General features: G+C 38.1%; 5 protein-coding genes across 12 annotated transcripts; 3 read left to right on the top strand and 2 right to left on the bottom strand.

Annotated features, from left to right (window-relative positions):
• Nucleotides 1–63,209: 63,209 nt before the first annotated feature.
• Nucleotides 63,210–70,322, bottom strand: MZT1 (mitotic spindle organizing protein 1). Its single transcript, XM_075741714.1, has 3 exons — nucleotides 70,182–70,322; nucleotides 66,574–66,719; nucleotides 63,210–65,016 (listed from the first exon to the last, which is right to left on the bottom strand). The coding sequence occupies exons 1-3, from the start codon at nucleotides 70,228–70,230 to the stop codon at nucleotides 64,993–64,995; spliced, it is 219 nt and encodes a 72-aa protein (XP_075597829.1). The 5' UTR covers nucleotides 70,231–70,322; the 3' UTR covers nucleotides 63,210–64,992.
• Nucleotides 70,323–70,542: 220 nt separating this feature from the next.
• On the top strand, nucleotides 70,543–106,240 carry BORA (BORA aurora kinase A activator). 7 transcript variants are annotated; one of them, XM_075741693.1, is made up of 13 exons: nucleotides 70,543–70,595; nucleotides 71,484–71,654; nucleotides 72,623–72,729; nucleotides 76,195–76,240; nucleotides 77,808–77,889; nucleotides 78,542–78,607; nucleotides 79,292–79,399; nucleotides 80,584–80,801; nucleotides 82,144–82,297; nucleotides 83,291–83,892; nucleotides 84,315–84,446; nucleotides 85,972–86,149; nucleotides 89,695–90,025. In XM_075741693.1, exons 2-13 carry the CDS (start codon nucleotides 71,499–71,501, stop codon nucleotides 89,724–89,726), a joined length of 1,881 nt encoding a protein of 626 aa, XP_075597808.1. In that variant the 5' UTR covers nucleotides 70,543–70,595; nucleotides 71,484–71,498; the 3' UTR covers nucleotides 89,727–90,025. The 7 variants fall into 7 exon arrangements, with proteins under 7 accessions (XP_075597808.1, XP_075597810.1, XP_075597811.1 ...); XM_075741695.1 differs by lacking the exon at nucleotides 89,695–90,025 and adding an exon at nucleotides 105,583–106,240 and having other exon boundaries at nucleotides 70,549–70,760; XM_075741696.1 differs by having other exon boundaries at nucleotides 70,549–70,760; nucleotides 83,321–83,892; nucleotides 89,695–90,029.
• DIS3 (DIS3 exosome endoribonuclease and 3''-5'' exoribonuclease) lies at nucleotides 90,685–111,389 on the bottom strand. The gene is made up of 21 exons (XM_075741688.1): nucleotides 111,069–111,389; nucleotides 108,851–109,008; nucleotides 107,970–108,163; nucleotides 107,780–107,853; nucleotides 106,234–106,401; nucleotides 105,136–105,300; nucleotides 104,119–104,232; nucleotides 103,897–104,034; nucleotides 102,658–102,804; nucleotides 101,526–101,642; nucleotides 100,571–100,672; nucleotides 99,871–99,935; nucleotides 99,689–99,773; nucleotides 98,953–99,080; nucleotides 98,401–98,487; nucleotides 97,230–97,386; nucleotides 95,430–95,644; nucleotides 94,648–94,816; nucleotides 94,059–94,217; nucleotides 93,534–93,656; nucleotides 90,685–91,021 (listed from the first exon to the last, which is right to left on the bottom strand). The coding sequence occupies exons 1-21, from the start codon at nucleotides 111,300–111,302 to the stop codon at nucleotides 90,932–90,934; spliced, it is 2,889 nt and encodes a 962-aa protein (XP_075597803.1). The 5' UTR covers nucleotides 111,303–111,389; the 3' UTR covers nucleotides 90,685–90,931.
• Nucleotides 111,390–111,406: 17 nt separating this feature from the next.
• PIBF1 (progesterone immunomodulatory binding factor 1) lies at nucleotides 111,407–238,599 on the top strand. 2 transcript variants are annotated; one of them, XM_075741690.1, is made up of 18 exons: nucleotides 111,407–111,529; nucleotides 112,416–112,732; nucleotides 113,541–113,641; nucleotides 115,462–115,660; nucleotides 121,796–121,915; nucleotides 132,188–132,321; nucleotides 134,330–134,438; nucleotides 138,246–138,427; nucleotides 142,383–142,508; nucleotides 146,000–146,098; nucleotides 187,178–187,343; nucleotides 190,732–190,882; nucleotides 194,725–194,815; nucleotides 201,163–201,265; nucleotides 207,250–207,380; nucleotides 216,688–216,772; nucleotides 235,560–235,730; nucleotides 237,950–238,599. In XM_075741690.1, exons 2-18 carry the CDS (start codon nucleotides 112,481–112,483, stop codon nucleotides 238,004–238,006), a joined length of 2,277 nt encoding a protein of 758 aa, XP_075597805.1. In that variant the 5' UTR covers nucleotides 111,407–111,529; nucleotides 112,416–112,480; the 3' UTR covers nucleotides 238,007–238,599. The 2 variants fall into 2 exon arrangements, with proteins under 2 accessions (XP_075597805.1, XP_075597806.1); XM_075741691.1 differs by lacking the exon at nucleotides 111,407–111,529 and adding an exon at nucleotides 111,561–112,021.
• Nucleotides 238,600–258,195: 19,596 nt separating this feature from the next.
• On the top strand, nucleotides 258,196–277,339 carry KLF5 (KLF transcription factor 5). The gene is made up of 4 exons (XM_075741687.1): nucleotides 258,196–258,714; nucleotides 260,707–261,571; nucleotides 262,714–262,773; nucleotides 275,382–277,339. Exons 1-4 carry the CDS (start codon nucleotides 258,487–258,489, stop codon nucleotides 275,558–275,560), a joined length of 1,332 nt encoding a protein of 443 aa, XP_075597802.1. The 5' UTR covers nucleotides 258,196–258,486; the 3' UTR covers nucleotides 275,561–277,339.
• Nucleotides 277,340–288,358: the final 11,019 nt, after the last annotated feature.

The following is a 288,358-nucleotide window of genomic DNA, read 5'->3' as shown; positions in this document are numbered from 1 at the left end:
TTTTTGGAAGGTTTATTTAGTTTTTCTGTTCCGTTGAGCTGGGAGGTATAACCCCATACAAAGACTGGGAGGTTATGCAGGAGAATAACCTCCCCTGTGGAGTTTGGGTGCCTGCTATTCTTTGGAATCTAGCAGAAACTTGTACAAAATCTTCAAAAGATTACTAGTGATATGCTGAAATTCCCTTCCCTATGCTTGATATATTTAACAGGGTCTCCCAAATGCCTTCAGAATCAGGCTAAACATATCCGGTAGCATCAAAATTAATGTGACATACTTTCCCAGCACAGAGATAAGCAATATTTCTGAGAGCTCAACAGTGTAGAAAAAATTTTCTAACAGTAAAATATTAAATTGTGTCTGGTGCAACTGTGCAGTTAACCACAAAACTTCACAAAGTTTTCTCCAACTGTACCATATATCTTAAGTTTCTATTGCATGGATTTATTCTAGTGTATTTAGAAGAGAGATCAAAACTGGCCTTACAGCTCAAAGCTAGTTACAAACTTAACTATGAAGAGACTAGTGTCTCTCCATAATTAGCCCATCAAACAGGGAATGTACTTGTCAGCCGCTGAATGCATATACAATTATTCAGCAATGTTTAAAGGAGTAGAGGAATAAACATGATCAAAGACCATCCAAGAATTAGGGATATATCATTTTAATCTCTGAAAATTGCACTACACATCAAATGCATGACAAATAGAATAAATAACAGACAAATTTGATTTATAAAGTTTGAATACCACCTAGGGGTTATGGTGACATTATGCAGCAAAAAAGAACCAGAATTCAAGATTAAATTTCACCCTCAAAATTCACCAATTTTTACATTCTACACCGCTGAAAAGCGCTTTGAAACAGATCTCAAAACCATGTCTTTCACAGACCCACAGCTCATGTCTGAGTTTTTCATTAACTGTTCACATCCCACAGACCGGGTTTCTAAACAGCTGCAGGAAGCCATAACCTATCCTTGTAATTACAATGACTTGGTTGTCTCCACACTCCTTCACGCATATTTTTGGTTGATCTTAAAACTACAGCTACTCTTCCTTATCGCTGAAACATAGCTACAGTTAACAGAGTTCCTTCCAGATGTTTTAGGTGCATGTAAAACCCGGTAAAAGTGCGAGTGATTTCTCCTCTGTGTTTGATCATACGGGGTAAGAAGTTCTCAAGCCTCCCAGTCATCATGAGCTCCGAGTGCTCATACCTCCGCACAGGTGCAATAAGCCGGGGCAGTCTCCGTGGGCCCGTTTCCTTACAGCTGCACTGGTTCCCAGCTCACACCACACAGTATCAGCCTCTAACATCTATGCAGATAGGAAAGACTCCCACAGCAATTCTCCTTGCTATCAGGTGTTTGCATCTTGAGCTGTTTGGTTGTGTTAGATCAACCGCGGTGTATTTACACCAGCTGGATACTGAGACGTTTGGGTATTTTTTTGAGTCATGGAAATCTGGAAAGAACAAAGAGAGAAATCCTCGATGTAGTCCAGTTCAGAAGCAAAAACACTGGCACACTCTTTATGTTTGTTCTTATTTAAGTTGAAGCAAAACAACCAGCGGGCAAAGAGCAAGTCTTGACTGTCCCTCTTTTTTGGATTTCGTGCTGTGATTAATTTGTGACTGTCACCCATCCCGACTCACACTTTGTGTGGGGTGAACCAGCTCAAAACCTGGTTTGTACTGCTCCTCTCTGGGTGACCGTATGAATACGCTGCTGTCTTTAGGAAAGGGTCCATGCAGCAAGAAAGGACAATGTAGATGGGACAATGTAGATGGGACAGTGCAGATTCTGCATGGTGACATTAACTGAGTTTTACACATAATGCTATTTATGGACCAAAAATCCTATCCTTGCATATCCTGTGTGAAGCTACTGTGGAGCAAGACCACACATAAATATTCATATAAATAAAAGTCTGCCATTAAAATAAAAGATGGTGACATACTGTCGTGTGAAGGATGTCTGCCCCTCTTAACAAATGCAGCCCTGCAATGGGACCCCAACTCAGCCAGAGCCTTTCAGGTGAATCTTCGTAAGCCCTTTTCTTCCACCTCAAAAAAATTTAAAAAAAAAAAAAAAAAAGTTTTTTAAATGCCAAACCCAGACTATATTGGCTTTTTTGAAATAAAAATGCTGAAAACTATGCAGAATAAAAATGAAAAGGTTGATAAACCGCTATTCTCCTTGCCCACTGGCAGGATGCATTTTTTTTCTTCAGGCTTGTACTTTGTCCAACAGCCTTTCTATCGCAGCAAGCCCTGAGTATCTTCCCAGGTCCTTGGGAGAAGTCTGGGGGGGGTCCCCCCTTCAGCACTCTGGCTGCGTGTCAGCATCCGGCTCTCCGTGGGCGCTCGCCATCCCCAGCACCCCGCAGGCTCCCTCCCTGCGGCGCCTCTCCCTCCCTGCCTGCCCGCAGGAAAGTTTTCCCATGACTCGCTCCCAGGGATGAGCCAAGCTCTCCCTGTTCTTTACACGGTTTCCCACAACTCCTGTGCATCCACCAAAATAAAGAGGTGCCTTCTTTTTGGCTGCCTTTTTTGGCTACCTCTTTAGAAGGAAGATGACATACGTTGATGAAAAACTAGCAAGCAAACGCATAAACCAGATGCCATCTATCACAGGTTTCCCTATCCTCAAGTAACTGACAACTCAGCTTTATTCCCTCTCCTGCCCTGTAGCTCACGGTGTGCCTCAAAGCTCACTGAAAACAGGTATTGATCCAAGATGCTGCAAGGATAGAGCCTTTTGAGCAGCTTTGCGCCATCATTTTTCCTGAGGATCTGAACATATAGAAAGGCTGGGTCAGCTCAGAGGGAGCCTGGACTTAGCCCCGGGCAGGCGCTGGAGTGCCGATGTCTGCCCCAACCCAACACGCCCAGCACATGATCTCTCTGCAGACTTGCTGGCAGGAAACATTTGCTCTCTGCAAAGGTATATTTTTTATTGCTCAGCCACTCTCAACTAGATTAAGGTTTTTTTTATTACCTTCATCAACTTAGTATCTGTCACTTTCAATTATACCAACTCATATTTAAGAATAATGCTGATGATTGATTATTTTAATGTGTTTGCTGTAAATCTAGCCTATGCTAATGGCGATAATGCAAATCATTTGTGACCTGAATCTTGCATTGTAATTAAAAAAATACTTTGTATTGTTTGCATTGCTGTAGTGTTCAAAAACCAATGAGGATCGGGATGTGACTGCAGGAGAATTACATCAGCCACATAAGAAGACTGGCTTGCTGTCTCAAATACTTCCCAAATACAAAAAAATTAAAAAGATGAAAAAATTGATTGAAACGATGACAGGTCCTGAATTGTTGTTTCAGATGTCTCTTCTATCAGACATGCAACATTAAACAAGGAAAAGAAAAAACCATAAACAGTTAATAAAGATAATGTTCACAGTGGTTTCTTTTTTTCTGAATACATATATATAATGTAGAACTAACAAGTCTTACCATCAACTCACTTTTGGGGTGCAGGGGCACAGACAGAAGACATTTCATAAAATACAAAGCATTTGAATTTAGAAAAAAAAAAATCACTTTTCTTCAGATTTTCCAGAAATATTTTAATCTAGGCTTTCATTTTTCAGCTTTCAAGTTTTAAATATAAAATATTACTCCCTGGGTTAAAAAGGGATAAAAGGACTAAAATCTGCCTTCTAAAGAAAAAGATATCGCAGCCAGTTTGTAGGGAGATTAATAGTCTGTGCAGTCACACCAGATTCTCAGAATGAGGCAAACTGAGAACTAAACGTATATCAATTACTTACAAGCTGGAAGATACCACAATTAAGAATGAGATACCAGTGACACTAAGTCACAAAATGGCCATAATAAGACTAGAATATTTTAGACTATGATATTTTAATAGCTGCGTCATAGAAAAGAACAGTTAGAATTTCTATAAAATGTTAAATCCTTAATAAGGAATAGTCAACAAGAAATAGGTGGCTATGGACAGGATTTTGCCATCTGCTGAGAAATTCGATACAAGCAACAGGTAGCACAAGAGTGCTGCTTTGCCTGCTCATGGCCTCACCCAGCTGAGGACCTCACATCTATGGCTTGATCAAGAACTTGGGCTCTAGTTCTTGCTGTCACCACTTCATTCACATGTTTTGATTTAAAGAATCATTACCAGTGATGCACAGGGAATCACAACCCAGCCCTTCCTGTCCAAGGATGTTTCTAGCCTGTCAGTCTGTACCTGTTAGACTACAGAGACCTGTGGCCTTGCTGCAGGCTGGATGAATATTACATTATTAGCGGCAAGTTTCAGGTGGAAGGCAGTAGATAATTCCTGTCCTGCCTCGCTTATAGCATGAATGTTGAGGGTGAGCGGTTATACCTGGCCAAAAGCTAACAGAAGGTGCCGATTTCATCTTCCAAAGCGTATGAGGGCACTGGACCTGAAATCATCTGAGCAAATGTGTCAGCGAGTAGCTGCTGTTAACTAACACAGAGGCAACCTGACTTACTGTCTTGCAATAGGCTTAAATGATAAATGAAACAAAAACCAAGACCCAGATTCAATCTTTGTGTCAGGAAAATAGAAAATAGGCAGCACTTTGATATGTAAAGTAAAAAAACAATGTTTCTCTATTTGCCACAATTACCAAGGGACATACTTTTGGGTAGGGGATGCTTCTGTATGGCTGTATTATTGTTCCCAAGCATGTGCGATCTGTTGTGACGGAATCGATATTACAGGGAATCTGTTTTTTTGCTGTACTTAGAAAAGTAAAAAAAAATTCCTGTGTACAGAGACAATCATCTAAGTGGAAGAAGTGGTACACCACATACAGATGTGCATCTCGAGAAGATATCCCTACACTTTTATTGTCTGTAAAAGATCTCATCCACTAATTATTCAAGTCATGTTACTTTCGGCATAATGTTTATTGAAAACTTTTAAATCTTCTTTCAAAATTACAGCGTATGGCTTAACTTTCCATGCTGCGCTAACAGCCCCAAATCTGGAAGACAATCCCCACCTTGCTTATAGGTATCTTGGGTAAAGAAATATCAAGCAAATGCTTACAACGGAGTCCTGAAGCAAGTCACTTGACCCAGAACTACAAACAGTGGGACCTCAGGGAAAGCTCTCTGCCCACAGAGTGGAAGGGAAGAGTAGGGAAAACACCCTGTAGAAATAATATGGAAAACCTTTCAGATGTTTGGCACCAGATTTATTATATTGGTGTGCTTCAAGGTGTCTTTTCATGCCAGACTGGCAGTGATGCCAATATTCACTTTCACCAACATAGAAGGGAAAGGTGGACAGTCAGTAGGGGTCACTGCTGGTAACTCCAGTTTGAACCAATTGTTGACAAAAAACATTTTCTTTGCCATTCTGATCAAGATGGGAGACACCTGAGATGCGGACCTGAATCTCCCCAAATGCAGGCTACCTAGCACATTAGCTTCCCCTACAAAGTTCTACCACATGGGAGAAGTCTTTATGACAAAATATCCCTAGCAAGTTTGCTATTCCTTGTGGCTAGAAACTGTAGGGACCTCAGCAAAATTGCTGTCTTGTCTAACTGCTCTCACCCTACAGAACAGTTGAGCTCAGTCACTGTGTCCTCGACTCAGCCTTGGAAGAGACGGAACGATAATCTCCATCCTATGCCTCCCTGAGAGTACTTGTCCACGCACTTGTGCATCAATGTCCTCATCTAGGTATCTCCCAAACACACACCATGCAGGAGGCAAAAAACAGGGGAGGTGCTGAAACGCATTCCAGATAGCTTGCTTTGTATCACCTTGTGGTCATAGGCCATCTTCCATAGCCAGATGAATTTAAAATAGAAAATTCAGGTTTTAATCACATAAATATGTGACATTTCTACTTATGTCCATTCATTTTGAAAACTGGTTTAAAGTCATTATCATGATTTTACACTCCAGGATAACATTTAAAAAAATGTTTTAAAAAAAAAATCCCTGAGACTGCTCTACAGGACTTCTCTCTTCCCTCATTCCTTCCTCCTCTACTCTCTTTTCTATTTCCACTAACTCATCATTGCTAGGGTGTATGTACACGGTTTGCAACTTCCACCATACAGCAGAGCCTCCTTTTGTTTCTTTACCCCACAGCCAACCAGCCTGTGAAACTAATTCTGTTCCTAGACCAACACAAAATTACTGGAGTAATTAATCTTGTTTCAAATTCTGGCCATCTGTACAGAATCTCAAAAGACAGGTGCTTAAAATTATCTTTGAGAATACCTGTGGAAAAATACTGATCATCCAGCTATTTGCATACCTACAACATTAAACACAGAGAGGGGGAGCTTTGAAAATTCTGGCATAGATTTCAATGCTTTCTGCAATAATCTTAGATAAAATGCATTGTGTGTGTGTGTGCTTCAAAACCCCACTTCAAACACTTGTGCCAGCGAAATGCTGCCATTTTAATTCTGAGCAAACAGTGGATCACCTGCTGAGTCCAATGTTAGGTCTAAAGTTTTCTGTCATTTAAAAGCAGTCTTCTGACTTAAAAATAAAATCAGTGGCTTACACAGTGAATCATTATAAATCTCTTGCAAGCTTTTAAATCAATCAGTCAAGCTTAGAAAGCAGTGATTTGGAGAATCACAGCTCTGAGGCTTTGGGGCCTTTTTGTGCAAGGGTAATAAAAGTAAATGATTTTGTAGCTTTTAGGAATAGCGGTTAGTTTGCTTTTACCTCCCAAGGAGTACCCAGGTTTGACTAAGTAAGTTTACCACAATATTTGGAAAAAAAAAAAAAATCCATTACTTAATACTATTTTTAAACTCTAAAAGAGACAATAATGGGAAAAAAAAAAAAAAAAAAAAGAAAAGCTCATTTAATCTGCTTAACCATAAAACTCAGTCTAAAATGATCCTTTACTCAGAAGATAAATTTTTTTTTTGCCTAATAATGAAGACTGAAAATTGTAAATGCTTTTCAGTGCAAAGGTAGCTAGAGAATTGCTGCAGTGGTGGCAAAAGTAGTGCCACCTAGAATTAAAGATGCTTAGCATTTTCCATAAATACAACACTGTTTTCAGATGCTCATAAATTTGGCAGAGCTGAATCATGAAGCTGTAATTTTCTGTGCCTCTGTCTGGTTATGGCTTGTTTGTTGGAGAAGAAGCAGCAATTCAGCAAAGGACTTTGGAAATTTGTCAGAACAACATTAGAGAAAATTTTTTATTCACGAAGACTGTACTTGACTCCACACATCTTCCACAAATTTTCCCATTTGGGCAGGGACTATTGGCCATCAATTGTGCTTTTTAGTTACCTTCATAACCCCTAGTGTTGGATGAAAAATGCATCTTTCCAAGAAGTGGTATAGTGTTTGATTTGCTCTGTCTATGCATACCTTTGTGGGGGTTTATACATATGTGTATGTATATGTATATGTGCATACATACTTGAAGAATATGTATGTGTGTGTACTTTTATTTCTTTTCCTTTTTTTCTGTTACAAAATCTGTTCCTAAGCAGCAGAAAGGAAGGCTGCCTGCTCATTTTTTTTCTGGCATCTCCACTCTGGCGGAGGTGAAACATCTAGAAAGAGAGGGCTGCACCTTTCCTGAGAATGAGATTTCTTTCCTGGGAAATGAAGGAGATAAAGATGGGAAGACGTAGGGACAGGCAGCATGGGCTGGGAGGCTCCTGAAGGAGCAAAGGACCTGGTTGCAGGGGGAGGGGGGGGGGGAGCTGCGGCCGAGCCTTAGGGGTGACAGAAGGCAGAAGATTTTTCCTGTGACCAGAGGGGTTGCATGAAGTTTGCGTAGCCTTGTGAGGAAATGAAACTTGCCACTCTGGAAAGCCAGGATGGGGAAAAAGAAGAATCAGCCCAGAAAGACACAATATGGAGAGAGGTATTTATTTTCAGATCTTTTACTTTAAGCAGTGCCACTGAATACATTCTCTAAGGACAGAATTTTTTTTTTTTTTTGGGGGGTGGGGAGGGGGCTATCATTATATATTTTAAGCAAACTGAGATTTACCGACTGGAAGCCCAGAGGTTCATCTTGGCACACTTGCTACACTTTGGCCCCACCACAAGCTGGTGGCTGAACCCAGGTCCTGCTGCCCTCCATGTCCAAGGACCTGAGTCCCTGCTCTGGTCTGGGATCTGCATCTGTCCCTCAGCTGCTGGCAGAGCTATCTGCTCTCCTGCGGCCTCCTCAGGCTAGATGCCCGGCTGGGTCTCTGTAATACAAAAGAAGGAAGAGAGAGACTTTAGGTATCCATGAGTCATTTTCCTCCTCTCAGCAACACAAAGCGCCTTTGGCTGTGGACCTGGAGAACTATGTGCTGTGCCACATTCCTAACTCACTGCTGTGTTTCAAAAGGGAAAGAGGCACCGAGAACATGAAATGACAGATAATTGCTTAATATTCACTGTGATTTTTCCTGATGTCGTGTTTGTGACTGTGTGAGGAAACCAGGGAGCAGCCCATCATTACAGCGCGGGAGAAGCCACACGCAATCAGCACGATATTCCATCTGTTTGAGTCATCTGCCTTTGATAACATCTACTGCTGGTTAAATCAAGACATAAACTCACTAACGGACAGTTACAAAATTTCCCCTGGAAAGCAAGTTTTTCTGACATCTCTGATGACTTTTACTTCAAACTATAAAATGGACAGGGACAGACACTCTAAAATTATTTTATCAAACACAACAGTGCACACAGTCATTTCGTGCAACTACGCTTTCGAGTTATATTCTTGCAACGAATACCAGGCCCTTGGCCCCCATCATCTCTTACGATAATGAGTTTCACATATTAATTATGTATTGTGTAAAAGAACGTTTCCTTTGATCCATTTTAAATGTTGCTCTTTGACTGCGTGGAGACCTCCTTCGTCCCTGCGTGGTGCGAGGCGGGTAGCAGCCAGCCCCTCACTTGCACTTCTGTCGGCTTCAGTGGGACTGGGAAGTGCTCAGCCCCCTGAAGAAAAAGACCAATTGTGTGACTTGCTGTGGATTTAGGAGCCCAAACTTACATATTCTATGTTAAAACAATACTGCAATTAAGCATAATGAATTATTTTCTTTTGCAATGGCTGGGCCCCTCCTTCTTTCACATCAGAATCAGTGGCTATTCTTACTATATTACTATATTGCTTAAGTTATGTATGAAATTTATCATGTAAGTAATATAAAACCTGCTTTTTACACAGTGGCTGGGCCTAAGAGAAACCCTATATAGTCAATGAAAAGAATAACTCCACATTTGGCCATCTTCAGATCAGACCTTAGGTTCATTTTGTTCCTAATACACACTTTGTTCCAGCAATTTTTGCTTGTAATTCCCTGAGCTTTGTGCCTTTCTGTCTATGGTACCACATTAACATACTTTTATTGAATTATACTTCTCATTCATGTTAAACTGAAAAAAATTAAGAGCTTGCAGCAAACTAAATTCAGGTAGATATAACATCATAGGAGCAGTGTTTGAATAGAAACATGAATCAGGTAATAAATAGCTCTCTTTGATCATTGTTTTTAAAATCTCTTGAACCATACTTTGATTAGTTCTATTTAATATTTAACATCTGGTTAGTCAATTTCAATCTGCAACAAGCGCTGCTGGAAAAATTCTATGCTGACTAAATACATTTATAATACTACAAAGCTGACATGTAATTGATTTTAGTTCCCATAAAAGGATTATGTTAACTTTTCTTAATCCATATATTAGGGTTTCGTGAAGTCCAGTGAATTCACACCAGGGATACTAAGTGTTTATTCCTTATCAATATTTTATGTAAAAATGATAGGATTATATTTTAGCCTAAGTACTGCTTGCTAGTTTTTTCCACTGGAAAACAGCTAAAATGCAGAAAATATGACAGTGCTGCTGTAGCATTTGTACAGTGAAGGACTATTTGGTATTTTCTGGGTTTATAGAATCATACTGCACTGAAATTTGGTATGGCTGTAAACTACCAAAGATCATTTCTCCTTCTGCTAAAAGCATATGATAGATGTAAACTTTTTAATTTTCATAATTGAACAAAAAGTATCAGACTATAACCTAGTTAAAGGCTTGATTTAGCAAACATAGTATTTTGGACCACTAGGACTTTAGGAAGTCCTGAAAATTGCCAGTAGCCATTGATGCTGGCAGCAACCAGTCGCCCAAGGTTAACTCAGGCAATTTGGTAATCCTGTTTATCTCCAGCCTAGCAGAATAAGTACCATATTAATAGTAAATGTAAAGCCCTTATGTATTTTTAAAAAATGCAGAGTTAATAAAAGACAAAATTTAAGGGCTTGGCTTATCTGGGGAGAGTTTATTTTATGAAAATTTCCCTGCTAAATTGATCAAGACCATGTGCGGCACTGTACGCAACTACAAGTAGAAGTATGAAATTAAGCAGTGCTAGTTGCCAAGGCCTACATCTCCCCTTTTGCCACAGTAAACCCATCCCTAATCTAGAATAATAAATCAAAAAGGGTTTGATCCAAACATTGGCCCTAAAGTGAGGAATGAAACACTATCCATCCCACTACATAATATTGGGTCAGGAACCAATGTTTTGCTCCAAGGCCAACTGCCATGAACCACTTAGACTATACCCCTTCACAAGAAATTATCTTAGAGAGGGCTGGTTGATGTGGTCTAACCTAGAGTGAGGGGCAACAGTATGTTTATCACAGTAGTCTGCATATCATTTTCAGGACTGATGCTAATTTATCATTCTGTTACATGGAATTTACGTTATTCTTGCTTCCATTGTAATACTAAATGAATCACGGCAGCTTAAAATTATCTGATCAAAATTACAAACACTGCTGCCATTTCCAGAAGTAAACGGAACTACATGGAATGTTTTTTCTCCTTACACTAGCTGTACCGCAGTGAAGTTGGATTTCCATTACTCATAAAGTATCCCATTATATTTTCGTAGCTATTCCTTTAGATTAAGACTAGCTCAAAGAAGAGTTTTACGCTGTAAGGGATTTGGTGAAGACAGACCTGGGAATGTTAACTATGAACCCCTCAACTATGAACCAGGGTCTCAGTTCAGGCAAGGTGGTAGTACCTTTGGCTCTTATGAAGCGAGGGTGCCTAGATGACTTTATTGGTATGTGCTTGAGTATACATGGACTTTCAAGCACTAAATAATGGTCATGTGCCTCCTTTTCTTGCATTTAGATACATACTTTCCCTTAGAGCCCTTCAAAAGGCAGTTGTTTGGGGTTTGGGGGGTTTTTTGGAGTTGATTTTTTTTTTTTCATCTTGCCCTATACGTTCCTCACAGGGAAGAACCAAGGTTCTGCTTGCAATCAAGAAATGAATTTCTGAGGCAGAAAATTACTAAGTAATAAGGACAATCCAAAAATTAGTGTCTCCAACAATCATATATCCTATTTTATGTTTTCATAATTCAGTTTCCTCAGTTCTTTTATCTTCACTAGAATGCAGATTTACAGCAGAATAGTAATATTTACATGAACTAGTAGGCAACTACGCTTTAAACCACTTGCTAATGTAAGACGTCCCCCTCCCTCAAACTACTTACACTAATAAAAAAGGAAAGTCTTTCACTTTGGTTTGTCCACAGCATCTGGAAGATTCCTTTGCTTAACCGATAAGAGAAAATTTACACATTGGGCAACACACAAACAAGTGTTTTGCAGGTAAAAGACCCAAATATCAATTCCATTATGCCAACTGTGATACATAAAATGTACATTATATGTCAAGTATTAAAAACATTTGAGAAACATTGAGGCATTTGTTTTGAAACCAGGAGGTTACAGCCCTGAAAACAGTGGATAATGATGGAAAGAGTTTATTTGTTAGCAGCAATGCTACATTGCTAGCTCTGAACACTTCTTTTTCAAAGTTAGCATGTCGCATATAAATGATACATGACTTTGGGGCGTATTTCCATGAAAAACCCATTCCAGTCTCTGTTCTGCCTATGAAAGATCATCCCGTTATATGTTTAGACAGTTGAAATATGTTCCTGAACATCATTCACCTACTAATATTATCCTCCTCTCAAGTCTGTAGTATAAGGTATGGACAAATTTCTGTTGGTTTTACAGAATTCCTCCAAATAGCCAATCTGAGCAGACCCGATGTCGTTGCTGTGTAAGGTAGCCAAGCTCACCGCAGAAAGTCCTTCACCTGCTAGTACGGAAAAATGGACCCTGAACTGACAGAAGACCCCTAGGTGGGATATTTAAACCTTAAGTAAGTGGTCAGTTAAGTGCCTGCAGAAGCAAAAGGACAGATAGCATATTTGGTATGCTAATAGAAACCTATTTACTGGAGGAAGTGACAAAAACATCAATCAAATCAGAAAGGGCTATTAAGAACTGTTAACTCCCTTTCAGATGAGCAATGATTTCCATTGGGAAGTAAATAAATATTCATGACAGGGAGCAGTGACAGAAATTTCACCAAAATTACGGTCTGGCAAGGCTTCTGCACCAAACAAATCTCTAGGAGAGGAAGTTGGCCTGAGTTTTGAAAGGGGATTGAATATTTAGAAAACTCTACACAAGTCCCAGAAAAATCTGTTTCTGTATTCTTTTATCCTTCCTCAGAAATCTGCTGTAGGTGTTGTATTTCATTATTGTCCAGCAAGTAATCCAAAACTGAGATTTTTAAGATTTTAAAGATCACTTTGATATCATTAGAAGCCCCTATTTCCTCATACATGTTTGGTATCTTCTCAAAAATATCTTTTTTCTTTTTTTCTCAAGATAAACAACCTTGCAAAAATTAATAGCGTGTCCTGATATTCTGACTATATTTCAGATTATAATTCTGCCTACAGAGCTCTAAATTTATTAACAATATAAAGTTAAAAGGGTCATTATGCACTTACAATATTCCAGAACCAGATCTGAAAACAAACACTTGCTGACTTTTCCTTTATTTCTGTATGAAAGAAATAAACCTTTATCTGCTATTTCCTCCTTTACTCTGACACTCAGAAAGGCAAATTCTAGCTTCATCTATCCCCTTTCCAGCTGTTCAGGAAAAGAATATTTTTGTCCTTTTTTAAGAAAAAAAAAAAAATCAATGCAGGTTAATAAATATAAAAGCTCACAATGCATTAGTGTGTTAGTAATGTAACCTAAAATTAAATAACCTACTTACAAATATGGCAGCCTTCCATGCCAAGTTTCAGCCTGGAGCAAATTTTTATGGTTATGAACCTCTAAAATACCGACATGTCTTTAATACACTATCTTAAATATCCCAATCTTTACCATTTGCTTCTTTTTGATACCAATTAAAGGGTATTTTTCAGGTAGCTTTGCAGATTGGTTACTTGCATGGAGTTAGTTGGTAAGAATAAATGCTTGTGCCTTATCTCAGTGCATGGAAGAAGAGATGTTTGCATGGAGAAGCAATTTGCCTGAGATCTTCAGTGGAAAGAGGAAAAAGATACCCTGGCTCATTTCCTTAAAAGCCTTCTCCTTTATCAAGATCGTGTGTCAAAATCGCAGGAGGAAGAGATTTCTCCACTTGTCTCTGCTGAGCAGGTTAGCAATTTGAGGAATAAGGTGCTGTTTGGTTTTTTTTCTGAGAAGATTCACTGATCTTGTAAAGGGCTTGGGGAATATTTTGTTTTGTATTTTTCCCTTCCTAGATGCATCATAGTGGTCCAGATATAGATCACTAAGACTAGGACCTAAAAGGTGAAAATATCTGTAAAATTTATCTGTAAAATATCGTTTCAACTTGTTTCTGGTGTATAGTGAGGGTCAGGGACTTGAAAAGGACAAATGTAAGGTTAAGGAAAAAGGTGGTAATTTTTATAGACTGAAGGAAAACAAGGTTCAACACCAAGGGTTCGACACCATTCAGTCACTCAAGTTAGGCACCAAGAGTCACCTGAGATGCCCCGAGATATCTAAGAAAGCTTGCAGGGCTGACAGGTATGACGCACAATTTATGGGGAGCCCAGGCTGGATTGGCAGCTGGAGACTACGCAGAAAACCCAAGTTACCTCGTGTGACAGCAGTCTCATGCTCAGGCAGCTAAATTTTGCTTGTAGGGTGGCATTCAGTTTGAGGTCAGATCTTCTGTGTGTCAGTGTCCATGTGTAGGTACCTCCACCTAAGCTAGGAGCTCGATTCAGCTCAGTCTAAATGTCAATGTCCGGTGCCATCTGAACTGTCTCTGGGTTAGAAGAACCAGCTGCTGTTCCAGAGGTGCTCAGGTCTCCCGTGGGTCCTATGTCACTTCTGCCAGCCCCGTGTGCATGCCAAGGGTGTCTCAAGTGGCGTGAGACACATCTTTTCAGACAATCAACTTCTGTCCTAGGTGTCTGAGCTCTCTTTACAGTCAGTACAGGTGTAGTCTATAGAAACTAGAGAGCTATTTGGCTTACTCTAAAATAGGCATGCTAGATGAAATTCAGTTGCCTAAAGACAGACACTTGTGGCCATTTCAGAGGTCCTCATGAATCTGAGACATCCTCACAGGGCTCAGAGATTTGACACAGAACTTTTGGGAGACCTGTACTCTCCCTGTGGCAGCACCTGGAATTAGATTAAATCCCTCACTGTGTCTAAAAAGGCAGTACAAACCTATTTTTAGGCATGAATCTCACCATAAACTTTCTCTGAGTACAGTGGTAGCCTAAACCCCACACCCTGTGGACACTATAGGCATGGCTCAGCTGCTTACTCAGAGGCACCCAGTCCCTTCTGAGGTGCCTTACGTATATTGAACATCAATATGGGGCTGACAGAAACAACACGGAACCTACGGGAAACCCAGATCCTTCTGGCACAGCTGCTAGAGTCCAAATTCTCAGGTAAATGCTGGGATATCTCAGGTGAATGCACACCTGTGCATGGGCAGCTGAGCCTGGCCCTATATCTGCAGACTGTTAAGAACTTCTGACTTTTTCTTTTCCTTCCTTCCTTCCTTCCTTCCTTCCTTCCTTCCTTCCTTCCTTCCTTCCTTCCTTCCTTCCTTCCTTCCTTCTTTCCTTCCTTCCTTCCTTCCTTCCTTCCTTCCTTCCTTCCTTTCCTTCTTTCTTTCTTTCTTTCTTTCTTTCTTTCTTTCTTTCTTTCTTTCTTTCTTTCTTTCTTTCTTTCTTTCGCCTGCAAGAATAAAGGCAAGGTAAGAGTAAGGGAACTGAATCTTAGAGACAAGAATCACCCTGAATACTGATTATATGGTAGGGAGGCTATGTAATGGGAGTTCAAGAAAATCTCTGCCTCTCAGATGTGGAGGTGAAAGAGGTATTAACTGCAGTGCTTTCAGTGAAGTTGAAAATTACTAAGTGCATCTACCCATTTTAAAACTTCAACCTCAAGTATGTGCTTTATTTTTTGTGTTCATTCTAGCCAGCAACTGGTATGTGCACGGGAATATATATTCAAGCTCAGCTGTGGCAACTGCACAAAACACTACAAATTTAATTTGGATGATAACCTAACCCAAATTTTGCTGTAGTTCAGACAAAGCATCATCACACCTCAGTGCCAAACTGCGCCATGCATGCAAATCCTTAAAGGTATAAACCAAAGCCCATGTATTTGCATGCAGCGGTACAATCAGCTCTGCCCCTAAAACTGACATTCTTTCCATATTGACCCTCAATTTGCTGGTCATTAGCAACATTACAGTCTCAGTATGGTTACCCAATATATAATGTATCTGTATGTAATTACATTACTGTCCATTATCATTATGAACAAATAGGCAGATTCAAGTACTGCCGTCTGATCTCCTTTGCATCCATTTCTGTTTTGTAAAAGTATTTTGTATCAAACACTGTGTAACTGCTAAATCGTTACTTGGAGGAAGGCACCTCGTCTCATGTCTGTTTATTGTCCTCATCAATGTTCACTTTCAGGCAAGGGATAGAGTTACTTGATGTCAGCCAAACGTCAATACCATGTCACAAAACAGTGTTTCTAATTGCATTAGACTAGTATAAAAAGTTCCATGCGTTTCTTTAAACAATATATCACGAAAGCTCACAAAAATAAAGTGGTATTTTATGAGATCACCAGTCATCTACAATTTCTTCATTCTAAAACCAGTAATATGTGGGCTTCAGGGAATGAAAGCCAACGTTGCTGTGTGACTCTGAAGGTTATGTCTAGTGATTGTGGTTGCTAAGTATCTGTTCTCTCCACACTGACAGTCTACATCAAGACCAGAGCTGACTCACGGGTCAAAGTCAGTCACATTTGCCCTTTGACCACTCTACAGTTCATCAGCCTTTTTTGTTATGGAAGCTGTGAGATGTGATTAGAGTAGTTGCATCTCATAACATAAATAAAAAATGTACAGCTATCAAAACCCTTCATCTTCATTCAAAGCTCTGAAAAATATTATAGTTAGTGTCAGGTTTTAATAACATAGATTTCCGGACCTTTTCTTTGCAAATATCTACCTTTGAAAATATAAAGAAACATAGACCAACCTATCAGGGTTGAAGTTTATCTCTGTTTTTTACAGACATGACAATAGACTTATGAATTGTAGGTGCTTTTAAAGATCAGTATTTTCAGGATCTTAGGATATAAAAGAAAAGGAAGTGCTTGGAGTAAAACCATAACAAGCAGCTGTCAGAGCTAGAGATATAAAATTAATTCTATGATCTTGCAACAAGATCAAAAGGGACCAACCTGGTCAGCAAATAAAACAACAAAAATTCAGTAATACTTACCTATCTGATCATATTCAAATATAGCTAAAAACTTAGCATGGAGGGATTCACGCGCATAGGTAAGTCAATCAATAACTACTTCTTGCATCCCTGAGTCCTATCTGACAATACTGTCCATGTAAAGACTCGGGTACCCACCAGGTGTGAATTTGTGAACAGATTACATTACTATTTGGTCTTACAACCAGAGGAATTTTATTCCTTATCTGGATTTAGCCCAATCCAGGACAAATCTAATCTTTTTAATCAGAAATTATATTCCCAATATAACTTCAAATGCCACTTCAAAATCTTTCTTAGGAGAACATTTTCTATGCAGACGTCAACTCACGGATTTTAATAACTGAAAAGTTATTCATGTATTAGTCAAAACACAAGGTGAAGATAATTTCTGTAAATTCAGCGTACCTAGCTGTCCAGACTGTAGTGACTATAGCACCTTTATGAGCTTCTTTATGAACCTAGTAGTATGTAGTGGTGGCTTGGATCAATGGGTGCAGTTGTCCCCTCCAAGCTGCAGCACCAAACCTCACCCGCATGTTTCTGAGGAGGAATGTGTGGGCACCACTGGAGCTCAGCTTTCCCACCTGGCTTGGCATCTCTGTCCCTGCCACAAAATAAACCCAGGTTGGAGAAGGAGTGAAATATCCTACAGGAGGGGCTGGGTGACTTTCAGTGCTGGAATATGAGAAATGGGCTGAAATGGATTACTGTAAAAAATGGAAGGTCACACAACTGAGGACTAGTAACAAGAATTTGGATTATGAGCTGGGAGCTTATAAATTGGAAATGAGAGAAGAAAAAGAACAGGCTGTGTCAGCCAATCACAGAATACTTATGTGTGTTTTAGCTGCAAAGAGACAGTTCCTAGAGCATATCAGGAAAGATATATCCAGCAGAGATAGTAATGTCATCACACACAATTCACATTTGACCTGGAATACTGTGTGCAGCTCTGTTTATTAGGGAAAGATGAATTCAGATGAAAAAAAAAAAGTCTAGAGAAAGGCTAATAAAATAGCCAGGGGAATGAAGAGGAGAGTGAAGAAAGGAGACAGAACTTTTTGGGTTGCCTTCTTATAGAAGGAGTGAGGGCAAAACTTTTTACTGATTTCCAAGGGGAGTACAGTAGGTCAACAACTAATATGACATGGCACAGTGCCCTTAAAAGCAAGGAGATGGACAGAGGACTGCCAGTATGCCTTCTGGTCCCACATTCTTTTACCAGTCTGGAACTTGTTTCTATGTCTATGAGAGACTTCAGAAATTTATGTCATTTTTTATCTTCACTGTATTAAAAAAAAATGTAATAGCACAGATCTGGAAGAGAAATATTCCTCCAAAGGAAGAAGAATGGATTCATAAAGCTTGGCAAATTACAGTCATTGACAAATTAACTGTCTCTCTGAGAGATCAATATCAAGATTGTGCTGCAACTTGGGCTCCATTCCATGTGTCCCACAAAAGGGTAAAAACCCTGCTAACCATTCCTTTTTATTGTCATTTCAAATAAATGAATGACAATTTTATCATTCAGAGGACCTAGGAGTGGCTAATTGATATTTAGGTCTCTCCTTTTGTATCTCACAGGGAACACGTAAGTGTGCGCGCACACACACGTGTGTGTGAATAAACATATATGAAGTTGAATTACTATACATAATTTTAATGAGAATAATCCCCATGGTGCACAATTGCTATTCTACTGAAATGGCAACTGCTGTACACTAGTTTATTTAAGAAATTTCAGGGACCATATATATGAAAGCAATGTAGAGAGAAAAAAATAAAAAAATCAACATTTTAAGGAAAAAGTAGAAAGAGATTGATTAGTAGTGCATTGAACTTACCAGAGTTTGTACCAGTATGCCTCCACTGGTTTTTCAGGCCAATACCAGGTTGCCAGATGATGCTACATTCTTGTCCATATCAATTTCAGGCTAGTTAACCTTTAAAAGTTACCTAGCACATACACAGGGGAGTCATTTTTGCATCAATGTCATTCCTGTGTTTACTTTGCCAAAATATTCTACCACTACTGGAATAATGTCCATCATTAAACAAGCAAAATTCTGCACAGATCCCACTCCCCCAAAGAAAAAAATCAGTAGTCATCAAGTTAACAAATGGATAGAAAAAGAAAAGCCGTATTTGATAGTAGGCTTCAGATGCTTTGGATGGCTGGTATTTTAAGCCAGTCATAAACCCAGCCTCGCTGTTAAAGAGGGATATGGCTGCTTTGCAACACCAAAGCAGTGCAAAATGGCTAGAGCACATCAGTGAAAATGGTCCCAGATGTCTTAAATAATAAAATAATATACTAAATGCTTTGCAGTGCTAATGTGCCTTGTGCACACAGATCTCAAGACACCTCACAGACATTAATGAATTAAGCCCTGTAAAGTGGGTAAGTATTATCCATATTATGCCCAAGGGGAAACTGAGAAACAAAGATGTAAGATGATGGTCCAGGAAGTCTGTGACAGACGTGGGAATAGAACCCAGGTCTCCTGGTCCCCACTCCAGGGCTGGAGCAACAAAATGCTCTCTAAATTCATCTGTCAGTTATTTTTTTAAGTAAATTTAGTCCTTATGAAATTGACAGCCCCAAAGACTGAAGTGCTCTATTAAACCACAGCACAGGTACGTCACCAGCACTGGCTGCACACATTTTCCCACGCTGTCTCAATAATAAGCATCAAATGCACTTGTTTGGAGATTGTGAGGTGCTCTTTTTGCATCCTGCCCGTTCAGCTCTCAAATTTCTCAGTAGAGATTATTGAAATATGTACCAGCTGGAGCTCGTTCTGATGTAAGCAGGTAATAATAATTGGTGACAAATAATAATTGTTATTCAAACTAAGGACCAAGAGTGATCCACTGCCATTTTAGTACACTGTTGTATTGAGTTTGCATGGCAAGGTTTTGGTAGCGGGGGGGTTACAGGGGTGGCTTCTGTGAGAAGCTGCTAGAAGCTTCCCCTGTGTCTGATAGAGCCAATGCCAGCCGGCTCCAAGATGGAACCGCCACTGGCCAAGGCCAAGCCAGTCAACCATGGTGGTAGCGCCTCTGGGGTAACAGAGTTACCTCATTACCCTTCTGTGATTTGATTGGCAATAAATTAAATTAATTTTCCCCAAGTCAAGTCTGTTTGCTCGTGACAGTAATTGGTGAGTGATCTCTCTCTGTCCTTATCTCGACCCACGAGCCTTTCATTATATTTTCTCTCCCCTGTCCAGCTGAGGAGGGCAGTGACAGAGCAGCTTTGGGGGGCACCTGGCCTCCAGCCAAGATCAGCACACCACAACTGTCCAGCCCACATTTACCAGGTCAGATTGCTACTCAGAACTACAAAAATCGTATGCCAAATGCCTCAAAACTCACTCATATTCTTACGAAACTGGACTGTGGGGTTTACTTCTATCTTCAAAGCTTTGAATTCTATCACCACTGACAAAGTAATGCCAGCTTTACTGGCACTATCACAGAATCATTCAGCCATGAAGGGACCTCAGGATGTCTCTGGTCCAAGCTCCTGCTCAGAGCAGAGCCAGCTCTGAGGTCAGACCAGGTTGCTCAGGGCTTTATCCAGTCAAGTCTCAAAAAGCTCCAAGGAGGGAGACTACATGGCTTCTCAGGGCAACCTGCTCAAATGCTTGGCTCTCCTCAGAGTGCAGTTTCTTTCCTCACACTTAGCTAGAACTTCCTCTGCCTCGGTTTATGCCCTTTTCCTATCAGATCCCTCTGTGAAGAGTCTGGCTCCACCTTCTCCAAAACCTCCCCACAGGCCCTGGTGGGCTGTTAGGTGCCCCTGCAGCTGTCTCTTATCCAGCCTGAACAAGCCCTGGTCCATCAGATTCTCCTCACAAGGCTCTAGCCCCAACATTCCTGGTGGCCCTCCACTGAACTCACTTCAGTTTATCAATGTCTTTCCTGTACTGGGGAGCCCAAACCTGGCTGCAGCACTCCAGATGCAGGGTAACGATGACAGAAAAATCAGAGAATAATCATTTCCCTTGATCATCTGTCTACAATCCTGCTGCTACAGGCAATGATGCTGTCAGCCTCCATCACCGCCAGGGCACAATGTTGACTCAAGTCTAGCCCCCTTGTCCACCAGGAACCCCAGCAGCAGGGTAGGTGGTGGTAGAAGTTCTACTTGTTGCTGTTGATGCTCTTTGCCAGTTTCAAATCCACAATGTTTCCGCACAATATTTCCATGTTTTGATTTACACCGTGTCCTCACTAACATCACCTGTTGTACTGCCTTTTGCACTGGAATTCAGTCCAGAGTTCCAGGTTCAGCCTAGCCAGTCTCTTGATATGTCCACCAGCTTACCTAAGCATCAGGGTAGACCATTCTTGAGCTTGAAGGTGGTTGCCCTTAAAGACCTGCCGGCTTTTCTAAGCTCCTTTGTCCTTCAATGCCACCTCCCACAAGATCTCACTTATCACTTTCCTGAGTAAGATGAAGTCCGGTCACCTTAAGCCCATAGTCTGTACTCTGCTACTTGCCTTCCTCACTCCCTTTAGGATGTTGAAATGCATTGCTTAATGGTAGCTACCCCCAAGACTACTACTGATTGTCACGTTCCCAACCAGTTCTTCCAGCAGGGCACCACCTTACCTAGCATCTGTCTTAAGTTGTCTCCAACACTCTCCGGAAATGTCCTGGATTACTTGTTTCCTACTTATAAGTTTCTACAGGTTAAATGACTAGGGTTCCTGATACAGGGTTTTCCACTAGGCATTTTATAGACACATTGGAGATGAGGCAACTAGCGTCCCAACCTAACAGCACAGACCAAAGACAGAAGGTGAGTTTGTGATTTGGGTCTTGAACTTATAACCCTACTTCTCACAACCAATTCCAATTAGAAATACTGTATTTTTAAAAATGAGATTAATTAACTAATGGCACCGTTTCTTCAGAGATGTTGCTGACACACTGTCACTTGAAAGCTTTACATTTAAATTAGATACTTTCTGAAAAAATCATTAGCTATCCAAAAGTTATAGGTTTGATGTAGAAGCCACTTGGAAAATTTTAGAACATCTATTATGAAAGACAAGCATGATTCAGATTAGAAGTTGATAAATATGTTCCAGTCTCACTATGTGGAAAATCCACTCAACATACACATAAGCCACAAGGCATTCGTAAGAAAAATTAGTCTTTGCTGAGCTGTGTTGGATTAAAATCAGTGACCTATAGGTAGAAAGCTTTGTACATCATTAGTGATTCCCTAGGGCAGCCCGGTAAGCACTAATGTTATGCTTTCTAGAGTGAAGCTTGTTTTCTGGAAAGAGAAGCTTATTAATTCAATTTTTGACCTTTATTGAGCACTCAGGCAAGGTTGTCCACCGCTTGGACACAAAGGTAATATCTCCTGCATACATTGCTCTCAATCCCAGACATGTTCTACAATAAAATATTTCAACCTCTTCCTAAAGGATCCACTCCCATTAAGTAGTAAACAGGCACTGCGAAAAATATTGGTCTATATTGCTTCCAAAGTGTGTATCACAAGTTAAAAGTTCAGCCAGTTTTGCAAGGACTTTTTTATTAACTTCTGTATTTTTTTGTACACAGGCACACCAAAACATTTTTGTAGTCATAGAAGATTTTGTTTTCAATCTGGAGAGGCACTGCAACTGCATGGAGAGCTAGGAAGGAGAGCAGCAGTCTGCTGTGCTTTCTCAGGAACTGTCGCTGCCTAGAAATATTTCCAGGCTCTGGATCTTGGTTCTTCACATTGCTGAACCATCAGAACAGATTTTGCGGTGGTTTTGGCCCAGGCCAAACAACTTTCTACCAGACATTCCCAGGCATAATTTAGGAGCTAGCAAGTGCCAAGGACCATGATTAAGTAGTAGCAATTTATGTGTGGCTACTCTGTTTTGGAGGGTAAGGATTTTAACAGCATTATATGTCAATTAGCCTTGGTGCCAGAGAGCAGTCCTAAAAATATTTAAAATGTACCATTTTAGATCTGGCCTTGGAAAGTCACAACACAGACTTCTCTCTTAAGGTTGCAAGAGTATTTAAAAGGCAGCAGAATGAATACGGGACATTTTTCTTTTCTTTTGGAATCAAACTGAGGACTAAGGATTGCAGACATCATAGGCAAGCTTGACCTTCTGTAAGGATAAAACCTGGAGTTTTGGATTTAAAACATGAGCGCTGGTGGTGCTTTTTTTGCCAGGCACCATGATCCACTCTGTTAACAAAAAACTATGCAAACAGGATGTGCTACATAAGCACATCATTTGGTTTATTCCTTATGATATTAATTGTAGTACAGTAAATGGCATTTGGGTCTGATATACTACAAGACACATTCTGTTTATAGATTTAATTCAGTGACATTGTCAAGCTCTTATTTTTCTTATTTGGCAAATGGGTGAGTGATAGTTACCCAGAGAGAGATTTAATAATAAAGATTATGGAGGACATAGAATTGAGTAAAAAAATCTCTTGGCTTGGAGCTCAGTGCAAGTCTTAACCTTGGGTGCAAGTTAAGGGACGAGAAAAAGGTATTTTCATCCAGAATCAATTATCACAAATGCTCCCACAGTCATGGCCAAAATCACATTACTAGCAATAAATTAACAATACCTGGCAATTCTTTTTAAGTGCCTATAGTTTTAGATTTAGAAAAAAAAGGAAGAGTTAAAGTTCAGTACAAGGAAGGAAGGAAGATTCTGTCTTACTACGTTCTCTGTTGTGGCCTACCCTCTTTTGGTCAGAGCCTCAGCCTCCTGTGCCCATGCTCCATGTCCCACAGCACCTTCCATGGCCATTTTGGTGCCACTGCTCCTTGCATGTTTCTTCCCTTCACTCTTCAGCGCTCTTGTGTTCCCTTGCCATTTCTCTACATGTTGTCTTTTCCATTATCCCTCCTCGTACTTAAGGCTAAGATTAAATAACAGATCTTCACCTTCTTCCTTCTTTGACCTTGAAATGTTGATTTATACAAGCTAAGAAACTAGCCTCAGAACTTTAAAATTGTTCCTCTAATTTTTTTTTTTCTCTGAAATTATGTATAACACAGAGCATGTGAAATTCCAGAGAGAATGGCAGGCACTGGTCGAGATGATGTGTAGGCAGTGAAACTGGTCTTAGATGGGAGGATAATTTCTGATGTAGTTACTCATACTGACTGCAGTTTCATAATACATAGCTGGGTCTAGAAGCAAATGTCAGAAAAATAATTCTGTGTCTATTTGCAAAATTATATATAGCATGAATTTACTTCGTATAGACACATACTTCTTATATGCTCATGGAAAGTAAACATGAGTTAATAAGACTAATGCAGGTTTGCCTGCGTTAATGCTTGAGGAAGAAGAGGTTTAAGCTAATATTAAGGATGTAAACATCTAAAGCACACCGATTATTCTCTGCAGTTACTGTGTGTCAGGAGCCATAGACTGGTAAATGCAGAATTAGTAAACTGGTAAATGGAATACATTGATTGCTTTTACATAACATAATAGAACTTAAATGATCAGCGTCCCCATAAATCTTTACTAGTGTTTTTCCATAATGACAATTAAATAATATAACAGCACCCTTCACTGCTACGAGCGTGCATTCACAAGCAGTGGCTTTGTGATGAAAGAACATCACATTTTAATTCTTCACACAGACACTAATTTTTAGCGGTCTACTTTCCTGTAAGAATGACACTTTCAGCAAGATAGTAGCGAGACCAAAAATGGAAAGTTTTCTAAAGTTTTTAATCTGGCATACTTAATGACAGATTCAAAATCCTAGTGTGGTTTGTTTTGTTGTTTTTTTTTTCAGGCCATCCTTTTGTTTCTAGGAGACAGCAGCCAATAGAGGGAAATAATGCCATGTGAACTACTTGGCCAGTCTCTGCCATAAAACACGATTTGCTTTTTAGGTATAAACTCACCAAAAACCTTTCCTAATTGATTCACTAAGACCTTTCAAAGCACGAGGAATATTAAGCAAGTCGAAAAGAGTATCTTTGAATAAACTGCAATGTAAATATTCCACAAGAAGAAAATGAGGCAAAGTCCACAAATAAAATGAGTTGCTGAAAACCATGACAGCTTAATTTTAATTAAGACTGTTTCTGTTAGTTCATATACAACTGGGTAGGTAAAGAATGATATTGATGCAGACAGGATTCCTTCTTTCAGTAAGAAATTATTCCTGTACCATCTTTCTTAGCTAAAAATAAAAGAGACTTTCTTTTATGCAGATCTTGTTATTTCCCTATCACAAGTAAGCTGGAATAAGGAAAGTTGCTTTTACTATAACACTGAGGCAGAAAAAACAGGAAAATGTAAGGCAACTGTTCTCTGATCTTCATGTACATCAATTACATGCAATAAATTCCCTGCTGTTTGAGCACAGACAGAATCTCAAATGCACATATACTTTGGCTATTAGAAAGTATAAACCAAATAGTGATAAACAGTGACTATTTGTTGTTTAGATTTATTTTCTGAGTAATATAACTGGGTGAAAAAAAACCCAACCTAGTATTGAAGGATGTATCATTTTTAATCTCAGTGCTTTGGCTACTGCCAACATCAGATAGAGTGTCATATTGCAATAATTCAAAGATCTCTCTATTAGTTTCTCTAAGCCTTTAAAGTAAATGAAGCTGTTACAACAGGAAATGTTAGGCACATTCTCTAATTCTCCTCAGGTCTGGGACCTAAATTTATTTTAAGGAGAAATTCAAGGTAAACTGTATTTTACTTAAATGCATTAATCTTTTTAACCATTATTGTCTGATACACTATCCAGGTATTTTTCTTTTCAATGCCTGCAATAAAAATTGCTGATGCTCCCTTTTGCAGTTCAGATGTATTAGCGGCAGCATATTAAGGCTGTGAGCTACTACCTAACATTACCAACTTTGGGAAGTGATATTCTCTAATTGCTCACATCCAGCACTTAAATACACACCCCACTCGGAAAGGGTTAACCGTCTGAATCCGCTGGAACAGTGTTTCCTAAAGAACAATAGAAAAATCATTAGTGTGTTAACTGAAACAATACCATACTTTTCTCTCTATTGTTTAACCTTTTGTCCACATTACAAATATCTCAGTGTAGTTCTTATCTTTGACCTTGAGGGACTGTAGCTTTATCAGTGCTTCCTTTTAGATCACAGATGACCTTCAGCTGATATCATTGAGCCCTGACCTGCCTCAGTGATCTGCTCGCACAGAATACATATGCTGAACAGTGCTGGTGTGTGCAGTAGGGGTAAGTGAATTATTTACAAAAATTTGAGTTGACACCTTTTATCAAATGTGGAAAGATGAAGACAAAACAGCTGCTATTGCTGTCGTAAGCAATCTGCTGGTGATTGAATAAAAGTGTCAAGAAAATGGCTGCTTGATGGCCTTTTGTTCTCTCTCATCCAGCTTGATGTTAGTTTGAGCTGTCAGTTAGGAATCACGGCACAGTGATTTATCAATAGGCTGAGTGACCTTCTGGTTCAGCCGGCGCTAGCGTGAGAAGACAGCACCCTCTGCTGAGGGCGGCCTGCCTCTCCGCCGCGGCTCCCACCAGCCCGTTAGCACTTTCCAGCAGGAACAGGAATATAAAATAATATTCCCTTTTTTATTCTCCACCCCCCCCCTTTTTTTTTTTAATATGCCTTTGTTTTATTTTTATCGAGGCTCGAACGCTTAGCTAGGAATGCTCGGGAAATAAATTTTAAAAAAAAGCTACAAACTGCAATACGGATACACAGGCTTTCTAACAAAAGAGAAAATAATAAGTGAATCAATCACTGGTACTCAGTCAAAACAAACTCGCTGTAATTAGACAATGGGACGTGGAAACACAGTGGCTGGGAGACAAGGCCAATTTGTGACGTGGGTTTGAAATGTGGTAATCTCGCACCAGATAATTCCTGCATTATTCGCATTTATTCTATAGCTCCCATTTTTACAGCTGTATTTTGTCTCAAATATTCTCACGCAATAAAGTACTGACTCCCACGAAGTCACACTGTGTTAAACTTCTAGGACTAAACAGGCGCTCGGGGTGTTTCCTGCGCTGCACTTGTCCTCTTTCCACCCAGGACACAGCCAGGAGCATCGCTCTCCTCTCCACGCTCACCGACTCTGCAGTGGCAGCTGATCCCAGCAGAGATTTTGAACTTTTAGCAGGCCAGCCTACGCTGGGTCTTCCCCCTGCATGTAATCATTCTGTCCCCCCACCCCACCCCGTCCCCCCCACCCACACGGCCACCCTGCACCCAGCAAAGCGGAGGGCAGCCTCAGCGCCCGTGCGGATCCAGGCAAGGGCAGCCTGCGAGCAGCCAGACCAAACTCAGTCTTCCCTGTCGCTTCTGCTAACAGACCCCAAGATACCTACAGATAGAGTATGATTTACGCCTCATTATTAGCAGCTTTGATAGACGTTCTCATCAAAAATTGCTTTCTGGACCAATTCTCTTTCTTCTAGCTTCTTTTCACAGGTTTTTTGTTAAATTTAAATTTTACTCAGGGTTTCTTTCCTCTCTAATAGTCTTCTTTTCTCACAGTTTGTGGGACTGATATTCCTGTACTGCGCAGGACAGTGCAAGTCCCTTCTTTCATTTCTGGAGAAGAGATTTTTACTGCAATTATCATCTGGAACAGTAATTGTTGACACTTTTAAGCGTTTTATTTTACTGAGGCTAAAGTAATCAGTGATGTTTTTTTTCTCGAGGGCTCCACTTTTCACATGCGCATACACGCACACACAACACCCAAATTGCCTTTGTTTTGTCCTAGTAGTGGAGAAAAAAAGGAACCAGGGCCAGTATTATTTCCCCTGTACAAGCAGAGTTAAAAAGTAATTCTGTGAAAGAAGTCTTCCTTAAAAACTGCTATGATAAAAAAATGATTAAAAATCGCAGCAGCTGCCATTGCTGAGAGACAACTTTTTAATTTTTCTCTTTTTTGTTAATTTTGCACAGCAGGGAACTTTTTGTCTATTTATTTAATTGTTTCCTTTTAGGGCCCACAAATTAAACCTGTTCATAGGCAAGGATTCTGGTTCAGCACTTAGCTGAAATTTAGTGAAGTTTTGTGAGTTTTGTGTGTATTCATCCAGGCCAGATCCTGTAGTCAGATTCATGCAGCAAGAGAATTTCACCGACTCAAAGACCCAAATTCCAGCGCCAGCACCAAAGAAATGTCATTCAGTCAAGGAGAGAGATCCTCTTGGTGGCATGCAGATGAGCAGCAGTTTGATGAGGACAATCTAGACCAAAGGACATCCTTGGAAATCCATGTAGTATCCCAAGCCAATGGGGTACTGGAAGGACAAGAAATATTTTACTTACAAAAAGACACGAATTTCTAGGTCTCTGTCCTAGGCAGGTGTAGTCAGCGGCTGATTAAAGGGTTCACATTCATGTCATTTCATCAACTCTTTTCTCACAAAAGCGCCTTTTTTCCCATTTATTTTTCATAGCGGTGTCTTTCATTTTCCTTGCCTTGGTTTCACGGGCATGATTTTCCTTTACGTTTCTATCCAGTCAGAGATAATGGCCAACATTTTCTAGGGAGACAAAGCGTCTTGGCTGAAGCAATCTTTGTGCTCACAACATGGCTACCAGCTCAGTGCCGAGAAACACCTTGCTGGCTCAGATGAAGGTTACTGAATTGCAAGTTGTGCGTAGGTCTTAAAAGCGGAGTTCTTTAGATCATGAGAGTCTGTAATAGGACATAAATGGACATTTCATCTATAAAATGCCTGCTCATACACTGTCCTCACACTACAGCTAATGCATCAAAACCTGCAATGGGTTCTGTGACAATTTATTCCCCTGGTTACAGAAAATAATGTCTTGTATTATCAGTAGTGTTTCTATAGTACTTACATGCTCTACTAAGATATCTCACAAACTTGTGCTGTGAGTTTTATTATCCATTTATATTATTTCAATAAAAAGTTTTATAATATTTTGTATTTTCTTGTGTTTAAATGGTCATCCATTTAATTACCTTGTTTAGGTGCTCTCTTTATTTCTCTCGAACTTAAAAAAGCCTGTAATAGCTGGGGAAAGAAAGGTGTGTCGAATGCTCTTCTTGCAAAGATCAGCAAAAGTATACAGGGCACGTATCTTTGTTGTTTGGGATCATTTTTGTGGGGTTAGTGTTCATATTTTTTAAACAAAGATATTGATCATTTGCACGAAACATACTTAGCCTCTTTCATTGAAGAATATGAAATAATTTTAAAAGTATTTATTACAAGCACAATTCCCTGAGGACATGGGGACTTTTTAGGTGGCATGGTGGTACTATCTGTTAAGAAGGCTACCCAGAACTTCTCCCTTCAAGACATTATGTTGCTTGCAAGAACAAAATTAATATTTTCAGGTGAAATGTTTTGTGACGGGCTGCTGGCCCTCACTGTGCTTTATCCCTCCCCTTTCAGCTCACACCCTTCACATGCAGAAGGACAACTCTGGGGGGCTGTGAGGAAACTCATTGTCTTCATTGATGTTCTTAAAGAACATCAGAAATCCATGTCTGCACTGGGTGGGAGGGCTGTGTGGGGCTCGGGGGGCACCAGGACCCTGCTCATCATTGTCTGTCACAGACTGGGAAGTTGTTTGGGACTGTAACATACAGCCTGCGGGGACATGGCATGGCAATTCTGCAGCGGGGAGGAGCGAGGACTGTTTCAAGCCCAATCCCAAGCAGACATTTCTGGGGGCATTTGCAGAGCAATTAACTGCAGTTTACCACTGGAGCAGAGACTTTCACTCCCAGTAAGCCTACCTCACATTTAAGTGAATCTCTGAAACTATGCCAAAAATGCCTATAAGAGAGGAAGACTAATTCCTGAGAGAGTCTATCATCTGTGCCAAACATGCTCCATCACAATTGAAAAGGGCTTTTCTGGCAACTGAAAATGGAATTCAGGTTATCTAAATGTAGATGTCTACACTGCCGCTGTACTTATATAAGTCTGTTGGAAGGAAACAAGAACACAAATGGGATAAGGACTGTGTGAAAAGATATGGGGAGGGGGAGTGAGTGGAGCTGGAGATAGGTGTGCAGGCAGTTTGGGAGAAGAGTTTGGACAAGAAGCTGGAAGGTGGGGGAAAAGGGATTCACTCAGCTTGTTGAAAAGCTTGAGGGGAAGAGACTGAGCATGATTTGGTGAGAAAACAGGGAGGTGGATGTGAAGCAGGTGTTAAAATCATGTGGAAAAGTGCAGCTTGGAGGAAGAGGGTAATGTAAGTCCAGACTGAGGGTGAACATATGCACAGTTTGTTCCCAGAAGTATGCTCCTCCTGGAGAGTAGAAGGAAACCCAATACTCCTAGGTCTGCAGAGAGCCAATATCCATGAAAGCGATCACATTGCCCCCACAAGACATCTGCACTGTGAAACTATCTTTATTTGTATGCACCACATAACTCTTGATGTATTCACTGAAGAGGATGAACCTGCTGAGCTAACAAGACAAACACAGTAATCTAGTATTCCTACCCATTAACTCAAGTGGCTAATGTTTTTGTGATTGATGTCCACCATCCAGAAAGCACTACTGATGGCTGTTCATATGACACAAAATGACATTTCTGGGTGGGATTTTTTTTTCAGTTTATTGTCTTAGAAATAAATCAAAATGTGGTGAAATAACTTTATAAAAGTCTGTCACTCAAAGACGGTGAAACATCAAAAATAAGGTTACCTCCTTCCTCTAATTTGCCCCCGTGCCTGTATTTTAACAAGTCTTTAAATTGGCATCATCATTCTGTTTTATTCCCTTGCTTCATTCAATTCATGTTAAGGCTGATGTTCAGTTAACAAACAGATATTCAGTATTGTTGCATCTTCACTGTTCAGTGTATGGCCCAAGGTCTTAATGCATACCATTCAAATCCTGCTCTGAATACAGAATTATTTATTTCCCTCAGGGCTTCTTTGTAAAACTTTCCTAAATATTTCCTAGACAGTAGTGAGTTCACTTTCATAACACCTCTGGGAGATGAGTGCCATTATTCCCATTTTACAGTTGGGAATAATGGCACAAAAGTGTGGGGCCCAAAGTATTCACTAGTTTGTGATGTTCAGTTTAAGAACACCAGGACCAAGTATTTATGAGCATGTAGCATTCTACAATAAAATTACAATTTACTTCAATTTCAGTTGTGAGTGCTTATTGCTTCTGTAAATCAGACTCCAGACACCCATAACACAAGAAACACACAATTATTGACCACCTGTTCAGTGACTTGCCAAGCATCCCACAGGAATTCCCTGACAGATGCACAGATAGAGTAAAATTCCCTATGGTTGCATTCAGCTCCCTTAACCATGACACCTTCTTTTCCTTTTTTTTTTTTTTTTTTTTTTTTTTTTTGTTCCAATCTCTTATCTTGGCCACTATGCATGGGATTATTTCATCAAACTTGAACCACCTAGAAGTTAGCCCTGAGCTGGTCGTCATGCCTCTCTGTTGACATTAGGGAGACTGCCTGAATCTCTAAACCTCTGAAGGTAAATGGGATGGGAGAGTAGGTGCCTATCTATTCCCACTGACTACAGGGAGATCCCAGACTAGTTTAGAATAAACACCCAGCAAGTTAGAAGACTAACTTATGGTAAAGTAAATCCTTCCCAGTATAACTTTCTTTTCTGTAAGAAAATAAATAGAAAGCAGCATTCTCCTCAAAAATCTGATAAATGCCCAGTGCCCAGGTTCACTCTCTTAACTAAATACAGCAAGAGTTACTTACATGGAGCATATAAATAAAAACAGTCTCATAATGCATATGTCCAGTGGGGGTAAATTAAGCCATAATCCCAGCCTTGTATCAGTCTATATAACTTCTGATTAATCACATTCTTTCAACATTGGTTTTGCAAGTAAAACCCTGCTTCGCTCAGGCAGGGCATGTCCTTGTCTCAGTCCTCCTTGTCATCTCTTATGCACATTACTGCCTGTATTGTCACTTTTTGTGATAACAATAAAGGAACTCACGTTCCGTATCATAACAGAAGGTGGAATTTTCAATCCACAGAGAATCAGTTCATATTCAAAGCCTGGGTCCAACTCTTTGCTAAAGGCTGTATGATCAGTAACCCTTAGATAAGACAGGCTATATGATAAGTAACTCTTAGATAAGACGGTCCACAACATGGTCAAAGCACTGAGCTTGAGTCCAAATTCGGGGGAGGGGAGGGTGGCTAGTAAATCAGTTCTATCATAAGTGCCCATGTTCTCTCTCTAACTAATGGAGAGCAGAGCTCCAGAAAGCAACTCTGCCTACCTAAATCTAGGCATCTGGATCTTACTCCACACCTGGAGTCTGACCCTTAGAGTAACAAAAAGCAAAGTGTTTGACCCAGCCTTCTCCAAGTGAAAATCATGTTGAGTGTATGATATGGACACAACACTGAAATCTGTCAATATGTTCTGGTGCTTTGGAAAAGGCTGTCTTAAGATTCCATAAATGCCAACAAAGTCACAAAAATTGGTAGAGAAGCCAGCAGAGCCTTGAGAAGAGACTACACCTGAATATTTGGAATGAAAGAGCTATCCAACTTGAAACAAAAGCAAATGTGTACTGCTCATTTGTCGTTACCACTCCTCTACATGGATTTTGCAGCTTGGACAATTTACAGTTGCTAAATCACGTGTGCCAACTCCACATGTTGCCTTTATACTTTTACTGGTATAAAATGAGAGGGTACTCTCCAACAGCAAGATCTTGGAGCACTGGCACAGATGTGGTGAAAAAGCAAGCTCAGGTATGCTGGTCTGAACACCTGGTGCATCTCCAGATACCCACAACTGATTGCAGAACAACCAGGTGCACTATATCAGCCACACACCTGAGGTGGATCAGCTATAGAAAGTGGCAGACTGCAGCTGCTGCTATCTCCTGTGGCAAAGAACGTGTGTTCATACCACAAAATCAGAATAATAGAGCAGAGCACAAAAGGTAGGAAAGGTGGTATAGTGTTCAGAGCGGGTTCCAGCTGAGTATGTGCAAACACAATGCACAGAAAAGCTCATCAACTTCTCACTGACTAAATCCCCAAGGCTGACTCTTCATATATCAGATCAGTGGAAAACTTCATCAAACACAGGAATGGAGTCAGGTAGGTCGTCAGGATTTACAAAAGACACAGGAATACAGTTCGTATCCGATACAGCATTGCCTCTGTGTGCTCCATTTATTTTTCCTAAGACTTTGTACAAAAAGGTGCAGCCAGAGTAATCCATTTCATGGGTTAAAAAAATGGATCTTTTCCAACCTACAATATTTTTTATTTCACATTGTCTTCAATCTCTGTCTTCAATGTGCAGGGATAGTTGTCTGCCTTAAATCTCATGTACGTATGCATCATGACTTCTTCATAAAAGGATTGTAGAATGTTGAATAATATGTAAATTTTATGTTGTAATGAATTGGGTCCTAAGATCTTTAAAGGTCAGACACCTGATATAATACATCATGTTCTTTAATATCAACTACAAAATAACCGTAATAAATTTTACCACTACCATATCCTCACACGCTGTTACCCACAAAGAAGCACCAAAGGAAATGTGTCATTTGTCAAAACATGTAGGGAAACTGACGTGTGTACAAGTGATTTTGAAAGTATTGCTAAGGTTAGGCATAGTTATACAAGTTACAAGGTTGACTTTTGAGGGAAGTAGCACATTGCCAATAAGCCCGTTGCTTGAATTCTCAAGAAGATTCATAAAGCCACAAGGCTATTTCTTTTAGAGTCAACACACATCTAATGAAATGTCTGTGAATTAAAACTAGCTAGCAGAAGCTAGACATGTGGTAAATTGAAATTATTGCTATTGATGTGGAGTAAACAAAACAAGAAGCTGTAACTAGCAAGCCAGGTAATTTAGGCACAAATTCAGTAAAGCCTTTAAGAGCACTCTTTAGGCCCAAAAGTTAAACATGTGTTTAAATACCTCACTGAACAGGAAAGTCATAGACATATGTGTTGGTTTTGCGTGGCAAGGTTTTGGTAGCGGGGGGGTTACAGGGGTGGCTTCTGTGAGAAGCTGCTAGAGCCAATGCGAGCCAGCTCCAAGACGGACCCGCCGCTGGCCAAGGCCGAGCCCATCAGCGCCTCTGTGATAACATATTTGAGAAAGAAAAAAACCAGTTAGAGAGCGCTTTTGCAGCCAGAGAGAGGAGTGAGAAGATGTAAGAACATCTGCAGACACCAAGGTCAGTGCAGAAGGAGGGGGAGGAGGTGCTCCAGGCGCCGGAGCAAGATTCCCCTGCAGCCCGTGGTGAAGACCATGGTGAAGCAGGCTGTCCCCCTGCAGCCCATGGAGGGAGGATGAGGGGGTGTAGCGATTCCACCTGCAGCCCATGGAGGACCCCACGCCGGAGCAGGCGGAGACACCTGAAGGAGGCTCTGACCCCGTGGGAAGCCCACGCTGGAGCAAGTTCCTGGCAGGACCTGTGGATCCGTGGAGAGAGGAGCCCATGCCAGAGCAGGTTTGCTGACAGGACTTGTGACCCCGTGGGGGACCCACGCTGGAGCAGTTTGCTCCTGAAGGTCTGCACCCTGTGGGAGAGACTCACATTGCAGAAGGCCGTGAAGGACTGTCTCCCGTGAGAGGGACCCCACGCTGGAGCAGGGGAACGATGAGTCCTCCCCCTGAGGATGAAGAAGCGGCAGAAACACCGCGTGATGAACTGACCGTAACCCCCACTCCCCGTCCCCCTGTGCGGCTGGGCGGGGGCGGAGGTTGAAGCCGGGAGTGAAGTTGAGCCCGGGAAGATGGGAGGGGTGGGGGGAGGTGTTTTTAAGATTTGGTTTTATTTCTCATTCCTCTACTCTGTTTTGCTTAGTAATAAATAAGATGAATTCCCTCTCTAAGTTCGGTCTGTTTTGCTCGTGATGATAATTAGAGAATGATCTCTCCCTGTCCTTATCTCGACCCGTAAGTTTTTTTTTCATTGTACCTTTTCTCCCCTGTCTAATGAAAGAGGGGAGTGATAGAGCGGCTCTGGTGGGCACCTGGCCCTCAGCCAGGGTCAACCCACCACAACATATGTTTCAATTTAAGCACATGCTTAAATATTTAATATAAGAGGTACTGAGCGGTTAGATTCAATAGGTATTTCTTTCGCAGAAATAACTCCTAGCAATGTTGATGTGAATGGGAGGAGAGGTGGACAAAAATGTGAAATATACACCAGAATTCACATGCTGTGATGGCTGGGCCAGAGACTCCTTGGGCACACCACAGTATCAAAAAGGATAGGATAAGCATAAAAAAGTATGTGGCTCCCTGGCAAAGTTTGACAAAGATAATATGTGAGCTAATTTACTGCTTCTTCACAGCCTGCACAGGTAGACAGCAAAGCCAAGGACAAGCAGTACATATACTCACTGCTTTCTTCTCTTGACCAATTTGTGCCTACCATTCCTGTCTTCGAAATGTGAAGGCAGTGAACCAGTTACAAGCTATGTGAGTGGCAAAATCACCAAACTGTACTTTATAGAAATAATAAAAAATAGGAAGTGTCCCTGACCTTCTCAAAGATAGGAAGAGGAAACTCAGGAATGTGGCAGATCTCGTCAGTGCAAGAAAAGATGTGTCCAACCACAGGTAACACCACCAGTAAGGTTTTGTCACTTAACTAAAGGAAACTTCTAATTAAGTCAGTAAATGCTTTGTTGTTGTACTATGATTACCATCGTGCAATGTTAACAATATGGTACACGTTCCTGGTCTTATGGTATGCTCCTTGTAATTCTGACCTTCCTCCCACTGCTGTAGGGTAGGATTGGGTAGGATTTTGCTTCAGAGTCACACAATTCTAGCCACATCCAATGTAGGTATCTACCTGAGAGCTGGGTGTCCTAGTTCCAAGTACAGAAAGACCCAGGGCTCAATTCAGTTGCATATGTGGCAGTTTCTAGTGCCAACTGAGTCTCTCTGGAACATCCCAGTGAACCTCACGCTGCTGCTTCAGAAGGTCTCACCTGAAATGGAGATGGGCATGTATGCATGGAGCATGAATGGGGCAACTGACTATACTGTGACCTTAAACACCTACCTCACATACAGATGTCTGCCATGTAGGCATCTACGTTTAGAGTACAGAGTCTCAAGGCGACTCCCACACTTCCTATTTCTTTGGTAAGACCTAGTTAGCCAAGATCAAATTGCTCCTGCCGAGAATATCCACAACTCCACAACCCAGGTAGGGATGGTGAATGAATGGGCTCAATTTCAGCCCTAATGGACAACTGCTTGCTCATTAATCACAAAAGAAGCTCCAATGACCAACTCTTGAACAGCTAAAGCCAGGAGGAATTAATGTGATGCTTAATTTTATGCACTTCTTTGTTATTGTCACTCATAATGTATCGTTACAGTCTGGTTCTACGGAGTTACAGTCATGGTCAATGGCAGAAAAATAGTCCCAGAAGAGAAAGCCCTTCTGAACAGAAAGTGTAGAAGAGGGATCCCCTTTGGCCCTCTTGCAGCAGGAACAGATAGGCTCGGACAAAAACAGCATGAAAAACAGGGAAAATCAATGAGATTTCATGGTCTCTCTATTGAGCAGATTATACTTACCTATCTTGCAAGTGTCTTCAGAAAATTACTGTTTAAGTCTGTGCAGCATTTTACAGGGGATGAAATGTGCAAATTGTTACTTTTATACGTATTTCCTGTGTCACTGATTCTTCCTTTGATATCAGCATATAACCATCATGTATTAAAGAAAGAAGAGACTCCCTATTAGTGTAAAACAGATGTATAATATAGGGTTAGCACCTGAAGAATGTAATTTTAATTTTGCCATTTCATAAAGAAGCCTTAATTCATAAATGTTAATGACACTGGGGAGTAACAGTCTTTTCCCTGGAGAAAGATTAGACCTTATATCACACTGTATATTCTTGGACACAGTTTCAACTTGGGTTTTATTATCATGTACATTTTATGATTTTTTTAAAGTTGATTCCCTTCCACTTACAGAAAATATTTTCATTTACATGAAAACTGAGGATTTTAATATACATGACATAAACATAAATTTTTAACCGCTAACATTTTTGTTATTTTAAGTCATGGCAGTTCCCTGTCAAAGAGTGTGTGTATACAACACATTTTTTCACTCACTAGTGTTGTTTACCACAATGTGTGATGCACAATTTTCTAAACCAGTTTCCAACTTTTCAAATTAATTCTAATATAGGTTTATCAGTTCCTTGTTATGGTGCAGAACTTATATTAAATTCTGTGATCCATAAAACCTTTTTTTGAATGACACATAGTTTAGTTTTTCATTTAGAGGCTATAAAAGTGTTCACAAAAGTTATGTTGGAAAAAAAATGATTGAAAGTGCCAAAACACTGTACAGAATATAAAATCCTTTCATAGACTTTTTATGACACATGAAACATGAGTCTTAAAGGTTTAATGTTACTGACTTTTATACAAGGCTTTTTAATTCTTGATTCCAGTTATGGTTCTGCAAATGAACTGTGACATTAAAAAGAATCAGGCTGGAACTGCCTTAGCTCTATCTCTAGATGAGTTTCTCCTGGCCATGAAGGGTTCACATAATCTGCCCCACCCTGCCCACGTCTGGTTAGCACTAACTTGCTTTAGCAGCAGCCAAGTGTAAATCCTGCACTGCATTAAATCTGCCTAACACATCGCATCCTACTCAAATTCATCATTAAGGTTAGGTGGGCTTATAAATTATTAAGAAGGGTGAAGTGTTACTTAATTTCCCTTTCTCTTAATATTTAATAGTGTGCTACAACAATTGGACACGTGATTTAATTGACTGAATGCAGAACCAGCACTGATACATACTCCAAATAAGGAGAGATGAAACCAGTTACTCCATTATTTACATAGGGGCGAAGAAGCTCATGCTGTTGGGACCAGGGGAGGAATAGGTTCTTACACCATATAACAGCTAAAGGAAGCCAAGTAGTCACATATGGACCACTTTCCCAGCTCAACATATTTTCCAGACTCTCCAAAGGAGAAGCATCACACCTTTTCTGGGACCTTCTGTAGATGGATCTGTCACTAGATGACAATTGTACGCAATATGCTCCCAGCCAATTGCAGACGTGACCAGGTTGGAGGGGGTTCCCCAGCACACCAAGTGACCTGCGGTACATATACCACATCAGGGACTACTAGCAGTCGTAGCCTCCTTGAATCCATCTCTGCACGGGTACTTTGGATAATCACATTTTGCCTGAAAAGCAGTTCAGCTCCATTGGCCCAAGGACTTAGGGAGGCATGAGAGTGACTGAAGCCAGGTTTTGTCTGAAACCTAGGTTTTTGTTGAAGCTGCCTGCTTCAACAGCTGTATATGAATAACTAAGTTGTATACAATCAACAGAAAGAAAAAGGGTGTGACTAGTCCCTTCCTGAAATACCTATCTTACACCATTAGAAATGCCTATTTCTCTCCACTGAGTACAAAAGCAGCTAGGATGGCTAGGTCAGGTGTAGGTGTATATATTGGTATGTAAGAGGGATCTTGGCCTTTAAGTCACTCCAACCTGGCAGCAGCCAGTGGAGAGATCAGTGCAGCAGCAGACTCTGCTCATGCAACAGCTGTGTCCTGCAATTACTCCTCTTCTGCTATCAGCAGTCAAGAGAAAACACCCATGATTGCATCCATAAAAGTAAATAACATAGGATAGGACCAATTATTTGGCCCTGTAGGTAAGAGGCATGCTGCTGTTTGCATCCATACAGCTAAAATCCCTTTGCCTTCGCACCAAATAGCCTTGTCTCTGCCTCTTACCGAGAAAAGCCCTTGGCTCACGCAGAACTCTGCCCAGCTATCGTTAGAGCTAGAGATAGAAAGCTAGTTGGTATGGTTCCTTCTTTGCACAAATGGACAAGATGGGTGATTCTGGACTATGCTTAAGCCCAGGCCCCAAATCTGCTTAGTTTACTTGTTCAAATACAGTCAAAGGTTGCAGGTTAAGAGAGAGAAAAATATTTTAGGTTCTAATTCTCAATACAATTCCACGCAACACAGAAGATGATTGATTAAGATTGAATTTTTAAGGACAGGGACACCTTTTCACTGGTGCACTTTATTAAATGATGCTGCGTATCTGGAAAACAGGCCATCGCTAAATTGTTACAGTTTCTATTACTGCAATACATACAAATTCTGTTCATAACCCAGGTTCATATAGGCTATGTACTAGGCTATTTATGAAAAAGAAGAAAAAAAGGAGCCTTTGGTTCAGATGAAGCACTGTTACACAAGACATTTTACAAGATTACATTCAAAATCCCATTCTTTGGTTGCTAAGACTTAGAAAACACAAAAAATAATACCAAAACAAACTTTTTATTTTTTATATTTTTGTCAGAGAAGTAAACCTCAACTGCTGTTACTCAGTAGGAAATCTGGATTAAAATACAAGTACTTCTGACATTGTAACCTAAGATTGCAGCAACTATTCCGTATTGCCTTTCCCACATTTTACAAACCTAGTCAAAAAGCAAGAGTAGGAAAATGTCACAAATATTTCACTGAAAGGTTTCTTTGTTGTGTGTGAGTGCCTATTTCTGCCATCCATAATTGTACAGTAAAATCTCTTTCAATGTCTTCTGTAAAAATCAACTGGCAGACAGATTTTTTACAATAACATTATTGGTTTCTATTAAAATATATATATATATCATGCTAACTATCTCACAATAGAACAAAATGTATACCCATCCAAGTGCAGACATTACCAACATCCTGCTGGTCTATGCCATGTAGTGTACCTTTAGCTTGCTAGTTGATGCAATTACAATATTATCAGTAGACAGCATGATTGGCTGGGACTCAGCACCAATTTACGTTAGGGAATGATGGAATCAAAATATCCATTGTAGATTCTCATGTTTGCTTTATACCTCATTACAAAATTATTATAGCTGTAGCTATGCACACTTAACCAATTTCAGTGTATGCCATACTATAAGTTAGTGGAAGAGAGTCTCACAATTCTCTACAGTAGGGTTCGAAAACCTCAATAAATGTTTGCCTGCTTTTCTTTTTTTAATCCAATTACCAAGTGGCAAAACCACATTTACAGCAAAAGTTAATAGTGCATGATTGTGAAGCAGCAACCTAGTTCGTGAGCACTGTGTCCAGCAAATGCTATGGGCAATGTGATTCAGTTGCTGATGAAGAAAAATCCACTGTTGTTACCACAGTACATTGATCTATTCCGAACTAATTTCGCAATTCCAAGGTTTGCATTGGTTGCTCTTGAAGATTTGGCAAGCCCATTAAGGGTGGACAGAAATAATTTGCACATTGTATATCAACATTAGCCACCAAACTTTATTTTCATTTTGCTTTTTAAGGTTTTTAATTTAGCTTTTGTCTAGAGAACATGCTTCAGTTGTGTTTGTAGGAAGAAATATTATTTTTACAGTGTGAGGGAGAAGAAAAGAAAAATAAAGCTGTAAAGTGTCCTGAAAAGCTGTCTGCTACAAGGGCCATATTTCTCTCCTGACAGAAAAGCTCCATGTTCTTTTTCCAAAACCCCTCACTAAACTCAGAAACATTGATCCAGACATTTCTATTGCTTCCGTGCTCCACAGGTTGATTACATACTTCATGAAAACTCAGAGCTGTTGTAAATTTTCAAACAAGAGAAAGCGTACCGCTTATCCACACCGCAGCTGAATGGCATTTTAGCTTGCCTTATAGCTTTCCCACCCACCATTTCCGTTCACAATCTCAGGACAGATTAAAATATTACGTAATGTCAAACTGTAATGTAATGTAAATATGGATTAAAAATAATGCGCTGCTCTCAAATGTCTGTAAAAGCAACCCATTATTTTAGTAATTAGAAGAGTCCTTTTTCACTACATGCCACAAAAAGTGACAAAAATGTGCTGAAAGAACCAAGGTCAAAATATGGATTTTTTTTTTTGTGTCGTTGCTTGAATATCAGGTGCCTTTAAAAAGCATCAGCTTAGGTTTAGTCCCTGGTGTAGCTCTTGTACCTCATCTCTTCCAGCTACTCAGCCCGTGCCCAGTTTCTAGTGGCGGTGTATTGGAAGGGGGGTATCTTCTTACACTGGGTCATCTCACTATCTCAGGTCTCCCCTTTCTCCTTGCTCTTCCTCACTTCGACACACCCTTTCAGAGTTTCTTTCTCTGAATTGTTCATTTAGTGAGAATGAACCCCTACTTAAAGCTGCCTTTTTCTTTTGCTTTAGTGCTGTTTTGAGAGATGACTGCTCAAGTGAGAAAATTGTATTTTCGCAAGTGTTTTGAGGAAGGGAAGGTTAGAAATGAAAGTAATATTTAGAGACCATCATGGTCTGGGCAAATGTGTTTTACGAAAGAGGCAAGGGATTTTTTGATCCAAAAATCCAACATACCTGAATCAAAATAGTTGTTGACTACAGTACTGGTGTAGAAAGCAATTGTAAGCAAGAGGACTACATGAGAGAGACTGAAGTGGGACAAAAGGAAAGGACATTTTCTTAAGCTACGGAGTTAAGGTAGTGGCAAAGGATAGGAGGAAGAATGCAGAGACAGAACTACAAGATAGCAAACAAATTCTTTTGGATTGAATGAAGACAGTTAACTCCTTGCCAAAACTCAGAAAAGGTGCTTAACCTGGATGAGTGCTGAAAATAAACAACATAGAAAGAGTGCCACAGAGGTGTAAAGAAGTACAGCGGAGAAGCAGCATTAGAGAAAAGTAGGAATAACAGCTCTAGCAAAGAAAACAGAACTAGGAGGGGTGACACAAGTTGTTAATCCAGTTTTCTGCTGTCCCGAGCATAGGTACCTGCTGCTGGGAATTCACGTTTCAGAATTCACTTTCATTCTGTGCTGCTTTCATTGAAAATTTCTTTTACTTCTCACTTATGTTTTCTGCTTGTCACTAACATTCTTTTCAAGATATCTAAACTTTCCTGTCAGGTTGGGATATTTTCCTACATGTATCCCCATGTTCTTTGCGTACAAACTCCAATTTCTGTATTTTTAACTAAAAAAAATTCCAAGTCTCCTGTAGATTTGACTGCCTGAATCCACATGTAGCTGACTTGATTATCTTACTTGAAATTATTGTCTTTTTTTTTAAATTAAGATACCCAACTACAGACATACTTCATCTTTTCCTTCCATTGAATTCAATTTGAATCAAATTGTGATTGTTTGATCAAGACCAGCTATTCTATGATGTTTTTATTTTTTACTGAAACAAAATATAAATGAGCACTATCTCTTAGTTCAGGAACAGTTGGTGAGAAAAATATGTTAGTATAGCAGTAAGTATCTAAATCCAATATTACAGATATGAAGGTGTGATCTCATGCTCAGATAAGTCTATGTTAGATGTTGCTAATAGCACTGTTGTGGTCATGATCTCGTTTTGTAATATAATTATTAGTCTAACTAGTACAGGTGGAAAAAAAATGCATAAGCTTCTGAACTCATGAACTGTAGAATGGAAGGAACAAAACTGAAACATTGCTAAGACACTGATGGATGCATATCCTGAATACTACATGTAGTTCTGGACCCCAGTGTCAAAAAGGATATAGTAGCACTAAAAAAAGAGAGTAACAAAGATAAGAAGGTATAGAATGGTTCCCATGCAAAGAACAACTAAATAAACTAGGATCCTTCAGCAGTGAAAAGATATGCAACAGGGTCTATAAATCTCCTGGCATGGAGAAATAAAGCAGTCCCACATTGCTGTTCTTAATAAAAGATGGAAAGAATCTTACATGAAATTAGCAGATCACACTGTCAAACAAAGGACATTTTTTTCTCATAATTCATAGTTAAACTGCAGAACACTTAACCACATTAATTTTGTGGATGCTTAATAGTTACATGGGTTCGAAAAGCAAATGGACAAACCAATGAAGAAAAAAAATCAAAGTCTAGCAAGTACAAAAACATGACTGTTACGTCCGAAAGTGCCCGAGTTGCAAATGACTGAGAGGTGTGCTGGGCACGTATCGCCACACGTACTTCCCTAGGCACTTGCTGTTGGCTGTGTTGGAACCGGCCTAACGGGATTTCTGCTTCAGCGCAATACAGCCACTCTTATAGTGCTGTTAGGAGCACTCAATTTTAGCACAACTTGGCTTCGGTGTATATTGGGAAATAAAAGTAACCCATAATGACTGAACTTCCAATAGTTTCCTTCCCTCTTACTGCAATAGAGTATTGCATACAATTCAAAACGGAAGAAACGTGTTTATAGCCGACTCCCATCCCTACACCAGAACTTCCTTTATCTTTCATTTTTTATGGTTCTGGATCAGATTATCTCTCTTCCCTGGAAGCCCTCTCTCCAGGGATCTGTGAACACATAAGCTTCATGTGGGAGGCTGAACCAAAAGGGTCACAGCTGTAGGAGTCAGTTAACAGAGGCAAAGAATTTCCTTGCCTTGATGCTGCACCATTAACTGCGCCTCCTTAATATCAATTTTTTTCTAGATGGTATTTTAACCTACATGTATCATTTTAAATGCTGGGAAAAAAAACCCTACAAAAATATTATTAAACATGGGGCCTGTGAAAAGCTGCCATTGACTAGTAGGATTTGAATCTTGTCCATGGTGTTGATCTATTCTGCCTGCAAAGGGAATTAAATTAATGTCAAAGTCTCCTCGCCAATACATATCTACATCTACAAAATGGAAAGCATCTTGATTCTTGCAATAGTGGCACTGAGCTGACTAAAATAATATCCTTTTCACTGCCATTATACTAACACAATATAATTGGGGAATTGCTAGAGTCCCTATATTTAATTTTAGTGCCTCGGCAAATGATCCTAATAGCCTAATGGCTAGATGCTGCTGTTGCTAATGCTGTTCAATTGACTAGGTTTCAAAGTGTATCAATGAGTCTTTTAAGTATCCACTAGAGCTGTAAGGTTTCAGATTACAGCTCTTAAACTATATGTGATCTCTAATGAAAAAAGGAGGAAAAAAAAAAGGAATTGATAAAGCAAGCTAAGGCAGCAAAGTCAGCAAAAATTGCGCAGGCGATCTAACTTCACTCTATAACTGGGTGAGCACATAAATTACATTCGGCCAGTAAATAATACACCTGGGAAAGTAAGCAACAATGCAAATAATAATCCATTTTTTTAATAATTAAATCTTAGCTAGGTCCTCATTTGGTCACGATGATAATTTTTTTATAGAACTGTAAGTATAATCATGGGATTTGTTAAAAAAAAATTGCCTTGTAGTTTTTATGAAAATTAATGCATATCCAGTATTGATCCTGATTTGTGCATGTTAAAACAAGTCTCCTTGGGTAAAATATTCTTAAAGTCAATAATATGCTGTAATCTCATGTGACACTAATAAAATAACACAAATGACAATTCATTTTTGTTTACTTGTCTCCTCTTTAATGAATTGATAAATTTTGTTAAAAAAAAAAGAAAACTAGATCTTGGTGCATAGTAGGCATATTTCTAAAACAGTTCTGATTGATTTTTGGAGTCATTTTTGAAGAAACAATCAATCTCTAGAATTCTTTCCTGAAACATATTTTAATGGCTGTTGATGTATGTATGTTGTGCATATCACAAACACCCAAAACGCAGCGCTGAAGGTCTTCATCCAGCAAAAACTTCACACCTGCTTCCCCCAAGCATTTGCTTCCTCCAAATATACAAGTAGCACCACTGAACTCAGTGAGACACAGCTGATTTCACAGATTTTAAGTTAAGCATATGTGTTTGCAGATTCTAGCCTAAAAGAAGCTGAGATACTACAGAAAACAATTCTGTCATAATCAGAGTTTATCTGCGCACAATGCCAGCTGTACTTATTTCTATTTGCCTCAAATTAAGATCGCAGCTATTACCCTTCCTCAAGTAGCTCTATTTTGCAACCTCTTGGAAAGAGAATAGGAAATGGTGAAAGTGCTGTCACGATAGCGCTGAGAACTACATGTATTTACTGAGACAAACGGAACAACCTTGAAACTATTCTTCTGCCAAAGACAATATTGCATCTCCTCAGCTATGGGAGAGAGAGAGGAAAAAAAAACAAGTTAATTTACTCCACCTGTACAAACTGCTAAGAGGAAGTAGAGTTTCAAGGTTTTGAGATGCTTCTGAATTTTGCTGGTTAGGTCAAGTATTTTCACAAAAGCAATATCAGTAGTCTCACCCATATTTTTGAGTTCACAGAACAGACCTAGGAGCTCAGTAAATGGTAGAAAAAATAAAGGAGAAACATGGAGCTGTTGGAGTCCAGAGGAGGGCCACGAAGCTGATCAGAGGGCTGGAGCACCTCTCCTATGAGGACAGGCTGAGAGAGTTGGGGTTGTTCAGCCTGGAGAAAAGAAGGCTCTGGGGAGATCTAACTGAGGCCTTCCAGAACCTGAAGGGGCCTACAGGAAAGCTGGTGAGGGACTGTTTATCAGGGATGTAGTGACAGGACAAGGGGTAATGGGTTTAAGCTGAAGGAGGGTCAATTTAGATTAGATGTTAGAAAGAAACTCTTTACTGTGAGGGTGGTGAGGCACTGGAACAGGTTGCCCAGAGAAGCTGTGGAGGCCCCCTCCCTGGCAGTGTTCAAGGCCAGGTTGGATGGGGCTTTGGGCAACGTGGTCTAGTGGAGGGTGTCCCTGCCCATGGCAGGGGGGTTGGAACTAGAAGATCTTTTTGAGGTCGCTTCCAACCCAAACCGTTCTATGGTTCTATGATTCTATGATTTTCAGAGTGGAGGTAGATTTCAAACAGCTGTGAAAGAGTTCTGCAAGCAGCAGAACCAAAATTCTGTATTTATTTGGGCTAAAAGGTAGAGCTCCTGTGGCAGCAGTCTGATTTCTAATAGCAAAAAGTCCACACTGAAACTGAAAAGGTCAGCTTTACTCAGTGGGAACACACTCTTCCTCATCTGGATTTAAATGTTTCTTGAACAGGGGACAAACAGTCTCCATATATAAACATGATGATGTAATACTGGCTTTAGGGTTTGTTTTTTTGGGGGGGGTTTTAGAGAAAAAGGACTAAGCAAACATTTATTGGATCAGATTGTAAAGTGCCGTTGAGTTCAGTAGAAATGTGTACAGACCCGATCTATGGATAAATTTGCTGCCCTTTTGCACTTACTATTGTCCAGACGCCCAGTTCCATATGACCTTGTATTTGGGCTGTCCTTATCCCACAGTTCCTGAGATTTAGATGTGACCAAGCAGTACTAAACAGAAAACAAGCAAAGCAAGGCAAAGCTATTTCCTCTTCTAAACAGAGCTGCCTCTTTTTTTGTTGTTTTCTTTTTACTTTAAAAATTTAATTTCTCAGAAAAATCCCTGCCTTCATAGGTTTTCTACAGCAGGAAGAATATTGTCAATGCCTGGCCATTTTAAAATAAAAAGTAGAAATTGATGCAAATAAACAAATTCATAGCAAATTCGTAACAAATCCATAATAAATTAATCTCAAATTCATAACAAATTCGTAGTGCTGCCATTTTTTTAGCTTACTGCTTCTGAAATAATCTAAGAAATTTTTTAAATTAACAAAAGCAAAGAAAAACGTGTTAACTATAAACCATATCAATTTAACAAATTACACACCCTCAAAATTCCAATTTAAACCAGTGAAATTCTCTGACTAAACAAGTTTTCAGTGTTGCTCCTCCATTGTGAAAAGATCTATTCCAGAGACAGATTAACCTATATGCTTTCTGATACCTGTAGGTATGCATTGGCTGAAATATCTTCCTACCTCTTCCTGATTCAATTTGAGGAAAGAGGTTACTTGAATTAACGTTACGTTAAGTCCTGCGCTTTGATTTTGCCTTAAACAGCCCGGCCTCTAGTTTTAAGCTCCTAGAAATTCCATCCGGCCCTCCACCGTTCATTAAAAGAAACACTGCCTATTTTATTATTTGCAGTCCTGCCATCTCTCCACTGAAACAAAAGGGGAGATTGTCTGCTGCAGGAGACACCTGGAAGGTGCACAACGTACAAAGGCCAGAATTCAAAGGAGTTCCCGGTGTATTCAACAAGCAATTACTTCTGCTTCTGATGGGAGACTGTCAGCTTCAAACACGAGGCATTCTTTGGAAAGATTAGTCCAAATTACATTTTATTACATTGGCCTGCTTGGCCGGCCTAAACTTCATCTCGTTCTTATTCTAATGGAATTCAATCAAGGGTATTAATATATTGTTTATGACATGTTTGGAGTTCTTGTGTTATCAGCATACATTCATGAGAGGAGCTTCAAACAGTATCAGATAACAGTGAGCTGGATGTTGTACAGCACAGGGGATTTTATCATCTTGTTGAACCAGTGGCAGTGATTAAATTAAACTGTCTGAACAAAGCTTTTGCATGTCAGGCTGTTGAATGGCAAAATGAAAGAGTGACACACTTCAAAGATCAAGGAGAGAGAGAGCTGGAAAACCATACTTATGTAACTTCTTATTTAATATATTGAACAACTGAACCATTGGCTGCCTGGGCTTTTACTAGCAAATAATCAGAACAAAACATTTTATGTGGTCTAGCATTAATTCACCACATGTGAATGCCAACGTGCATATGAAGTTCTCGTATCGTTGTTACTTCTCTCATCTCAGTGACATTCACCACACTGAATCTTACTAGTTTTTCCCTGCCATACTTTTGAAAAACTTAACAGAAAATATGATTTATACCAATTTCTCTTACAGCTAAGTTTTCATATTTGAGAGGTGCAAAGGCACAATTCTTACATCTTTTCTAAAATGAGCAATACCAACATTCATAATTTCATAGACACCAGCAGACCTGTTTGTGGGAATAAAAGCGTTCATAAATATAAAAGCTAAAATATCCAGACTCTAAACTCTTGAAATGCAAGGTGGTTAATAACTTATATTACCTTTTAATATCAAAATAAATTAAAAAAAAAAAAAAGAAAAGAAAAAATGTTAATGTGGAAAGACTGATTGAAAGAAAATAAAAAACGAATGACCTATGTGCCACCTTCCCAGACTATCTGGTTTATGAAAATAACTACTTTAGACAAATTTCATTTGGGTACGTCAGAGCTTCTAATGTGTACAGCATGATTTACAGTATAGGACACAATTTCCTGATATTTTTGGTATGAACTTAGATCTATCTTCTTTCTACGAAATCTTATGTAAACAAATACTGCTACCATTTCATCTGTTACACTGCAATCTCCATAAAAAATGGCTTTCTTCTAAAATCTGAAATAAGAGAGTCCTAGATTTAAAATAAATAGGCTAAGCTAAAAAGCAATTTCTTTTACAAGGTTTAGCGGAATCTTGACAGAGGATGGATTATTGGCTAGGTATTCATTTTTTTAATATTCATTACTAGCATAAGTCAAATTTTAAGAAACACCAGAATGATTTTCTTTCACTCTATGCAGAACCTAGAATAGGTTTTGACCTTGTTCAGGGTGTTAACATAATATGAATTATCATTTCTTATCAATAATCATTTCATCCCTTACTTTACTTTGCACATTTAGACAAGCTTTAATATGCTTTCTGCATAAATAAATTTCCTTTATTTATACAGCAAGATTAATTTGTTTTCATTTGCAAAAACAAAAGCATCCTTATTTTTATCAGAGCTGTGACTTAAAAACCATCTTCTTCAAAACTTGTAGTGTTTTTATTTGATAGTAATATTCTTCCTTCTTGTAGAGCCATAGTGCAATGACATCCATTAACATTCAAAACTAGAGAATGCTTTCAAATTCAAATCCACTTGAGATGGTACAGTAGCAGAAATGGAGCCTGAGGGAAAAATTTTTTGAGAATAAACAGAGGACCAACCCATTAGAATATTCCACTGTGTATATCAGTTTTTATAATTGGTGGTACATATGTGTGCATACATGTTTGTATTTCATTGCAGCTCTATGAATAAATCAAGATTTAATATTTATGGAAAACAGGCTAAATACTAGATGTTTCAGTGCACTACAGCCTTTATGCAACAGTACAAAGACATCTAATTATCTAGTGTATATTTAAGCATATATATGTGTGTCCTTGTTTAAGAAAAAAATACACAACAACTTTCCAGAGACACTTGTTTATGTTAGACATTTCAGGACTTTCAGCCTATGATTTACTGTATGTATAATTCTTACTTTTTTATCTTTCTCTGTTTTCATCATTAAATAGCACTGTATATGAGAAAATTTAATAGGCAAGTAACATGAAATGTGGTACTTGCTTAGAAAACATAATTGCTTAATTTTCTTTGCAAAAAGTAAATATTACATATTCACTACTTATGAGGCATGGGCAATCTAATCAAAATAATGTAACCATTTTACTAAATAACAAGTCTATTTTACTATTTTTCCAAGCTGCATTTCAATTTAATTTTTCAAATATTACACCTAAAATAAGTATAAAAATGCTGGCTTTAGTATCGTGCAAGTTTCAAAAGCTTGCTGAGATGAACAGCACGATAGTGGAAGGAATTCAAGAAGCTCTTCTCTTTAATTTTAGTTGTGCTAGTAGAGAATGCCAAAAAATGGGTCTCATTATTCATGCGCATATTCATGTAAGACAAGGAGAATATGACCCAGGTTGTATACCAAGTTACTACAACCCTCCATGTTGCAGGTTTTTTCAATCTATAGACTAGAATAAAAAAATACATAGTACTACGCACACAGGTAACATGTAATTTTTATTGTGTATAAGCATATGTATATATGCACTGTGCTTTGGGGCTTTATTCTTTTGCTTGCCTAATATAGGTGTAATTCACTAGCAAGTAGGGTGAAAACATTGAATAGCCATCAGATTATAATAATAGTTGAGAATTTCCTCTGGTGTCTTTTAGTTACTATGTGATTTACTAACACTTTCCGGATCAGGTAACTTTCAGACATCCTCAGTCCTCAGCCTGTGAACATTTATACATATGACCAGTCCCCTTGCACTCAGCAAAAATACTACATGAATAACGGTAGTTGTGCCTCTGAGAATGGAATTCATCTGATCAATAACAAAAGACTGTGTCTAATTCAATCTAGATAATTAGCAGATTAATAGAATTTGATTTATCCATAACACTAGTCTAAAACAAGTCAGACAGTGCCCCCAAAATGCATCCCTCCATCAACAAACATGCCTAAGGCAACTAGCTCAGTAGTAGACCTCATTATGGCAAACGTGAAGTTAGACGAAGTGTATCTCCAAGCTAAGTATCTGCAAAGTCAGGTTGTAGCAAGAGGGAAACAGGTCTCCATCATGAACTATTCAAGCGCATGGGAGTTCTTCTGTAACTCATAAGGGAAAAATAAATATATTCAAGAGAGGATTGTAATCCAAAATGGGAACAAGATGAGCACTTTCATGAGCTATATAAGTATGAAAGAATCCACTAACACTCTTTGAGTCATTTGTTCCTTATCATCAACCCTTCTTAAATAGGTTCACTTCAAATAATAGTAGTTTATTAATTATGTTCTCAAGAGCAAAATTCATTTTTGTTTTCCTGTAGATATAAAATAGTAACAATGTTGTGCTTCAGTGCTTGTACTCACCATGGAAATATTTCCGTTTCAGGGAAAATGCCGTTTGGGCTTCATTCCCGATATTGCTAAGGACTTCCAAACCCTGGACAAAGTCTGCAGAAAGCTGCTTGCAAATTCCTTTCCTTACCGTGCTATTCCATACAAAGTCATGCAGACACAGGTTTAAATAGTCGCATATTTTCGACGTGCTAATTCATGAAAGTACTTCAAACTACTATCAAAACAGCCGAGTCCTGCTCATCTAGTAAAAGGCTCATTTAGAAAAGCACTCTACAGCATGACTTTCTGCAGCTAGAGGACACATTACTTCAACTAGAATGCCTGAGGAGTCCGTTCCAATTCCTAATATCTAGGAATGTATTAATTATTCTTAAACATGGCTATTAGAAGTGTTAGCACATCAATATAAAGCAAAGAAAAAGGCAATTTAAAGTGTGCAAAAGGAGCAAGGCAATATTTTACTGTCTAAACTATATGCTTGTGTTAATACTTGTGGTCAGAATCCATCATCATGCATCAATGCATGCCAGGTCGTATAGGAAGGAAGCACTACTCTAACTGGCAGCCATAGCATGGATCAAAAGACCAGAGTGATATGCTAATTTGGTTTAAGATGAATAAGCATGTCAGCCACAGCATTTTATGTAAAACAGAACTTGTGAAGTTTTACAATCAGGTAGACACCAGAAAGGAATTACAATAATCTACCTTGGAGGTGACAGAAGTACTGTATGGATTAGCATTTCAGCTGTGGCCTGAGAAAGTATTATCCTCAACCCAGCAACAGCGAGCACATAAATGAGTAAAAAGTGTAGTGAGGATGGCATGTAAACGACCACTAAAGAACACAAAGAGTAAGATGACTATCATTATCTCTGGCAAGGGATACAGGGAAAAATGCAGCTACAGACAAAGAACATGAGGAATCCATTGAAGTACTTACACGTGGCTTTTATCTCCATAGTATCTGAAACACCTTTGTACCTTTATCTGAAGGCTCTTATTCATCAATGCATTTAAACTGGCAATTTTGAGATACATCCAGGAGAGCTGGAAAACTCTAGCCAGTGCCTAGTAAGAGATGGTGACTCCAACTACTTGCAGCACAGGGCTGCGAGAGATGTTAGCTTCCAAATGCTCCTGAATGCCTAAGTAGCTTCTGTGGCCCCAAAAGGAGTTATTCCCCCTACTTTGCTCCAGACTTGAATAATGAGGGATTTCTTTTTTTTCACATATAGTTTGACACTGTGTTCTTACCTCTCTGCATAAAGACTACCGTCGACAAAAGGAGATGTAGGAAAATCACGGGTGTATAACATGGTTGCCTACTTAAAAATGGGAAGTCACAGTGAAAGCATAGTAAGCCAGTGAACTTGGATTTGAAGTGGCTATGAATAAGCTTACAGAAGCAATTAAAATATTTGTTTAACATTCCATCTTAAACATTTGCACTCTGGGAAACACTTGTACAAGTCTGGCAGCATTGGTTAGGCCTCCATGTTCTAGTGAGAGAAATGGTACTCTGTGCTGCTTACACTGCAATTATTCCAGACATGACTTTAAAACCTGAAGCTTATGTTAAATGTATATACTAACACTCCTGTGCTTTGCTTTGTATGAACAAGGATTTGCCGAGTGCCGATGTACCAAATAATATTTCCTCAGGGAATTATGCTGGACATGGTGTGAGCCTAATTTAAACCATTATAGGAATATAACACATAAAATACAAAGAATATGCATTTTGATAAATATGGATATAATTTCTTTTTGCTTCACTGGGATAGCTTACACCTGGACAGGTGTTTTATGGGGACATTCCTCATGAAACTGATTATCCTTATTCTACTGAATGCCAACAGGCATTTTAATTGAGAAAATATTATCACATATTCAGTGTCAAGTAGTTTAATGGTGTTTAACTAGGTGCTAAATAAGTGTCAAATATTAAGCCCCACACTTCTAATATGTATGTTGCAAAATAAAGATTAAGCAGGTGTATTTCACATGTACATAACCAGGCATAATTCTTGTGCTGAGTAGCAAATAGATAAATAAGGCTTAAGTGTACAGGATCTAAACAAGTGGAGTTAGATTCACAGCTTTACTAACATATGAAAATAATTTTATAGGAAATATGCAATGCAAACCCCACCAAAGTATAGTTGCAATGGTGTTCCATATATTCCTGCAAATTTTATGCTTTATATTAATTTACAACAATGAGCAGTTTAATAAGTAAATCAGTGTAAGAGCTGTATGAGCTTCATTACACAACCACATACTTTTACTGTCAATCTTTGTCAGTCCTCTGTCTTGCTACTTTTCTCTGTGTGTCAGATTTGAAATTGCCTTGTGAACCTGTTCAGAACTTCATCAGAAGCTGCGTTACATTAAAATAACTTTATCATTCCCCCTTTTTCTTTTCGATTTAGATAACGAAACATTATACATGTCCCTACCTTTCTGTCTGACTCAGAGCAGCAAATAACAGAATGTTTTCCCTTGTATTTTTGTAGCTCAGGATGCTCTAAATGTTGCTGGGCTGTGTAGGGGCTACTTAAACTTCTCACTCTCCAAAGAATGACTCTTACTTTCCAAAAACATTTTGGACAATTGAAGAATGTCATAGTCCTGGCCACCACCTAGGCTGCCTGGTTCTTGCAAGGTTTGTAGTCTGAGCCTATGTTTAGCTTGTTCATAGGCAAAACCTTTGGACTACTACAATGCCTGTAAGAAAGTATTTAGCTTATGATAGATTTGGGCTACGCTACCCAAAGGGAAAAATAAACAAATAACAACTAAGTATATTTTTCAAGGCCTATTTTTACATAGTCTCCTCTAGACAAAAGAATCAACAAGACACTTGCAACAGTGCCATCTGGTGACTCCCATACAGTCAGCCTTAATAACAGGATTCATTTGCAACAGTTACAAGTTTGTAGCACAAAAGATACCCGCAATAATTAAGAATGTCTTAATTGTCATTTTAACCAGTAAAAACCAAATGACTTTCCATACTTGGATACTGCCTGCGGTCACGGAAGCACTCTGATTACCTTCTATATTTATAAACAGCAGTCAAAACAGTAAGACAAAATTATAGAAAATAAAAATATTAAAATATTACCTCATGTGTTAATATATACATACTTGGAACTATAAAGGAGCTAGTTAGGTACAGTTAGGGAAAACAGTGGGATGAAGGAAAACTTAAGCAAAAGATCTTTACTCTAGTGCTATATATATAAAAATCTGGAGAAATAAGATAAATCTTGAATTAGCACTAATACTGTACCAGTCTTTTGAACGGGCAATTGTGATGACCCAGGTTACTTACGGCCAGTAAGCATCACAAAAAACCCAGGGAAAATTAATGGAAAAGCTAATAAGCCGATGTGGGATTCAATTAATACAAAATTAAAGGAATGAATGTAATTAATGATGGTCAACATGGTTTTGTAGAAAATAGGTCTTGTTAAATAAAACTTCATTCTTTGATGGGATTATTAATTTGGTTTATAATCAAGTCACCACTCTATCTGGAACTGCATACTTTTGGGCTTTTGTAGGGACTTTTGACTTTAGAAAGCCTGACAGCCTTTTTTTTTTTTTTTTTTTTTTTCTTTTTTTCCCCTTAATGTCCTAAATGATCTCAATAAAAACTCCTTTTACAGGATTCAGAAATGGCTAAATCTTGCAAAATTCTGTTTCTGAAAGCAAAGACATCGTTGAGGCTTGGTTTAAATAAGGACAGGCCAATGTACATAAGCTATGGCCACGTTACATAATGCAAGAGCACGCACAAGCAGGAGCACCTGTCCTGATTTTAGCAGGGTGCTGCAAGGTTCAGCAACTGAGCTGATACTTTTGTCATTGATAAGCTAGAACTAAATGAAAAAACTGTTGCTGATACGGTTTGTAGATTACACAAAAGCTGGGAGAGTGGTAAACGTAAAGGCAAGACAGACAGAGGGATTTTGAACTGTTCAATAAAGTGGACCAATTCGAATGAAATCCATTTTAATGCAGACACATGGAAAGCTAAACCACTGGGAACAAGTTGGGCCATCCTTGAAAAGCAGAAGACCATATTCTGCAAAACAGTAACTCCAGAAAGGACACGAGGGATTGCTAAGAAAGAATAATTCAAAGGAAACCATGAGTATGTGATACCAGAGCTAAACAGTGAATAGGTTAGACTGATCTTACCTCCACACACAGCACAGGTGAGATTGCTATCAGACAGAAGGGAAGGCAATAAAAACCCCACAGGCTGTAGAGAAGACCAGAATGAGCACTGGAGAGAAGAAGAAAAATGCTTTACGGAAAGGAAAAACCTTCCAGCTTATCAAAAAGAAGATAGAGTGGTGACTTGATTATAATAGCTCCCTCAGGAGAAAATCCCACAGACTAAAGGGTTCTTTAGTTAAGAAGGAAAAAGCATAACAAGCAGCTGTGTACTGAGCTCAAGCCAGATAAATTAAAACAAGAAATAAGGCACACAAAGTTTAATAGTGGAGATGATTAACTATGGAACAAACCAACAAAGGAAACAGTGGATACACTATCTCTGTTAATGTCTTCAACTCAAGAATAAATGTCTTTTTGGATATGCTTTATCTAAACACAAGTTATTGAACTCAATAGAGAGGCTGTTGGGTGAAATTCAAAGGCTTGTGAAATACAGGAAGTCAGAGTAGATGATCTAATGGGAATATTTGCAAAGACTAATCTTAGCCTCAGGATACTAGTCTCCTTGGGTTACCTCTTCAGTCGATAGCGAGCTTCCTTTGGAGAGCAATTCAGAGACGAAGAATAACTTCAGTGCTCCAATTTGCCCCTCTCCACCGAGAGCTTGCCTCTCTCCACTGACTGTAGTGGAAACCAGAGGTTTAAGGATAGTTGAAATCATTTGGGTTTTTCACTAAAATACCACCACCCTAAAGTATAAAATGACAATATTATTAAATATTTGGGGAAGGGCTTAGTGGGTGAACTGTGGGGGGGGAGATGGGGACAGCTCTCTTTTCACTAATTAAACCTTGATAACCTAATCTGATTACACTGGGAGCTGCAGTTTGTCCCTGAGAGATTGTCACCTACAGCGAGAGGCTGAAGATTAACATGGCATTTCTTTCCCACCCCCTTACATGTCCCACTTTAGGAAATGTTCATCCTTCCGCCATTCCCGTCTCATTTTGGAGACCACAGACAAGCAACAGATCCAGAAACATATTTGGTGGACAGAAATAACTCCCGGCCAGAGGGCAGGTGGGAGAATTCATCCTGCCTCTACTTTCCCTTTTCACTCCTGGAACTGGTAGAAGTGGTCTTAATTCTTACCTAAGCTACCACGTCTAATAAATGTGGCTGTTTGGTATTTATTTTAAACTGTGATGGTAGTTAAACGTATGGTATTGGTGTATCCATTGGTATATCCTCCGCAGGGAGGCATATCTTCCTACACTACAGTTAGTCTATGTGCTGCCCTTATCTGGATTGTGCCTTCTTGCCTTAAACGTTGTAGATTGATGATTAACTGCCTAACATAAACACCAAAAGGGAAAAGCTAAAGTGGTGATGAACTACAGAGAGCTGCAGAACTTCCTTTGGTGCAGTTTCTAAGACAGTTTGTGTACATTTTATTACTCTGAATGAAAGGGAAAAGATGCCACTACGGATTTGCTGTGCTGAAAACTCTCTCTGTTGTGGCTATTTTACTACTGGTATATCCCATTTGAGTAAAAGTTAAATGCATAAAATACAAAATGTTAAGTGCTTGAACCTCAGTTCTCTCTTTTGTGACCCAAAGTCATGCAATCAATAGCACGTTTTTTTACTCTTCCTTCTAGTTTTAAAATGTTTTTTTAAAACAAATCAAAAGGTTAAATTGTACCAGTCCTTCATTAAACTGGAAATTGATCCTAAAATACTATTTATTAGAATCCATGCAAAACTAACAGAGGGGTATTTTACAAAGCTGCAGCAGTGGTTGCAAATGTTTGTCTGCCATCTAGTGGAATATGCAACAATTTTCAGTAATCTTTATCCTCCTGCTTTGTGCTTTACAAATATTTGAAGTTCTTAAAAAAATAATTACAGAAGTAAGCACGAAAAGCATGAAGGATATGGATACCTTCCTCATAAAATTCTTAAACAACAAACTTTAATTGCTGCAAAGACAGAATAGTCATGTTTGTGGATACAAAATTTTGTAACACAAATCAGGTTGTGTCAGCTGATTATCATAGAAGCTGGGATAGAAAAAGATGAATATGTTGAAAACAGGGCAAAGCTCTGTTTTTAGTTCTGAGATTTTTCCTAGACATTTTTTTGCCAAACTAAATCTATAAACAGATGACAAATGTGACTCAGATACCTAGTACTTGACACAGCACAGAACAGTAATAATAAAAAGCAAATAAAAGTTGTATTTTAGAAGAATAAAGGATATCCCTGATATTTATGTGGTATCTCTACACACAAGATTGGCATATGCATATGCCAATGCATTGAATACCTACACTGCACTCTGTAACACTCCAAAGGTATTTTAGGGATACATAAATACAGAAATTTGTGCACCGGGACACGGAACAGATTTGGCCATACAGAATATTGTGTGACTCCAGTCTCTCTGCTAGTTGTGCACATATTAGGACCAATTGAAATAATTCTATCAAAACTGTTACCAGGAGAAAAATGAGTCTCCAGGAAAACTCTTTATTGAGTAGTGCCTGATTATGTTGGGGAAATATTGTAGAAATGACTGCTGAAAATATTGAAGCCTGACCCCCTCTAATGAGAGAATTAAAATTGAGGGGAGGGGAGAGAGGAAAATGGTGAATTGTGGCAGATGTAGTTGGCAGGAAACTCAGCTCACAAAAGAGAAATGGGAGCACAAGATGCAGAACAACAAATTATGGTAACACTATACTGAATGAAAATCTTTGGAGCTTTAGTAAAATTATTTTCATTTTTTAATTGTTGTTACTTTTTAACATTTTGATGAAGGAAAACAACCTATTTTAACTAGAGTGCCCTTCCACTGGAAAGCTAAAGGATCTGCCCAAACAAAATCACGTCTTTACGTCCTCCATTCGGTCACAGTTAAGATGAACAATGCTGATATCCACTGTCGGTTCACATCCTGTATTGCTGTTTCACTAACTTCAATAAAACTTCACCAGGTGCAAGTGAATGCTGAATTTGGCCCAACATGTCTAAAAATATAACGGCTGCTGCAAAGTCATCTAACCAGAGCAGACAGCCACTGATTGACAAAGACTGGCAGCTTTATTGCTGATGTCATTCTTAAGAGTGAAGTGCATAGCCCGAGATACCATGCTAAAAATATAGACCAGATTATCAGTCTGCGTATGCGGCATAGATATTTTTCTGCCTTCAGTGTGGCTGCAGTCGTCACAGCACAAAGGAAAAAATAGCTGTGCATGTACCTTGCTGAGTTGTTCCTATGCCTGATATTGGTTTCACTTGAACAGTGAAGCTAAACAAAATATTCATTTCTGAATTACAGAAGTGCTTGATCTGAAAAGAGCCTGAGTTTTTCTTCAGCCTGTATCCCTGTATATACAATATCCTATACAATTTAGACTGTATCCTGAATTCTCCCCTAAGAGAAGAGCGAGGCTTCTTTTTATACATCCTCGGGAATGTTTGTCTACATATTGTTGTTTATATCTACTTCAAAATGTATAAGCCCAGTGTATGATTCTCCTTTAAATCCCTCATTAAATCTTATGTATGCCAGAGTACTGTATTTGCAAGTGATTAATGTTTCCTTGACATTGTTCTTGCAGCATTTGTATCTCATAAAGTCATGACCTTTATGTGTAAGATGCATATTATTGTAACATCCTGGGGTTTTCACAGCTGTACATCACAAACAGTAAATAACCACCTGCTGCTCAGGATATGCTTCAGGTTCAACACAAGTTCGCTGGTCACAGGAACGACACTATTTCTGTCCTTGATTAGCTGTCCCCTCCCAAAATTATAATTTATCCTGTTTGCAATCATCTGCCCCAATAAACTGGCTTGGGAACAAAACCAGAGCAGCCTTCTGAGAAGGCAAGAAGAAATGTCCTGAGGAGCTTTTCTGGGAGCCTAGGGAAGGGGGACGGAGTGACACCTGACAACTCAGCTCCTTCACGTAGTGTCCTCACAAGCTGTGCCAATGGGCAGTGATGGCAGAGGGGGTCAGCGGCCTCATTGTCTTACCACTGCCCGCTTCAAGGCCAAAAAAACCACTAGAATAGTCCAAAACATTTTAGCATGGCCACTCCAGGCTCGCATCTGACACCGGTTCCTCACTGGGCCTGTCCACATCTTCCTGACCAGAGTGGTGGGACCGTCCCGGGCTACCAAGCCCTGCCCTGATGGACCTCAGGGGACCCCGCCACCCTCAGGGAGCCCACAGCTGGTGCAGGACCCTGGCACAGCTTCAGCATTGCTGGCAGTGGTTAATAAACCATCCCACCTGATTCAAAAGTCTGTTGGGATTGAGCCTGCGGGTGGGGAGTAGGGCAGTATGGCCAACTATTAACCCTACTCTCTCTCCTGTATCTCCTGTCCATTAAATAGGAAGGTAACTCTTCCCTGTTGGTATCTTCAAACATACCAATTTTGGATCTGGTATACAAACAAAATAAAGTCCTCCTGGCTGCTCCCCTGGGCCCCCACAGCACAGCCAAACGCCGTCACCTTCTCCCCTCCCGCATTTTCCATCTCCCTTGCTGAAAGCTACATTTGAGCCTTGAACTCCCACTCGCCCACATAATGACACCATTGAGCTTTTCCAGAGATCCATTTTCATGAGCTGGTCTCTCCATACGTGTAAGAATCAGAGGTGAGAAAATAGGAATATTTATAAAGTGATAATAAAAGTGCCTAGACTCAATATATTCCAGATTCCCAGTTCAGATAATTAATAGTTGTGTTGTTTGGTGGTTTGTTTTTTTAATCAGGTAAAGTTTAAATGTCTCGAAAACCAGGCTGCCATTTATCTTACTGACAGAAACATCACTGATATTCATCCTAAATATTCCTAATTTTCTTCAGGCTTTTACTTAGAGCTGTTTTACACTGCCCTTCATGGACTGCAGTCAGAAGGAAACGCTACAGCCAGCATGCCCAACACCCTGCAGAGCAGTATTGTAGGCTTTTCCCTAGAAACTGGATTCAATCATGTCTTGTAGAAGTATTCTCAGTTTCATTTTAACAACATCAGGCTGCAGCCAGCTTGCCATTTCCTTAGCATGCCATATCAAAGTTTACTTACCTTCACTCCTGGGAAGTTGCACCTTATTTTTAAGGTATGATTTGTCTAATATCAGCTACTGGATCTGGTATGTTTTGTCAGGTTAAAAAGCTGTAGCCACAAGACCTCCTTCCACATTAAGGGCATACCCACAGCCATTACACCTCAAGTTCTCTTTGAGAACCTGCACACTCCCGAGTTCTTCCAGACCTCATCAGGCTTGTTCTCCAGTCCCTAAAGTTTTATGGCTTTCATTTAAGTCATCCTTGTGTCTCTATAACTTTCTCAAAGGACAGCACTATGGTCTTACTTCACTATTTTTACTTAATAAACCTATTTTCTGTATCTAACAGGAACTCCTCCTACAACTTCACAACAAAATCCTCACATTAAGTAGCTGTTTATGATGCTTCAAAAAATCCTTCTCAATTTACCATTTTTCAAGAACAGAGATTTTGGGTTTTACATTTTTAAAGAGGGTTTTGGTTTTTTTTTTTTCCCAAATCTCACTCCCAAGGTAACAAGACAGCAAAACAGGTAACAACACAGTACATTTGTATTTTTACGGAATGATGCCAATGGTGCTTTAAGTGAAAATTATCCTACATAAATTCAAGTACACTATATCAACATCTCACATGTAAAACCATGTATAATAAAAATAAATAGCCCACTGATGTTTCCACCAAACAATGTTCAAATGGAACTCAGTAAGTTTTGTCTTTCATTCGTTGCTGAAAAAAATCCCAAGTTCACTGCTTCATTCCTGATGCTAGGTGACTGGTCTTCAAGTCTTTCTTAGCACCCTTGCTCTTTTAAAGGTTGAAATTACTTTGGCACACCTTTCATTCTTTGGAATTCTGTTTTCCAAATCTTTAATTAAAAGTACTATTTGTGGTTCAAAGAGTTGAACCTCCACTACTAAAGACATGCCTAAGTCCATAGCTCAGATCATGCACAGTAATGTTAAAGCCCCACTGTTCAGCATTAGATCCCTTAACAGCAGGTTGCCTACAGCCACGCTACATAGCATTTGTCATGAGTCACTGCTGATTCTTATTGTCATTTTTTGTACTTTTTCCTTTTAATTTAAAGTATATTCAAATAATCAGGGCTGCAGGGTTTCTATAGCACAAAACTATAAGCATGCAAAAGTAAATGGGAATGTTTGAAGGTGAAGTGTTGGGGAAGAATGTGGAAGAACCCAACCTGGTGCAGCCTGCTGGGACGAGTCCCTGCAGTAAAGCATGCCGACAACAGCATTCAAGTTCATCTCAGAGGGAACTAGTTGATTGAATTAAAAAGCAAATCTAGGGTTGAACCAGTATTTGCTCAGCTGGAGAGCAGCAGGTGGAAAAGAACATTGGCTGACAAATACACATGCAGTTTTCATGGGTACAGTTCTATTAGGTCAAGTGTCTTGGACAGCTCATCACCCACTATTTATTTTTTTGTGTCTCTTTGTTAACGGACTTTAATACAATTGCCTAAGAAATAAAAACTCCCTGATGTTAAGACTGAGACTTCAGGATCATATGTTTGTCTTTTTGTTCTAATACTCTACAATCTTCTGTAAAGTTATTTTCTTACTTAAGCTTATATTTCTAAAATGTAATTATACTATTACAACTTTCAGGATCCCTGGCATTTATCTAGAATGCCATGCTCTCTGCAGGACTAGATTCATGATTGTACTTAAGCTCTCACAGCTGTGCTATATGTGACACTAAAGATACTCGGTGTAAGAATAAGAAAGTAAGTGGGAGACAGGACTGCATTTTATTTACAATCACTGAAAAGGAATGGGAAAAAACAGTCAGTTCCTGCCATCGGTCACTAGTGGCACTCCGCAAAGTCTTTGCTAGGTCATATGCTGCTTGACCTATTCATAATCAGCCTCAAAAAAGAGACAGTGACAAAATTTGCCAATGATAACGTTAGTGAGGGTAGTGAGATGGCTGGCAAACTGAAGAACTGCAGAAAGACATGTAAGACTGATTAGGAAATAATACAGCAGATGCAATTCAGCACAGAAATAATGACACACATGGAGATAAACCGCAAGAGTTTCACATATGAGACAATAGCCTCTGAGCTTATCATTGCCACTTAGAAGTGAGATCCTGCAGTTACAACAGATTATTGAAAACAGCTCGGTGCTCAGTTCAAATTAAAAAAAAAGCAAGTACTACAAATTACTAGGAAGGGAATAAAGAGCAAGAAAGTAAGCAGTCCAGTATTCAGCTACATGGCTAATGCTGCATGCAGTTTTAGTTCCCTTTTCAGAAAATATGTAAGAATCACAACAATTTCAAAGGACAATAAATATAGAAACTATTCTATGCCTTTAGTCAGCCAAGGAATGTGTTAACAACACACTTCAGTTTAGCAAATAGGAAATGTAAAGGTGAATGTGTTATACATCTGCAGAATCATGACTGGCACAAGCATGATAGGTGAAGGTTTACTGTGCAGGGAACATTAAATTAAGCTACTGAAAATCAGGTTAAAAATAAACAAGTAGCAGCAGCTCTTTATGCAACTGACATCAACTGATAAAGGCTGCTGTTATTCAGGAAGCGTACGTAGACCAAGGGAAACTGAACAAGTACTGGAAAAAAGCAGCATTGGGGATTACTAAATAGACAAACCATATGATGTTCAGGAAAGCTTGGAATAGAAGACACTTGGAAGCTAGGAGAACACAGAAGGAAAAGAACCAGAAGTGCTTGCATTGTTCTTATCCTTCCTCAGGCATCTGGTTTTTACTACAGAAGAGGCTATTGTGTTAGAAAAACCTTTGGTCAGAACCTGTATAGCTATTCCTACGTTTATCTTTTTGAGAGTTCCAAGAGCATGTAAGGAGGCCAGAGGAAAAGCACGTGCTGTTTGCCGGGCTTCTTGCAGTTAAATGTAGTAGAAGACTGTATGTTACAAACACAGCCATGGCTTCTCAGCCACCCAGGCTAAGTCTGCACCCTCATGTTCACATAGTGGGGATGCTAATGAAGTCATAGACTTCTATTTTACAGCACAGAAACATTTCCAGCATGAAACTTCCTACTAGAGGGATTTTCCCTTTTTTTTTTTTTCTTACCAGGAAGAAGAGTATTTCTTGTATTTGTCCTGGATGGTACCCCAAATCAAAAGTGACCAGGAGTTGTTATTCCAATTCCTAAGCACATATGTTCCACGCAGTACTTTAAAAGAAACTTTGCCAAGTACACTGAAGAAAATCATATAGGCTTTCTAGGTAACCACGGATCTGCCAGTTTTAAGACACATGTCCTCTCTGCTTTCAGCCAAATATGTTAAACATTCAACCTTACAGTTTGCATTTCATTTTGTAAATATGAACTATTAAGTATAAACAACGCTACCATTTAGTTCCATGTAATAGTGAAAATTATGCATTTTTAATTTTATACACATCAAATTGGGGTTTTGAATACCAAAAACATTCCCTGCTTCTATAATTCTGCAGGACAAACGGTCTACCAGCAAATGTCTATGTACATAAAAACCAGTAAGCTTACTGATGGTAAAATGGTAGGTGCAACTTACCGGTCAGACCAAGAGTTACATGTAAATTGTTCTCATATTGCATTTGCAAGCTGGTTTTAAGCATTTCAATGACACAGAATAACCAGTAAGTTAGAAAACACTCTGGAAATACAGAAATGCAAAGCGATCAATAGATATTCAAGGGAAGTCCTTTATTGCCCAAAGATCTGACAGTGAAGGGAAAAAAAGCATCAGCAGAAACATGTACTCTAATATGATTTCATAATTATTCATTAGCTACAGTTTACAGAAAACTTGAGTTGAGAACTCACAGACTTAGATTTGACTCCTGAAAACAGAAAGAATGCTCCCCAGTCTTTTCTCACTTTTGACATGTAGCACTGAGTCCAGATAAAATTAAGTAAAAGAGCTAATTGCTAATTTGTGTTGATCTGACCTAGTATTTTCATGATGTTTTTACTGACTTCTCAGACTTCCTAGGATAAATTTCATTGTTGCTATCTTTTCATCCTAGGGATACCTTAATGTTTTCAAAAAAACCCCAGTATTCAGAAGTTATAAATCTGAAGTTACAACAATTTACAAAGGATTTAAAGGGTTCATGAGTAAAGTGATACCACTTAAAAGTCTCCCAGCTTGGTTATCCAGAAGTTTTCACAGCATCCTCCAGGAATGACTTTTTGGCCAGGCTAACTGGAATTAATGGTAAGTGACTGAGTGCAGTATAAATATTTTTCTATTCTTTCTGCCAGCAACACGAAGTATTTAGCCTCCTTGATCCTTTTTTGTAGAGCTATGACCTAGAGTACATACGATGTAAACTCTTGAAGTAGAACAAACTTTCTTCTCTACACAATTATAATGTTTGGCTTGGTTCATTTTGCAAATGTGCTCCACCCTACTAACCTTGGAGGTTACTTTAGGTACCATTAACGCTACACCTTGGAACCATGCTAATAAAGCTTTTTTGGTTATATTTTTTAACAGCAGCAGATGAAGAATAAACAAGAAAACATTTTCTTATGAAGTAGAATTCCTGGATGCAAGGATATCTACTGGAAAGTAACATGATAAACAGTTTACTGTATATACTATAAACACTTGTTTTGGCATCAGTGAAGATTCCTAGCACTGAGTGAGAATAACTTCCCATGCCAAATAACTGTTTAAGACTCACTGATTCCCATCAACCAAATCTGATGCTTCTCATATATGTTTTGACTAAGGCAGTAACAATATAGCCTTAATATTTTTAGGTCTAGTAGTCACAACAAATGTAGCATCTGAACTCCATAAAATATTCCATGTAATCTAGAATTTAAGTTTGCACACATTTCTGCATGGATAACTGAAGTTCTTTTGTTATCCAAGTTAAAAACCACCTTCTTACAGCAATTTGAATCAAAAGAACAATTCATCACCTACATTATCAAAAGGGTTTTATTTCTTACTTTGAGATTGAGACTTAAGTCACTACCCTTACTCTAATTAATATAAAGTCAGGATGGGCTTCGTTCCTATCTGGTCCATAAAGCAAAATTAAAATTGTACATGTAGTTTTTCACCAAAGCAAGAGAAAAAACCAGGATATATTAGCACTTCTAAACGATGCATTAACAAGCTATACTCATTATAGCAATAGTCGTTGCTACACACTAGTAAGTTCAGCAAGTGTATAGTATCTCACGTGATTTAAAAAATACTGGATGCCAAAGAAAAGCAATTGCGCTACATTCACAAATAGTCCACAAAAATACCAAGGAAGGAGATTATACGTGAACTTATTAAAAAAATCTTTTCAAAGCTATTCTATACATCATCCTTTCATGAATATTTCAGAAATATTCTGAAACCTTCACACACATACTTATTTCACTTTTTTCCTGAATAGTGGCAATCTTCAAAGTCTCTGTTAACTTTAACTTGGTATTCTTCTCATATAGAAATCTTCTCCTATGTCAGCCTGCCATATTTTCAGCAGCCTATAAACAAAAAAAACATTTATTGCAAGTCACCAAAAGTAGACATGATGCAGATTAAATTTAATCTTCTCTTGTAACCATTTTAATTTACCTAGAGAACTTAAAAGTCTAAAAATAAGCTACTTACTAAAATTATAAGATATGCAGTGTTGTTCTCTAATGAATAATTCTATGTTTTGAAAAATAATGCTGTCAACTTCCATTATCCTTTATTAACATAGCCATTACTGTTTGCTTGTGTTAAATTGTATATCCTGTATCTGAGCAGCTTGTATCCTGTACATTTTACCCTAATACTTTCAAAAAGTGCCCAAATACATGTGGTGTTTTTTCCCCTTTGGAGTTTACTTCTTTATACAATTTCTAGTAATTATTACTCCAACTCATACAGGTAAATTAACACAAAACTTAGAAGAATGGCACTAATCATAACTGCATAAATCACACTGCCAATTATTTGATTAATACCATCATCAGTATTTTTATTACTGAATAACTCAACCAAGCCATCAAGGTACAGTTGTTGGGAGACTGACATTGCTTAATTTTAAGCCAGTTATGGGACAAAAAACAGGCAAAGGATAGCAACAGGAATGATAAGCCAGTAAAAGCAAAGGAAGAAGTAAACTAGCCCTCAGTTGCTTATATACACATAGTTAAACATATACGTATGCACACAAATAGAAAATATTTATGAGCATAGAATAGTGTTCAGTTAAAAATGAAGTAAAAAATTTGAAAACCAATGAAAAGTAGCCCTGACTAGCATCCACCTAGTAAAAATGTGAAGTTGAATTTTGCATGAATCAGAACACAATCTTTCAGAACAGAGATAGGCAGGCTAGATATAGGTTCCCCCTCCACTCCTCAGAAATAAACAAATATAAGATACAGTGGAAAAGAAATCACATTCAGACAGACAGTAAAGAATGAAAATCCTTTAAAAGGCAAATGAGGATTTTTTTTTTTTAAACCACAGTTGCCCTCTCTGCTAGCTAAACAGGTTAATGCTAATTATGAAAAGCCCAATGTATACACACACACCCCATGAAATCCCCTCTTGTTTCTCTCTGGAGAGATTCAAAGCATAGGTTAATCTGGTAAAAGTGATATGTGAAGATTACATTAGCAAGCTGCATGTACCTGTTTACAAGTACTGCTGCATACCATTAGGCCTGAGGTTGTAGAAATGACATAATATGGGTTAAATGAGAAATTAGCAATCTATTTGTGATATGATGCAGCTAAGGGGGCAAACAGTGGCTACAAATGCCCAGAATAAAAATCTATGGGTTTTGGTTGTTGGTGTTTGGCTTCATTTTTTTCTTTTCTTCAAAAGAGTTAATCTAATTATTTCTGAAAAGATTTTATTCATAGCATTTCCTGCTTCATGTTACATTCAGTTGTATTCATTGCCTTTGCAATGGAACAGTTAATTTCCTTGATTTAAAAATGAATCATATCTTAAAGTACAATTTACAAATTGAAATGTAACAAGTTGAATGTAGATCTGATTCTTAAAAACAAAACTATAAGCTTTTTAAGCAAAAGCATTACCTTTAGTGCTTCTGTAGCCTTACGTAGTTCTTTAATAACAGATGATAATGCTTCTGGATTTATCCCCTGTTCACAAAGCCTCACACAAATAGACAACGTCTCCATATCCAAACCAGTGTTCAATATTCTTGAAATCTCAAACAAAACTGCAACAGAAAAAAACAACAGCACTTTAGTCCCCACAGACTATGAAATTTCAATGACTGAAAAATGTTATTCATCAACATTTAGTTTCTACAGTAGGAGCTGTGAACATAACAGTTGTGGAAAGCTCCTGCAGTATGAACCTCAACAACACCATTCATGCTCAGCTTTTCAGCATAAGCTGGAAGCCACAGCTTCTAACAAATACCATGCTTTTCTGGTTCAGCAAACTTAATACTAAATAATGGATTTTGAAAAAAAAAGTTAAGAATTCAATAATTAACATGCTTGTCAATCATGTAAAAGGTAGGCTATAAGAATAATATGTGCTTTTGAACTCCAGATACTGATGAAGTCCTACTAAAAAGACCTGCAAGCACACTCTTAAAGCTTTTACAGAGAATGTAATGAGTTTTCTATCCACCTCCTTCCATAACTAAACCTGTCTTTAGGTCTAAAGTTAATGCTGGTTTGAGGATAAGCAATATTGTTTGATTTTTACATGACCTAACTCAAGAGCAGCACTGCATGTGAGTATGAAACATTTTGGAGAAGATTCTAGTCAGCTTTGTGCAGAAACAAAGATATCTCTCTCTCCTTCCAAACCTTCCCTGGAAGGCTCCTTTTCTTTGATTCTCGTAAACAGCATACAAGTGACTACTGTCCACTTGACAGCTATGAAAATATTCTACTGCAGTATACCAAAGACATTCTGTAGTACAGCCTTAGTTACACCTACCTAAGCCACAACATTTAAGACCTAAAGCATCCAGTCATTTCCACTAAAGTCACAGGGAAACATCAGATGCTATCACAAAAACCCTCCAACTGTGATAATATTCTTGAAGCCCACACACATAGGTTGGGTTAAGAATACGCACAACTCAGACATGAAAACAGTTCGTCATTCCAAAGCCCTAGCTACAAGCCACGAGGAAAGCTTCCTTCCCCACAACAAGGCTTTCTGTTCCCAGTGGCTTGAAAGCAAACTGTTCCAATCACATCACACATGTGCACCCTGTCGACACGAAAGCATCTTCAACAGCCAGATAAAGCAACAGATTGCTGCACTTGCAATAAAATGCCATTGAACATTACGAGCTACAGAACTGACTATGAAAGTCTGACAGCTTCCCAGAAATAAACAATTCTTAATTTAACCATTTAAAGTTTATCAGAAAAGTCACAAAGCATGTGACGTATTTGAAGGCAGAGCAGTAAATCTAAAGATAAGTTCCAATTTCCTATGCCAGCAAAAGTTGCAGTCGCTAATTTCTAATAGAAACTATCTTCAGGTGTTGAGGCAGCATCTTTGGCAGAGAAATGTAACAGTTTCTTCACAAAAAAACTGAGCTCTTAATAATTCTGCGGAGAAATATTTATATCCGACTCCTAGATTAAGGATTTTACCTGTCTGAACTACTAAAGATATAAAAGAACACTTTTTTAATACCAACCCATTTACTTCCATTAGGTGCCTATTTTTTATGCAGTAAGTTAAGACGTAACAGAGATTTCATGTGCTATTTACAAAGGTCTAAAAAAATATATCCTACGAATATTTTTTCTACTCATTACGATGGGCCTTCAGCAAGAAAAATCTAATTACACGGACATAGCTATCATAGCGCTTTACATTTTTATTTACTTCACCAAAGCACTTTAAATAAATATTCTTATAACAGAAATTTCAAAAGATTAATGTTATTTTGAACAGTAAAAAACCCAAACCAGTTTATTGATTAAGTGCAGTAAAAGTTCAAATGTGAGAGTACATCTAATATTCTCTAAGTAAATCTTTAAAGGTCAAGTGTATTTTTACATTAATGGAAATTTGTTTTCTTCTCAAAACACCTGACCTCAGGAAGAAATTAAATTATGAATGTCTACCCTAAATAATGTATACACAGGAAGCCTGGGCTCCTAAATCTGAAGGCTAGTATACTTTCCATAGCAGTTCTCAAAGCCTTACTTTGTCTTTAAATCCACCTATCATCCCTCCCATCCAAAATAAGTCCTGCAGAAGTGGAAAAAGGGTGTCAAGTACAGTTATGAGGACTTAGTATCACTGTCCTTCCCAAACAAATCTCTCGCCATCTGCACAGAATGGCCTTAACCTCTTGAAGCATCAGAGCAGCCATAATAATCTCACTAGTCCTGCCTTGTCTCCAGCACCAGGTCAGCAGCTGAAGTTTGACTCAAAAATCTTGAATTGAGAGCAGCCCTAAGGAGAAGGACTTAGGGGTATTGATTGATGAGAAGCTCAACATGAGCCGGCAGTGTGCGCTTGCAGCCCAGAAAGCCAACCATGTCCTGGGCTGCATCAAAAGAGGTGTGACCAGCAGGTCGAGGGAGGTGATCCTGCCCCTCTACTCCACTCTTTGAGACCCCACCTGGACTACTGCATCCAGCTCTGGGGGCCCCAACATAAGGAGGACATGGACCTGTTGGTCCAGAGGAGGGCCACGAAGCTGACTGGAGGGCTGGAGCACCTCTCCTATGAGGACAGGCTGAGAGAGTTGGGATTGTTCAGCCTGGAGAAGAGAAGGCTCCAGGGAGATCTAATTGCAGCCTTCCAGTACCTGAAGGGGCCTACAGGAAAGCTGGAGAGGGACTGTTTATCAGGGAGTGTAGTGACAGGACAAGGGGTAATGGGTTTAACCTGAAGGAGGGCCAATTTAGATTAGATATTACAAAGAAATTCTTTACTATGAGGGTGGTGAGGCACTGGAACAGGTTGCCCAGAGAAGCTGTGGATGCCCCCTCCCTGGAAGTGTTCAAGGCCAGGTTGGATGGGGCTTTGAGCAACCTGGTCTAGTGGAGGGTGTCCCTGCCCATGGCAGGGGGTTGGAACTAGATGGTCTTTGAGGTCCCTTCCAACTGAAAGCATTCTACGATTCACTAAGGAACTGTTATGCAACAGTAGCCATAACTACAATACAAGGGAAAATCTTGAGAAAATAACACACTCAAAGCAATACCCCTCTGAACACTCTCCCTAGTCTCTAGTCCCTCACTATGGCATTTCCAGTTTAAAGCCAAGATGCACAGAACCAAGTCACATTAACCATTTCAAATAATGAATAAAGAATAGGTAATGATATATACATTCGTAAACATAAAACCCCATTATATTAAATGCTTAACAGCTAATCTAAAAAGTCATACGAGCTCCAGAGATACTAGCACCACCCACGTCTTTAAAAGCGTTTCAGGCATTACCCATAACATGACATAAAAAGAAATCGCTATGCGCTAAATCCTTAAGCGACCGCACACCGCGACCCTCTTCACAGAAGAGGCGCTCGTGTTCATTAAGAGCCGGCTCAAGGCCCCGCAGCGCTGGGGCGGAACCCGCTCGGAGAGGCCGAGCTGGGGCTGCCGGGGCGGCGAGAGCGGAGCCCTGGCTGCCGCCCCCAGCACGGAGCCCCCCGCCTCCCCCGGGCGCCGGCCGTGCCACGCACCGTCCATCGTCTCCCGCACCGCGTTGAGGCTGGCGGCGTTGCTCGCCATGGCGACCCGGCGCCGCCCTCACCTCCCACCCGGAAGCGGAACGAGCGCCGCGCTGCACCAACGGCTTTCAAATACTGCCACCCCACGTGACGCCCCGAACGGAACCAGCTCGCTTAACAACAGCGAGGAAAGGGGCGGGATTTCTTTCGAATTTGTGTAGCGGTTCCTCTAGCGATTGGCCCGTTCGAGAAGGAAGGGAGCCTGCTATTGGCCTGGGAGCGGAGACTGCGCGTCATGATTGGGCAGAGTCCCCTAGGGGGCGGGGATACCTAAAGAGCCGCCCGGCGCGGCGGGGGCGGGAGTTGTGATCTGGGGTGAGCATGAGCGGGCGCAGCGGTGTCCCGGCGGCCTGGTAACGGTGGCAGGTAGCTGTGGCCTGGGCCTCGGCCTCCCATCAGCCGCTCGGGGCTGAGGAGAACGGCTCGGGGCGAGGCTCAGTAACACTGTCCAGGGGGAGCAGGGAGCTGTTCTCAGGGGGGCTGAGCGGCGCATCTCCCGTTCTCCTCGCCCTGTGAGAGGGAGCCGCTGTGGTGAGGGAGCCGCCGGGGCACGGCCTGATAGGGGGACACCAGACTCACCGGCCTGTCTTCCCTCCCATCCGGTGCGGCAGGGAGCGGTGGCGCTTCCCGGAGCCCCTCGGGGACTGGGGCTGGCCTCGGCCTGTTGGGGGGGGGGGTGTGGGGGGGTGTGTGTAGCGCCCCAGTGAAGCGAGGCCTGAGGGCGTTATTGCCTCCGCGGCTGTCCCGGCCAGCACCGGTGGTCTCCCCAGCGGCCGGTATGGCTGCTTCCCGCCGCCTGCAACCAGAAGGTTCTGGAGTTGTCCGGTGTGGAGGAGGCAGGCTTGCCGGCAGCCCCCTCTCGCCGTTGTGGCTGTGGCTCTCCGTACCCCGCTGTGCTTGCTGCTTGACTTGTGGGTAACGCAGGGCTGGCTGGCACTGAGGGGCTCCCGGGGAGATGGTCCCTTCCATACCCACCTTGATACCTCTTATTTCTGAAGCTCCTGAGTGCCAGCGTTTGGTGTGTGAGCGGCCCTCCAGGAGTGTATTTGTCTTCATTGCCGTTTTGTTTCTTCTGGTGGTTTTGTTTGTTTGTTTTTTAATTAACTAATTTCGGTTTTGTTAGTCCTTTAAATGTTTCTGGCTCCTTAAAAATGATTAATCATCTGCCCTCAAAACCTTCAAGGTGATCCTAAAAAGTCAAAATTATAATTTCCCTTTTTCTCCCTCCATTTTTTCTTGTCCTCTCTTTTCTAGGTATAGCTCAGTGTTATGGGTGATACAAAAGAAGCAAAAATGCAGATAACACCAGAAACTCCAGGACGAGTCACAATCTTGAATCCTTTTGAAAGTCCCAGTGATTATTATACTCTTCAGGAGCAGATTGTCTCCAGTCCTTCAGTTTTTAAATCAACGAAATCCTCATCTGTAAGATCTAGTCTTTGATTGTATAACTATACAGATGTAGTGCTAATATTTTGAAATGCATTAAAAAGTGTCTTTTATTTAGTGTGCTTTAATGTATACACTAAGCCAAAGAATTCTAGTGGCTTACAGGAGTATGCTGCTTTTAACACTAATGTTGGCACTTAGTCTTCCCATCTTCCCCTTGTGTTCTTTTTTCTTTATATATTAGGCGTACCAGTAGATTAGCATAAACTCACTAAGTGGCAAAAACGGTTGAAAGTAGGTAAAGGACAGTTGTTGGATGCAGTGCTCTTGTCCTACTTAAAATGGAACAAAACCAGTTCCTACTTACATGCTAAGCTGGCTGGATGCAAGGAAAACTTAATTGCCCTTGTGTTTTTCAAATAGGTATTTGAACAATATTTTGTAATTAAGTGTTAAATAAAGGGGTGAAGCTGCTTTATTTCTGGATTGGGTTTTGTTGTGAACTGTGCGTGGCTTTATGAGTGAGACTTTGCATGATGTGTGTGAGGCTGCAACTCCTAAGTCGTCTTGGAAACGTGAGGTGAAAGGAAGGCTGCTCTGTTACTTGGATAACTTGGGTTAGATACGGACACTGGGTTTTCATGGAACTGTAATTTTGATTATGGCAATCTAGAGGCAACTAAATGTTATCCCAAGTTCTATATCTTTAGTAGATCTGTCCTCAGAAATTGAGAAGAAATTGGCACCTCATTTTGTAAATACTAGCTATAACCTTCCACTTAATATTATCTTGCAAATCATTGTTATACCACTACCAGGATAAAGAAGCCTGATTGACTTACTCATTTTTTTTAAGTAGATGACTTAAATAGGAACTCTTTTGATTGTCTTTGACAGAAACTATATGGAAGTTATGATTGTGTTGTTCCATTGAGATTTGTCCTGCAGTTTTATTTTTATCTTTTTAGACTAGCAAGCTTTAAGATGTCCATTTCTTTTTTTAGACACCAGGAAAATTTAGATGGTCTATTGATCAGCTTGCTCTAATAAATCCTGTGGAAATTGACTCGGAAGATGTTCGACGCCAAGCAATGTATTTGAGTCATGCTAGGTAACTTACCATCTGTTTTTATGCAGTTAACTTAGCTTGAATACTAGAACACTGTTCTTTTGCTTTATTGACATTTCAACACAGCATTAAAGACTTCTTATTCAAATCTTTTAACATAGATTTTTATGTGTCCCTGATGTGGAGATAATATTTAGATGAGGCTGCCTCTGTCTCACTCTTTTTTAATGTTAAGAGCTGCTGATCCACTCTGATTGCAGTTTGGAAGACAGCCAGGTAAAAGTGGTCAAAAGAAGCAAGAAAATGTCTTGTTAATGATTGTTACCAACCTACCTCTGCTGCTCCTTGTCACAACACAATTAATCTTCCCAGAGTGTTCTATACTGAGACCTATGAAGTATAAGTGTCCTTGGTCTCTGGGACTCCTGCAGAAGGGTAAAGCTGGGAAAGCTAGCTAGGTAAATCAGTACCTCTTTTGAAAGGTATGGATTGGACTTACTGTGAAGGAGGGAAGACCAGTAAGCTTGCCATCTTCGAGGAGGAGGAGATTGCTAGTTACTTGAAATAATTTGGGGATCTTGATCTCAACTTTTTTCCTTTCTGTGAAAATAACTTCCGTGGGGAGAACAAATGAGTAAGTAAAACAGGCTTGGTACTCACAGCTCACCTTGAGGGATAGTCTTACTAATAGTCCAGAACATGCCAAGGGAAGGCCCCAAGTGATGAATCCTGTAAAGAGTCCCGTACATTTCTCGGCTATGAACTTGCACAAAGAATTGCACCTCATGGCCTGAAGCACCTCAGTAATAGAATAATAAAACAATCTTTCATCCTGTTTATGCCTATAGGACTTTCAAGTCTTATTAGTGGAATGAAACACAGAGGGCTGGTTAGGGCAAGAGGCCTCTCAATATTTCATATTAGACCTATTGTTCCTACTGTCTCACTGTACCTACATCTCTCTTTTTGAACAGGAAGTGGTCTAAGAAGGAATATTAATTTCTTACTACAGCAGATATGTAGAAAGAATATAACTGCTCTTAGCTGTATCTGTGAATCACCTTGTCTTGATGTTGATAATATTTTTCTTAACGTCTTGTTTCCTGCCCTTCCTCTAGCAGCCAGTAGGTTTCAGACTCTTAATGTTTTTTATATGTTAAAAAGCCTTAAGCCTTATGTTTTTCAGGGAGTTGATTGCATTGTTTCTGGAAGCCTATTAGGACACGCACAAACTAGCTTTAATTTAGATGGCTTGGGTGACAATCCCAATGATGATCAGTGCTATGGCCTATATATATAAACATTCACAGTGGGTCCTTTCAGTCTGTCCCACTGTTTCATACCCACTGTGTTTATTTTTATTTTTTAAAAATCACCTGATATGACTTGAAAGAGGCTAATTTGTCTATGTGTAGATTTGCTGTGTCCATTCTTGTTCCAGTGTAGTACAGTCTGAGGTAGTTATTTCTGGTGACTGCAAACTGTACATGGTTAAATGCATATATATATATATGTTCATTTGTCTAAGATTTTTTTATGGCAACTAATTTTAATCGACATTTCAAAATACTGCTTTATAGAATCTAAAGTGTCATAAATACAGCTCTTGATGCTAGAAGTTCCTGAAGTTGTTAGAGCCCGTGCATAATGTTACACAAACTATGTACTCCATTTTAATAATGCTTATTAACAAGTAATTTTCTCAATTAGTTGCAAAGACCCACAAGCATAAGAAATTTGGCGTATAAATATTTCAAACTGTTAATTCTCCATTATGTAGTGAAAACAGTTTGGGTAGCAGCATAGTGTAAAAGCTCATGAGTGCTTTGTGAAGTCTAAGCGTGTATCACGTGTAGACTTAATTTTGTTCAGTATTACTGTTTCCATAAACTGGGCATCATCTATGTGCTGTGTATTTATTGCACTGCTTATAAAATGATTAGAACTTCTTTCTGGAGGACTGTGTTAATGACAAATAGGAAGTCTGTTGGTAATTGAGCAGAGCTGCGTTTTGCTAAGGTGACACAGTGTTGTCCATAAACTTTCCTCTTCCTTTTTTATTTCTACTGGTAGAAATTGAATGTTTGTAAAATGGATGCTATGTTACTATATGTAAAGTATAAAAATATCTGTATTGCACCTTGCATACTGTGTCACAGTTGCCAAGTACTCTGTTGCTTGAAGCTGCATGTAAGACTGGCTTGTTCTTATTCTTGCTAAATACGTATGACATTTTCACTTTGTTATTTTCCTGGAGTTAGGCACTAAAGAAAAAACATCCTCTTCTGCACTAACTAGCACTTTTAGTAGAAGCGGTTTTCCTAGTTCCCCTGTTTCTCCTTTGGAATCTGGCTTGTAGAGATGCTTGATACTCATGATCTACTATGAATAAATATATGATGATTGTATATTTTTTGGGGGGGGGGGGTACAATAGTTGAATTTTATGAAGACACTTGCACAGAACTGTCACTTTAGCATCATCTAGGCAGACATGATTAAGATGGCATGTCCAAGTATTGCAGATCTATTCAAAGTATGATTACCATCAAAGAAAGAAGGCTGTGAGGGGAAGCTTATGTATGTATAGGTACATCTACATGTGTTTGTGTAGCTAATTATGTCTGTTATGTGATTGATTTCTAAAATTATTCCAGGGTGACTCAGGTATACTAATTATGCATTGAAGTATTTTGTGCTTCAGCTAAGATAATGATGAATATTAATTGTAATTTTTTTTTGAAACTTATGAATTACATAGAAGTAACTGAAAGTGGGACTTGCAAGTGACTGTTAAAGGTAGTATAAATGTCGAATCTCACACATCATTTGAAGATGGCTGAAATAACTACAACATTTAAAAAAAAAAAAGGGTTAAAAGCTGCATAAGGGAACATGTTAATTGATTCAAACGGAAATATGATATTGCATCCTGAACTGAAGAAAATATGGCAGATTAACTATTTGAAAGGGGGATCCCTGTGTTGGGAAAGTGGGCTGTGTCAGGAATTTGAGTATGCAAACATTCTGTGAGTATTTTCTGTTGACCTTTTGTTCCTTACAGCTCAGGTTTCTTTATTCTGCTTGATCTTATAGTGAGATTCTTTGAAAGCCTAATCTCATGGCAACTTTTAATAGTAAAATCTATTCATATGTCAGGTTCATCATAACTAAATGGATTATTTTGGAAGATCAATTATGATTGAGTTTTTGTTCAGATAAAAATACTTGCTGATGCAAGGAGTAAATAGAAGATTTGCAAATCTGTACTTATAAATGGTACTGATCTTTTTCAAATGAACTGAAGTAACTGAGAAGTGCATTTATATTTCTAAATTTTTAGTATAAAATTATTGCACATTACAGTAAAAACACAAGATTTACGGTTTAGTGCAATTTCCTTTATAATATTTTTTTTAAGCATCTGTAAAAGATTACATAGTTGGACTTTTTTTTTCTAATTACGTGATGGCTTTGATAATTGAGTTGTTTTTCGTTTGTTACATAGAATTGATAAGGAGACAGAAGACAGAAGGCAAAAAGCCATTGAGGAGGTAATAAAGCTTTCTATGCTTTCAAATATTGAATTGTTTTAGCCACATACCTACAAAAAAAGATCCACATCTGTTATAGGATTTCAAAACCCAGAAGTGTATTACATTTTACTGGTCAGTAAGAAAGTAGTTTTGTATCCTCACCCCTTGCGGTTGTAGATGGAATCCACGTGGTCGTTTTCTTCCCATGTTCTTTCACGTGCCTGTAGGTCAAAGCAGCAGATTTCATGTTGCTTGGCTAGTGGGAATGTAGCTGTAAGATAACTCTTATAAATGGTTAATTTCAGGTTAAAATAGTGATTATTTTGGTGTTTAAAGTAACTGTTAGTGTTAGGTAGCTTAGTTTCTTTAATTGCATTTTTAAAAATACAGCAGAACCTTGATGATTTTCTATTTCTTCCAAAGTCTGCTTAGTTGGATGCAAGACTTTCTTCTGGTAGCTTATAATTCTTTCCATTCATTTTTAATTTTACTTTTTACTACCCATTTGTCTACCAGAGAAGGAAAAGTATTTAAAATCTTCACTATAGAAATCTTCAGTGTTATTTCAATTTAAAAAAATAAAATAAGGCCCTGATAGGCAAGTTTTCCTTAGTGTTATTGACCATTTTTATATTGTATCATGCTATTAACAGTTTCTGTGCCTATAAACAAAAAATATGTTTTATGATTCCATAAAGGTGCTGTGTAGGTGATCTGCAGCTAAGATTCTCTGTTCTAAATCTGCATTAAAAAGGATATTTCTTCTTTGTGAGGCATTAGCTAATGTATTATGCAGCTGAACAGCTTGAGACCATGTCTCTGATAAAAATTATGCCTTTAATAGTTGGATGTTTCAAGCTGATTTTTTTTTATTTGCTTTAACTCTTGGGTTTTTTTGTGAGAACAGGATTTGCAATGTATTTCTTGAAGCTATGTAATAGTGTTCATCTCCTCAGCATCAGGGTGTCACATGCAGCTGTGACAGCAGATAGAGTTTCTGGTTCAAAGAAAAAGACTGAAGTACTAGTATTCATAAATGTTTCACTGCTAACCTGTTTAGCCAAATACACTAATAATATTGCCAAAAAGCCTTGGTTGTCCATTGCTTTTACTGTTACTGCAGTGTCTCTTTAGCATTTCTGCAAAACACCTCAATTGGCAAAATACAACAATTTAACAAAGTGAAAATTTGAGAAGAATTATGTTAAACTACTGTGCAGGAAGTATGGTAGAGACAATTCAAAATTTTCAGTGAGTGTTAAATGAAACTTTTGTGCAATTCTCACTCTGCAGACTTTAAAGATCTGAGGTAGTATGTGTTGTAAAGAACATGGCATCTTCTTCAAATCAAATTGTTTTTTCCTTAACCTCTTTGGGCCTGAAATAATGAAATATATTTTGGGTATAAGGCATAACTATCTTTATAGGTTTGGGGGAAGGAAGAGTTAAAAATCTTAAAATACAGATCTGTGAGTAGCAAAAGATATGACTTACATTTTTCTTGTTTAGGGCACTAATCTAAACTTAAGTTGAGAGTCTTCAATTTTTAAAAATGCTTAGATGGTTTCTTTCTATTCTGCTCTAGTTTTTCACAAAAAGACTCATAGTTCCTTCTCCTTGGACTGAACATGAAGGCAAGCAAGTTTCTCAGCTTAATTCAACTAAATGTAAGTTGCTTTTGTGCGTCCATCTAAAATTATCTAGCTTTTGGAGAAATGATCAAGTAGGAAATTCTTAAATAAGTGTTTGTGGGTTTTTGCAAGATTTGGAAGAGGCTAAACTGTTAAAAAAATTTATCAAGGAGTTGCAGCTTGTGGATAGTGTGTCTTTAATTGTCAGTTGTACAATCGTCATTTCTTGGACAAAGAACATAAGCTGCAATCCTGACCTGGGAAAGTGAGTGCTGAATGAAAATGGTATAATGTGTTCCTTTACTGTATAAAAAGGGTGGATTCTTCATCCTTGTCTTCAAGTCCAGACTGCATGATTTTCTAGAAATCTGTTTTACTTGAACACAGCCTGTTTGAGTAAGCATAAACTGGGTTTGTTTTAAATCTCTGTAACGTAAAGGTGGCAGCAGGAGAGAAAGATTTGGGCAAAGTTGATGCTACTTCACTAAGCTTTGTTTGATAGAAAGGTGCTGAAGTTCTCTTAATCAGCTGTAATGGTAACCTTTCTTCAGTACTCCTTTCTGATCTCTTCCAAACTTTGATGCAAAAATTTTAGTCAATTGTCTTAAATATTCTAAGTTACTGCTACTAGATTTCAAAATTCTATATGCAATCCGTACTTAAATTTAAGTTTTTATCTCTTTTACAGCCATAGATCTAAATAACATCTCTCCAATTGGAAGACAGCTGACTTTGCAGCCTGGGAAAAGCAATGGTGGGTAAAAGGCAATGTCTGAAATTACAGGCTTTCTCTGAAGCGAAATAAGCCATTTTTAATGTCTATTTAATTTCAAAAGGAAATGATTTTTTTTTTGTTAATATTCCTGTAGAAATAATTTTGTATGGTACCATTAATTTTAATATCCATTTCTTGTAGTAATTTGATTCTATTATACTCTTCCATATTTTTTCAGAAGTAAAAACTGAACTCCTCTGTAGAGTGCATTTTTTCCAACTCAATGTATGCACTTTTTCTGAATTAAAAGTTAATATAAGCCTCAGGTTTATGGCTAAATTACAGTTTCAAGAAACCTTTAATGTGTTGGATTGTTTTGAGTTAGAGAATCTTGATTATTTTCTCTGCCAAATAAATAGCAGAAATCTTAAGACATCTTTTAAACTATTTCATTTTAGATAAATAGGTAGTGGTTTTCCCCGTGGTATTTTGATGATCTTTCTGTCATTTCCTTTTGAATCCTTCCTTTCTTCAGAGAACTCTCCTCATTTAACAATGTCTCTAGAGGCTTTTATGTTACAACCCTTGTTTTTTTTTATCTCTAGGCCTGAGTGTGCTGCGTATAGTGTTGCCAAATCAGAATCCTAGCTTTAATTAACACTTTTCCTTAACTTAAATAGCTCAATTGCAATGCAATTTGAAAGTGAATTTTTGTTTTTACAGTTTTAGTAAAAGGTCACTGCAAGCTAATTTTGTTGGTTTTATTCATTGCAGCTGCTTGTCAGACAGTACTGTCTTTGCCAGTGGATTTTAATTTAGAGAAAATACTAGGTATGTCATGTAATACCTAAATTTAATTACGAATGTCTGAATAGAAAAGAAAAACCTAATGAAAGTTTTAAGTATGTGTTCTAAATAGACAATTATTGCGTGTTGCATGGGACGTGGGACTTAGATGATAAGATTTGAGTGTGGACGTAAAGATAAAAGAGGAGGGATATGGAGGACAACTGGAAATTGAGTAACAATTCTGAATATATAAAAGGCAGTCAGCAGAAGACACCTCCTGCCTCCCCAAATAGAGCAGTTGTTTAACTTAGCAGAGATGTTTGACTTAGAGATTGCCAGCCATGAGGCTCGTGGCCCAACCTTGCCTTGAGCAAAGCTACACTATAAAGCCATGACTGCTGAGTGGGGAGACGAGAGTCCAAAATAACTGTCTGATTATAATTGCTTTATCAAGCAATTGCTGCCAACTTCTCAGGCAAGGGTGCTGGAACGGCCAGTTCTTACAGTTCATATATGGGAATAGTGGGTATAGCCAGCTCAGAGCTGTGTGCTCCTATCCCAGTACTGAAGTTCACAATCCTGATTGTAGGTCATCAAAATTAAAACAGAAAAATAGAACCATATCTATTCCTTTTGTGTTTTATCTTAACAAATGCTTCCATCAATGCATCATTTGTGAATTCATGAAAAATTTCTTCTACAAGAAATGCTCAATTAGAATAGAGCACGAGCAAAAATGTAAAATAATCTGCTAAGTCCTAATGTATTTTAGTGGGTCTTTGTTAACATCTGTATGCTCATCTACTGTAAACTGCTAACTGCTTTGACTTTGAGTTGAATATGGTTTGCTTTTGTATGTATCACAATGACCGTCAAAACATATGGGAAAACTGAAAAAGGGTCTAGTTTTGCTTGGGTAGTGTAACAACCCCTTTTTCACAACTCATATGTGAAGAATAATATAATTTTGGGAAAAGGCTAGTAAGTAGATGCTGTCCAATATTTATATATTTTTTTAAACGCAGACTTTATTAAAGGATGATGGGCAGTAGTGGAACCTTGCAAGACAGGATGGAGTTTTTGTGATGATAACAAGTGATCCTTTGGGATAGGTGCCTGTATTGGTAAATTGGATTAAGTGTTTTAATTTAGTTATGATGTCTCTGTAGTGGAAGATTTTTTTTTTTCTTGCGTTCTTATTGGAAACAACTTCTCCACGTTTCTAGGTGAATATTTTAGAACTGATGAATTCGCAGATCAGTCTCAGGAAAATCTGAGCTCTTCATCACTCAGAAGAAAGCTGTTTTTAGAAGAAAATGGAAGTGTATCTGAGTGTTTGTCCCCTTCTCTGCATAGTCCATGTGGTAGTCAGCCACTTGGAGTGCTTTGTTCAATTGATATATCTCCAGTTCGGTGCAGAAGCCCTCTGGAAACATCTAGTTCAGTAAGTAGCCTGTTTTGGGGGCTGGATGGGATATGACTTAGCTGGCACAAGCGTAGTTCTGAGAGCAGGCTGCACCGCTTCTGTATTCTAACAGACTTCACGAGATGAACAACCATGTTTTTCATAAGCTACAACTGCTTTGTGAGAGTAGGTATTAGACCCAAGGTGTTTGGTTTTTTTTCCAAATTCCCATTTCAGAAGAAAAATTATGTGAACAAAAAAGTCTTACTGAGTTTTTATTATATCAAATTACTATGCTGTGCTGCTATTCTTTCAAATAGAAGGAATTATACTTTAATTTTATGTTATGAAAAGCAAGTAGCAATTGATACATATACAAGACTTTCTGAAAGCATGTTGAAACCATTTTTTTCCATAAAATGTGTAAACAAAAGGGACTGTTTAAATCCATGAACTGCTGCCTAAAATACTAGTTGATATGAACAGGTGATGTAATTATTTCCCTTGTAGCTCATAAACTCATTTATGGTGGAAGAAATGACTTGTGAATCCTCAAATGCAGTGCTAAATATACTTTTTTCTTTTCCATTGACCAGATATTTCAGATGAATAGATATTTATTAGAACACAGAACATAATGTCTGTTTTGAAAATTAAATGAGATGAATCTTATTCCCAGGTGGACATAGCACAGCTAAACTGGTTTAGGTGGTATGGTTTCATTTGTTTGGTGGCTGAAGTGCATGGAAAAAAGGTACCCCAGCAAGAGTGTGGCTTAAAAAAAAAAAAAAAGAAAAAAAAAGTCCTCGCTATGGTAACCTAGTAAAGAATTCGTACAACGTAATTATATTGCTAGAAGTGACTTTTCTTTCTGTACCATATTCTTAAGGAAGATCACAAACACTATTCTTTTTTTCTGAAGGAAAAGTGTTTTGTCTGCTCCTGAGCTAAATAATTCAGATAATATGGATGCCATTACAGTATAAATAGAGGCTGGCTTTCTTCTAAATTGTTACGAGTAAGAAGTTGAGATTAAATACTTGACTATATACACAGATAGCATTAATTCCCTGTTTAGGCTTATAATAGTTCTTAAATATAACAGATATTATAGTCTTAGTTGATATTACATGACAGTTTGAGTCCATTGCTCTTTTCCTATGTGGAGTCATAAAGTCCCAGTAAAGAGTTGCAGCTGGAACATTTAAGCTAAACTAATGATAGAGATTGTCATTGCGCAGTTCAGTGGTACAGGATTAGTTTTCCTCAGTGTTGCCATATTAAGCTTTTTAATTAGAATACTTTTTGTATATACATATTAGTCAAAGTTTACATTATGAAACTAATGCTTGGGTTTTTTTAATTTTCTTTTTAACGGCAGGGTCAGTTTTCCTCAAGCCCTATTCAGGGAGGAACAAGGGCTTACAGTCTTGGAAGTATAACCAGTCCCACATTTCCAGAGAGGTCTCCTGCACATAATGGTTCTCCTACTTTTTCACCAATTGCTTTTCACATAAGAAAGACACCACTGTCAGGTAGGCTTTAATTGTACATGTATTGTTCTTTCTTGATTTATATATTTATATATCTATTTATATGTATATAATATATAAATTTATATATTTTTTTATATATTTATGTATTTTGATGATTGATATTTTGCTGCATTCTTACTGGAACTTTTCTGTTCAAAGTACTGTGGTTGGCAGACCAGCAGTCTCTGTATGTATGACATATGTATGACAGTCTCCTCCTGTATGACATGTTTACTGTTTAGCAGTGAAATACCTTAATGATGTGAAGCAGTGAAGTGTATTTGCTTGCAAAAAATTACCTAGGGGAAAATGTTTTAGAAGACAGAATTGAGACCTAACAGGAATGAAAAAAAATTAAAGTATTAGTCTAGTGTGAGGAGGGGGTTGAAATAAAACTGACTAATGAAGAAATCATGAACATTTTGTGTCTTCATAGCTCTAGAAAATGTCAGTATTTCGTGTTTCATCCATTGCCTGGAAAGAATACCACGTTTATACATGACTTTCCTCTGATGAGCATTGTGGTGTTTCAGCACCGTTATATATGGAGATTGCAGATGTTAGATTTTCTTAAAAATATTGTTGCTACCCGAATTTTTTTAAGTGCCAATAGAATATATGTAATTATATTTTTTCAGAAGAAGGCTACAGAACCAGCCTTAACGCATTTTTCCTGTGAGCACTGTGTGGTATTGCCATTTGAAAATGTAAGACCTCTGATACAGTAAACTATATCATGGGAAACAAATTTGGTGATAAAAACGGGATAAAAACTTGCCTTTACCATGACCTTTACCATAATAGTTCAAATGTAGTTTAAACTACCCCTTGGAGCCAGGAAGTAGTGCTCTGTGAAATACTGTGTAGTTGGCTATAATTATTCAAAGGACTGTAGGGTTTTGAGGATGATGACTTTAACTCCATCTGATATATAATAGAATAACTTTGCTCTTTGTTGTTGTTGTTGTTCTTTCCCCCCTGCCCCGTGGACAGACCAAAGACAATTTACATTTCGTTCTCCAGATATTCCTTCTTCCTCAAATAGAATGACCCCCCCAAGTACAAGAAGTCCTTATATAGACGGTTGTTCTCCAATTAAAAATTGTTCTCCTATGAGGCTTGGAGCATGTAGAGGAACTGCCCAGTATCAGACTTCTGTCATTAGAATACCAATTGCAGTTGAAAATCATGGTGAGGATGAGGAAGACAAGGAAAATGCTTCTCCAGCAGAAGCTCGGTTCCCAGAAATGGATAATGGAATAAACGTGCGTCAGCAAGACAGTGATGCTTTTGCACGTGGTACGCATCTTGTCGTAGCAACTGTGTCTATTGCACCAGATCACTCGGAAGCTTGTCATCAAAGGTTGTCGTCATTTCACGATATAGAAGGCTCAAAGGAAAATAATACCGTAGATATGGCTGATGCAGCTGAAGTGTCAGAGGAAACCACTTGGATAAAGGAAACAATTGGAAATAGCAACGCACCGATGACCAGCTTTATGACGGGGATTACTTTCAGTATTGAAAACTCTCGCATGTGCATGTCACCTCTTGCAGAAAGCAGTGCGATTCCTTGTGACAACAGTAGTATTCAGGTAAAAATAAAAATCTTTTTTTTTTTGTTTCTCTGTAAAACTGAGCTCAAAATAGTAACTTTTACTATGTATACCAGTCTGGAAGTAATTGTCTATTTTCTCTAATTGGATATGGCATTGCAGGTGGCATTGTGACATTTATTCCTTCCCCCTCACCCTCTTTTTCCTCTCTCAGTGACTCCACATAACAATTATAAATTATTTTTGTGTTACTACGTACGGTAATATGTTTAACTTAATCCAAGCTAATTGCTAATTCTGACAGACCTGTTCACAATTTGCTTTTGTTATGAACTGATGGTAGTTGGTTTGTTGGATTAAGTTCTGTCAATCAAATGGAAGTCATAAACCCCTCAGATTCTCAAACCTGTTATTGGCAATAAATTGCAGTACATTTTTAAAGCCCTGCTTCTTGATTTCAGGTGGACAGTGGTTATAATACACAGACTTGTGGAAGCAGCATTATGGATACTGCGGGGGCTGAAAACAGTTGCAGAGAAAATGATGTGAATACTAATGTGTTTCAGAATAAATCTCAGCTTCTTAGAACAAAGGTAGGAGTTAAACTGTGATACAAAAGTGATAGGCTTCCCATCTAAAGCATCTATTCCCTATTTTATTCGGTTTCAGGGAGCCTGAGTGAGGGGAGAGACTGCCAGGTGATAATAGAGAACATGTTAATGTAGCATCATTTCTAGTATTATGTTGAAAACAAGGAATAAGTGCAGTACAAATATTGTAACCTGGTAATAAAATTAATGTCTTGTATGACAAAGGCAAAGGTGATTTCAGGGGAAACTGAAGTATGTGCATAACAGGTAGCTGTGAGGCTGCTCATGGCTTCTGATGTATTGTGGTCTGTCCCTTATTTTTGTTTCTTTTTTTCTTGCTCCTTTATTTTTTTTTATTGGTAAGTTTTTAAACATGTGCCTGTGGAGATGCACATTTTTTTGGGAAAAATTGTCCACCATTTCTTTTCATAAACTAGCCTCAAGTTTTCTAGACCATAGCTGGCATGCTGACTTGGTGGGGAGCTTTGTGGTTAGGTACAGTCTTTTGATTACAAGCCCTTTGATGACCTATTGTAAAACCAAAACAAACTACAAAAGACAATACATGTCCAGCAAGGCTCCCAAGCTCTGAATCTTGTGAGTGATGGGAAGGAGTTCTACTTCTTCCAGAGAATGGGAAGCAAGGCTAGTTTCTTTGGAGGAGAGAGCAAAGATCACTTCCTCTCACTTAGTAATTATGGTCTTATGGTCTTAGAAACTTAATAGTTTATGGTCTGCCACTTGGCATTGTTTATAGTCATTGAAGGGGAGACAGTACTGGCCAGTAGCACCAGATTATAAAAAGGCTCGAGTTAAGCCCATTCAGCCCTGCTTTCATCTGTATATCTGAAATGCTCATAGCCGCTTCTCCGCCAAGGTAAAGAGCAGATTGATAGTGTCTTATAGACCATTGACATAAAATTTTGAACTCTCCTCATTTAAGATTAGGATAACTGTGCCCTTACAGGAAGAATAGCTGGATTTTTTATCTGTAACTTTTTTAAAACTACCGATCTGCGCTGAGGTCTTGCCCCAGTCACCCTGTTGGACATGGATTATACACGTGAATGTGTTCATCAGAATCCAGCCTGTCCTAGAGACTCGCCAATGCCATGCAGCTGTCTTCTCCCACTGCTAGTCTTCCAATTGCTATATCCTGACTAAGCTCAACTTTGCATTTTGGATTGGGATTTAAGTGTGGAGGCATTAAGTACTTCATTCAACTCTCACAACAGAGATCCCACAGAGAATGAAAAGAAAAAAGCGTGGACATTGATGGCTGAAAGAATCCAGTCTGGCTCATTCAGAGCGTGTGTGATCTGAAAGGAGGTTCTTGCTGACAGCATGTCTCGAAGATTTGTGAAGAGAAAACACTCTTTTGTTTCTTTTTTTATTTCAGAAAGGGAGAAATGGGAGGCTAAGGTACTAATTGTAACTTGAAATTTTCAGATAGTAAGTTTGGATCTTGTTTCTTTTGGGGAATTTTTGTGAAAATGGTTTTAAAATTAACTTTTCCTTATTAACCTAGGAGTGTTCTGCTTTAAACCATAAGGACAATCAGTTGCTGAGAGCAAAATCTCCAGAGAAGCAATCCTGTTTCCAAAAAGCAAATACACATAGTACAGTATTTGGTCAGAATACAACTTGCAACATTTCTGCCTGGAAACATAAAAATGAAAATCAAGTTCAGGGATTTCACAAAAATGGTATGTAGTTTTCTGATGGAGAACTTAAATTGTGTTGTCTAATAAATTTTTATATATATGACCTCAATTACCTGGATTATACATACTATTTTGCTTTTTTAATGCAAATGTAATAAATTGTCTGGTATATATTAAGGGAGTTTTTAAATAACGTGGGGTTTTTTCAGGTCTTGTTAACAAATTTATTGGTATCATAACGTGATCCTTTGGAAAATTAAGGCAGCTAGACTTGGTACAAAGAAACCATAGGGTTTTCTCATAATTGTGTTCCTTCTGTGATTAGGGTAGATTCTGTGAGGAGGCTTGTTTTGAAAGCTTGGATATAACTTCAGCTTCAAGAGGAGGATTTTAGATAGACCGAGCAAACCTCAGGTAACTTGCATAGGAGATAACAAAACTGCAAAACCACCTGCATTTTAACACCCAACTCCCAAAGGCATGAGGAAAACTTTTATTCGGAGGAGAAAGAAAGGAAAGGAGTATTAGTTTTGATTTTGATTTCTTTTCCCCTGGTCGGATTTATTGTGTGGCTTCAGGAATACTAGCACTGGTACCAAAAAAGAGTTGCTGGACAGAAATGAACTGCTTGGGGGTGTGATGAGAGCAGGGCTGGGGTAACAGAGAGGGGTGAGTGTCTGTCAGTATTGGTCTAAAGTCACAGCAATCAAACTCAGCTGGGACTTCCATGAGGAAAGAATAAAACTGCAGCGTTCCAGAAATGGGTCTCTGGAATACGTGTATGTTTTATAGTAGACTGCAAACTGTTAAAAATGGGTGCTTTGATTTTAATACCAGCTACTCCTTTTAATTAAGTTCTCCTTGTGAACAACTGCATGAAAACTCTATTCCAGTTATGGAAAATACGTACTTCTCCACAATTTAAAAAAAAAACACGTTTAATTCTCTTAGTAATAAAATAATCTATATGTCAGAAGAAGCCTTTTAGCAATTCTTTGATCAGTTTTTTTCCTTGGTTTGACAGAAATCAAGGAAAAGGACAGGTGGCAGAAATCTTTTAATAGGAAAATAGAATCTCTTCCCCCTAAACAAGCAGTCCTTAGTCTTAAAACTGCACATCCATCAGTTACCTTTACCATGTACTTAAGTAAGATGTATTATTGGTTACTTTAAAATTAAATGATCGTGTTGTTACTTTAGTAGTTGTATTAGTACTAATCTTGAAGTTGATCACCTGACTCCACCAGTGTCTCTTAAGAACACTTGCATCCAAATTGATGCTCCGGTACCCTTTCAAAGGAACGTAAGAAGGTGCAATAAGTTTAATTACTCTCACTACATCATTAAAAGAATGGTGCAGCCATCCTTCTATTAAAATAAACCATTACACTTCTACATCCCTTTAATGTGTAATTGCCAGTGGTATTACGTCTGCTTACAGAAATTACCAAAATATTTAGAAACATAATTTTTGCATGCCGTTTATTGCAAAAAGTATTTAAATAAACTCTTGATACTTTCAAGAAAACCATCGATGAACAAAAGTAATGGAATGAGGAGGGTGTGGAAGCCCAGAACTCCTTTTGCCCGATCAAATCAGATTTGCTTAAGTTTGATTGCATTTGTTTAAAAGAACCTTCTGAAATTCTTGTGAATGGGGGAAAAAACCCCATATGGTAATCTTCTAGCCTTAGAGACTAAGAGGGGGAAGAGAGGGAAGGGAAATGCTGAGGTTTCAGGGCTTTGTAGAGCTCTGAAGTAAACTTTGTTGGAGTAATCAAAAAGAAATCTCGTGTGTGCTTCAGGTGAAGTAGTCTTTCTGTCTTTTCCTAGCAAGGATACTGGAGGGAATTCTGCTCCCTGTTCTGTCCCACGACCCACAGAATGGCTTTGTACCGAACAGATAGACTGTGGCTGATGAGTAGCTATTAGCGCTCTGAGCCTCAAACAGTTGGTCAGACCTAAATTTGAAGGCAACTGACAACATTTTAAAAAAAAAAACTCAAAAGGGGATGTATGAATGGAATTACACAGCATTACAAAGAATGAGTTAGACCTGAGACTTGTGTGCGAGTGTTGTATGAATAGGAAAGTTCTTGAAATATTTTCATTAATAACTCACCAGTGGTGGCTTTCTGAGAAATATACTTGAAGGAAAAGGGAAACTTCTATACCATTGATAAAGTATCATTTGGTTTTAGTTCTCACATTGCAAAAATAATAATTAAAAAAAATGCTTTAGATTTCTAATCAGCAAGCATGACATGCATTGTTTTTTACTTCCGTAGCAATTGAATCAACATTTCTGTAATACGTATCTTATTGACAGCAATTGAACCTAACATCCTGAATTACATCCTATTTCATGATCTTGTAACGGTGCCCTACTAAAAGCTGGAAATACACTGAATTGATAACTTTTAGGGGAGGAATTTTGTTAGAGAATGAACTTAGACTTCTGGAAAATGAATTTATTGAATAGGGCATTCAGAATGTTCTTAGCTTTAGCTTGGAAGGTTTGTAGCTCAAAAGCAAGACACAGCTTGTCTGAGATTTAAAAGTTATTTTAAACTTCTAAACTCTTTCCTGTTGCTCATAATAATTCTCTTTAAGAATGATCAGTTGAAAGGGTGAATTTCAAATTTCTGGACTGTACAAAGGATTTATTTTTGCAAGTGTGATTACTAGAAATAGTAGTAATGTTAATGTAAAGGGAAAGATGAGAAGAAGCAGGGTAGTCCAAATTATGATCCGCTTCTGAACTGTTTGACATATGTATAAATAAGATTTGATTTTTTAAAATTTTTTTTATTCTTTATAATGATATGTTCAATGATCAGAGGCTTTCAAAGTATTCAGAAATAAAAAAGCAGTCACTAAAATATTTAATTGCACCCTATGTAAGTATTTACTTAAATGTAAGGGAAAAGTAACAGCAGCAGTGGGTGAATGTGAGAAGTAATTAAGGATTCCTCTGCAATAAATTGTCTATATTTTCTGTCCTGTTTTACAGTCTTCAATAAGATAGGAATTATTTATTTTATGAAAACATGTTTTTTTATTATGTGTGCATAATTATTTTGTGGAAGAAACCTACTGTGCAAATTATTGTGGAAATCATTCGACCATTCTGTTCCTCTAGTTGTACTTGATGCATTGGTTGGCACATGTTGCACGAAACGGTCATTGTTTACAGTAAATTAACTTCAGTAGTTTTTAGCGAGAGTCCTTTAACACGTGTAATTGTAAATTGAGTAGTGAAACAGAATAAAGACGCCTCTTTCATACCTAGGTTGTTTGTATTTTCTTTGGTACAGCTTGCAGGAGCAAGACTTCATTTGAGTGCTGCCTGTAACACAGGTAGGTCCGTACTTTTTGGGTGGAGATCAGGGAAGGGGCTTAGCAGGCTTTTGCTCCTTATACACACAGTTGAAAATTATATATAACATATGGTGCTGAATTAAAAGTGCAGTACCAGTTATAGATCTGATGCTCTGTACATCTTTGTTGAAACTAAGTTTTAATTTTAAAGTTTCTTGGAGCCTTTTTAGACTAGTGGTGACAGGATTCAAACGTCTCATTCGCAGGGTGTGAGGTTTTTCTGCTGCAAACACGTTAATAGTCTCCTTTTGATGCCTTTTATAAATACCTACTTTATAATCTGATCCAGTCCTTCACAGTGATAACATACAGGAGGCTGGGTAAGTACAGCCAAGTGACAACATGTACTGACCAACTGTGCCCCACTGACTGCCCAAGGAAAGCCCTGAGGAGAAAGCGAATAGTGTAGAAGCCTGTGAGCTGTGTAACTCTTTGAAGATCTCTTGAGGATCACCTGTACCTTGCAGGATGGCAGTTTCTTGGCTTGGAGAGCTAGGAACTGGCATCGGCAGAACCAGCACGAGTGCTGAAGCTAGAATGAACGCTATGGTAATGCTGAAATCAATAGCAACCACCTCCACAGAAGCTCGGTCTCCCTCGTCTCTGCAGTGGGAGTTCAGCGGCTGACTGAAAATTACTTCAGTCCTCACGGCACATAAAACATGCTTTATGAGTACATAGCCAGGCGACATAGCTTGACTGTAACAATGCAGTTCAAGGCTCCAAATGTTTGGGTTGTATTTTTGAGAATTCTAATAATTCTAACACCAGCTCAAGCTAGAATGGTCACTGCAAAACCTGTCATTACACAAAATTCCATGAGTAACGCAAATACAATTGATGGTTTCCATCCTGTTTTAAAGGCACTTCATCAGCGGCTAAGCAATGATCTTGAATTGCTTTAAGGTCTAGGACAGACTAATGCACATTTATGGTATGATTTCTCTCTCCATATGTGTATCATCATGCTTATGTACACACAGCTAATCTGGTGTGAGAGAGAACTTTCCCAGGCGGAAGTGTAAGTAAGTAAGTCTGTGGAATTTATCTTTCAAGAGTAAATTGTGTTAGCAGTTAAGACCAGTAGCTGGCATACTTACTGCTTTCAGTTCTGAGGTGCTGAACACACTGACTTGTGTCAGGCTCTCACGTGGCCTTAAGGCTGTTAAAAATAAAATAAATAGTACAATTCTTCCTTCGCTTTGCAGAAGCATTTATTTTCACCCACAAGACAAAACTGTAGACACATTTTGTTTTAAAACTATTGTTCACCTGCATACATATATTCATAAAAAGTATTTTTTAAAAAAAGCCAGTTTTACGAATTATTAAAAGGTGTATTTAAAAGTAAACAAAATCTGTTTCTAGCATTTTGCCCATAGGGAAAAAAATATGTAAATACAAACAAGTCATGTGTGACTTCCTATTAACTTTTACATCCAGCTATTTTTGTAGCTTCTTTTTCTTTTTCTCTGGTTCGTTCTTGCTGCTTATCTCGGTAGGTAGATTTGCAGGTGTATCACTTCCTAGTATCTACAGTAAGAAAAGAATTAGAAGTCAGAACACTTTTCACTCTATTTTAGCTTCCATGATCCTGATAAAACTTGAATTTACTTGTGCTGCTCCTGTCAAGCAGCGGCCCTGTGAGGCTCGGGACACTGCATAGCAAAAACACATTTAGCGTTGGCAGAAACTGGAAAAACTTTTGCAATAAATTGGAAAGAGAATTTTTCTGAAGCAAGGAAGAACAATAATAGAGAAAAGCCTGTATGCTTACAGAGAATGACCTGTCCTCAAGGTAATCCAGAAGTGTGCTATGCTTTCTTTGAGAAAATGGAAACGAGTAGCATCCAAGCAGAGAAGAGCGAAGCAGGCTATGATAAAATACAGTTAAGTAGGGTTCATGAAACAACTGGACCAAGACCAGACATGTTACACTTCTGTCTACGGGCAGACTGTAACCCCTGATTAGAGAAGGTAACAGGCACTTCAGAAGCTTGATACAAGGAAGCTGGTCACTAGGACTTTAATACTACATTATAAATCAAGTGAAAGTGACAACAGTATACATACCAGTACAAGAGTCATTTAATGGTATTAAAGTAACACAGGCACCTATGCTGGAATTAAACCCACTGCCGTTAAGCTGAACTGTTTTGGTCATGTAGTTTTGGTCATGTAGTTAGGATGGCAACAATTATGCCACGCTAAGGAGTATCAGAGAGGCTGTGAGAACAGATAATGTGGTAACAATAAGTTACCCTTAATGAGTAAACGTCACAAGAAGGCTCACGACAGAATCTAGGATGGTAGGTGCCATAAAGGTCTGCTTCTTGGAGCAACTAGTCAGAGAGCCCCTAAAAAGGGAGAAGCAACTCTTGCCTGAGGTTACCCACAGAACCATCTCTGTGTACGTGACCCTGTATGTATGGTGTGCTGACACTCAGAATCATGCATGTGCTTCTGTTCCAGCTCAAAAAAAAAAGTCATATAACAAACGACAAAAACATAGAGGTGATGACAAAGATCAAAGATATGAAATAGTTTCCAGAAAAGCAGGAACTAACATAGTGGATAACAGAAGTATACAGAACTGAGTGGCACAGGAATGGTCAATAGGAATAAAAAACTATTTTTCATAGCATAGGAAATACAGTATGTCATCAAATAACAGTGTTAGGCATCATGCTTGAAACACATGAAAGGTGCTTCTTCATACACAGGGAGCTGGGGAACTCACTGTTACAAGATACTGTGGGAATCAGAAGCGTAAGCTGGGAAAAAGTGATCAAAGAAATCCACAGAACAAGACTCTATCATCTACTGAACACAAAGATGTGTATCTCTGGGTGAGACAGTATATAACATGTAAATTGCTGGAAGCTTTGAATGGACACAAGGGGAAGGATCACCATATGTGCATCTTTCTTACTCCTATACTCCTTCCTTACCTTCACAGAAATTAGTACAAGAAATAGAGGGGAAGGGGAGGGGAAAAAAAAAAACCAAACCCAATCAGCTTGCATTAGCCTTTGTGTCTGTTTCCAATGAAGGAAGCGTGTCACTGCCAGAGGAGTGCTCCTGAGCTATGCCCAGGGCAGCAGCTCTGACAGACAGAGCTGGTGAGCCCATGCAGTGCGCAGCTCAGCACCTGACTGACAGCAGAATGCCATACTACCAATTTCATTATCTACTCCTACTTTTCGAAGTCACGAGGATTGCCTTCAACTCAAGCTAACACAACAGCTCAAAGATCAGAATATTTACATGTGTTTGGAAACATGTAATTTCTCAGAAAAAAAGAAGTAATAATGTTTGACTATATGAACAAGGACCTCTTGCTTATTTTGGGTTTTCTTGTTCCTCCAAGATTACAGATACTCACTTACTGCAACTATCTGTCTACCAAAGTCACATGTAACTGAATGAAAGTACACAATCTTGTAATGGCATGCAAAAATACTCAGCAGGCCTGAGGTGTGAAACCAGGTGAAAACCCTAGTGTCCCAGATGCAGTAAGAAGATCAAATTGAAAAGTCTTATGACCAGAGCCACGATTATTAGGACATCATTACAGTTCTTACAACATTATCAAGAGAGAATTTTTATATTGTGGAAATTGTAAGAAAGGACTGCCATTTACAGGCAGCAATTATACAGTTTCCTTCTGAGCCACCTATCACAGTTACACCCTAATTTACTGGAGCAAAAAGATGATCCCACTGAGTTTTGGCAGATTTTCAAAAGGGAGATTTGATTACAGAACCATGAAATTCAAAAGATATTACTGCAGCAAATCATCATCTTTCCCATCAGTGGAAATATCCCTGATGGGCCCAGAAGGGAAATTTAATTTAGAGCCCTTTATTCTTTTCAACAGCCAGTGAAAGCAGACCTGTGTTATAGAGAGTAGATGTGAAGCAACTGCTACAATCTGCTGCTAAATGATTTTCTTCTAAGTTAAATTTCAATTTTACCATATACTAATTTTTCAAGATTACTGAAGGGTAATATGATTCAATGAATCACAAATCTTGTGGCTTACCTTTGGTTCTACCAACTCCATCCGAATTTTCTGATGTTGGATGTTAGAAGCATCTAACATAATGTTCACTTTAACTTTATCAAATACACGTAATGTTGTGTCTTCCACAGTAAGTGACGGTACCTGAAAGTTCAAATATTGTATCAACACCCACTGCTTGCAATGTCTTATGTTTTTATACAAATAAATATCTCTGTAGGAAATTAATGTTACATGTCAATAAAAATGAACACAAATTACTATCCTGAATGCTCAGTATCATAATACGTGATATAGACATTTTTGCAGTATTTACTCAGATAATTAGGTATTAGTAATATCTATTACAGAAACCAATTCCTGTCAGAACCTGTTCATTTAAGACTTATAAAGACCATATTGACACTACTGCTACAGATTAATAGATTTTCATTTAGAAACGCCTCTCTTACCCTTCTAAATCCAACTGGAATAGATTTCAGTCATTCTGCTCACTTACCAAATCAAAAAATAAAGTTATTTAAGAACGAACCTTATAAAACATACCTCATTGTTGTAATCCAGTTTTGGTGTTGGTTTACCTTTTTCTTCAAAGAAGACCGTTCCTTCTAACCCATACTTGGGAATCAGAACCACAACTGCATTTTTTCTTACAAATAATATATATGCATCTTCATTCACTACTCCTTTGCTTTTGAAGAACAGCTGTAACAGAAGTAAAATACATGAATAAGAAAAAAAAAAAGCATTCTCTTTAGGATTACAAATATATTAGCTTAAAAAAATAAAACCATTCAAATATAAATGTACAGTTAGTGATAATTACACACCATATATTGAAAGCAGATTAAAAAAATCCCATAAACTGTTTATAACATTACTGTAGTATTAGGTATTCATCGTATTTATAAAAAACATGAAGTAAAAAGAATCCTCAAGATGCCATTATTCTCAATTTTTCAGAACCAGCAATGCAATGTTGAAGCTTTTCCTCAAAGAAGGCAGCCCCCATTCTTAATCATTCCTGCAGACTTGCTTGGTTTTGCTCTACAAAGCGCAACTTGATGTTCCCTCCCTTCCTTTAAATTCAACATGAATTGTCCGTAGTTGATCCTAACATCTCAGAGCTACTTACCTGTGTGTGGAATGCAACAGATGCTCTTTGTGCGTATTGAGCCATTTTATGTCGGTAATTGAGGTTTTTACACATATCCGCTAGTTTATGTTTATCTGTAAGTTCTGGGTAAGTACTGTCTGCTCCTACGGCCACTGCCAGAAGTCGATGTACTATAATGTCAGCATACCTGCAACAGATAGGATGAAATGATCCATGACATATAAAAACATACTTTTTAAAATAAAATAAGTTCCTGAATATAATTTTGGTTTTACGAATCTTACAGACCAAAAAAGTTTTGTAATAATGATGGTCTACTGATAACTCCCTGTATTAATTCAAGATTGCTTGCTTTTATTACAATGCAACAGTTACAGCAGCAAGTTTCAAATTAGCAATGTTTTTATATGTAAAATACAGTCTCCTCAAAATTTACACACAGCTCCTGTCTGAAAAATGACTGGTCAGACTCTGCCTTAGTCTCTGGTTGACTTATATAACGCTAACTGATCCTGAAGTGCATTTATATGCCAGAGATAGGCATTAGGGATGTATTTCTCTTATTTTTATAAGTCTTTAAAAAAAAAAAATTATTAGACCTTAGGAGTTACATACAGTGAACCTGGGAGCTTATATGAAGATGGATCACCATGTAAAGCCACTGCTGTTTCTATTGAAATCTAAAGCTGAACAAAAAACTGTATTTTGTTTTAAATGGACAACACCACAAGTTAAAATAGAATTTCTTCACAAATAGATCACTTCTTTTGTTCTATGAAACTTTCATAAAATAAAAGTACCTTCTAATGGGTGAGGTAAAGTGGGTATAAATAGGTGAGGCTAAACCATAGTGATGAAAATCATTATCCATTCCAGAGCAGAAATAAACAGCTTGCATCATGCAGCGAGTGGTCAAAATTCGCAACAGTGTATTTAAATAGGGGAATGCAGGAGATTCAGCTTTGTCTAATGATTCAGCTAAAGCTTTTGCTGAATCTGTCTTAACTTCCAAATTCTAGAAGGAGGGAAAAAGAAATAAAAAAAGGTCAAGTATTACTAGCAAATATTAACAGAGTATAACCAGAAATGTAACAGCTACATCCATGCTGATCTTAGCAACTGGCACAGATATCACCTGTGCAACCTAATGGAATGCCACAATTAGAAAAAAAAATAAAAAAAAAAAATTAACCCATGCAAAGATCCTTCCCTCATTATTACTAATGCTCTATGCAAACAGTGAAAAGCAAAGTCAGTAGCTATCCATTCAGAACTAAGAAACACTTTATGCTAATATTAACAAGGTTTTTATTTCCTTTGGTTTGATTTTTCTATCCCTTTATTGAAGAAATCAAAAGGGATATCAAAGAGGAAAAAAAAAAAAGGAGGGGGGAAAAAGACACCACACAAAGATTCTTCCAAGCACAATGGAAACAGCAATCAACCTTCTTGTATGTCCTCCACAAAATTATGAAAACTTATACTTGGAAAAGTGATTTGTAAAACTAGTACTATATGACGCTAAGTTTGTTCCCTCTTTGCCAGTGCTATTCCACTTGAAAATAAATAATGCATTTTTAATCTCCAGTCACACAAAGTAAGTTTCATCACAAGATCAGTTGAATGTTCTTTACTTCAGGTACACCACTGACAACAAAGTATGATCTAGAGATCAAATATGCCTGTATTATGGTAAAATAATTGCATATTTATTTTAAAAGTGTAACAAAAATATAGCATATTAATACTTAATTGTGATGGCTCTGTCAGAGTAGTGAAAAGTCAGTTTGGTTTAGTAAAAGAACATTTGTCTATGCACAAGAATTTAGCTTTCCAAATAAAACAGTACTTTAAAAACAATTTTCAGAGTAAAAATGAAATAATTATCATTATTCCAGTTTTATAGCAGTGGAAAATGAAATGGGCTGGGTTTGGGCTTGTCTATTAATCTTAGTACACTAGATAGTATTTGGGAGTTTCTCACTTGCCTCTAGGATAAAAAAAGGGAGAGAAGAGTTGAAGGGAAAGGAAATACGAATGCACATCACAATGTCTAAAAAGTTGAAAGCTTAGCTCAAATAAAAGATCCTGAAACTGGAAAAGTAATTTTTCAGTTCAGACTTCGTTAATTAAATCAGACTTGTTTCAGGTTAAATTAACCTCTAGCTTATCTAAGGAGAGGATGGAAACTATAAACACATATGAACACAGTTTCTTACTTCCTGACTTTAAGAGAAATGTGTTATTTGATGTGACTGACCCATTTTTAAGTACATCAATAATGTATGTGTTCTGAAGCTAAAAACTGGCTCAAAAATCACACGTGGCTTGGAGAGGAAAAACATTCACAGCACACAAGAGTTACAATAGAAAAGACTTAAAGAGTGATTTGCTTTCTTTACCTAAGAAAGGGTTTGAAAAGCGCAAGATTCTTCATCTACAGGTACAGTTATCTTGCTACAAGTACTAGCAATTTCAAAGTGTAGCTGATACACTTTCAAAATACTGCTTTCCAATCCTTGTTCTTGGTAAGTAGCCAACCAGTGAGAAAACACAGCTTTCTGTCATTATTTCACTTAATTAGCATGGTAAAAACTTGCCTTGGACTTTGCGGCCTTCACAAGGATGTCATAATTTGATGGGGGAGGAGCAGGATGTTTCCGGAGCAAGGCAAACTCCGGGAACTCATCGTAAATTTTTTGTGCTACAGAGACATTGGCAAGTAACATAAACTCTTCAACCATGGAATTTGTTTCTCTATCAACATAAAATATTTTATATTGTTAGAAAAGCATTAAATTATATATTTGAGTGTCTAATGAAGAAAAACATTCTACAATCCTAACCATACTATATAATACTAAACTTGTGGGTTTGAACATTTATACAATGAGACAAACATTTTTAAGACTAAAACATAACATTTATTAAGTTTGAAATCCTGAGTTAAAAGAAAACTAAAATATTCTAAAATACCTAATTATATTCAAGAAAAACACTCTTTAAAATGCCCCAAAAGACCAACAGATAAGCCTCTTGATTTCTGCCTAAGAGTATTGTTCCAATATTGTGCATATAAAGTTTGAAAGCACCATGTTACACACCATAAAGTCGTGGCAGTATACACCACTAAGTGTAGATATTAGCACAGAAACTAAGTAGTAGTATGAAAGTAAGAATCTATCTTCAGAAATAAAATCGGTAGCTCTGTTTCTGGAACTTGTCAGTAAGATTGTATCACTCATGCAATAACTGCTCTGTGGTTCTTAAGGTTTCAGTAATCCATAACTCTGAGTTCTACTTTCTCCCCTTTGTTAATACCAGGAGAAGAGCATCACAGAGAAGACAGTGGGATGCAGAAAGTTTGGATCCTAATGATCCGTTAAATCAGTAGTAAAGACTTAAGTTCACATGTGAAGCATACAGTTCAAAACCTGTTTCATGTATAGTGCAGTAAAATACAGAGGAATTCTCTTTTCTAGGATCAGCTTGCCCAGAGAAGCTGTGGAGGCCCCCTCCCTGGCAGTGTTCAAGGCCAGGTTGGATGGGGCTTTGGGCAACCTGGTCTAGTGGAGGGTGTCCCTGCCCATGGCAGGAAGCTTTGGACTGGATGATCTTTAAGGTCCCTTCCAACCCAAATCATTGTGTAATTCTATAATTGTCCTGCACTATTATAGGCACTTTGTACACTAGTAACTAAATGTTGCTACTTAAACATGTCTTTAATTCCATCCCTGCACTGAATTAACTACTTGAGGTAAAAATGCATACTTGAGCTCCTTAGTCTGCAGATCAATAGGATCATGAGTTTCACTGTCCATGTGGAAACGAACTTCTGGTGAGGAAAGTGTTAAGGCTCTGGAAGACAGTAAGTGCTAAGAATGAATTACAGAAAAGCAGAAACAGCAGCTGAGTTGCAGGCCTGTACACAACATCTGGGTTTATCTTTAAACTGTAATTTAAAATTAGCAGAAATTAAAAACACAATCGTGGAATTAATGTTCAATTAGCTGAAATTATAATGCTGACACATCAATATTAGCTCCTAAAATGTCAAATGCTACTCCTCTGGTTGTGTTTTTATAATGACTATAAGAGATCCATATTGTTTGACCTTGTGAAGGCAGAGTTAACATCCCAAGTATATATTTTTGGGGAAATGCAGATAAGCATTTTTATGAAAATTGAAATTGCAAAATACTTATTTTTCAGAAGATTTTCACTGGAAAAATGGACACAGAGGACCATTATACAGTTTCACAGCAAAAAAATAGCCATTAAAAAAACCAGAGAAAAACGTAACAGGGACACTGCACAGTTTACCCATTATCAATTCTCTTCTTCTTCAGAATTTTTGCTAATTTGTTTAGTCCACGTAGGCTGGTAGTAATATCATCATTCATAGCTGCTGAATCAATTCTCATCTGTGCTTCGGCATATGTAAGAGAAGCCTTGAAGAGGTTAAAAAAAAAAGACAAAAAAAAAAGACATCAAGATACGTATTGAATACTGAAAAGAAAAACATATTTCTGTCTTGCAGAAACTGCAGTTTGCTGTCAAAGTTGGTTCACAATAAGAGTAGAAAGCTTTGCATTCAACACCTAAATGCATGTCATTCTCAAACAATAATGGACAAAACAGGAGAGATCTATGCACAATATTAAGAAATACCAGGCATTTACAGTGTTTTTTTATGCTGATCACAGATCTGTTTTATGCATTAGAGGTTTAATTTTTAGAAATATATTAAACACATACAGAGTCCACTGAATTTAACTGAAAATTATGACCAGCTGGTATATACCAACCACATCCAATACATTTACACTTTTAAAATGAAATACCCTAACAAAGTACATACACAAAAAACATTGCAGCCTTACAGGTTTAAAAGAACAGAACAGAACCAAATATTTTAAGAATTTAAGCATTATTTTCTAATAAAATATAAATCAATAAACTGAAAGAAGAAAACTTTACTATCAAGTCTGTTGATCAGCTTTTATAAAAAGGTCTCCAGCTTTTTTTTCAGAATTATAATATTATTTACATGACTCACCTTGGAATTAATAATACTCTTCGTAAATCTGGTTTTTAGAATTTCAGCCTTATGGTTCATCTCCCATATACATGAAAATGCAAGCCTATGAGAGGGAGAAGGGGGCGTGAAATCTGTTAAAATCCACATATAAACATCTGGAGTTTTTTGTCAGGATCAAAGTATGGATCATATACATATACCTGTCCACATTTGATCTCAGGGAGCACAAATTGGAACTAAGTAACTCTGGAACCATATCAATCCTCTGCAAAGTATAGAATAAAAATAATGACTAGTTATAAGTATGTACTTTAATTTCCTGATTTTTAGCATACTAAAAGCTTGGAAATAATAATTACTTTCTTTTTTGCTAAGAAAGCTCAGATTTCTGAAAGTAAGCTACTTTAGAGGAAATTCAATCCAAGATCCATTCTAAGTTTTTTAGTAACTCATTTCTGCAAAGAAATTGTAGTCTGTGAGAAATAAGTTAAAATAAACAGCACTAAGTATACAGCTGTAATGAATACAAATCATAGGACACAAGAGAGGTTTAGCCACCACAAAAAAAAAACAATAGAAAAGGCAAAACCAGGCCACCTCTGCAATTCCAGATCAGAACTACATGTTATTAATGCTTCAAACAGGAGTGGAAAGGATATTCTCCAGATAATGGATTTAAAAACAAATAGCTAAATAAATATTTCTCCCTCTTGTTGGGCAGGCTGAATGACAGAAAGCACCTTCGTTTTGATAACCTTGGGCAAATTAAGTGCAGTCCAAAGGAGTCTACTTTTTTTGCCTTAGAGATAATGTCTCTACTCCCAAGAATTAAAAGAGGAAAGCAATGAAAAAACCAACCACTTAATTGTACAAAAAGCTTTTTATATAGAAAACAATTACTTTTTCACACAGATATACTGTTGTTCCTCTTTTTGCTGACTCCTCATCCAAAGCATTTCCTGGGCGAATAAAATGACTGACGTCTGCAATATGTACACCAACCTAGAACACAAGCATCACATTATGCATCTTAGGAAACAGAAAGTTCTCAACATGAAACTGTCTCAAGTTTTTATTTACAACCCAATGTACCCATTCCCAGTTCCCTTCAGCAGCTCCTACACTTAGTAATAAGAATAGTTAAAACCTATCATACTGATATTAAAAAATGAATAGTTACAGCAATTATGCAAAATAAGGGCATGTGTACATTTAGTGGAAAGTTATACTCATTACCAATGCAACTCTTCTTGCCTGGGAGCTCAAATAACCTCTTTCATTTTCTTCAAGGCTCACTACAAATTCGGTTTTACTTTTCTGTTTGCTAGGCTTTCTATTTTGGCACACTCTGCTATTACAATTCCAAATTAATTTATAATGAAGAAAACCTGACTAAATCAGATATACGGGGTAGAGAGCTGGTGTTAAGTCTGTAGCTTTTTAATGCCTTTTATTTTTTTAATAAAATAATCATTCTTTAGGCATTACAGCAGTAGATTCACTTCTTCTATTGATAGTTCCTTATCCTAGCTGTAGATATCCATGTTTATACTTAGCTAAAGCAGTAAATAAATTGTATGTTAATTTCCCATGCCAAGTGAGCAGAAAGCAGGGTGAAATTTAGACGACATTAAATTCCCACTTCTGACACTGATGTAATGCAAATCAACTCCCTTTCTTTATTACCATCTCAGTTATGTAAATACCATTCATTTCTTTTACAACAGATCTGGAGCTTTGCTCATGTCATTTACTATTACCGGTACCGCACTGTTTGTAAAATAAAGGAAGAAGTAAATAAATAAATGACTCAAAAAAAAAAAAAAAAACCCCAAAAAAACCCAAAAAACAATACCTCTATATTTCCATTTTCTAACTCTCTACAATGTAATGCATCATCAATATCTGTACAGCCAGGAGGATCAACACTACAAACACACAGATTCCTTAAGTCCTCCCTGTATTTCATATCCTGAAATAAAAAATATTAAAAAAAGTATTTGTTATTAAGAACATCCTCCTATCAAAGTAAAAATGACCATTTGAGAAAGGCACTTTGCATAACACTTTCCAGAGCAACTGAGTATTTTCAGAGTGCTTTTTTTTTGGTCTTAGAACAAGATGATGATCAAGTACTGAAAAATTTTCTGGTTTACAGCCAACAGGAAGATAGAATAAAATCACAATCTTTTCATCATCTCAGAATTAGCAGAACCAGGAATCAAGAAGTGAAATTTTGACTGATGTCCAGCTGGACAAATTGTTTAGGATATGATTGCTCTCAATTAACTTTAGCTTTATAAGGCTTAGATGTCTAGACAGTTGAAAGGAACAAAGTATCTACTTTTGTATCATGGCTACAGAAAGATACACAAAATGAACAAACAAACTAGCCCATCCAAAACAAGAACATATGACACTCAAATTGTTCCCTGATGACATTTTTCCATATGTTCTAAAGCAACTATTTCCCATATTTAAGCTACTGGAGAGAACTTGAAATTCACTAACAGCATTTAAAACAAGCAATTCTGCAAACACCAATTTCTCTTTCTCTAATTAATTTACTGGATTATAGCGGGATACATTAAAATCTCTCTTTGGATTATTTTAGTGATGACACAGGCTGCCACATTTGGTTACAAAGCTATTTAGCAAGATGAAAAACTCTTAGGGATGATCTTACAATTATTTGAATTGTAGTCTCTCTCCTTTACAAAAAACCTCTTTTCAAATATTTTTATTTTTAATGAAACTTGTAATATAGTTTGTATCTTAAAATATCTATCTCTAACAAACACAGTTTTAGCCAAAAACTGCAGAGGCCTTGTTTCTATAAGAAATCTGGCTGAAAGTACACCCTAAGACAGAAGACAAATGTTGTCCAAAACAATCCTATTTTTGGTGCACTGGGGTATCCAAGAACATCACAGTTTGATTTGAAGGAGAATGCACAGTAATTATTACAATAATTTAAAAATTATTACCTGTTCTGTAATGCTCCATGGCATTTTTGGTAGGAAACTAAGGACACCCTGGGAAAAAGGCTGATGAGGGACATCATGCTCAAGCAAAAGAACTTCTGTCTCGGTCTCTTTATCTCCAGCAGTTCCCAAGTTCTTTACAAAATGACCCTGAAAAACAATATACATGCATACAAATATATACATAGGCATGCACATCAAGCAATATTTTTTCCACAAAAATAAGTATTTGAGACCATTCTCTCATAGGTTATTAGTATATTAAACTACATAGAAGGAGTAGTCTTTCCTTCTTCAGTTAACTTTCTCTGTTTTAAGAGAGAAATTTAATTTCAAACGTTTAATCGATTCAGTAAGTCTGAACTTTGTACTTCTCCCTCTTTTTCTAGAAAGGTACTAAATTCTCCACATTTAAGACTGCAAAAATCGTAAACGTAGCAATTCAGTTTTGCAGGGGAAAAAAAACATTGCTGCACAAGCAACAAAACTAACAAGATCTAATTTCTCCATGGGTTTGTGTTGTGCCACACATCCCACTCCCTAACACTGCATTAACTACTTCCTTTCTCACATCTCATCCTCTGCAGTAATGCTGTCTTTGTCTTAACGCTCCTTCCATATATTACAAGTTTCCTTCATTTCTCTAAACATGGGTGAGACAGCTGTGCTCACACTCATTACAAGCTATGCATTCCTACACAAGGCAATGGAAGCCTCTTCAAAACGTAGTGTTCAACAGAAATGGAAGCTGGTGTCCTCAATTTCTCTTATATCCTCCTGTTTATTTACAAAGAACTTTTAGGAACTTAATTACCTGTAACTCTGCCCCACTGGCAATTTGACTGAATTTGGCCAATGTGTTTGAAACTACTTGCCAGGACAGCAATCGGTGTGTGGATGAGTAGAGCCACAGTGAAAGGTTTGCATTTCTAGCAACCCAGACTAAAATAAGACTGTCCCTAGTTAGTCTAAATAAAACACCTACCACACATATGTTCAATGCAGAACCTGAGGACCAAGCTTTTAAAGTATGATAACCCATACCTGGTTTTTGGGGTAAGAGTAAATTAAATCATTTGAGGACTTCCTTAATTTGCACCATCAAGGAATGGCACTTAAAGAACTTAAAATTCATGTCCACACTTTTTGAAGTTACTCATGGTTGCAGATAATAATAAACATCTTACCTAATAAACACACAAAAATCAGACAGATAAAAGTTCAGAAAACACCTAAACTTACATTAGGATACCTGGAATTCCTGGGCCAACCATCAATAGCAACAATTATTCTTTGTCCTTCCAATGTATCTGCTTGTCTTGTTTCTATTCGAATTCGAGGAATTCTGCGATCAGCAGGTGTAAACAAATGGCGCCTTGCCTATTAACATCCAGAAAAAGGAACAAATAATTTCTAATTAAAGAAAAAAAATCTGCACTTAGAATAATTTGATTATTTCCTTACCTCTTTGATCTGTGATTTGGAAAGCATGCCACAAAAGGGTCTCCAGTTTCGCTTTATAATGCCCACTATTTTTCCGGTAGGTCTCAGCATGTCCTTGTTAACAGAAGTCTTCAGCTGGTAGAAAACAAGAGGTTAAAACCACAATGCTGAACTTATGTTAACATATTTTACTATAGCATTTATCTCAAACCTTGGTGGTAATAACTTCTGTATCACTATAACGCCATAAATTCTATTATGACTTCACAAACAGAACTCTATCTTCCTGCGCTTTGCATGACTTTTAGTATTTTTAGTATGTGAACAACTACTTCATTGTGTTTTGTTTCATCTTAATCGACATTGTTTCAGAAAAACAAAGAACAGCAGAAAAAGACTCTGAAGAAATGTTACCTTGTTCCACTGTCTCTGCTTATTCTACAACTATCTCCATTTTTTCCCCCAAGCTATTATAATTTTTAGAAGCCCTTTTATGTTGCTTGAGAATTCTCCAATAATTGTTAAAAAACATTTTCATGGAACTCAGTGGGAAGATCACGTTTCTAAAGAAATGCAAGTATTTGTTGGACCAGGTACACATGTATGTGCACTGCATGCGCATTCAGCAGAATTACTGCAAGAAGCTAAAGAATATTTTACAGCTGGTTCCAAACATATGCATTGCCTATAAAAGCTGACTGTCATCGTGAAATAACATCTGCTCCTATTCTAGCAAATCCTAATCTGCACATCAGTATATAGCTTTGCATTATTACCTGACTACCACTCAGTAACTTTTAGATTTATTAAGTTTAACAAGGTAATGTGGGAATTTCTGATGGGGATTAATTAAAAAAGTATCGGTTTTATACATATTTATATATTTAAGGCAACTGTAGCATTATAATTTCCATATTCACAATAGCTTTTAGGAGTCAGTATAAAAAGGATGTATAAATCTAAAGCCTAACAACATTGTCAGGGTATTGTGGATTCCATCTCTCTCTTAACATAAGTAAAACATTATGTAATTCATACAATGTTTTCTTTCTCTTCTTCATTTTCAATGTCATCTTCATTCTGGCCTTCATCCTGCAAGACCACTGAGGATGGTGCCACCCATTCATCTTTTGCCAACAATTCCACAGCTACAATATCTTCGTGAACTGCTCGGTTTAAATGTTTCAGTCCCTGTATAATTATCTGGATTTTTTTTAGAAAGCAAAAAATGAAAATGCAAATATTTATGATGATAGCAACAGAAGACACAAAGCAGTATAACAGAACAGAATCCATGTATAACAGGCTCTGCACTCTAAAGAACATTTTAAGGCATGTTGGTGAGACATTTTCTTCCTTCGCCTAGGTTTCTTTCAGTACTAATGATATCATTTCAGGATTTCAATTGCATCTATAAAAATAATTTGTTTTCGCCAGACTTTTTTTTTTTTTTTTTTTTTAAATCAGACAATCCTATTTTTGCAGGCTAGGACACTCCACAGACTACTGGGAGATTGGAATAAAAGAAACAGAGATCTAGAGAAGCACCTCCAGCTGCCACTACAAACAGGGAGGGAGGAAACAACTGCTGCTGCTTGGATACAGGGTCTGTACAACTGTAGCAACAGAGAACCCAGCAGGCAGACAGCTGGGTTAACTGCTTGGAGGGGAACAGCTCATCTACTCATCACCAGGCACGAAAATAGCAGGGGAAATAAAGCAAAAGCCCCACAAGGCCTCACCACAGTTTTTTCTGAAAAATCCTTCTACAAACTTGTTTCTCTGTCTTTCACCATATATTTCAAACTAATTTAAAGAAGTGTTATATTTGAATCACTTAAAAAACTATTAACAACCAAGATTCAGCTTTATTTTATCAAGTATTTTATCAAAGCACAAAGCATAATTTTAGACACATTATATTCTCTTTTCAAAAATGAGCATAGTCAACATTTCAGTAGTCTACATCCATACAAATAAACAAAAACAAAGCAAAAAAGTCAGAAAAACACTGAAGAGAAAAATTTACTGTAATGCTCCTTTTTAAATACATACGTCACCATGAAAGAATTACATTTTAAGTCATTACTGAGGCTAGTTACAGTTCACAGCATGAAGTCAAAATGAAAAACTCACCTCTTTGTTTTCTTCAGCATCTCCATGAACCCAAACAGTGGCTTCAAGATAATTATCTCTGCTTGCCCTGTAAGTTCCTTGGAGGTAAATACCAGATTTTATTCCTTGCTGCAGTTTGCTAAGAGGAATATGTTCTGGGAAAATTATTTTACCACTTTCTATTTCTTTCTTTAAAAGAAAAGAAAAAAAAGGAGGGGGAAAAAAAAAAAGGAAATTTTCAGTCTTTTGTATTCATGATGATTCCAAAAGCGAGCTCAGGAACATGACACTCCAGCTAGCAAACTCTAACTATGTGTAGGCATGAATACGTACATAATGAAAAACTACTATTAACAGCAATTTTTCTAATGAAGTGTAAAGAATATAGAAACATGACACTTCTAGGAATGCCTCCTTTTCTTTTCCTGTTTGCTTGCAGTTACCTAAAAAGATACTGCACAAGTCACATACACTTTTACATTGATTTGGATATACTGACTAAACATATAGTCAGTGAAGAAAATATTAGCATAGTACTACATAGTAAAGAGTATAGCACACAATGTAATCATATGCTGTATGTTATATGCTGTGTGTTATGTGTTATAAAAACACACTACTGTGACTAAACTTTGGAGCAGTCAGACAATTAAAGCTAAATGAATATAGATATTAGGAAGAAATTCATCCCTGTGAGGGTGGTGAGGCACTGGCACAGGTTGCCCAGAGAAGCTGTGGATGCCCCCTCCCTGGAAGTGTTCAAGGCCAGGCTGGATGGGGCTTTGGGCAACATGGTCTAGTGGAGGGTGTCCCTGCCCATGGCAGGGGGGTTGGAACTAGATGATCTTTGAGGTCCCTTCCAACCCAAACCATTCTGTGATTCTATGAGTCTATGAACTACAGCTAACCACTGGAAAGATCAGCAGACCCCTCCACTTTTTCCCCACTCTGGCATGTTCCACTCCATTCTGTTAGAACCAACTGATGAAATTAACTTTCCCATTTTTTGGCAGTATTAGTTTTCAGCTGTATCAGTATTATGTGAAAATACATCTTGAATCTTATAAACACAAAGCACAAGGAAATAGAAGAGGATGCACCTCATCTTCAAGCTGTAGCCTGCGTTTATATCAACTGATAACAAAAATCAGAGCTTTTGATAGAGAATTATTTTGATCAATAAGGTAACATAAACTTTCAAATAGTAGATACAAAGCAAAGACCAAATGGTTTGCGATATACACTTATGTAGTTTTCATTTTGTTTCCATAATTTCTAATATACACTTTCTTTAACCAATTGCTATTATTTTCGTCTTCACATCAGTTATCTAAAGCAACTGGCTTTTTACAAATAACTAGATGTAAGCATACAAGCAGCAGTAAAAACAGCTGTAATATTTCCTTTCTTCTATTAAATTGTCAAAAAGTTATACTGCCAAAATGGTAATAAAGTCCAGAGTCCTCATTCTCTAAACTGATGCCAGTTGCCTGACATATGGTGTCCAATAATATACTGGAAAACATTTGTGATTAATTTATTTTATAAAAAGAAAATAAAAACATACCCCTTCATCAGACACACAAGCAAGACGATCTACAAGATCAGGATTAGCTATCAAGCTTTTTATGTACTCCTCACCTACAAAAGCACACATATAGTTATTTATGCAAGAGATGCATGGGATTTAGGTATGAAAACACTGCTGAGATTGTATATCTGAGCAATAAATTAAACATACATGCCATTTCACTTACATGTATAAGCAGTTATCCCTTCCTCTAGAGCTTTCTCTTTATTAGTTCTGTCATTTGTTAAAAAGATAACTTGGATCTTCTCCTCATCCTCTATTTTCTTCAAGTGTTCATTGTACCATTTTACTGCTACCCGAATGGCTCTGTCATTGCGGTCATTAGAAGTTTCTCCCTGCTCTTGCTGTATATATGTTTCTCTAAATAAATAAAAGGGGGGAAACAAAATAAAACAAAGCCCAACATCCATCCATACTTACAAAAATTTTTCAGACAAACAAGATCAAAATTGTGAGGCCAAAAGAATCATTGCTGTACCAATTTTTGTCATATGTGTAACACTCTATAGGCCACTGAAGAAGGCTCAGGAGATAGAAGCGTCAAGAAAAACAGCAAGGAAGCGTTAATTTCTAATAAAGCCTTCTCACTGACAATTGAAGAGGAGTGCATTCAAGATGCTAGAACTATGCATTCAAGATTCGTAGAACTATGATACTGCAGCAGTGGAAACTACTTGTGAGCACAATTAAAGGTAAATTAAAAAAAACCTGTTGGTTTGTGACAGAAAGCTCTAAGAAATGAAGACGTGATTAATGTTTAAAAGGGACACTAAAATGGAAAAGCATTATTCCATTGCTCAAGTTAGTCTTGTCTATAAACTTCATTCTACATTATAATCACCTTTTCACTATACGCTTATACTAATTATAAAACAGAAAAGCTCCTGAAACATGCAACTATTTCCCAATACAATTTCTTAGAAGTATCAAGTTCAATGCACCTCAGCCTAAATTTTTTTTACCTAGTTCATATGTTGCAATTCTGTTTCCCAGTTTTCTTTTGCTGGACATCAGTATAACTTTATTATACCCTATTCCACACCTTACCGATGATGTTCATTGGTGAAAGAATAGAAATGTTTTTCAGGGTTTGCAATCACATCCCTAATTCGCTTGTACACTGGTGCACTCCGATTCCTGACTTCTTGTAAGACTGTCTGTAGCACAATGACATTCTTAATAACAGGATCTTCAAGTATATCAATCTGAGGAACAAAATGGAAATCAATTAAAATTGTTGTTTAATAACAGGACTTGAAATATTCGTTTGGTTAATACGTAAAAAGCTAAAATGAATAATGAGTTGCAGTACTTTTGCCTTTTTCTCTCACTGTTGGGAAACTATAGTATATTAAGCTGCTTGCTCCTGCTTGTGGGCAAAAAGTTCAGATAAGATTTTCCAGCTTCTTCGTGACCTGAATTTTGCTGGAGTGAAGATAAGGACTTACTGTGTCTTCCACCAAATTCAGCCCCACTGTGTGCAGGACTCCAATCAAATTTAAGTCCATGTGTACACCAGAAATTTTGTTTACATAAAATAGGTTCTTGTAAATTATAATCTTTGTAAACGAAATACATCTATGCACAATCTGACAGTAATCCAACATAATTTAAAGGCTGTGTGTCTTATGTCTTTGTGAGGAATGGAAACCATACAATAGTATCTGACCACTATCACACAGCTAACATGGACATGCCTGTGCACGTGCAGGCTTAAGTTCTCCAAAAACAATCCCACTGTTGCACTGCAATTTTAATTTCTGCAGATTCAAATCAACTGGAATTCTGTTAGCTGCTCTTCACCTTTTCAAAGACTGTTGGGGCTTTTTTTGAGGAAATTTATTAAAAAATTTCCAGCACTTTTCTTTGCCAACTCCTGACAGCCGTGGTGTGCAAGAGACAAAAGTACAGCAAAAATCCATGCTCCGCCAGGACAAAAAGGTGAGCTTAATTTCCTAAGCTTGTGGCAAGAAACTGTGCAAACCCACCTCCAAAAAGAGACAGCTATAAGGCTCTAGAGTGCATGGCTAAAAGAATGAAAAGCAATGCCAGACCACGCTTCTCTGCACCTGATGTTTAGATGACCTAAAAGATTTAGAGCCATGTTCGTAGAGCAAGAAATCCAGTATTATTCTACGCACAAGCTGAATTACTAGGCCAGGTCTTACTGTGGCAGTCCTGTTCTAGTTGCTAGCTAAAACTTTTTCCTAGTGTTACCAAGACTTCCTAATCCCTGTTGCTCCAGTTCATGGCAGTGTACCCTGGCACGTTCTCAGAACACTCTATAGTATATACAAGCTTTGCCAACAGACACCAAGAAGTCCATGGGTTACAGGCTGAAAACATCCCTTGACTTGCTGTTTTGGGAAGAAAACCCTTACTTACAACTTGTGGGATGGGTAACTGCTAAAACACTTGAGTGTTGTGCCCCTCTCCTGAGTAATCCATGCTAGGATTCATTAATTACTTCCAGTCTCCATTGTCTGCACAGGGCTAGTCTACTTTCTACAGATGTATTCAAAAGCAACCAAAAAAAAAAAAAGGTCAAACATTGAACTTGGGAATTCACTGCATCCCAACCTGGAGTTCTACTGTCTGCACTGCCCAGACTCAAGCCTTTGCACAATTAGTGATGGGCTGCAGAATAAAGTTCATCCCATGCTTCGAGAGCTGTACAGGGGATTGATTTTGCAGCTCTTATTCATTACCTGAAATCAATACCACGGTATAAAGAACCTACGCCTACAACAGTCTCTGAAAAATAAAATAGGTATTTAGGAGAATTCAGGTTGACAGGAAAATTCAGTGACCACCTGAAGATCCCGATCACTGCTTCACAGTCTATTCGCTCTATTACATACCTATATCAGGCCACAACAAAAAAAATGCTGGTTTTTATTCCTACCGTCAGGCAGCAAAACATAAAATCGAAATATAGATCTTGTATCACAGACTAGACTCGGTGACGCTGAAGGCCTCCTCCATAGCTGGCAGGGAAAGTAAAGACTACCCGTTCAGGGACCCAGCAGAGGCACTGCTAAACGCGCCCCTCCAGGGACGACGCCGGAACCCCACGCCTAAGGGGAGCGGGTTAACTCACACCCGCACGGATTTAATCAAGGCTGGAGCAAGGCTTAAAGCTCCACAGGATGCACGGCCGGGCCCAGAGGGAGGCGGCGAGCCCTCCCCGGCGCCCGGGCCTGTGGATCCGCTGAGACAGCCGCCGCCCGCCCCCTCACCAGAATCGTCTCCGGGAGCCGCTCACCTGGTGAAGGAGGAGGTTGGTGTCGGGCAGGAGGTAGTGCGGCCCGGGGCAGAGGCTGCTGGCGGCGCCGCCGGGCTGTGCCTGTAGGCCGAGGCCGGGCCCGGCGGGGCGGGGGGGGCAGAGGCGGCAGGCGACGGCGCCGCAGGGGATGTCATCGCGCAGGTAGTGCTCGCGCACCACCTTCACCACGGCCCCCGCCCGCGTGCGCTTCAGGAACATCCGCGAGGTCAGCATGGCGCACGCCGCGGCAGCCCGGCCGACCCAGCGCCTCCCGGCACGCACCGCCGAGGAGAAGCCCCGCCTCCCATCGTGCCGCGCGGCAGAGGGCGGGAAGCGGCGCGCGGCGCGCCCCCCCCCCCCCCGGTCGCCGTGGTGATGGCGTCGCGCAGCCCCGCCTCAGCCGCCCTGAGGGAAGGCGGAAGGACGCGCATGCGCCACCGCGCCCGCGGCCGCCGGCTGAGGTAAGTGCTTGGCGCCGCGCGGGCCCTTCCTCTCCCGGTGTGTGAGGGGATCGGCGGGCTGGGGCCAGCTCCCTCTCGCTCCCCCGCACCCCGCCGCCGTGTGCCGTTACCGGTCGGGCAGCTGCTCGTTGCTTTCCGCGGAGTTGGGCATCCGGCGGGTAGAACAGCATCTCCTCCACCGAGCTGCCTCTGCCGTGGGGCAAGGGGTGGTGGCGGTGCTGCCCGGCGGAGGCGCAGCGGCCCGGGAGAGCTAGTCCCCGGCGGGCTCCCCGGCCCTCGCCGCAAGGCAGCCCGGCCGGCCTGGGCTCCGGGTGCAGCATCCCCCTTCTCTTTGAACAGCATGCGCTAGTCTGTGCATCTCTTAAGTAAAAGCTGTGGTCTATACCAAGTAGTTGTACAAGTAAGCGTGACTGTTAAGTAGCTCGCTTTTGGAAAGTACTAGCGAATTAGCCTGGTAAGAACGATGGAACTACTTCTTTAGGGAAGATAAAGGTGGGCATGAAAGTATTTCTTCACCATTTTCTCTAGCTAGTCTTGTTATGTATGCCCCTTATTGGATGTTCTCTGCATGCCCCATGTGTCTCAGGAGTTTTCAGTGCATGCACATCTGACTGTGAATGGCAGGTGCACATCTTGATTTAGCTATAATGTCTTACAAGTAAGCTTGATTCACACCAGTATCGAGCTTATTGCAGTCAAAATCCTTGTTAATAATTATTTAGGAAGAGAGTCCTCAGGCAACTGCCCTTCAGCGTTTCTTAAAATGTTTTTCTTGGGTGAATAAGAAAAATACATTCATGTGTTGTTGAGAAATATTGCTTGGTGTTCTTGTTTAATTTTTCATAATGACATAATGCCTTTTACTTAATTGTTTTGATTCTTGCAGTTGATTCTTCAGGGGAGCTCATCTCAAAGTATAACTTTAAAAAGATTTGCAAATAATGAAAGAAAATGTCGCATAAAAGCTCTAAGGAAATCAGGAGAGTAAACATTTCTAGCTCCTTGGAGTCTGAAGATATTAGCTTAGAAACCACAATACCAACCGATGATGTTTCTTCCTCTGAAGAAAGAGAAGGCACTGTTAAAATCACTAAGCAGCTGATTGAACGGAAAGAGTTACTCCATAATCTTCAGCTGCTTAAAATAGAATTATCTCAGAAAAACTTGATGATTGACAACTTGAAAGTAGAATATTTGACAAAGGTAAGAAATGTTACTGCTTCTGTTATATATTCCTTTTTTATTTCTGGTGCTTTTAGAGTATGGTAGAAACTTCCATTCTGAAAAGAATTTCTGTGAATTGCATACTGGAAGCCTACTTAGTTTTTTTTTTAATGGAAAAAGAAGAAACAAAGCTATGTAAAACTCATCTGATTTTTGTCCAACGTGTTATACTTACAAATAATGGATGAGGGGGATCAAATTAGTTTTTCCTTTCCTAAAAAACAAAGGGAAAAGATCAAAATGGCAAATAATTTTATCACTGATGTAAGCAATTTCATAAAGCTTTTATCCTGTACTTGTGGAATACTAGAAAGTCATCTGAATGCTATTCAATGATCAGTTAATGAAGATGTGGCTAATATAACATGCTAATAGTAGGAGATTTTGTTGTCTACAGTTTCCACTAAGATACATGAAATTGAGAAAAGTGTAAAAGCTTGACCACGTTTGTATGCAGTCAATATTTACAACCTACTATGTACTGACTGTGGCTTTGACTGGCTTGCTGCTCAGAGTTTAAGCCTACTTTGAAATCAGCTGAACAGGTCAATATTTTTTTGGCCAAAAATATTAGTTGTAGAACTAAGTCTTTTTTATTTCTAGTTCATTGAGGCAAAATCCATACTTAGCATATTTAGAGGTCTTGTTACACAATCGTTATTGTACTTCCTAGCGCGTTGGGCGCTCTACTTTTTTCTTTGAAGTTGTTCTTTCTGTCAAATATGTTTTAAAAAATTACCAAAGTAACTTCTTTTCTTAATTTTGAATTTATATTCTTTGTATTTAGATTGAAGAGCTGGAAGAGAAGCTTAATGATGCAATCCATCAAAAGCAGCTGTTGTCTTTACGACTGGATAGTCAGCTGGCATTACAGCAAGAAGATGCTAGGTATGATGGAAGTAAACCAAAAAAACTTCATCTTTAATAACTTATTAATCTGAATTCAAATTAATTCATGGACAGTTAATGGAAAGTGATGATTATGAATTACAGGAGTAGGATTTCTTTTGCAGATTATATTAGTATTTCCATTCTAAAAATGAAATTTACATATTCAATTTACATATAAATAAATTTGAAATAAGCTCTCACTTGCTGAAGTTTGTGGGTTTGGCTTTATTGTTACCTGGATGTAAAATTTAATAGGAGTTTGGAATAAGAATGTTCTTAGAACCAGTATAGAGCAAAAGGAGTAGATAGAGTGGCAGATTTTCCATCAGTTTAAAGTATAATTTTTAATAACTGCAGCCTGGATGACTTGGGAAAGGTAAGGGAATAATATTTAGCACTTCTGGTTAGGATTGCTTATTGGTCAGAAATGCTTTCAGTTAATGATGCAGAAACTTAGTTTTTCCCTTGCTTTTCTGAAACATTTTGAATTAAATTATAGCTGAAAATAGACTGGCAGGCAGGCTCCTCCAAATTACTCTGTCAATTAAATGTTTTAACACCTGTAATAAGTAATGCTGTTCCTTCACAGTCGTAATATTCTCATCTTAGTTGAGGATGCACCAACTTACAGGATGTGACTAATTCAAAGTCATATTCTTTAGTAAGCCTGGAGCAGATTTAGGGATGTGAAGCCAGATCTGAGATTAGTTACAGCAAAGTCTTTCAACTAAGAGCCACTGACTGTCAGGAAAACATGTCTCATTCTGTATGCTTATTTGCACAGGTGTAGAATATTTTTATGTTGGCCATACTAGAGGTGTCTGAGGAGTGCTCAGCAAAAAAGTACTAATGTGCAAAATGGTGTTAATGGGCATAAAAAAGTTGAACTACTTTCCTTTCCCCAGTCTTTTAAATTATTTTTCTTGTCTATTACCTCAGTTTTTATCCCCGTTTAACAGAATCGTACGTTATGTGAAGAATATATCCTCGTGTGACTGCTTGGCTGACCTGGGATTTTCTTTTGTCTTTTTGAAACAAGTGGGACAGGCATTGCCTTGTAGTACTAGCAGAGCTAGTATTTTTAATATTACTTTTAAAATAATGTAGGAATTATTGCATTTTTGAAGAATTATTTAATTTTAATATGTTTTCAAGAGTTACAGCTAAAACTTCCAAAAAAGTAGGTCAGTTGCCTTTGATTAAATAAAATAAAGCACTTTGAAATATCTCTAAGTGACAGGCAGTTTCTCTTTATGTACCTTGTCATTAGTGATAATAGTGATGAGAGTGTTTTAAGGCTGGAAGTAAAGTTGCTTGTTTAAGTGTAGTGGTGAGGGGTTTTTTGTGTGTTACACTGGGTAGAAAATGAAGGGTTGTGTGTGGAATAGGCCATAAGCATGTATGTGCTGAAACTTGGCATGACACAAATTGAAATTACTATTGCTTTATTTGATGATTTACTAATGCCTTGGGTTTTGTGTGGAAATATAGTCTGCTTTTTCATGTTTTTAACCTTTTAATTGGTTTATTAAGGCTAATTTATAAATTCAAGTCAGCATATGTGGAGATTAACTGTTACTTCTCAGATTCAGCTTTGTATTGTCAATGACTATGAAGTTCCTGGTTTTTTATGTATAATGTCTGATGTGATTGTGTAACTATGGTGGTATACACTCCTGTGCTAATTACCTAATCTCTCTGTAAATTTTCCCTTCTACAAAATGAGCATAACTCACTCCCTTGCCAGAGTATTGTGAAGGTTCGTCACTTGTATTACTCCCTTCTTAATGTCTTCTGTTTTCAAATCAATCTTAAAGAAAACATCAGGCTCTGATGAAACAAGAAATGGAAACTATTTTATTGAGACAGAAGCAACTGGAGGAAATGAATCATCAATTAAGGGAGAGGGCTGGAGATATTCGTCGTAGCTTGCGAGATTTGGAATTAACAGATGAATGCTATGAGAAGCTAAAGTCTCTTCCTGAAGATCAGCTTTCTATCCCTGAATATGTTTCTGTGAGTACTGTGTTTTGTATTGGTTTAAAATATAGCTGTGTCTGGGTCTGGCTGGGATGGAGTTAACTTTCTTCATAGCAGCCTGAATCTTGCTGTGCTTTGGATTTGAGGCTAAAACAGCGTTGGTAACACACCAGTGTTTTTGCTATTGCTGGACAGTGCTTGTGCGGCATCAGGGCTTACTCTTTTTCCCCACTCTGCCTCCCCTTGTCCTCTGTGAACAGGCTAGGGGTGGACATGAGATTGAGAGGGGACACAGCTGGACAGCTGACCCAAATTGTCCAAAGGAATATTCCATACCACCTAATGTCATGCTTAGCAATATAAACTGGAGGTAGAGGATGGAAGGGGGCAGGGGAGGCACTGGCTGCCAACGTGGTTATTGCTCTGAGGCTTAGTAGAGATCAGTCTGCTTGTGGGAGGTGGTGAGTGATTGTCTGCGTGGCTTGCTATTTTTTTAAAATTCATCCCTCCTTCACTTCTTTCCTTCACTGTTGAGAAAACTCAATACATGAATTTTCTTGCTTTTGTTCTTCCCACTCTCTCCGCTGTCCTGCTCCCATTGGAGGCAGGGAGTGAGCGAGCAGCTGTATGTGTGATTGGCTGCTGGCCAGGGTCAACCCACCACAAGCCGTAAATTGCTTTTATTTGGAATTAGAGGGATGTGCATGTAGTAGAAGCTAATCTATACTCCTAGAATTCTTATTCTTCCCCAAGTAGAAATGAAAGACCTTCAAAGGCGTATGTGCTTCTGTATCAGTTCATTTTGACTGGATTCCAGTAGAGAACCTTTTAATCTGAGACTCTGATGTCTTAAAGAGAGTAGAACTGCTGTTGTATTTTAAGATGGTGAAGCAAATGGGGCATTAAAATCAAATGATGGACACACATTGATGATATGACATACAGCAGTCTGAAAATGGGAATTTGAAACTCAACTTGCCAGAACCACAAGTTGAGATGGCTCTTGCAAACATCCCTTACCATTCCCTCATACTTTCCATCTGGCCCTTTCCTATCTGACTAAGTGCAGGAGATAAATTATACTTTAAAGTATACTTTAAGGCTCATTTTCTTGATTTAAGAATTTTGTTAATTATGACTTATGGGTGGATGGAGAAGCAGGGGTGGTACTCTGCTTGCAATAAAAAGACAGTGCCTTCACAGACATGTAAAGAGTATCCTGGCTCACTTCTGAGAATGAAGAGGATTTAGACATGTAAACCTTAGTTCATCAAAGTATTAGCATTGTACTCGTTTATAGAGCTAGTTATTAAGGAAGCTGTAAATAAGATAATGTTTAAAAGTTTAGTGCCCTTGTTGAGGTATAAATGCTGTGTGAATGAGTTCTCTTGCTGGGTAAAAATCATGGTATACTGTACTCTAGATATGTGCAGGGAAGTAAAATTCGTCATCCTTATCTAAAGGGAGAAATTCTTGGGAACATCTTTTGAAAAAGTTATAAAACTTGGACTTTTGAAAGTACTAGGAAAATCTTAAGGCTCTGAGTGGGGTGGCTCTTAGCTTGGGGTGGATTAGATTATTACCCCCTAGCTGTCTACTGTACCCACTGCCCTCTATAGAGGGCAAAACCTCTATTGGAAGGTTTTTTTGTTGATTCCTGCACCACCACGGTGGACAAAGCAGATTTTTAACACAAACTGAAATCCACGTCAACTTTCTTGAAATTGGTGTGCAGGAAGCTCTGGGACTTCAGGAGTTGATTGACAGTACAAAAGACGGCGTAGCTAGGCAGGACAGATCCCAGGAGTTAGTAACCTTGCCAGCTGCATTAAGCTGTTACAGCACAAACTGAATGTTTAGCCTGTACTTGTGAGTAGAAAGAGGCTCTAAAATATGTGAAGGGAAAGAGGTAACACCTGTATTCTACACCTAGTCTACCTTTCTTTTGCTCTTACATTCAACCAGTGAATGCTACTTTTGTCTGTGACTCAAACTCCACTACATATGTGTTCGGTGAAGCCCCTTTCCTCTTTATACATATGTCACTTTCTTCTTTTGAAGAAGTCCTTTAGCCATTTTTTTTTTTCCCAGTTGAAGACATTCTAAAGATATACTGTAATAAGATGCTGTTTTCTGCTTCTTTTCCTAACTTCTTTTGGCAGCAGGATCAGTGTAAATCTGAGGGTATCAGTTAAGCTCTGTGATTGTTTATCATTACTTTGAGTTATTCAGCTGATACAGATGCTGGGAGGCTACAGAATTGTTTTGGATATCCTGTCTATGCATCTATTTGGCTTCTGAAGGCTAGGAAACGGATATTGAATGGAAAAAGTAATTTTTTTCTGATGATATTTTCAGCTTTGCTTACCTAAGGATGAATTCTGTATTTCTCAGGCAGGTGAAATCTCTGGCTTCAAATCTATGTGCAGAGTAATAGTGTAATCTACTGGTAGTAGGGTAAAAGTCTCTTTGTGAGACAGAGTTCTGCTTAGAGAAGATTTGAGCAAGAAATTTCCAGAGTCTCTTTTTCGTATTTATCAATTACAAAATACTGCCATACAATTCTCCAGGATACATGTAAATGTATATAAAATGCTTAGACTTTATTTGAAATCTGGTATACTGGACAAAAAGCAGTAAGTGCTTAAATACAGATTTTTTTATATAAACATATTGCAAATTAAAATACCTAGAAGTAAAGCAAGTGTGAGATGTTTTTCACTTTTCTTCCACAAAGGGGTGCAATAGTGACACGTTAGAGCAAAATGTTTAATGGTAACAATGATGACAAATGAAAAATGATGTTTTAAGCATATTTCTTTTAAAACCACATTTTTTTTCTTTTGCACTTAAATGTAAAAATTTTGGTTTATTTCTTTTAACATTTATAAGAATGATTTTTAGAAACAGTATACACACAATTTTAAAGCCCTTCAGGTCGTTGAACGGGTGCTTGGCAGCTGAATCACTTAACATGTTTGGTAAAGTTAGCCTCTTGTATACTGTCCTGTAAAATGTTTTTCACTTACCTTTTTGTTTATTTAAATAAGTCAGTCTTTGAGTATGTCTCAGTTGTTCAATTTTGAGTAAGCTAGTAAAAGAAGTAAAACGTATGTTTTGCTTCTGAACCCCAAAGGAAAAAAACAAGCTATTTAAAAATGATATCTGTGAATTCTGTTTGGTCCAATTTTAATTGCCATCTCTTTCAGCTGCATCATTTTGCTAGCTACAGCTCACTTGCTCTTTGTTTAAAGTGGCACTTAACTGATGCAACTACTTGCACATAACTTGATTTAAGAGAAGCCTTTCTCTTCCTTTGCACTCACCCATTTTTAGTTTAACTCTAGCTTTCCATAAAAGTGGCGGGCACATGCTGTTTTTTAAAAATCGCCTAGAAAGTGGTAACTTTTTCCTTACAGCACATCTATATAAATCTGGGTTTTTTTAAGATATGCAATTGTTTCTGAAATGTCATTACAGTAATTTTTGTTTCTGCTATAGTGACTTGACAAGAGGCAATGTGTGCTTTGACTGCTGAGTTACACGAATGTTTATTGGTCATCGAGCAAGATAAATAACAGTAACAGCTGAGCTTCTGCTACAATTTTCCCCTCATCTGCTGCATTCATTTGCACTTTCTTATTACCATGGATTGATCTTTTCATGGGAGGGCAGTGCAGATATGTTTATCCTTGATACCTGTATCCCATGTTATCTTGGTTTGATTCTGGGTAATCTGTTTTAGGCTCGTTATGGTTTGGGAAGTAAATGTGGCATGATGACATAAGTTTCCTAGGGAAATCTGAGTAAAAATACAGGAACTTAAGGGGAAAAGCTAGATGTATTTAAAAAATAACCACAATGCTTTAAATTATTACCCATTGGTGACAATCAAGGTTATTTTTAGAGAAAAATAATTTTTAAATTTTGTAATCACTTTTTCTAGGAAAAAGAGGGTTTGATAGAAATTCAGTTGCTCAGTTTTGGATATAATCAGACAAGTTCTGAAAGAATTCATCTAGATGAAAACTGTAGTCAGCGAAAGCGGAAGTTAAAGGACTTAAATTGCACTTACTCACTGCTTTGCATGTATGTTTCTAGTGTTTTGGGTTTTTTGGTTTTTTTTTTTTTTTTTTTTTTCCCCTAAGGAAGTAGTTGAAGACTGTCGTAGTTCAGAATTTAGAAAGAACCTGCAAAAACTAAGTTCACTGATTTCATGCAAACCCATTAGAAGCAATATGATTTCGCAGACGGACATGAAAAAGCTCCTTAAATATTGAAGGAATAGAATACTGCAAGAATAAAATAGAAATGAAACAGTAAAATAAGGCAATAATATGCCATTAGTTCACTTTTCAGAGTAGAAAGACAATTTATAGTTTTAACTGCAGCAGCTGATGGTTGAATTTGTCATTTGGAATTTTCAGAACATGGAACAAAAATTATCATACCTTATTTTGTTTTTTATTGAATTGTAGTTTTAAAAAACAATCTAATCCTTAATTTTGTTCATTTTTTGTGTAAACTTAGACATAATGAATTGAGAATCCTTTGTTACCATCTTAAAAAAAAATTAAGATAGCAACTATACTTTGGGAAAGCTTGCAATTTTTTTTTTTTGCAATAAAAATTAAATTTATAGCGTATGTCCTACTTTAGCATATGTTTGTTTTGCATCTAAAGGTGAGGATGAAAAGTGGAGCTCTCTTGTTGAGTACAACAAATTCAAACAACTGTAACTTTCAACATGCAGAGTATTTAGAAACACTTGAAAACAAAAAGCAAAAAACCCCACCACTTTTTAGAAAATTTCATTTTCTGCCTTTTTTTTTCCCCCAGTCACGTTGCACACTTGCTTTATTGTATAAAACAAACTACATGTATGTTTACATTGCAAATTTCCGTGGCTTCTGTGTTTTTTAGAATTGTATGCTGTCAATTACATGGAATATGCCTGGAACTTTTGTTTGTCTTCTGCTGTTTATGGGTAGCAAAACACAGACCTGTCGTCCTTCTGCGTGGAAGTGTAGTGCTTACTTTATCCGTGCTTTCTTGTGTGTATTTCTTCCTTAATCATATGTCAAACAAAGCGTTAATGGTGGGGATTTGAAGTAGCTTTTGCATGAAAATAGTGCTTAATTATCTATTCTCTTCTTTTCATCCCCCAAAATGAACATTTTAAGGTATCAAGTTAATCTGGGAGTAATAACCTCTGTGTGTGTGTGTGTATGTCATAAAACCTCTTTCTTCTTTGTTTTGTTCCTTTTTGCTTTTTACTACCGACTTTGCGGTTTTACTACTGTATTTTCTAGTATTTTTTCTTGTTCAGTAGAAATGTTCTGGAAAAGTTTTATGGATCTGAGACTACGCCTATGACTGGAGTGGGAGAAGAGAGAGGAGTATGTGTTACAGGTTTTGGGGGCTTTTGTTGGGGTTTTTTTTTTTTAAATCCTTTTACAAGGCTTTTTTCAGAGCTAATTTAGCAGAGTCGAGTCTTTCAGAGGCTTCGTTGCATGGTGCAGCTGAACCCATACAGCAACATGTTACTACTGAAAGGGTGCGTGTGTGGTGTGTCACGTCATGGCTCTTTCTGGTTATGTGCTGTTCCTGCTTCCTGTGCTTGCTCTTGTGTTTTTTTTTCTTGGTGCATATTCAGCACACTGAACTGGCGGAAAAAACCCCTAATCTCTCTCCATTTCTGCATACTCCATAAAAATTTATATTGGCTTGGGGGAAATTAGCAACTTAAGTTGGTTTATTGTTAAATAGGCTTTTTTTTTCTTCTTTCTACACTGTTAATCAAGTAGGCTTTAGAGTTGGCACAAGAAAAAGGGTGGGACCATATGGTCCATTAGCGGCTGTATTTTTTTAATCAGGCAGCCTGACCGGGAGCTGCCTTAGTTGAACAGAAATGTGTATCTTTACCTTTATTCCCCTTTTTTTATTCAGTGCCGAACACAAATTGATTATTTCCTAACTGTTGCTGTCGAAGGCTAAAGAAAGACTGTCTTTGTTTTAACTTTGCCTCCCCCAACCAGGTTCCTGGTATGCACTAGAAATCATTTCGTGAATTATTGCCATAAAATATTGAGCTGACTTGGTTTTGGGATTGTAGTTTTGCGATGGCAATTTTGCTATTCTCAATTTTAAATAAATATCTTGTTCTTCTAGATCCGATTCTATGAAGTAGTCCATTCCTTAAGAAAAGAGCTAAGTGATCTACAGATGAAAAAGGAGAGCCTAACAGAAGAACTAAATGGGTACAAATCCCAAATGAAGTGTCTGACAGAGGTCTGTGTACCTTAATTCTCTCAATGGGTATATATATATTGCAAATAACTCATTCTCCAAATCATTATTCATATATAAGATAAAAAAGCTTTTTTGCTGTCTAAAAATTACTAGGGGGAGGAGGGGCCAGGGAAGAAGAGGGGAAATGTGCTATGTATGTTCTTGTATAACAGCTAATGTTATGTTATGGCTACCCTGCAAGATTTGCTCATGAGGCTGTTCAGGATAGACTCTTACCAGCTACATTGTCCTTTCTGAGGGCAAGGTTGAAGGTGAGGAAGCTGAGACAGGAGATATATCTGGCAGTAGTTGAAGACACAATGATGGCTCAGTGTACAGTTTTTGACACAGTGATGTCTTGGTAGTAATTTGCTTCACCTTTTGTTTTAATGATATAAAAATGCATTCTTTTAAGAATTCTTTGAAGTTGCATCTTGTCTGTTTAGCCTTTCAACTTTTTATATGTTAATTTTCCTATTTATTTCTATACTAAAGAAAAAGATAATTTGATTTTAGATAAGATACAGATGCCAGACATAGAGAAACAAATTATTTAAATATGTTAAGTTTTTATTTTCAAAGAGTAAAGGAGTTGAAACAGTATAAGGATAACGTTTCTAAGGTTTTTATGAATGTTTATAGTATTCTTAGTATGCATACAGCTAGGATGACTTGTATTTTAGCTTAGTTCCACGTAAATCTGAAGTTGTGATAAGACAGTTTCAGCTACCCAGAGTATATTTTTTCAAGTCATGCCTGTCACTTCAATGACACTGTCACTTTACTACTTCTGAAGTTATTCTTTAGTTACCACTTTTTTTTTTCCCCTTGAAATTTACTGATGAAATAATCAGGTGTAAAGAGATAGTAATTATACAGGATTATCTTGTGAAATTCATAGTTTTTTCACTTCTCTTTTTGATCGAATTAGCAAAAGTAGTCAATAAAATTTGTGCATTTATATGCTTCAGCATATGTGTCATCATCTTTGGTAATAATTGAGATTAATCCTTAACTTTGATTTACATGAGCATTTTACTTCATTGTACATTTAATGTGCTATGATTTAATAAAATTCTACAGGAAGATTTCAGCCTTCTGAGATTTGACTGGTCTGCATTAATTTTTGGTGCAGCAATTTAACGGGATAGTAGATAACAATAAAGTTGTGCTAGAAACAATTTTCTTCACACATTGACCCTTCTTTAATAGAAAAACTTGTAATTTTGTTCTTTTTATACCACATGGTGGCAGTATCCACCTTTCCCACTGATTTATTTTTCAAAGTTTGATGTTTACTGTGCTTTTCTTTTGATGCTGATCAGAAAGCACTAGAATGTTGCCTGTGTTGAATTGAGGTGGTTCTTTGAATGTTTATACCCTGTTTGCATAATCATGCTTAAAATGAGGGACAATTAGTGACAATGAATACCTTGGTGTTTTGGGTTTTTTTTAAAGAAAAAATCAGGGAAGAGATGCAGATGTTGAAATGTCACAAGAAAAAAAGGCTTACAGTTGTTAATAAAAATATTCCTTAGGATTTTCAGGTTTCAGATCACTTACTACAGTTCTTCCTTAGGTACAAAAAAACCCCTGAAACCCAAATCTTCACCCTGTCTGTTATGCATAGGGATGTGTTTTGGATATTTAATGAAATGTGAGCAGATATGAGGTATTTTATGTATGGAGAGACTTAAGAGTCTCTGTATTGTGCCTCTGGCAAGTTCAGATTTGACCTAGTGGCTTGCTGAGTGTCACTGTAACAAGGTACCTCAGGCTCTTTCAGATAATAAGGTAAAGGGAGCATCATCAATAAGTGAGGGTACTTTAAATTCTCTAATGTACTTAGTACACTAAAGCTAACATACCAAAGCATCTGTTGCCATTTACAAAGAAGTGGTTTCAAGGTGTACTGTTGGGGTAACTTACTTATTTGAGTTCCTTTGATAAGGTCAACCTTTATTGCAAGGAACTTTATCAGAAGGAAAAAAAAAAAGCACAGTTTCATTCAGTATCTTACTTAAGCTCTTATACTCTTTTTTTACTGTTTTTGTGGTATTTCAATCATTCTTTATTTCCAGCTACATGAAACATAGTTGCTGAAGTTCCTTGTCTGTTGTTAAATAACTTATGCTCTTCAAATCCTTCCTCTGGTTTCCCATCCAATATTCTTTAAATTTTAAGTTTTCTCCAATGGTTGCAATATTTCTATTCTCTACATAGTTTATCAACAAAGTGTCTGTTCTAGGTTTAAAACTTCTTTAGGAAACTGCCAATGCAGACTTTTGAAATAGTCGTCACTGAAGTTAAGACAATCTTTTTTTTTTCCCTTGGGTTTTTATTTTTCTCTGCGAGAACAAAACACCTCCTACAATAAGCATTCCTTTTTTTTCTACTCTTGCAAAAATTTAAGGCTCTTCCTAATGAGTTTCAACACATTTTTTACCTCTTTGTGGAACATGGAAAGTAACTAAAATACATACTTATCTCAGATCTTTCTATTAACTACTAATGGCTTGGTGTAGGAGGATTTTGCTGGCTTTTCTAGTTGTTCATGGCTGACAGACTAGGTTTGAGTAAGTTTTATACATGTACATATTTACCCAGAAAGTAATGAGAAATATGAGAGAATTAAGTATAGACTCATAGGAAAGTCTGTCTAGCCAATAAAGAATTGAAAAAGTTTAAAGAAAAATCCAAACTTGTCTAATGTGTTAAGTCAACTCTAGACAAATTTAAATATAAAATGAATTAATCAAATAAGATAACCATTGCCTAACATCAGCTATATTATTTTGTGACAGGATGGCTGTAGTCATTTAATTTTGTCAAAGGAAATGAGCTCTAATTTTATTGTTCTTGTTTTGGAGTGTGAGCGTAAGAACACTTAGATTATATTTTGTTTTCTCTGGTTGTGATCCTTTACATACTGTTTTGTGGGAGAGCAAAGCAGCACAGTTCTATTCTCTGAACGCCATTACAGTGGGCCAATATGGCTGAGTATTGGTTATATAAAATCAGGTCTTCAAACCCACTAAATCTTTTTTTGCTACATGCTGCCATTTTAATTTTATTTTGGTTGAGGGGGGGGTGGAACTCGCCACCAAACAAAACTCATTGTTGGCACAATAGATCTAGCCTGGCACAAAAGTGAGTTCAGTGGCCTGGTATTGTGGCCTCTCAGCCAACTGAGTTTATGAGCATCCAGCTGTACCAGCTAGGAACCTTGGTTCTGTAAGAATTGAATTGTCATTGTAGCCTTGTAGAAACTTATTTTCTAAGACTTGACAAATCCACGTGTTCTTTATCTCTAGGCAATTCATTAATTCATTTTTATTAGAAGAACTTTTATTTCTGACTTCAGGGCATAAAAGACATCTTTCGAATGTTTGTCACCTGTATTTGTACACTAGGTATATGAAAATATATTTTGTTTGTTCAGAAGGAGTAGAATGTCTTAAGTGCGTATCAGCCTCTGTTAGCATTCATTTAATTCTCAATATGCTGAGGAGTTCAGACCACTAAAACTCTGCAACTTTGTAACAAAGTTCTCTTGTTGATTGTCTGTTGCTGCTCTGAGTTAGCACTTAATCAAAGCCTGCTGAATCTGTAACACAGACCCAGTAGGGTGGGGAGTTGCTTCTGACAACTGGTAGCAAAGAACAGTGTGTGAAGACAGATTTCTAGCACTGGAACATAATCTGATAGATGCAGCTAGTGTCAAAAGATCTTTGTCACTACTTTCTCTTTCTAAAGTGGTCAATATAAATGGTTCTGCAGTACTACCACTAAGTTGATGCCTCTCTGTACACAATTATTGCATCTGTGATTTAGACCAGTGCGGTTCCTCTGATTTTAGGTGCAGCAGCTGCAGACTGGGGGAAGGCAGTGGAACTGGTAAAAGCAATGTCCTTGTATTTCAGTGCTGACTGATCTGTTACCAAATGTATAATACAGACTTGTTTCAGTCCTCCTTTTACTGCTCAGTACTTCAAGTACAAATAATGGCACCACCATCTTTGGAGGTACAGATAGAGAAGAAAGTCCAGCTATAGTGTTGTATTACCAGGAGCTTCCCAGAAACAAAACCAGCTTCTGATGCGTGTGTTCCCATGCTGAACATCAGTGTACTATTTTGAGTTGTTTGCTTCCAAAGTGGTTAGAACCTTCCCTCAAATAGATGTAATTTACTACTTGCGTGTTTCTCTCAAGGCTGGGAGAGAGTCTGAGAAAGAAATTCTGCTTTTCTTTGTAGCTCTAGAAGATTAAGTATTGCTTTCTTCTTCTGGCTATGAGTTTCTTGGCAATGTTTCCCTGGAATTCGGTCTTGATATAGTTTTATCAGGGCTTCCTTTCTTTAGTAATTTTTTCTGTAAAGTTGCCTTCAGGACTTGCAATCAAATTTATAGTATGACAGTTATCTGAAAGCTATGGTTAGCCTAAAGACAAAGCTGGATATATGTAGGACAAAGATCTCTTCTAAGACCTCATCTCTGAATTGGGATTAGTAACTGTCAGGTTTTGCTAGACAAACCTAACAATTTTCTCTGTGATGTTTCCCAGCTGGAGGAAAAACATTTCTCTAGTCTTCAGAAAATGAGCTATTGCACTCAAAGGATCAGTTGGCACTAGATGTATCTGAATGTTGTAAAATTGAGCTACTGTTGCTACCCCAAGAGGACTGCATTCCCTAAGATTTCTTCGGAACTTTGCACATCCATAATTCAAGACTGTGCTCTAGAACCCTTCCCTAGCCCCCTGACACCAGTTCTTTCAAGCAGTGCTTTAGTTGCTTGGTCTTCATGTCTCAAGAAAGGACAGATGAGGTGTCAGTCTTAGGCGAGATATGTGCCTTCTTTCCTTCATTATTGTTAATATTTATCTTGTTCAGGAACAAAGCTGCAAAGAAAAGTATTCTACCAATAACTATTAGCTTGGAGCAGCAGTTTAACATTTCTAAGACTCAAGAAAACGTACATGTCTATAAAAGTTCCCTTTTCTATCCAATGTCTTTCTACCTTTTTTGATACATAGTTATGGCTGATATAGACTGCTAGTCTTTTTTCAGAAGGGCTTAATTCTAGTCTCTAATGCAGTGATCTCAAGGATCCTTTTCACCTGAGAATATTTCACTGAAGCTTCTCATTAGCTCAGATGTAGAGAGAAAGAGCTTTTTATTCCCCCTGCTTTCTTTTGCAATAGAGGCATTTATGCCAAACCTTTTCTTTCTTACCTTTCTTGCAGAGCTTCCCTGTTTTGGAAGTAGATCAACATTTTTGTTTATAATTTTATATATTGTATAGTTGTTTATAAATTTTAGTAGCAGATAGTGCCTCATCTACAATCCTTGACAGATTACCAATTTCATATCAACATACTAGAAGAGATGTCTTATCTAGTTATGTATAACTTCCTCACATTTGGCCAGTTGTATTCAAATAAATAATGTATTGACCAATAATTTTTGAATGTATATTATATAAACAGATGGAAGCAAAATGACATCTTTACTATGTAGCAGCATCTCATTGTCCTAGTTTTTGCTGGGATAGAGTTAATTTTCTTCATAGTAGCTGGTATTATGCTGCGGTTTGGATTTAGTATGAGAATAATGTTGACAACACACAGATGGTTTAGTTGTTGCTAAGTAGCACTTACATTAAGTCCAGGACTTTTCAGCTTCTCGTGCCCTACCAGCGAGAAGGCTGGAGGTGCACAAAGAGCTGGGAGGGGGCACAGCCAGGACAGCTGACCCAGCACCTCAGTGTCTTTCTTGTAGTGAGAGGCCCAAAACTGAACACAGTACTCGAGGCCATACTATTTCTGATACAAGCCAGGATGCTGTTGGCCACCTGGGCACACTGCTGGCTCATATTCAGCCAGCTCTCAACCAACACTTCCAGGTCCTTTTCTGCCAGGCAGCTTTCCAGCCACTCTTCCTCAAGCCTGTAGTGTTGCATGGGGTTGTTGTGACCCAAGTGCAGAACCCAACACTGAGCCTTGTTGAACCTCATGGCCTTGGCCCATGGCCTTGGCCCATCACCTGTCCAGATCCCTCTGTAGAGCCTTCCGAAGCTCAAGATCAACACTCCGGCCCAACTTGGTGTTGTCTGCAAACTTACTGAGGGTGCATTCGATCCCCTCATCCAGATCATTGATGAAGATATTAGAGAACTGGCCCCAGTACCGAGCCCTGGGGAACACCACTTGTGACTGGCCACCAACTCCATTCACCACAACTCTTTGGGCCTGGCCATCCAGCTGGTTTTTTACCCAGTGAAGAGTGCACCCATCCAAGCCATGAGCAGGCAGTTTCTCTAGGAGAAGGCTGTGGGAAATGGTGTCAAAGGGTTTACTAACGTCTAGGTAGGCAACATTCACACATCTTTAGTTTTTCTACCAGTTCGGGTTTTAAATGGTGCAGATCAGGTAAGTTCAGAATTTTCTTGCCTAAAACATCTGTCGACAGCATTTGTAAACCAAATGGAAGCACTTCTTGGTAGGGACTACTTCACATGCTCTGTAGAAACCACCTGTACTGGTTAATACTGGGTGTCTTGGACAGCTCTGTTAAAAATTTCTTTATGCAGTTTGCCTACCCATCTTGCTTAGGACAGGTTGGTTTGTTTTAACGACCTCATCTGTCTGAGCTGCTACTCCCTGCAGCAGGAAAAATTAGTAAGAAGCTGAAGAAAGGCCATGCATTGCAGTCATCTTCCATGTGAGGAAGTACTGTTTGTCCTTTAATATTTTTAAGGTTTGTGGACTTAAGTTATTTTTATTTATTGGTCTTACTTGCAGGACCTCAGTCATGTCCTTGAAAGTGCTTTTTATCTTGATCCTCTTAAAAGCCTCCTTTTTGCTTCAGCAGGACAAAGCTGTTCATTAAGACTTCCAAGCTATCTCTTGAAGATAAATTGAAAGATAAAGCTGTTCCATTGCAGAGATCTTAAAATCAGTTCAGGGTATATGGACATTATTATAAACTAAATTAACTTCATCACATGCAAAGCAAGGGTTATTCTTCCTAAGCACAAGCAGCTTGATTGTACATCTTTAAGATATATTGCTATAGAAGTCCAGAAGTTTGTGTATCTGCTACCTGGAGATATGCATACTATATAGGGGTTTTTTGTGTGTTAGCCTATAGACTGTTTATTAGCTTGCCCTGTCACATTTTTTCCTGTGATTAAAATACAACTTTAACACCTAAAAGATTAGGTAGGTAGAAAACTGTGACCTATGCAGTGGAATTAGTATTTCTTCAAGAATTATAGTAAATATTTAAGAAACAAACCAAAACAAACCCTGTTTAATTACCTGTTTAATCAAAATTAACAGTTTGATACTTTAGATATGTCTTTGTATCGCTTTCCAAAAGCAGATTTTAACTTCCCTCCCCTTCCCTGGAGTTATCATATTGTTACTTGATATTAACTACTGATTTGTTAAATAGAATTCAAAACCTAGTTTAGATCTCAGGTATTAGAAAGAACTAATTTTGTAGATATTTAACTGTTCTGTTAATTCGTGCTTTAGAGCTGTTTATGACAAATTCATCCAATTTAATTTTATACTTTTGGTAGTTGACTTCTAGCTGCTAAGTGTGTAATACAGTAGGAGCTTCAATAGCCCACTCTGCAAAGGCTGCATGAATTCCAGCATAGTATTAGCAGCAGAATGGCACAGCATATCCACAGAGGAATTCATCTTTCAATTTGCACTTAAAAGTTAAGTGCCCTTACCACCATTTCCTATGGCAAGATGAGTCATGTTTGTACTGTATAACAGGGTACTTGCACCTGTAGGTTACATATTTGAAACTCTAGCTAACTTGTAGACAAGACCTTTAAAGACGCCTGACGGAGGCTTTACCATTATAATGCCATCTTTATAAATGATGGCAAGTTAATTGGTTTAAGAAGAAAATGTTCTATAGTGTTAATTTGCTTAATATATATCCATTAATTAGGGTAAACATAAAAATAAGCCATATATACTGGTATGTTAGGGTGAATAACAATTGTGTCTTTAGATTATGTGTTCTCAATGATATGCCATCCAAAAATCCTCACGGGAGACTTTCTCAGTGTTGTGATTTTGTGGTTGTGATCAAATGTGATTTTAGTGAAAGTGAAAATTATTAGTTTAGTGAAATAAATAAGAATTTTTTGTTTTATATCAACAGAATAGTTACAGTATGTGTAGTGGCTTAGGGAGCTTTTCTGTAGTGTTTTACAAGCATTGAGGTGTGGGTTTTTTCAAGAAGGCATTCTGTCAGTCTTTCAGTTTATGGTGCCTGTGAAGTTGGTCAGAGTTCTTTGTGTCTTTTCATCCCTATCCTAGAGTATTATCCTTGTGTTCATTCCTCCTAGTAAGCCGTGTTTAGGAGTCATCCTCTCCATATATGCTATTGTCCTAAACTTTTCTTGTCTATTAAAAACTAGCTAGATACAATTACTGTCCTCTCTTATAACTGTATAAAGCATAGCTTTTGGTTTATTTAGAAAAATTATGCACTTATTTTACATTGAGTGACATTGTATAAATTTAATTTGACTAAATGGTTGGTTCAGTAATCACATCTTAAGACAGCCATTTGTTTTTATATTCACCTTCAATTAATAATTTTGTGATGTCCATTCAGTATAACCAGATGGAGTTATTGTTATCAATCCATTATCAATTACCAAGCCTGCCACGTATCAACCATGGCAGAAAAAAACAGAATTCAGCAGTATTCTGAGAAGCGTTTAAAAATCGGTCTGCTGATTTTAGTATTATAAGTTATGAATTATAAAAAAAAGTCCTTGAAGGGGAGGCTTTAGCTCTGAGTTGAGGGAGAAAATTAGGTTTCAGAACAAATTTGTTGCCAAATAAGACGTTTGGAGTTACTGTACAGAATTAACACCTAACACGAGTATTTTCCCACAAGATAGAAAGGCAGTTGAGAGAACTGCAATTACTGTGAAAGCATGTGCATGTTAGTTTATTCTTGTGTAGTAATCAGATATTTATTTAAACACAAATTGTGGATTTCTTTAATTTTACAGATAGTACAGTGGCCTTTCTCTTGCTTTTAACTTGGTTTTGTCTCACATTATGAGCGGTTTAAGAGCACTTAATGCACCAGTACCAATTTATTCTCCCAGAAATGATCACAAGAGTGAACAATACTAGCAGCCAAACAGAGGACTGGTGTATGTATTTGAATATACTCATATGAGTGTTCAGGATACTGCCATCTGGTTTAGGAAATGGCAATATAAGGATGATGGAATTAGGTTACTATGGAAAAAATCTGGATGCCCAATAAGTATTCTCAAATTTTTAACAAATTTTTCTTTTTGCTGTCTGTCAGTTTTCCATAGTATAGGTGGATAAGCATGATATTTTGGTTGTTTTTGTGAAGAAAAAGTAGTACAGCATTTAGGATGAGCAAGTAAGGTAAGCTTTGTGAAAATAAATACCTACTTTGTAGAAAAAGCTGAGAAATGGAGTCTAGATTGTGGATTAAGGTACAAAAATCTGCTGTTCCTGTGGGGGATGGTAAGGAAGAGGGCAATGATTATCTTCAAAAGGAATAACCAGTATTTTAAAAGACAAATGCTTTCTGTGTGTTCTCTTGCTTTGGTCCCTTTTTCTGGTTCCCATAGTAGTCTCTCAAGGTATATGAAGAGGAAAAAGAAGGGAAAATGGAATTTAATGCTGAAAGACCAGTAAATGAGCACCTTTTCTTTCTTTCTTTTAGTTTTTTTTTTTCTTCCTCCACCAAAGGATAGTATGCTTCAACAAATATAAGTTACCAGATACAATTTGAGAGTGACTGAAATTTTTCATATAATGACAGAGGTTCCCAAACTTTCTGAACAACCAATTCTCTTTCTTTATTTTTCAAATGGACCAGCAAGTATCTTCCCAAGGAAATTTGTTTGAAAATGTTTTAAAGGTGGTGTAACTTTTGTGCTCTTAGTATAGGTTTGTAGACCACTGGCTGTATATATGAGCGTTACTGGTCTTTGAAGTTGTGCTAATGGATAAATGCATTAGAAAAAATAGGTATGTTAATCAACTATTTAGAGTAAGGTAAAAATAAGTTAAGTATCAGCATAGCTGGTTACTTTGTGATGTATGCTAGATTTCCAAATACTGAGACAAATGAAAATACTACCACTTGAATATTCATAAGTGGTCTTCACAAAACTTGGTCAATGATTGCTTTAAGTAAATACCAGTGTAGCTGTGACGACTTCAAAATGTCTTACTTTCTAGAGCTATGAAGACGAGAGGAGGAATCGGTCAGAACTTGAGGTTAGATGCCAGCGTTTAACACTGGAACTGGCTGATACCAAGCAGATGATTCAGCAAGGTGATTACAGACAAGAGAACTATGATAAAGTAAAATGGTAGGTATCTCTCTAGTTCAAGTGTTCTACTAGCATACAAATGTTAATAAACTTCAGCTTTGACTAGAGTTTTTCGTTTCACGATTTTTATTTTACACACACCACAGATATTTTTTCCTTACCGCAATCCACTAACAATTCAGTTATCTCCTGTAGTATATTGCAGTCATAAGATGAACGCTACTTTGAAATCTGATGCATCAAATTATCTTCCTAAAAGTTTATATTTAGGGATTCACTATGTTTTCAGAAGAGCCTAGCAGTCTCATTGCAGCTAAAGAACTGGGAGCTGTCGATGCCAACCATCTTAGAACAAGTACTCTTTTTATTTTCCTAGTTTAAAAGCAATGATCTAACAAAAGACCCTGTGCTTTACTGTGTGGTGCCTACACAGTGAATTAAGAGGGTAGGATCTTAGGAATTAATATTTAACAACTTAAGACATCCTTGTAACCATAAATTTGAAAAGGCTGTTGTGAGAACTCTTAGAGAATCTTAGGGTTACCTTAGTGAATTGGTTTAACTGCAGGAAGTTCCAGTGTCTCTTTTCATTTTTAAAATACAGATTTTAGCATTCCAGCCTGTGCTTTGAGTGCCCATCTCATGAACAACAATTGCAAAATAGTGAAAATGGACTTCTTATAAATACACTCATAGACATATACTTCACGGTCCAGCTCCCAAATAGCTTTTCCAGTGTGCTTGCAAGTACAAAAAAACTGGCCTTTGGCACATTTGCTGGGGAATGGATTAAAAAATGGGGATTATGAATAGAAAACAGCCTGTCGGCTCCTTAGTTGTTCATACTGAATGAACTCAGGCACAGTTACTGACACAAAGTCATTTGAAGGAGAGTCTGTGTTCTGTTCACAGCTATATGTACTAAAACAACTTTGGAATCTACCTGGAAGCTTGTTGCAAATAGGATGGATTGATGCTTATGGTTTGCTTCCCATGTGCAACTGCATCTTAATAAGTGGATTGTAATAACTTTCATGTGAATGGCCCCAGTGTTTAACAGTGTACGTTTAAAATAGTCTTGAGTTGAAAAAGGCATGAATAAACGTGCCAAAACTATATTTGAGAGAGTAGGTTGTATTCATCTGGGTAGGCACAGACGAAGGGGAGGGGAGAGCACTGTTGGCATGACTGCATGAGGATATTTGGGAGTATTGCACGAGTTAATCACTTCCAGACTCGTTTCTGCCTTTAAAAATGCTATGTCAAATCTAGTTCTGGTGTACTACAAGTTATCTCAGTTTTAAAGCTATGCTATGCTTAATATAAAACTGGTTAGCTTTTTTCCAAATTGCAAGCTCATACTGGCTCATTCATTTCACTGTTCTGACAAGGTCAGATAGAGTGGAGACACAGAGCTGCTTCTTTATGCATATGGAAAGCACTCTTACTCAGGACACCAACATAATTTTTGCAGCTGTGTCATATATTTTAAGCATGAAAAGAGTAGTGCAACCTCCTGTGGTATCAAGGGGCTGTATACAAGGGAGAGTAGCAACTGAGAACAAGTATACGTTGCTTTCTGCTTCATTAGGAAGATGAGAATGAAATTGCTTTAGTTTTTCATCAAACTTAATGTCTGCAAAAGATTCAGGAGAATGTCACGGGAAATAACATCAAAAGCTTGCCAAATCTGAAAGGATGGACAAGGGTACTTACAGTACCCGTTGCTAAGAGGAGAAATGTGTAGCCCAAAGCCTCAAGAAGAATAATCAGAGTATGAAATAATTTAGGATAGGAATTCAGGATTATTGTATTATAATCTAGGATTTTTTTAAAATACTTAGAAATTAAGAAAATTACTTCATATAATAAGATATTGTTGCAGTGTTAATAACTAAAAAAAGGTAAAATTATCACTAAAGTGCTATGAGTGACTGGTTGGAAGAAGTCAGTGTCATGAACTGAAAGAAGACTGAGAAATGACAAATGCACAGGAATCTTGTTCATTACATTTTATGCACCTAATAATTTCACTTTATTTTAACAGTGAACGTGATGTATTTGAACATGAATTGTCAGAACTCAGAAGAAAATATGAAATATTAGAGGTGTCACACAAAGCGCAAGCTAAAGAAAGAAATGACTTATCAAAAGAGGTAAACATAAAGTTCTTATCTCAATAATTGTCTATTTCTTCACCTCAGGAATTTGATTGTTTGTCTAATCAAGTCTGGAGGATCATGGATTAGAATGGTCCACAGGAGAGCAGCTGGTCCAACCCTCGCATGCAGTGCAGAGCCAACATAGGTCAGGTTCCTTAGGGCTTTGTCAAGTTTTGAATATCACCAAGCAATGAGATTCCACAGCCTTTTCTGGACAATCTGTTCCATGTTTGTCCACACTCTTTGTGAAAAATTTTTTTTAAACCTAATCAGAGTTGTTGCAGCTTTTTTCTGTTGCCTGTCACTGTGTGCTTCCAAGAGTCTGGCTCGCTCTATGCGGTCCAGTTGGATAGGTGAAGACAACAATAAGCTTTTCCCCATCCAGATTTCTCTTCTGAAAGCTGAAAAAACCCCACATTTCTCTCAACCCCTTGTACATCACATGCTGCAGTCCATGACTGTCTTGGTAGAGCTCCTCTGGTCTTGCTCTGGTATGTTAATGATGTCTTTATGGGGAACTCAGAATGGGACATGGCACACCAAATACAGTCTCACAAGTACTAAACACAGGGTAATCATTTTCTTCAACCTGTTGTCTGCATTGTTGCTAATGCAGCTCAGTAGGCACTTGGCCGCCTTTTCTGTCAGTGCACACTTCTGCCTCATGTTCAGTTTGTTCAACTCATATTCACCTGTCCAATCCATATTTTGCCAATTTTCCCATAGATATGTTATGGGAGATGGCTGAAAGCTATGCAAAAGTCCAAGTAAATGACATGGACAGCTGTGCCCTCATCCATAGAGCCAACTTTCTTGTCAGGTTTGCTAGGCACGGTTTGGCCTTGGTAAATACATGCTAGTTGTTTCCAGTCACCTTTTCCTCCATATGCTTCCAGGATATGGCTTCCAGGAGGATTTGCTTCATAATCTTAGTGGGGACTGAGATTAGACTTACAAACCCACAGTTCACTGGGTCCTTCTTGTTGAAGATGGATTCTGGTCATCAGAAGCCCTACTCACTTGCTATGATCTTTCAAACAGCAGGCCAACCTCACAGCAACATTGGCTATCTCCCTCAACATCGGTCAAGTGCTTTCTGTTTTTCCCTAGGCACTATGTACATGCCATTTTCCTAGGTCTCTAGCTTAGTCTTCCTTTGCTGCAGTCTTCCAAACCCTGCCAATAAACTCAGGAACCTGGGAGGCCCAAGGACAACATTTGCCAGTGAAGGCTGAATGCTGTGAGTATGCTCTATCCCTCAAAAGGTGCAGAACTAGTTATAACTTACTTTAGCTCTTTCAGACCAATAGTGACAGTAGGGCAGAGATACTGTGTAGCTTATGTTTTGTTGTGTATGTTTTTTCTAGACATCAATAGAGTACATAGTTTTTCTTCTTTGTGACTCTTCAGTAAAATAATGGTTCAATTGCCTGAAGTATGTTTCACTTCGCCTTTACAGAAGTTAGTTCTGTGTCAGGAATAGAGAGACTGCTATTCTGGACCTCTTCTTTCTATGATACTGCCTATTGTCAAGAGGAACTCCAGTGCTGCTTCCTTTTTCGGCAGGACTGCCTACTAGGGTGATGGACTGTTTTTCTCTAACATGTCTCTGTTCATCTTTGAAAATCTTTCTGCTGGGAAAATGAATAAATGCCTCTTCAGGCACAGAGAGTTTCTCATCTTTGTCAGGGTTCTGGTGAGTTCTGATCCAGTTAGGTCAGTCACTTCAGTGACTCAGTCATTGCCATTCTGGTAGCACTGGTGTTTCACAGGAGAATGTGTTTCTGCTGCTCCAAAGACCATCCAAGAGCCAGAGCCCTGCCAGGTCAAGAAAAATGTCCCTTGCTGCTTCTCTGTTCATTCATTCAGTCATGAATTGTTCAGTGATGACTCCCTTACTGAACATGTATGATAACTTTTGAGTCAAGGGACTTAGAGAAATATGTGTAGAGAATATTTCCAAGTCCACTGCCTTGATCTATAGGACTTTTTATAGTTTATACCAGTACAAGCTTCCATTACTCACTATCCATTATCACTATTTCTGTATCAAAATTGTGCGTGGGGAGGATTGCTTCAGTGAACCTCCAGGATTACTTACTCAATTTAAGTAAGTGGGATAGAATCATGGAAAACTATGGGAACCACTAAGGGATTTTTCCCTTCATCTGATGTTGGCGTAACTTTGCAACAGCTTTTCAGGAGGGAGAAGAGGCTTTTTTTACTGAATCTCAAGAAGGAAACTTTTTCAGTTTGTATCATCATTGACTAGTTATCAGATGGTTTGTAGCTCAGTGCAATTTTGATGCAAAAATAAGAATATTTTTTAAGCTGAGTTTCTGTATAGAAATCTTTCCAGGAAACATCAAAAGGAATAAAGAAATAATTGATTGGCTGTTCTGAATTAACTTGAGAATTTATTTTTTAATGTGAATGAAAGGGGCACTGCATGAGAAGGTTGTTCTTGACTTCTGTACTGGTCCCCGCAAGAATCAAATGGAGAATCTTTGTGTGTTTTTTTTTCCTTCTTAACTCTGTTATCCCAGAGGTGCTACATCCATGGCTGATGGGCTCGGCCTTGGCCAGTGGTGGGTCTGTCTTGGAGCTGGCTGGTATTGGCCCTGTTGGGCATAGGGGAAGCTTCTAGCAGCTTCTCACAGAAGCCACCCCTGTAGCCCCACCTGCTACCAAAACCTTGCCACACAAACCCGATACACAGATGGAGAGAAGCATGCCTCTAAGAGCTTTTTTGCCTTTTTTTTTTTTTTTTTTTGGTACGGATTTTTGGCTGTTTAACTAGTTGTTCCATGTCTTTGACTCGAATATCTCCATTAAGTAACCTTTAGTCCTTTTATGACTCAGGAAGGGTGAATTCTGTCTAAAACATGTACATGATGTCTTTATAGCTTTGGGGGACATATTTCTGATACATTACTTATTTATCATTCTTTGAACTTGGCATGTGACATCCTCAAGAGGTTAAATGGCAAAATTATTTAAGGTGATAAAACTGCATTTTGCTATAATGAGTAAGGAGTTGGCCACTGTGCACGAGTGCCATTATGGTTTGTGGCTGTTCTCTGACAATGTTCACCTAGAATAAATGGAGTCTACTCTCTCCCACACCGCTTCTTGGAGTAGTAAAGATGACTGATCTGGTGATTGGGAAGGCTGTTACAGAAACTCAGAAGATACTAATGTTTATACTTTGGCATCAGTTCAGCTTTCTGTAGCAACACAATGCTAAATGAAAGTCAAAACAAGGCGTGCATAACCCTCTTTGCCCTTGGTGCTGGCCTGGACCATTGCCTTGTCCATGACAATCATGATATACTTCAGCCCCAGAACTAGTAGTTTTACCATTTCTTTATGGAGCAATAATCACTCTGGTGCACTTAAACTTTTCACTTCTGTTTCTGAGAGTGTCGTAGCCAGTATGATGACAGATTGGTACCAAGACTCGTAACTGGTATTTCTGACATCGTACTTTTCAGTACTATCGCTATATAGTACCTCAGTAGTATTTAGATACTGAGGTACATTAAGGGACACTATCTCTTTTTCAGGTGCCAATTACCAGAAATAAATAATGAAAACTCATACAAGTATAATTTTATTAAAGCCTTTTTTTCAGCATAAAACTTCACCACCTTACTCATGTTGAACATAAGTGTAAATAGAGTTTTTTGGTTCAGGTGATTTCACAGAGGAGAGTTACAATGAAATCACAAATATGTGTACATAGGTTAAATACTTATCTTGAAGTTCATGTTAAAGTGTTCTTTTTAATGTCTTTTATAGCTGGCAACTATACAACAATCCCTCAACTTGTTGCAAAAAGATAAAGATTATCTTAATCGTCAGAATATGGAGCTTAGTGTTCGCTGTGCACATGAAGAAGATCGTCTTGAAAGACTTCAGATGCAGCTAGAGGATGCCAAAAAAGCTAGGGAAGAAATGTATGAAAAATATGTTGCATCCAGGTAAGTTATCTTGTGTTCACTTCTATCAGTAGACAAGTTAGTTAACTGTTTTCCCTTGTTTCTTGCACAAATCCTGTTTAAATATAATTTTAACTTTCAGAAAGCTAGTCCATATTTGTGTAACTAGAACCCACTTCTGTTGAGTCTTAATATGTATCAGGAAATTTTTCTTAAACCTTTGTTACAGGACCATAGTAGTGAAGATGTCAGCATTGAAAGTTTATGGCAACTGTTCTCTTAGGTGTATATAAAAATTTACAGAGGTAACTGTAATTAATTACAAAAGATAGAAAAACTCTTTAAAGTGCATACGTTGCATATCTTACCCCCACACACCCCAAATGACTTTTATTAAAAACAGGAGTATTTGAAAGACAATTTAAATTATTTAATTCTGCAATAGTATATTTATTTTTCACAAATGTTTAAAATAGGACATAATGTGTTTCGTATCAGCTATTAGAGCTATCAGTGTTTCATATCTCAAGTTTGAATACAGATTCTCTAAATGTAGCCTTGAGAAATAAATTGATCATTGTATGCTAGCCACAATGATAAATACTGTCAAATCCATATGGTATTTGAATTGGTATAGATATATGTTGAACAGGAAACACTACACTATTCAGCTACATGTCTTGCTACATATGTAATGCTGTACTACAAAATTTAATAGAATTGTAGAATATCTCAAGCTGGAAGGGAGCCATAAGTATCCAACTCTCTTCTCCTCTCAGGACTACCTAAAACTAAATCATATGACTAAGATAATTTTCCAATTTCAAACCACATTTAGATTTGTCTTATTCAGAATTCAAGGTTATCCAGTTCAAGTTATTTCCATACATCTAGATGCAAAAAAATAGAATTTCAATGTATATCCCAAAATTACATCAAATATTTGCTTGTATGTTCTTCATTAATGAACATAAAACCATTTTTTTGTTAGTAGTGTCCTTAAACACATGTGGATTGAATGAATAAGCTTAGAATAGGAAGTAGGTTCAGCTTCTGTTTAGCTTCTTCCTTCTGTCTGAATCAAGAAGATGGAACTGCAAACAGCATCTATAAATCTTGTGTCCTTGTATAACTAAGATGAAATGTGCTAATATGACTCTCCTGTAAAACAACTAAAAGACAAATTGTCTTCTAAATAGAAATAGAAGAGCACTCTACTGGATTTATCAGCCATGAAGTTCCAGACCGTCAGAAGTGGTTTTAATATTATTTTTCCTTTCAGTGCAGTCTCTTAAACTTTTTTTTTTATTTCTTTTGTGTGTATATATCTCTGAATTATGCTCACCTGGAACTTTTGCATTTTAAATAATATTTTAAGACTTACGTTTAAATGGGATTTGAAGAAATCATCTAGGTCTGAGCAGTCTTCCTCTAGAAATGTGCTTGTAAGCACTGATTCTTGTAGCTAGATTTGTGTTTCTAGAAAACCATTGTGAAATCCTTTGCCTGCAATAATAACGTAGGCTGTCTCCATTTGAGGAGTCTACAAAGACACCTACATAGCTTGCCTCTACCACAGTTTGGGATACTGTGCAAGCCTGCTTTACTGTCCTCTGGAATATCAGCGGTCTCTGTCTCTTGCACTTTGATAGCAACTAAAAAGAAATTTGGTGACTCTTACTTTGCCTTTAGAGATCTTGATACTGTCATTGGGATTTTGTACTGTTACCAAATCCGTCTCTTCACATCGTTGGTATTGGTGACTCTCTTCATGATGCTAATTTTCATAGGACAGATATTAACTGTAATCAATAATGCAGGTACATCTTCTCTCCTTTAGTGACCATTATTGTCTTTCATAGCAGAGAAGACAGTGTAATGTAGTAAGCAGCATGTGTAGGACCGCACTGCAGCTTTATTCAAAGTTCCGCAGCTGACCTGCTCGTGAACTTTGAATAAGTAATTTCATAATGTAAAAATGTAATGTAAACTGTAAAAATGTAAGTTTTCTTTCAAAAAACGGGGGTAATAGTAATGGGGGTAATAGACGAATCACAGCAGGTCATAGCTACAGTTATTGGGAATCTGTGTACAGACCAATGCAAAAGATTTCCCTTTATATGTTTAAAGCACAATCCATGTTTGCATTGAGATGCTCAGATCACATTCAGTTTATTCTCAATATAAAGCCTTATCAATAACAGGCCTGGAAACACACTCATTAAAGCCCGCAGCCTGAAGAAGACAAAACAACTCAATGAGGCAAAACCATTTTTAATTACTAGTCAAGCAAAACACTGTAACAACAGGTCAGGAATAAAAATTGCAAATGATGGTCCTTTGCTTCAGCAGCAACTCAGTGTTTATTAAAAGGCATTATCAGGGCAGTCAAGCTATATACTCGGAACATGCCATATTGTTTATTTTATAAATAAATATATTGTTTATTTTTTATACCATTTGTTTATTTTAGTCATCATAAAGATAAGCATGACTTTGTACTGTCTTCTGGTGACATCACTGTGGGTGTTCAAGACTTTTCCAGATTCTTCTGATTTTTTCAGTGAACCTTCCTGACTTCTAGCAGTTTTGCCACGGATGGGAAGGTGTATTATCTGCAACAACAGAAATTTCTTTTTGGAAAGTAGTAATGGTAATAGCAAATTGTCTAAGTACCAAGAAAATGGTGATGCTCGTTGATTCTGCACATAAGAATTGTATCCTGAAGTCTTGATCTTCAGCATTTTTTTCCCTACATATTGAGCGATATAACACATAAAGAAAACAAGAAGTTTCAAATGGGGACCTTACATTCCAGTACAGTGTGTTTGTTTTGTTTTATTATAAACTTCTTCATTGTATCAAAGATTCATTGCTGTAGTGTGGTGCACTTGAGGAAAGAGAGGAGATAAATTTACTTTTACCTTGAAAGGTCAACTGAAATTCACTGTGTCAATAAAAAGAAAAGAGGAAAACCTGGACAGCAAGCATTCTGACATGCAAATATTTGGGGGGGCTTAGTTAATGTGAAGGAGTTTTTGTCCAGCTCAGGTACTGATTTCTAAAAATTATGGAAATCGGAAGAAAGGCACATTTCTTCATAAACATGCTTTTATTTCCAAACATGTAATTTCTACCAGTTGCTTCACTGCTGATTGATTATTCTTGAACATTAACTAGATGCTATAAAATTTTAACATTTAACATTCCTTAGCTGTTAAGTACCTATGACATAAGCCTTGTTTTGTAGGAGAAATTCTTTATGGGATTCCTTACAATCTGTCACGGGCTTCCAAAGTTACAAAAAGATGTCAATATTACTCTGAAATGAAATTATTTTATCCTGGAATCTTTTGATATCTGCTGCTTAAAAACTGAAGTATGTATTTTAATTAATATATATGTCACGTTGACAGCAGAAATTCCCACATCTTGGGGTTTTTCATCTTCACAAATCTCCACAGCATGTAACCTTCAGTGTTTCTTGTGGTTTGTTCTCCATATAAGGTGCAAATAGTACATAACAAAGTCTTGTAGTAGCGTGGCACTATTGTAACTTAGCAAGTTAGTCAACCCTTGCCTAGTGATGAAGAAGCTAGAAAACTTTGGAAAGTGAGGAACTTTTTTTTTTTTTAAGTGGCTAATTAATATAAACACTCATGTAGAGGCTGACAAAGAATTTCTGGAAGAATGTGAAGCATAATGTTGCATGATTAATCAATGTCAAATTACTTTAAAAAAATTAAAACAATGCAGAAAGCTTTTATTTATTCTCAATTAAATATTCTTTATTCCTGATTGGTTTTCACTCAATTTGCATAACAACATAGGCTAATATGCATTTCAAGCTATTTGGGAGGAAAATGACTAAGAATTAAAATAAAATGTAAAATCAAGAAGTGTTCTGCTGTACTTGTACAGCTGTACCTGAAGTTTTGATATTTTGCCCAGTGCAATTAATCTTAAATTCCCATGTTGTGTGTTTGTTTATTTACAGAGACCACTATAAAACAGAATATGAAAAAAGACTGCATGATGAGTTGGAACAAATAAGGTTGAAAACAAATCAAGAAATCGAGCAACTAAGAAGCACTTCAAAAGAGATGTATGAACGTGAAAACAGGTAGATAAGATGCAAGCAATAACCTAATTAGGGCAAAAATGAGCAAGTACTGTTTTGTGCTTAGGTATAATCCCAGCTGACTGACTTTTTGGGAGGTGATCAAAATGTGAGAATTTAAGTTCAATTATAAAAATGATGAGAATCTTTTAAAAAGATTCTTGTACAGTAAATGTATAGAATCATAGAATGGTTTGGGTTGGAAGGGATCTTAAAGGTCATGTAGTTCCAACCCCCCTGCCATGGGCAGGGACACTCTCCACTAGGCCAGGTGGCTCAATATGCTCAAATATATGGTGTTATGCTTATTATTAAATGGTGGACATCCCACATTGTCAACAAAAAGTGTTAAGTGTCATGTTCTAGATAAACATTAGTGATTTGAAGTTTGTTCAGATGTATAGTGTTAATTAATAAAAAAATGTGTTGATTTACCTGTCATGGTATATGGGCAATCTTGAAACTGTGCCAGGAAATGGGAAGAGAAGGTGTTGATGCAGAAAGTAAAGCAGAAAGAATGAGAGGAAACCAATGAGACTTAATGCCTTTCTAAAATAAATCTATTTGAGATTGTTTACAGCTTTACGATTCAAAAAAGCATTGATTTCCTGTAAATGATTATAAAAGCCTATTTTGAAGAAGATCCTAGTCCTGCAAAGATCTGCACATTGCATTTGGTATGTGTGTCATCTTGTTGAATTCCATGGAATTATGCGCAGAGTTAGGCATATACATCAGTCTTTAGGGATCTAAGGATTTGGACTTTTGGCACTGGATTTATTTTTGAGCTTGTTTTTTGCCCCTTTTATTCCTTTAAAATGGGAGGAGCATTTAATAATTCATTATAACTTCATTGTAGATGTCCTGAAAGTGTCTTGTGTGGAGAAGGAAATGACTGTAGTAAAAAGATATTTGTGGCATCAGCATCTGTTCCTCTAATAGGTAGTTTTGGTATTGCTTGGAAGAGTGAAAAAAGAACATGACTCCTGCTGTCTGTCTTCCAGTCAACTGAAAGGTTCTAATTAAAAAAAGTTACATCATTGTGTAGTTTTGCAAGTGTGAGTAAAATATATATACACACAAACATACATCCACACCACTTCCTGTATGCAAATCTATTTTGAATTACAAAGTATGAATTTAAACCTCTACTGTTTGTGAAGATATAATAAGGGTCTATATATCATTGAGAAAGCTACTGAAAGATATTTCATTTGTACCTGAAACAAATTTACAGAAGTTTTGTTCCTTGTTTTGAAATAATTACATCTGAAATGTAAATCCCTTAGATTTGGCTTCATACGTTGCAAAAAAGGATTTTTAGTGTATGCTTTTTCTATAAAATAATAAAAATTCCACCATAAGTCAATGTTTCCCAGTCTGAGGCACCTCTCAATGGCAAGACAAATGGAATCCCAGTTGTGAGAGATTTATTTCAAAAGCTAATATAGATGCCCTCATGCTTCTACTTCCCCTCCTCTGCCCTCATCCCACCTTTTTTTTTTTTTCCTATACCTGTTTATGACTCTGTAGGTAGTATTCCTGTCCCATTTTAGAAGGGTACTTTCACTTGCTAGATACCTAGCAAGTGCAGTCCACATGGCCTGTACAAGCAGCCATCAGGTGCTCTGCCACTTTTAATATTGCAATCACACAATCTGAAAACTGGCAGTGTTTCCTAGCTCTGTTGAAAATATTTCAACAGAAGTTACATCACATCTGTGATTGTCTTGTTGGTCGAGTAGTACCTCTCTTGTGTCTTTTTTCCTTCTATTGCATTTTCAATTGATTAGCTATTCAGTTAAGCAAAATAGTTTATTGTCTAAATGAGTAGCTGTACATCTCCTACCATTGAATTTTTATCCCGCTTCCCTTACTCTAGTCTTGAGGACACAACATTGCACTCCCACTCTGAGACGTAATATGCTTGATCTTAATGCTGTTAAAATTAATCACCATGTTCTTATATTTTGATATGAGTCGATTTTAAAGAATCTACTCTCAAGATCAGTCCCTGAATCTCATTGATAATCCTGTAGCACAGTGACTTAATTTTTAAAGAAAAATAGCCAGTTAGCTGTTACCTAATTCTGATGTTGATTCTTCATAAGTAACTACTTCCTATTCATATGAATTACTTTGAGTTCAGAAAAGTACCATTGATAACATTTCCTTAGTCTAGAAAACAGTCTTTCATCCAAAAATTAGATCTTTAGTGTGGCTAAAATGACCTAGGATAACATTTACATGGGCTTAGTAGTTTTCCATTTACCTCTATATCTTGACTTTTCTCTTGTCTTCAAAATCTGCTTGAGACTGTAATTTCACTTTGCTTTAAGTCAAAAAGTTCCTGTGGGGAAGGGGCGGACGGAATAACTTCAGTGGGAAGAGCTTAGTTGCATCTACATTAACAGTTTAGTTCAGATGAAGAATGTGGTTTTGAAGTGAAACCCCCCAGTCATTGCTGTCTGCCTCACAGTTTGTGCTTGGATTTGCAGTACTGTGCTTACACTTGTAGCAGATGAACAGGATTCCTTTTGGAGTAAACTAAATTAAAAGCAGTCTCTAAGATCATCTAATAGATTCCAAATGCTAGTGAGTGTTCAGGTCACAGGAGCAAACCAGGTGTAAAGTAAAATCCTCAAAAACAGTCATAGGTAGATGTCTGATCCTCAACAACCGCTATTTGCTCTGCAACTTAGCTGTTACTGTGTTGCACTCAATAGTGGAGACATTGCAATATTATGCTACAGGCAGGCTATAGATGAATGGGCTACTAATACCTATATAATTTTTTGACACAAATACTACATGTCTTATTCTTCATATGATACTATTCTCATTTGTGTCAGTGAAATAAGAATGAGATAGTTTGCAAGTCTTGAGTGGTTCTTGGTTAAAAAAATTGAAAAAGTATAGATTGATTGCAATAAAGTGTTTGTGTTATATTATGGTTCTGTGCGCATCAAAAATTATGTCAGCAATAGAATCCAGAAGGAAACACCAATGATATGCAATAATCCATATATCGGACTAACTAGCAATTAGTTGTATGTGGAAATAGGTTTTCTATGCCTGGCTAATCTTCTCCTACTCTATCATAAAAGTTGTAAATCATGTTAGCTATGAGGACAGCATTCCCCTAGTTATTAATGAAGTACCAAGCAAAATTATTGGAATTTATTTAATTCGTACAAAAATTAAATAATTTACAGTTCTAGTAATCCAGAATTATTCATATATTTCTACATATAAATAAGTGGTTTGATCATTGGTTTTAGAATTTCAGAACTGGAAACTTTGCTGGTATATATATGAAAGTAATCTGAAATAAAGCCTCTGTAATGAATAGGCATATAAATAGACAGACCCCTCTATCATTCTGAGAATTGAAGAAGGTAGCATTGAAGCTAAGGTCAGTCAGTAGTAATTAATGAAGCAAAACAGTCTTTTTCCTAACAGATTTTTGACAGAATAACTTTTGTTTCATTCAGAAATTTGAGAGAAGCAAGAGATAATGCTGTCGCTGAAAAAGAAAGAGCAAATATTGCTGAAAAGGATGCTTTAAGAAAATATGATCAACTCTTAGAACAGTAAGTATCTTTTAAAATGCATATAAAAAAATCTAAAGGTATAACTATATATCTAAGGAGTTTTTTAGTTAGGAGGAATGACTGTTTTGGCTTTCTGCTTGTAAAGAATTAACTGAATTACAAACATTTTGTTTAAATGAAGTTACAGATTTAATTCTAGTAGCAATTTTTTTTCCATTACCAGTGCAGTAACAATGTGAAAGTTTGATTGTTCTCCTACAATCCTGTAAAGACAAGCAAACAAAATTATACATCTCCATAGCAAGATTGTGGATTTCATATTGTACAGTAGCAGTGGTCAAACTCTGAACCTATTCTGTTGGCTTTTTTCTGTAGTTGAAAGTAGAAAATTACCTTGGATGATAACTTCAATAATAGGTTTTGTAAAGTGTGGTTAGAGAGAAGTAATCATAAACAGTTATGCTTGCTCAGTGCTTCTTTTCTTACTGCTGTCTCTTCTCAGTCTTTCATATTGCATGTATAAAATATAGTGTCTATACAAATGTACAATTCTATTCATACCGAGATGGAAACTATGATTGATTTCCTGCCTGTGTACAAGCAGTCTTACTATCCTGCTCTGCAGCACCTTATCTTCACTTTTTGTAAATTTAGAATATTAGATATGGTAAATTATGAGGTAATTTAAAACTATGGACAGTAGTCAAAGCTGTTCAGGGTAAGTTTGTCATGTGTCCTTAATTTTGGACTTGGTTCATTGTTTAATCCACACCTTTTTTCTAAAATGAAAAGGTCAGTTCATTAACCAACTGTGCCACCTAGTCATCTACTCAGAGAAAGTGCTCGATGTGAACTGGGTTTGCTTGGAATTGTTTTTAATTACAATAGTAATCTGTTAAAATATTGTACCTTAAGCATAGGCATAAAGTAATTAAAGCTTTTAAATTTTTATGTGTAACTCCTAAATTGCAGTAGTGATATTACTGAAGAAATAGCATTGCCCCAGCATAGCCACAAAGAACTGAAAAAATGTCAGCAGTAACTAGTGGTGTGAAACAATAGAGGTAGTTCTAGAGTGAACAAGTGAACAAGATGGGTCAGAGGACTTAATATCCACGCTGAGTTTCAGGGGTTTGATTATAAATTCTACTTCAGGCTGAATGGGCCCACGGGTGCTGAATGTCTTTTAGTGGTTAGAGTGCATCGTAGGTGTTCTTGGATTTTCAGAAAGGAATTCAGTTAGCAAACTCTGAGATGGCTCTACAATGCAAATCAAAATGTGGAAATCAAAGCTGGTTAAGTGGGGACAACCAGGAAACTGGGTTCGAAACTGATCTCCTGAGTCGAAATGAAATGCTAATTTAAGGCAACAATGTGTTTGTTTCTGATGAGACTTACTATGATATGTGGGGAGTTCATATCTAACTGAAAGGTCTTCTGGAAGGTTGGTCTGGCATATAATTGAGTATGCACACTTAATTGTTTTTAATGAAAATACCAACTTTATAAAGGTATAAACAAAGGAAACATAGGAAGAAGATTTTAAAATGCAAGCTTTAGAGGGGAAGAAAAGAAAGTTATCTTGTTTGATACACTCATGCTTCTGTCCTCCTGTAGCTTTTTCTAGTGATAAGTTCTCCAATTAAGTAAAACTCTCCTTTCCTCAATTTAAATAAGTTAATAAGTTGATTAATACTGTTTTTGAAGTTCCTCAGAAGATTATGTTTTTCAGAGAAAAAACTCTTGCTTGGGAAAATAGAAAACCCATATTTCCCTTCTTCAAAATGTAGGTGTCTCTCTTGAAAACTACTTCCCTTCTAACCGCAGTACCGGTGTCAAGACCATGACTTCTTCCACATTCCAAATCATCCACCTAAATGAACTGCGAAGTAACAAACTGGCATGATGAGATGGAATAAATGCCTTAATTTAAAAGACCCCCAAATTCTGGATTTAAAATGGACTGACGTGTGGCAGTTCTGTGGAACAAAGAAATTCTCTAATATCACCAGAACCCCCTAAGATAAAAAAGGCATAACTGTGTTGTCCAATTCTATATTTAAGTGATTATAGCACTTAGTTCTACTTCACAGAAAACAAGGTGACTCATAGTACTTACTACTGGTATCATAATCTGTATAAACAAACATGTTTGAAAGCTTCAGAAGTGTGTGGAATGTTGACTGGCCTGCATGGTGGTTAAAGCCCCTGGCAAATCTTGTGATCAGAAGTGCAATTAATACCCAATCTTCTAGTCAAGTGCAGTTATTTTCAATTTTCTTTCTGATGTTTGTGATAGCTTCTTGTAAACAGCTGTTTACAAATGCCAAGAAAATACCGAAGTGGTAATATTCATGAAAGAGTTATACTGACAAAGAATCTCCTGTTTCAACTTCAAAGTAGATCACTATAATGTCAGGATGTAAGTTTTGTTTCTCTCTTCGCTATTATACAACTGTAAATCCTGTGTGAGAATCCATGTTTCATTTACCTGTGACAATGCAAAAACCAACTGATTTGATATTTTGGATAAAACTGTGGTCAATGTCACACATGTTCTAAAAAAATTATGACAAAATGGAAACTTTTTCAGTTTGTTTTAAACTGCTGACAATGTGACACAGACTTTTTTTATGAGCAATATTACCTCAGTTGAAAGTGTCTCTGGATTAAATGAAGAGAGCAATTCTGTGATAGCTCCATCATGTAGTGCATAGTAATGTGTAGATATTAAATATGCTCCAACTTTTCCTTCTCTTGAATATTCCTGGAGCGTTATTTTTAAATCATTGACTGTTAATCAGTTACTAACTTCTCCTTGCCAAAAAAACCCAACCAACCAACCCAACAAAACAACAGCAACAAAAAAGCAGCACCAAAAAGTAGAACAAATACATCCTGGCTTCCTATTGTTTTTTTCCTACTAGTTAAATTTTCTGGTTTCATGTTATGTGCAACAGCAAACTGAAATGGTTCCTTTGTTCAAAGTAGACTCCAAGGTCTAATATGGGGTGAACTCATACAAGAGCACTTGACTTCAGGGGATGCCTGTAACAGCCATCTCTTGCATTAGATAGTTTACTTCCTTTAAACCTTAAGGAGTACAATTTCTTTTTCCAGCACCATACAGCTCATCTCTATCAGTGGAAACTTGTTTAAAAATTCCAGAATTACTGGTAACACGAGGGAAATTGATAGATGGTGTGATTTTACAAAATCTTTTTTTTTCCTAGTGACAGAAAAATCTGTACTCTGATACAGTTGATTGCTGCTCATATGTTATACTCAAGGTGATTTTTTTCTTTTCCTTTGTAATGATAAAATGAGAAGTGTAGAAAAATGAAGAGGAAACAAAATAGATACGCAGTAAACAGAAAAAGAATATTCAAGAAAATTGTGCAATCGCAATACTGTTCCTTCAACTTTGCAGTGGGCACTATTTATATTAAAAAAAATCAGTTTTGTAAAAGCTAATGGGAGATTTAAATTCCTGCCTCTGTCTATAAGGTAATAGGATATTTTTAAGTATGTACATTTTTTTCTTAATATTTGAATATGCACAGATGATGAAAGGGCATTTTTAAGCAATGTTTTTATGGTTGGGTTGAGTAAAGTCAGGATGTTGGCTACAAAAATAGTTTAGAGTCTTAGGTTTGTTCTATAAAGATTTCAAAGGATTTTGGATTATTATTTAAACATTTCTGGATTGATGTATATAGCTCAGCTATTTAAAACTATTAGATATAGTGGACAATCTGCTACAGGTAAATATATCTTTAGAAGTATTTTTAGTGTTTCTATTCAGAAATGCCTTTCTCAAATAAAAAGCAAAATAGAATAAAAGTCATTGACATTTCTTGATAGCAATTGTCTATGCTTCATAGGTTGAAAAAACCTATGCAAAAAGTTCTCGATGTGTTTGTGTTTACCTATTTAATGCTTTTCTTTCCAGTCAGCTGCAAGATGTGTATACATTTGAGAGACTTCTTTTAGTCTACCCATTAACCTTTATAATTTGAATCTGGTTTTTGACCCTTATTTTCTTTGTTCTTCATAGTTGTAGTACTTTTTAGAATTCATTTGAAGGTGAGATTAACGCCATCTGATTTTAGTCATCTGTCTTAAACTTTGTAGAGGATGGAGAGAGGTGATCGATCCTGTTCATAAAATGAATGTTTAAATTACATGAAATCCAGATCCTTGTATCTTCTTATTAATTGCAGACAAGCCTAGAGGACTATCTTAGATGAGAAGATAATTGGATAAATGTACTGAATAAATAAATGTTCTACTTTGCATTTGGAATCTCTGCTGAGTATGCAGGAATCACATTATTAGATTAACATTTATTACATTATATATTCATTGTTAATAGAAACATTAAAATTAATTGTTGGCCACTTCTGTTAGCATGTTTTTATAATCCAGATGTTGCTAATTGCAATGACATGACTCTAATCTTAAAATTACTACATCAGTGTATTTGTGCTGGACTTATTGCTAATACTTAAATGAGAGCCTATTATCTCTTCAAGAATATTTTTATAAAGTGAGGATTTAAATTATGAAGAAAAAAAAATATCCATGCTGAAAATTTCTGACCAAATTATTTCTTTGCCAAAGCTACCATAACCCTATAAAAAAATACTGTCATAGCCTTTTACTCCCTAGACATGGCTGCTACTTTTGTTTATGGAGCGCTTTGTACTCCCTTGAAGAGCTATGCAGGTCTTGAAAATTACTACTGCTTTAAAACTTCAAATTTTTAGTTAATCTCATTAGTGTTTTCTAAAGTACTTTTTTTTGTAGTAATAATTTGCTGCTTCTGTATTCATTTATGACTTCTATACTATGATGCGTATGCATAACTTTGATAATGTTTAGGATTTGTATCAGAATAAAGCTGAGCCTGTTATTGTCATTGTTAGACCTTGTCCAGATTTCAGCCCTAGCCAATGTAACTGTTACACATTTCCCGTAAAAACTACTTTCATCTTGTTCTCCTGATAAGAAAGTTAAGTATGAGGTGCAGCTAGAAGGGTAAAAGGTGGATATCATGGAAATTGCTCAGACATACCATCTTGGAAATTTGGAATCAATGCAAAGAAGGCAGTGAAAGGACCAAGAGTGATAGTATGATGGAAAAGCAAAGAAGAAAAAGGCCATTTCCCAAGTGACTGGGTCTAGTTTGTTTCCAAGCTGTAGAAGCAGCACTGAAATCCATAACAAAAACAATTGTCTGCATCCTGTATTTCCACTGAAATGACTAAGGAGGCTCCTACTCTTTTTCCCTTTCTTCTGAAGATATGTTTATTTGGAGTTCACGTCTTCATGGATGATTTTAAGCTGCTCTCTAACAAGCGATTGTCCTTTAGTGATGTTTCTGCATAAAAAGAAGTCTGGCGTATCTCGAAGCCTACTTCAGATTGTACTATAACTGGAATGCATTTTAATAAACAGAAGGAGAAAGCCTAATTAACTGATCTGATCAAATAGATGAGTAGTAGTGTTAGGAAGACTGCACACTTGCTAGGGCATGCCTAGTTGTCTTTGGTTGATCCCCAATACGAATCTCAAAATTTTACGTTCTTAGCTAAGATTGTGTTCTTCCTGAATGAAAGCTTTAAGCACTGTAACCAGTCACCTCATAACTGCAGCTGTCTTGATGTTGTAGAATTTTTAATGTCAAGACTCATAGGAATGATAAGTTAGGCTGATGGCTGACCTTTCTGAGCTTCATTACATCTGGAACGCAGACTTTGAAGTTTTGTTCTCTTACTCTGCAGGAATATTCAATGATTATATTTATAGCTCTAGAAATCTTTTTATTTAAGTTTCTCTTGCCCCAGCTCCTAAGAAATAATTCTCACAAAATATTACTATCCTCTGAAGGATACTTTGGGAAGGTTGTAATACGAACATATCCTGATATCATAAAGATTTACCTTAAGCCTTGATGTTCTTATTTTACCTGTTCATTTCCTACTAACCAAAATACCTTAATCTTAAAACATTAAGATTAGAAAAGGCAAAATGTTAAAATTCTGTGATGGCTATTATGCTGAGTACCTAAGCAACTATTTACTCTTTTAAGTCCTTAGTGTTTTTGTTAGCCTGGGAAGGTTGAAAATTTATCAGTGTCCTTTGAGAACAACTTTGAAAGCAGTTACAAATTCCTTCAAAGAGGCATTATGTGATATAAGGGTGCTGCTGCTTAGTCTTCATATATTTCTTGAATTATAGGGTTGAAACTTCCACTGCAGCCCATGATTTTGCTATGATTGTTAGTATCCCTCATGTATACACACATTTTTGTGGTTCACTGTGCACAGCTTCTCATTAATGATGAGCACTGACAAGATAAGCCAATAGGGGTCCTTCGAAATTCATTACCAGATAATGTTTTGGGTGCTAAAAGTTTACATGGGTTCAAAGGGAGACTGAAAAAGCTCAGAGATACTTGATAAGTAGGAACCACATCCAGTTCAGGAAATCTTTGAGGTAGAAATAGTTGAACGCTAGTGGGAGAGAATTAGGGAGGAATAGAGTCATAGAGTCATAGAATTACTTTGGTTGGAAAAGAGCCTTAAGATCATCAAGTCCAACCATTAACCTGGCACTGCCAAGTCCAACCGCTAAACCATGTCCCTGAGTACCACATCTACACGTCTTTTAAATACCTCCAGGGATGGTGACTCAACGACTTCCTTGGGCAGCCTGTTCCAATGATTAACAACCCTTTTGGTGAAAAAATTTCTCCTAATATCCAATCTAAACTTCCCCTGGTGCAACTTGAGGCCATTTCCTCTCATCCTATTGCTTGTTACTTGGGAGAAGAGACCAACACCCACCTGGCTACAGCTTCCTTTCAGGTAGTTGTAGAGAGTGATAAGGTCTCCCCTCAGCCTCCTTTTCTCCAGGCTAAACAACCCCAGTTCCCTCAGCTGCTCCTCCTAAGACTTGTGCTCCAGACCCTTCACCAGCTTCATTGCCCTTCTCTGGACATGCTCCAGCATCTCAGTGTCCTTCTTGTAGTGAGAGGCCCAAAACTGAACACACTGCTTAAGCTGGGGCCTCACCAGTGCTAAGTACAGCCGCACAATCACTTCCTTAGTTCTGCTGGCCACACCATTTCTGACACAATCAATGCAGAAATTTTTCTTGCTTTTCTCAAAACATACACTTTTAGCTACAGTTGGAGACAGTTGAACTTTTCCTCTGATACACTACATCTCTTTTATGTAGAATAGAACAAAAATTATGAAACACTGGGGAACTTCTCAACCTGTCTACTGTGTGTGCTTTGTGTCCCTTTGAAAAGTCTAGGCTGGATGTAAAGACAAGATGTAAATGAAAGCATGTATCTGAAGATGAAGTTAATGTGATTTTTTTTTTTTTTTAAAGATTGCTATATATATCAGGTTATCTATGCAAATAATATTTATTTCTGGAATGTTTCTAACCATCTGAGCTTGAAGGATTAAATTTATGTGTGAAGCCCCCAGCAGCTTTAGGTAACTCAAAACATTAACACTTGAATGGCAGATGAGAAAAGAACCTGTTTATAGGAAACTCCAAGTACACTATTTTTAGAATACAGAAGAAAAACAAGTTACTAATAACAACATGGCCATAAATTCATGCAGTGATTGTTAGCTGCACGTCTACCAAAACTGTGTATTATAATGCCTGTTCAAAAGCGAAATTCTTCAAAGCAGGGATATTTTATTTTCTATATGGCTGTAAAAAAATCTGATATTCAAATAATGACTATTTAGGTAATATATTTCAGACCAATAAAACCATAAAAAATTTCTTTTAATAGTAATTATCTTCTAGAATTACCTTCTGAATCTGTGGTTACATTCTGATTACCCTCTGGAAAAGGATGTGATGCTATGCCGTACCTGGACAACTAACTGTTGAAGAACAGTTTGTCCAAACAGGTGTTTGTATGGCTTGAGAAGGAAGCTACAGCTTTGTAATCTTACAGACCTCAGAGTAAACTCATGGGAGACTCTGAAATATTAGGCATGAAGACTATCATTTATGAGAGAGAGTTTTGGGCTGAGTTTTGGCCAGAGCTTTTCTTCCACAGAATCACATTCAAAACGTTGAGAAAACGTTAGGTGTAACTGGAAGCCAAACTACTGCGTTCAGCCTGGTCCTCACTTGCATGGTGGTGGTACCTGTTTCATGCAACTCTCATGAATAAGCAAAGCAGTAGCATATTGTTCTGGAATTGAGGGTAGCTAGTCCATTTGTAAATTAATAAATGAAGGACCATGAGTAAATGAAGAACCATCATACTGTGTTCATGAACATGCTACCAAAAGTGTTCCAAGGTACTTTCAGGCTGTAAGCTGCAGGGACCTGTTTGCCTTTGGCATTATTCCATCCGGCATCGAGTATGCGTAATTAATCTCGGTCATATTGAGGACTTCCCAAAAGAGAGAGACAGTATGATATTTACATGTAGTGCTCACAAATGATGAAACCACCATTCACAACTGATGGAACAACCGTGTGAGGCCTTGGCAGCCTATTTGCTGATTTCTCACTTCATGAGATGCCTTGTCTGATCACCGATGCCTTGATGATAGAATGGGAAAACCAGGGTTAGAGGGCTGACTTCCCTTTTGTATGGTCTTGTTTCTAGATAAGATTTCCTCAAGAATGTATCCCAGACTTTGTCAAGGTTGGCTCAGAGAGTTGTTTACATTCAGGGAGATCAGTAAATTTTTTTTTGAAGCTACAAGCCTTCAGCACTGAAGTATTGCATCACATATTGGATAGTGGGAAGGCCATGTCCTTTAGTTTACTCAGTGCAAAGCTATTTAGATAATTTTTACAGCTGTTTGTGTTTATAGCTAAATGATCTAAAGGCACAGTTGTGTCTACTTATATGACTATCTGGGTAACTGTAAGAATACTCTCTGAAACCAGCAAAATGAACGTGCAGTTAATGTTCAGTGCATAGTTAACCAGAGTTCAAGAGCTAACTAAAGGAATACCTTGATCCCAGATGGCTGTAGGGTAGCAGTGTGACATGTAGCAGCATTTTTACCAAACATCGTATAGCCATAGCAGCACTTAGATGTGACATGACATTTGAATTGTGGGGACATCAGAAGGGTGGTACTACTTTGAGTTATTTATGAGTGTATAGGTGTGAACTGTTTTTATATTTAAAAAAAGAAAGTTGGTTACAAACAGAACTTTGGCAAAAAAAAGTTGGTTACAAACAGAACTTTAGCAAGACTGAAGTGAGATAAGAACATTTGTTCTGGATGGGCCTCTGAGGGGAGCACTGCATGAAAGCAGATATGCTGGACTGCTGCTGATCGTAGCTGGTGATGATTAGTGAGAGGATTTGTAATTCCATGGTAGGAGGAGGCAGTAAGGGCAGAGAACCTGGGAATTTAAGAAACCCAACAGAGATGGAATGGAAGGGTGCGTATGAAAGAGAAAATCAAGGGGCTTTACTATAAGCAATAAAGGGCTTCTGTAGTTCTTGCCGCTAGGTAGAATTCATAAAGATGTTGCTCATATGAATATGTACTGCCCAACCCTTTCTTATAAGCCCTGTTTATTAGCAGGTTTTTGTATCTGAAAGGAAACGAATGTTGATGACTGATGATTATGTTGCACAGACCACCCTACAAACTCCTTTCATGAAGCATGCAGAGGGTAGGGATTGTGTGCACGTGTGCATGTCTGTGTGTGCACACGTGCCCCTTATAGGTACTCCAGAAGCAAAAAAAATTTGCTATAGCTTATGCCAGCTTCTCCTCCACAGAACATATATTCATATAGGCAGCATAACTTGAGAAACTTTCCCTTAAAGGGAAGTAAACTTTTTCCATCAAGTGGAAGTGTAGTTGTAGAAATAAGTGTGCTAGAAATATCATTTAAGTTCCTTTGAGATGAAGCTTGGGTATTATGTAAAATGCTTATACTTGTCAGTCATTTAGTCTTTTCATAAAATCTTAGATTTCATAACATACACGTAAAACATATGTGTACATACTTGTACTTACGAGCCTATTTATGTATCTCTTCTAAAATTTAAAGACTAGATATATTGTTAAAATGCTGCAACTGTTGGCTGATATTTTAACATAAACACTATTGCATGTGTATGTATATAATCTAGTTTAAGCTTTGATGTGGAACTTGTCATCTGGAATTGTTTTCATGCATATTCTAATTGTTTCATGGAAAGTGTCCGTTGCCATGGGTAAACAGATATAGAAGTGCACTGATTCATCTGATTCATCCATTCTGAAACTTTGCTTAGTATTTGCTCTGGTTTATCTCAGATCTTAACCTTTTCCTTTCCAGAAATATAGTCTAGATTCTAAGTTTCAAGATGCTTCAAAAAGTTACATCTTCCGATTTTACCTTGGATACATTGCTCGGGTCACCAGAATTGGTTGTGGGTTGTAGAGAGGGGAAGAATTTGTCCCATACAAAACTCTACAAGAAGGAGATAAAGTGGGTTTTTTTGGGCAAAATGATATCATAAGTAGATGAAAGTAATTAGAATGCCTAGTTCTTCTCTTGTCTTCATATGCCACTCACTTCAGGCAATTAACTGACTCTTGAATCTCTGAGTATACTCTAATATAGACTGTTTCTCTAAACAGTAGAGGACAAACACAGTGCTACTGATGTAAACCCAGTGCCCCCGTGAAATGCCCCAAATCAGGTGCAGTGAAGCCTTGACTGATAACTTAACTCTAGGATTTTTAGACCTAAAACCATGTGAGGAAATATTGTATCTTTTTTGTCTGTTGCATGTTCATCTAGGACATTTTTGTTTTTACAGGCAGTGTACTTTTTAGAAGCTAGTGGGGCTGCGTTTTTTGGGTTTAGATTTGTCCCTTATGACACTCTGTTCCCACTCACAAGTTGTGAAATCTGGGTCTAATTTCTCTGTTATGTCAAAGTTCTGTGCTTTCTTCAAAGTATTTTATATGCATAGATAAATGGAGTACATTTCAGGTTATTTTCTTAGTGCCAGATGAATGCCTCTTTCCAAAGAAACAAAATACTCTTTAAAGTAGTGCATTTGCTGCAAGGTACTTGCATTATTAAAGTGTGCAGATGAACAGAAAGTAGTTGGCATGCTGCAAGTCAGAAAAGAGCTACGTGATGGTAACTTATTTGCCTGCCAGGGCTCTCCTCTCCGCCCCCTGCCCCCCCCAGCATTTTCTTACTTTGTAAAATAATAAAATCTTCCTTTTGTCCTTTGTCTCAAATAGTTATCTGTTTATACAGAACAACTGTATTAAACAGTTTTAGTTTATCCATTAGAGTAAGCAAAAATAATTGCAACCTTTTTTTATTGCTAAATTGGTATCTTTTGGCAGAATTATTTGTGAATTATTCTTCAAGATAGTTTTTACATTTATCTTTGTAAGTCTCTTTTGTTATGCCAGCTGTCTAAATCTTTTCATAAACTTCAGTTAAAAGAAACATATTTTCCATGATTATTTTAAAATATAATGTTTACTGGAAAGGAAGTCTAGTGAATTCCCACAGATGAAGTGTGAGTGTATTTCTCCCACTTGTAAATGAGTTCTTATTTCCTACAGTACATATTCTGGTACCACAATGAGTCATTTTCAACATGTTTTAGTTTAGCTTCTAAAACATTTAAAAACTTGGCAGATACATGTAAATGAATGTTACATCCAGTTTTAGAAACTGCTTCCAAATAATATTTTACTAACATGATGACTGTGAATAGACCTTTCAGAATGCAGAAGTGTCCTTTGTGATAAGCCTAAAAGCATTTGCAGAGGTCTTATTTTTATTTTGTTTTTTTTACCTTTAACGTGTTTTGGCTTAACCATCCTGTAAAATAGGGAGAATACTTTTGTGAAAAAGCCTTAGGGTTTACAGGCAAAGTGTTGTAAATGGAGTAGTTTAGTCAGGCAAGTGATCGCTTTCTTTACGTGTATGAACTGAATTTTGCAAAATTTTCTGCTATTTTATTTTACAATTTTACAACTTTTTCAAAATAAATATAGTACCATCTCTGTTTTAATATAATATTGTTTAAGGTTATATATGCCATTCCACCTTTTAATGTTTCCTAATATGTTACCTTGACAGTTAAATATTAGAAGCAAACTCAAGACTAGTTTGTATGACTAAAAGGGACTTATGAATAATGGGGGGTGGAGTGGGAGGAAAAATGGGGGAGGCAGACCAGGCATACTTAGATTTAAAAGAAAAAACAAACAATCAAAAAAAAAAAATCCAACTCAAAATCACAGTGTTCCATTTGTGAGAAAGCTTATTTTCATTTATCTATTACTTAAAAAGTACTACTTATTTTAACTTTCTTGTCCTGGCTTCCTGGTATCTGGAATATTTATTATAATGGGATCTTAGATGCTTTGCTCACATGTTGATACCTATGCTTAGACACACTCACATTTCTGCAGCCTGGTTTTGAATACCATCATAAATTTTTTCCAATTGTTGGCAGCATTTGTCTTGTCAGTTTAATACGCATGGTAGGGATTACTTTGCAAGTCTGTGATTATTCTCTGTTCCAGTTTTAACCATCTGTATGTTGTCCACGATACAACACCACATTATCAGTAAGTTCTTACTATAATTACCGCCCTTAAAAATTTCTTTAGCTTTTTATTAGGCTCAGAAGAAGATGGGGAAAACATTTAAAACTTGAATTACTAAGTCTTTCGTTTAAAGATTTTCTGGAATCCCTTTTCCCTTAATTGTGTGGTGTAACATATAAAGGAAATCTATTTTCAAACCCTTCTCTCTCCCCCCCTTCCCCCCACCCCCAATTGATCTTCAAAATACTAACTTTTCATCAAGGAGAAACTGAAAAAAGGGGAAGGTAAAGTTAATTTAAGGGATTGAGAGTCTTAATTGTTTTGTCAGACAAATACAAATAGGATCTTTTCCTTCCATTGTTGGAAGTCTAAGTTATTGTGAAACTTGCAGAAGATTGATGATAGGCAAGAGAGGAAAGGTAGTAAAGATGAGGGGTGGGGAAAGGCATAGCAGGAATGAAAAAAGAGATAAAAGAAGGGAGGTAACAGTCGTGAAAACTGAATGGGATTCATCTGAGTGTAGAATATGTAGTGCAGTTTGCCAGTCTTTCTCTTTGGAAGAGTGGCCTAAGCCAGGCAAAGACGAAACAGTTGCATGAAGGGATAGGGTGAGTGGAAGACAATGTGTTGGGGATGGTGGCTGAGTCCATTTCTTCCATTCTGCCCATCCAGTTACATCTGTATAGCTATTTGCAGAGGTGGAAACTGTAAATCTTATTGATGGTAACTTATTTGATATGTGTTTTCTTCAGTACAAGGTGAACATCTCCTTCCAGTTCTAACACTGAAAAGCCTTGAACATCTATTTTCAGAGATCTCAGTTTCATTCATATCACCATTCCAGAATTTTGTGATCTCTTTGAAGCAGTTTTTCTTAATGTAACATACTGTTAGACTTTGGATGATTCAAACATTAGTTTCTGAGAAAAGTAAGTAAATGCAACATGGATTTCAGTACAGCTTTTACTGTGGCTGGCATCAGTCTTGTCTAACTTTAAATCCCGTGCTGGGATGAAATCATGTCTATGAGGTACTTGTTTCTACACAACAGGCTCAGATGTAGATACCCACATTGTAAACATCTGAAGCTGGGTGAGGCGAGTCCCACCTGTCTTTTCTGAGTTAAATTAGTTCAGCATAGACTCTTTTCACAAATTCATGGGGTTTCTTACCTTTTTTCTTCACTATCATTCTTACTGAGTGCTCTTCCAATGCAGACTCTTTAAGCCTTTACATATTAGTCAAACACTGGTCATAAAATTGAATATTTTAATTATGAAGTATGATATGCTTTATATGCTGCTTTTTTTGTTTGGGTTTTGGGTTTTTTTAATGGACTCTGCTGTCTTCCATGATTGGAAAGATTCTGATTGACAGAAGTTCATTGGGATTATGTAGGTCTGGAGTTGTGATTACACAAAGGATTAAACCATGCACCTTCAAAATTTTCAATATCTGAGCTATCTTACAGTAACTCTTAGAAGAGTTACCACACCCAAATGAAGACAAAGCTTGCATTTGTCTTTTTAGAGAAAAGGGGAGAAAGGACAGACAAAAATTGGATAATACACCATACTTTTCCGTAATTAAAATGCATGTAGGTCTCTTGGGGTCTAACTGTGACAGCACCATTAAACAAAAGATGCAATAACTATACTTAAAATGTAATGTATGGTTAATAAGTACAGGTTTTGCACATGCTAATGGCTTTCCAGCAGGTTGTCATAGTGATATCTGGGGGCAGACTTTCCTTGACTAGATTCCATTGAAGTCTTACCAATACCTCCTGTTCTCAAGCACCACCTAACCTCAGAGGCACTTGAAATCAGTCTGCATTCCAAGTTGGAGCACATCTAGGTAGAGGTCCCTGTGCATGCTCGGAAGTCTCCTGGTTTGGAAGGCTAAGTGCTTATTTTGATATGGGTAGGGAGGTGCTTGAACTGTGTTCAAGTCCCTGAAGGGCCTGTTTGTCTTAGATCATGGCTAATTCATTCAAAAGCATTGAATTCACTCCAGAACACTGTTAGAAGAGGAGGTAATGGCTAAGCTCGCCGTTTTTTGTAACGTGCTTTGAGCACTCGCCCAGGAGGTTCAAGACCTTGGTCCTTTCCTTCTCAGTCTCCCTAATTATTTAAACAGGTTTTGGTGTTACCTGGATGTCAATTTACCCAGAATTATTGGCAACAAGTGTTGATATATGTAATGCATGAGTTAAGCAAAATGCCACAAAAGAGGAGAAATAAACAAATTTGGAAAATTTTTTTGTGAAAGCCAATCATACAGATCCTAAAAAAAAAAAAAAAGGCAATTAAAATATAACTTTTGGACTTTTTAAGCTATGTTAATTGCTTTTTTTTTGCATTTCTTTTCACATTATTAAAAAAAAAAAAAACAAACCTACAAATGTGGATATTGGCAATAAAGTAGTTACCTATAAGGTTTATAAACTTAATTTTGAGAGTGAGACTGTTGGATCATTGATTCTTTTGTCATTGCATGTAACCATCTTCTCATAAATTAAACTCTGATCTCTACTGTTTCTAGTGGAAGCTATTCTAGCTGTAAAGTTCAGATGGAGTTTTAATTTCTGTTCTAAGATTATTTTTTCCTGGTTTATTACAAGGAGTTCTGATGCCAGCATTAGTCCTTAAATATCTGTTGTTTTGCTCTCTTAAAATCTTAGTCAGACTTTTATTTTCCCAGATTGTAGCTTATTTTACTTCTCATGGGATAGATTCCTTGTTCTCTTGAGCATCTGAGTACCATTTTTTTTAATTTTGACCTTCCTTCAACACAGATAACTGGAATTCCGAATGTTTCAGATAATTTCCTGCTCTATCTTGTATGATACTGTCATTTCCACTAGATGTACCTTAGTGATTCCTTGAAATGTGTGTGTTTTGCATAGCTGAATCATGTTAGAAGTTTAGTTATCTTGATACCATGTAATGAATCTAGATCCTTTTCCTCAGTTTGTTCTGTGTTCGAAGTGTATGGATGAAAAGAGCCACCACCTTAAGTTTTCTAGCCCTGCTCTAAGTCCTGCATTTGTATATGCATTCTTATTTGTTTCTGTGATTATGCTACTAATGTAAGAATCACACTCTCCAGCATATCAGAGAAGCACATCACTCTGGAAGATGTGCAGTCTTTTTGCTCCAAGTACTCAACACAAGATACAGCTCACCTAAGTGTAAGTGTACTCAACATGGGTACTACAAAGGACTTGCAAACATCTAAGATATCATTATACTAAGTGAAAACTTAGTAAGCACAATCAATGGGGTTTGGAGAGCCATTCACCTGACCAAATAATGGTTGCTGCTTCAGGGCTGCAAAGGGCTGCATCAGGGCCGCTCTTCATAACCTTTTGACTAGATTTCTACCAGTCGTACTGGGGATCTAACTTACAGGTAGATGCCTAAGCCTTTCTAAACTTAGATTTAAAAAATCACAGAATGGTTGAGATTGAAAGGGATCTCTGGAGGACCAGCCACACCTCTCAAGCAGGGCCACCTAGAGATAGTTGTCCAGGACCATGTCCAGATTGCTTTTGAATATTACCAAGGAAGACTCCACAACCAAGTGTTTCTCGATGTTCAAATGGAACCTGTGTTTCAGTTTGTGCCTATTGCCTCTGGTCCTGTCACTGGGTACCACTGAAAAAAGCCTGGCTCCCTCATCTTTGCACCTTAGTGGTCTTAAATGTACACAGCTGATGTAGTAATGAACGATACCATCTAAGCAAACAATGGAGTTTTTAATGTCGAAATTCTAACTAGTAGTATAATGATATAATAAAAGATGTCACACGAATGTCAAGGAATCTCTACAAACTTAACCCTTACAGCACTTCCATAAGCAAGCATTTGAAGCATTTTAGAATTGGATTTAGCAAAATTCAGCTGATGTGAAATACAAACCAATCTTATGTTAGTGAGATAAGAGTAGATTTGCTGTGAGTAGGTTTTATTTCTATTTTCCTGTCCTGTTTTCCTTCTGTACAGCATTCTCTAGACATGTGATACGATTGCCTAAACAACAATTCCTGAAACATGTTTTTAATATATTTTTAGTATTTTTTCAAATCTTCAGATATTCAATCATGTGTCAATAGCATACAAAAATTTATTTACTAAAAAAAGAAATTAAGTAGGCTTCAAAAATTATAATTTTAGCTCTGGGTATGCTACTAATCAGTGTGAACTTACATTACTGAATTGTGGGGGGAAAGCTAATGTTTGTGAAAAATGCAAATACTTGTAAGTCGTTTCCTTGTTGTTATTTAACAGTTCGTACAAACCTGTCAAGGCATTAGCTAGTTATGAAAAATCATAAAACAAATTATATCAGTTTCTCTCTAATTTTTGTCATTGCATAAGTTTTAATTCTTCTGTACATTTTATTTAGCAGCTACCAGATTTAATTGTTATGAAAATGCGGACTAATATTACTTTTTTGTCTTTTAGAAATATGTAGATTTTAATCACATTGGTTTTGCTAATTACTAGTCATATGGACTATCCTTCTGTGTCCTATTATACAACAAATGTTGAATTGCTAAGAATGCCTTTTAAATACACTGGATTTTAGGAAGAGTAGTATAAATTGTTACAGTTCAAACAATTGGCTTACCTTTCACTTGCCTGCTGCACTTTAATATTTTACCTATGTATTATAGCTCGTCTATGAAATGATTAGACATGTTTAAGCATCACTTCTTAAATTCTTAAATTCTCTTTTACAATATTAGTTCTTATTCTTTTTCCAGCAGGTTTTGTACTTACTTGCCTTGGCCTTCCTTCTTCACTTACCACCCTACAAAATAAATCTTTGTATATTCAAATTGATGCCAAGATGCCAGCAGTACAAATTATAATGTATGATTCATATTACAATTTCTTGGTGTGCTAGTACATTCCTATGAAATGACAAAGTCAGATAAATTTATCTATGTAAATGTATGATCACTGAAAAAGATTGTCTTTGTTGATTTTGCATGTGTGCACATTTCATATCAATTCAATGATCTTTAAATATAGTTCAAAAGCAGTCATTTTCTGTTACTGCCACATTAATGCTACAATAGTAAATGAACCATTTAAAAACAATCTTCTGAAGTACTAACTAAATTTGTTTGAAAATTAGAACCATGATATATTTTCCAAAATAAAAATTAAGTTTGAGTATCTGTGGAGGAAGTATAATTAAGGAGAATCTCCTAAAATAAGAAGAAGAAAAAAAAAAGTTAACTGAAATATGATTGTGCCAAATGAAAGAAGAATGCTTTTGCCAATACAACACTGATGCATATAAATGGTTTCCTAGATATTTACAAAAATCTGAGTTCTGAATTGTGGTAAAGACCTCTTCTTTTTGCTAGTTTTGTCATTTTTTTCACATTACAATTTCAAAAATTTAATCTTTATTGCATGCTAATCACGATAATACTTTGAGAACTAATAATACTTACAGAACTAATAAGACTTTGAGAAGGCCTTGAGAAAAAAATTTTTTAACACAATCCAAAAATGCAACATGCGATTGTACTATTGCAACTCAGTGGCAAAAAATGGCAGCGTGGTTTCTCAATCACAGAGAGTGAAAGAAACATATTTTAAATAGTACTGTAAAAAGTTTTCTTTTTCTTCTTGAGTCACTTCCATGTCAAATTGTCTCTTTTTTTGTCTCTTTTTTTTTTTTAAGGTCTTTTTGCTCTTTGGTTTTCTTTTGAACAGTCCCAACCTCTACTCTTTTTTTTTTTTTTTTGAAGCTGCATAAACTATTTTGAAGTCAGAGAGAAATGTAGAATGGGAACTGTACGTGCCATTATTGCTGTGGAAACTTGAATTCACAGGAGAACAGTACCAGGGTACTAAGTATTCTTACTTTTGTTGTTGTAAAGTACAAAATCTGACAAAAATATTTGCAATAGCAATAGGCTTTTCTTTATTAAATCCATAAAAATAAATGAATATGCAAGTTATAATTCTTCTAGTGTATATTTTAATTACTTTCCTCTCCACAAAGTTTATGGTCCTATTTTCTGTCTTAATAAGAATACCAAATGCTGCAGTATGCTGTTTATTAATCATATTGCATACCATATTTGATCATGATCTAAGAGATGCATTGAATTATTTTAAACACATGCTTTAGATTCCTATAGATCCATAGTACAGTTGTTGAACATACCCTGCATTTCTAAAGAAGCAAAAAAAGATGGCTCACATTCATACAAGACCTTGCCTCCAAGCCAAGAATGACAGATGCTGTTACAGCTGAGAAATGTAGTGTTTTAGGAAAACACTCAAACAGTAGTTAAGTTAGGTCAAAGTAGAAAAAATGAATTTAAGATGCCTTTATCTAGACTAGGGTTAAAGGTACTTCAGGTGTGGATATTGGTTGTACAAACTGCCAAGAATTACGTTCAAATTCAGTAAATCTGCAATATCTGAATGAAAGAAATAGGTCTGGCCTCTGCTTTTGTTAATTTCAAATGTGCCTGATTTCTTGTATTCCTCTTTTTAAGTAAATATATTTGCAAGAACTAATTTTTTTAATTGTTTGTATTTTCATATTGTACAATATGACTAAAAGATAGCATACCAAGGAAAGGTGAAGAGGGGAGTTGTCTATACATAATCAAAACTTTTGTGGCCTGGATTTGTCTTAACTGTGCCAAAGCAACATATTTGTCATATTTTAATGTTGACATGATCAGCCAGAGTCTTTAAATTTATTCCATGTGCTATAGAGAATAAGTCACATGAGATTTATTGTCATTTTTAGCAAGAATGTAAGATAATATAGTAAATGGAAATTAAAAAAATAAAGGAAAGGTATTAATAAGACAGAAGTATTGAATTATATAGCATCAAGTCTAATAATACTGTGTGTAGCATTAATACACACTATTGTAGAAACACAAGAGCAGTAATTTTGTAGTGACGTGAATGTCGGTCTCTTCTCCCAAGTAACAAGAGAAAGGACAAGAGGATATGGCCTCAAGTTGCGCCAGGGGAGGTTTAGATTGGATATTAGGAAAACTATCTTCACCAAAAGGGTTGTCAGTCATTGGAACAGGCTGCCCAGGGAAGTGGTTGCATCACTATCCCTGGAGGTATTTGAAAGATGTGTAGAGGTGGCGCTTAGGGACAGAGTTTAGTGGTGGACTTGGCGGTGTTAGGTTTTCAGTTGGACTTGATGATCCTACGGGTCTTTTCCAACCTAAATAATTCTGTGATCCTATGATGGCACAGACTCAACAGTGTAGCACTTAATGTACCAAAAATCCTGGCACACACTATTGTGCTTAAGCGATGACAATTTTGGTTCCTAAAATACTAAAAATGTGTATGGCTTTACCTAAATAAGAAAAATAGTTGTTCTGAATTAAAAAAAAGAAATAGCTCCTAAAGATGGCATAGAAGTACTAACTTCTCAAATCTGTGAAAGTCATTAACTTTACAAACCTACAAGTAATTCTTTACAGTCCAGCAAGGAAACTTGAGAAAGACATTTCTTGTCACTGGCAAAAAAACCCGTAACATCTATAGTGGGTGAAAAAGGTATGATTCTGCCGTTCTAACAACTTTTATTCTTTGATTAATTTATAATATTTTGCGTGGTGGTAAGTGGGAAATAGCCAATAATTCATTTGGCTTTAAAAGAGATTATATTTTATATAAACAAGCAAATTCTGTTGAATTGTGTTATATTCTGTGGCTAGGGAACAGAGATTCATAAAGAACAATTTCTTCTATTTTGAGAAAGCAATTTTAAGATGGATAAAATGTATTCTGTATCTTCCCAGTGTTGGTGTTACAGGCAGAGTTGATTTAGCTTGATATTTTTATTACTCTGGAGGGGAGAATTTCCCCTGAAAGTTCAAAGAACATTATTCAAACAGTTTAAGCCATGGGCCACTTCAAAATACTCTCTGTTCAGAATTTGGCATGTATCTAAAATACTGTTTCTCTCAAAGCAGATATTCTTTACTCCTACCAACATGTTTTAATTCAAACAAGAATTAATTCAGGAAAGTCCTGTGTTTTATGTGGGTCAAACAAGATGATGTCTGTGGTTACTTTTGGCTGTATCTAAGACTACGTATACACAGTTCATTGTGTTTTTGAATGTATCTGACCTAACTTTATACTAGTCTACTCATACACTGTTACTAGTTTCAGCACAAAGCTAAGAGGAGACTAATTTACTGTTCTGCTTAGCTTATGTATTGACTGGAGTCTTGGAAAATGCTCTTCATTATTGAAATTGTGAGGGTGACCGAGCATTGGAACAGGCTGCCCGGAGAGGTTGTGGAGTCTCCTTCTCTGGAGATATTCAAAACCTGCCTGGATGCAATCCTGTGCAACCTGCTCCAGGTGATCCTGCTTTAGCAGGGGAGTTGGACAGGATGATGTCCAGAGGTCCCTTCCAACTCCTACCATTCTGTGATTCTGTGAAAGCCCAGACCTTTTTTTGAAAACCTGCTGTGGCCAAGAGAGTTGCAAATCTGAGCAGCATTCATCCAGAAGTAACAGCTTTTTAATGAAGTATTGATTCCCTTAGGTATTTGTCTCCACAGATGTGCATTCATACACTTAAGTCAAAGGACAATTTCCTTTATCACTATTCATGCATGTCACCTATAATCAACAGTCCTACATTCTCACACTTAGTCTCTTTCAACACGAAGCTGAGGATACAGAGCAAGAGGTCCAGAACTCTACTGTGATTTCTGCTTTTTCTTCACTTCTCCACCTCCACCGGTAGCTTTCTCATTGAAGGTAACTTTCTCAAATATGACACTCATGGTTTTGCTTACATGGCTTTAAAGAAGGAAAATGGACATTTCATGCAAAGTCCAAAACATTGGCAAAAAAAAGAAAGCTGCTGTTAAAAATTCCAGAAAGAGTCTCTTCTGAAAGAGTCTTTGAGCTTGTTGACAAAAGCAGGAGACCTGGATGGAGTAGAAGTGTTTTTGGTCTTCACTTCCTAAGATCTTCACTCCCATAACAGAGACTTTTTGCCTCACCCAATGATTTCATTCCAGTAACCTGCTGATGTATGGCTTAAGCTTTACTCGGGAGGACAGTTTACACTTCAATATTCCTGGAACTTAAGAATAGGAAAAAATATTCACAAAGTCCTCTGCCTGTAAGTTCAGTATCATTATATGAATAATGATGGGGTGACATGATTTTCGTACCATTTACTAACAAAAGTCAAAATGAGATCTCCTCACTTGGGAATAACTGATCAAATGGAATTGGTTCATCAGCTGACAGGAGTGTTGAACACATTAGTAAATAGGATTGCTTGTTCCCACTTAAAAGATAATTAAATTGAGGAGTGATGATTTAAGAGCTATTTTCAAAGAACTTGGAGATAACACAAGATTGGTCATCTTATCTTGATTGGTCATCTTACCTTAGACACCAACAGGAAATAAGTGTAAATCGTTCTCTTTAAATTTGGACAAATCAAGAATGAATATGAGAAGATTTTTTTTATTTCCTAGCTGGGAAAGCTACTGAGAGTTTTTCCTATGTTGCTTTTGCTGATGAGAATCATCTGTACAGTAAATTCCCAACACCCTGTAACAGTGGGGATTCTGCTAATGGAAATATAACTCATGAAGTTCTTAGAGTAAGACTTTCTACATAGAAGTTGAGGAAACTGCTAGTATTCTTCAAAATTTTGCTTTGAAATTGGGTCAGATTTTTCATGTAAGCCTCAGATCCCTCCCCTACCAGCAGTACTGCTAGATTGTCAGAAGTAGAGTTTTCCTACTCATCACAGGCGTTGGGTAGCCTGATGTGAGGAAATATTTGTTAACGTGTGTGTGTTTTGAGTCAGTAAGATTCTTGAGTTATTTTATGGCTAGATCGCTGACTTCTTTGAGGTAACATGGCTGGTGCTTCATTACAAACTGTAGTTTGAAATGTTTGGCCCTTAACTCTCAGACAACAAAAAGAATTCCTTTCCCTCTTACTCTTCTGCAGTGAAGTTCTACACCGCTTATATAGCTGACATGCTTTCATTTGATGTTAATAAACTCAGAACTTTTAAATACTTTGTTGTGTGTGACAGAGCGATGCTAGGGAACCTTCATGTCTCAGAGCTTTCTCACTGGATGAAAAAGCTCTAATATTTGTTATCGTAGTCTACTAGAGCCTGTGTCACAGTGATGGTTCCCAGCACAAGTTCACCCCTGAGATTTGCACTGCTGTGTTTTAACTCCTGAAACCCTCTAGGCTTTATGTTGCTTTCAGAATGGTAATTCTGCAGTTCTTACTGGAGATTCCCCACCCATACTCATGGTGTTTTTGTGGGGAATACAGCCTGGACACACTAACATTGTGGGTGTCTTGAAGCAGAAATCAAATTTACCTGTAACTGTTCTTTAAAGTGTGTTTTCAATGTGCACGTTTGCAGTACACTCTATTGCTTGCCTTTCAATGTCCATTTATGGTTACCAGGAATTCAGAGATTGGGAAGAAATGAAAATATGGGCCAAACTCCACCCCGTTTATGTAACAGCAGTCAAGTATTAGACTGTGTGCCCCGTTAGTATTGCTAAGACAAGCATGCTTCAATGTCATGTACCTACAAACACTGCATCTTAAAAAACAGCTGACCATAAGCAGATTTTCTTGTTTCCTAAAAGACTGACTCCATTTTGAATTAAGGCATGTTGAACTGTTAGCCTATTAAGGGGTTTTAGATTAACCTTAGAGGCTGGTTCCAACCTGGTTCAGACTTTAACAGTGGAAGAATGGAATGCCGAGAATGGAGCTCAGAGAGGAATAGAGTTTAAAATACTGTGGAAAACTATTAAACACCTCCACCTACTTAAACCTTGTAATAAAGAAGGCAAAAGAACTGCACATCATGTAAAATAAGTTTAACTGAAGTACAGTAGTAACTAGACTGTTTTTCAGTCATGACCTAAGTATTCACACAAAACTACTAACTAGCATGGTCAGACTGACAGTTCATTCTTCAAATTTTAAAGGGAAATTAGCTTTTTCTATCAGTATCCAAGTCCCCATTCAGTGGAAGTCTTTCTTGTAAACCGTAAGCATACAAAGCCAGGTTTTAACATACTGCTCAGTGAATGGGTTCTTTTATCAAAGCAGTTAACGTTAACAATATGGCTGTGTTAGAGGGAACTTTCCAGTTGCTGTTCAGTGAGTACAAGAATTACATCTTCAGCTGCTTCTTTAGTTGCATGGTAGATATAGCCATATTCTAGGGCTCCTAGCAGAAGGACTGGATGATGACAGGGATGAAATGATACAAGCACTGAACACACAAGCAGGAGCTTTCTCTTTCAATTCCACAATAAAAAGATGTCTGCTTTGATATGCTATGATCTAACAGTTGAAAAGAAAAGGTTATAGTCTTCAGGTACTCAGTTGGAATGGGGAATATTTGGAGATCAGGAGTGTTTTGTCTACAAGTCCCATTAGGGTAAAAAACCCAAAAGAACAAACATTTGTTTTCAAGTCCACTACAAGGAGGAGGAGGAAAATTACGTTTCTCAGATGTGGTTATTGCAAGGATTGTGATGGTTCAGCTGAAGAAAGAACTGTTTAAATGGTGAGAGAGAATGGAGAAAATGGGAGGAAAATACAAAAATTAAGACAAAGATACGTAGGAAGGGAGAAGAGAGCTGGACATAATTAGAGAAAGCAGAGAAACAGAAAACTTCATTAGTCTAAGAATTATATGCACTAAAATAAATAAATTTCAGTGCTTTTTGCTGTGGCCTTTCAGGAGCCAGTTGATAGTTATACCACATCTAAGACTCTTCTTAGAAGGTATGCTTGAAACTTTTATTGCACGGCCTGTTAGTATCCCCGTAATTCACGAATTCTGACTTCCTTTTCTTCTTTTGAAACCTGGATTTTGTTTTCTCTTTTTTTTAACTGCTTCCCATAATACTACTCTTTTAAATTAATAACTTTAGTAGTAGAAAAAGTGGAAAAGCTGTATAAAGGCAAAGTTGTGTCTGTCTATAAAAAATATGTTAAACTTGTCAGACGACTGATAAAATATAGAAAAGTATGTTGTGAAAGCAAATATGCTCAAGAGTGGAGACAGCTTGGAGTTAACTGATTATTTTTCAAAATAGTTACTGCATTTTTTAAGTATTTGCATTTTTCACATGCCTCAGCAGGTAATATAGGATAATTTGATAACTGAAGAATTTATTGGGATAGACTCTTTTATAGAAAACTTAGATTCATTGGACTTTTTCCTGCTTAGAAATTAAGATAAACGAGATTGTTTCATTAGTGTCATAAACAGCTTGGTGATGTATCTGTTCAGGATTCATTTATTACTCTGCTTGAAGCTTGCAGAATGTGACTTTAGCTCCTTTTGATTTGGGCTCTAAGAGTATCTTCCATATTTTCTTACACTATTGATGCTGTTGTCTAAGTGTGTTTATTGTGCTTACAATATCTTCAGAAGTTTCTCTGATTGATTTGAAGGACTTAACAGTTCAGGAAAATAATTTTTAGAATCAATGTATGTTTCAGTTCTGGATAATAACACATGCAGATATCTACATCTTAAGACTTGTAACAAACCAACTAGTACACAACATTTTATTATTTGATAGTTGTCTCTAAACCTGAAGTGCAGTTGATGAGCTTGTTTTTTACTCACATGAATGAAGAAAGGTCTTCACGCTGTCTCCTTTGTTTTCCCGTTAATGGTAATGTTAATGTGGTTGCAGTTACTAACACTGCATAGCAAAGGATATTTCACATATCTTAAACTTGAAAGAAGACAGATCCAGTAATGCTCCCCTACCCATTGCTTGTCTGTCAGTCATTTTAGTATCCTTTGATTATGTAAGACCCATCTCTGCTAGCTGCTATCGTTATCGTGTCTTTCCATCCTTTGCTCTTCTAACAAAAACTTCTCTGAGCTGCCCAGTTTCCCTGAAGCATGCCTGATGGCCTGCAGGCAGCTTAATGCAAGTTCCTTGAAGTTCTGAAAGACAGATGGAAATCCATGTATTTTTTCCGGTGTCATATTTACTTTAAAGCAACTGCTGGAATTACTGTTGTAGTAGACTTTGGTACATGATTTTTAATATTTTAGTAGCTTTTATGTAGCATTCATATGCTAATAAGGAGGTGCAAATTATCTTGTGTGTGACTACACATCATCCTTCTTGTCTTTGAAGGGAACAAATGTTGGTTTTGTCAACAGCAAGCTCAGTATTAGCCAGCAGTGTACCCTGACAGCATCCTGGGCTGTATTAGCAGGAGAATAGGCAAGACATCAAGGGATGTCCAGTTTGGGGACATCCAATAAAAGTAACGTAACGATTCACTGGAGTGAGTCTAGTGGAGAGTCACCAGAATGGTCAGGAATGGAGCACTTGGCCTGTGAGGAGAGGCTGAGGAGGGAGTTTGTTCCATCTGGCTGCTGGAGTACCTAACAGCAGCACCCCCAGTGCCTATGAGGAGGTGACCAGGAAGATGGAGCCAGGACCAGCAGTTGCAACAGGAGATTCCGACTTGGTATAAGGAAAAACTTTTTCACTACAGCCAAGCATTACTGTGGGCAGTCTCTATCCTTGGGATGGCTAAAGCTTTGAGCAACCTGGTCTGATTTCATAGCTGACCTTGCTCTGAGCAGGATGGTGGACTGGATACCCCCTGAAATCCCTTCCAACCTGAATTATTCAATAATTCTGTTTTGCATTTGCATTGTTGAGATCTTGTTTTAAGTGGTAATTTTACTGGGGAATAAATGAAAAATTATGCAACAATATGCTGGCCTCTTGTATTTAAATTTTGCTTATTTCTTAAGTCACTGCAAACACCAAGACCCTCCATTACATTAATTCTTTGGGGAGAAGTTGCTTTGCTGTCCATCACTGCTAACTGTAGCACTTTTAGGAACACATCCTTGACAGATAACAAGGTATGCCTGTACTTTGAACTCTGCTTATCAGGAAATCATACCTGTTATGTGCGATATAAAGGACATACCAATCATTTGCTACATTATGGCAGTTTGAACCCTAACCTTCTGACCTACTCTGCCAGGCTTTCAGAGGGAAAATAGAGGGGGAGAGTAGTCTTTCTGCTGATACAGTAGTTACATATATCTTTTATTTTTCAGATGTCAAAGGAGCTTTGTCTGATAGTCTCCCAGTTAGCCCTATCTCAAAAGACTTGTCCTTACCTTCTCATTTCTATCCCTGTCCTTTTCTGAGAAGCTTCAGTCATGACATTTCCTTTTCTTATTTTTTCCTTGCTGATCATCCAAAAAGCTCATTTTTTTCATCACTATATAGAATAGAATTTTAGTTTTGATACTATTAATTACATACAAGTTACATTTGTGGTATTAGGAACTTAAAAATTTGTATGTTAATTTCTGACTGTTTGAAGGAGATATATGGCATTCCAAACATTTTTCTTCTGTTTGTAGTTATTTGTGGGTTTAGTGCTTTTTACATTTTATTTGTTAAAAGGAGAGAGACATTTCGGTACTGCTGTTGTCACTTATATAAACTGCTGTTTTGTCAATCATTTCACATTGACTTTTTCCTTTTTGCATTAATGTGATTAAAAATCATACAGTAATTACCTTGTATTAAGTAGATATTTACATCTAAAAGTATCTTAATGAATTTTCTACTAAATCAGAGAAACAGCAGCATATACAACAATAGACAATAAATGCTATTGTGGAAGGTAAAGGATAAGATAGCTGATAGATATTTAAGTTTCTTTTCTTAAACAGTGTGGAATTTTTTATGTTTCTAATGTGTAAAATGTGACTTGAATTTAATTATTTGGACCGTTATCTTTGTTACTCTTTCGGTCTCTGAGTTTACTTCAAAAATTTTATCAAAGTTGCATGAGATGGTTAATTGTCTTTTCTCTACAGCAGTTTGTGTATAGGACTACAACATATCTGTATACCCATTGCATAACTCATAATATTCTTTCAAAATATCTTTGTAATCCAATTTTAATTTTCTGGGTTATAATTTTAATAAATGCCACCTAGTTTGTAGAAAGAGTAGCAAAGGGAAAGGATTGGAGAGAAAAGTATATGCAATTTACAGATCGATGTGTTCACAATATATCATGTAAATTAATAGAAAAGGTAACAAACTTTATCAACATGAACATCCAGAGAGTTTGTTTCCTTGAATCACCTTCCCCTTATTTGTTTATGGTTTAAATTTGACCAGTATGTGTATATCAGAAGTGTTCAGTACCTTCTTTTCAGTGTCTGCAGAGGTTTAAAGTTTGTGGCTTAAGATAATAAAAAAAAAATTAGTCAAAACATCTACTACCTTTAGCAAAGATGGTTTTATGATTTCTTTCAGAGTTTAGGGTTTGTGTGTATGTATACTTATACATGCACATGCATATTTGGATGAAGTATTCTATTTTCACAGTTACAGCACTAGTGTGGATTGATTAATTAAAGAAAAAGAAAAAAGTCTATTCCCTGGAGAGAATCTACAGCATATTGGGAATATTGACTGGTTGTTTACCTCAAAAATTTCACATAAATTTGGTCATTTAGTTACAGTTTTGTCAAGTTTATTTAATTATCAATCTCACATTTGTTTCAGCTGCTACCTTGAAAAATTACTGCCCTAGAATATTCAATGAAGGGAATGTATGCAAATATGCTAAGGGCCAGTTGTGAACTGAGAGGGTAATGCTACATCAAAATATATTTGAGCCCTGTAAAGTAAAACTGCATGCACATATTGGCACTCTGAAAACTCCCTGAATAATGTGTTAATGTGCCGTTACTCCAGTTTGAGGGATAGAGCATCAGTCTGTGCAGAACACACCATTGTGTGTTATAGTTTAGAGCTGGTATGTCCATCTCCTCTGATTATCTTCTGCAAATTTTTGTCAGAGATGAAAAGCAATCAAAAGAACAGCCTGGCAAGTAATAATCACTCTATCCAGAATCACAAGAAAGAACTGAAAATATTTATATTGATTTAACTGAATATCTGATGAAAAATAACCTCTGTGACTAGTGGGAGTGGAGCATTTTAAAAGATACATTTTTCTATGTTTTATCCAAGAGGAAGAAACAAATCAAGCAACAGTTTCAGAGTCTTTCTGTAACCGTTGACTCGGATTTCTTAGTTTGCTTGAGCAATGAAGAACAATGTTTGTAGTGCAATAATAAAAATGTAATGAACAATTTCTGTAGCTTCCGATAGCCCTCAAATCTGTTCAGGTATGTCTCATCTGCTACAACAGCAATTTATTTCAATTATCTTCCAGAAACACAAATACTAATATTATTAAAGAACATTTGCATGAAGTAATAATATTTCTGGAAAAGCTAATACTTGGTTTAAGGAGGTATGTTGTTGAATCATTATTGAAATTGTATGGTAGCTTAAAACAATAATTAGGAACAGCAGAAAAAATTATCAAGCCAGACAATTCTAAGTGTATGTTACGAATTTGAAATTTAGTGTAGAGGAATATTAAAAGCTGATGCTTTTCTTTTTTTCATGTTTTATAGCAAGGACGTTGCTGGCATTTTCTTCAGGTCTGTTATATATTTCTCATATCAAAACCTCTCACAGTTACAATTCAAATTAATTATTTTCTACACTAATCAATATACATTATTGGGGGATAAATCTATTATTCCTTGCCTTTTTGTTGATTTAGTACAAAATTCAGATTTGTTAGCATGGCAATTTTTGCAAGGACTGAGGTAAACCATGAGATAAAAACATTGGTTTAATAAAGTTAATGGTTTGGGATGCCATGGGAGATCAAATAGCGAATAGTGTGCACAGAAAATGTGACTAAAGATATAACGAGGTTTTAATAAATATACTTCAGGTTTTTTGCTCTTGGATTAAAATATGTAAATAGATAAAACCATATTGCAGAGCAGGGATCTTTTTCAATCTGTCACTTCAAAGTGAATTTTTTTAAAAAATTGAAGTATTTATCTGTTTGAGCAAAGATGTCATTTAGGCAATGAGAAATTTAATCATGTTAATTCTGCTGCTTGTCCAGTTGTGTGTTCCACCTCAGTTCAGCGTGTTTCTCATACTTTCAAGTTTGGAGTCTGTGGTGTGTTGACCCCGGCTGGAGGCCAGGTGCCCACCAGAGCCTCTTTATCACTCCCCCTCCTTAACTAGACAGGGGAGAAATGGTATAATGAAAGGCTTGTGGGTCGAGATAAGGACAGGGAGAGATCACTCACCAACTATCGTCATGGGCAAAACACACTGAACTTGGAGAAAAATTCATCTAATTTATTATCAAGCAGAACAGAGTAGAGCAATGAGAAATAAAATCAAATCTTAAAACACTTTCCCCCACCCCTCCCTTCTTCCTGGGCCTAACTTCACTCCTGATTTCTACCTCCTCCCCCCTCAGCGGCACAGGGGGACGGGGAATGGGGGTTACGGTCAGTTCATCGCATGTTGTTTCTGCCGCTTCTTCATCCTCGGGGGGAGGACTCCTCACACTCTTCCCCTGCTCCAGCGTGGGGTCCCTCCCACAGGAGACAGTCCTCCACGAACGTCTCTGATGTGAGTCCTTTTCACAGGCTACAGTTCTTCATGAACTGCTCCAGTGTGGTCCCTTTCATGGGGTGCAGACCTTCAGGACCACACTCCTCCAGCGTGGGTCCCCCACAGGGTCACAAGTCCTGCCAGCAAACCTGCTCTGGCGTGGGCTCCTCTCTCCACGGGTCCACAAGTCCTGTCAGGAGCCTGCTCCGGCGTGGGCTTCCCACATGGTCACAGCCTCCTTCAGGTGCCTCCACCTGCTCCGGTGTGGGGTCCTCCACGGGCTGCAGGTGGAATCTCTACACCCCCTCATCCTTCCTCCATGGGCTGCAGGGGGACAGCCTGCTTCACCATGGTCTTCACCACGGGCTGCAGGGGGATCTCTGCTCCGGTGCCTGGAGCACCTCCTCCCCCTCCTTCTGCACTGACCTTGGTGTCTGCAAAATTTCTTACATCTTCTCACTCCTCTCTCTGGCTGCAAAGGCTCTCCCCAAGTTGGGGTTTTTTTTTTTCCTTCTTAAATATGTTATCACAGAGGTGCTACCACTGTGGCTGATTGGCTCGGCCTTGGCCAGCGGCGGATCCGTTCTGGAGCCGGTTGGCATTTGCTCTATCGGACACAGGGGAAGCTTCTAGCAGCTTCTCACAGAAGCCACCCCTCTAGCCCCCTCGCTACCGAAACCTTGCCACGCAAACCTAATACAGATGCTTTTGCCATTTTACGTGCTAGTGCACACAGATGCAAAAGAGCTTTGTGCTGTGTGTCCAGGCTGTGCCAGAAACAATAGGACTGTTCAGCTTCTGACTCCTTTTGGCTTGAGGTAGAGCTGCTGGTGTCTGCATCCTTTAGCTTGGCTATGTTTCCCTTTTAGATTGTTGTTGTTAGGAGAATTCTGTGAAGCTATTTCCTTTGGTATCTCTTCACTAGGCTTCAGAGAACTCATTCAATACGCTTCCTGTTTGAAAAAGAGGAATCTTTTATCTTTCTTTGGAGTTATTTTGATATTTTATTCAAGTGATCTTGTGAGGTGATAATTTCCATTTTTGGATTCACAAACTAGGTATGTCTGTGCCTACATCTCCTGAAATACCTGATCTGGTAGGTGTTCTAACCAACCGTGTATACTGATGATTTCAATGTTTCGTGTTTGTACAGTTTCTCATAGGTTTAGAATTCATCATCCCCAGAAACATAAATGAGAACACAAGGATATACATCTTGATTAAGATGTATAGGCAAAGAGAAAAGCAACTGCCATTAGCTGCCTAAAAATTACTGGGGTGTCTCTGTTCTCCTATTTATGTCTATAAAAAACAGGTTTTGAGGAGGAAATGGTAGAATTGTATCACATTCATTATTATATGCTTATTGGTTTCTTCAGACCCTTTCTTTTTGTTCAAGATGCTGTTATTAATATCTCTATACTGATAAAGTTCAGTTAGGTTATTTGAATAGATTTTGTGTTTATTTCATTGAATCAAATAACAAAAGACTTAACTCAAGATGCTGATTGCTTAAACCAAGTAATAACAGTCTAGGCAAGTGACTCTGAGCAAACTAAGCATGCATCAGCAGCAATGAATTAACACAGAGTACCAACCACATCCTGTTTCATTTAAAAAAAAAGCATGACAGGAGTTGCTCATCTTTTTTACAGTAGCGCAAAAGTAACTGCACACTTTCAGGAAGTGGAAGACTGGATTGAATGTCCATCAGACCTCCAGGATTGAGAGAAAACTCCCTAGTGAAGGTTTACTATGAAATCCTCATGACTGAAATATAAGTCCCAAGCACAGGCTAGGCTAGGCTGAAGCAGTCTCTACCATTACTGTTGAAGCTGTGTCTCAGTGCAGGAGCAAATCGTAAGTTTCACAGAGTCAAATAAAAGGAAACATGATTGCATAGTTCAGAGATGAGGAAACAAAAATGGATTTCAGTCCCTGCCAGTCAGCATGATTTAGCAGATATATCTAAAGCAGACTCATCTTTTGTAATGTTCATTCTCCCAATTCTTAAAAGAGATGGAACACTCATTGTGGTTATTGGGTCACTGTAGCTGTCCTAGTGGAATAAACACAAAGATAAGCAGCTACCTTTAGAGTAATTCGTCAAGATGTGCCTTTTATATGTATATTCTACAACCCCACCTTTAACTTTGCTCTTTACCAGTTGTGTTACAGGTCAGTGAGAAGATCTGCGCAGCAGCTACCTGTTTCTTTCTTTCTTTGACTTAAGACACAAGAATACATGGGAAGTATGAACGTTCTCATCAGACACTGCAGGGAAAAGTGTCCAATCTAGTGTACACTGGGCATTAGTTTACTTAGGGCAGAAATAGTCCATGGGTTCTAGATACTGAAGAACTCCACTTATTGCATAGGTAATTTGGGGTTTAAGTGTCCTGGTAGTGTAAAACAGGTAGTGTAAAACAGCTGTTTATCTCGCTGAATCTGGATGTTTGGAACTAGCACTTCCTACAAACTGCAAAATAGTATGTGGAAGTGTTGCCTCCAAGAAGTTGTTTCGACAGAATGAGGATCAGAGGCCAATACATAACAAATGCTTAGAATGCTGCAAAACAGAAAATTCTGCTTTGAAGCAAGCAGCTTTAAACAAAGCTTCTAAGCTTTCTCTCTCCAACAGATTTTACTAAACCATGTGCAAAAGTACTGTATGCTTAATTACTTGATATGAAGCAACTGTAACATCTGACAATAACTTGCATGTTAAATCATTTTTACCCTTTACCATTTAAGCTATATGTTTCTGGATTTTTTAAATAACAATCTGAAACAGGAATGCATTTCTGGATTTTTGTATTAATAATCTAAAAGAGGAATATGTTTCTGGATTTTTTTTTAATAACAGTCTAAAACAGGAATACTGTGCTGAAAAAACTCTCAGCATGTTATTTGGAGAAAACAAATTTTAAGTGAAGACTATTTCAGCAAACATTTTTTTCATTGTTTAAACAATTTGTAGATGTCAAGTTTCATCTTCTGTTTAATCATTATTCAATCCTCCTCCAAGCTCAGGAGTGATGCATCCCAACAGAGGAAGTCAGGCACAAACACCCAGAGGCCTGCATGAATGAAGAAGGAGCTCCTGGATGAACTCAAACACAGAAAGGAAGCCTACAGAGGGTGGAAGCAAGGGCAGGTAGCCCAGGAGGAATACAGAGAAACTAACTGAGCAGCCAGCGATCAGGTTAGGAAAGCTAAAGTCCTGATAAAATTAAATCTGGCCAGAGATGTCAAGGGTAACAAGAAAAGCTTGTATAAGTATGTCGGTGATAAAATGAAGACTAGGGAAGATGGGGCCTTCTCTGGAAGGGAACAGGAGAGCTGGTTACGCAGGATATGGAGAAGGCTGAGGTACTCAACAACTTCTTTGCTCGAGCCACACCACCCAAGCCTCAGAAGGCAAAGGCAGGGACTGGGAGAATGAAGAACTGCTCACTGTAGGAGAAGATCATGTTCAAGACCATCTAAGGAACCTGAAGGTGCACAAGTGCATGGGACATGATGAGATGTATCAGCAGGTCCTAAGGGAACTGGTGGATGAAGTGGCTAACCCACTATCCATCATATCTGAGAAGTCGTGGCAGTCCAGTGAAGTTCCCACTGACTGGAAAAGGGGAAACATAATCCCCATTTTTAAAAAGGGAAAAAGGAAGACCTGGAGAACAGCAGGCCGGTCAGTCTCACCTCTGTGCCTAGCAAGATCATGGAGCAGATCCTCCTGGAAACTATGCTCAGGCACATAGAGAATAAGGAGGTGATTGGTGACAGCCAAGATGGCTTCACTAAGGGCAAATTGTGCCTGACAAATTTGGTGGCCTTCTACGATGGGTTTACAGCATTGGTGGATAAGGGAAGAGCAACTGACGTCAGCTACCTGGACTTGTGCAAAGCATTTGACACTGTTCTGCATGACATCCTTGTCTCTAAATTGGAGAGGCATGGATTCGATGGATGGACCACTCGCTGGATAAGGAATTGGCTGGATGGTCACACTCAAAGAGTTGTGGTCAATGGCTCGATATCCAAGTGGAGACCAGCGTCAAGCGGTGTTCCTCAGGGGTTGGTACTGGGACCGGCGCTGTTTAACATCTTTGTCGGCGACATGGACAGTGGGATCGAGTGCACCCTCAGCAAGTTTGCCAATGACACCAAGCTGTGTGGTGCAGTCGACATGCTGGAGGGAAGGGATGCCATCCAGAGGGACCTTGACAGGCTGGAGAGGTGGGCCCGTGCGAACCTCATGAAGCTCAACAAGGCCAAGTGCAAGGTGCTGCACATGGGTTGGGGCAATCCCAAGCACGACTATAGGCTGGGCAGAGAATAGAGAGCAGCCCTGAGGAGAAGGACTTGGGGGTATCGATTGATGAAAAGCTCAACATGAGCTGGCAGTGTGCGCTTGCAGCCCAGAAAGCCAACTGTGTCCTGGGCTGCACCAAAAGCAGCATGACCACCAGTTCGAGGGAGGTGATCCTGCCCCTCTACTCTGCTCTTGTGAGACCCCACCTGGAGTACTGTGTCCAGGTCTGGGGTCCCCAGCATAAGAAGGACACAGACCTCCTGGAGTGAGTCCAGAGGAGGGCCACAAAGCTGATCAGAGGGCTGGAGCACCTCTCCTAAGAGGACAGGCTGAGAGAGTTGGGGTTGTTCAGCCTGGAGAAGAGAAGGCTCTGGGGAGACCACATAGCAGCGTTCCTGTACCTGAAGGGGACCTACAGGAAAGCTGGAGAGGGACTGTTTATCAGGGAATGTAGTGAAAGGACAAGGGGAAGTGGCTTTAAACTGGAGGACAGTAGATTTAGATATAAGGAAGAAATTCTTCCCTGTGAGGGTGGTGAGGCACTGGGACAGGTTGCCCAGAGAACTTGTGGATGCCCCCTTGTGGTGGGTTGACCCTGGCTGGAGGCCAGGTGCCCACAAGAGCCATTCTATCACTCCCCCTCCTTAACTAGACAGGGGAGAAAAAGTATAATGAAAAGTTTGCAGGTTGAGATAAGAACAGGGACAGATCACTCACTTATTGTCACGAGCAAAACACACTGAACTTAGAGAGCAAATTCATCTAATTTATTACTAAGCAAAACAGAGTAGAGGAATGAGAAATAAAGCCAAATCTTAAAACACCTCCCCCCACCCCTCCCATCTTCCCAGGCTCAACTTCACTCCTGGCTTCAACCTCCGCCCCTCCCCTCAGCAGCACAGAGGGACGGGGAATGGGGGTTACAGTCAGTTGATGGCGTGTTGTTTCTGCCGCTTCTTCATCCTCAGGGGGAGGACTCCTCTCATCGTTCCCCAGCTCCACCATGGAGTCTGTCTCACAGGAGACAGTCCTCCACGAATATCTCTGATGTGAGTCCTTCCCACAGGGTGCAGACCTTCAGGACCAGACTGCTCCAGCAGGGGTCCCCCACAGGGTCACAAGTCCTGCCAGCAAACCTGCTCTGGCTGGTGGTGGGCTCCTCTCTCCATGGGTCCACAGGTCCTGCCAGGAGCTTGCTCCAGCACGGGCTTCCCTGAAGGGTCACAGCCTCCTTCAGGTGCCTCCACCTGCTCCGGAGTGGGGTCCTCCACGGGCTGCAGGTGGAATCTCTACACCCCCTCATCCTTCCTCCATGGGCTGCAGGGGGACAGCCTGCTTCACCATGGTCTTCACCATGGGCTGCAGGGGGATCTCTGCTCCGGTGCCTGGAGCACCTCCTGCCCCTCCTTCTGCACTGACCTTGGTGTCTGCAAAATTTCTTACGTCTTCTCACTCCTCTCTCTGTCTGCAAAAGCTAACTGGTTTTTTTCCCTTCTTAAATATGTTATCACAGAGGCGCTTACTGGCTTGGCCTTGGCCAGCGGCGGGTCCATCTTGGAGCCGGCTGGCATTGGCTCTGTCAGACACAGGGGAAGCTTCTAGCAGCTTCTCACAGAAGCCACCCCTGTAGCCCCCCCCGCTACCAAAACCTTGCCACGCAAACCCAACACACCCCTCCCTGGAAGTGTTCGAGGCCAGGTTGGATGGAGCTTTGGGCAACGTGGTCTAGTGGAGGGTGTCCCTGCCCATGGCAGGGGGGTTGGAACTAGATGGTCTTTGTGGTCCCTTCCAACCCAAACCATTCTATAATTCTATGATTATACTCATAGCTTTTTTTTTTCTTTTGTTGAAGGTATTTAAATTTGTTGTTATTAAGTGCATTGTTATTTTAGTCCAGATGTGAAATAATTTAACATATTTGATAGACATTAATGAAACAATAAATGGTACAAAAGACTGAACATGCCTATACAGTCACTGTAATAATCTCCTTAAAATACATGTATTTAAATGAAGAATGTCAGGTTTTTACCCATTTTGTAGTAAATATTAAAACAGACTTGAAGTTTATGAAACCAGTCAGATACATGATGCATCAAATTCATGTTCAGTGCTTCAGAAGCTGATCAATGAAAGCATTTGAAACTAAGGATCAGAGATCCTACGTTTTCACTTACTTAGTGGGTACCATGTGAACTCAATTCATGGGCAATCTTTGAGTTCTCAGAAACAAGCCAACTAGTTTTTAGTACGAAGGATCAAAAAGAGAACCAGTCAAAACAAGATCCTTTGAGTGCTCACGTTTGGAGTCTCACAGTTTGCTACAGGTATGGACAGTGTATGGACAGTGTATGGACATGTCTGTAACATGACTGAATTTAATTTAGGCCTATCTAAACTGCCGTTACTCCTTTTGTGACTGTAAGTGCACATTGAAGAGTTAAGGAAGATTCTGTTCTGTACTTTTACACTTACCTTTGGGATTTTTGGAAGTGAAGAAGCCTTAACAGCCAGACTCTGTTGCAAAAGGTGAGGAAGTTAAGCTGGAATTTGAACCTCATGTTGAACGAAGTATGGGTAGGATTTGATGAAGGATGCTGAACTATGAGGGTGATATAGGAGTTGAAAGAAAACCAGCAGATGGAGAGTAGGGCTACAGGATAGGAATGGAAGCTATGAATAGGCTAGTAACACAGGTGAGATGGAAAACAGATCCCCTGAGTAGAAAGAATGAAAATAGAACTGGAAATCAGGAGAAATCTAGGCTGGTGCTGGGACAGAGAGGGAGGAGGGCAGGAACATTAGGGGACATGTTGGGGCTGGAAGCAAGAGGTTTGCAGTAGGACATTTAGGTTTCTGTTCAAATTTGGCACTGAACCAAAGCACAGACATTTGTATATTGTAATTACTCTAAAGATCTTAGATCTGGAACTGACCTACCTGTGGACTCACGATGATTTCACAACTTACTGGGTTTTTTCCATTTTCAAACTTGAAAATAATGTCTAAAATATATCCTAAAGAGCTTTAGGTTGGTATAATCAATTTTGCAAAATTAGAAAGGGTTGGTGTTTTGTATAATTTTGGTTTGACTTCCTTTGGAAGATGTATTATGTGTATTTACTAGTTTGGCATTCTTTCCTATTAACAAGCTTAATACTAGGATTTTCTACTTTGTGAATGCTTAATTTTACAAATTCTAATTAGTCTTCTGATGTACTTAATTGTTAAATTACACTTTTGAGGAGTGCTGCTGTACATCTCAGGTTTTGTCAATGGGATAGACAGTGGTAAAAAGAGTCTGTTTCTGTTAGGTAAAAATAGGTTAGGTTTGCTATCTCAGTACTTACAGGGTGCTTATAAGAAGTTGGAAATGTTAAGTGAGTCTCACTTTACACACATATGTGGTAGAGCTCTTTGAATATCAATATTAGGTTAGGCTGTGCTGGGTGTGTTTTGTAGTTCTCCATTCAAAAACAGTTGGCTGCCATACTTTCTTCAGTATACAGACTACATGATTTTACCATGAAATCTTTCAGTTTACTCACATGGTATGCAGATTTTGAAAAGTTATTATATCATTATCCGCCATTTGCAAAAACAGACTCCTCTGACTGAAAAATCTTAAAACTATCCTTACAAACCAGAGTTTGAGTCCCTCTTTGAGTATTCTCTCTTCTACTTTGCTCTAGAAATAACCTTTTTGATAACCATTGTGTCACTCTGCTTTAGCAAACTTCAGACATTATTGACTGGTCATCCTAATGGCTCAGAGACATAATGAATCTGCGACCTCATTCCAGATGATTCTGACATGTGGGTTTTTTTCCATTTTTTTCATTAGCTCAATCTGGAATTTTCCGTTCATTCTCAACCCTCATTCTTCTGTGAGACAAAATCCTCTCCTCTTTCACTGTATCGAGTTTGCTAAAACTTCTCGATGAAGAAAAATCCTGCACACCCACGTTCCACTATTTTTTTCCATGATAGCACAGGGTGGTTTTGTTTTCTTTTCTTTTTTTTTTTTTCCCCCCCTTAGAGACCATCTAGGGAGATTAAGGAATGTATTTTGACATTGTGTTACATGACTCTGTATGCACATGCACACACACTTGTGCTGAAATAGTAGCCAAGAAACCAGAGATACTATCTGGCCAAGTAGAAGCAAATACGACAAAGGAACTCTGTGTGGTGCTACAGTGGAGGAGTTAGTAGTGAGCTCAACAGTGTGCTAAAGTCAAAAGAAAACTGACTCTTCTTACCATACAAAACAGATCGTGCACATGTAAGCTACTTAAAATTTCCAAAACAAAGTACAAATTTTTTTTCTGAAGTTACTGTTCATGATTGGGTTGATAAACATGCTCTGGAAGCACCCAGCTAATTTAGTAGACTTACAAAATCATCAGAGAACTACGGGCCTCTCTGGAAAGTATAGAGAGTAGGTACAGAGAAGTATGCATAGCCTATGTTTATGCATGTTTCCAATGTGTAAGCTCTATACAGAACAGATCATTGAACCTCAGACTAATTTAAGGTCTGAAGCTGTGTACAGGAAGGTATTGCCATCTATTTTGTATGAAAGCAGAAGATATGAATTTGTTGTTGAAAGTCAATAAATATGACTTGTAGATAAATTTCATTTGTATGTTGTATTGCACATCAGTTGGCTGGATGACACGTATCTTTGTGAAGACTTACTCATTTTGGAACAAAACAGTCTTCCCATTGTAAACAATGTGTATAGCAGAACAGATTTAGTGTCATGTCTGCAGCCAATCATGTACAAAGTGTGGAGAATGTAAGAGTGCTGAAACTATTTTTGTGTGGTAAAATGAAAATAGGAACATACAGTCAGGGAGCAGTGATGAAATACTTTAAGTATCAGCACCTGAAAAGCATCCTCAAGCAAAATTGACAGCTGTAGTTGATAACCAGATAGGTAATTGGTATTTAGCAGTTTGAGTGCAGTAACTCTGAGAACAAATGTCGTACTATTGAAAAAGAAAATTGTTTTAAAAAGAGCGACCTTTTCATAAGCTCAGTAGGCAGAACTTCCAATTCTTACTTACACAGCCTGCGTGGGAACAATCTCAGTCATGCATTGGACTGTTTACTCATACACGGATGTCTACAGAATGATTATAAAGGGCATCATAATGACACCTGTTTGTTCTGTTCAAGTTAATTCCAGTGAAAATTACTTCCTCTTTGTGCTTTAGAAACATTCCTACATCTGAAATCCTCAGGGAAAATATTTGAAGTAATCCCCTTGGTTTTGTTAAACACTCTCAATCCCACCTAAAGATCAGGTGCTAAATAGGATGGAATTGTGTTGCAACTGCTCTTTGACAAATGACAGCTAACATAACAGCCATGCTGGGTTAGAGTAAAGGTTTATCTGGGATTCTAACAATTTGTTGTTAAGTGACTTCTGTGTGAGAAGTACCATCTTGCATTTAATAGTTGTCAAAGGATTTCTCTGCTGTGTCTCTGAGTTTGTTCAGTATCCTCTTGAGTAAGCGTTAATTTTTAGCATCCACAGCATCCTATGATAAGGAATTTCACAGCTTTCATGTGTGAAGAATGACTTCTATTTGTTTTCATTCTGCATCTGCTAGCTTGATGAGGTGCCTTCCTGTTCATCTATTGGAAAAAACATTTGATTCCTATTCTCATTCTCCATGCCACTCATGATGTCCCAGGCCTCTCTTAGTTCTTCCTTTTCTTTACATTATCTGTTTTCCAAGCTGTAGAGTCCCAGCTTGCTTAAGTAATTTTTTCCACACAACGCAACTGTGTAAGTAAGTGCATGATGTTGCTGGTTGTGAGAGGTAATCCTTATTACCGTTCTCTGATGCTTTACCAGTTGTATTATGTTCCTTGTGAGGTGAGGTACTAGAACAGTAGTCAGCATTCAGTGTGCAGGCAACAGCATGGAATTGCAAAGTAAGTGGAATATTATTCATCTGTCACCTATTATTACCTTATAGTGACATTCTCAAAAATATACTTCATTTCTGCTTTTTAAGAAGGACCTGTGGTTCTGAATGACTGTGGAAATTAACACACCATTGTGCTCTGACATTTCTTCGTATCTTTGGGTATGGGAAAAAGCAGTGTAGCTGATATCCATGATATCCCAAAGGGATATCCCAAGGGATGTGCCATTGATACCACTGATACCTGATACCACTTCTCCCTATCACATGTAACACATGGTGGTGAAGACAGAAGACGACATCTCCTTAGTATCTCTCCTATGAAAAGACTTCAGTGCATACAGTTGTGAACCAAGAAAGAGTTTCACATTGATCTAACATTTTTAAAAAATAAGGTATACTGTAAGGTCATTGTTATTTGATTGTGCATTAACCACATATTCAGAAAAGCCATGGACTGTGTTTTCCATGTACTGTGTTTTGTTGTCATTACGGTACTGAATTTTCTTAATGATGTTTCAAATACAGGTTACAATAGTTACATTGATAACCATACTAATACTTATTAAACTCTTAAAAAATGTATTATTTTCTGAAATTTATACCTATAATGAATAGGACTAGCATGTATTCTATGTTTGTTTATTTGGGAATCATCAAAACTTCTTTTTTTCTTTTTTTTTTTTTTTCTTTTAGGTATAGACAAATGCAGCTTGGCACAGAAAGCAAAGTAGCTGAACTTCTTCACCAAAGTAAGTTAAAGTCCTTTGAAAGTGAACATGTGCAACTCATGCAACAAGAAACAGCTAAGAATCTTTCACAGTGCCAAATGGAATGTGAGAAATACCAGAGAAAGCTGGAGGTATGTTATATAAAGAGACACTTTTCAGGGCATTACATAGTTGTTTTCAGTTAGAATTTAAAACACAAAAACTTGAGGGAAAAAGTAGCAAAGAACATACGCAGCTGAAGTAACATCTCCACCAAATTCTGCTGAAGCAGAATCTAATGACAAGGCTTATTAAGTTTGACCAGTTCAATGGAAAACAAGACTTAGAGGGGAGGAAGAAGACAAAACAATTTCTCATGGAGAGATGTTGAAGACAGTACCTCATTCATAGGAGGTATGTATATGCTTGTATCACAAAGCTACTCATGTCAGTCCTTGTGATTATTGTAGGGAAGAAGACAGTTATACCAGAACAGTTATGGTGAATTCAGTATCATTATTAAAAGCTAGGATTTGTAATAGGATTGTTACATAATGAAAATAGTTTTTAATGATACACAATTCTGGAACAAATTTTTACAGCTGAAGAAGTCAAGGAGAGCATGGTGCATACAGCATTGAAAAGACCTAACATTGCAAATCCTGTTCTGGTGGGTTGACCTTGGCTGGCTGCTAGATGCCCACCCAGCCGCTCTCTCAATCACCCTCCTTGAGAGGACGGGGGGGTAAATAAGCTGGAAAAGCTCGTGGGTTGATATAAAGATAGGGAGATCGCTTACCAGCTACCATCGTGGGCAAAACAGACTTGACCTGGGGAAAATTAATTTCACTTATTGCCAATTGAAATAGATTTGGATGGTGAGAAACAAAGACAAAAACTAAAACATATTTCCCCACTCCTTTCTCTTCTGGGTTTAACTTCCCTCTTTCATTTCTGACTCCTCTTTCCACGTAGTGCGGGGAAAGATGGGGAATAGGGGTTGGGGTCAGTCCGTAACAGCTCCTCTCTGCTGCTCCTTCCTCCTCACACCTTTACCCTGCTCCAGTGTGGATCCTCCATGGGCTGCAGCTTCCTTCAGGAGAAAATGTGCTCCTGCTTGGGCTCTCTGCAGGTTGCAGTTCCTTCAGGGCATGTCCACATGCTGCAGAATGCGGTGCTCTGTGGGTTGTAGTGTGGATATCTGCTATAGCATGGTCTTTTATGGACTGCAGGAGGACAACCTGCCTCACCACGTTCTCCTCCATGGGCTGCAGGGGAATCTCTGCTCCGGCACCTGGAGCTTCTCCTCCCCGCTCCTTCTGCACTGACCTCGGTGTTTGCAGGATTGTTCCTTACACAGTTGTCCCCCTCAATCCTCATGTTTTATGTGTAGGTTTTTTCCCTTTCTTAAATACCTTTTCTCCAAGATGCCCCCACCTTAGCTGGCGGCTGAGTCGTGCCCTGCGGTGGGTGGGTTGGAGCCGGCTGGAACCGGCTGTGTCTGGCATGGGGCAGCCCCGGCCTCTCCTCACAGAGGCCCCTGCAGACCCCGCTGCTGCCAGTGCTGGGGCACCTGCACCCAGTGTAGCTGAGTTGAATGACTTGGACCTTTCTATCTCTACAAGCTTAGAATTTATTATCTTTCAAAAATGTATCATATCCTGTTCACCTATTTTAGTATCGGAAAGACGTCCAGTATTCAGCAGAGCTAACTTACTTTAAAAAAAAATACTTACCTGTGCAAAGTTAGTCCCAAAATCATATCAGTGACTCCAGTTTGTGAGATTTAAATGAGATTGGCAGTGTATGTCTAAAACAAATGTCAGGTTACAAACCAGACAGGACAGAATAAAAACCTTTTTTCCAAGTGCCGGCTATGACAGCCTTCACTTTTTGGAGAAGGATGCTGTTCTGGTTCCTGTATGTCTAGTGCTGAACCTGCCTTGGGTGTTTATGAAAAGGAACTATAGAGTGGAAACAGAATTAGAGAGTTTTAGATAAAATGTAGTTTCTTGTATTGTAGGTTTTGGGACATTCAGATCCTGGCTAATGAGGTTAGTTGTGGTCACGAGCACTGGGAGTGCCAGTTTTGCGAGACTTTGAGGTTACTAAACAGATTTTTAATTGCGCAGACATGTCTAAACTTTGAGAAGATAGTTAAATTTGAGTTATATTACCTTCTTCTTTGTGGATATTTATTTGATCTGAATAACATCTTGAATATTTGGCATTCATTTCTACTAGCACTTTTAGCACTTCCTTTTCTCTTTAGAGAGATGCTTTGAAACCAGTGCTCTTTCATTTAGAAATGTTCTTGCAGAATTTAAATATTTGATGGCTGAAGCTTTTACGTTTGTTCCTTTTGACTGAATTCTTAAGTTTTTAATTTCCTTTCTTATATGTAGTATCAATGTACTAAGGGGTTTTCCTTACCCTTCTTAGAGGATGTTGATCTTAGTGTAATCACTAATATCTTGTGGCTCAGCTACAGCTGCTTTGTGAACCAACACTTGTTTTTATTTGGATTTCAGCATAAGTTTCTCTTATGCTTGCTAAAACTAGGAAACAGATGGTTTATATGTTGCCAAATTTTAACCTATACCTCTATTCTTCTGTGACACTAGACCGATCTTTTTATATTCAAGTGGCTTGTTTATCTAAGTGTTTTGCATTCTTGAGTGGTTTTGACAGCGAATCTGGTATTCATGCTGTATACACTGTGCATGTATTTCCGTATCTCAAGATCTATATTCAAGTGTTATCTTGAATGTTTGGGATTTTTATTTGGGAAGTTAGTACTAAACTTAGCTACAGTACTACTTGGCTAATACTTTACCTGTTTTAGTGGGGGGTTTTCTGCAAAGCATGTAGTTTACTACTTTACTTACCAAGGATTTTTTCATTCCAGTCAGTTTATAATATTTATGTTGTCAATGTTGTTCTCTATTTTCAACACTATACTGAGCTTTAGTTCTTATATGGACCTTTATAACTTTTCTTTTAAGCTTAGTGGATTAAGTATTTACATTAGTCTTGAATGTTAATGGTGTATTACCTTTCAGTAATAAGTAAATAATAAGAATCTGGTATATCATAAATACTAAATTTTGATGTTTGTGTATTTACCATTCTGTAAAGGAACCTTCTTTTTTTAAATTGATAACTGAACCCTGAATCTACTTAAAGCAACAAAAATAAATGCATTTATACTGTTTTGACCGCTGTGTATTAATTTTTTCAGCTGTTACCTTGCTTTTCTTAACTCTCCTTTAAAATTCTTGTAGCTTTTTCAGAGAGATTTTCTTAGAATTACTAAGGTGTTAGGAGATAGGCGTAAGTGATATGACCTGAGAGTGTAATATGTGCACGATAATATAGTTGAAAAAAATAACTGCTTTTTAAAGTATTTTAATCTTTCCTGTGCAAAAGTTACATCAAATATTTAGTATCCTACTGCTAAGCATTTTACATGTATTATATTTTGCTTCTTAACTAGCTGTAATGCTGAATCCCTGGTCTTTCCATTATTCCTTCTCACAGGTGCTTACTAAGGAATTTTACAGTCTTCAGTCTTCCAGTGAAACACGCATTATTGAACTTCAAACACAGAATTCTGAGTTTCAAGCAAGGCTAGATACTTATGAAAAACTTGAAAAAGAGCTTGATGAGATAATATTGCAGACAGCAGAAAGTAAGTTCTGTCACTAATTATATTCTGTCACAAATTCTATTCTACCTGTAGGTGTTTCTGGCATTATGACAAAATGTCTTGTTTCTCGTGGCACTTAGAAAGTATTACAGTACCTGTCATTCTCCCTCCTTATGCCTGACAATTAAGATGCAGTAATTATTTTGATAGAAAATATGCATGACAGATCTGTAAAGGTATTTGTAAATATGTATCAAATAAACATGAACTTAGACATATGGATATTAAAAATCATCTCAGTATTTCTTTTTCCCTCATTTCTGTTTTCCTTATTCTAATCATCCATTATAATTAGATATGGGGTTTTTTTAGGATTCTCCTATTATTTAAGTATATTTTGAGTACCAGGGAACTTTTTTGTTGACAGACAATTATAGGCTTCATAATGCAGTACAGTGATTAATGTAAATTTTTTAATTAATTGGGGGAAAAAAGCTCTTCCTTGTGTCGAATTAATAATAATTAGACATTAAGTAGTTGTTTGTGGTAGATTAGTCTATTCCAAGTAGTAAAGCCTGAATTAAATTCGAGTCTGATTATTCTTGAAAACTTTTGTCTCTGATTGGCAAAAATAACAATATCTGTTCTCAAACACAGCAAAATTTCTGTGAAATCTCTATTGATTTGATTCTCAGCCTAAATGAATCCACAAAGCAAGTAATTTCTAATGTGAAACTAAAACTCAAATCTTGAGGTCTTTTTAGCCTGTGTATAAACAGAGTAGGCCATTTTAAGATTTCAAACAAATTCATATATCTTCCTGTCCTTTTCTTTCTTTACTTCTCAAAAAAATAATCACAATTTATAAATTTTTTTCTCAGGTAGAAGATCATTGCATAAGCTTTATATATAAACAGTAGTGTAGAGCGAAGTATGTATTACTGGGATGCAGTGATGCCTGGGTGTCTTTAGTAATTAGACTGTACATACTTCATTGATTTTAAACACAGCAGCTTGTACTTGTTAGAATGGCATGACTATCCAAAGGTTCCGGTCTGACCATAAGCATGTTTGCTATGTACATGCCCATGTTTTAGTCAGTAACATTTTTTTTGAAGTATATGTACAAACTTGCCTAAGGACTAGTTATATATTAAAAGAGAATTTTTGGACCTTACCTTTATTTTTTCAAGTTTTTTTCAAGGAGAGGATAGAGTTCAGAATACTGTTTTTTGTTTACACTGATTTACATTTTCTTATGCATCTTGGGATGGCAGTAAGTTTTTTACAGAACTAAATCATTCTTAACTTCTCCTTAAGTATGTATTTTAATTACAATTTATATTCTATGTTACAGAATATGACTTAAAGAAATGAAAGTTTACAAATGAACTGTTTCTGTGTCTCAAATTATGTCCTGGTATTGACATGTCATAAATAGCTAAAGGTAGAAAATAGTTGAAAGAAAGGAAATATGATTATTTTTTAAATTTAATGTGTTGTGGAAGTACTACAGTCTGTCTTTCAGAGAATATAATTTAGGCTGAAGCATTGTGTGGAAGACAATTATAATTTTCTATGGACTTTAGTGAGAATAAGATTTTGCTCTTCAATCCTGTGGTCACTTCTTTATATTTCAATACCATGTAATATTTTTTCTTCTCCTTGAGTTATGAAGCCTCTGCTGGTTTACAGTATTTGGGGTTGCTGGTGGGGGGATGGGTTCTCTGAACTTTTTAATAAGCTGTGTATTTGCACATGTGAGATGGCTCTTGTCATATAATCATATAAGCTTTTTATTTTTTCCTTTGGAGAATGGGCATGTGGAAGAGATCACTGAATTGTGACTGTTATTCCCTCGTCTTCATGCCTCACTTTATTAATATTGAAATAACATGAAACAGCCTATTCAGGAAACTATCAAGAATTTATGTAGCCATTCCTTACAGCATTTGAGTGGTTTCCACATAAGTAATAAGAGTAAACTTTCCTGGCATTTGTCTATTCTTCCTTTTCCGGGTAAAATCTTCACTTTGGGGTATTTTTGTTGTAGTCTAGTAGTTTGATTTTTCTTGCTTCCATTGGTTAGTATCTTTTTAAGAAAAAAGTTGAACTTATCTGTATCCTCACAGTGGCACTTATTTGCTAAGTAGTGTAAAGAACTGTCATTAATAAGTGTCCCCTAGCTTGTAAAATTTATATTTTACACCACAAAGTCAGGTGTGTCAGCCTGGAAAGACATAAAAAAAGATAAGAGAAGCACACACTGATACAGAACCTTACTTTGGCTTCAGATCTACAACATTTCCAAATTTTTTTGTATTTGTCTTCATGATCTGACATTTACATGGACACTGCTCACAGATATGAATTTATAGGGCAGGATCTTACTGACATTTTTCTGAGACATGCAATGCTGAATTTGTAATGGAAAAAAAGGATTATGACAAAGGCAAGTTAAAATATTTTTTATGTTTTTCTGAACCAGAGGTATTTAAGCCACTGGAGAATTCCCCATCATAACTGAGACAGCCTTGAAAATCTGAAGTTCTGGTGCCTTTGACTGCCACATCAGTAAACTTTTTGTGTCATACTTACTGAAATTTGTGTATTGTTTTTTGTGTAACTAGATATGTGACTTATCAGAAGTGCTCTACTAGAAGCTTTTCTCTTTCTAAATGTGTTTTAAGAAACCTTGTTTAAAATAGCATTTAAAGGGTATTAGACAAGTGAGGAAAGAACCTATAGGGTTGTGCAAGTTGTTGAGAGAAGGTACTTCTGATTTTGAGGCTTTTGAGCATGAGGAAAGATGAGTCAGATAGGACTGTCATGTCATTTCCTAAATTTGTTTCTCCTCTTCCCAACTACTTGATTCATCAAAGCTGTTGTGTGGTGCTTGGGCTGGTATTCACTTGTGCTCCCTCCCTCTCTCACACCCCTGCCGTTCCCCCTTTCTCTTTGTCCCCCTTTACCCCTCCTCTCTCTCCCCCTTTCTCTGCCCCTGCTTACCTCACACACACACACTTCTTTTTTTCTTCTTTTTTTTTCCTAGCCCAGTTTATCTTACAGGAGAGAGGAAACCTGAATTGTACGAGCTGAAATATTAAAATCTGTACACATTTTAATCTTACTGCTATTGAGATTTCAGTTCAAAGCAATTCCAATGTGTTTTAAATCTATAGAAACACCTTTTCAGAAATCAGTCATCTATGGAGGCAGAGATTATTATGAATATTTTTACTCTACATACACGTAAGAATCTCCTTCTTGCCCTACTCCGAAGATGGGTATGTCATTTGTGTTGCTCAGGTTATCAGAAATTTCTGATCACCACAGTCTTTTGAAAATGGTAGTAGCAGTCTCACAGTGACATCAGCTCCCTTAGCAACCTCGGTTTTGTCCCTTCTGGTCCCATGGACTTGTTTATGTCCAGTCAGCTTAAGCACTCCCTAATTTTATCTTCCTCTGCTTCTGCATGTATGCACAGAAAATGAATTCTTTATAAAAAAAAGCCCTAAGCAACCTAACTCAATACTGTTGAATTAAACTTGCACTGTTAGTGTGTATTCAGTAATAATATGAATATTCAAGGACACTGAACTCTTTTCCCTTAGTCTCATATTGTGTAAGTCTTATGTTAATCAGAAAAACAAAAAGAGAAAAGCCTGCCAGTGTTGTAAAAAATTAATATGTGGCACTGTATTAATGCTAATTGTGAACAAAATTGTTCCACTGAAGGCCAGAACGTTCCACCAACTGAAAATCTAGCTTCCAGAAAAATATTTGTGCGTGTGTATAATTATAAATAGCATTGCTTAGAAGTTTGTACATTCTTGCACTGTAATTATGTTCTTCAACAGTACCTTTCTTCGATTTTTTTACAGTGGAAAATGAAGTAGAAGCTGAAAGGGTTCTCTTCTCGTATGGGTATGGTGCTAATGTTCCTACAACAGCCAAAAGACGACTAAAGCAAAGGTAAAAAAGTGTCTCCTGAATTTACTTGTTCGAAATAAAGTAAATGAAGGTGTGTGCATTATGTTTTGTCTTAGAATCCAGCCAATTTGATTAACATATAGAGGGTTTTTTAATGACTTAAGTATACAGGAATAGAATGAAGACTAGGACCTGTTAATGTGGTTGATGCATATAAATGAGCATCTACATATTTGCCTAGGTCATTTTAAGATCTTTGTCTTTCAGAAAGATTAATTTTAATTGTATAAAACTAAACAGCTGTAAAAGCAGACTAGTAACGTTGTTTATATTTATATAACAGGAAATAAGTTTTTAATACCCTAAAAGTGTATGATTGTATGTAATTGTAATGAAAATACATCTGTGAGGAAATTAAGTAAGCCAAGGTTTCAGAGCATCACTATTTCATCTTTACAGATACAGGATCTGATTCCAGTTATATTTCTTTAGTTTGCTCTGATACCATTTGATCGATAGATAAAAATGATGTGTAGGCTGAATAACATACCTCTTGATCATAATCATTTTTAAATAATTTTATGCATTGTCTTTAAGAAATGATAGTGACATTTGAATGGCTCATTGTGAGCATAAAGGCAACAACTCACTGCCAAGTATAGGGAATGTGGATTTATTTAGAATATTTTTAAACTGAGACCACAGCAAAATTTTTGCTGTTGTTCAAAATACATATAGATAGTATACAACGAAAACGTAACCTAAGTGTGGAATCATGGAACAGTGGGATGATTTAGGTTGGAAAGACCATCTGGAGGTCAGCAGGGTCCAACACCATGCTCAGAGCAAATCCAGTTGTTCAAGAGCTTGGCCAGCTAAGTTTTAATTTTCTCTATGGATAGAGATTCCACATCCTTCACAGTATCAGGTCAGAGTAATTTGATTATTTTCTCCAGAATCCTGTCTCCAGCCAGGCAGAGGAGATATTAGGATATAGGTATTAGGAAGAAATTCTTTACTGTTAGAGTGGTGAGGCACTGGCACAGGTTGCCCAGAGAAGTTGTGGATGCCCCTTCCCTGGAAGTGTTCAAGGCCAGGTTGGATGGGGCTTTGGGCAACCTGGTCTAGTGGAGGGTGTCCCTGCCCATGGCAGGGGTGGGTTGGACTAGATGATCTTTGAGGTCCCTTCCAACCCAAACCATTCTATGATTCTATGAATAAAATGCAGGAAAGTTAACTCCGTGATTTGTGTTAGTGGTAGACTTTGACCATGCTGTCTTCTACCAAAATAAGAAACTCCACCATCATTGGTGGACACACAAAGAAGAGTTAAGACAGGGCGAACATGTACTGTAGCTTCACAGTGTAAGTTTCTAGCATTCAGGAGCTGGAAGTGCAGTTCTTGTCATGTATAGCTGTTTTTCACCACAAGTATTGGTTTGTTTAGTTGTTTTTGTCCTCTCAACCCCGACCTTCTGCATGACAAAGAATATTTAACATCAAATGTTACTGATGAGAATTAAGTAACAGACCAAATGATGGTCTGTTCATGTTTGCAACAAAGATTTATGGGCCACATACTATTTCTTCTGTTCTTTATATTTGTTTTTCGAGTAAGTGTTGTTGATATGATTGTCAATCAGATTAGACTTGTTTTGCACTGTGTTACATATTGCTGGCAAAACTTATAAAGATTTTATGTAGTACTTAACTTTGGCATGGCTTAATTTACTCCTTCAAATTTCTAAGCATCTTCAGATTGTTTGCTTGTAAGATTTCTTTTTATATTGTATAAAATTCAAGAAGAAGGAAAAAAAAGGGGGGCAAAACACTCCATAACTCTGTTGTATCTTTGTTTTAGGAGACTGTTGAGAGTTCTGTAGCATCATTTCCTAAAACTTCAGTTCCTTCCTCCTTTATCAAAAAGGTTTGGGAACTTTTTTGAGTTTCAGCTTAGATCCTTCTTTTTCGCCAACTTATTACAGTCACTTTAGATTATTTGCATATAAAAGAATTCTGCTAAATCACCTTTGAATGGTGAACCTGATGATCAATAAGCCAATGTGCTTAGAAGTGGCTCTATCAGGATGCCTCATATACTCCTCTTTTGTTCCAAAAGGCATTGGCAGATAATGCTGATTTAATCCTTCATACTGGTGTTGGACACTTCATAGACTTTTAAAGTTAAGAAGATGGAAAAAAACATGGTCCTTTTTTTTGGCTGGGATAGAGTTAAGAAGAAGCTGGGAGGGGACATAGCCAGAACAGCTGACCCAAACTAGCCAAAGGGATATTCCATACCATATGACACTGTGGTGGGTTGACCCCAGCTGGAGGCCAGGTGCCCACCAGAGCCTCTTTATCACTCCCCCTCCTTAACTAGACAGGGGAGAAATGGTATAATGAAAGGCTTGTGGGTCGAGATAAGGACAGGGAGAGATCATTCACCAACTATCGTCATGGGCAAAACACACTGAACTTGGAGAAAAATTCATCTAATTTATTATCAAGCAGAACAGAGTAGAGCAATGAGAAATAAAATCAAATCTTAAAACACTTTCCCCCACCCCTCCCTTCTTCCTGGGCCTAACTTCACTCCTGATTTCTACCTCCTCCCCCCTCAGCAGCACAGGGGGACGGGGAATGGGGGTTACGGTCAGTTCATCGCATGTTGTTTCTGCCGCTTCTTCATCCTCGGGGGGAGGACTCCTCACACTCTTCCCCTGCTCCAGCGTGGGGTCCCTCCCACGGGAGACAGTCCTCCATGAACTTCTCCAACGTGAGTCCTTCCCATGGGCTGCAGTTCTTCACGAACAGCTCCAGTGTGGGTCCCTTCCATGGGGTGCAGACCTTCAGGACCAGACTGCTCCAGCGTGGGTCCCCCATGGAGTCACAAGTCCTGCCAGCAAACCTGCTCTGGCGTGGGCTCCTCTCTCCACAGGTCCTGACAGGAGCCTGCTCCAGCCTGGGCTTCCCACGTGGTCACAGCCTCCTTCAGGTGTCTCCACCTGCTCTGGCTTGGGGCCTCCTCGGGCTGCAGGTAGAATCTCTGCTCTGATGCCTGGAGCACCTCCTGCCCCTCCTTCTGCACTGACCTTGGTGTCTGCAGAGTTTCTTACATCTTCTCACTCCTCTCTCTGGCTGCAAAAGCTTCCCAAGGTTGTTGTTTTTCCCTTTTTAAGTATGTTATCCCAGAGGTGCTACCACTGTGGTTGATTGGCTCGGCCTTGGCCAGTGGTGGGTCCATCCTGGAGCCGGCTGGCATTGGCTTTGTCAGACACAGGGGAAGCTTCTAGCAGCTTCTCACAGAAGCCACCACCCCTGTAGCCCCCCCACTACTAAAACCTTGCCACACAAACCCAATACAGACATCATGCTCAGTATATAAGCGGGGAAACTGGCCAGGGAGGAGGGGTCACTGCTCATGGACGGGCTGGGCATCAGGTTCCTGGTGGTGAGCAAATTGCATTGTGTATCCCCTGCTTTGTATTTTCTGTTACAAATATTGTTTTTCTCCTCTCCCTTTGCTATCCCAGTAAACTGTCCTTATCCCAACTCACGAGTTTTACCTTTTTCTTTGCATTCTCCTCCCCATCCAATTGGTGGGGGAGGGGTGAGTGAGCAGCCGCGTGGTGCTCAGCTGCTGGCTGGGGCTAAACCATGACAGCCATAAAAGTCTGTGTATGGTTTACTTGCTGCTGTTCTGATTAGAGGAAAACTGCCATGCAGAAAACGTGTGTGATGCCTTTGGCTCCCTAAGCTTTAAAGCAAAGTCTCTGTGACACCAACTTCTATGTTTAGAGCCATTAAAGAAACATAGGTAAGTCTTCTGCTTTCTAGGACTGCTTAAGGAAAGAGAATCTATTACAAATGTGAATAATCTTCTTTTTGGAGTCCACTACCTGCTCTTAAATTCCAGACATATGGGATCCTAAACGAAGAGACCTTATAAGTTCACAGTATGCACTTCAGTCTCTGAAACTTTGTACAAAACCACCTATTCAGGCATAGTGCATTGTGGGGTCTATACCTCTTTGCCTACTTGCCAGAAACAACTATTTCATTACTTCAGCCGTAGGCACCATACACACATGCTAGGAAATTAAACATGCCTGGGAACATTCTGAAGCATCAGCACCAAATGGCATGTAGTAGCCCACTTCAATAAAACCCGCCTGTCCGTATAGGTTAGCTGCATGTGAACTACGTATTGGCAATGATTTTTTGCCCACGCTAACTCTTCAGCTATGCCTGGGAGCCATTTGGGAGAGTGTTAATGAGTAAATGCCAGAATACTATCAGGAACACTCTAGTGGTTTTCTAACAATAAATGATCACTTTCTTGAGCACTGCATAATTTTCTAGTATAGTAGGAATCAAAGTTTTCCAGAATAAGACGTCTTTGCAGATCAATCCCTTTGTCCCTTTGCTTTAAATTTAAACTAGTCAGAAAACATATTGACAAGCATACTTGAAAGACATGCTTGTGTTTATCCTTAAAACCCTGCAAATTCAAGTCAAATTCAGTCAATAGCTGTAGTTGGGAAAATTATGATGGGCTACATTCCCAAGTTGCCATGGGAAGTTATCCACGTTTCCTCTTGCACTCTAATAGTTAACGTATAAGATCGCTAACTAGAGATATCAGTGAAGTGGTTCATTTCTCTTATGTACTAGATCTCATAACTCCTAAATAAAAATCCAAATAACTGGTTTGGAGAATTAATTTCTCTTTTTCTCAGTTATTGTTTACACAGTCTAATGCTCCATGTAGCTGTAACTGAGAGAACCAACCTCTTAGTGACTGCTGTTGAGAATATCAGGTAATTCCTCTCATACAAGGCGAAAGTAAAAGATTGTGTGAAAGGGTAGGTTTATAACACAAGTGAAGAAGATTAAGACTTCTACCAAATCTAAAAGTGTATTATCTTTTACTGAGGAGAAGGTGGAGGTTACGAGTGGGCAAATTTTCAGAGAAATTTATACACTCGTCTGCCTTTACATGCTCTAAGCCTCAGTTTAAGGGTAATTATAATCTCCCTGACGGTCTGCTTTAGACCACTTACACTCTTATAGATTCAGTATCATGGTCAAGAACTGGATAACACTTGACTATCCATTATTTGGAGACTAACAGTCTTATATTTTCAGTTTATGGATGGTAAGCATTGAGAGTCTAAGATCTGAACTGGAGTGACTCCTCCCTTTCTTCAATACACAAGTTTCTGAAAAATGGCACACGTTTGACTGGAATAATAGATTATTGTGAAGAGCCCTTAGTCCTCCTCATTTTTAGAGCTCTGAATTTCCCATGTCATGTTGTGAAATAGATTGGTGGTTAGAGTACCTAAACACGGAGGGGTACAGTGATAAATTTTCTGGATACAATTTTGATAATAAGCCACCGAGCTGCTGATTCCCACAAAGATGGCAGGATTCATTACAGGATAAATAAATTTAGACATCTTATTATAGGTTTAACACAGAGACTTGGCATCTAACCTTCCATTATAACCAATTTAGTTCTAATCGATACAGTGAATGGAGTTTGGAGTACATTTCAGTTCACCATCCAGGAGTCCATTTTAGTGAAATATAGTCACGTTCTACAGACTATATTGAATAGGACTAAAGGATTAATAACAGGGTCAAAGACTAGGTTAGATGTCTGGAATTAGGCTCTGCAATTGCATACTGAACCTTCCTATTGCTGCCTGTGGAACTATGCAGTTGAATTGATGATAAACACTTTTGACTTTGGACATGAAACATTCAAGAGGTTGTGGATCTAATTTTTTAACTAGGGTATTTAAGAAACTCAGTAATCCTTTCTCTTTACTTCTAAGTTAATTTTTGGATCTGTGTAACAGTTTATTTTAAAAAAAATGGCAATAACATGTAATTATTTAGCATATTAAACTTCAGACAACCTAATTTTGCCTCTGTTTTGAAAATGATAAAATACTACATTTTTCAGTGTTCCACTACAAGATGTATATTAATGTGCATTTTAAAAAAAAAATTAAAGAGAAGCCAATTGCAGTGATTCCCTAAACTTGCTAAAAAGTAAATATTCGTAATTAGTTGAAACATTTTGACATGATTACTGAACTGTGTAGTATTGTACAAATTATATAGGTCATTACTTTGTAAAAAATATTACAATGGCATAGCTGTGGGAATACTATTTCAGTGCTTTTAAATTTTGCAATATTTTCATTTTTTTTCTAACTTTGACCATTCTGCACATTTTCACTATCTAGTTTATATATATTAGTATTTAAGCATTGGTGGAAAATTAGGCAATCAAGTTCTGAAGTATAAATGTGAAAATTTCTTTTGCATATTTTGGAAAAAATTCAACTTGAGCTTGCTTTTTATTGGCACAGTGTTCACTTGGCAAGGAGGTTACTGCAGCTAGAAAAGCAAAACTCGTTGCTTGTAAAAGATCTGGAACATCAGAAGGAACAAGTAACACAGATTTCACAAGAGGTAAATTACTATTACAAAAAAATCAAATCTGTAGAGGCTATAAACATTGCAGAACAGCTGTTCATAAAATGAAATATTTTCTAAACAATGTTTATTATCTATTTGATGTCAAAAAATGGCCTCATAATTAACCAAAACTCTATGTTAAACATTTTCAAAGAAGTTTATATTGTATTTTGAAACGAAGATCTAAAGAGGGATTACTTTACAGGCTAAACAAGACTGTAAGCCAGACCGACAAGGTTCTGATTTTTTAACAGACCAGCTAGCCAAACTAGTTTGTTCTGTTTGAGAGTTAATTGTTCAATGAATATCTTGTTACTTTTTACACAATTCTTCTCTTAAATCACTTTTGAAGATATTTCTGGAAATCCTTTTCTACATTGTTCACTTCTTGAGTCTTTTGAATATACAAATCTAAGGAATGTTTAGCATAAGCTGCTTTTTTAAAAAAAGCTAAAATTAATTTTTTTTGTTTCTTACATTGTTACAATGAGTTTAATTTCATGATCTTTTAAAATTCTGTAAACCTGAAATCACATATTACATTGACATGGAGAACAAACGCTAAACAAAACTGAGCTTGAAATCTCCCAGAATTAGGGCGAACTAATTTTTTGAAATATTTTTAAGATTATCTTCTAAGTTTCTCTTAGGAAGAAAAGAATTCCTAGATTTGCTATTAGATATTGCCACCATATGGAATTTCTAGACTGACTGTTTCAGGAATGTGGTTAAAAGTTTGATTTTGTAAATTGGGATAACTACACCCAACTACCTCACAGTGCAAATACTTGCATTTTATACATATTTTAAAATTACATGAATTGTGTGTATTTTATATGTGTACATATATGAATATATATATTATTTCAATGAAAGATACATAAACAGTGAGGTTTTTGTACAGTTTTTTCTTAACCAATGCTACAATTTACTATGGATTCTTCTTAGGTATATTCTAGTAATTTGTATTTGACTAATCTATATCTTTCAAATCTTGAGTCGAAGACATAAAGAGATTTGTAAATCCAATGTTATCCTTGGTGTTTTTCTCTATCATTATTTTTTTGCTATTGTTAATAAAATCTCTGCTTTATTTCCCACTTAAATCTGTCTGATTTCCACTTCAATACATTTCTTTACCCACAATGATTTTCTATTTGCTTTCTTCATCAGTGATGAAAGACTTAGTACCAGTGACCTTAGTTCAAATTCCTGCAAAATTCCACTAGAACATCTTCACCTCACTTTTATTCTCCCATGAGATGTCATGTAGCCCTTTCTTAATCTTTTATCATATAATTGTACAGTTTAAATCAGAATGTCATCCAAGACGATGTTAAATGTCTTGTAGATAGCTAGCACACAGCTACTAAGGCTATTAACATCAAACTCATAAGGTTAAATAAAATCTTTTTAAGACCTGCTTTCTATTAAACTCATGTCTGGCATTCAGGTCTGAATGCTTCATCAGACTTCTTTCTTTCTTCCTTTTTTTTAAAAAAAAAAATTGCCTATGATTGTAGGCCATTTTGATAACAATTACTTAAGCCATTCTGCTTGCTATCCTTCAATGTGTGCACAAAGAACTTACTTACACTTGTTTTTAATGAACTGGAAAATAGTTCATCATTCTCATGTTATACAAACTGATCATATAACTTCTTTTCAAAGAGTGCAAAAAATTTTTTTGAAAACTTCTGTGTTTTCTTCAGTATTATATACAGTTTTACTGTATGTCTGCGTAATTACTTTTACTGTTTCTAGGATTTATTTGCTCCCATTTTTTTCGTTTTAAGAGTTCTATGCCTGCTAGTATCAACTTTCCCCTTGAAATTGTATCTCCTCTTGTAAATTTTGTGTATTTCATATTTTATACTGATTGCTCTCTATTATCTTTCTTTATAAAGTTCTTAAGCTTCTGTTTGCTGTCTTTACTACATATCCTGAGCTAAGATTTTTCATAGAATCATAGAATGGTTTGGGTTGGAAGGGACCTTAAAGACCATATAGTTCCAACCCCCCCTGCTGTGGGCAGGGACACCCTCCACTAGACCACGTTGCCCAAAGCCTCATCCAACATGGTCTTAAACACTTCCCGGGAGGGGGCATCCACAGCTTCTCTGGGCAACCTGTTCCAGTGCCTCACCACTCTAACAGTAAAGAATTTCGTTCTAACATCTAATCTAAATCGACCCTCCTTCAGCTTAAACCCATTACCCCTTGTCCTGTTACTACACTCCCTGATAAACAGTCCCTCACCAGCTTTCCTGTAGGCCCCTTCAATTAAGCCGCAATTAGATCTCCCCGGAGCCGCCTTTTCTCCAGGCTGAACAACCCCAACTCTCTCAGCCTGTCCTCATAGGAGAGGTGCTCCAGCCCTCTGATCAGCTTCATGGCCCTCCTCTGGACTCCAACAGCTCCATGTCTCTCCTGTACTGGGGCCCCCAGAGCTGGACGCAGTACTCCAGGTGGAGTACTGAGTACACAAGAGCAGAGTAGAGGGGCAGGATCACCTCCCTCGACCTGCTGGTCACGTCTCTCTTGATGCAGCCCAGGACACGGTTGGCTTTCTGGGCTGCAAGCGCACACTGCTGGCTCATGTTGAGCTTCTCATCAATCAATACCCCCAAGTCCTTCTCCTCGGGGCTGCTTTCAATGCATTCCTCGCCCAGCCTATTTTTACTCCAAGCTATCATCTGTCTTGATTTTTTTTTTTAAAAGAGCAAAACAGAGATCCTGTAGACTACAGCATGCTCAAATAGCCTATTATTATTCTTTTGATTGACATTTTGTTCAGTCATCTAGATGAAATATAGAATATGGATTGAAAGTTGATGCCAAAGTGATTGTACCAACTTTTCTTTTGAAATTGTATTAAATACTGGTATTTCACTGCAGTATTTATGATACAACTTTTTTTAAGCTCTTTAAAGGAGGGAGGAAAAGAAAAATATTTCAATAGTGACAATGGATGCTCTTTCTAAGATTCTTTTTTTTTGGACTGTCCTCAACCAATTGTTGTTGAACTTTATAGAAAGGAATCATATTGATCTTCTGGGAAAGTCCAGCGTTATCAAGAAGAAAATACTGACTTCTCCATGATTTCCTTCATTTAATGGAAGTCTGGTATAATGTGCCTGCTTTAAAGTTGGAACCCCATGAAAAAGCTCAGCTGCTGAAAAAAACTTGTCGGTCTTCAGTTAGTCCCATTATAGTTTGTTGTGCTTTATTTAACTGCAGGATCCTATCTATTTTCAGGTCTGTGATACAGCATTAGAAAGGAACTCTCCCCTAAAATCCTCTTTCTCTTGCTTTGTATAGCAGTGACCTGCAATGTTGAAGTAGGTATTGAGACTTATTTCATAATATAGAAGGTTTGTTGACCATGTCTAGGACAAACGATAAAGGAATTCTCATGACCTGATCCCAGAAAGATCCTCAGTTAGTGATAATCAGTTTATTGCCTCTGCCGCTTACTTCATGTTACTCTCAGTTTAAGTAAGTGGAAGGCTCTGCAAAGTAGTGATCTGCAATTACTACATTTAGTGCCCAATCTAAATTTTGGAATAAATTCACTTTGCAGAGGTTTTCAACAACAGTGCTAGAAGCGATGGATACAGTGTCTTGTGTCTAGAAAGCTAATACAGTCTTTCTGTGACTTAAAAAGCAAATACTGTGTCAGTATACGGTAAAAATGATAGCCTAAATAAAGAAATTTACTAAGCTGATTTTTTTGCTTGCTGCTGAATGATTTTTTTGAGCCTTCATCATGGCATTATATTTATGTTTTTTGTATGCCTCAATTGAAACATTTTTACCAAAAGCAGGTTTACATCTCACTCTGAAGAAGAGAGTATAGATCAAACTAAACAATGGTGAAATTCTTCAGCTTGATAGAAATGTCCATTCAGGGATAAATAATAAATGTCCAATTTCAAGGTGTTAGATTTATCACTTAAAAGAATGACACAGAAATACTTAAGTACATCTTGTACATTAAGGCAGAAAGAAATCAAAGCTGTTTACAAAAATTAATGCTTTTGCTTGAGGATAATGCTTAATTTATATATGTGTGTATATTAGTAAAATCGATCCATTAAATGTGTTTAATGCTTAGTTGTTTACAGTGTAATGACAACCTCTTTCAAGTTTATAGAATCAAACAGGCAGCAAAGCACCATCACGGAGAGGGAAGGGATAGCCTTTTTTCATAACAGCAGCATGCTTTTTAGCTGGTAAAGTTAGCAAGTTAACAGATGACTTAGCAGCATCAAACCAAACTTGCAACACCTCATTTGTCCTTTCCGCTGAAGTACTTTAATTCTTATCAGCAAGAACAATGAGGAACTTCAAACTGTGATGACAGCATCCTTTGAAAGTTCTTAGGCTATCAAGAACAGGATTCCAAACAAGATCAGTTGGATTAATTTTCCCCTCTAATGGCAGCCTCAAGGTTTTATACTGCAATTTTTAGACCATCCTAGAGATTCGTACTCCCATGTCTTGGAATTATCTGTTTGTCATGTAAAGACTCTCTTGTGTTCCTGAAAGAGATCTTTTTTGATAGCTTGCACTCTTAGAAAAATAATAGCCTTTTTAATTGCCTATCAATTTATTGAAGATAGTTTCTTCAAGATGACTGCTTGGGTTTTTTTTATTTCTCTACAATAAACTTGGAATTTCACTGTGGGCTAGAATAGGTATTTCCTGAAGGAGCTAATGTACTTAAGGATTTGCATTAATTTGAAGAAATGCAATGTTATGGTCTTTCATTTCACTTTTTGCAACATGAGGTGAAGTTAACTCCCCTTTTAGTAAGGCCAGTAAGGTGAGCAATTAAAGTTTTGTCTATATTCTGGTTTTTAATAAATGTGAACCATTACAAATTCTTTGCACGTTTGACAGAGTATAGAGGGCAGAAGTAAAACTGCAGTAAAAATATAATGGAATCAGAGAAAGAAGGAAACACAGTCTCATGTTTGGAAAATTATGAATAGGAGAAAAATCTGAATTTAGGATAGTCCTGAAATACTTTTAAATAAGCTAGGTCTGTAAGAAGATGTTTGAGTTTTTTCCCCTGCTTATTTGGAACAACACAAAATAGGACAACTGGCTGCTGAGTCTGACTTGGCAAATGGAGATTGTTTAATCTATTCAGAAATTTTATAAACTAATTGGAAAGCTTAACCATTTTCCATTGAATTTCCATTAGACCAGTTTGTAGCTAAACTTTAAAAGATTTTTGTTTCTTTTTTAAAGAATCTAGTTGGTATTCTTGACTTATATGTACGCCAGCTGCTGAAACTGCTAAATCTTGAGGGGCGATCTTAATTCTGTACATATGTTAGAGAATGATCTTGTTATATTTCTCAAAATGCAGGGCATATCATGCAAGCTTTTTAGACCTAGTGATCCTAATTTGTTCAGGGAATACAGCTAGAAAGGTTTATTTCCTACTCATGGGTATAAAAGTTATTTTGTACTACTCTTATAAACATCATGTTGGATTTCATTGTTGATAATGTAGTAATTGATCAGATGAAAGGGAATTTTTCTTCCATTATTACTGTGTTTTTATTTAGATTCAATTTCTGAGCTGAAAATTCCATTGTAATAGTATACTGCTTTAAAAAAGTCACTTGTGGTCAGTAAGGTGAAGAAACAGAGGTCTTGTCTATACTAATTTTTTTCATCAATGGAAGCTGTTACATTAAAACTCTTGAAAATGCAGATTAGGGAAGTGTAGAGAGTGGTAGTATGATTGCAGTGAAAATACTGTACAATTAGAACAGAGAAGTGAGAGAATCATGTACTAGATAGTAATTTGAGGGTAGTTTAGGGGTTTTTTTGTGAAATAACAGGTTTGGGTTTTATATTATGCAATTGGTAATAATAATATCCAATAATAAATAATAATCAAGTAATTGTGCTTTATAAATTATAGAACTTATAATAGTAATAATTCTTTTTTTTGGCAGCTTGACAGAGCAAATTCTTTGTTGAGTCAAGTACAACAGCCGTACAAATACCTCATTGAAACCGTGCAACAGAGAGATTCTCAAATAAGTCTACAGAAAGAACATATTACACAACTTGAAAAAGATATCAGGTAATTAAAGTCACTCTTTCTTTATTTTAAACTGAAAGTAAAATCACTTGTGTGTTTATCATTAGAAAACAATTATGTTATTGGCCATAAAGTAGGAGATGTTGACACTCCATCATTAACTAAGACCAGTACTTATGCTGGAACTCTGTCATCTGTGATTTCTCTCATACTGTCAGAAAAAGAGGCTTTAGGTTTGGAAAAGCAGCAATGGTAGTCAGGTTTAAAGTGAGTTTGGAGTTGAGAAGAGATCTCGTGAAACAGAGGAAAGTTCAGAAGAGTAAAAGGAAGAATGACACGTCAGATGTACAAAAGTAAAAACAAAGAAATAAAGTCAGCGAAAAATAATAGACTAGTCCACCAGCAAAGGGTATTTTGAGCATAAGTCGAGCAGACTTCCTCTAGTGGAGACTCTCTGATTTGCTGTTATATCCAGCTTGTCAGAACTCTCTGACCACTGAACAACTTCCCACTATCATATAGCTTTATAAACTATGTTTAACATCTGGTTCCCAAGTAAGCTGTTATAAAATAATCTGCCCCTTGATTTTCAAGGAAGTAGATAGCTGTGTGCCACTGCACTACAGAGAAATTAGCATTTTAACTCTTAGGTGTTTATGTCATATCTTGGTTTAGGAAATGCATACAGTAACAATTATGAAGCATTAATGTGAATGTATTATGAAGCAATTACATGAAAAATACAAGCTTTTTCGAACAAATCTGTTGAAAAATAGAAAAATTAGGACTCACTATAGCTAAATACTTTATCCTACATACTGTCTTACATATGTATCTATTCAGAGTGTTTTGATTCAGTAAGAATAGATCATCTTTATTCCAGAATCACGTGTTTTTATTATTTTCCTAGACTTGATATATTATAAGAAAAACTTCAAAGGTAAATTATATTTTTCCAGGAGATGAAAAATCACAATGTTTTCTATATAGGCAGGATCTTACCTTCCCATTGTGAAAAAAATAATGAAAGAATGGGTCAGTAGTGAATTAAATTTTTAGATTATGGTAACATGAACACGTCTTTCATTATTCACATAGATGTCCAAAAGTCTCTCGAAAGCTAGGAAAAAAGGAAGTAAATAGGTGAGGTCATTTCCGAAAGTGTATGTTTCATGCCATTAAAATATAAAAGAACTTAAATGCATTGTTAACATTGATTCTCTTGAGTTTTTATGGCTCATTACAAATAATCTGTATGCCCAGATATTCTTCCTAAATTTAGCCTACAAATTAAGGCACCTAAATTAGGAATTAGTCAGGTCAGGTTTCCTTAGTAGTTCATGGAGGAAGTGGCATCTCCAAAAAGCAATTCAGATTTTGGATGGAGTGAGTCATTTGCTAGAGATGCCTGTTACTCTCCATTAACTATAAAGGGAATTTTTGGCATCTTAAAGGGCCTGAGGTTAAGGAAGAAAATGGATCTGCACCACAGTGCGAGCATTCATGGTAAACATACCAACAGTACTCTACTGTGGTGAGCTGGGGTGTGCTCGCCACTGGTCCTGTGTTTCTGTAAATGAAAGTGTGGTCTGACAAAAAAATATTTTTATCCTTCATGGTTTTGCAGCAAAAAAATAACACTTACTTTGCACATCAAATGTTTTGGTAAGAAGTTTTTTTCCTGTAGTTTCCAATATTCCTTGTAAACTAAAAATAACTATTACTCCCTTATCATAATTTTGCCTCAACTTTGCTGTAGTTTCATAGGCCGGTGAAATTCTTGGAAACAGCCTAATGTCTTAGGGCTTTTGGTACATATCAGTAGTCCCTAATTTTACTATTCATTACTCCACATTTAAAACAAATGTCCTAAATTGTTAGCTGATATTCCCTGGAGCACGGGACAAATCATAATCTGGTATAAAATTGATAACCTTGGTCCTTTGCTTTCCCATAAGTGAGAGGAAGGTTAGAGGATGGGATTTCTAACCAGAGAATCATTACATTCCAGCAATCTTTTGTCATGAGGATAGCCTTTTGGAATCTGCTGCTGAAAGTTTTAAGTTAAAATATCCTTTAGGTGATTTCAGATTACTTTGTGGACCGGTCTAGCTCCCAGCTATTCCAGAACTGAATCAGAATGGGATTTAAGTAAATTAATGATAATCCCTACCAAATACATGCCAAGTGAAGCTCTACTGGATCAAAAGATTTAGACCACTATTCCTATCTGTCTGTCTTAGTTTATTAAACAGCATTTTGTTGGTTTGTGTGTGGAATATTTATGAGAGGATGAGTTCAGAGAATTAGTGCTCCTCAAGGAGGGCCCTAAATTCTGCAGATAATGTTGATGCTATTAGAAAAGTAATAGTGAAAACACTAAACATGGTTTATGAAGCCTGGTTTCTCTGTATCTCAGAGTTAAAGGAAAAAGCTAATATTTGTAAAGCCATTTCAAAATGAAATGTGTTTTTTTTAACCATTACATATAATTAATAGTTAATACTGCAGTTCTGCAGTAGCCTTTTTAAGTTGAGGCTTAATTTATGCTAGTTGTACAAAGTACATTATTATTTTTTTAAAATTTTACATACAATGCATGCATTAGTTTTATTTCTAGAAAGCAATTTCACAAGTGCCAGCTAACAGGAAAATGATGTTCAAATTCTTGTTTTCAGATCGATCTTTAAAAATACTAGTGATTTTTTTAATATAATTTTTTTTAAAAAATCTTATATTTGAGTACCAGATTGTAGACAAATTAAAATAATGATGATATGCCTGCACCCTGACAATCAAGACTGAATACTTACTTTTATCTTCACAGTTACCCTATGCTCGATCATGCTTTTCCTTCCTTCACGTTTAGTGTGCAGAATCTATGGTGGAGGAGCGTTCTTTTCATGTTGTGTTTTTATCTCATCTGCTCATCAAGAGAGATGGTTCTGCATTATGTAAATCGTGGATTCCCGAAGTAGAGCAGTCACATTTGTGTTACCAGAGCCAGTGTTCTCTATCACCTCTCGCTTAACTTGAGTGTGGAGGGATCAGCAGGAACTAATTTGCAAGTGAATTTACTTTTTTAGACTTAATCCATAACTGGCTTCTGTGCATGGTGATGACAGCCAATAATCTTTTTAAAAAGTAATTCTAGGGTGGTTAGGTTCCAGCAGTTTTCCCAGGATGATGAGTCAGTACTTTCTTGCAGGCTTATAAATGTTTTGCAGCAACCTGCATTGCTTTGTATTTCCTTGTCTGTTGAGAAGGCTGTTCGTTGCTATTGGGTGTGGTTTTGATTCTGTGATGAAATAGACAGTCTTGATGAAATCAGAACAAGAGGAAGGCAACTATGAGGAAGGCTATCTATGACAGCAATATCCTTAGTTTGGGCCGTGGGTGTTTTTGTGCTGTATTTTTACCAATTTTCACAAAATGGCCTAAATGACTTATAATGTGATCCCTTGACAGTCAACAGATGCATTCAGGATTCTCCACACTGCATCATTCTATGAAAGTGTCATTTCTGACAGCAGTTATTTCCACAAGAGGGGTGGAACAGATTCAGGCAGATCATTTTGATATAGTACTCTGGAGAAGTCCTGCAGATCCATCTAAGTTTCCTTCCAACGTGGTCTTCAAAGTTCACTTTAACCAGAGCAGCTTATATGCCTTCGTCCTTGAGGGTCATACCTCTAGAGCTAAGGCTGTCTTTCAGATCTTCCCTATCAAAATGTCTTACTTGGAAGGACTATTCAAACAGTACTCAAGGTTGCTTGTGTCAATAGCTTTCAAACTGAATCATAGAATCATGGAATGGTTTGGCTTCAAAGGGACCTTTAAAAATCATCTAGTTCCAGCCACCCTGCCATGTGTAAGGACATCTTCCACTAGAATTGGTTGCTCAAAGCCCCATCCAACCTCTCCTTAAAAGGAGAGGAATAGTCAAAACAGGGACCAGACTGAATTAAGGCCTTAAAGTAGTATATTCCACCAGAGCTGGAGCTACTTTGATGGCTTGCTGAGAAGTGTGTCTGTTCTGGACACCTTTCACGCAGCTCTGTGGATCTTTAGCCATACCTTCACTGCGAACTGCAAGAGCTGTTGTGGTTGAGGTAAATGCTTAGCTGAGCAGCTGTCATTGCTGTTGATTATTTGCATGAACAGCTCAGGGGCTCATCTTCAGGTTATTACAGGTGTGGGACATTACTGCTTAGATTCAAGTGTGAAGGCACAAGTGTATTACCACTCAAAGATAAAAGGAGAGGTTGTTGAGGGGTAACTGAAGCTCCATCAGATATTGCTCACATGTATGTTCACTAGCACTCTCCTTCCCACCCCCTTAGCATTCTCCTAGGCTGTGCTGGCACTGGGCCGTGGAGACAACCGAGGTGGCCCTGGGAGCAGAACACCTCGTATGCTTGTGCACTGCAGTAGCCATGCACCTGCAGATACACTTTGGATACAAAACCTCTCGTCTTGAGTGACAGGGCATCTGTGGGATGAATTTATAGGTGGTCCGCATATCTCAAAATATTCTGTTAAGTAACCTCTCATTTATGTTAGTCCACATAGCACTCTCATTAATAAAAGTAAATAGCAATGGTTAATAAGAGCAGTGGTATGTACAAGGATGACTCCTTCCTACTATAAAGAGATCTCTCTAGCACACAGTTTTTTAACCAGAAATGAAAACATCACATTTAGCACTCCTTTTGAAAAGAAATGCCTTGTAACTGTGTCATGCTGTGGGAAAACAAATCTCTGAATTTCATTCTTATATGTGTAGTGAAGTAATTGTAGTTTTAGTACATAATTTTCTGCTAAAAACATCTGGGTTTATAAATAACTGGAGACATTAAACAGGACTTTATTCATAAAGAGAGGGTATTTATTTTAAATGCAGTTACTCAAATTTCTCAGTACCAATGGCTGGTTTTAAAAGTGGTTCGCTTACCCAAAAGCACTCAAAAGCCTAACTGTGCGGCAAATCTAGAAGCAGTACAAGGATTTTGCTCACTAAGAAGCTATGTACTGAAATGTTTCTTACCTAAACATTTTGGGTTCTCTAATTGCCATCCAAACATTATAAAGCTCAGCATACTGTGTTAGCTGAGTTTTTCCCATCACAGAATGGGCAATGAGCTTTTTATGAGAACATTACCATTCTGTGAAATATGCATCATCTATTGCAACACTACTGCAGTTTACCTGAGAAATACTCCAAACAAAATTTGTAGAAAGATATTTACTTTTTTCTACAAATTAACATTTTCTGACCTGTATCACAACTTTTTAAAAGTTGTTTGGGTTTTGGGGGATTTTGTTTTTCTTTTTTTTTACAATTTGAATAAGTAATTTCTTTTTAATTTGGACACTACATGGATGAGTTTTTAAGCCACCCGAAGCACTCCAATTAAAATCAGTACGCAATACTCTCTCCTAAATACCTTTTAAAATCTGATCTGTGGTTATTTAGCCACACAATGAGAGATAACAAATCTTTCATCTATTCTCTCTTCTAAAGAACTTTTATTTGCAGAACTTTTTATATCTCGCTCTCTAACTACATGACTTAAAAAAGAAAATTTGACTTAAAAAATTAGCTGTCTGCTCTGCGCTATTAATCTGTAAATTGCAGAGAAGGGATAGCTGCACTATATGCCTGTATTATGCAGTTTTATGTACAAAACCTTCACATGTACTGTTTCTACGTTTGATTTTTTGATTGTAATATTTGTATTATGAACATAAAATGCAAAAAAAAAAATTCAAGATTGGACTTCAGTTGTTAACTTCATGCTGTAATGTGAAATTAACAGAAAGGTACAATCCATATTTCTTATAGCATTTGGGGTACACAGTTCACTGAAAAAGAAATCTATTTTTTTTCAAACCGAATAGAAGTAATAATAAAACCCAGTAATATATAAACCCATGTTTATTTAATGTGTGCAGCATAAGCATATTATCTAGAACATCTAATAGTAGAAGCTTCTGAACAGGATAGTAGCTAGTATATTTAGACCAGAGATTTAAAAGATGATTTAATTGCCCAGATTCAAAAGGCTTTAAAAGTTTGAGACTGGGAAATGTTAGTCTCCATTCTCTGGAAAAATCAAGTCACATAAGATGTCTTACTTATGATATCCAAGGTACCTTGGCTTGGATGTCATATCCCGAGTAAAGCGAAGCATAACAAGGCAGTGGTTGCTATGAGCAATGTGCTGTATGCACATGACAGGTGTATGCCATGGTAAGTAAGTCCTGCATTCCTGGTACCTGGATTCATACCTGGTTAGGTTTTGAAGGCATGATGGAATGAAACTGAATCTCCTCCTAGTCATTTTGATTTCTTCTGAAAACCCAGGCACACAAAAAAAGCAGGAGCTGCACTGCTTTTCAGTTAATTCTCCAATTTGGACTTTTGGGACCACCATTATATGATGTATCACAAAGGGCACCTTCTCCACACTCAGGATGGAGCGGTCAGTGGCCAGGACTGTGGATCACACCATGGTCTACACTTGCTCTGTAGTGTAAAAACAGCCATTTGTGCTGTGAAATAACTCCAGGGATATTAGATCATTTCAACACAGTCCGTTTCTCCCAAGTGTTCACATGGTTTTGCCCGAGAACAAGTCATTGGAAGATTTCTTTTAGTGTTTAGTACTCTAGTACTTTAATACATGTCTGTATCATGAAAACTTAAAAGTATGGTTAGTTAAAGATGGTCAAGAAGATCCTGTCTCTTCAGATGAAAGTTATAACCCTTGAGCTCAGGCGTGAGAAGCTGGTTTGTCTGGTCTCATAGATTGTGGTTTCAGAATCATAGTAAGACCATTAAGGCACTCCATCACCAAGTAGAGCAGTCTCATCCTTACCTTCAGCTGTGGGTTTCCACCGGACATGGTAAATCAAGTTGTTTTGGTGATCCACATGAAAAATAACCTTTAAAAAGACTCCAGATTCCATCCAGATCAGTGACCTACTTATGTGGTCATAAATTTTCTAGTACCAACACAAAGAGCGGGTTACCAGTATGTGGTTAGGGAAGGACGATCTTTCAGCAACAGTTTTCACTTAGGTCAGCTGAAACAAACTGTAAAGCTGCTCGCTGGTTTGTTACACTGCCAATTAAAACTGGATAAGGTTAAACTACTGTTTGAAGGAAGCGTAAGTTAGTTTAAAGCTAGAACCTCCTTGACTGCTGATACGCCTGTTCAGAACGTTTTCATAACAGGGACTGAAATAGTCAGTCTTCTTCCCAAAATTGATCATTTGAAGGTATTTCTGCTTTACTTTGTCATTACAGGTGTGAATTTATTATCATTGTGTCTGGTAACTGCTTTCTTACTCTGTTAAGTGTGTATGTGCCTCTTTTCCAGTATTCTTTCAGAAGGATATGAATTATTTCCTTCTATCTGCAATAATGAAAAAGGATAACTATTACAAAACTACTAAATCTGAAGTCTGCATGTGCTTTGGTAGTTCTATATTCATATGTATGACAGAAAACACATTAAGTGCTACTGAATGATGTAGCAGTCTAATTCCTATATTTGACCATAAACAAGGAAAATTAGAACTGGTCCACATGGATCAGTCATGTCATATTGTTTCAGAAGGTATAACTAGTATAACTAGAATAGGTTCTGTTTCTGTAGTTGAAATTGAACCCTAGAACATGAACTTCTGCTTTAGTCATGAACACTGATGTTTATGCTTATTCAGTACACTATTTAAGGCATAAAGGAACTTTTATTATTGCTTCTCTAATAAGCTTCTGAGTCATTCTCTAAAAGGATTGGTTTATGCTGTTAGGAAGTACAGGAATCCAAGAAAAACTGACATATCAGTAAGTTACAACACATGAACCCAGGAAAAGAAATAGTACAGCAATTTCATCATGATTAAAAATGACACAGAAAATAAAACTCTTGAAAATATTAAAATATCTTTGTAGTTTTTAATAGATTTTACTACTTTCCTTTTAAATAACTCAGACAATTTGGCCAAAGCATACAATTTTTCTGAGAATTAATGAATACCTAGAAGGAATTGACAGTCATAATTTACAGTACAGAGCTTGCAAGGAATTGCCAGATGTTCTCAGGGGCAAAGGATGATGTTGCTTATTTGAAACAAGCGGATGATATGCAGTCAATTAAAGAAAAGGTTGATTTATTTTGTTGATCATTTTTTGATTAAATACTGGGAATATTAAATAATTTGTGTTTATGACACATGTAATTGCTCCATTCCATTTATAAAACTTTAATACATTTGCTTTCAAAGTCCTGACCTGTATTCAGTATTACATATTTGCACTCCATATGCAGAATTGCATTTTGCATAGTTGTTCATTTATGTTATATGCGTAGTTGTTCATTTATGTTATAGTTTATATTGTGCAGCCTATTTAGTTAAGTCATGATAACGGCATATCTAACTTTGGTCTTCCAAGAAAATCTCTGTGGCTGTTTTAAGAAACTAGATTATATACTGGCATTATGCATGCATTAGTTTGAAGTTTATTGTTGGAAACTGATGTTGGGGCTAAATATGAAAACAAGTTTAATTATATTAGAAGTGCTGCCTGGAATCAGAATGTGTATGCTAAACATTTCAAATTTTCATATTCTATAACTAAGAAAACAGAGAACAATTAAAGTTAAAATTTTCATTGTGTTATAAAAGCATGCCTTCGTGCTAAAACAGTTTTCGTACTTAGTTTACAGGACAAACTTGATCTCATGCATTATCCTGTAATATAAAATGAAAAATGGGAAAAATACATTTACAAATTCTGCAGAAGCTACACAGCTAAAAGGAAGAGCTGAATGTTGTTCTTCCTTGTATTTGTTATTTTCAAATTTCTAAATACAGTAGTATAAAAAGAGGTGATACTGAGAGAACAGCATGTGCTGCTACTAGTGGTGCATACAACAAAGAGAACCACATTTTGTTACAGAAGTGTAGATATAAGGAAACTTACTTTGCTTATAAAATGAGCTCATTTTGCCTAGAAAAAACCAAGAGATAATAAAAGAAGATTCTGATAATTTCAGTTACCATTCAGAGAATCAAAACACACACACCCTGTATTTTATGAATATTTTGAATACTATTTCTGTTTGACTAAAACAAGATTTTGTATGAATCGGTACATTCAGGCCCATTTATAAAAATTTTAATGCTTGAACATAGAGAAGGATCATTTGATACAATTACTTGTGCAGATTTTCATTGCTGCCAGTATTTAGCTTTGGAAAATGCATGTTTCAGCCAGAACACAAGATTAAAAGAGATTATCTGTTGCTTACTGCATTTCCTATCGTCTTTCTACCAGTCTTTTAAATAAAGAAAAGACAGCTTTGCTGCGTGTCAAGAATCAAATGGCAGCAGATTTGGAGAGACTTCTAAATCACCGTGAGGTAATCTTCCTGTTTTCGCATTACTACCATAAGTGCATTTTTTCTCTCCTCAGCCTTAAACCATGGGAAAAAAATGGTTTACTTTTTGGTTTGATTTGCTGGGTTTTTTTGTCTGTGTCGTTTTCAGAAACACAGGTGATGGTGTCTGTCAGGCACTCAGGAGGATCTCAGTTGTACTCTTAGTTGTACTCTCAGTTGCTAAATTCTCTCTGAAGACTTAGTCTCACTGTTCTTTCTTATGCGCACAACAGACATTCCTTGCAAAGTGTTTAGCATTTGCAAGCATTTAACAAGTGTTTAGATAAAGGTGATAAAATTGATACACGTAATCTACAAGTCCTGCATGTGCCACAGCATGCCCCAATATCTGTCCTTGCTCCCCAATCATTAAGACCAAAAACCTGGAAAAAGCATTGCTAAATTCATTTCCAGTACATACATGAGTTTCCTTTCAACTCCAAAATAGGATTTGGGGAGAGGAAGCAGGACAATTATTAGATGTTTTCATCCATACAAGAGTCAGGGTACTACTTTATGTACTTACCTGAGTTTCATCCAAGCAAAGAGTCAGAGTGCTACTGGAATACCCTCTCAGATCTAAAAGTATGGAAAATCTTGTTGTTTAGACATAAATGCTCTGTATGGGGATTCCTAAAAGGCTTTTGTCAAGATTCCTCTCGAAACAATCTTAAGAGACTAAAATGTCATGGAGTGTGAGAGAAAATCTTTCTGCAGATTAAATGTCTGAAACAAAGGATAGAAAAAAATGAAGTTTACCAAAGGAGTCCCATACACAAATGATCTGAAAAAGGGTAAATAATAATATGGAAAGTTTGCTGAAGCTACAGAATACTAAACGTATAAAACCAAATGCTGACTGTGAGCAGCTGTTAAATGATCTCCCAGAGCTGCTGAATGATGTGGCAAGGATTTGCAGAGAAAATACAACATTAATGAATCAACGATTTTGAATGTGAGGAAAAACAACACAAGTTATATATACACAGTGATGGGACCTAAATAGCCAGTTACCTGTTCAGAAAGATCATCATAGAGTCATTATATCAATAGTTCTCTGAAAATATCCTTTCAATTCTTTGACTGGGAAGAGAGGAGATGGGAGGATTTCTTTCAAGGAATCTACAACTCCTCTAAATTATCCTGTCTGAGATTGCATTATCACTCATTCTAATACCATTATTTCCATAGAAAACTGACTATCCATGCACCTCTTGAAGTCCTCTCCATGTCCAAAATTGTTCTCCTCCATCTCCTTTCCTTGCTATTCCCCCAGATTCCCTTCTTAGATCAATAGACCAAAACCCATGTCACAAATTGGTCCAAACCAGTTTGTCTCTGCTGACCAGTTACAAAACCATTTTTGTTAGAACCAAACCAAAACAATTTCACTGACAGCTGAGTCTAAGTGAGCCTCAACTTAAGTGAAAACTGTACTAATTCTGTTCCTTGAGAGCAGATCTCAAATGTGAAACAATCACATTAAAAGTAAAAAGAAAACAAGTTCTTTTTTACTTTGATGCTGAATTGCACTGTGTGTTTGTCTGATGTGATTTCCTCTTAGAATAGTTTTTGCATTTAACTCACTGAATTGATTGTAGTGCTTCTGAAGTTCCATGCATAGAGATTAAAATTCTTCTTATTGAAGATGCTTCCCCAAACTGCAGGTGTCATTGGCCTGGCAGGATCATCTGTAGGTGCATCAGAAGTAATCATTCAATAGCTCTTATTTCTGATGTCTGTATCCACATCATATATTTAAATTTCAAATTCAAGACTGAGACTAAGGCAAATGTTTGGTTTGGGTGATATTTGGGTTTGCTTTTTTCTTTCAATTTTTGATGATTTTTTGTTTATATGAAACCCACTGCTTTCTATTAATGTAATAGGAAACATTTAAAGCATTTCTAAATAATTTGTAAGGCTTATCAATATACTGATGCATTATCATATCATTACATTAATGATATGAAAAATACTCTGAGGAAACATGACTTAATTGTATAAACATGTAGTGAATTTTCTGAATTTCCAATATGATAGGCCCTTGGCAGGCTAATTTCAAATTAATTAATTTCAAAATTTCCTGTTCCTACTCCTCTCCCAAGTAGTGCTGCTCCCAAGTAGTTATGCTTTCAAGTAGTTATGCCTTGGGTGCCTAGTTTTAGTAGTGTCATTTCAACCAACATGCATTGCAGCTGATTAAAATCAGTAAAAAGAGATAAATAAAGGTAAAATTTAACAATGTTTTGTAAGAAAACTATAACATTTCTACCTCAAAGCTATGTGACATTGTTTACATCCAAACATTAGCCCCTATGACTACTCACATAAACTGTTCCTGATATGCAGCAGTTTGCTGCTTTGTGTCATTTCACCGCTTAAAATTTTCAAACTTTGGCCAACATGCAAGCAAGACTGCGTGAGGCAGGCTTTATAAAAAAGAAAGTAAATGTTGGAGTCTGTTTCAGACTTCATCTTGAATGTTCCTCATACTCTGGATGTTAAGAAATTGAGCAATTTTTTCCAAAATTATGACAGTTTTGTCAAATTTCTTCTTATATCTGTTAAAAATAGGCTGTATTAGTCATATTGTTTTACCTAACAGTGATGTTTTTTCAAGTCACCTGTGCAGAAAGGGATATAAATACTGAGAAAGAAACATTAGAAGCTGCATGTTTGGGGGAAGAAAATTATGAAGTACCAGTACAACACACAAAAACCCCCTAAGAAACACAAAAATAAAGTTGTTTTAGGAAAATGTGTGAAAATAACAAGTAGCTTGTGTGTGTGTGTGTGTGTGTGTTTTAGTTTAGTCACTTCTGTTTATTCCTAAAGCAGCCTTTTATTTTTTAGCTTTAATGCAGACATCTTCCAGTAGTTTTACAGTTTTTTAGTTTCTCTAAAAGGCAATTATCTCACGTACTGAAATCTTCGTACAGGATAGGGCAACTTAATTTACATAGAGTTAGTCTTCAACTAAAATTTTTTGCCATCTTAATAAAAAAAGAAAATATGCAGTAACATCACAATTTCACAGTAACTATCCCTGGTAATAGAAAAAAAAAACCCAAAACAATCCAGATTTTCTAATCTTGGGTTAGTAAAGACATAACTGCATTTAGACAAGGTATGTGTTTTTAAATAAAAGTAACATGCAATCTGTAAATACAGATTTATGCAATTTGAAAAAATATGAATTATGGGTTTATGTGTTCTGTACATGCTATCACGTAATATGATTACTATCAGTCTTGTTTAGTCATTGCACACACTGAACTGTCATGTCTTGATAGGAATTACCTTGTTGCTCTCGTGTTTGCAAGTAAAGACATCAGAATTCTTGAATAGATAAACCCAAGATATTCATAGTTAACATAAGATGAAGTTTAGGTATGTTAAAAGTACAAGCAAAATGCCAAAACAATGTTAATGCTGTCTTACAGCAACATATTTCAATGAGTATACAGTTTTGACTTAAGGTATTCCAGCCTGTGTGGTCTCAGACTGTATTAACTCTTTTTAATGAAATGTTAGAGTTTGAGGGGTTGGGGGTTTTTATTTTTATCTGCTTGTGATATCTGCTGGATTCATAACACTTGCTTTGGAGGTAATTAGAGCATTTTGTACATTCTTTAAATAAAGAATTTACATTGATGCTTAATCTTACTTCCCTTTTCACATACTTTAATTTTGGAAGAAAAAAGTTAAATATTAAACTCTGAATGTTGGAAGAATTTATATAGGGCTCTTACGTGAGCTCTTTTATTACAGGAAAAAAATGACACTAGGTATTCATGTAATAAAATAGTTCATTATTTCAAATTATGTAGAGAGCTAATTTGATGATGATTATTATATTTTGGTGTGGGAAATTAAAGTGAAAATTGGTCATTTGACTATACACATTCTTAAAAGGTCAAGTCCGCCCATGAAGGAGAAAAACTGAAGCTTTTTTTCTTTTTTTTTTTAGGCTATTGGCCCAAATTCTTACTTCTTTCTTGGCCTCCTATTTCCTCTTCTTCTGAATTAATTAGTAAATTAACATGGAAAACTTTTTAATCTAGCTTCTCATTTTGATCATTTAGAATAAATTGGTATGATAACATTTCTTGTCTTCTTCATATGGATAAATGCAAACTTCACTATTTGAGAGAGGGAGTTCAATGGCGTTATCGTGAATGATCAGTGTCCAGGATCACACTGAGATTATCTTCTTAGGGGTTCATACTAAAGCCTTCACAGCGCTGCCGCCCTCTTTGAGCTATCAGAAGAAACTGGGGTACGCACTATTGTGATGCCAGTTGTAAACCCCTCCGTGCATGATAGCAAGTACAGTTAGTACAGCCAAATTTGGCAGCTGATTTCAGACTAAGAAATTTTATGTGTTTTGTCAAGATAACCAATAGGGGTTTTAATTGCTTTTCCAGATCCATCAGAAGAGCATAAAACATTGTTGGAGGAACAATGGCATCTCACATTTACCTTCTAGTAAACAGTGTTTGTTTTTAAAAAAGGATATTTCAAATCCAGGGGTTTTTTTGCATTATTATTTGTAGTCTATGTTCTCTTTTTAATCAGCTGCACTTTACATTTTTGACCCTCTATCTTTAACTCTGGATAACCAAACCACACCAAAAAAAAGACTTGTAGTCTTGATTCTTCCCATCTAACTTCAGCACTTACTCCCATATTTCGACCCTTGTTGCCCTAGTGTCTTTGTATAGTCAGGGGAGCATGAGTAAGAAGGATGTTCCTTCAAAGCATAAATCAAGATAAAATTATACATTATGCCCAAGCTGACCCAGTAGCTCTAACACTGCCTTACCTCTTTGCTCCTGATTCTCCTTCTCTCTCCTCATCTTGCACCAGCTCTGGCACATCAGTTACGCTGCACTGGGACCATTCAGATCACTAAACAGAAACCTAACCTGACCAAAAAAAGAAAACCACAAAAGTAAATTGCTGTCTGTTAGGTTAGCAGTTTGAATCACCTTTGGAAAGGGTCCAGCAAGGAAAAGAGCAAGTAAAAATATTTATAAGTCAATATGACTTACCTGTGAAAAAGAAGGCATTTTGTGTCCAAAGCTGTGGAGCATAGCACACCAAGCTTCTGTGCCATTCTTTATCTGCATCCAAACTTTATCCTTTTGTGCGTATAATGGGCATCTATAACTTAAAGGCACCAAAGTGCAGTTCGCTGTTAAGTGCTAAAGTTAAGTGGGATGAATCCACTAAATCTTTTTAGTTGAAGCTCTTGATCCATGATTCCTCTTATCTGGTTTGCTGGGTTTTTTCCTTCTCTTCCAACAGTCAGCCTTTGACTAAAAGAAATATTTACCATGAGCTCTGTGATCTTGGCACTTCCATTGCCTTTCATGCTTGATGCAGTTGTTAGTGTTTTGGAACATCAGAAGTGCAATTTTAAACTTTATCCATTGGCTTGCAAACTTCAGATGAAAACTTGGATGGGCAGTCTGTCAGTACTCAGATGTTTGGCAAGAAGTTTTAGTAATAATTTTCTGAGGTTACATTTAAGAGGTTGTAAATCTGCTACGCTTTGATGTATGGCATTGTAGTATTTCTTCAGATACTTAAGATGCAGACCCATCATAGTAACGAAAACCAATAATGTGCACAATTAAATCTATTTATTTTAGCTTTTCTGATTCAAAGTGCAGAGTGTAGAAACTGACTTCTAAAATCTTGAAAATTAACAAATTGTTATTCATATTTTTAATGTGTTCATAATCCATTGGGGTTTGGGGAAAAAAAAAACCAGAGCAAGTATAACAAATGGAGGGGTTCTTTTTATGTTTTAAATTGAAATATTCCAGGAGGCATGAAAAGAAACATAAATGAGACAATGATGTAAGAGATATCAATAGAAGCCTTTAAATAGGTATTCCTTTAAGTGCTAAAATTGGTTTCAGTTTATTTGAATATAAGGGAGTTAATTTACACTAACTTTTTCTTTTTTTAACTGCTTGAAATCACTTATGGGCAATGCTGTCTGGCAATAGAGTAATTTTTAATCTATAAAAGTAAAACTAATATTGTGAAACTTGTAGTAAGAAATAAAGGATAAAATTTATGACATAAACAGTGCAAAATGAAGGCTGTTTATAATACTCATTAATTTCCTATAATGCAATTGTTTATGCAGACATGATTAGTTATCAGTACCTGAATATTATATACTGGTTAAAAAGATATGAAAACCTGCTGATATTTTATCTCCTTTACACATCTGTGCGCCTGTGGTACATTAGCAGCTGTGCATACAAGTGATAGAATGTAAACTTGCGGAACTAGTCACCTGCCGTATGGACACATTCGTGTGTTACTGTGCCAAAGCTCTTCAAGTGAAGTTAGCAACCAGAAACCAAGCTCTGGCTATCTGCTGTGGGACAAAGTAAGAAAACGTGTAGTAGTAGTTTAAATAAACCTATTAGATATCAATCAATTAAATGGATACAGACACATGGGGTTTAATTGCTATTTGTTTACTTAAATCCGGTTAGCTTATGTCAGTAAATTGTCATGTCACTCGAGTTGAGTGCTAAATCTGTCTAAATGTGTGTAGCTGAACTGGTTCAAATCTTCAACTAGACCCGGTTAAAATTTATTTAGGTTAGCCATTTCAAGCTCCTATTCTTTTTAAAACATATTAAAGTATAAAAAAACCTCTTAGTAAGCTATTCTTGCTGAGAATAGTCTACCAGGTTAATATTAAAATGCTAATCGCCTAAGTCACTGTTATGTTGAACTTATTTTCCCATTGGCAGGTCAGAAGCTTTCCAAATCTGACGTGTAACTCACCATTTATGAGTAAACCTAATGTTTTTCTCTTACTACCATGTATCTCTTCCCCCTTTCCAGGTTTTCATGGTTTCTTAACAATATGTCAAAATAATCCTATTTAGAAATGGAATTATTTCTCTGGCCTTCACCACAGTAACTGAACACCTCACAAATATTATCCTCACAACTTAAGGCAGAAAAGTATTACTACCTATGTTTTGCAGAAGCAACAACCACAATGAAAGAAACGGTGGTTTGCCCAAAACTCCCCAGAGTTTGTGGTAGAGGTTAAAAGAGTTCATGTGTCCTAATGCAGTATCTTAATCAAAGCCAGTCTTCTTTCCTTACATGTTTCAGTTCAAAAGCCCGAAAAGAAAATCTCCTTAGTGTTTATTTTTCCTAACTAGACACAAATTAACTCTTTACTCTAAGTTATCCTCTTATATATGAACTGATTGTAATTTGGAAGCAAACAAATTTGTTTTCACAAACAAATTACATTTTCACTTTGTATCGTTCTGAGAATTTACATTTACATGCATTTTTTAACCCATGTCTCCTGAAAAAGGCCACTTTCCAAAGTCCTGTGAGTCTCTTAAAAATGAAATGTAATTATTTTATTTGAATTGTAAAATGGATAGTACTTTTTTTTTATTATATTTTCTGAAAAAAAGAGAAAAAAATTCACAGCAGGCTGGACCTCTTACGTAAATGAGATTAAAAGTGTAATTTATTTTGTCCAAGCAAACAGAGGATCTGATGGGGTGCAAGAAAAGGAGATAAACATAAGTCAGCATTGTGTAGGTAATAAGTAAGAATAGAGAAAAAGACAGAACAAATGAGAGAGAAAGGTGAAGTTAAGAACAGAAAATAGTTATTTCATTATCTTTAAAATGCAGAAAATCTGACTTCTTTTTTTGTTTTTTAATAAATGGTTGCCAAACGTATTTTCCAAGTGAGTGTAAGATTGGAGAGAGTCCATATGATCAAGCAGGAGGAACAGCTACTAATTCGTCCTATTAGGGTATGCATCATTTGTTAATGGCTCTGGGAGTTTTGCAGAGAGCTTCTATAAATGATCAGGCTAAGGTTCACAAGGATTTATATAAATCTTGATGAACGTTAGACTTCAAACATGGCCACGTGAATTATCAGAAGCATTTGCAATTCCGTGACGTTGTTCCAAAATTTGAATGTTTCCAGTCTCTGAGAATCTAGTGGTCTCTGTGCTTGCACATAGTTATCTCATGTCAGTATCCTGCGTAAAACCCTGTTACTTCTCAATAGTTACACCATGATCTGGCCCACACAAGTGAAAGAAAAGACAGGTGCTTTTATTCTTCTTTTCCTCTTTTAAGGAGAAGCAAGGTCTCCTGAAGTATCCGTGCTTTGCCTTAGTTTGACTAGTTACTCCTGTATTGTGATGTTTATCTTTCTTTCTTTCTTTCTTTTGTATTCCCCTTGGGGAATGCCTCTCACTGCTGAATTCTCTACACCCAGTTTCATTCCATCTCAGCAATGACCTTAAGGATTCCAGATGAGTTTTCAGCATGTCATTATTAGTCATACTTTAAAGTGTGGCTAATACTATCCTTAGCTGTAATTAAGTTATGCTGAAGAAGATTGACTAGAAGTAGCCTAGGATGGAAAGCCAGTGTGTTGGGCTTAGGAACCTGGAGAGTAGCAGCAGCTGCCATCTGCAAAAAACAGAGGTGGAGAGAAGTTCAGAGGCTCATGAAAAGCTTTGGAGTCATAAGGGGGAGGGCAGTACGTGTTTAATCAGGGATGGAAGCTTAGTGGATAAAAGGAGAAAACTGCTTTGTTGGGGGCGAGGGGAAGGAAGGGGTATCTGCAGGGGTTGGGAAGACACGACTGAAAAGAAGTGATTGGTAACAGGTGCCTTCAAACAATCTCTAGCTCTGCCTCTTTCCCCTCTTTTCCGTGTAAAAGATTGTACATGATAATGTCAAAATTATTTGTGTTTCTAAAGTGAATGACTTCCTGCTCATCTATGTGCTGCAACTTCTTTTATATAAAAAAAAATGCTGATGTACAATGCTTAGCTCTCTTTTTAAATGTTAAGCCACAGAGTAATTATCATTTTTCTTATGCTACGTTTCTGTTCCAAGATTCTAGTTTCTATTAATGTTCTGCATGTTTTCTAAGTAGATTACAGGGACATTTCTGCATCACAAGTAAGCCCCGGAGCTATTCTCAGCTTAAAGCTTGGAGAAACAAAGTGACATTTACATTGCTAAATGAGCGTAGAGAAGTTTCTGGCTCATTTTTTTACATGGAAAAATATGCTCTGAAGCAGTATTTCTCATTTTTGTTATCTGTTTTGTTGCTGTCAAGCTTTAATAAAACTCGAATTCCAAATAGTACTGAATTTAGGAAGAGGAAGGACTTAACAGCTGGGTACATTCATTCTTTTCTTGGAGCTGTATTATTCAGAATGTCTTACTAGTTTTCATATATATTCTTTAAAGAATTGTCTTTCCATTCACAGTGGTATACACTAACAATTGTGTAATAAATGGTGATTTCTACTCAGCAATTTTTAATTGTTTTTTTTTAAATCTTGGAAACCATTATAATAACACAGGGTTTAGTAATGTTCATTGATATAAGTCAAATATAAATACATTTTTTGCTTTTCATAGGCAAAATGCAACTTATTTATGAATTATAGGATGGAATTGGCATGTGTATTTTATGTTTTTGAGAGAGCTAGAATCAGTAAAAGTGATAAACATTTAAACAAGAAATCGTTGGCTGTTGAGAAATCTGAAATGTATTTCCTGTATTGGCTATGAATATTTCCATCACATTCTGCTGCTTATCTAGCTGTGTAAAAGTTTTACTTTTGTTCCCTGTATGGGAGGATTTGAATATTACCAAGTGAAAAGTGAATTTAAATACTCCGTAAGAAATACCAAAGACAGGGAGAATCAAACTAAACTGTCACCCTCTCGGAAAACACAGGAATTTCTACATAATAATTTATGCAAATAAGTCTGTTTTGACATATTAGCATTTTTAGCATCTGTTTCCTGTAAGTAGAATTCACTTAAGAAAGCATACATTTTATTAAACTCGAATTTGAGTAAATGAATGTCACAATGGCTCAGATTAAAAAAATATTTGGGGATTTAGTCCTAGTTAGAATTGCAAATATATTTCTGAACTTCAGTCCAAAAAGTGAAAAAGACTTTCAGAATTTGACATGCAAGTTCTGGATTATAAGACAAATTATGTCCTATTTTTCTTAAGAAGTTAGATTTAACTGTTAAGAACAAATTTAACATACAGCTGAAATAGGCAGGGACTTTTATGTATCTAAAAGGACAGAAGCTGTTCACTGCAATGACTGGGCATTTTATTGTTGCCACACTTCTAATGCATTCACCTTATAAAACTGGAAGTAGTTTGTAGATCCATGTAGTCACAGATCTGTCAGTTCATTTTCAGTTTTTATATGCACTGGGATATAGAGAACTCCTGAATGAAGTGTAGTGCAGAGAAGCTATCAACATCCTGCATATGGTCTGGCATCTTTCCACCACCCAGTTATCAGGTTCATTTGTTTGATCAGGACATTTCATACTGTCTTCCAGTTTCCAGCTTTACAATGTGTATCCATGTGCCTAAGATGACCATATGTGCAAATCTCACACCAGAATTCTTGCTGACTTCTCATATTGCCAGTACAGCTGCAATTGAGGATGCAACTATGTCAAATACACTCTGCCTTAACATGAGGGATTAAACCATGACTTGTGATGTTTTCATAATTGCACAGGTGGTTGTTAAAATCTTCTTTGAGCTCTGTTATGCATGTAGGTTCGACTCCTGATAGGCACAAGCCCAGAGCGTTCCACTGTTGAAGCTGAATTTGCACCATTCGTCCCACTGCATCCTATCCATCTACAGTCATACATAGCAGAATGGACTGACTTGCCATTTGCTTCATTTTCCTGTCACATCAAAATGGAGCTTCTGTAATGTCTTTCTACTATTTCACACTTTGTGATCATTAATATTAATGTCCAGTGTTGTTAATTCTGTGTTAATAGTGTCAGTCTTTTTTCCACTTTCAGCCAAAAAAGGGAGACAAATAATTCATTCCAGGTTATAGGCTATAGCCCTTCTGCAGTGTGTCTCTAGCTGTTTGGCAGAAATAAAACCCGTGAAGAACATTTCTAAAATAATTCTCTGTGTGACTTGTCAATATTCCTAAAGAGGAGACATTCTAGGAACTACTTTTGCTTGAGAGCCTCATTCCTTGATAATGACACATATGTCTCCTTTCTCTAAATGCACTCCAACTTTTTCTTCAAAGTGCTGTATGCAAGTCATTGCATATGTTGAAAGGTGGAATCAGGTTCAATTTCAGTCCTCTGGTCTGTTGTTCTCCAGGAGTATGTCAGTGACTTGATGTCCTATGCCAATAATCTGCAGAGAAGGCTCCATTTGTTTACCTCCATTTTAACTAGTGAACTCCAATGATATTAAAGAGTACTACCAGTGTAAAGATGATCTGAGAAGTCGTTTGTCAAGTCAAGTGACAAAGTAGCAGAGATGGATCTTGCCTAATTTTAAAAATCTGTAGTGTAGATGTCTACACCTGAAAATTATCTAGGGATTTGTAGTCAGAAAAGAAAAACAGGCACTATTATGTTGTGATTTACCATATCCTCATCTAAAATCAGCAAAATTAATTGTAACCTTTGAATTTCTCACCAACAGCTATATAGAAGAATCCAACAAGCTAGTTTGCCTAGGTTTAAATATTATTGCTGAAGATCTCTAAAGGTCAATGTGAGGAAGTCCAACCAAGTATCCTGTCACATGCTCCAAAGCTGAACTGCAACCAGTGTTCTCACGAAGATCCCTCTCCATCTTAGTATCAGCTGTTAAATGATACAACTTTATTTTTAACACACCTTTACTTTCACAGAAAATCACAGTAGGAATCTAAGAGGGATCGTATCCAAGTAAGAAAATGCACAGACTTCAGAGAGGACAATATTCTTAGTATTTTCTCTACCATCACCTTATATGCCCATCAAGATTGACCCTACTGAACAGCCTGAGACAGACAACTGTGAAGACTGTTCCTTCTGAACCACCCAGCCCTACTCTTTTCCTGATCAAGATCACTTTCTCTCAAGAAGGAGTTATAGGAAGTATATTTTTTTTTCTCTGAATCCTCCCAGGAACATTTGTATATTGAACATCAACTTTTAATTCTTGAGGGACTGAGAAATCATTTCTGAAATGTGCTCTTTACAAATCACTACCAAATGGATATAGCATTCTTAAATGCTGGGTTAGGTTTCTCAAATCAGTATTCTTTAACATACCCATAACCTCATTTTCTGAACTCTGCTTTTCCCTGTGCTTACTTGTTGTTTGAAAACTACAATAGCTGCCTAAATGGGAGGATATGTGCATGTGAAGGCAGATTGCATTGACTTAGCACAAACATGTTTTTCATCCCAGTACGGCTGTCTTCTCTCACTAGCATGTTCTATTATAGCTATTGTTTTTATTGTTGTTGTTATTTTAGAAGTTAGTATAGCCAGAATAGTCACCAGACTGGTAAACTCAAACCTACTATTTGGCTCTCACGTTGAGAAGAGTCCAGTCTCTGGACTCGAGGTGTGGTGCACTGAGACTCTCGTGAAGCAGTTTTTTGTCCAGTCCCCTCTATGCAAGAGAGGCTGTACAGTCAACTGTTCTTGGACATAAGACAGTGCTGTAATCTCTCAAGTTTCTCCAGACTGGATACATATTTTTATTTTGAGTTATAATTTAACCACATGGAGACCATATGGCAGTTAAAGTGAGGAATACAAGCTTTCCACAGGAGATCCTGCTTTACTCTAACAGTACAGAAGACTTGCAGATTGGGGGTGGGGACACACATCTAAAATCATCGTCTTAGTGCTTGACTCACAAATTCTGAGAGACCTTAAGTTTTGATCAGCATCTTTGGGGGAGGCAAACCTCTGTTTTTATCCTTCCTTCAGCTGATCTTTCTGGTATTGTCAGTGAAATTGGTTTTCTTCTTTAAAGATCATAGTATTTAGCACCTTTTCTGTGTTTCCATTCTTTTGCTGGGAATTTATGCTGTTTTCTTCTCTGGGAACACTTGTCAGTCATCAAAATTCAGTGGTTCTGGCAGAAGCTGATACGTTTTCTAGGACAGAAATTTCTTGTTCAGCTTCCACAATACAAGTTCTCTGCTTCAAAATGGAGTTCTAATCCAAGGTGAAGTTTGCAATCATAAATTCTATATGTAAAGTTAGAAGTAAAATGCTGTCTGTCATGGTAAAGGTTAGTTAACTGTACATGCTATTGTTAGGGTCACTTTTGCTTTAGAAGATATTTATCTGAGTGCAGTAACTATGGGCTTTACTGCATGAGGAAGGAGCCAGATGGACCCAATACCCCTTGGCTTCTTCTCTGATGATTTTAGTGATGTGAAAGGACATTAAATTTACCATCAGAATGAATTATCTTCAGGCCAGAAAGGTAGATATCTCTTCCTACTGAGCATTCCCAACTGTTCAGTTTGATCTATGTAAAGCTTCTTTTCAAAATCATTGTGTGGAGATTATTTGAAGGTGCAAGACATCCCCGCCATAAGAACACAAGAATTGACATTTATGTAATTGATTCCTGTAAGCCGGTTGCTTTTTCTTGAGACTGTTATTTTGCATCTGCTTCCAGAGCATGATATATAAACATATATCTTTTTAACTGCTTATATAACTTTACATATTTATTATAATTATAGACACACATATACATAATGTTAAGTGCCTTTGCAAGCTTTTGAGTGCACAGAGAATTCTTTCTTGCTTTGATTATAGCTACATGGCAGAGACAGTAAGAAGAAAAATCTTCATATTTGTTGACAATCCACTGAAAAGAAATGGAATTACTAGCTTGATAAATATCTATTGTGCTTAATGTAGGCAATTTTTTCGTACATTTGATCAATTATTTACTTGATAAAACAGCATTTCTTGTTATGCCTCAATAATTTTCCATATCAGACAATTCTTTTTCATTTTGTTTTTATTATGTAACTTATGATTTTGTTACAATATTTAATACTATACTAATTTTGAATTTTTGTAGTACTGAATCAGGAAAATGTAAGACGCTTTTCTGGTACATGCATATTTGAGCATGCATCAAGGACAACAAAAAACATGTTAATAGAGATCCCTTTATCGTATCTATAACTTAAAATATATTTATATTTTATATTGCTGCATGCCTTATTTTGCATTTGCTCATTTCTGTCTCCTAGTTGCATTGCTATTTGAAGGAATCATATTTTATCCTTCATATTTCCAAACTGATTGTAATTTTATCATTTTTCTAGGTACTATTTTAATTATCCATAATAAACAGGTAAAAACAATTTTAAATAAAATATAACTTATTTTTAATTGCTTCAAGATCAATCATCATCATAAGAATCTGAGATTCTTCTGAAATACGAGCAATATGAGCAGATAGCATCCAACTATTTTGCCTTTTTTACTCTACCTTTTAAAAATGATTGATACTTCTTTCATTTGCTTCCTTTAACACTGTTTTAAAACTTGATGGTTTTAATATGATATACAGTTTTTGCAGACTGTAAGAGTTCCACAACAACATCACTGATAGCATTCAGCCTAATTAATTAACAAGGTAGAATTAGGGAAAAATCCCAAAAAAGAAAACATTTTAGTTAGAGAACATCATGGAAAAGATTGGTGCCAGTCCTTTGTACCTAAATATCTCCTTCGCTGTTTGTGTATTGCACACAAAATTGCTTTTGCTATTTTTAACTGAGGTTGCTGGACATCACAGTACCAAAAATAAATGGAAATAAGCAAGTAAGTTCTTCTGATACTATTTAGAATGCAATACATGTTACCTTACCTCACTTCCTGCTTCATCGCTCCCATTCTCAGTCCATTCTCAGTCCATTCATTCTAATCACTTATTCTGAATTCCAACTACTTGCTGGTTATGTATGCAAAAGTTTCAATGATTCTTTTAAGGTCGAGTAATCTTCATTAAATGTGAATTAAGGTGCATAAGTAAGTGGAATACAGGATGTTAGATTGTTCTAAAGTATGAACCTATGTACGTTTAGGAAAACTTATACAAGTAGATGGTCTGTGTTGTGAATGCTTGTTCTAAAAATGCAATTCTTTTTAACACAGGAATTCAATACTTCAAATATGTGTGCAAGGGGAATTATGATGGCATGTATTGGCTATTCAGGCTGAAAGTTGTTTTAGGTGAAGTAGAAGGCTAGGAAAAGTAAATGATAAGGAGAGTGAGGTGAAACATGGATTCAGCTTATGACAACTAAATTTAGGTATCTAAATGGAGGTGTCTGTGGTGAGGTAAGCATCTTTCTTTGCATTATAGTCAGTAGCAGCCTGGTCAATATGGCTAGTGTAGTTACAACATGATTCAGCCAACACACCAATAGGTGTCCACTTCTGAATGGCTTGAATCACGTTCCAAGCTGCACTGTAATGGAAAACTAGATTCCTAGCTCATGTGTAGATACTTAAGTTTAGACACATCGATTTAGGCGTTATAAGCTTGAGTAAAATCCCATTTAATGTGTCACACAGCTCATTACTTTGGTTTTTGGCATTTGTGCTGGTAGGCAGAGCAGGTTAGCATCCTTAACAAAAATTCGTCAGGTTTCTGTGGACAGACTTTCAAAATATTTAATAATAGAGTATAGCCCTGATACTTGTTTGTATGGGCAACGCTCATTGTACATAAACAATGTTTTTGTGCCAGCTGCATACTGAAATTTTTTCGTTGTTTCATCTTAACCCACCTTTTCTTCCTAACTGCATTGTTTTCCCTGTATCTGCACTGCCACATCCCCACGGAATATTGTGTAAGCAGGGAGCGGGTGCTTGCATTCCCAAAGTTTGGGACAGTGAGACCAAAGCTGTAAAGCCAGCGCAGAGAGGAGCTGGGAGAATCCACTCAGAAGTGTTAGTACTCGTAGTCCTCCCAAGAAGGATTGCTGTCTTGGCTCTCCAAAGCCAAAGCCCTCGGACCTGGAAGCCTCAACACAGTGACGCACAACTTGCATAGCATGGCTTGCTTATATGTCCAGGAGCCAGCGTGGCAAGGACCAAATACCTCCACAGTGAAACTGGGACGTGCAGAGCTTTAGCAACACTGTTTCTACAGTGCACTGACTAACTGGAGTGAATACTGTAAGTTAACAATTTGCACAGCTCTGCCTGGACATAGGACTGTGGACTTGACACAGTAGAAATGTATAAAAATTTTAACCATCCATTTCTCTCCACAACTTCCTTTACTGAGCTTATCCTGAAACTAATACATGTCCTTCTACACAAAAGATTCTTCCCATCCATTTTGAACCCTATACCTACTTTCCCCTTTTTTCTCAAGATTCTGTTCAGATGGGAACAAGTTCACATACTCCTGCTAAGCACAAGCTCCAGAGCTTCTTTTCCCGTGCTAGCTTTCTAGACCAACTTGCCAGTTTTTAGGATTGGAAAATATTCTTGAATCATAGTAGCATGCTAACAGTAGCAGGTAGTGCGAATGGCTCCTTGTTTAGAACTTAAAAGTGAAGCTAAGAATTGTGTTCAGGAGCAGAGAAATCTAAAGACATGGCTAAAATTATTGTGGTTCAAGACAGAACTTTGTTTGCAGCGTTCCCTTGGTTGAAAACAACAAATCTCTTGCAAATGTGTTGGGCCAGTTTTCTTTTCTTGTTTAGCAGTACACATACCAATGATTCTATTGGATTCAGCATTTCCTGTGCTATTTTGCCAAGTTTGTTAAGGTCTTTCACACTAAATGTGGAAGGATTTTAGAACAAATGTTAAGGCAATTTTAGCTAAATTCTCATGATAAATTTGGCTGTGATGTCAAAATAATTTATTTGGTGTGGGCTAATTTCTCATCCCCACTCCCTGTCATTCCTTCCCATAGCTTCACCTTAGAGAATTCTGTCACAGGGGAAGGTCGTGTGAGAGCTGACTCTCCAGAGCCTATTCCAAGTCCGAAAGCAGACAGGGCTCTCACAGGACAGATTCTGCGAAGTAGACAGCTTAGACTGCCGAGTGGATCTTGACACAAGAGAATTTGACCCTACACATACAGATTTCAACTCTGTTTCTGAAATAAATCTCTGTGACAGTTTTTGGGTTTTGCCTTGTTCAAACGTGCAACTGTTTGGTCCACAAAAGAACGCAGTTTAAGTATAGAACAGCACTTGTTAATGTCAAAACATTGGTTATGTACAATTTAATCTCCTGTGATGGTGTATGTATTTGCTGTATACTTGCTTGAGTTATTTTCATCAAGAAATTCTGTCTATGTGTCGCTTTGGCAACATCTTTGCAGAGTTTACAACTTTGAAAAACATGTTGGCATCAACTATGCAGTCCTTTTAAACAGCTGCTCTGCAGTCATGCTGTTTCAACACGCCACCACACATGGCTGAATTATGCAAATAGTTAATATTAAATGACTGAGATAGATACAAGAACAATTTGTACACTCGATAAAGCTGGTGTGTGGAGTGTAACATCCATTCATCTAACTGAGTTAGTGTGGGACAATTTAAAGGCAACAACATGATTCTTTTGACTTTGTATCTTGTATTAAAGGCAGCAGTGGACAGAGAGAAGGTATCTGGCAGGAATGTTTTAAAAGGCTGAGGGGGGTTCTTAACTCGTTACTAATAATGCAATGAAAATAGAATGTGCATCAATGTAATTTTCTGGCACGTATTAAGAAGTAGGTAAGATATAACAAATGTTTGTCATTCAGCTATAAATATGAGTTACCCTGTTCGGATTGAGAAATAAGATAGAATGTTAATTACATAGAATGCTAATACATTAACAGCGTTGCTTATTGAAGACAACAGCATTTGTAAAAAGTAAGGAAAAGCATTGACAAAGATGTGAAATTGTCTTAAAATTTACTTTGAAAGGCTTTTCTACTGACTTTGCTATTCTAGTTCTGCAATAGTGAATGTTCTAAATAATAATAGTACAATAAATAATAGTAATAAATAATGCTTTAAATTCTGTAACTTATTTTTTAGTAATTACACCCATTACATGTGGGAGGAGAGAACATTAGGCAGTCGGTGAGGCAAGATGACAAAAGAAGATGTCCAATTGAAGTCACAAAATATTATGTTTTTTCCTTTCTCACTCTGCTGTACATGTTGAATAATCTGTTTTGTTCAGCTAAGCAGTAAGAAAAGGGTACTTCTTAATTAATCCAAATTGTTTACTAAGCAAATTATTAGAACATCCAAAAAAGTCTGCATTTCTCTATGCCCTTGTTTTTCTTTTCCCATGTTGGAACTTTCACTTTTCACAAAAGTTCTTTTCTACTCTGATCCCATTTTTGCTGTACGTCTGCTTAAGGTTTTTCATTGATTTGTCTTTTCTGATCTGGATATAAAAACACATATTTTTTTTAGTAATGTATTTATAGGACTTCTGTGCAAGACCTAGTGCTTGAAAGTGCAATTTGTCACGGTCATTCAAATTAGATTTGTAAACTCCCTCAGCCTGACAAAACAAATTCAAAAGAATTCTTTTCAATTAAATGGAAGCTTAAGTTAAAAGAGATAGTGGGTTCCTTATTACACAGCACATGTTCTCTTTTACAGCCTTTAAGCAATACAAAATTTGAGTTATATAAATCCTATATGACTTTCTTATTTTCTTACTTTTATTAGTGTCCAATTAGTAACCTTATTAATTATGGCAAGTATATGTTCATGCTTGTTAGATTTACTGATCCACTTACACATTTAGTTTGGTGAGTATAAATTTATTATTAACAAATAAATATTTAATACCTTCAAATGTAATTTTACTGAATAACTTAGCATTGTTCTTTTGTGGTTTTATAGGAACTAGCCACAATGAAACAGATTCTAATTAGTCTACATGGTAAACAAAATTTACCTCCATCTCATATTGATGTAAAAAGTGTAACTGCAAAAAACAAATCAAACCCTTCAGTAAAACTGCTGCCAGAACATGAAGAAGAAAATGTATTTACACCTAAGCCAACATTATTTGTAAGTACTATGATAAGAGTAAGTGCCATAAGCTTTTTTTATAATTCTCCTCACTTTTTAAAAAGAAAAATGTGGGTTCATATTTCAAGAAGATGTATAATTCATTCAGCTGAATACTTGCAGCTCTTTATGGGAATGGTCAGTGCTGAGGAGAAAAATTACAGTTTATGGTGTTATTTAACTATTTGGTAGTTTTTACATCTTAAGTTTACAGCAAACTAGATTAAAAAAAGAAAATTATAATATTGCAATATTAAGAGTAGCTAGCAAAATTTTAATAGCCAAAGGGATCCACAAACTATATATACAATTTTAAATCTACCCTGATCATGTGTGAGTTGAGTATATGTGTATATATATTGAGGAACAGGAGTGAGGAAATAGGTGTATTTATGTATATTCATGTATATATGTATATTAATGTATGTGTATGTATCTAAATATATATTAAAAATACATGCCCAGTACTGATACCACTTCTGTTACTAAGGATACCTGATATTATAAAACCCTAGTTTATTCCTTTAGAAGCTAAATGCTTGGATTTAAATACTTCAAGTGGCCTGCTTCAGATTTAATGCCTCTAGTATTTGTAAGCTTCATGAAAATGGTTTAGAAGTTCCTGACTATGACTGTGTCAGAACTAATAAATTTAAGAGAGCCAAATTGCAATGCTGAATCACAAAACAAATTATGACTCTTATTTACACTTCTTGAGGCTACCTCTGTCTAGGGTAGACTGGTTGTATCCACATTGTATAGCATATGTGCTATTTTGTTCCAGATATGCATCTATATTATTTTTTTTTCCTGGTGGAGACTTTAAAATTCAGTGTCTTAAACAATATGATGTTTGTATTGCAGCACGTCAGACACTGTTTTTATAATACAAAATATAGGAAAAAGTTGCATCTCTTGGACACGATGTGAGGGAATTTGGGCTTTTTAGGGGTTCAAAGTTTGTTTGGATAGTGTTATGAGACTAAACACAGGCATACCCAGTGTTGTCTCATCCACAATCCTTTCAATAGTGCTAAATCACACTGCCCAAACTTTGTCTTTGACGGAGCTATTCAATGATCCAAAATGTGAGCTAACAATTGGGTTGTGTTTCATCTGTCCTGTCTTATTTAGGGATATAGAAGCGGTGTAGGAATCTACAAAAAATGTTTTTACATTTAGAAATTGTGACAAGTTTCTCTTGGAAAAGTTCTAGTCTTTTTAGAGAACCAAAAATGGGCAGATGGTAAGGTTTCTTCTTAGATGGGGAAAGAAGTTAGTAGTCCTCCAAAAATCCTGCCAATTTAGGTCAATTTCTGTAATTTTAAAAGCTTGTACAAATAGAGCAGATTTATTTTTGTAACTGAAATTTTCAAAATGAGAGAAAGATGGAGATTAAAATGTGATGAGAAGCCCCACCACAAGGCCAGCTGAATAAAATCATTTTTTAAATTGAATGGTTATTAAGTCTTGGAGGAAAGAATGAATAGAGAGCAGACAAAAAGCAGAACTAGAAAAGAACAAGTTTAGGGACAACAGACAAAAGAGATAGTGCTCACTAATGCAAGAGATTATACCCAACCCTGAAAGCAGAATAGTCCTTACCTTGTTCCACCTCCACTTCTTTAATTTTATTTCTCTATACAACCAACCACTGAATTTGCCACAAGAATGTTACACAATCCTGAGTGCCTAGCAGTAGGCCATAGGATTATGAAGGCAAGGCAAAGTTGCTCACAGATAATTCTCTGCAATTAAAATACTTTCTATGCTGTTAGAAAACTGCTGAATTCTTTTAATTATCATTTTTTTAAGAACTATAGTTCTGCATAAAGTGTTGGTCAATTGTGGCACACCTAAGGTCTCTTTTCTAAGTTCCATCCCCTTCTCAAATGGGAAAATCAGATGATGCTCTTTCAAATGAAACCTATTTATGACACAGTTGATGCATGTTTTCATTGTGATAGATTTTTTAAACAAATCATTTACTTCTTACTGTATAATCTGCTTTTTATAACCTAGAAATAGGGAGGTTTTAATTCAGATATGTAGTAATAGTAACTTTAAATGCGTAGTCTTGTTTTTAATTGATTTGCATTTAAGCAAAGAATTCAAATATCACTGTGAACTACATAGGAAGGAAAGAGACTTTAGTGTAGATTGCATGTTTTTCTTCTGACTTTCACTGTCTCACAATTAAAACATTCTTTATTTTACAGACAAATAAAGAGGCACCCGTATGGTACAAGAAACTGCAGAAGAAAACATCACCGTAGCATTTTTCAAAAATTATTCAAAATAATCCTTTGGGGAGCTTTTTTTTGAAGAAAATTATTTTCACCATAATGATGCCCCTTTTACCATAAACACAAACAACTGTTTTGTTTTTAACTGTTCTTTTATACCTGTCAAATGATCTTATGCTTCCGAAAATAATTTTTAGATCTGTCCTGTGAATAAAATGTGTGGAAATAATGCATGCAATGATTTTACTAACATATATTTGAATTTTAAAAGATAAATAAACACTAGCATATTGTACACATTTATAATCTGGGCAGTTAAAGAGCATGTTATTCAGAGTGTTCAAATTAATGCATGTTTCAGCTTTTTTATATTGTTTTTCTTGGACCCTGTGTTTCATCCCACATTCCTTGCAACTATTCTGGCTCATAGAAATTTAAAAAATATACATGGGTTAGCATCAGACTATATCCTGCTTTCTATGAAGGAAGTTCATGTCAGGTGGAAGAAAAAAAATAATTTCTTACCAGCCTTGATTTGTATAGTTTGTCATTTGATGTCATTTGTTCTACCAAACAGGCATTAAAAACAAAGCAGCAATAAAATACATCTTGATTATCAGCACTGACACTTAATGGGCTAGATGCACTTATTTTAGTGTATTTACATCTGTGTAATAATAAAAATAGAACCATGATGTGTGAGTACTGTAGCATGTAATAGTGAAATGGATAACTTGCCATATTTAATTGCATAAAAATAAGCCCCATCTTCCAAGAACACAGTCTACTTACTTATGCCACTCCACCATCTATTTAGACTATAGAAAAGGTCTCTAATATTTTAAAGCACTTTTGACTGCATATGGTACATGTCTATATACAACATAAATATATATGATATTGGTTTAGTGACTGTATACTGAAAATATTGCTGAGATTTCATTTAAGAGGGAGCTCTTTTTTCTTACCTCCTTCTTCCTTGACAATATCTCTTCAACTGATTCATTGTTCCTACCTGGACATGAATGATAATTATTTACTATATGATACTGAGCTATATCAGGCTTATGATTCCTAGATACACTTTTCTTCATTTTCCAAACAGCAGTTTGAAGCACAGCAATACTTCTTGTGCTTCAGGTAAGCTTCAGTTTCTTTATTATTTTTTTATAATTCAGAGAGAGTGAGGTAAAAATGCTAGCAATTGCACGTCACAGGATTAAAATTATCATTCTGTGAGTGAGGGAGTCCAAGTGTGTAGACAGAGGTAATATCTTTTATTAGCCTAACTGGTGTTCACTAGGGAAAAAAAATACACAAACCTTTAGGCTCACAAAGCTATCTGTACAGACATTCCTGAATAAACTTTGGTTTCCTGAAGTCTAGGGTTTTATCTAACTTGTATTTTTATGTGAATAGAATCATTAACATGTCTTTCATGTGAAACAGCTCCCATATGCAGATACTAATTTTGTACTTTGTAATAGATATTTTCTATGATTCACAGTCCCAAGTTTAACTTCCCAGACTATTCTATTTGTCTGTTATCACCCAATAATTAATGAAATATATTATCTAGAAGGACTGTGAGCTATTTTAGGCAAGATACTAGTTGGAATCTTAAATATTCACAATTTGTTCTCTTATCTTTTCCTTATAGAAAAATTGGTGAGACCTTATATGGACTGTAAGGTGGGTGGGAAATTGGCTGACACACCAAGCTTCAGGAAATGTGATCAGCAATGCAAAGTCCAACTGGCAACTGGCAAATAGTAGCATCCCTCGGCAAGTTCATAGGCAATACCAAATTTGGGAGAGTAGTCTATACACTGGAGGGCAGGGTCTCAGAGAGACCTCAACAGGCTGGGTCAACGAGAACCCTAGGAAGTTCAACAAAAGCAATTGCAGTCCCACATCTAGGATGGAATAAACCCCATATGCCAGTACTGGCTGGAAAGCAGCTTGGCAGAAACAGACCTCAGGGTCCTAGTGGACAACAAATTGAACAGGAATCAGCAACGTGCCAGCCAGCCCCATCCTGGGTGGTACTAACAACAGGATAGCCAGCAGATGGAGGGAGGTGATCCTTCCCTTCTGTTCGGTGCATGGAAGACCGCATCTGGAGTGCTGCATCCAGTTTTGGGCTTGTTCAAGATAGGCATTGACATATTGAGGTGAGACCAGCAGAGATTCACCAAGATGATCAGGGGCTGGAGCAGCTGATATAGAAGGGGAGGCTGAAAGAACTGGACTTGTTCAGCCTTAAGAATAGAGGGTTTTACCCTCTGTACCTAATGGGATGGTACAGAGACAACAGAGCCAGAGTCCTCTCAGAGGTGCACAGCAATAGAGTAAGAGGCATTGGACATGAGAATGGAGCACTAGAAAACTTGGTTAGCTATTATGAAAAATGTTTTTTCCTGTGAGGGTGGTCAAATACTGGAACAGGTTGCCCAGAGAGGTGGTGGAGTCTTCATCCTTGGAGATATACAGAGCTCAACCAGACTAAGTCCTGAGCAACCTGGTATGATTGGACCTGTCTTGGACTAGATGATGATTTTCAGATGGACTAGATGACTGATTTTCAGAATTCCTGTCCAACTTAAATTACTCTATGGTAATATTTCTAAATATACTAATATAAGATAGTGACATTAATTTACTTCTTACCATCCAAAAGACACAAAGTGTTTAATTCTTCCATGGAAATACAATGCACAAGAACATTTGCATGCTTCCAGAATTAATTGCGCGTTGTCAACTTCTGTGTCCTCCAGGCAGCTTGATTTTCTAGGAAGGCTGACAGAAAATTAGGCTGATTTGTGGTGAAATTTTATTGACATTTAAACAGTTCTTCAGATGACAAAGTGACATATTCTGGCAAAGTTTTTTTTAGACAATTACTAGCAAGTTCCATCTTTAAATTTGCAAAAATATAAGTAATTTGTTAGCATATACTCATAACCCATAATACTGTTGGTAAATTCTTGTATTCTGTGTAGTCCCTGTGTAAATCTCCTCAGTATGTATTTTTTTCCAGTTTAAGACTTTGTGTTTTTCCTGAGTCTCCTCACTAGACTCCAAGGGTATAATTAATTATCTAGGAGGAGACCTTCTAAGCTTTTCACGGGAAAGCTAGAATGTCACTTAAATACAACTATTCAAATGTGAAATGCCCTACAGCAAAAATTAATGAACCTTTTTGCTCTTTAAGTAATGAAAAGGTTCAGTTGCATTACCTGTACAGCATTTTTACTGATGTTATTTCCCACAAACATAGTTGTCAAATGAATTATTCCAAAATTCTTCTTCATGAAATGGTCTTTGCAGTTTCCCATCAGAGTAGGCCTTGTGTCAATGATGCGTGAGTCAAAAAGAATGAAGTCAAGAGGAATTTCTAAGGGTAGTCATGCATGGAAGCAACTTGTGACAGAAGTGCCCAACCCACATAATCATCCTTAGTTCCTCTTTTTCAAACCAAAGGGAGCAAAGAGAGAAAAATCTCTATCTGTTATTACATTTCTTGGTACATTAAGTTGGTGTTACTTAAGTGGTAAGTTTCGTAAGTATATGGGCTGAACAGGAAAGAAGGAAGGACAGCTGGTTTAGAGCAGGTTAGGATTTTTTTTTTAACAGTATAATTGCTTTCTCCCCTTTCTGTCCTTGCTAGAAGCAAAGAAGCTCTAAAGCATCAAGGAAATCTCATTTGAGGAAAAAATTTGAAAACATGAAATTGCTTTTTTTAATAAGGACCTAAACTTTCAAGGCTTGTTGCTGAATCCTGTGATGATACTTCAGTGGCATTGTAGTTTCTAAATATTTTCTGTGCAAAGAAATGATATGTCATTGGGATCTGTAGTCTTCCTCCCCTTCAAGACTTTCTTTACAAAACAGTGATGAAACCTTGCAAAAGAGGAACAACTGTAAATTCAAATATTAGTTGTCTGAACATTCGTCAGTATCGCTGGGATACGATTTGCTACCTCTTACACTTAAGCTGTTATTTTCCATTTCAGTTATCCTTTCCTATGTTATCTAGTTCCAGCAAAAAAAGGAACACTAACTCTACTCTACTGACATCTGGAAGATGGTCAGGTAAAATTCTTTTGCTCCTGGTGTATATTAATCAACTCCCATGTCTTCGGAAGATGTAACTCAGAGAGCACGACTTTCTAGAAAAGAATTATTACTTTTTGAAGAAGTGTTTATGTTATTATGTATATGCCTCAATCAACTGTCAGTCTGTTGCACATTTACATAAAAAGAGATTTATACACAACAGTTTGAGTCTGTAACAGCCTGTCATCTTTCAAGGTTGTTCTCACTAAGGAGGTCTACTGAGGAAAGAATTTATCTCCCTGTTAACATTACATTTAATAGAACACATGCCAGACTTTTTAGTGAGTCAAAGAAATGTATCCCTGGTATTTTCTTATACCAAAGAATATCAAGAATCTGTATTCATTCTCGACCTTTGAAAGTGAAACAAGTATCTCTAGAAGATCAAGTTTTGCTTAGTGTCTTTGGGCAATATTATCCCCTTCTTAAATTCCTAGGATTGATTGGGAACTCTTGACCTTTAAAACGCATACTTCCGTAGCTTAATTAAGGCAGTTACACTTTGGGTGTTTCAGCCTGAAGCTGGGCAGCACTCAGCAGCAGTGCAAGGTGCTAACTCTTGGGGGACAGCATCGCCAGCGGAAATGGACAGCAGTTGGGAATGACGCAAGAGTGAGCTGCGGGTATTGCAGGAGCTTGTACAGTAGGACAAGTGGCTGTGGCTCCACAGATGTCAGACCCTCTGCAGCTCTTGAAGCCCTCTGCTGACAGCACAAGAACCACCAACTTCGTTCCACCGAGTTCATTTTGCAGAGTTCCCTGGGTTGCTTTCCTCACTGACGAGTTTTCCATAACAGTAAATGCCGCTTGCTTTTTTTTTTTTTTTTTTGAGAGAGAGAGACAGACTCCTTTTTCTCAGGACATTGGAACTGGGTTTAAAAAAAAAAAAAAAAAAGGTGAATTTTAATCAGCTTACCCTTTAAAGGATGAAGGGGACAAAAAACCCCAGAAGATTTCATCCCCATGAAAGCAGGAAATGGCAGAAGTATTAAATGCAAAAAGTTAGAACTGATCACAAAATAGCTTTTACTCAGAAACTTACATGTTTTCATAGACTGTGTGCCCTTTTTGAAGATACTACAGAAATAACCACTGTAAAAAAGAATGTAGCTTTGATTGAAGCAATAGAATCAACTTTGTTTGACCATGAATAATTGAAGTCTTTGTGTTAATGCTTCTTTTAAAGAGTAGTGGATCAGTAAATGTAACTTAATTGCAGGAAAAGTCTTATGGATGGAATTTATTACTGTATTTCAATGAAAGTCTTTTCATTTTTCCTTTTGGTTAAATAGAAGGATTAGTTAGATTATTCAGTGTTGCAGCTGAAATTGTTAGCAATTCCCAGTGCTCCTTTTTATCGTGATTTTAGAGATACATATTGCAGCATGTAAGACTTTCTCTTTTGCTTTCTTACTCAGTTCTTTAGAAGAATTTGTTTAATTCTTCTAAACTGAGTAAGAAAGCAAAAGAGAAAGTCTTGCATGCTGCAATAGGTATCTTTGTGCATTATCATACGGTAGAGCCTGGCAATGCAGTGCTTGACTTTTACGAGGTAGTCGTCATCTAGAATTTATATGCGGATTTTAAACAGGATTGTTACCTAAGTGCGTGGCCTTTCCTAAAAGAAAGAATTGGAAATATTCCTACTGAGTTCTCTCGAAGACCTTGAGAGAGGGTTGTTTCTGTGCCCAAACTTTCTTGTGCTCGCCGGCACTGGTATAGTGCCACACACGCAGGAGACTTGTCATGCTACGTTTCGCAAGCCTGTGGTTTCCAAGCACAGAGCTCCCAGTGCCAGTGGAGCCGTGTAAACAGCGATTCACAAGCTGTCATCCAGAGCTATGTGTAAGATGTTCACACAAAAATTAATATCACTCATCTCTGATGAGTGATACTGCGGGAAGCGTAAACAAGGAAATACAAATACAGTATTTTGGTGCAGTCTATTCACTTCCCACCATGTCCTTCTTGGGGGTAAAATTATTTTAGCTTATAAATAAAATTCTAGTGAGTCTTCGTTCTTGGACATTGGAAAGGAAACATGCTGCAAGTCCTGCACGGATGCTAAGTCCTTTCTTTCAGATACTTCATCAGAGATCTTCTGTTTTCGGATCTTGGGTACTGACCAGACAACTCCTAAGAGATCATTAGGCACCACTTCTTACACATTGATCTCTATTTTATTAACTTATCACTTACATACTAAGTAAGTCCCCTAAATCCACTCAGTATTTATGAGTAAAGGAGTACGTGCCTGAAAGTAACAACGAGCAGTAAAGGGACTAATATGTCAGTGACTTGAGTCTTACTGAATTAGCACATTCCTCGTCATTTCTTTCATTATTGCAGTAATTAACTTTGCAAAATTGCGTTTGTTCCATTCAGCAGGGAATGGAGAACAATAACAGTGTTTACCAACAGCAAGAGGGAGCTTACCTTTCTTTCTCAACCCGGTAAAATCTCTGCCGGCTAATCTCGCTGCACAGCTAGGGTGCCCTCCTACACAATGGAGACTGTCTGAAACCTCCCTTAGGGAAAACTCAGTGAGCTGATTAGATCTGTTGTCAATGAAAACCAAATACCCAATCCTATGAAATATAGCGGTTTTTCATTCTGACGTGCCATTTCAAATCTGTACGGGCTGAAACCTTTGTCAAATAGTTTTACATCATGATAGTAATTCTGAGATAGCTGAATGACTTACTTACAAACTGTTAGAGTGTTTTCAATCCATTAAACACTGTGAAATTACAAAGAAACAAACTGTGTAAAGTTCTTACATTTCCAGCTGTAGTAACATCAAGAATCTTTGATAATTCACTATTATTCTTTTCTAGTTGTAAACTGAAATATTATATAGAAATACAAATACATTTCTAACATAAATGTTTAAGTTGCTTTTGATTATGAATGAAATGGCAATAAAGTATCTTGAAATAAATATAAAGGTTACTGTATTGCATGATCTTCATGGGCTTGTCCGATCTACTGTCCTGTCTCTAAGAATTGTCAGGTTCATGACAGAAAATGCAAAGTCCCCATGGGCCAACAGCCAACAGGTGTGGACAGCACCACATTTCCTGTTTTGAATGATAGCCCTAGTTTTCATTAAAATGCACAGTATCTTCACTATGCAAGCTTTCAGATTCACTGAATGTTTCTGGAAACAGGAATTCCTGACCCACCTTCTCAGTTATGTTTTTTTATTATCCTTTCGTGTAAGAGATTTTCTGTGGTTTTTATTCTTATCACTCCTGTCTAATTTCTGAAAACACAAAGATGTAACTGTAAGGTTCTTAAAACTGTGCTTTGGTGCCACTCAGCTGTGGAGGTACCAAAAGTACAGCTACGCCTGCATTCTCAGTGACCACCTAGACTTGTCCTAGTCGTGACAACACCAAGTCCTACTGCTACACAGATGGCAGTACGAACAGTGCTTCACTTTGTATGAAATATGAATTCTTGGGTTTGGTAATAAGAAAAAGTGTGAGCCTGAACATGTATTTCTTGGAGCAGAAACTGGAACCCAGTCTGAACAGAACCGGCAAGGCTATTGGCTTCACAGTGCTCTATAGTCATTACACCGCGTCCACAGGAAACGCAATGTTGCCGTTTCCCTCACGTGGAGGATAGGATTGAATTTGATCACTCCTGGTGAGTGTTCACAGAAGTTAACTTTAGGCAAGATAATGATGGGATCATTTCTGAAGAAAGGAGTGACCTTCAGACCTTCAGCTTTGGAAAGAAACGGCCAAGACAAAATTCTGAGCTCCCAGCCTATTAGCTTGAAGCACCTCCTAGAGACTACATAAAGGTCCTGCGTACTGACAGGGTACTGAATTTAATATATGCCTCTTCTTCATTTTCTGATATCTACTTTAAAAATATCAGGTTTATAGTTTTTGTTTATCCCATTCTTAAGCACCTAACTTCATGAAATAATAAGGAACTTTGGACAAATCTTAAGAGAGTATGGATCCCATGACTACTTCAACACTCAACTTTGCAAAGGTTAGCACTTACTTTTCAGTTATAGATTGCTGGTAAGAGTAGATTTAATCCAGTAAAGGAAATTATGGGGCCATAACATTTGATGGAGGGCGGATATTTAAAAATATAATGCATTCATGTTTAACAAAGTATTTGTAGAGGGGAATTCCTTAAGTTGCATAATTCACTGTGAACAGGCAACTTCTTTGGCTCTTTGGCTATTACTTAGCTTTCCGTGAGCACTGCTTTCACTCCTGCATTCAGAGGAGAGGGAAGCAGGCATTGCATCACACTGTCTCTCAGTGTGATGTTTTTGAAAGAAACATCAACATGAGACAAGTTTAATTAATCCCACAATGTCCTTGGGATAAAGAACATAGAGATTTTTTTGCTCTTAAATTAGATAGCAGGAAAGCTTATTGCCACTGCTTCATACTATAAATAACATCACCTGGATTGGAAGTGCTGCAATGGATCGTTGCAAAACGCTTCTGCTGATAGAACACAGTGGACCAAGCTGGTCTAACCTACTGTGATTAATAATTATCTCATAGGTGAATTTCACTATGTTCAAATAATTGTTTTAATGTAAGATTTAAAATAACAGGGATGGATGCAGATGCGGTATTGATGAAAGACAGTTTGTGTAATTGCAACATGCTCTGTTCACATGCTCTGGCAATGCTAACATGAAGCAAAAGGAAGAGTTAACATCTTTTTTGCCCCTTCCACTTTTACTTCTTTCCCTTTTCAGCACAGTCATATCTGAATACGAAACTTAACATTTGAAAAACTGTAGTGCTGCATGGTAAAACACTTTAAAACATGTAGAACAAGACATGATTTTTATCCTGGTCCTGCCAAAATATATGTTTTAATATTAGTTTGTTTCTCCGGTGCAATAAAATGCAGGGTTTTTTTCCACAGGTTACATGCAGTTATGTAGTATCTTATGCCAATTTGTACCAGGGACTGTGTGCCAGATTTATGAATCATTAGGCCTTACTCTTGAATTGCACAGAAGCAAGATTTTCTAATCACTAAAAAAAGCTCTGTATTTTATTACTCTACCAAGTTATCAATATGCAATCTAGAGAGAAAGAAGCCTTGTTTTGTTAAAAGATTGAATCGACTTTTCCTCTCCTTTATCTTATTTATATCTTTCAAGCAGCACAGGGATTAAGACACGTTGTTAAAGTCTTGCCTCATCCAACTTGCCACAGTAGTTACGAGTTCATGCGTAAGCGAGCTCCATAGCTTAACTAAGCATGTTATGAACCGGTCAGGTAATGGGCTATACATTAATGAACTGCAGTTTTCCATACCATAACACAATAGACATAGACCAAGCTTTCATTAAGTCATCAGCAACAAGAATACTTATGGGTCAAATGTGAACATTCTAATACATAAATGTTTTTATTTAGAGCTGTTCTAGTAAAGAAAATATTAACTAAATATCATTAAAACGGAGAAAGGTTTTTAATCTTGTCTCTCATTCTGCAAGTAAACATTTATTTTACTTATTTATTTTTTTATATATTTCAAAAGCATTTTAAAAAAGAAATTATGAAAAAAAGAGCTTTAAAAAAATTATTAGTATATTACAAGTGGAAACGAGCTAAGCTGGTTGAAACATATTATTGCAATTTAAATCTCTCTTTTTTTGGAAAATAGTATCCTTAATTATCTGAATAAATGAGTATCCTTAAAAAAAGTGTAGAATGAAGCTGGATTGAATATTTTACCAAATCTTGTGTTGCACGTTTTTCCAGTATGTTTTGTAGAAAATAATTTGAGTAACACTTGAAGCTGCAAGTACCAATATGTTATCATGTTTTTTTCTCACTGAAAAATTATTTACTTCTCTTGATCAGGCTCTAAATATTTTCAGAAAGGCAGAAAATAATGAGGAAAAAAAGCAACATTGAGTTAACTATGTTGTATATTATTTAACATAATCTACTATTTAAGGTATGCCTGAGAACTGAAATTAAAAACATTCTAAAGGACTTGGAAATTTAATGGATCTGCAACTCATGGGAATAATATAGTTAGCTAAACTAAGGTGAGATCTGTAATACTGTCCCATGTCATCAGACATTTCATCTTGTATAACATTGGATTTGACTTTTTTTTTTTTTTAATGGACATCTTACTTATGTTACTTGTTTGAGAAGAGGGCCGTTTCTGCGTGCATGCATTTGGATAGATGTATGTCAGTTGTAAATACCTATCATGAATAGACATTTGAGTCATCACCGATAACCACTGTCATTTTTCTCCTATCATCTTAATTCTAGATTCTTCCAGTGTTGGCAAATTGGTCATTTTATGACTATGCCTTACCTAAGTAAATGAAACTAGACAAACTGTGCGGAGACAGTTGCTTCCTTGATGGGAGGAGTTCACCATGAGGCAAATAGAAACCATGAAGGGGGATGCAGCTGTGCCTTTTCATTACAGTACACAATTAGAAATACAGAAATTTCCCCATCCAGCAAGATGAATATTGTCACCAACTCTGTAAGCCCCCAAGTGAACAGGAAATAGGACTCGTGTGCAGCCACATTTTATCAAGGCTGATCAGGTTTCTCATAGTGGAGGACTGGAGCCTCTGAGGTTGGTAGTGTTTGGTTCATTCATCTTTCTTATCAGTCAGTTAAGACCTTGTGATGGCCATGAAATGCAGCAGATGTTCTGGTGAGTTTTTAGCTGCACTGGTGAGTCCAAATACATGCTCTCACTTTGGACTTTTGACTAAGATCGGGATTTTAAACATTCTCATCACAAAATGCCATTCCTCTTCTGTGGTGTGATTGGGATGGAAAACCAAGTACACCTTCAGAGCTTTCATGGGAAGCACCTTTCAAACTCCTGACTTACCCTTCTACTGCAGCCTGAGGTAGGTTTTTGTAATCTCCGCTTTGCTGTTAACCCTCCTGACAAGTGACATCCAGTTATTCAGCTCACCGTTGAAAGATTTTTTTATGTGTCTCCAGTGGAGGTCAAACCTCACTTAGTCTTGAGGCAGATGTGGAAAATCAGTACTTGCTATCGACATTTTTTTAAATTGCTTGCTAGTTCCTTAACTTCCTCTTTTTTTTTAAAAAAAAAAAAAAAGTCAATCAGGCTATCAGGATATGTTGAAAAATGTAATGGTCATCTGAGTTATTACCCTTACCATTAAGGAAGAGAGAACCCTGTCGTAATTTTAATATCCTCTGACTGACTGAAAATTCTCCTTTTGCTGCTGCTGCAGCTGTTTCTGATAGCAGAAGGGCTGGTTCCTTCCTACTGGGTTTTTTTCTCCCCAGGAGCATACTGTTTAGATGGACGGGAGATACTGCCTCATTCTTTGTGCTCCTTTGAGTTGAGGTGGCTCCTCTGAACAGATCATGGAATTGGGGTGCGCGACATCAAAAATGAAGCAAGAAAAACACATTACCAGTTTACTTAAATCGGCAATTTCTGAGCTATGGTGCGTATGCCATTAGAGCTCGATAAGCTGCTTCAGAGTCATTCTCAAATACTAACAAAAAAGATCCATCGGAACATAAACAATAATAGTCAAGCAACCTCACTTTGGGAGACTGATCAGGATTGAAATTGTCTAGATTTACCTCCAGCCATTCAACCTCCAACCTTGATAGATCTTTACCTAATAGCTCAAAGAATCCATTCTCACAGTTTCCGCTCTATTTGTGTTGCACAGAAGTTTTAAGTGTGTACTGAACAAGTCCTTCTAAACAGCTATCAGTCTGTGAGCCTGTCTCCACGAACTACTAGGACTCCTCAAGAGGTAACTAAGAAAAGCAAGCCTGTTGGTAATAAGTTTAAATTCATTGTGCAAGCTTTTTTATTTTTAATGAAGAAAAAAAAGGGGGGCCATAAGCAGGAAAGACGGAAAACGGCATTCTTAAAATGAGCGCCTCAAGTTTACTGCATGGTCAACACAGGAGTAAGGCCTTCGGGAGGAAGCAGTGTCTGCCTCCATCTGGAGGCCTAGCCCTCTCCGTTGGCCATGCACGGGCTATTTCAGTAGACACTACAAATGGGTGTAGGCTCAACAGCTAAGTGTGAGAGAGTGGGTTTCACCCCCTCTTGAACTGTGGATGCTCAAAAAGATTGAGCATTTTGGTAAAACACTCTCACCAGTGCCAGTTACAGTATAACAGCTCTACATGAGGTTCACCTGTTTCGACATCTCAGATTTGCATCTTTCTTGGCCACCAGAGGAATCATCTTGAGCTAAGTAGCCATTATTAAGCCCAGAACCTTTTCATGTCGTCATATATATCTATATTGGAAGATCTATACTTTAGCAGCATCCAACGTACCAAGGAATCCAGGGATTTGTTGTTTCAGTAGACAGATTTCCCATCTTCATTATTTATTTCTCCCTCACGCTTCATGTCCTCAGCAAAAATGACCAGTTATGTTTTCTTTAAAAAAGGTAAATAGCTTGTTGTTAAAAACCAACCCCCTTATACACCAACCCAGCAATATTCCATTTGAAAAAATTGAGACTTTTGAATTAGGAATTTTAGTCAAAAATGTCGATGATTGATACCCATTACAAAGATGTGTTTTGCATAAACTCTTATCTCTTGTGACCAACTTCATTCAAAGGTAGCTCAACAAGGTCTTGTTTTTCATAAGCACATATTGAGTGGCACAAATTATATTATCTTTCTATTTTAATAAATCCCCACATTGACTATTCACATTAAGCTGCTCAAATTAACAGCACAATGCAAATTTATAATTACCTGTATCATTTAATTTAAATTTTAAGTATTTGTTCTAATTCTAGCTTTCTAAACAGTCTTCTGGAACATGTCTAATACTCTAACAATTACTGAATATTAATCCTGAAAGCTCACTGACCAGCTCTTTTAAAAATCTTAGTGTGAAGTTATCCAGACATACTCATCTAAGACCATTAATAGTAGCTGTTTTAATATGCTCTTGAATTACAGTTGAAATGGAAAATATTTTGTCATTATCATATGATACAAATACATTACCTACTCTTTTCCCAAATACAGCACAGGAATATTTAGCATGTTTTTTCTCCTTGCTTATCAACAGCTCTATGTCTTTTGTCTAAAAACAGACAATTGTTAGAGTTCTTAATCCATTTCATGGACTTTTTTTAGATGTTCTTTTCAATGTGGGTCATTGACTTCTTAGGCATCTTTCTTCCATTTTTCCATAATCACTGCCATCAAAGTTATATTTGCTGTTATTAGTTCTCTTCCCAGCTGTTGAGTATCTATAATTGTAACTGCTTTACAAAATGCCCTCTAAAGAAGCAGAAGGAAAAAGGTTGTTCTTTTGAGGAAGGGGTGTTTTGTTTTGACTAGCTTCTGTGGGATTGTAGACTTTGAGGACTCTACTCACCTCACTCAGACTCTGCCTAATTATTCACTGGTCACTGCTTAAGCCTACTATTTATTTCATCATTGTCAAATTAGCCCTTTTCAATCACCAAGTTGGTATCTTTTTGTTTCAGTCCTTTCTGCCAATCACAAATGGTATGATTAAATAATCATTTTGGGATATCCACGAAAAGCTTCCCTTTTTTTTGTCCAGTTCTCAGATCTAATAATTATAAACTTGTCTAGTGCAGAATTCTCCTGTGTTGGATGCAAGATTGTTTGAGTACAGCGACTACCACTTAATTTTAGAAATTGTGAAGACATTAGCAGCAGCAGCATGAGCTCTCCTGCTTCACCACCAAGGGTATAGCTACACAACACAATGAAATTTAGGTTCCTATCCTTGCTCTGAATAAGGCAGTTCAGGTACCGCAGGGAACATATAGCCATGCAGGGTCACTAGCCTCTCTGGAGAGAGCCAACGCGGTTTCTCAGGGTCTCTGCAGTGCTCCCAGTATCGCAATAAGCAGCACACTGTACCCTACAGATACTACTCTCTGAAGTCCCCAGGACCTTCTTTCTGCACATTATAGGCAATTGATGAAGGAGCTTATCCTTTCTTCCCCTGCTTGAAAGAACACAGCATAAGAGGTGAACGAATGTTTTCTGACCACATCCCTTAATTATTTTTTCCTCTCAACATCAGGATTTAGTTCCAAATGAGTATTCACTGCCCTACCTCATTATGCTCCTAGGGGTTGTTAAACAAGTAGCATGTCATTGCTTTAATGCCCTCCTAGCTTGTCCAGCCAGACCATCCCCTCCGCCACATCCGAGCCTGTAAAAGCTCCATCTCCCAGCTGGCGGACCAGTATTTCACAAAACCCAAACCACTACATGTTATTTCTCTAATCAGGAGATTTCAGCCAAAACATGCAAGTATGGCAGTTTTACAGTTAGCATTTGTTAACAGATTTTCAGCATAAATGCTCTGGAGCCAAAAATGCTTTCTTTAGTAGTAAAGAATGTGGGTTTGTCTCATATATTCAAGCAGTTAAACATCAGCGTAGGACCACCCATTGCTAACAAATGCTGCCAAGGGCACAAAGCGGGCAGCCTCCATGTTGCACAGGGGACGCAGAAGAAAAGAGTGGTGGTGGCTCCCACCAAACTTCCAAGTGACAGGCAAACCACCCTTCCAAACATTGTGAATGTTATTTTCTAAGTACGCATTTTAATTACTCTTGTGTAATTACCCCCGTGTACAGATTTCCATCTGTGCTAATAGTACATAAATAATTAAATGACATGCTTAAGGAGCATGCTGTTGGAGCTTCTGGCCCTGCTGTGCACCAAGTCAGAGCTGAGCAGCTGTATGACAACGGATGAAAATACAGGAAACACTTGTCTCTTAAAGCTGAGTCAGTGACCTGTTGTTCTCAGAAAGGCCTGTTGTAATAAACAGCCTCCAGTTCAGATGTATGTTAAACCTATAGAGGTTAAAAAAAATGGGACTGGAAACAATAAAAGATTGTTCTGTACTCCTTCTTCTCAGATGGGCTGAAAATATTTGAAATGTACCTGAAACCGAGAAATAAGAGGCTATTACCTCAAGTTATTAAGACTCCTTAAAATCCGAGTAAAGATTGGGTTCAGCTACTGAGTAAGATGTCTTGTTTCCTCCAGACAGGTTGATGATTCTTAATCCAAGAATTCAAGTAATGAGCAGTTGAAGTTTCCATCTTGAAGCATCTGTTCCACCAAGTCAGCACTGGCCTTGATAAATAGCAAATCAGACTGATGCATGCAAGTGTATACACACAAGCTCAAGTTAAACTTGAGCGAAAATACTCGAACAGCTCTCTGCATAGACAGATTTATATAATTAATCTGTAATTAGTCTTTATACAGTACAGACTGACTCAGGTCAAAACACAGAAAATGCAGACATGGTAGGATCTTTACCTGTTGCTGGAAAAAAAAAAGAAAAAAATTCAAAGGTTATTTGTGGGTAAGTTTACATACCTTCATTCAGTTGTCACAAACCTTCACTGCTATTCTAACTTAGTCACCTTGCAGTGGAAGACAAATATGTTTAGCTAAAGGATAAAAACAAACCACAAGTACAACTGCATCTGGGTGCTTTTAGTAATCTTAGTAAACTTCAAGCATAACTAAAAGTTTTGCCTAATTTTTAACTGTGCAAAAGAGAAGCTTGCGTACACCACTCATTTTATAAAGTCTGTACCAAGCTTTGCAATGGTGACTCTCCCTTGGCCTGTAGAATAAAGGAATTGATTGGTTTGCACTTTTTATACCTTTATATTCTAAAAACCTGTCAAATACAGTTCTCTGATGCTGGAGTCACTGTATTGAGGAGGTTTCTACCTGACATGATGTGCGCATTCAATTCCAGTGACAAGAAATGCCAAGCTAGTTCAGGAAGGTACGCTCTTCACTCCCTGTAGTGCGACAAAGAAATCCTGAGGGACTCCACTGGGAATGGGAAGCTTTACACTACTGTCCTAGGGTATACAGGGGGGGGGCTGGCAAAACGAAAACTCACTTTCTGTACATGCTTCACCACAAAACCTTGTCCAAAGGGAACCAGAGGTATTTTCCTGATTGTAAGACTTTGCACACCAGAGCAGAAAGGTGGAACTGGATCACTACTGAAATATTAAGAGTGGATAGAAGTCAAGATGAAGTGTATTTTTATTCAAAATGCCAGGCTGAACTAATTAGGGAGTGCCATTCATTATCTCAGGAAGAATATCATCTTCTCCCTACGGTCCATCACAGTATTTTTGGTCAAGTGAAATGAAAAATGAGAACCGGGCTTGCCTTTGCGTAAACAAAGGGAACACCTCTCTAAGCTAATCCTGAAATGGCAACAGATAAAGGTACAGAGCAATAGACTATCGTTTCATGATTTTCCACATTCACTTTAACAGAAAGTCACCCTGCTACATTCCTCGTTGTGGTGGTGCTGTATTATATAGCGCAAGTGGCATTTGCAAAGCCTGTCATGAGTTAAGATGGTACTTCGTGGCTACTGCAATCCTGGTTTGAGTGGAAAGTTGGAATGAGAAAAATAATTACTTTCTTGAGGTAAAAGGATCACAATGGCTCTCTTTTGAAAGTCAAAAGTAAGAAGAGAAACCATTTCTTCCCCTGGGAAGATAGAGTTTAGTGGGTGGCCAAAAGTACAGGCGGCTACTGATTTTGCAAGAAGAAAATTTATTTCCACTTCTCTATTAAGTTTACACGAAGAAATGAGGTAGGCATTTGCTGACTCAGAAGACGCCTCCAAATGTACTAAAAACTCCTCAAATTATTATCAGACATCTTCCTATAGGTTAAAGTCTGTCTCAGTTCAGCTGAGGTCCTCAGGTTTCCCTCACCTCATCATTACGAAACATCTTGTCCACGACTTTCCACCCCTTCCCTGCCCCTCCAAATAATGCACGTGCCGGTCCTCATAAACTCTGGCCCTTCTCCTCCCCACCAGGACAGCGGAACGCAAGTACCTTCCCTAAGTGGTACGTCTGGTGGAGCCGATGAGTTAGGGAAGCAAGGAGCCCATCTCCGTCCATCCTGTCCCCCCACCCACCCAGCCTGAACTCCCTTGCTCCCAACCCCTCTCCCACAAGGCAGTGCTGCGCTCCACCACCGCCAAGCTCCGACCGCCTGGGACTTGACATTTGTTCTTGTTTTCTCCTGTCTCCCCTAATGGGTGTAGCACTACTAAGCGATGAGGAATGCACAGAACAAGAGAGTTCAAAGTAATTGAGCCTACATTCATTCAGAAACCCTGGATCCTTGCCCGCTCAGAACCTGGAGCATTTACGTGCTTTCAGAAAGTTTAACCCTTTTCCATTGAACTCTTTCGAGCGCAGAGCGTTGCGCTTCTCTCATCAGTGACCAAAGACGCTGGAAGGTGTCCTTCACGTATCCAGCTCCAGGTGCTCACCACTCTACGTTTTATTTCTCCTTTTCGCTCTGCGGGACAGTAGCGTTAAGACCTTGAGTTGTCATTTTTTTACAAGATGCTCAGGGAACTGAGTTGCAGAGGAACGACAACTTACCCTAACCCCTGAATGCTTCTGCCGAAAGTCTGTCTTACACAAACAGAACTGTGCTGGGTTTTAAAAGGGCTTACTTGTTTTTTCTGCTGCAAATTTGTCTGTTAAGGTGTAAACTCACCTCTAACTCTGCAAAATCAGTGAAGAAACAGAAACATTCCAAAATGATTGTAACTGTAAACTTGGTTGGTTGTTTTTTTTTTTTTCTGATGATTAATTCTGAACAAACTCTTGTTTCAATTTAGTTTAGGAGATTGTTAGTTGGCAGCTTATTACTGACTTTAGATTGGTACATAAAAATTATTTGTTCAAAGAAGTATAAGATCTAATAACAACGGAAATTCTTAAAACAGGTTAGCAAATAATTTTTTGTCTGGATCTAAGCATTCATTTAGACTATCTAGAGGCTAAACAGTGCAGCGCTGTGTAGGTCAGATAAGCAGCAAACCTGAGCAGGAACAAGAGTTGATCTGACTTGCCTGTTTAATTGCTAGCGACAGTAGAAATGCTGAAATTAAAAAAAAATCAGCCTTTAAAAATTATATGCTCTTTAGTAATCTTCCATTGACTGTTGCTTGACAAAAGACTGTAGGACTGGGCCCATCATTAGCACAAAAACATGGTGATGGGATTGGATTTGTTTACCTGCAGTTCAGGCCTAATTATACCCTTTTTAAAAAAAAATTAAAACACATTCAGAGCCACTTCTGAAAATGTTTTAGTATACACAGAGCTTTACTCAGCGATACTGTTCAAATTAACCTGCCAAAGCATTTGCCAGAGCAGGCCCTGTATAAAATGTACATATCTAAGACAAAGCAAAACAAAAAAACAATTTTGAAATTATCTGTTTATTATTCATTTAATCAGATATAAACGTATAATTAAAGTATGCAAGTCTCAGAAACATTTCAGTTACTACAGCCATACAATTTACATAAATATCTGAAAGTTACTAGTATACACGCTACAATCAGATGCTGCCGAGCCCTATAGGAGAATTACAAATGAATTAAGTTCCAGACAGCATAGTGCAGTATTCCTAGTTTTGCATTTTTAAAGCTGTTACAGAGCAGTTTATACTAAACTTGTCATTTCAGAGGGTCAGAAACGTAGTTCGAAGCCTAACTGGGCTGAAATAGGCTACATGAAGGGCATTCAAAAAACATAGTTTGAAGCCTAACCCTAAACTAGGGTTACGTGAAGGGCATTCACAGAAAAACAAAACATGATTTTAAAATCTGTTCGTTAAAACACCTGTTTCTAGGCTAGAATGGGGAAAGAAATGCCAGCGGTGAGTCTTTGGAAACGGACACTGAAGTCGCACGTCGTATGAATGCGAGTGTTAGTGTCGGATGGAAATTAGCCTGCATGACTTTAAATGCTACGTTGACGGGAGTAGCCGGATCCATGTTAGTAATAACAAGCATCAACCGGCTACATATTGCTAAACAGACAGTTTGTGCAAAGAAATGTTAGGCTGAATTCTTTCCTGGTTCTGTAATTAGCTTTCTGCATGCAGGCTCTGAGACATCCTACTTGCCGTGGACTGGAAGACAAAGGGGAAAAGTGCCAGGTTGACCAGAAAAATGCTTTTTTACTTTTAAGAAAAGAGCCTTCTCTGTAAATAACAGGGGATAAATGCGGGGAGGGGGAGGTTGCCAACATTTCTGCAGATTCACAGACTCTCTCCCTGCGAACGGGGAGCGCAGGGCTGGCGGGGCCAGGAGAAAGGTAGAAAGTTTGGGTTTTTTTCCAAGGTTCCACTACGTGCTGTACTTTTCCCATACGACGTGAGCCCTTTGGTGTTGCACAAAAGGATGGCGTCCCTCCTTTTTCTCCTCCTTCAGTGAAACATGCGGGAGCTTAGCTCACCGTCCTGTGTCTACGGGGAAATACGCTTCGCATCGAAACCACACCTCAAAACAAGTAAATAGAAACTTGCCTCATCTGAGAAGGGGAAAAAAAAAAAAAGAGAAGAGACAATTGCTGCTATCTCTTTTCCTCTCCCCTTCTTCCTTCTCCTCTGAGCTATTTCTCTAACAGCATTTTCACGGCATATGGTGATGTATATTGCAGCACGGAAATTTATTAGCAGCAGGTTTTGAGTACGAGTTGCCTTCGGGACAAAAAATAATAAATTTGAATGACTGCCTTTAAAACCCTTTTGAAGATGAAAGGTAGGAGAGACGGTTATTTTAAAATGCCTACATTAGCAGCGCTTCTTTAAAAGACTATAAATAATACTAAAGCACGAAAGGGGCCTCGGCAGACCGCCGCACTTGTTGAAAACCCTCTTCCACTTGGCTGAGAGCACGGCGCCGGGCGCCCCTGCCCGCACGCCGCCCCTGCCTGCACAGGGCAGCACGCCTGCAGCGACCGGCCCCTCAGCCGGGCACCTCTCCCCGGGGCGCTGGGCCGGCAGCGCAGGGCCGGGGGCAGGCCGGGGGCAGGCCGGCTGCTGGCCGCGCGTTACCGCCCCGCCCGGGACCGGGACCCGGCCACCCAACGCCAACGCCGCCGCAGCCGCCGCCGCCGCCGCGCTCCGCCGGGCTGGGGTCGCCGCGGCGGGGCAGGGCAGGGCAGGGGAGGGCAGGCGCGCCGCGGGGAGGAGCCGTCCGGGCTCCCCGTAGGCAGGGCAGCCCGCAAGGGCCGGCCCCCTTCGCTGGGCTGGGTGGGGTGTAGGGGGGGCCGGGGGTGGAGTAGGGTGAAATAGAGGCGGGCGTGTGTCACCGGGTAGATACCCGCGGCCAGGTACAGGCGGAGGCACTGACGACACCGGGAGTGGATGCGCTGTCGGGCTGGGGCTCCTGGGGAGTGAGCGCACGAGAAGCCACCGCCCGCCCGCCCGGAGCCGCCCGCGGGCCAGTCCCCCTGCGCCGGGGTGGGCAGCCCGTCCGCGCCGCACCCGCTGCCGCCGCCAGCCTGCCTCATGGCCACCAGGGTGCTGACCATGAGCGCCCGCCTGGGTCCCGTGCAGCAGCCCGAGGAGCCGGTGTTCGCGCAGCTCAAGCCCGTGCTGGGGGCCAGGGAGGCAGCGATCTTCCCCGGGGAGGACCTGAAGCAGCAGCAGCAGCCGCCGCCTCAGCAGCAGCAGCAGCACCCGGGGGGCGGCGGCGGGGGCGGCGGCGCGACCCTGCCGACGGAGGAGATGGTCCAGGTAGGCAGCGGCCACCCCCCTCACACCCAACCGGCCACGGCCCCTCTCCTGCGGCGGGGCCGCCCGCGCGGGGAGCGGCCGCTGAGGAGCGGGCGGGCGGGACTGGGTGGGGCCGGGCTGCGGGGCGAGGGCAGCGGACCCGGAGGTGCGGGGCTGAGGCGGCGGCAGTGCGTGTGTGTGAGGGGGAGCGGACCCTAACCTCGCCGCCCAGCCCGCCTGTGCGGAGGGCCGCGGAGCGGGAAGGGTGCCGGGGCTCCCGCCTTCCCGCCGGCGGAGCGCGCTGAGGCGGCCCGGGGCGCGGCTGAGGCGGCCGGGGCCGAGGCGGGGCGCGGGCTCTGGCAGCGGCTGACGGGCCGTCCCGGGGCGGGGGGGGGGGGGAGCAGGGCTGCCCCCGCGGGTGTGTTGAAAGCTACAGCTGCTGCCTTTGCACTTGCCCGGCGGCAGAATTAGAGCGGCCGCCTGTCCTCCTCGCCCACGCAGGGAGTCATGTTCGGCGCGGGGGGGGGGGGGGGGGGGGGAGACACGACACACCGGGCGAGGGGGGACTTCCCGGGACTTTCTGCCTGTCCCAGGAGAATGTTTAGGAGCGGATCCACACGCAAACAGCTGGAGGAGCTAAAAGCGGGAGGCGCCGACCGCAGCCGGGCTTCAGCCCGTGGACGGTGTTCGCTTGAGAGGCGGCTCCCAGCGCCCGGTGGGCCGCGGCGGGCACCCCTGTGGGGCATCGGCCTCCCCCTGTGCGGGGGCTGCCCGCGGCCCCAGCCCCCGGGGTCGGTGGGACGGGGGGCCCCGGGGAGCCCCCGGTGCCGAGCAGCGGTCTGTCGAGCGCTGCGTTTCGGTGGTGTCTTCCCCAACGAGTAAATAACTCCCGTCTTCAAAGCGAGCTGCCCTCGGCTCGTAAACAAGAGCTGGAAAAAGTAGCCTGGCATGTCGGGGCAGATCCAGATCAAAGGGACGGGAAGGCGGCTCTGTTTGTTTGTGGTGTTTACCGGGGGTCTTTGAAGAAAGGTCCTAAAATCCACTTTCGGGCAGAGTTGCTGTTTGTCAGCTGCTTTCTCTTGCGGGGTGCTAAATGGGTCTGGTATGAGCGCAGCCTTGACAGGGCAGGGGGGAATGTAGCGTTTGCCCACTGGAGAGTGCGTGATAAATGTTTTGCCGATGACTGTACCAGTAATGTATCGGGCTCCAGCCACCCACGGATTCCCTCGCACCACTACGCGAAGAGAATGATTTCCCAGTAATTAAAGAGCTCTCCTAGGACCGAGGCATGGATAGGGACATGTTTATCATGCTATTACTCAATTATACGCTGCATAGATTTTTTTTCTTTTTTTTTTTTTTTTAAGTGTAGTCCTGGAGACCCTTTACATAAAGAGCACTCTGATGCAGTCAACCTATCTTCTTTTTTTTCGATATTATTTATAACTTTACACTTTGGTGTCCTATTTCTTATCAAATACCTTTCTTTTAAGGGTGAAAAATCCTGGAAGTATAAAATATATATATATATAAACATTATTTGAAGTGTTAGCATTCAAATAGCCCGCTGAGGATGTGGCTTTTAAAGTTAGCATTTCAAAGAGAAGCGGGCGAAAGAGATAGGCAGTCACCCTGCTCGAGCAGTGAATTCCAGAGCAGGAGATCTGCAGATTAGGCACAGCGCCTGTCATTTCTGCGCCTCGCGCTGTCTTGTAGGCATAAAAGATGAAAAGTTTGTCGTATGCTGAAACATCAGATCGATCTTAATGCTTGCTCTGCGTGAATGACTTGTGCCATAACTTTATCTCCTTGTCCTTGATGATGTTGATTATCATGACGATTATAAAAGACAGGTTTTCATTAGCGTGAATGTTTATAACTTCCTCCGTAGGTAGCTTGCAGCTGGCTGAACAGTATTGCCTTTTATTTGCAAAGCCTCACGCAACTTGCATGCCATCATCTTCCTTAGTTGGTAACAAATCATGTGGATTATGGTCTGTTTTGTTTCTGTAGACAAGATGTGAAATGGAGAAATACCTGGCGCCTCAGCTCCCGCCCGTTCCCGTCATCCCTGAACATAAGAAATACAGAAGAGACAGTGCCTCGGTTGTAGACCAGTTTTTCACTGACAGCGAAGGGTTGCCTTACAGCATCAACATGAACGTCTTCCTCCCCGACATTAGCCACCTGAGAACTGGCCTGTACAAATCTCAGCGACCCTGTGTAACTCACATCAAGACAGAGCCGGTCACCATCTTCAGTCACCAGAGTGAAACTACTGCCCCTGCCCCCACTCAGGCCCTCCCCGAGTTTACCAGCATCTTCAGCTCCCACCAAACTCCTGATGTGAACAACATTTTCATCAAGCAGGAGCTTCCTACTCCAGATGTCCACCTTTCTGTCACACCCCAGCAAGGCCAGTTATATCAGCTCTTGAGCTCACCGGATTTAGACATGCCCAACACTACTACTCAGGCAGCCGTCATGGACTCCCTTAACAACGTCTCCATGCCGTCAGCCATGGCGGGCCTTAACACGCTCTCCTCGGCTGTTCCACAGACTTCGATGAAACAATTCCAGGGCATCCCCCCCTGCACCTACACTATGCCAAACCAGTTTCTGCAGCAGCAGGCCACTTACTTTCCTCCTTCGCCCCCAAGCTCAGAGCCTGGAAGTCCAGATAGACAAGCAGAGATGCTACAGAATTTAACTCCTCCTCCGTCGTACGCTGCAACTATAGCTTCCAAGCTGGCAATTCACAATCCAAATTTACCAGCGACTCTGCCCATAACCCCCCAGAACATCCAACCAGTCAGATACAACAGGAGAAGTAACCCAGATTTGGAGAAAAGACGTATTCACTACTGTGACTATCCCGGTAAGCAATCTGTGCCAGAAAATCCTGGCTCTTACAATAAAAAAAAGTGTGAATAATGGTGGATGAGGTATAAGTGGTTTTCTTTAGCTGTAGTCTATGCCTAGGGAGAACAAAATAATTTCTTGTTAATGGCTAATTTCTCTTCTTATTGTCTTATTTTGTGTGGCACACTTAAACATTCTTTAAATAACCTATACCCTTTTCTTCTTGTCATTTGTTACTCTCTTAAATGCCTGAGCTCATTTTACCATGTTACAAAACTTGTATTCCATAGGAAAAAAAAAATAAAAAAATGATGGCCCTCTCTAATTGAAGTCAGTGTGACTGCGCAGCTCCTGCTCTACTTTTACAATACCCATGATGGAGCAGAGGCTCAGTTTGTCCAATGCAATATGGCTCAGTTTGAATCTGCTGGTGCTGAAAGAATCATTTCAGCTCCCGGTAGCTGAGGCCACGGCTGTGTCTTCTCTGTTACGAACAGGGAATTCAGCTGCCCACATAAATCCATTAAAGCTACCTCTGAAAGCTGTCCACAGATGGATTCCCTTCCAGCTTCTCTTTCTCCTATGCTGAAGGGGAAGAGGGACTTGACTGTAAATTGTGCATCCACGTAGTACGTGATCCCAGATACAAGATGCTCACACCCATTTGAGTACGGAGAGAAATTGCTGCTCGTGGTTGATCTCCCCCTTTACCAACATAACTCTTTCTCTTTGGTGTGCCATATGGTAAATGCTTAGTGGAAGAGTTCTGCTCAGCCCTGGGTGATGATGACACTGAGTCTGGCTTGAACTAATCCTCTAGGAAATTTTTAAAAAATAAAGTCCCCCTTTGAGTTGAAAATTTATGTAGCAGGTGTTGCTGTGTGTAGCTTGTAGCAGCTATTGGTCTATACTACATTAAAAAGTATTAAGTCTACCAGAAACATCAACACAACATTTCTCGCTTTTCTATGCAAAGCAACATATCCCTAGGAGCTTTCTATATCAAATTATACTTCTAAATGATGATGGTGCCAGAAGGTAGTAAACCTAAATGTTTCCAGATAGTACCTTAGCAGTGAATGAGGAAGTTTAAATGTAACATGGAGTGTTCCTGTTCTCCCTACTGAAATGCCTCCCTGCTTTTTTGTTTTGTTTTAGGCTGCACGAAAGTTTATACAAAGTCTTCTCACTTAAAAGCGCACCTGAGAACTCACACGGGTATGTATTCAATCTCTCACTGTCTCTTGTTCATTCATGGCTTACACATTTTCCGAGAAAGCAAGCATATTTGATCTGCCATCTTCCCTGTTTTCTGTAAAGTGGCGTGGGTTCAGGCTGGCAGTTCAGTTAAGAAAAATCTAAGGTTCAGTCAATGAGAAGGAAAATTGCTTTTATTCTTAATGCAGTTTTGTTAAATCTTTCACAATACAGAACTCAAAATAGTTCAGAATAAATCTGATGGGAATTTTCCTTTTCAATCTAAAATGTCATAAAGTGTTTGGTTTTTTTTTAAAAAAGGACTTTTTGCCCTTAAATAATGAATTAAGCATAGTAAATGTGTTATAGTTTTCAAGATTTATCTAAGTAAATAGAATTTTATGATTTGGGCTTTCTCTTTGACCTGTTAGAATTATTTAATCTTAGAATTTTTCAGAAACATCATGGAAACTCCCAAGATACTGCCATTTGCTTCGTCCTTAGCATTAAGTGTGCATTTATTTTTTTTTTTTAAGACAGGTGGTTCTATATATTTATTTTTTCAAAAAAAGACATAATTTCAATTTTTTTTTTTTTGTGGGTGAAAGACATTAAAATGGAGGAAGTGAAAAGTGTCAGTGTGTCACACCTTGTTTTTTTTACCTCGATCAAATTCTGCCTGCAGCTACAGGCGCAGTCCCGGTTCGTGGGCCTGCGTGGAGCGGAGCTGGGGACACAGCGTTGCTTGCGCGTGGGCGCAGGAGCCACGCACACAGAGGACAGCGGTTGGGTAGTGGAACCACCCTTGGTGCTCTTCCTAAACGTTCACCTGCTGAGGCAGGGGGAAGGAGGAGAGGGGGAGACAGGGAGAAAAGCATAAGTCACCAAAAGCACACCTGAAACTATTTAAGACAGTTATTTGCTGGGATCTTGGTACAGAACTGGTCATGCTAAATCACTGAAAAGCACATGACTGATTTTGTAAAGAAACAAAATGAGAGGGCTGCAGCTTCTGGTTTTAAAACCGAGTATGAACCCCAGCTTTTTTATTCATGGACCTCAATTTAAAGCAAAAGAGGAGTCACAGTTCAAGCAACTAGCTTATTGAAGCAGGCTGTCAGCTCTACGGCTGTGCTGTTCAAGTCATGGGGTTTCACCTAAGTTTAAACCAAAAGTCAAACAAAACTTAGCATGAGCTATGATCTAACAAAATGTTTCACTATCTCTATGGAAACAAGGCCTTCTATTCTGCAGCTATTTTGAATGGATCGTTGTATTATCGTAAATAAATTGATATCTCCAGGCTATTTACTATGGAAATTTTGTTTTGATAAATGAAAGAGTTATCTGTGTTGCCATCACAGTAAAAAATTAAAAGCAACTGTACAAAGATTATTGCTTTACATTAGTAATAGACTAAACAGGAACACTGTTAAAAATATTTTTGATACATATAATCACTCATTACCAGTAAGCTTAGTAAGAAAGAAATATTTTCATGAGGCTATAAACATGAATAATGTCAGATAGTATAATCCTGTTGCTCTTTAATGAATAATCTGTAAATTTAAGAGTGTGCGATTTCCACTTACGTACTTTAGCCAGCAACTAAATACCAGTTTTAAATATCTCGCTTGCTATTATACAATAACTAGGAAGAGAGATAAAAGAGATAAAAAGCTTTAGTCTAAAAATGAACATTACATAGTCATCATTTGAAACATACACTTTTTCCTTTTTTAGATCAGTTTATATCTTTTTTGTACCTTGAGTGGTAATGATTTTAGGATTTGTAAAGTTAATATTTGTGCACACAGAAATACATACCACGTTGCTAATATATATTGCTTAGGGTCATTAGTGTTTATTGCTGCCTTCACTTTTTTACCTATAGATATTTGACCTTAGAAATGTGGATAAATGTGCAAAGGTCAGAGAAGCTGATGTATTCATGGAAACAGGAATGTTGTTTTAGATAAAAATCTAGTGAACTTAAGCAGGTCTGTAATACAAAGGGTCTTCTGGGGAGGTGAATGAAGGGATAAACTGTCTAAAGCGTGCATTACATGCAAGAATGTGAGTCTCTATGCTGTTACCTGCATTATTTCAGAGTTTGGATTAGTTTAACTCTCTTGAATATTCACTTAATACTTGAAGATTTCCAGCACTGATTATGATCTCTACCTTAACATAGGGTTGAAATGTGTATTACCCAGTACCGTAAATCGATTTACTGAATGTTAAGGTAAATGGGTGCAAAGGCAGGGAAACCTGTGAAGTTGCACAGCTCCCCCCGGAGTGCAAGGGAATCTTGCTATTGATCTCCAAGGAGAAGGGCTCGATGCCGAGGGCTAAATTTGGGTGTGTGCCTCTGTGCGCCCCATCCCCCAGAACTATGAATTCATACAGCTCTATTGAGCTTTGATATTTTTTTTTTTTTTTTTTTTTTTTTTTTTATATAAAGGACTCTTGTGAAGCTTTTCCCTTCAAAGTCTAAAGCAAGTGTCACGTAATCCATTTTAATAAAATTGTATGTGATATTCTTTCAAATCCCTTCAGGGATAGCAGACCTGTTTATCTGGCTAAACCCGTTCTTTAGTAATCATGGACCACTGAAGTTGTTTTCTCCTTATTCTTAGTTTCTTAACAATACCTTTTAAAATTGGCTGCAGTCTCTCTCATCCCAACCAGTCCCCGCCCTTCTCAGCAATCTGTCATCTTAAAATAAAAGAGCCTCCAGCAAAGTTTGTCTGCCATTAAAAGTCAAGACAGACCTTATGGTTTTCCTTTTGTATTGGAAAATCTCAGCCTTTTCACAGTATTTATTTAGTAGCCTTTCTCTTCTGAAAGGTTTTCACTGGGTTTAGTAGTTGTTTTTCAGAACAAACTTAAGGGAAATGTTGTCTCTTGATAGGTGGAATGTAGGCTGTAGTCTTTTTTCCAATTCAGATGTGAACACACTGTCAGACTTTATAAATTACATTTAAATAAAACTATAGCAAATGGGCAAGAGGAAAATCTCTTACATTTTTCTTCTTAGGTGTTCCCGAGGTATTTATCTTACACCAAGTCAGGTGGTATAAGCTGGAATAGTTACTCTGATTTAATGTAATTACACTGGACTTTTGCTGTTGATTAGAAATCCAGTATTCACGTAAAGAGATAAGCAAGGTTAAGGTATTTGTACCAGTCGCTGAAGCAGGCACCTGGTTTTCTTTCTGTAGGTAATGCTTCAGCATTTGTAAATCATGAAGTAAATTTTAGTTGTTGATAAACTGGTAACTCCAAAAATTAACATGAACAGAAATTCGAATGCTGCAAAGATACAGGACATTTTGTATCCATCTCCGTGAAGTTCTGGACCCGGTGTCTGGTACATTTTAATACCTTAAAACACTTCATTGTGGTATCTTAACTCGATATTAGTTATTCCTGAAACAGGTAAAATAGTATTCAGTATGCTAAAGTACTGTTGGAACATCTCTCAAAACAGATTGGATTTTTTGACCTTTTGAAGCAGGCATTATCGTTTAAAATAATTTTACCTGTTAGTCATGGAACAAGTTTCATTTCATAACCAGAATTGTGCAACTGCAGTATATAATGGGAGAAGGGGTTATGCATTTATTGCGGGCTCTCTGGCAGTAAAACCACCTTAAGGCTCTGGCATAACAGCTATGTGTCCAACTTGAAAAACGTGCCAGACGTCAGCAAAAAGCAGTTAGTTTTGTGTTGTAGATAAACCTCCTTCGGTTCCTTTTCTGGCATCCAAGTATATACATATATCTCAAGTGATCCTTTAGAAACAGCGGTCCTATAACTTGGGCTGTTAGATTTCTTTATATATTAAAAATTTGGACTGTGGAAGTTGAGCCATTGATATGCAGGCACCTGGCATACCCTACCTGTAACACTGGGGAAGAACTGCTGGCTCCAGGATGGTTTTATTTACTATTATTTCTGTGGACAGCTGCACACTTCAGAATTGTGTATGGTTTTAAGAGGAAAATCTGTCATTGTTTTGAACACATCAAGGCACGCACATTGAGGACATTTTCCAGCTGCATGTTGGTTTTCCATATACAGAGTCTTTGTACAGGCATGTTCTCTGGTCACATGGTGGGCTTGCCATTAATAGTTTCTAGCATTAACTGCAGAACTATTTCATCTCTATCTATAGATCTAGTTTGTATTTGGTGATGGGAAGTGGAAGCCGAGATAACTCGAGAGAAATGGCATTTCTCTAAATGAGATGCACTCAAAATACTTCCACTGTGCCTAGCTATTTCAAATGTTTATATAGGCATGGGACATCTGCTGACTGGTGCGGTTCCTCAAGGTGTTAAACGTTTTATTTTAATTTAGATCTCTGCCTCAGTAGATCCAGAATTAGGCACTGATGGTACATCAGGATTGGAACCGGTTGAGTGCAATAGGCCTCAGCAGTCCGTAGGACTTGGTGCTCCGAGTTTACCGTAGGCGTATACAGTTGCTTGTTAAAGATGATACCATACCGAATCACCTGGGAATTCAGGATGCCCGTTATTCAGAATGAAAGATGAGTTGTAGTTGGACTTCTACTGGGGAAAAAAAAAGCACCTTGCAAAAATATGTATTGACTCAAATCACCCCGAGACTGAGGTGAGGGATTTCGCTCATGGTGTACAGGTGGGGAGCAGAGGCCCTGGAAGAGTCTGTCTTGCTAATGGTTGCAGCGTTCTATGTATGTAGCAAAACTCATGCTGGAAAAATCTTTGCATCATGAAAGTAGCTATTAAGCAACATTTCTGTGCAGATTCTGCTGCTTTAACCTGCTACACGAGTCAGTTGCACAGATAATACTTTAAGGAGGTGTCAGTAAATGCCATCATTGATAGAGACAATAAGGTAAAATGGAGGAGAGTTTAATAAAACTGTTGACAAAGTGTATTAAAGTGCAGTGTTGCTAGACACTGTTGGAGAATACATTGGTATCTTTTATTTATGAATTCTGCTAAATCCATTAGTTGCCTGTATGAGAAGTGGAAGTACATTATTTTCCTGTGCAAACCGCAGTTTAAGGGAAAATAATGCATTTTTTTTCAAACACTTTGTGAACACTTGCAGACCTTGGGATTAATTGATCCAGTTCTTTATCCGTAGTCATAACCTAAATGAGACATGTTTGAATGTGTTGCTTAAAAGAAGGTGAAATCTTAGCAACATAAACTTAAATTTTAATTAAATATTTCTGATCATTCACATCTGCGTCCAGCGCACAATTTTTATGAAGCAGGAATTAAATTCCAAGGTGTCAGGTGAGGGGTACTCCTGTTAGAAAATATTAGGGTTTTCTTTTCAGTATCTAAAGTCTTTCTGATTAAAAGCCTAGAAAGTCCTCTAAGCATAAAAGCTTAAAAAACCCTGTTGTTTCTGTCGATTGCTCCCTGAGAGGATTAAACTTCAGTTCCAGGATATTTGATTCCTGATAAGGAAACTATTGACCTAAGAGACCGGCTTTAAATATAGTTCATTTTGAGACCGCCCTACATAGGCTAATATAGTCCCAAGATTCACAGCAATTGCCAGTGATTAAAACTTTCCATTATTTGATTAGACATTCCTTATTGTAATTAATTTCTCAGCTTGACTGGGACGATTGACTCCTGGTTTCAGGGTAGTGTGTTGTTTGTTTGTTAGATGACCTGCACCTCTCACTGGTGAAAGATTAGAAACATTTAAGTAATGTCCTAGTTTAGTCTGAGTATCTTGGTAGCAGCATTCCTGTCCTGTCAGGCTGCATTATTTATATTCAGTGATCTCTAACAACTCTGATTAAGGACATATTAAAACCTTTTATTTTGGCAAGTATACAGTGCTTCACTTTGAGTTAAAGTCGCTTTAATGTATTCCTTTCAATTATTTTTTTTTTGTGTGTGTGTGTGCGTACAGTAGATGGAAATCTGGAAGTCTACAATACGTGTTTAATAAATTCCATTTAAGAGCACCTCTTATCTGACTGTACAAGAGCCAGCGTTATTGGTGTGAGAGCTAAAGAGCTGTTCTTGCACCACAGGCATAGGTGAGGAAATGTGTTCTTCAGTACAGGACACAGCCATGCACCCCAGATGGCGTGGATTTCTTATAAACCTACTTTAAAAAAAAAAAAATTCCTTTCCTTTTTGTTTGCATATCTCCTTGAAGAGAGACCACCTCTGTTAAGACAGAATGTTATACCAGAAAGAAAATAAACCATTGCACAGGCCAGTCAAGATGCCCCAGTAATCCTTGAACTGTGTAAGACAACACTTAGCAAAATAAGAGTGCTTCAAGCAGTGGTGGGAGCTCTGAGAAAAAAATGCCTTCTGCGCCTCTGTAGTCAGAAAGCAAATGATGTACAACTCTTTTGATCGTCCTCTTTGCTTACCAGTTAGTTATCTTTTTTCCTGTTGTTATGTATTTGCTAGAGAGAGGTCAAATACTGCTTTATCAGTGATTGGACTTTTGAAGTACAACAGCTCCCTGTTACAGGGTTCCTTAAAATACTGTTCCATTTTGAAGTAGTACTTAATGGTCACCTTCTAGTCATTACTATAGTAGGCAGAGGCTTTATCACATTTAAAAATGTGCAGCTTATGTTATGCATTCATATCACTGGTGGGCTGGATGTTTCATGACTAAATTTATTTTGTCACTCACAAAATTAGCTGGACGTACCTTGCATGCTGTCAGCCCTCTGATCTATCTCCGTCTTGGACAACCAAGAATCTCAGTCCACTAAGGAGCTTTTAAACATTTGAGGGATTTTTTTTTTAATGTTGAAATTTCAATTTTCTGCTCTTTCTCTAAAATAATCAACCCAAAAAACCCCACCTGTCTTAAAGGGCAAAACCCAACCAAGAAGCTGCTTTTAACCACAACTACAGCATTTAGTCAATGGCAGAAGGAAGATCTAATTTTATGTAAACGTTGGGAGCTAAAACCTCATTCTTTTGAATGAGTGCAGGCATACACCCAGGCAACTACTTTCGGTTCCAGTCAGCCTGGAAGAGACCATAGTTAAAAACAGTGATGCTGTGAACTAGAGGAAAGCAATTTCAGACAAACTAAAACAGAGCAAAACCATTTCATTTCTTCTTATTTTTTCTAAAAATTTGAGGCTCTAGCATTGTCAGGGAACTAAGACAACTGATGTTCAGATGTGAAAAATTTGAAAACAAATGCACCAGAAAACTTTGAGAGAACATAAATCTTTATAAGAACCTGTTTTAAAACTGGACATATTACAGGTTATGTACATAACTGGTACAATTATGGTGCAGAAACTTCTGCTTTGCTTACCACCTTATCACACCTAGTTGAAAATTTTTAAGGCCGAACACTTGCTACTAGAAATAATTCCATAATAAATGTAAGTAATATTAAGAGGATGGAAAGAATGGTGTGTGTAGGGTATCTTTCGACTTTTATACCCTCATGATCTGTAATTGTGTTGTCCTTTTGGAGTCTTTGAGAATGATGCTGCCTTTTCTTCCTCAAGGAAGCTCCAAACTCACCACTCTGGCAGAAATTTCTGATAGGAAATAAGAGAAGTTGCAGGTGTTGGCTGGTGTAATACCTGTATTTGGATTTCTGCATACCAACAGAGTTACCTAACTTTAGGTTTGAAAATCCGGCACTTGCTGTTTGCAGCTTTATATTTAAAGAAAGCCATCCTAGCAGATGATAGGATGAATTGCAGAAATAAAGTCACACAACTCTTTGGTCAAATAAAGAAGCTTATTTTCTTGATAATGGGGAAATTCGTCACTAATGGAGGTTTTCAGTGACTCGTTTTTTCCAAACAGAATTTTAAACAAAAACATTTTCTTGAACAGAGGCTGCGTGTTGAAGAAAGAGTGTGTCTTAAAGATGACCGTCACCCCCCCGCTGGTGGCACTGTACCTTACCCAAATGAGCATGGCCACGACAGTCACTGCCAGGGGCTAGAAGTAATGTTAGGAAAGCAGTAGGTGCATTTTGACATGACTAAGTCCCAAGAAGATAAGGGAAGAGAGCCAACACGGTGTGCCTCACTGATCCAAACCATTCTCTTGCGGTATCGGCCAGGATCTCAAACCTTGGGGTCTACTTTGGGATAGTTTATCTGTTGAAGTGGCTGGTTAGGTTAACACGTTATATATGGATATCCAGACATCTTTTTGACATCCTTGCAATCTCACAGCATTTTAAATTACTTTTTTTTTAACAGACAGACACATTGCAAGCAAAATAGTCTCCTTTCAGGTTAAACTCCCTTATCTCTTGCTAGGTGCTTTCTGTAAAAGAGCTTCCAAACTAAACATTAGGGCTTAAAATTTCTGTGCTCAAGTACAAGTCTGTTTCCACAAATGTTTGTGTTGTTTTTTTTTAAACTGGAGAATGGATACATATTAGCAGCTCAAGAACTTAAAAATATATTTTGTGATGTATAAGCCTAGCAAAATATTTTAAATCAGTGATACTGGAAGGAGGTTATGCAGAAATCCAATTAAACTTATGAAATCCCTATCCTGTTGAAGTATAATTTAAAGGAAAGCAGTTCTGTTTCCCAGAAGTGCTGTGTATAATATTTCTGGCTTGGGAAGAAAGGGTTGGAGTGTGCTATTTGGCTGGAAATCGGTACCAGCTTCCTCCATGGTGTTTTAGTTGAACAGTGTTGACATTCTAACAAATCCCGTGGAAGCTCCCCTGAAGTGGAGGAGTTAGCTGTTTTCTTGCTTTTACAGTGAAATATCTGTTTGATACCGCGATCGTGTTCCAGTAACTGAGCCGTATTGCCTTCGTATTTGATGACCAGTGGCATTCTTGGTTTAACACCCTATAGAAGCCCTAAATTGCTGGAGGAAAACCAAATATTTCTGAAACTTTACAGCTACTGTATTTCACACAATCATTAAAGTAAACAAATCTTACATTACTATGTGGCCAATGAAAACAGTGGATAAAGGGTTCAGTGTCCCTTGTTGTGTATACCTGCTTTTTTTAAAAATAAATCTTCAACCCCGGATTTCTCAGCGCTTTAAAGTCAGCATAGCAAAGAAGTAGGATCACTTCAGAAAATATGTAACATGAGGCTCTTTCTCCCTTGCTGCAGGAACTTAAACCAAATTCTTATTTCTGCTAAATGACAAAAAGCATGTGTATAGGTCGAGAGAGAAAATACTACCAGCTAGTGGTTCTTCTGCTTTCTTTAAAGGAGTGAAAATAATCTCCACCTTCTTTCTCTTGCCCCCCTTCTTCCTTGCCCACAAGGAAAACATTTGAAATTGATTCAGTTCTTAAATAGAACTTTCCAACGGAAACTAGCATTACAAACATAGATATTCAGTATTTTACCCCTAGGATTTATTCAAAATAATCTGGGCCTCTATATTGGCGCTAAAAATACATTTTCCAGTTCTCACTGTTGGCCAAAGCAGGGGTTAAAAGCAGCGTTCTGGCTTTAATTTCCAGTACATAAAAGTAACACTGTTAAAACAATCTGTGTAAGGCACCAGGCTCGTTCCCCTCCGCGCATCCCCTGAGCTGCTCAGTTTAGCTCAGAAGTCGGCCGGCAAGGAGGAGCGATGCTGTTCGGCATGGCACTGCCTAGCTTTTCCCCTGAGCAACGCTGTTGCCCGGGAGGATTCGTGGCTGTGGCAGGTGGTGAAGTGACCATGACAGTGGGGTAAGTTTCTAGGTAGTATCTCCAGGAAGTTGGATCCCCTGGAGTTTGATGGGGGTCTTAGCCATTGGATTCAGCCTTGACTTGGAAGCTGTGGCACTCAGCAAGGCACAGGGTTCACCACTGCCCCCACTGCTGGCAGTTCGTATGCCAGGAGCCGCCTTATCACCTGCTGGTGCTGCTTACTGGTTAGAAAAAGTTTTAATCAGGAACAGGAGTTCTGTTTGGACTATGACAGGGTCAGGTACTGCCAACATGGGACAACTTTGAGACTGCTTTTTTAGTATGGTGTAGTTTGATGCTCGGTGAAGTTGCACATACTTCATACCCCCTTGATGCCAGGCTTGGAAACTGTGATTTTAATCTCCTCGGCCTCATTCTGGTCTGGTCGGGATATTCCTAGGCTTTTGTTCAGCAAGTGCTATTTCCCCAGCCTCTTTACCATTTCTGTCATTCCCCATGTAATTCTGCAAAGTGGATAAGCAAGTATTTGGAGTATACAGAGACCTGACCATATATATGCTCTAACTGGGCAGTTAGAGTGGGAGGATCACAAGATTGGGAGTTTAGCATCAAGTATAATATGACAGTTTTAAATGAAGGTATTTAAAGAAGAGTTTGAAGCTAATATGGGGGAAGAGTGGAAAGAAAGGGAAAAAAAAGAAATACACTGGCTTTACATTAAGGTGCTTTGAATGCAGTAGTAATGCTTTTGTGCAACCTTCATGCGTGCACATGCGTTTTAACACAAAGTATTCATGGAAGATCTCCCTGGTGCTATGCCTATGGATCAGCAACACAGTCTTTTACAGACTGCTTTAATAACCCAGCTCAAATACATTAAAGGTGATGTATATACGGCAAAAGATCCGTCGCTGAATAGAGACCTTTCCTGTCATTCTGCCATGAAGACCAAATGTGTTATCTCAACTGGCTTCTTGGATGTTAGAAAAGGTTTACGCACTACGTTTGAACGAAGTCTGTATTTTAATCTATAGTTATGTTACATGAAGCAAAAAAGAGTCTTATATAGTAGATTATTCCAGTCTTCAATCAGCATCAAGCAGAGTAAATTCAGCTGTGAGGGAAATTTGTAATAATTTGTGATCTGATTTGCCATCCACCAAATAATTTTGAACTCTGTGAGAGGTGATGCCAGGCTCTAAGTTTGTTTTTCTTAAGGGATGATATGTTTCCACTGTGATTTCAATAAATCCTGGTCACCGTTGATGCAAAGAGATGGTTGTTTGGTTGGGTCGTTCATTTTCTTTGTAGAGGTCTGGTTCTGGTTGTGACTGTGCTGCCAACATGAAGTCACGTCCCCGTTGTGCACAAAGGGCTGATTCTGCTCTTATTAGTAGACAGAAAGTTACTAGTTAGTTGATCAGAAGAAGCAGTAGAAACTTCCAGACAAAACCAGTTTCATAATTTCATCTGAATGATAAATTAGCATCTCTGAAGTAATGTTTTGGTGTTTCTCAAATGGTGTTCTCTGCATAACTGGCACAGAACAAACAGTCTGATTGCAGGATACTAGCTTCTGTCCTCCTTCCGTGTGCTCATGTGATAGTAAACCAGGGAAAAGTACGAGTCACTCCACAGTGCTGTAGGATTGAGACTGTGAGGGGAAAGGTCTGAGACCAATGGAGAGGGAGAAGATGTTAGATGTGTTGGAAACGACTTTTTGGAAAGCTCAGCCTTGGTCTGATTCTGCTCCAGATGAAGCTACTGTCGAGTGCTTTGATAAACTCCGTTTTCTTTCTTTTTGCCAAACGGGTCAAGTTAATATAAAGGATATAGATAGCAATCCGGTCTCTCAACTGAAAGGTGTTTTTGTCAACCAACGTCAACCAATAGCCTATAAATAGGTAATCTTAGCCTCTTTATTTATATGAAGCTTGCTTGTATGGTGACATCATGTCCATACCAGCTCCCGAGCAGGTGTATGTACACGCGTAAAGTTCTGGTTTCACACAGAAGTCATCTTGGCTTTGTGGCTTCATGTTTCTCCCATTTCAACAAACAAATCTATAAATTATAGGCATGCTTAAAATACCCCACTTATAGTTCTAAAATGGATGAATGCAAATATTTTGGGTGCTTGGGCCAGTGTATTCAAGACTAGCTGGATTCTTCGAAGTTGTATTCAGAGCTGCTGTAACACAGCGAGTTTTCAGAGACACCGTGCTCCCCCTGCGTCAGTGTAGACTGATGGAGGCAGCAAGCACTTGCCACCTCTAAAATGTGGCCATTGAAGCACCTGATTGTAGACATTCAATTCTGAAAATGAGTGCTTTGATCTTTTAGGTGCTTTCTCCTATATATAGCTAGCCCAAACCAGGATACCGCAAGTTTTTACTGCCCCTGACACTTTAGAAAATACTATCCCCCTTGTGTTTGTAACACACTGTGCCCCTTTCTTCACACATCAGAAGCTCTTGAACAGATCTGCATGCTACAAAGAATCTTTATAGAAATCTTCCTTCCCATTTTAGACCTCTTGAAAAAAGTTTTGTATAACTTAATTTACCTATTTTTAAAAAGTGCAAGTGTAAGTTACAAACTAGGCCGGATTGTCACGTGAGACTGCTTTTTTTCCCTACTCCCTCTCATTTTGAGATGAATGTAAGGGAGCATATTTCGGTCTCGTGCAGTTTTTTTACCTCTGTGCATTTCTGTATTGTAGCAGTCTCCAATTTGTATGTTTGAAAGTTTCTTACATTTTACCGGGGTATTAAATCACAGATAGAAGAGCAAAATTTTCTGGAAAAATGAAGAGGCTTTTAGTTTGAATAGAGCTGTGAATAATGATGAACCATCAGCTCCTGTTTTCTCGTTTCTGTCTTCTTTAAATCGAACAGCAGTGCCATTCACTGTGATACTAGATCAGTTTTCTCCCGCAGAGTGACAGCTGACAGTCTCATTTCCCTGTGCTCTCTTTCAGGTGAGAAACCCTACAAGTGCACGTGGGAAGGCTGCGACTGGAGATTCGCTCGCTCGGATGAATTAACGCGCCACTACAGGAAGCACACAGGGGCAAAGCCCTTTCAGTGCGCTGTCTGCAATCGCAGCTTCTCCCGCTCCGATCACCTGGCTCTCCACATGAAGAGGCATCAGAACTAAAAGCTGGACTTGTCGTTGAGGCTGTTCTGTATCTATGCAATTTCCTATTGACTCTCGACATACAACTAAAATTAGTCTAATTTTTGATTATGGGTTATCCATTTAAAAGAAATCTCAAAAGAAACTGGAAATGTATATTTTGTATATTTATGCAGAAGAAGGGAAGACACTGTATCACAATACCAGAGTGTTCGGTCGGTTATTTGCTCCTATGATGTATATGGCTTTAGTCAGCAGGTTTCATCTCTTTACAAGTATTATGTCTTGACACATTGCAGCTTTATACTTTTTTTTTCCTCCTGCGGCGTTTTGACCAAAGCACTGTCATTATTGTGACAATGTTTAGTAAACAAATTAATGAGAGGCTGCAGATGAATGAACACAGTGGAAAAGCCATGAATTGTAATCTGTCAGGTTTTTTACTGGACATATTTAGTATTTGTGGGGGTTTTTTTAAATGTTAAGTCGTTCTGTGGAGATAAAGTACATCAAAAAAATCAACAGCCATAGAACAAAACATTTTGTTCTGTATGTTGCATGTTTGCTATGACAAAGATTTTGTAAATATGCAAATCAGCTTTTTAGGTTTAATACGAAAGTTTTCTAAGAATCATCTGAAAAAAAGCAGTTGTTTTACATTTGATAACACGGCACATTTACAAAAAAAGTTATTTAAATACCTCTAAAACCAGTACCAACTTAGCTTCATTTTTCTTAAGAGAAGTGAGCTAGGCATTCAGATGTTTTGTATCTGTTAACTCAGACGTTGTGCACTGAATATTCAAAGCAGGATTTTGTTTTCAAATGGCTTAAAAGGGCAAAACACATAGAATAAACCGTAAAGTCAATGTTGGAAGCTTAAATAACGGGGATAGTTACAATGCAAACAGAATGTTAAACCTCTTACTATAAGCTAAACTTAGTATCACTTTAAAAAGAAGGATTTAGGATGCAATTTTCATATACAGACATGCTAAGCTGGTTCAGCACCAGTATGATCTAGTTTCATGTGGACATTGCATGTAATTTACTAGAGGTAAAGGATACAGTAATTTTGTTTAAAATTACAGTGCAGTTTAGTTGATCCACTGTTCAGATTGACACACGCAGGGGAAAATTTACTGCTGACAAAAGTAGCTGAAACTCCACCGAAGTCAATGAAGTGGTGCCCTTTTATGCTAACAATGACTTTGATCCACAGTGTTCAGCCTTGAAATAGTAGATGAAGGGCCAAAGATGAGGTTAGACCGTGTAGGATTTGGCCAGACAACAGGAGAAAACCAAACAAACCTAATAAGTGTCTGGACTTCACAAGCCGTAATATTAAGCTGTCAACCAAAGGCTAGAATAGACAATCAAAATACCAAAAAGGGTCTTGCAGGAAAACCTAGCTTTGTTAAAACTGTTGTTTGTCTTTATTTATTTGTGGTATATGATAAGACTCTTTTTTTTTTTTTTTTAAGACAATTTTACATATACTTGATAAATTATAGTTTTGTTTGTTATAGTTAGAAATGTTGCTCTTAATGTAAATAGTTGACAACCGATGTAAATAATTTTGTAAGGCTTCAAATGTTTATACGTGGAAACACATGCATAAATTGGTTGCTGTTTTGCTTCTTTTGCCTCCCCCCCACCTTATTTTTGTATTGTGGTATTTCCTATTGAAATGACGGAGCAAACAGATGTATAGTTGTAGAATGTTTTGAGAGAGAATGAAATGGTTTATATATAAAGACTCTTTTTTTTTTTTTTGCAAAATAAAACAAAGTGCCTAATTTGTGTGCATGCGTGTGCTCTCTGCAGCTCCTGACAATGAAAGTTCTGTGTTTTTGTGCTAGAATTCGTAGCAAAATTAAGCTAAGAATGTATGTTCTTCATAGCAGGTATTATCTCTTTGGAAAGTACATGGTGCTTCTCCCTCCTGCCCCAATGAAAATACTAAGTGTGAAGGGATAAGTACTTACGGCACTTTTCTGCCATCACAGCTTTAAAGGACAGGAAGGTCCCATGGCAGCGCTATACAATGCCCCCACAAGCAATGTCTCCTTTTCGGTATTTTTCCCTTGGAAGATGGAAGTATGGTCCAATTGAAAAATTCAAGTCGATGTGTATGTTCAGATCCGGGTTACATCTGTCTTCTCGTCCATTCCTCTGAACATAAAGAAAATGGGCGCACTGAGCTTTTTGAAAGAAATTATCTTAAAACTAATAGAAGGTTCAGTTTAAATTTCATTTACTATTCCAGATTATTATCATCCAATTAAATCAACTATCAATTTATTCAGAATTTAATTGTTGTCTTGTAAACTCTGGTTCCTAAATCCTTTCTGTTCTTTCCTTCCAACCTGACTTTGATTTTCCTTTAATTGATTTTTCTCTCTTAATTAGCCTCTTCCACATGTCAACTAATCTCTCCTTTTAAAAAATACCTAGGATAGCATTAACAAAGTCAATGAACTCCTCGTTAATTACTTTGAAAATCTGCCTACGTCTCGCCTAACTCTGCACAACCGCAAACATAAGAGCAATGTTTTGGAGAATAGGGAACGATAACTCCCAGCAGCATTGCTGCGGCGTTACCCTGTTTTGATCCAGCCATTAGAAAAACACCCGAGTTTCTTTGGAGTGTTTGTGCTCGGAGGGGAAGCTGGCAATGACTTGGGTAATCATTCATACGCCGTCACTGCAAAAGAGAGCTGCCAGAGCTTGTTTTCCTGCGCGCGGGGTGAAGCGAGTAACAGCGGTGTTGCGGGGTACAAGCCTCCCTGTTTTGCTCAGCCCGCGTAACTCGCGGCCTACTTTGGGTTGGGCCAGTGGCGGGTTTGGTAGCTCTTTCTAGTCTTTCACAGTCAGTCTTCTCTCATCCTGTGTTTTGTCTCGAGTCTGTAGATGAAGGCAGCGCTTGCTTCTGCGTTTCCCATGCCTTTTCACAATGAAAGCCGGCTGATTGCGTGGTTTCAGCCTTCAACGTTGCCTCATACTTGTTTTAGGTGTTTCTATTGCTCAGCTACCTGATTGCATAAACCAGCTTAATGGCTTCATATTAATCTTGAATGAAAGGCCGTAATTAGGCCCATCTACTTCAGCAGCGTTTAACCTAATATAGAGACAGACACAGCGGACGCATGCACCAGAATACATTTCAAAACCGAAGGTAGAGGAGCTTTCTTCTCTGGCAAGCGCTACATCCACAACGCATGGTATTAATACAGTAGTTCAACAGCATGACGGCTCTCAAAACCTGCAAGATAAAGTAGTGTCCGCGTAGCCCCTGCACGGTTTGTTAAAGCCGCTGGCGCAGAGTCCCCCAAGGTGCTGAGGCCACCCTCAAATTCAGCTCTCCAATTATCCTTCAGCACCTGAATTATCATTCCACAAGAAGAGGGAAACTCCAGTTGTCCAACTGGCTTTTCTGGTGGCCATGTGAACATTGAGTCCTCCTCTTGACTGGGTGCCAAGTTCCTTCCCATGGTTTTCAATGTGAGTTTAGGGCCTGATCCTCCACAGAAGTGCCTCTATGCACATATGGGAACCTCATGGCCCTCATTACATAGGATCCTTGCACAGATCCTTCTTTTAATCTGGTCGGTACGGTGCCACGAGGCTCTGCCGTGCTCTACAACCACAGCAGTGGTGTTGCCGTTGACCTTCATGAAAGAGAGTCCAGCTAAACAACTGGCTATTATCTGAAAGAATGTGGTGAATTACTCATCTGCTGAATAATGCATCCTGGCACTTGGAGTGTACTAGGACAGAGGGAATTTATTGGCCACTGTAGGTAGCAGAAGCAGCCCGATGGGTATGCTTTTAATAAAGCGACTCGCATACTTTGCTTCTGTTTACTTATTCCTCTTCTCCTCCACCACTAACCATTAGGTTGTTGTTGTCATCTGATGTGTTTCTAGCACCCTCACCAATGCTGCTTGTTTGGGATTTGGGATTTGAGCTGACACAGGCTGCTGGAGAAGCCTATGGCAGACCAGGCAGAGTCTGGTCTGTCTACGGCGAACAAAGGCTCGTCTACGGCAAACGAAGAGTGCCGCGGTTCCTGAGATTTCTTTGATGTTGTTATTGTGCTTTTTAAAAATAGTTACTGTTTATATATAAATATGTATGCAAATACATATTGGCACGCATGTGTGCACGCGCATGCTCATTTGCATATTCGGTTCAATTCTGAATCCTGGCAAATACTTTGCTTTTGACGACGTGTCACGGCAGCAAGCTCCACGGGTTAGCTGAGGAGCGGACGGGGGGAGGAGAAAATGGGTGCTCCTGTGCTTCCACACCGAATTTCCAAACTATTGGGGGAATTTAAAGGTCTCTTTTCCCCACTATGTGTACCGTACTGAGGAAGAAATACAACAATGAATTTCTGTTTCTAAGGAGTAGGTTATTTCTTTATTTTGAAGTCTTCTAAATTTGACAGAGAGAGACAGAGAATTGTGTGGAGAGGGAAGGGCAGATATATTGCAGAAACAAAGTGAATGCACACTGAAAAAGGGAGTAATTCTTCAGCTAGGCAAGCTAAAACCATGAGTTACTTCTGCAGGAGGACCTATGAAGGCGGCATCATCCTGTAATGAGGTCTCAAGTGTAGCTGGTCAAAGCAACCTTCCTCCTCCCTTAGCTCTGCTTTTCCTTCCCAGTTTCTGCCCAGCCCCATTTTACTGCCCACCAGCCTTAGGCTTAATTCGTATTTCCCCTTGCTCCCACAGCTCCAGCGACCGCTGTGGCTCCTTCCCACCCCACTAGCCGGCTGCTGGGGCCGGGCTCAGGCCAGTGCTGCCCCTGCCTCTGCCCCTGCCCCTGCCCCCGCCCCTATCCCTGCCCCTGCCCCGCTGCTGTGCGGCTCCCAGCCGGGGTGTGCATCTCACCTACCTCAGGTTTTAATTCGTGGCAGGAAGAACAACAGTGCAGCTTGTTTACTTTTTGCCAGTCTCCCTGTGTTGTATAGTATAACCGGGGCAAACTTCCTTTTTTTTTTTCTTTATGTACAGTGCTTGTGTCAATATATAAGACATGCTATTACTACGTGCGTAACGACTTTTGCACCCAGTGTGATCTTTTTTCTGCGTGGCGCTCGGGAAGCTGATTAGAGCCTTTTCCTTCCCGTGGGACTGAGCAAAGGCATGTGATGCCGAGGGGGATTCTCGTACTTCTGAGACAGCGACTCAGAAACGTTCAGCTGTTCAGCATGGAGTCATGGGGTTTCCAGCCTTGCTTTTTGTGCTGACCTCCCCATTTTCCTGCCTTACTCTTTTTTTTTTTTTTTTTTTTTTTTTTTACTGTAGTAGAGTCAGTTCAACGGCTTCGGCTACAGGAAGCTTTAGGAAAATGTGGTTTGCCTCTTTCTCAAGAATTGAGGAGTCACATTGGCTGATTTGCCATCTTCTCTGCCTGGGAAATCAAAGTCTGAAGTCTCTTCTAAATAATATCCCCAAAGGCCATTTCTCTTCCCAGCCTCAGTTGTTGTTTCTGTTTCTACTTGTTTTGTTTAGCTGGCTATTGTTATTGTGGTTTGTCATTATTTCCAACCCATTGGGGTGGATCACTAGACCAAAAAAAGGACATAGGCACCCTCAGAGGGACCAGAGTCCCAGTCTCCCAGGTCAGTACCCGCGCTGCGAGGTTGCGGACTCGTGGCACACTTTTTCCAGTCCCACGAATCCAGCACTCTCTGCTGCTCGCTGGCCTGGCCTTGAGGAGGACAAAAACGAACATGATGAGCCCTGTCTGTGCCTCTGAATAGCCCATGGCCTGGGAAGTCCAGGACACATGTTTTTTGCCTTTCTTAGGCCCAGGAGGACCAGGTACCGCATCTCTTGAGGACTGTCTTGCTTCATAGGTCAGTCTATCAAAGAGGGACACCATCACCAAATTTCTTCAAGGTGGTGGCTTTGCAAAGAAAAGCAGCGTCAGCTTGTGAGAAGCCTCATCCTGTACACGTGCAGAAAGAGAACCAGAAGTCTGTCTTTGACATTAAGACCCCCCACCAGAGGATTTAGGCAAGGCAGTACCTCATTTCTGGATCCTGACCAGGGATAAGTGTGACCTGTGTCCCTAACAGCGTGAAGCCGGAGGCTCTGCTGCATTTCTGCACAAGCACAGCTCTAAGACCACAAGGAATTTTAAACTGATAAATTTATCGGCATACAGAGTTTAACCTTTAGGGTTAAACATTATCAGGATGAAGGTTTTCTGGATTACATGCTTATGATATACCCCACCTTAGGTGCTAAATACCTTTTGGGGACCTGATTTTTGGCTTCAGAGGGAAGCAGCAATGTGCAGCTTCAGTAGCTCACATCGCTGGGGAAGGCTTGAGAATTTCTGTGGGCTGCGTTGGCACCAGCGCCGTACTTGAGGTCCGGGTCCGTAGAAGCAGCCTTCTCCCTCAGTAGTGATGATGCAGAGCTGGCACCCGGTGAGCACTGCCACCATCTTGTAGGTGACTCTGGGCACCTTGTATACTTCAGGTTGGACCAGGAACCTCCATGACTGATTGAAATGATGTAGTGAAATAAATAGGTTTTAATTTGTAAAACTGCTGTATTTAAGTATGACACAAAAGAAGACCTAAAGTCTGAGTGTATTGCTGTCAGGGAGTTTTCACAACGCATTTCTGGATTCCAGCCTTTCAATCTGCAGTCTTGCCTGGGGCCAGGTCCAGATTTGATCCTTAAGAAGAGGCTTATTTTCCAGTTTTGTTCAAATACAGTGACATCCCAAGAGCAAAATTTGTGAGATTTCTACTGCGGAAGATGGCAGAATTCTTGCAAAATTAACACCAATTGCTCTGTAGCTGATTATCAGTAAGAAGCTTACACGGTCCAAACCTTTCCCCTCAGCCCATCTCTGATGAATCCCTTAAATGAACACTCAGATTCACAAAGTGGTGGTAAGAAAAAGCAATAGTAATGTGTTCAGATACACTTGAAGTTGAAATTGGTTTGGGTTGTTTTTTTGTTCTCGGTGTTCCCAGCTAAATAGTGAAATAGCAGCAGTTTTCTTACACAAATATTTGTATGCTATTACTAAATTTACCTGTGGCTTCCCTCCACCCCAAAAATTAATAAATCGCTGTTTTCCTAACACTGTATTTGGTTTTTCTCCTGTGCTGTTATCAGGCTAGAACTAAGAATCATTCCTCCTTTGAAGAAGCTCAGACAAATGGGTAAGCCAGGCTAAATGTCCCCGGGGGAAAACTTACTTCATTTCTGAAACATTAACAACAGCAATCAAATGAAATGTGAGTATTTTCAGAGAACATACTGTGCCTTAGGACATTTAAGCTAATTTCTTCAATAAAGGAACTTTTCAGTAACCTTAAAGAAGCATACCCTGAAAAGACAGTTCTGAATACCAGCTATTTCTGACATGTACCATCTGCAGAAAAATTAGGCTCAGGGGACCCACATATTCCTCTTTTATCATCTTTGTGAGATTATTTTTTGTATTTACATTATTTAGCTTGCATATAGTGGTTGGTAGATGTTCCTTCAGTTGCTTGTGGCTGGGATTGCTGTTTTGTGGTGGTCCCTTAAAGGCACATCCTGCTGTTGTCTTCTCAGTGTTACTCACTTTGTCCCTGTGGTGAGGAACAGGGTGTTAGCTGGGGTCTGGTGGCTGAAAGGAGGATGACCATCCGACCAGGCTTCAACTTGTTTCCAAGCAAGTATTATTTTCATGCAAATACCACCAGCCACCACTGCCATAAGGCGCGTGGGTCAGCGCACCCTTACCGTGCCTGGAGAAACATCTGGGGCTGGTGCATTTGCTGATAGAACTGAATAAACTTGAACAGTATGCTATTTGTACAACTGTGGTTCGGGATGGTTTGGCCCATCCCTGGACAGATACCCGATTTGAATCGTTTTCCAGTGCTCAGTGTAAGTGCCGAAAGTTCCCATCTGCTCCCTCTCAGACTTTTACTTCTTAGTGCCACTGGAGAATTAGCAAAATGGACAAATGGTTTGGTTTTTTGTTTTCTTTTTCCCCCAAGTGTCTCATTCTTGGCATTTAAGCATAAACGTCTGAAAAAAAGACCCTTAGCAATTAATGGAAACAAATCAATCTTATAGCCACGGCAATGCATAAAATCAGTCTACAACCGAATATGTATGTTTATGCCGGGAAGATGGATAAGCAGCTTTCTCCTCACCACAGCGTAGACGCACCAGTATTAAGTTCGAGCAACCACGGCTGCGCATGTGCCAGTAAATTAAGCGTGGTCGGGACCGTTCCCTGGTGCTGAGGCCAACGGAGATGGGAACAGCCACCATCCATGCTACTGGCCTCCCCTCTCCTCCGTGCCCTGCGCACAGACTGCCCGTTGAGCGCGGCCCTGGCCCATGCCAGCTGTTGGCCTGCACTTGGGAATTGTTTGGGAAAGTTGGCCCCGGCTCCGCTGTGCCAGGCTCTGTGCTAACAATTAAACAGCACAGACAATTGCCTTCCAGTGCCTGGGAACGTTCCCTGGCACTGGTTCATTTACCAAGATGGACGTTAGCTTTGGAGTTCAAGCTTTGACAGATTCAGCTCGGCTTCCCCCTGACTTTAAAAGGAGGGAAACAAATAAACAAAACAAAACAAAACAAAAAAAAAAGGCATTCAGGGGAGCAGTTCTGCTGCATGTGGTCCTTCTTAGAGCCTGAGAAATATGCAAATACACAGGCTCTATTGATTTGCTTCAAATTATGCCACATTGACAATAGAATAAAGACAAAAAGCAGAAATTACCCAGAAAATTGCCTTATTATTAAGAAAAGGGAAAAGGCATTTTCTTGTACTTTATTTCATTTTATTTTATTTTATTTTATTTTATTTTATTTTAGTGAGTGACAGAGCTTGAGGAACAAGTCTAGTTGGGGGGCTCAACTGAGAGGCTCCTCAGGGAGCTATGTAGAAAACAGGAGGAAATGTTCAGAAATGTTTCTTTTTTAAAAAAAAAAAAAAGAGAGAGAGAAGGAGCGAAAAGAAGAGGTCTAATCCCTTTGAAGCTTGCAGTTTTATGAGAGCTTTGTCCTTGGGAACTGTGCACCAAAGATGACTAGAGCCGCTTCGGGCTTTGCAAAATTACTACAAACATAAGATGAGTGGCTTTATCATAAAATTGGAGTGGCCATTAAAACTTCAAAGGAGACGTATGACCTGAATTTTACCTGTCACAGTCTGGAGTATTTATTATAGGAAGATTTAATTCCTTTCTTTAGTTAACAACCCGATACTCACGTGAGGTCATGGACCAGATTATAGTTTTCATTGGTGGTATGACAGATTAGATGTTAATATTTTATTGCTCCTGACCTTGGGAATCTATAAACCATTGGACAGGTGAGAGCTGAAAAAAACCCAGCCAGGCTCCTTTAGGAATGAGAGCATACTTCTAATACCTGAGTGTGGGCATAGTGGTCCCTTTCCATTGACTTGCACCCAACCAGGCTGACTTGGACAGTATACATCCCTCAGAGGATGCCAGGGATTGTAGTCCTTTAGGAGCCCCATCAAGCAGCACCGATGCCCATTTACTGGCAAATCTTGAAATAAGACTACCCTAAAGGAGCGGCAGACTCAGTAGTCAAAATGGTAGAGAAGGACATTGTGATAAAGCCACCTTTTCCTAGCAACATCCATGTTTTTCCCCAACCTTTGTCCCTTCTCCTAAATATGCTGGTTGGCTCTGATTGAACAGGAGCAGTTCAACACCTTGACATCTCCTGGGCACAGGCAGCCCCTTCCCTTTGTTCCTGATGGGACTGCCAGATCGGTCACACCTTCTACTGCCTTGGTGCCCTCTCATTTTCAACCTTCTCCTTTCCCTCCTTTGAAACTCTCCCCTGAAAGACAGGTCTGCCTGTGGCTTCCTGTCTCCCCTTCCAGCGTTTTCTGCTATTCCTTTGCCTGTCTCCCCGCCCCCAAGAAATGCTTCTAACAGCCCTTTTAAATGAGCAGTTGCCCCACAAACCTTTGGCATCCCAGGCTGCTTGCATTGCATCTTAGCAGGCATCTGTGTGAATATGCTTGCCTGCAGCTGGACTTGTAAATGATCAGAATCATTTTACTAGCATTTGCATTAGACTGAGATGCCTATTGTTTTAAGAGAACATAACAACAGCGTTTTAACAGTACTCAGGTAGGATCCTTTGTAAAACCATTAATCTGCACGGTCCAAAGTCAGGGAAGTAACTTCTGCAATATCCTAGCTGAGCAAGTAAAAGTCTTGATTGACATGGTAAGGCTGTGGCCCAGTTGAGAGCAGAACTTGCGGGTCTGGATTCTGAGGTAAATAATTATTTGTAATTATCTGTAAATAATTTCCTAGATCTAGATTAAGATTTAAAATTGGAATTTCAAGGTACTTTAGGTGCCTAATCGTGGACAATGGTCAAGATGGCCAGCTTGCTAGTACTGCCCTACTTCTAAACGTACCTCTACAATCAGTCTAAACCAGGTGGTCCTTTTGCTTATTAGGAATCATGATGGCGGTAGCCAGCTTTTGCATAAAAGGCTTGTGGGAGGACTACTTTTCCAAGGACTCAGAGGTGCACAAGACATTTTACATTATTCCACTGTTGAGGTTGCCACCAGCATGGCATCCATAGTAGCCTTGCCCAGGTAGACAAGGAAGGTTACAAAGACTCCTTGGAAAGGAAGATCATGAAGGGAAAACTGGATTTGTGTCAGCTAACTAATTCAGAAGCCAATGACTGTTATGGGGCATAGAAGTAAAGTAGACATCCAAAATCTAGATGTTATGCTTTTAAATGCAAAATTAAGTTGTCTACAGACATCTCTGTGACAGGATTAGCTCAGACTTCTTCCAAGAGTGTGATTAAACTTGCAGATAAGGTTGAAATCTCTGAAATAAAAAAAAAACACCACCAAAACAACCCAAACCAAAAAACGAATTAGCAGTCTAGAGGTGCAAGCCTGTTTTCCTAGCTGAAAGCTAGACTCTCTCAGAGGCACCCACCCTTCAGTGCTGAAGTGACCAAGAACTGCAGGTCTCCTGGGCCTTCGACCGAGATGTCTTTGTCTAGTCCTGATGGATCTCTCTTCACCTCCGCAGTGACCTAAAAACCCATAACCTCATCTCCCTTGTTCTGAGTCACCCTCTTTCCCTCATCCTCCCCCATTATCTCCCAGTCCTAGCACCAGATTATCCTGATCATTCATGGCCTGCCTTTTTCTCCTTCCTTTCTCCTCCCAGTTGGAGCTGTGGTCACATCAGCCATAGGCACAGTCTGGCTGGTGGCATGGTGAGATGTCCACCCTAACTGAGGTCATCTCACCACCCTGCTACCAGGAAAGTCATTTCCTATTCCAAGACAGCAAAAGAGAGACTCAGCCTCTTCTTCCTCACCACATCAGGCCCATTGCATTCCCTCTGCTCGCTCCTACCACGCCGGTACCCCAGTCCCCTCACATAAGGAAAACCCACGATTAAATTGTTCCACCGGCAGCTAACAAGCCACAGCAAAACTGGCCTGGCTGGTTGGAGACCAGCCAAGTAACAATGCAGTGGATCATATGTCATGGGTACTTATAGAAATGAAATGTCACAGCACTCAAATAGAGAAGGAAGACTTGATCTCAGGCCATGAGGTGTAAAAAAGCTTTATTGGAATCTTTGCTAGCTGAAAATGATCATAAACTACTTATTGCCACTGCTAAAAGGGACCTGGCAAGCATCTTGCTGGGAAACAATTTTTTTTTTTTCAGTTATAAATGTAAAAATTGCAAACTGGATGCTAGCCTGAGTGAGACTTGTGAAGCAGATAGACTGTCTAGAACACCTGGGAAAAAAATGCAGTGGAATAAAGTCCAGAGGTAGGTTATTTACATTGCAATTTATTGAAAAGCCTGTCTGATACAAAATATGCAGCATGACTGCCATGTATAAGGATGTGATCCTACAAAAAGGAGCTGAGGCTTTCAGCAAAATGTTTCTGGGAAAGTCTATTTCCAGTTTCTATTATCAGTGTTAAAAGAAGCTCTTAGGACCAGTAGGATTTTGGTTTAAGTGGTCAGGAGAATGAGCCTTAAAGTATTAGAATAAAGATAAGTGTTTTAAAGAATAATGTGAGCAGCAGGAAAGCAATCTAAGAAAAGTGCAAGAGACTGCCTTCAGATGAACAGAGAAATCTGTAAAGGCTTGACCTGTGTTTTCGATATGTAACAAAGTAGTAAGAGAATCCATATTTAGTGTTTAAAGTTAGGACTAGAAATAAAAGAAATAATCATAAGTAAGATGGATTCAAAAGCACACGTTAGTTTAGCAAGAAAGTTCTACTTGCAAGTACCACAACCAGGCAGGTCATCACACATGTCAAGAGTCTTTTTTACTGGACAGGGTGCATCACAGTGTCCAGTTGTGTGTCACAAGTCAAGCAAAAATTAAACAACAGGATTAAACGGACAGTGGATAACATCAGAAGTAGGCACCAGTTGCATCCAGCCCCTTGCCTGATGTCTGATTCCCTGCATAGCTGGTCCCAGCCCTCTGCCAGGACTTGCTACGACCCAGCCTGGTCATACGACTCCAAAGTCTTGGCCTTGTCAGGTGGTCTGCCCTGATGCTCAGCCCATAGTCTTTCCGTGCTGCTACGCCATGTCCACTCTGCCCCCGTGCTCCCCCAGGCCTGCTTCCCATTCCCAAGGTTTTGCTGCAAGAGTCCTCCAGCTCCAACACTTCATCTCATTGTCTTTTGCTATCCTGCTCAGTCTTCCCTCACGCCCAAACTGCTCATATCCGTTAGCAAACCATGGTCATGTAGTCGCTGTCTGCCTCTT

This window comes from Balearica regulorum, chromosome 1 (assembly GCF_011004875.1).
Source record: "Balearica regulorum gibbericeps isolate bBalReg1 chromosome 1, bBalReg1.pri, whole genome shotgun sequence".
Taxonomy (NCBI): Eukaryota; Metazoa; Chordata; class Aves; order Gruiformes; family Gruidae; genus Balearica; species Balearica regulorum.
This window is presented reverse-complemented; position numbering and strand designations above follow the sequence as displayed.

Coding starts and splice junctions, on each gene's coding strand:
- KLF5 (XM_075741687.1), top strand. CDS start 258,487: ATGGCCACCAGGGTGCTGACCATGAGCGCCCGCCTGGGTCCCGTGCAG. Junction 261,572..262,713: donor TCACTACTGTGACTATCCCG/GTAAGCAATCTG, acceptor GTTTTGTTTTAG/GCTGCACGAAAGTTTATACA. Junction 262,774..275,381: donor GCACCTGAGAACTCACACGG/GTATGTATTCAA, acceptor GCTCTCTTTCAG/GTGAGAAACCCTACAAGTGC.
- BORA (XM_075741694.1), top strand. CDS start 71,499: ATGGGTGATACAAAAGAAGCAAAAATGCAGATAACACCAGAAACTCCA. Junction 80,802..82,143: donor CTCTGGAAACATCTAGTTCA/GTAAGTAGCCTG, acceptor TTTTAACGGCAG/GGTCAGTTTTCCTCAAGCCC. Junction 86,150..89,694: donor TCAGGGATTTCACAAAAATG/GTATGTAGTTTT, acceptor TCTCATTCGCAG/GGTGTGAGGTTTTTCTGCTG.
- DIS3 (XM_075741688.1), bottom strand. CDS start 111,302: ATGCTGACCTCGCGGATGTTCCTGAAGCGCACGCGGGCGGGGGCCGTG. Junction 109,009..111,068: donor CCAACCTCCTCCTTCACCAG/GTGAGCGGCTCC, acceptor TTTGTTCCTCAG/ATTGATATACTTGAAGATCC. Junction 102,805..103,896: donor GGAATTCCAGGTATCCTAAT/GTAAGTTTAGGT, acceptor ATTGTTTTTCAG/GGTCATTTTGTAAAGAACTT.
- MZT1 (XM_075741714.1), bottom strand. CDS start 70,230: ATGGCGAGCAACGCCGCCAGCCTCAACGCGGTGCGGGAGACGATGGAC. Junction 66,720..70,181: donor GGTGCGGGAGACGATGGACG/GTGCGTGGCACG, acceptor TTTCTGTTGCAG/TTTTGTTTGAGATTTCAAGA. Junction 65,017..66,573: donor AGGCTACAGAAGCACTAAAG/GTAATGCTTTTG, acceptor TTTTGTTTATAG/GCTGCTGAAAATATGGCAGG.
- PIBF1 (XM_075741690.1), top strand. CDS start 112,481: ATGTCGCATAAAAGCTCTAAGGAAATCAGGAGAGTAAACATTTCTAGC. Junction 138,428..142,382: donor GAAAAATATGTTGCATCCAG/GTAAGTTATCTT, acceptor GTTTATTTACAG/AGACCACTATAAAACAGAAT. Junction 187,344..190,731: donor AATACCAGAGAAAGCTGGAG/GTATGTTATATA, acceptor TCCTTCTCACAG/GTGCTTACTAAGGAATTTTA.